General features: G+C 38.7%; 1 protein-coding gene across 4 annotated transcripts; it reads left to right on the top strand.

Annotated features, from left to right (window-relative positions):
• The first annotated feature begins 92,197 nt into the window (after positions 1-92,197).
• Positions 92,198-276,235, top strand: SEMA6A (semaphorin 6A). Of its 4 annotated transcripts, XM_043975814.1 has the most exons (20): positions 92,198-92,960; positions 189,381-189,518; positions 192,455-192,572; positions 201,582-201,642; positions 203,060-203,122; positions 205,680-205,781; positions 210,880-210,970; positions 217,778-217,897; positions 218,770-218,858; positions 219,713-219,930; positions 225,138-225,269; positions 227,656-227,811; positions 229,515-229,691; positions 230,115-230,255; positions 230,343-230,423; positions 233,161-233,219; positions 237,358-237,378; positions 237,513-237,563; positions 242,740-242,904; positions 272,062-276,235. In XM_043975814.1, exons 2-20 carry the CDS (start codon positions 189,419-189,421, stop codon positions 273,252-273,254), a joined length of 3,138 nt encoding a protein of 1,045 aa, XP_043831749.1. In that variant the 5' UTR covers positions 92,198-92,960; positions 189,381-189,418; the 3' UTR covers positions 273,255-276,235. The 4 variants fall into 4 exon arrangements, with proteins under 4 accessions (XP_043831749.1, XP_043831750.1, XP_043831751.1 ...); XM_043975815.1 differs by lacking the exon at positions 237,513-237,563; XM_043975816.1 differs by lacking the exon at positions 242,740-242,904.
• The last annotated feature ends 12,123 nt before the right edge of the window (positions 276,236-288,358 follow it).

The following is a 288,358-nucleotide window of genomic DNA, read 5'->3' as shown; positions in this document are numbered from 1 at the left end:
ACCCCACCAGGAGATAAGCCCATTGGGCATAGTTGCTACCTGAGCTGTGCCAGGGGACAAAGATACCACTACCCTGGATTCAAGCCTTTCCCATCCCACTCCAGCTTTCCCCACCCCCAAAGGGAACTTTCCATAGTCAGGTGGTTGCCCCATCCATCCCCACAACCATCCATCCCCTACAAAAACTTTGGCCTCCCTTTCATTCCAGGAGAAAGATTTCTCTAAGATATATCCTCCCCTTGAGGGGAAGTCTTTGACTTCCCTCTTGGTCACTTTGTCTTAGTGCCCAAATAAAAGACCATTTTATTCTAATTGGATTGTGTACAAGAGTTGTAATTCTTTAAAGAGGAATAATTAAAGACCCCCACCACCTATTTCCCCGTGACACCCCTGCACAACTATTGGATGAATTTCTCAAAGACTGGGAAAATTTTCTCTCAACCAAGAGATAGAAGAATAACATTACCTTAAAATAAAATAAAACAATAAATTTGGGTTTACAACTCAGCTCCTAGTTTCCAAAATCCAATCCCTATAGCAGTGATAACCAAACGGTAGACTGGGAGGGGGGTTAAGGGAGGGTACCAAAAGTGCCCAGGTTCAGGGGCAGCTAGTTGGTGCAGTGGATAAAGCACCGGACCTGGATTCAGGAGGACGTGAGTTCAAATACAACCTCAGACATTTGACACTTACTGGCTGTGTGACCCTGGCCAAGTCACTTAACCCTCATTGTCCCACAAACAAAAAATAAACAAAAATGCCCGGGTTCAATACATTGTAAATGATTCGTTTCAGCACAGAGAGGCTAAAACAATTTGGAAAACTCAAGGCCAATGAGAATTACAGTAAGTCATTGAGCATTACTGATGCTATAAGATTCATGCCATTATTCCAGTTTGGAACTCTGAGAAACATAATAAAAACAGGAATATTAGTACCTCTGCCCAAGTTTCCATGTAGAGTGGTTTTCTTTGATTATGAGGACCCTTATTTAACATGAGAATATATGTATATATGTCTGTATACACATATGCATGCATGTCTCAGCCCCATAGCAATTATAATTGCCTCAGCAATTATAATCAGAACTGTAACTTGGGCAAGGAGAACAGAGCTTTCTTAGAGTGGATAATTTAGAGGGTACCAACAGCAATACCATGGGGCCATTTTCTTCGATCTGCCCCAGTCCCATGGTAGAATGTTGCAAGGGCTATTAGACACAATCATTTTGTCAGTCAATTTTATTAAACAGTTTTCCTGTCTAACAAGAGAAGTTCTGGATGTTGGTGAAGGGTGGACATATTGAAAAATAACAGTTAAAATATAGCAATAAAACTTATCTCCACCAGCACCCCCACTCCCTAATTCACATGGATTGGAATTCAGCTCACAAAGATATTTTCAATTATATAACTTACTTCAGCTGTTAAATAACCTGTCTCGTTCCTATCCAGTTCTATTGTTAACTGGTCAGCTGAACTCAGTTTTCCCTGTACTAACTTGGCAAGCAAGGAACATGCACTGAAAGAGGAAAATATTTCTTTGGAAATGAAATTAATATGAAATAATATGGAAGCATTTTCATATACTACTTAGCTAGTAACAATCTCCTTCCCAAAATGCTCTGGGGTGTGGGGAGGTAGTAGGCAGTGTGTCTCCCTCATCCCCAGCCATCACCTTTGTGATGCAATCACCCTTTACACAGGTGCAATTTCATGGGAATGGAAGGATTGGAAAGTTCCCAATAAGCAATCAAGTAAGAGGCCTGGGCATGCTAGTAAATATAGCCCTGTTCCCCTCAGGTGTGCCTCTCTTATTTTATGTGTGAGCCATTATATATTCAGTCCACAGAAGGCATGTTTACTTCTTTTTAAATTTACATATGGACTTCCAAACACCTTACATGGCCTCACAGGAGTATGAAAGCCAAAGACTGGGAACCACTGATTATAACCATTGATTATAAACCTGCAATATAATTAATCAATCAATAAAGCATTTGTGAAGCCCCCACTCTTGTGGTAGTTGCTAGAGAAAGAAATGAAGGAAAGAAAGGGAAGAAGGAAGGAAGGAAGGAAGGGCCCTTTCCCTCAGGGGGATTATATCCTATCAAGGGAGAGAATATATGTGTGTGAGAATGTGTATATGTGTGTGTTGGGAGTGGGGGGTAAAAGGGAAAAGGAATCATGAAGAAGGAAGCTGTGAGCTGAAACTTGAATGATATTAAGTATTCTAAGAAGCAAAAGAGAAGAGGAAATACATTCCAGGCATGGGGTCAGCCATGTAAGACATCTAAGGGTTATCAGGGGGCCAAAAATGGGAGGCTGAGAACTCAACATGATTATAAGGGAGGATAATGAGTGGATATATTGGTCTGATCTTTATCAGTGCTTAACCTGTAAGCAGATTATAAGGAATGTCTGTTTAAGGGGACATACATTTGTAGTTCAGTTACTGGTGGTTAACTAAGAAAACAAAGTCTTATGGCCTAACCTACCAACCATTTATTTACTAATATGGTCTATGCTTGGAATGGGTATGCAGTCTGATTCCCTGTGTGGCTGACAAATTGGCCATTTCTAAAATTGTTTGTTTTCTTCCACCACAATGGCCAATCAACTGAGTCATACATTCAGTGTTTGGAGTCAGCATTTTAGATAGCCTCCAATATCAGCTTAACCATCCTCCAAGCTTGGATTTCTCATTGTACAGACAGCCTCCCTATGTAGATATATTTAAATAATTGGTTCCATTCTCTGAGATTGTCCAAGCTCAATTAGACTCTTCAACAAAATGCTATTTCTTTTTTCCAGGCAAAGAAGGAAAAAGATATCTGGGGAAGGAGGGGTTTTTTGTTTGTTTTGTTTTTATTTTTTCAAAGAAGAGAAATATTGTCTAATTAAAAGCAGAATATAGAATTGACTAGAAGTATTGTGTTCTTAATTGGTTTGGGCACTAGATCTGAAGTGTCCTCTGAATAGCATCATCATGTCTAATAGGATAAGAGGTCAACTCACTGCTCCTTGCACCTATATCAAAATAATCACCAAAACTGCTGAACATGGAATTTCCATCCCAACTGAGGTAATGTTTTTTTTTAAATGTAGTAGGAATGATCTCCTAAGATAGTTAATTAATATTAGATACCAGGAAGGAGAAGCAAAAGAAGACTATTTCCTTCAGTGGTTTCTGATCTAAAGGGTCCTAAAGGTAATGGCTTTATGGATTCAAAAAATTACTACTTCCCTATAAAATTATCTGATATTAAAACTGTCCCTATAAACACGCTTAATGCGTAGAGATGCTACTCATCTCATGGGTAAGAAGGTTTATTATCAAAAATCTTACTTGCAAAGTAAATTCCTAAAGTATACCACTTTTTGCCAAGAATACGGTTTACCAATGTCTTCTTTTTTTCATCTCACTCCTTCCATTTGATTTCCTTGCTCTATAGATATATGATGAATTACTTGATGGTGTTGGAGTCTTTATCCAAGATCAATAAGAAACAAGTAAGTTGACTTGAGGCAAAGATAAGGGGCCCACATGTGTAAATAGGCCCTCTTGTAAGTAGGCTCACAATGTAAATAGGATTTCTTTCATTGAAGTATCTGGGGTGTAGCATTATGATGAGCTCCCATGTAAATAAGTGGTCCCCAACATCACCCTAACATAAGGCATGTTCTTTCTGGACTCCAGTTTGTCTCACAGGCTTATCTATGTTCTTTCCAGGAGCATAAATTACGTTTTTTGTTGATAAGCTCACCTATTTGTGGTAGCTTGCATTAGTCTAGGAGATATAGTTGTGGTTTCTTTTTCTTCTTTATGAGATATCCAAATGGGAGCTAAGTCTACTCTTCCCCACTATGTCTCAAATCATGCTGAAAGAGGGATAATACCTCCTGTTTCTTTAAAGGGTCAAAGCATCATCCCAATTTTCTGTCTGTGTCTTCATCAAACATACAAAGAAAAATGTAGGTGGCTGCCTGATTTCGCATTTATCAAAAACTTGGAAATGCATACAAAGGCAAAGGGGCATAGTCAGGAAATGTGATGTGAGTACTGGCTACTTTGGGCTAGCAGCCTGAAGGAACAAAGCCTTGTCTCCTGCCTCTTCCTTTCCAAATAAGTATGAAGTGAGATGGGACTGCTAATGAATAGACCACAGTTCACCTGGGAATTAGATGTCTTTGAGCAAACCCCCTTTAGTCAAAGAAAACGGTAAAAGGAAACATAATGACCAAACAGCTCAGAAATGAAAATGTAATGGCCACACCAATTTCCAATAGTCCCAGGCCATCTACTCAGTTCCAGTTACCACCATCCTGCCCTGGCAGAGCACCAGAATCCTATAGAGAGTGGAATAGGAAAGCAAACATCAAGAGACCAGACATTTATTCTTAACCTTGCACCCAGTACCCTTCTTCCCCATGGTGTGAAAGATATAGTCTCAACCACCTTCTCCTTCCCCTAAGTCTCAAAAGCAAGTTCAAACACATCAGCAATGGGGTGGCTAGGTGGCACAGTGGATAAAGCACTGGCCCTGGATTCAGGAGTTCCTGAGTTCAAATCTGGCCTCAGACACTTGACACTTAGTAGCTGTGTGACCTTGGGCAAGTCACTTAACCCCCATTGCCCCACAAAAAAACCCCAAACACATCAGCAAACTAGTGAATTCTGCAACAGAGTCTGTTAAAACATTTTTGGAGTGGGACTTAGCAGGATTCTACTCCAAAGATTCTATTATTGAAGCAATAAACTCATCCTATGTTAACCTATGAGCACTTCTTATTACAATAATTGCTACAGCTCTGACAGCCGTATACAGCCTACGAATCTACTGAATGCTGGTCAGGCAACAACCCAGGAGCCGAAGTAAGAGTTACAAATACAATTTTATGAGGACTACAATTAGTTTTCAAGATAAAATGCCCATAATCCAGAATCTGTTCTGTTGACTATAAACATGGTCATTGATTGCTGAGGTTGTTTGTAGATGGAACCCTCCCTATGTCTAGGATGGGAGTTTGGGGGATGGGAGGGAAATAAAGTAATAATATTGGCAAAGTTGGGTTTCCAATGTACAGAAGCTCAAAGTGTGATGTACTTGAACTAGTCTAGGAAAAAATGTACATGTAGTCAAAACCATTCAACACAAAAAGAATTTGCCCATGAAGCTGAAATATTCATTCAAATAGCTCCTGAGGAAATACAAAATCTCTGCCATCGAATATCAAATTGTGTCAGATGTCTATCCCAACAAATCATTTAGCAGCAAAGATGTCTCCTCAGTGTAAAATCCTTACCTGCCTGAATCAATTAATTCAGCTCAGCAAAAAGAGATTAAAAGTATCCTAGAGTCCTCCTCTAGGAAAAACTGGAGAGAAAACCCAAACATCTTTAATAAAAAAGATCAAGTTTTAAAAATGTTTTTCTTTGTCATAACTGGAAAGGGGAAGGATAATCTTTAAAATATTAAACATGGAATTTTAAATGGTAGGGTGAAGGAAAGTCTGAGTCTCAGTCTACCCAAAGACAAAATGCTAAACAATATTAGTCTCCTCTTTAGACCTGATTAAAGGCACCCTATACTTTCCATAAAATTCCAGTTTCTGACATACTGTGATGCAGAATTCCTTGCTACTCTCTGCCCTGTCATTACCATCCTTCTTACAACACTCAGAAACCATGGCTTCTAGTGGTGGTGTCATATTCAACAAAGGGTACATTGTGTCTGCAATTTCTCCTCTGTGCATTGTATATGCTCACCATGAGCATGTTTGTGTATCAGAACATGACTCATGCCTTTTAAGTCATTCAGCAAATAAACGGGGAAAATGAGGGATGAGTGACCTGATTCGAAGTGAAAGTGTCCTTCATTTGCTGGATGATATGGCCATTTGAAGAATGCACTAAGTGATTTTCTGGCTCACCCAGTCATGTTGGATGTAATCTTTGAGATGGGATAGGAATAGTCGGTGTTGTGCTGTTTTTAGAGCTTATTATCCCTTTTAACAGAAATAAAATTCTCTTTTCTCTCTCTCATGAGTAACAAAATTGCAGAGTTTCTCCGCTTCAACCACCTCATCTTAGAAATGAAGAAACTGAGGGTTAAACTGAGGGTGTGTCTAGCCCCCTAATCAAACAGCTAGTTACGAAACAAAAGGTACAGTACTCTGTCTCTGGAGTCAGAAGGTCTATCCAAGTATCCAGCACCTTGCATTGCTTACTCCCTACGTGACCTTGGGTAAATCATCTAACCTCTCTGGGAATCATTTTCCTCCTCTATAAAAGAAAGAGTGTGACTCTGTGAGGTTCCTTCTCACTCCAAATCTATGACCCTATGTACTGCTTCTGTATTCTGTGTTCAAGGCTATTAGATCCCAGCAGATACTCAACAAACTGACATTTTCATACTTAATCCTCTTTGGTGAGTGCATGTTTTAATGTATGTAACATTGTATTGTGTGTGTGTGTGTTAGGGCAGAGAGAGAGTTGATTTGGTCTATGTGTTCCTGCAATCAGCAGCATCAATATTCTCTAAAGTGCTTGTCATATGGTAGGAGCTCAGTATCTTTTTCACCATTCTTTCTCACAGAAAATGACTTAGGTAGTATTTAGGAGATAATAATTGGTGGCCCAGGGAGATGGCCAACTCTGAGTTGTCAGCATCATTAGAAAATGCAAACTAGGGAAGGACTTGTGTGGCAGGGGAGGGGAGAGGGAAAGGGATATTTCAGAAAATAAAAACAAAACTGGGGCTGCTAGGTGGCCCAGTGGAAAGAATACTGGGTTTGGAGGCAGGAAGACTCAACTTCTTGAGTTCAAATCTGGTCTCAGACATTTACTGTCTGAATTCTGCAACAGAGTCTGTTTAAACATTTTTGGAGTGGGACCTATCTATGACAATGCTGATCAGGCAACAACCCAGGAGCCAAAGAGTTACAAATACAGTTTTATGAGAACTACAATTAGTTTTCAAGATAAAATGCCCATAATCTAGAATCTGTTCCATTGACTATAACATTGGTCATTGATTACTGAGGTTATTTGTAGATGCAACCCTCCCTATCTAAACTCTGGGCAAGTCACTTAACCCTGTTTGCCTCAGTTTCCTCATCTGTAAAATGATCTGGAGAAGAAACTGGCAAACCACTCCAGTACCTTTGCCAAGAAAATGCCAAATGTGGTAACAAAGAGTTGGACTCAACTAAAGTGACTGAACGGGGGCGACTAGGTGGCACAGTGGATAAAGTACCGGCCCTGGATTCAGGAGTACCTGAGTTCAAATCCAGCCTCAGACACTTGACACTTACTAGCTGTGTGACCTTGAGCAAAAAAAAAAGAAGTTAAAGTGACTGAACAACAACTACAAAAATATATTAAAAAATAAAATAACCTTATATTTATTTTATTACTTTATCCTCAAAGTATGTCCATAGAGGCACTGATTATTTAATTCTTAGATTACCTGGTAAGACATAGATTATCCCTATTTGCTATCAAATAATAGAATGGGTAGATAGATGAAAGAAGTGGGGAGGGAGAGTAGGCATTCCTTATTATTACCTCTCAGAAATTCTGCCTAATATTCTGAAATTAGGTACAGCTTGCTTTGCAGAAGCCATAGCATCATAGGCTAAACACTGAACTAAAGATTATCCAATCTAATCCTTTCATTTTACAGATGAGAAAACTGAGGCCCATCTCAAAGAGACTTATCCAACAGCAAATTCCAACATTAAATCCAAGGCTTAGGCACAAGACAAAGCTACTTATCAGTCAGCTCTAATAGTCAGTGAAGGGCAAGAAGCAATCCAATGAAGAAAGAAAGAAAGAAAGAAAGAAAGAAAGAAAGAAAGAAAGAAAGAAAGAAAGAAAGAAAGAAAGAAAGAAAGAAAGAAAGAAAGAAAGAAAGAAAGAGAAAGATAAATAAATGAATGAATAAATGAAAAATAAAAAGGGTGTCTGGGAGCCAAATTGACATGGCTAGAAAAGCAAGTTGACATGTGCAGGCACCTCAGTCTATAAAGCATAAAACTAGAAAGCAGAAAAATGAGAAGCTGCTTTCCCTTAGGGTCTGCTGTTTTTTTCCTGGTGACTGATGGAAATGAAAGAAAAGCTCATCAAAGTTTCATCTGACAGCATCAGTAGCTTAGGGGCCTGGGGGCGGGCATATAAGAGGCTGGGAGGAGACTTAGCAAAGCAATGTTAGTTTTCCTAAGACTGTATAACCCAGGAAACAACTGCATGGGAATGAGCTTTTAGTCTCTCAACCAGAACGACTTTTTTCAATACATAACTCAGAGTATTTATTACCCATTGCCCATGTATGTGTCTGTGTCACTTTGTAGCAGCTAAATAAGGGAATTCCCAGCAGGGTGATGTACAATAAAGACTGTATATCCCCTGAGACTGCTGGAGTAACTGTGAAGTCCAGGCAGGAGCCCTGTCATGCCATCCCCTTGGGTTCCGATGATACCACTGTTTGGGTTAGCACCCTGGCCAGTCTAATGGGCCTCGCTCCTTTGTATACAAGCAATAGCTGGGACAGCAGAGAGTTACAGGCTGGTCCTACTTGCTGCCTCCCTAAAGACCAGCTGGAGTCAGGACAGAGATGTAAGTGCTCCTCCTTTGAAGTGTATTTTTTATACCATAAGTACATCAGGACAAGTCAGAAATACAACCTGGGTATCATCTTTGACTCCTCACTCTCTTACCCCACTCCAATCACTCTGTCTCTCTCTCTCTGTCTCCCTGTCTCTCTCTCTCTGTCTCTCTGTCTCTCTCTGTCTCTCTGTCTCTCTCTGTCTCTCTCTGTCTCTCTCTGTCTCTCTCTGTGTCTCTCTGTCTCTCTGTCTCTCTCTGTCTCTCTCTGTCTCTCTCTCTCTCTCACACACACACACACACACACACACACACACACACACACACACTTTTATATCCAATCTGTTAGTAAGGCCCATCCATCTAACCTTCGTAACATCCCTCATATATACACCCCCTTCTCTCCTCTAATACTGCCACCACCTTGGTGCAGACCTTTAGGTCCTCACACCTATACTATTGCAATAGCCTGCTGGTTGGCCTCCTCACGAAACTCTTCCCACTCCAGCGCATCCTCCATTGAGCTATCAAAGGGATCTTCCTAAAAGTTCCAGTCTGACCATATTACTTTATTTCCCAATAAACTCCAGTGGGCTCCTTAGCATTTCCAGGATCCAATATAAAATCCTCTGTTTGCCACTCAAAGCTCTTCATTCGCTAGCCCCTACACAACCTTCCCTTCTTACACCTTACAATCCCCACCATGTACTCTGTGATCCAATGACACATGCCACCTACTGTTCTTTGAACAAGACAATCCATCTCCCAGTTCCCGGCATTTCCATCCCTGGAATACCCTCCCTCATCTCCACCTCCTGGCTCCTCTGGCTTCCTTCAAATCCCAGCTAAAACCCTACCTTCCACTGGAATCCTTCCTTAATCCTTCTTAATTCCAAGGCTTTCCCTCTGGTGATGTTTTCCCCAATGTATACTGGACATACCATGTTTGTACAGAGTTGTTTGTATCTTGTCTTCCCCATTAGACTGTGAGCTGTCAATGGCCTTTCTTTGTCTCCCCTGCACTTAACCCTATGCCTGGCATAAAGAAGGTACTTTATAAACATTTATTGACAGATTGACTGGGAATGCTTCAGTGCATATGATGTTGGCCACTAATTTGGGAACCCTAGAAGTGCTCATGGAATGGACTAAAAATAAGAATGCTGTAATTATTCACCAGTATTATAGCATAACAAAACTACATATTCGGCAATAGGCTCACTGAAAGCCACATAGGACAAATTAAATATCAGATAAGACAACAGGGATGACGTGGGCCTTCCTTGTTTTCTTCCCACATGAACACCCTTGGATGAATTATTCTTCTCAAAGGCAGATTTTCTTAAGAATTTATTTAGTCAGAAAAGACTGACAGCATACCCAAATGATAAGAAGGAAACACAAATAATCTGCTCTATCATTCTCGTGCACTGAATGACACGTAGCCTAATAACTTGGAAATGATATGGCTCCATTATTGTTTCACAAGCATGAGAATTTCAGGATCAAATTCATCAAGAAAAAGAACTGAATAGTTTTAGGGAAAAAAAATAGATGTGGTTAAAAGTATTGGTCAAGAAGGGTTATGGCTAAGAATTAGGAAACTAGATTCTATTCCTGGCTGTGATACCAAATAAGAGGTCTTAGGTTGGTGACCTTAAGTCAAGAGGTGCTGTATTTGTCAACTAAGTATAAGAATACCAGACCCACTTACCTCTCAGGATGTGAAATCCCTGTGAAAAGCTAAAACTACTATTTTTAAAGTAAGTATTATGTGTGTAGTAGGTGACTAGACAATAAGCCCAGTATTTAAGAGCATGTGCAGCAAGCTCTACTGATCAATCCCCCATGTAGGCTTTGGAGCATGTAAAGGTATTCTATTTATTATTCGCTTACCACATGGTGAAGAGAGAGACTTTTGATTGGGTCCTGAGCAAAACCAGGAGTGCATGCAAATGGCTCCAATGACCTTCCTTTTTGTTTTTTGTGGGTTTTGTGGTTTGTTTGGTTTTTTTTGGTGAGGCAATTGGGGTTAAGTGACTTGCCCAGGATCACACAGCTGGTAAGTGTCAAGGGTCTGAGGTTGAATTTGAACTCAGGTCCTCCTGAATCCAGGGCCGGTGCTCTATCCACTGTGCCACCTAGCTGGTCCTTCAATGACCTTCCAAACCCACAAGATTGCAGCCCAGTTCTGCATTCCTTTACCAGAAGCAGGAAAAGAACAAATGTAAAGAGGCAAAGAACAGAGGACTTTGTTTGCTGGCCACTTGTTTGCACCACATGTTGGCCACATGGGGAGATATGCAGTTGACAGCAGGAAGCTGCTGCCACAACTCGTACTACTGTTCCTGGCAGCAGCAGGACCATGCCCTCTTGCCTTCATGTGAGAGAGGGTGTGAGGCCCTTCTACTCTCCCACACTGAGGAAGCTCACAGGGAGGAGGCTAACAGAGACTCATCCTCCTAGTTCACCACCAGAGGAGGGGAAGTGGGGGTGGGGTTCCCCAAAGGATTCTCTTGCATGCACTCAGTTCTGCTCAGCAAACAAAGCTTTGTCTTTCCCATATGTGGGCCAAGTAATTTAGGATCCTAAACAGAATACCAGGGCATGCTCCAAAATTCATGTAAGGGATTGTATGAAGAGAACATACTGTGCATGCTCATTGTTCAATTTCTCATTTAGATAGAGAGATAAGAGATGAAAGAGAAAGTGAGGGATAATATATAAGGGGAAAGAGAGGGAAAAGGGGGAGGGAGGGAGAAAGAGAAGGAGGAAGGGAGAGGGGGGATGGAGAGAGAGAGAGAGAGAGAGAGAGAGAGAGAGAGAAACATTTGTTAAATATTTACCATGTGTTAGGCATTGTGCAAAGCACTGGGAATACATGTGCAAGCAAACAAGAGAGTTTTGACCTTCAAATAACTTATATTCTAATAAGGAAAAACAATCCATATAGGAAAAGTACAAAGGATAGATAAGGAGCAAGAGAGGAAGAGTCTCCATTTTTGATGATGGTACTACTAGCTTTCTAGTCACCCAAGTTTACTACCTTGTCATCATCCTTTTTTTGGTTTTTGGTTTTTGTTTTCATATTCCCAGAGTATAGAATGGTAAGATATATAGCTATATATGTCTGTGTGTGTGTGTGTGTGCGCGCGTGTGTGTGTATACCTATACCTATACATATATATATTAGGAACTTAATAAGTGTTTGTTGACTTGAAGTTACAGTACATTCTACAAACAAGATTTAAACTCAGCTACTTTGACTCCAAGTATCATACTTCTTTTCTATACTGAGCTGATTTTTGTCCACCATAAAACTGCCCAGTTATCCCAACATCCTCCCTCCATTTTTTAAAACAAATGTGTTTGTAACTTAAACTCTGGTTACTGTCCAAGACAATGTTAGAATGCTCATACCGATTCTAGGTGGAAGCTGGAGAGCGACAGGCGTTCTGCTGCGTATTTTCAGCTGATTCCTGGGTGGTGGTATTTTTCAGGTATTATAATTTCCCTTTCCCCATTTTTATTTCCTTTCCCTTGATCCTACTGATCCTGTTTGTGGTTTTTTTTTAAGTTCGTTCTTTTTAAAATAAATCTTGTTCTGTTTTGAAAAAAAAAAAGAATGCTCATACCATCCATTGATGTTTAAGGTATTCTGAATTTTGGATATATATGTCTAGCATTTAAAGGTAGCAGCTATCATAGGCACATCAGTGGCACTCTAATCTAAGCCATACCTGAAAAGAATCTTCCACCATAAAATACTCAAGTAAGCATCTAGCCTTCATGTGAAGATCTCCACGGAAAAGGAACCCATTCTTCCAAGGCAAGGCATTTCACATTTAGACAGTTTGAATTGTTAGGGAGTTTTCTCTGACATCAATATCTTGACACAGAGTTGTGCAAAAGTAGAATGAATTAATTTGAAAAGTAGTGAGTGTTCTTCCACGGTAGGTCTTTAAGCAAGAGGCTAAATGACCACTAGCCAGTGATGCTGTAAATGGTAAAAAAGAGGTTGGACTAAATACAAGATGATGTTCCTTCCACTTCTGAGATCCTCTGATTCAATGAATAAAGAGAAAATCAAGGAATCTGTTTAAAACATTGGGGAACAGCAAGAGCAAATCCATGAAGTCAGGAGAGGGCAACACAAAAATACAAGCTAAAAATTAATGGTACTGTTGAAAGTTTGAATAAAGGAAGAGGATTAATAAGAGAAAAAACTGGCAAGATAGATGGAAGCCAGATTGTGGAGGGCCTCAGATGCCAGGCTTGGAAATTTATACTTCCTTTGATGGTTCATGGGAAGCAACTTCAGATTTTTGAGTCCAGGTGATGAAATGACCATCAGTACATTATGATTACTCACAAAGCAATATCAAGTATGGACTGGAGGAGAAACTGGAGACAGGAAGATAATTTGGAGATTGTAACATTAGTCCAGAGCTGAATTAAGGCATCAGGGAGAGTAGAAAAGGAGGTCTGACATTCAAGAAATATTGCAACGGTAGATTGGGCAAAAATTTGATTGTAGCATTTGAAGAAGAGGGAAAAGTCAAAGATAACTCCAAAAGGCTGGGTCACTGGGCAGATGATTGTGTCCTCAAGAGACATAGAGAAGTTATGGGGAGGGGATAAGTTTGATGGGAAAAAGTACAAGTTTAGCGTGGGACATGTTGACAAACTTTTTCTCCTTCAGCTTGGATTCTTCTGGGATCACAGAAATTATATATAATGTGTGTATGTGTATGTATATATATGCATGTGTATATATGTATATGTATGTGTGTATGTATGTTGTGTGTGTATATATGTATGTATTGGGGGGGAGGCAATTGGGGTTAAGTGACTTGCCCAGGGCCACACAGCTAGTAAGTGTCAAGTGTCTGAGGCCGAATTTGAACTCAAGTCCTCCTGACTCCAGGGCCGGTGCTCTATCCACTACACTAACTAGCTACCCCTAGAAATAATATTGATGTCAAAAGAAGTTGCTTAGGAACTTTTAATGACTCATTCAATTTTTATGACCATCACTGAAACGCTGAATAAACTATAGTAATGATCACTTACATTTAAATAATACCCTATGGGTGCAAAGCATTTTTACTGACATGTCATTTGAACTCCCCAACAAACTTATGAGATAGGCAGCACAATTGTTATTATCCCCATTTTACAGATGAGAAAACAAGATCAAAGAAGTTAATTGAGTTGTCCAAATAATGAATAACAAGGTAGGACCAATAGTCTAAATTTAGTGTGTTTTCCACTGTGCCAGGCTTCCTCAGTCCCATAAACTATGTTCCTTAAGGAAATTTTACTTTAGATCAAATGAATAAATGTTAATGAATGAATGAAAAAGCATTTATTAAGCACTGACAATATGCAAAATAATGTAAGTGCTGGAGATGTGAGTTAAAAAAAAAAAAAAGCAAGATAGCCCAGCTCTCAAATAGCTCACTTTCTAGTTGAAGGAAGAAAAACATAAAAAGAAAGTTTGACTGCAGAGTGGATAGAAAGGCCACAAAGTCCTAAACATGACATGGTGGGTCAGACAGCAAGGGACCAGGATTGTTAGGCTATATCAGGAGGTCAGATTATTGCATCCAGAGCCTGTAGAGTACACAGGCAGAAAATGTGTTAAGGCCTAGATAAACCTAAGAACCAGTGTCCAGGTCAGATGGCAAGGCCTTGGAGGACCTTCATCTCACAAGAAAGAATAAAGTTGGTAAATTCGCTTCTCATTCAAGCCAACTAAATAGGTAAGTAGCCTGAGGGGTTTTTGGTTGGTCAGTCTTAAGATGAAAGAGGAATCAGGGGTCAGCTAGGTGGCACAGTTTATAAAGAACCAATCCTGTATTCAGGAGGACCTGAATTCAAATCTGGCCTTATATTTACTAGCTGTGTGACCCCGGGCAAGTAACTTAACCCTCATTGGAATCCCCACAAAAAAGGGGGAAAAATAAGAAGAAAAGAGGAATGGGAAGGGGAAGGGGAAAAAGGAAGGGTGCTCCCTGTGATGGTGGTCATCCTAAAAAGAAGAACCAGGTCTGTGTCAAGAGAGAATCAGAGATAGGATCATAGAATGAGAAAGTCCTGGATTTAAATCTAGCCTCAGACATTTAGTAGTTGTGTGACCCAGGGCAAGTCACTTAACCTCTGATTGCCTCAGTTTCCTCAACTATAAAATGGAGATAATAACAGCATCTACTTCCCAGTTTGTTGTGAGTATCAAATGATAAAGTATTTCTTTTTTTTGAGGGGGGGGTGGGTGGGAAGCAGGGCAATGAGGGTTAAGTGACTTGCCCAAGGTCACACAGCTACAGCTAGTAAGTGACAAGTGTCTGAGGCCAGATTTGAACTCAGGTCCTCCTGAATCCAGGGCAGGTGCTTTATCCACTGTGCCACCTAGCTGCCCCCAGTATTTCTTTTTAAAATGCTTATCACACTGCCTGGCACATAAGAGGTACTATATAACTGGTTATTCCCTTCCTCTCCCCATAGAATCTGGTTTAGTCAATGGACTTTTTTGCCCTGTTAATGGCACATGAAGAGTCAAACCAAACTTCTGTATATGCGCCACATGGATGTAGGGAATAAAAATTAAAAAAAAGTTTTTGTTTTACTTCAATTGAGTTGCTCAGATAGACAAAATCTATGACTGTCCCTGATTGTTGAGAGGTTTCTAAAAACGTTTAGTGTTGTTGCATCCTTTCCAAAGCAAGTAGAATATAAATGTGTGTATTCCTGCTGCATGCATTCTCTAGGTATGTATATGTTATCTATGTGAATACATATGTATTATCTATGTGTGTATGCATTCATTATCTTTTTATACCATCTATGTATATATTGTGTATGTATATATTTTTGCATATGTAATCCAGACCTACAGAGACTGCTTTTAGAAACAAAGCTTTATATGAAGAGTTGAGAAATGCTAAAGATAGTTCTTGAGAGAATAGATTCCTTCATTCCATGAGCAAATCAAAAACTCAATGCCAAGAAAACTGATGGAGTGCTCCAGCATGGACATGGTAATAAGCAATGCATAGAGGGAAGTAAATGAAATCTGCCATAAGATTTAAAAATCAGCATAAATGTCTGCAATGTTGTAATGGATATGGGTCTTCAAATGGTTCTCATATATGGATTTTAAATACATCTATGTGAAGACTACAGACATCACTTACCATTCTAATTTTCTCAGTTGGTATTAGAAAATGTTTACAGTTAGAAATAAGGTCTGAGAACCAAAATAGAAACTCAAATCTAATAGGTCAATGGTGATATTAATTAGAAAAGGGGTAGGCTGTGAAATTTCCTATTAAAGGGGTATGAGTCTGAGTTTTCTCAAGTATAAATAGGGATAATAATACCTATCTCCTAGGGCTGTGGTGAGCATTAAATGAGATAACATATGTTAAGTACTTTGCAAACTTTAAACTTTTTGTACATTGAGGTTTGTGTGTGTCTTGCTAGTATTTATATAATTCTTTAAAGTTTGTAAAACACTCTACTTATCTCATTTGATCCTTACCACAACCCTATTATTATGATATATATCTATCTATCCTATATCGGACATATGATATACATTATATATAATAAGTGTTATATAATTTCCATACAGCAAACTGCTATGGATATAACTACAGTGATACTATAACTCATGGATCCTCTAGAAATTCCTTTATATGGAAGTTCTTTATGTTAAAGGGGAGGAAACAATTTGTAAATCCTGAGAAGCAATGTTGATATGTCACAGGCAAAATACCAAATGTGATTCTAATGCTAACATTTCCCAACACTTTGCCCATAGCAACAAAGAGGTAGTGGAACTCATTCCACCACCATAAAAGAATGTCATGTAGAGAGGATATTAGGTCAGATAACCCATCATTTTGCTAACACCCACAATTCTTTTCTTTACTGTGTCTTTCCTAACTCTGTGCTACTTCCCCCATTTTGGAGCAATGATTCAAACCCTTCCCCTTCATCCCCCTTCACTAGACTCAAAGAACATTGGCTTGAACTTGCATAGCTTTCCGTTAATTTCCCTAAGATCACAGCTTAGGCCAAAGCTTCTTAAACTGTGAGTCCTTACCCCATTTAGGGTGGTATAACTGAATGTGGGGGTTACAAAAAATTTGGCAACAGTAAAAGGTTATGTATACCTATTTTATATACCTATATACCCCGGATCATGAAAAAATTTCCCGGGTGAAAAGGGGTCTTGATTGGGAAAAGTTTAAGAAACTCTAGTCTAGACCACACACTCTTTCCCCATAAGGGTTCTTCCCTCAGACCCCAGTGGTTGCCATTAATCACCATCACCACATCTCTATTCCATCTCCACTTTTCCTGTGGGTACCAATGGAGAAATAGGGTATAGTGAAAAGATCATTTGGCTTGCTGTCAAGATCTGAGTTCGATCCTGACTTATACACTTGTTGGCTGTGTGACCCTGGGCAAGTCACTTAATGTTCCTCAACCTCAGTTTCCTGATCTCCAAAATGAAGAAAATAATAGCACCTACCTTATAGGAATGTTGTGAGTTTCAAATAAGATTTTAAAATGTCAGTCAAATTTCTTGAAATCTTGTTTTATTTTTGGTTTTTTACAGGGCAATGAGGGTTAAGTGACTTGCCCAGGGTGGCACAGCTAGTAAGTATCAAGTACCTGAGGACAGATTTGAACTCAGGTCCTCCTGAATCCAGGGCCAGTGCTTTATCCACTGTGCCACCTAGCTGGCCCCCAAATTTCTTGAAATCTTAATGTTATATTCTAATATCAACAACTGTTTTTATGTCCCCTCTTAAGTCTACTCTTTTTTAGGTTAAACACTCCATTCTTCCCAAGTATTCTTCATTGCACAGCTTTCAGACCCATCGCTATTATCACATCCACTTCCCTAACCTACCTCCTGTTATAAATCTATCTCTCCCTCCCTCCCTCCCCCCTTCTCTACACCCCTCTCTCTGACTCTGTATCCCTCTGTCTCTGTCTCTGTCTCTCTCTGTCTCTCTGTCTCTGTCTCTCTCTGTTTCTCTCTCTCTCTCCTCTCAAAATGTGGTACCCAGAACTGAAAAGCATTTCCTGAGTAATGCACAACACAGCAGAATTACTCTCTTTCTTGACCTGGATTAGTCTATTTCTATTAATACAACCTACCATTGAATTTACTATCAATTCATGTTGAGTTTGTAGTCTATTCAGTCCTCCTATCTTCTTTACATGAACTGCCATTAAACCCGAAAAACAGATTTCTCCCTTCCTGTACTTGTGCAATTTATGTTGTTAACTTCGATTCTTACAGTCCAGTTCTGCCAACCACAAACATGGATTCCATCCTTGATTTTACAGTCATTCAAAACTTCATTTTTTACACTTTCAGTTTTACTTATGTGTTTTGTCTTTACATTACATTTACAGATGACTTCTACTTCATGAGAGATCTCCTCTAATAAAGTAAAATAGACAATGACCCAAATTGAAAGTTCTTGCAACATTTCATGTCTGTAGCACCCCCTCTTCTCTATTTAAAAAAAAAACAATTATCAGAAATCTATTTTATTTTCCTCCTACCTCCATTAAAAAGTATATTTCTTCGGACAAATATGCATTTGTCAATCAAAACTACTACATTCAGATATCCTGGAATGCCTTCCTATGTCTTTTTATATTATTTCTATGTCTGGTAGCAAAATATCTGACAAGAAAGTATTATTCTGAATTGCTTTCATTTATAGAGATATTTATATACATATATATATCACATTATTTAATTGACAATTCTGAAATCAATTTGAAGATGGATAGGCATTATAAATTGCTGCAGAAATCAACAGATTTCTGCACAATTTAATTAATAGTCATTTTATTGTTTAGAGACTTTGTCATTTAGGAAATCAAAATAATTGGCCTGCGTTATTTGATCTAGATATTTTGGCTATTTTGTTGATAAAATTAGCTTGACCAGTATTGTAATTGAATCATTGGGAGCAGTAAGTAGTTGTTACTTACTAAGAATGAAAAATAATTGTCCCCAGAATATTTGATATCATTCTAACTACAATTCACAATTTGCCTGCATCTCCCTGCTAGTGAACTACCCTCCAGCCTGTAACTTAGGGAAATGCAGGACCCCCAGAGAAAAAAATCATTCCACCTAGAGTTGGATAATGGGATTTAATCCTAGAAGGGACCCCAAAGATCATTTAATCAACCCCCCCCCTTCTTTTACAGACGAGCAAATCCAGAGCCAAACAGTCTAGGTCACTCATGTAGTAAATAGCAGAACTGATATTTGACCCCAAGTCCAGGGATTTAAAAATCCAATGATGTATCCATTATATAACACTAATTATGTCACCTTGGAAAACCTACAGGATCCCCTGAGAACAAAGACAAGCTTGATCAGGGGTGGGCTGGTAAATGTTTCACAATCTTCTCTCTGGGGGGAAATGATGGAGGCTCAACATATTTTTAAGTTTAATCTGCAAAGTCAAGATTTTTTTCATCCCTTTCTTAAATCTAGGCAATCAGCAAAACAATAAATCAAGCCTTGATTTGTGTTTGCTGATTTCCAAGGTGCAAATGCTCACACTGAAAATTGATCAGCTCTCTTTGAGCTGGCTCCAGCATATCCCTGAGTTTAAGTATCTCCAACTAAAGTTTCGATGATAGAAACCATCAGTGAGCCCTCAGATTCTGTCAAAGAAACTTCTCTCACCCACATAAGGTCATGTAGGACATGGGAGTACTGTATGAACACCCTATGACCTAGGAACCTTTAAGGAAGTGATCAGTGAATTAAATGGCACGGAGGAGAAATGACGGCTATGTCAACCTCTCAGGTTTCTATTTCCTCATCTATAAAATGAGGAGGTTAGGTAAATGATTTCCAAGGCCCCTTGCAGCTCCCCAATTCTATAATTCTGTTATTTTATGACTAGAACACTATATTTATGTGTCTGTCTTACTATCTCTTCCTTGAACCTTGCCCTTCTGACTGATGACTTCTGGTGCCAGCAGCCACAAACTATCTAGGCTTAGCCTGAATTTGATAATATGTCCCAGCTGGCTTTTAGATCAGTGTCCAGTCCTATTTCTCAAAAAATCCCAACTATCCTTCTTGAGGTAGGAGCTTGTTCTTTAACATTGATGTCATTTCCCAATTACTCCCCATCCCACCCTCAAAATAGAACCATCTTTTGTAACAAGGAAATACAGTTAAGAACAGCAAATCAACACATTGGCTTCATTCCACAGCTATAGTCCATAACCAGGAAAGAAAAGGTGAGCTTCATTATTAATTCTCTATAATCATAATGGGTCACTTCATTGAATTCTGACACCTTTTACTATTGTTTTCCTTTAAATAACTATGATCACAATGCAAATGTATGCTCCTGGTTCTACTTATTCTGTATCACCTCAGAGAAGTCTTCTCCAAGGTTCTCTGAATTCTTCATACTTGTTTCTTTGAGTTCAGTAAGATCCTATTGCATTCATATTCCATAATTTGTTTAGGCATTTATTAATTGATAGATATCGTCTTTCTTTCTTTCTTTTTGGGGGGTGGGGGTGCAATGAGGGTTAAGTGACTTGCCCAGGGTCACACAGCTAGTAAGTATCAAGTGTCTGAGGTCACATTTGAACTCAGGTCCTCCTGAATCCAGTGCCAGTGCTTTATCTACTGTGCCACCTAGCTGCCCGCCCCCATATCCACTTTCCAATTTCAGTTCTTTGTTTTTTTCAAAAAGTATGTCTGTAAATGTTGGAATGTACAAATATGTGCACCTTTTTTTTACCCCCTTGGGATATATACCAGTAGTAGCTGTCTCATTAATCTATAATCACCCTTTTCCCCAGTAGAATATAAATGCATAAGCTCATAATTCCTGTTTTATTTTTGTCTTTGTATTCTCATAGAATAGCACAGTGCCTTCCACATAAGAGATGCTTGACAATCATTTACCCAATTGAATGAAAATTGTTAGAATTGAATCAATCAAAACTGTGTTATCTCCTAGCCTGAGAAGCAACCTAGTGTGGCAGATGAAGGACCAACCTTGGCTTTAAAAAGATCCAGGCCCAAGTCCTACCTCAGTGCCCCAGGCAGCTAAGACCAGGTATAAGACAAATCTGTGTTGGTGAATTACAGTGTAGCACTCCCTCTAGGCTCACTCTACCAACTTTCAGGGGACTAGCCAGGTTAACTAACTAACTAGCCATGTAACTAGGTTACCCAGAGGGTAATGACTATTGCTCCCTTCAGGGATTTAAAGATAACCCTGAAGGGTTAGTGTTTGTATTCCAGATACTAACAAGCCCCCATCCATTGCACTCCCAAACTGTATGGAGCAATAAGGGTTAAGTGACCTGCCCAGGGTCACACAGCTAGTAAGTGTCAAGTGTCTGAGGCCGGATTTGAACTCAGGTCCTCCTGAATCCAGTGCCAGTGCTTTATCTACTGTGCCACCTAGCTCCAATGCCACTTATACCCCCGATTCCACCAGGTCTTGCTTTGATCACTACTAGAAAGAAAAAAGCACAAAAGGGCCGAGGGAGGAGCTTATCAACCTTTTTTTGCATTTAAATTCAATTCCAACTCAAATGCCTCTGGTGTCATCATTTCTTTCACCTCCTCAGGCAACCCAAAGAATGCTCATTATCACAAAACACCAGCCCCTCTATCAGTCATGGTTAGAAATAAGTATGTGCTCATCCACCCTTCACATATTATATTGGAACTATATACTGTGTGTGTTCTGTGTAAACTATGAGGAAGGGTAAATCCAAGCATGATCCAAGCATGATCTAAAAGTATAGGCTCTTGCTGGTCAGCCCCCCTCCTCCATTATAATAGTATCATAGATTAAGAGTTGGAAGAGCCCTTATAGTCAATCTCAGCCCTTCCCCTTGTATGGGTGAGGAAACTGAGACTCAGGAGAGGTCAAGTGATTTGTCCAATGCCACACAGATAATGAGTAACCAGAGTAAGATTTGAACCCAGGGCCCTCTGAGCCTTCTGACTCTTTTCAGCGCACCAACCTCCACATCTAGATTTCCTCATATTGATAAAATTACAAGTCCAGGCAAAAAAAAAAAAAAAAACACCTCAAACAAGCAACAACAACAATTAAAAAAAAACCCTGATAGTACAATGCATTGCACATGATTGGGGTTTAATAATATTTATTAATTAAATAATATAATGTTATATAATAAATATAATCTAATAATTAATTAATCATTAATATTTGTTGAAGTAATACATTAATCAGTTGATGAAGTTTTCCAAGTCACTCCTGGAAAGGTGAATGAAAACTGCATTGACTTCTAGTTTACTTTGCCTGCGCCCACACTTCGGGGAAGACCTGTTATTTGGCAGCTGCCTCAGCTTGCCAGGTCATTAATTATCACACTGCTAAAATACAAAACACTAGGCAATTGTTCTAGGGTGAATGAATGTGCATCTTAGTATAATAAATGTGCCAGTTTGTTCTCTGAATCCCTCTAACCTCCCCCCTCCCAAAGAAAGACTAAATATTATCTATGAAAATCAGCAGCATCACTAAAGTGAAATGGAGAGTCTCACCTTCTCTCCTGCCTGCCAGTTCCTTCTATGAGTGAGTGATTGTCTTAGATCAGAGGGTAAATTCTCAGCTAAAGGCCTGGTTTTAGAATTACGTAATCCCCTTGGGCAAAATGCCAGCAGCCAAATCTGGCAATGCTGAGTACCTGCTGAAGCTAGTTGTATTTCTTTTTGTTTGGCTCTTTGGCTGTTTGCTTGTGTTTAGGTTTGATCATTGTATACGATCAGATGCTTATTCACAGATAAACTCTTCAATCTGTTGTTGGAGCAAGGGGATGAGCAACTTTTATTTGCTTAGCCCAATAGTTAGCCTGCTATTTTGGTGACTGGAACTGAGAGGTTCAGTACATGATTTAATCTGTGCCTGTAGCTCAGGTGAATGTATGTTCTCAATTTCTATGTCTCAACACCAAGTACAACATAAACAAAATAATCCATAGGTAAAATTTATGAATTTGGAGATTCTGAGCTTGATGGATTTGCCAAGTTTGAAGGTAGTGTAACGATTGGAATGACGGCACCTGCTGGATACTTACTGTAGAAGAGTTCTGCCCATGAAGCGAAGGTCTTTGAGGGCAAGACCAGGAGTCTTTTCTTTGGGAGGAAGTGACGCGGACTAGTGGGAGGAGGAAGGAAGAGACTGGCGCTGACTCTGGGGCTCTTTCCTGAGGACGCTGGCGGAGAAGGGAGCTAGAAATGTGCTCTCCCTTTAATAGATAGGAATCTGGGCCTTTCTCTCTCTCTTTACCAAATTCTTATTCTCCTTAATAAATGCTTAAAAGTCTAACTCTTACTAAAGCTTATAATTTATTGGCGACCACTCATTAGATATTTTAGACAGTTTAGCTAGAATTTTAGCCCTTAACAGAAGGGTTTCACATCTGAGTGTCATAGCATTATTTTCATTACCATTTCACATCCAGATCAAATTGCCTATAAAAGTCACCCCATGTACTGCTCAGAGTTGCCATTCCTGGTTCTGGTCAACCACAGGAAAGCTTTGAGGTCTCCTTCTAGCCATGGGTGACTCAGCTAAAGGTTCTGTCTGTACTTCAAGATGACAATGATTTAATTTTTATTGGCTATGGAGCCAGAAATTAGGGTGTCTCAGGATATAAGTAAAATGAAGAGTAGATTGTTTTCTCGGACTTTCCTTTTCTGTCTACAAATTCTGCCTTTAACTGTTTTCACCTACTTCCTGAGAGGAGATTACTGGAAGAGGTGGCTTGCCTTAATTTTCACCCTCACCTCCACACAGCTGTGACCATATAACATCTAAAGAACTTGTCTTGACTAGGCAAGCTTGAACTTGAGTTTGAGCTAACTCTTCTGGGTTGTTGTTTTTTCCTCCTTCTTGATATTAAATAAATGAATATTTAAACTAAGATGAATGTGTCTTGGCTCAATGATGACTTTGTGAGTTCAAGAGGTCAGAGTTAACTAGTGTCTAGGGAGTAGTCTCCTTCAACTACTCTGGTACTCTTAGAAAGAAAAGCTATCAATAAGAGTATTGTCCCAAGTCTGGTCATTTTACCAATAGACATTTACCAAGAGTTGTTTAGATGGTATAAGGCTGAGGCAAAATGTAAAATGCCTAATTATAAAATCCTATGAACTACTTTATATACTGATGAGGCTTCCAATAGATTAAAAGGGTTATTATAAATTAAGTTACTCAATCCTGTTTAAGTAGTTCTCAATATATACTGTTTTTTGTCTTCAGCATTCTTTTAGCTAGGTGGTACAGTAGATAGAGTGCTTGGCCTGAAGTCAGGAAAAGTCATCTTCCTGAATTAAAATCCGGTCTCATGTTTACTACCCATGTGACCCTAGGCAAGTCAATCCTCTTTGCCTCAGTTTCCTTATCAGTAAAATGAGCTGGAGAAGGAAATGGCAAACCACCATAGTATCTCTACCAAGAAAACCCCAAATGGGATCACAAAGAGTTGAACATAACTGGAAACAACTGAACAACAACATTTCTTTTAGATATAGAAATATGTTACCTGTCCCATACTTGATCATATTTTGAGCCAAAGAATATGATCAAAGAAAGACTAATCACTCTCAATAGAGGCCAGGCTCCCTTAGGAATGAACATAGTTTAAAACACCTCCCTGGAAACACAAGGGGAGGTCACAGTGCTCCAGCCCTGGTGGGTCCAGCAGTGGTTTCTTAAGATTTGTTATACAAAACCCTGAAAAGGTGCAACAGAGTCGGTCCATCTCAGATGTACTAAGGGAGAGTATAATAATGGGAATGTCAAATAAAGAACCTGTCATGTCAGTCCTCAAAGCTAGGTTTACTAAGCTGAATCTTCCTTTCCAATGATGTAATTATCTTTTAAGTTAAAGAGGTGACTATTGATTTTTCTTTTGCCACCTGTGTCAAAACAAGTGTCACCAACTAATTGTGTGCCAGGAAGAGTCATGAGTATTAAGTTAATTAAAAGTCATCAAGGACTTAGAGAAACTTCCTTTCCTAGTTGATACCTTACAATCTCTTCCCCTCTTTTGAGGGGTTTTGTTCTGTGAAAAAATAATGCCTGAAATTTGTTGACAGTTGTTTTGCTACCCCCAGACAAGTGCAAAAAACTAGAAATAGTAGGGAATGGCTGAACAAATGGTGGTACATGAATATAATGGAGTATTGTGACATAAAAATACCTTAAGAGGATTTCAAAGAAACTTGGGAAAGCTTGGATGAATATTTTCAGAGTGAAGTAAGCAGAGCCAAGGGAATAATATATGCAATGATGACAGTAATGTAAAGGAAAAGAACAGTTAAAGACATCAGAAAATAGATCAATGCTATTCTCTCAGCTTCAGGGGTCCGATGAGGGGATTATCTACTCCCTGCAGTACAGAGGTGGTGAACCCTACATGCAGAATAAAGCATATACTATCAGACATGATCAATATGCCAATTCCCCTCCCCCTTAACTTTTTGTTAAAATATTAAAGTTCGGAGGTGAAAGTGAGTTTTAACTGGAAACTAAAATAAATATTAAAAACAAACATCAATGCAGCCTGTTAAATACAAAACAAGAGGGGGCAGCTAGGTGGTGTAGTGGATAAAGCACTGGCCCTGGATTCAGGAGGACCTGAGTTCAAATCCAGCCTCAGACACTTGACACTTACTAGCTGGATGACCCTGGGCAAGTCACTTAACCCTCATTGCCCTGCCAAAAAAGCAAACAAAAAAATACAAGACAAGAAATGCCATGTTTTAGGTTAGTTTCTTTTGTTCTGCTCAAATGCAACATGTGCTCCTTAGAAAAACCTGACATTAAATACAGTATATTAGTGTCACCTTTGGTTTCCTAAACCTCTATTAGTATGCAAATCTGCCTGGGTGGTGGATGGGAGGGCAGGGTGAGGATAGATGAATGAATGGTTAGGTCCCAAACGGTCCATCCAAAACTGGGCTCAGTTCAAAATATTGGAGATAAGAAAAATGTGGGGGATGTACATTGGGGAAGAGAAAGAGAGGCAGAGAGTTAGAAAAAGAGAGAAAAGGAGGGGGCAGATATGGAGAGGGAGAGGAAAAGGGGGGAGGGGAGAGAGAGAGCAAGAGAGAACGAGAGACAAAGAGAGACACACAGAGAGACAGAGTGAGACAGAGAGAGAGAGACAGAGATTCATGAAAAAAAGTATTAGAAAAGGAATGAATAGAGAAAAAAAATTATTGACCAGTGGGGAAATCCTTTTAAGTTAACAGCTACTGAGATATATATAACACAACGACTAATGGCAAGCACATGCAGGAAATGAGCCTCCTCTTCAAGAATATGAGGAAAAAGCACTCTTCTGTCCCTTTCCTTCATTCTTTCCCAGTCAGGATAATGCCTGGAGTGCAGAAAAATCCTATAACCATGGCAGGAATGCTTTTACTAAATGGCACCCTGCTGGTCTGAATGAATAAATGGACCTTCCCTAACACCTAACTAACTATCTAACTATCTGAGAAGGTAGTAAGGAGAATCAAGTCATTTATTTCTTATTAACTTGATGGTTTGGGAGATCTGGTAGCTTCATTAACATAGAACAAGATGCTTGTCGGGTTATTTCCCCACAGATGGCATTGATAGCACCTATGGAGTCAGACAACATATGTAACACCATTTACACTCAGTGTCATCATTCCTGACACCTCAGCAAGTGCTTTCATTCTTGTCAATGCAGCTTTAAAAAAAAAAAAAAAAACCTCTTGCCTCTCTTGGTGAGAAGGGGGAAGGGGAAAAGAATAAAAGAAGTGGGTCTTCTTGTTTAGCATCACTGCCTCCTTCCCAAGGAGGTCTCTTCAGCACTACAACATAGAAAGAAAAGAAACAAGAGCATTCACAGTTATACTTTTAAGAGCTGCTAGTCCTTTGCATCTCACTACTACCCTCTGCACTGCAGATATTTGGGGACAGATCATTTCCATCTTCCTTACTAACTAACCCTGCCCACATTTCCCCCCAAATGCAAGAAAGAAGCAAAGAGGTTTTAAGTGGCTACCAAAGTCATAGAGAATATATCTAGAAGAAGAGGCAGGACTTTGAGGAACAAGTTGATTCTGTCCTATGTCAGACAGCTTTTTCCTTACAAAAATTTCTCTCAGTTCTTTTTTTTTCTTTTTGAGCCTGGGTTTCCCTATTTCTCCTATACTGGGCCATTCACTAGCCTGATCTCACTAATGATCAGCACAGAAGTTTTTATATGTTCCATTTCTGCCCTATGCCAGTTTACCCCCTCCATAGGCAACCTAGTGACCCCCTGGTCTCAAGGGTTCATCATATTGGTGCCAGACTTTGTACAGACATGTAGAAGACTTTAGCCCTTAGTACAGCTTGAAACTCCTTCACTTAAACAATCCACCACCCTCTACCTCCCCCAGTAGCAAGGATTACAGATGTGTAACATTGTTGTTTGCCCTCGTTGTTATTACTTAAGAATCTGCCACCACCTCCATATAAAAGAAAGTCAGCAGAATGGCCAAATATATTGCAGTGCATGAGTATAATGGAATATATTACTCTGCTGGGAAAACAATGAAAATGATGAATACAGAGAAGCATGGAGAGATTTCGGTTGCAGAGTGAATTAAGCAGAACCCTGAGAAATATTCTACACAATAAGTACAACAATGTAAGTGGGAAAATAGGTCATAAAACAGCAAAGATCAGTTCAGGCATTGTGGCCTAAGGAAGATTGAAGTGGCCCAGAGTAGAAATGATGCAGATTAAAACTTTTGTGGCGATAAGCAATGGGATCAGGAATGAATTGACGCCAAGTTTTCAGCCTGGGTGAGAGAGGGAGACCCAGTCTTAAGCAAACAAAAAACAAAATGACAAGGAACAAGGATCATGAGAAAAACAAACAGATGAGATCTAGGATGAAGAAGTATTTATTAAATACAATAAAAATTATAGAGGGTACAATGGAAAGGGAGAGTAGAAGAGAAAATACAGACTAGAGAGGGGTAAAGTTGAGCTGAGCATTACAATTATTTGCTAATTCTGCAGCAGAAGACACTCTGTCTCCCAACTCCTAGGCATTTTTACTGGCTGTTCCCCATGCCTAGAATTCTCTCCCTTCTCATCTCTGCCTCTTGACTTCCCTGCTTTCCTTCAAGTCTCAGCTAAAATTTTATCTTCTACAAGAAGCCTTTCCCAAACCCCCTTAATGCTAGTGTCTTGTTTCTGTTGATTATCTCCGATTCGTCTGTGTGTGTGAGAGAGAGAGTGAGAGTATATGTATACATATATACATATGTACCTATACGCACGAACATACACATGTACACATGCACATGCATACATATCTATATCATCTATATCTCCATGTCCATCTATATCATCTCTATCTATCTATCTATCTATCTATCTATCTATCTATCTATCTATCTATCTATCTATCTATCATCTTGTTTGCATGCTGCCTCCCTGTTAGACTATAAGCTCCTTGTGATCAGGAACTGTCTTTTGCCTTTCTTTGTATCCCTAGTACTTAACACATTGCCTGGCATATAGTAAGTTTTTAATAAATGCTTGTTGACTGACTGACTGACAGAAAGACCCCCCTGATATTCTACACCCCCTCCCTAAATGCTGCCAATCAAAGATGAGCAAAATTTAGTATCAGACAAAGACAAGTATGAGAGGCAGCAGGGGATAATGGATAATAGACAACTTAGAGTCAGAAAGACCTGGATTCAAATCCTCCCTCAGACACTTGCTAGCTGTATAATACTGGGTAAGTCACTTAAGTACTCTGTGCCTCTGTTTCTTCACCAGCAAAATGAGGGTGGCAGACTTAATGGCTCATAGGGGCCCTTCTAGCTTTAAGTCTATGATTCTATGAAGTACCTCAAGTTTCCAACAGCCTTCTGAGAGAAACCTCAGTCTCCCACCCTTCCTTCCTCTCTCCCTTCCCCCCTCACTCACACACACACACACACACACAAAACCATTTCTAATTTTTTTCTGCAATGCTGAAAGACTAACCTAGTCTTACAGGTAGCCAATTCTCAGAGGCATTGCCTCAGTGAACACTCAATAGTATTTTAAGATCTCAGATCCAAGTTCCCACATTAAAGAAGAAAAGGTGATAAAGAACTGGAAAGTTGGGTGATCACTTTCAATTGGGGAATGGCCGAACAGGCTGTTGTATATGATTGTGATGGTATACTACTGTACTATAAGAAATGATGAATTCGATGATCTTAGAAAAAAAACATGGATAGACTTGCATGAAATAATGAAGAGCAAAATGAGCAGAACCAAGACATTGTATATAGTAACAGGAATCTTGTTTTAAGAACAACTTTGAGTGAATGAGGCATTTTGACTATTGTAAATACCCAAATTAACTACAAAGGACCCATTAAGGAAGATGCTATCAGGCTCCAGAGAAAGAACTCATAAATAGAAGTATTGTAGAATGATTTTACATATGCATATACATACATATATACATAAACATACATATTTGTGTCTGATGGTAGCCATCTCTAGAGCAGTAGGGGAGAAGGAAAGAAAAGGAAAGGAAAAAAAAGAAATTTATACGATAACTTTATTATATATTTGGATGGAATAACAAATTATACATAATAGATTCGCAGTTTCATGTGCAATCATCTGTTTTATTATACTGCTATGGAAATGCTTGTTTTATTCCATAAATTAAAATTAATTAAATAAAAATTTGTAAGAAAGAAGAGGGTAACTTTGACATGTGCAACGCTGGGACACAAAAGTCTCTGGAGCTAAATGAGTTTGTTTGATTTAGTGGCAACATGAATCTTACCCATTAAACAGTTTTCAAAAGAGATTTTGCCAGTCCCTTTGAAATAAGTGTGACTGCAATTAGCAATTAATTGAATTTTGAAATGAAACCCCTTGTGCCAGGTTAATGGCAAGGAATCAATGTTTCAGGCTGCCCAGCAGATAATCTCAAACAAAGTGAGTTTCAGAATTTGGGTTAGACTGAATTTGAGGTCATCTAGTGAGCATCTTAAAGATAAGATGCTCTAAGGAATCCAGAGAATCATGGAAAGTGTATGTATATATATATATATATACATATATACACACATATACATATATGTATATATACATACATACACATGTGTGTGTGTGTGTATGACCTGAGGTAGAGTGAAGTAAGCAAACAAGGAGGACATCATACACAATGACTAAAAAAATTAAAAATGAAAGAAACAAGAAAAGGAACCAAACATCGTGCAATTATAATCAATAAGCTTGGACCAAGACAGGAGCCCAAAAAATGCATGTCACTCTCTTCATTGCAGAGGTGAGGAACTATGGGTATAGAATATTACATACAGCATCAGATACCCCCACCTTTTATTCTTTATTATGAGGTGGTTCCTGAATAGGGGATGGGGGAAAAGAAATACTCAAAATGAATGTGATGTCATTTCCAGGAATAGGAAAATAAAAGTTCCTTATTCATCTGGAGTATTACTTTCAGTTCTGGGAACCATGATTTAAGAAGAACACTGATACATACACTGGAAACTGTCCAGAGTAGTGGAGCCAAAAGGGTGAGGAGCCTTAAGTCCATGTCCTATGAGGATCACTTGAAGGAAGTGGGCATATTTAACTTGAAGAAGAGAAACTTTCAGGAAGGACATGATAAATATCTTCAAGTATTTAAAAAGCTGTTATGTGGATGGGGCATTAGGATTATCTTCTCTGGCCCCAACAGGCAGAATCAGAACCAATGAGTGAAACTTCCATAGAAGTTAATTTAGACTTGATAGCAGAAATAACTTTTTAATGATTAGAGTTGTCCAAAGTTGAAATGGGCTACCCAGAGAAACAACAGGTTCTCCTTCCTGGAAATTCTTCAAATAGAGGCTAGCTGCTCACTTACCAAATAATTTATAGTGAGAATTCCTTTCAAGAATGTTTCAGACTAGTTAGATGGCTGCTGAGGTCCCTTTAACCTTGAGAATCCTGTGGTTTTTATGAAATATCTACAGATATTCCGCAATATAGCAAAAAATAATTGACAAGAACAAGTTATGCTTTTATTATTTTAGAAGATAATTAATAGCTTCTAGTTTATCTAAAATATGCCTGCAGCACCATGCTGCAAAGTGTTTGGGGGTGGGAATGAGGGAAGAAAAGCAAAAACAATAAATGATCTCAGTTCTCCTCTTCCTTTTTTTTAATGTGTTTTTTTTTTCCAGTCTCCTTGACTGGATGCTCAGCCATGCTCTCAGGCAAGAATATATCCTAGGATTACATCCTAGGCCCACTTCTCTCTCTCTTCTCTTACTCTTGGTGATCCCTTTAGTTGCCTTGGGTTCAACTATTATCTCTTTACAGATGACTACCAGATTTACATAAGAAACCCTAGTCTCTCTCCTGAACTATATAGTTCCATATCAACAACCAGATGTTCAAATTCTACGTATGAAAACAGAACTCACCTTTCCCCTAAGTCCCTCCCTTTTCCCTAACTTCCCTATTTCTGGTCAAGACAACATTATCTTTCTAGGTGCTCCGGTCCACAATCTCACAGTTATCTTCAATTCTTTCTTCACCCTTCCTCTTCATCCCATATCTAAGTAGTAGGCAAGTGTTGCTATTTCTGCCTCCACAATATATTTCCAATAGGTCCCCTTCTCTCCATTCACACAATTTCCATGCTAGGTCAGACTTGTATCACCTCCCACCTGGACAATTTCAATTGTTTCCTAATAGTTCTCACCAAATTCAATCTCTCCCCCCTGCAATTCATCCTCCACAGAGCTTCTTTTTCTTAAAACACTGGTCTTGCTATGTTCCTCCCCTCCTTAAGATTCTCCAGGAATTCTTTCTTCCCACTAGGACAAATTACAATTCTTCTTTGGGGCTCTTAAAGACTTTCCCCATCTGGTTCTGGCCCATATCGCCAGGCTTATTGCACAATATTCTGTTCTCCAAGCAAACTATGTTCCAGCCCTATTGACCTCACAAAAGACATTCCATTGCCTTCCAAGCTTTGCACTCTTATCTCCCATTCCTTGGAATGCACTCCCTTTTCACCTGCTTACCGGGAATCCCTAGAGTGAGGTTGGTGACCTTGCACAGCCTTCCCTCATTTAAATCCAATTCAATGCAAGTCAAGATATCTTCAAGAGCAAAGGATAAACCATAGCACCTCTCTTCAAGTGACAGCTCAAGTAGCACCTCCAAAAGGAAGCCTCTCCTGATTCCCCCCCAAGTAATTTTGTGTCTGTTTTGTATACATTTTGTATTCAATTGTCCACATTGTTTTCCCCTCATACAAGGTATATAAACTCTGAGACTAGCCACTGTTTCTTTTTTGTCTTAGTATCCCCAGTGCCTACCACAATCCCAGGTTGAGGGAATGAACGAATAAAGGTTTGAGATTCACTTCTAATCCAAAGTGTAGTGAACTCCTGAGGCCTCCTGTCTACCATGGACAATCTACCCAATGTCTGATTATTAAGCCACCTGACAAAATGATCAGGGCAATGTGAAATTTCTTTTTGTACAGTTGTCCTTCCTGTTAGTTCTTATTAAAATTGAATGTAATTGAGTCCAGAAGCAATCTTGTAGCTTTCTGTGGGTCACAAAACAGGGATGCTTTGGGAGGTTCAAAAAGAATCTTAAGGAAATGTGGCAGCCAGAAAATGGAATCATTTATCACAAACCATCTATCAGCAAGATCCTAAGCTAAGTTTTAAAGTAATATTTATCCTGAATACTTTTTAACCTAGAGAGAGAAATAAATTACAAAAACAGGCTATCATTTTATACTTTTAATTTTTTGGCGGGGCAACGAAGATTAAGTGACTTGCCCAAGGTCACACAGCTAGTAAATGTCAAGTGTCTGAGGCTGGATTTGAACTCAGATCTTCCTGAATCTAGGGTCCATGCTTTATCCACTGTGCCACTTAGCTGCCCCCACACTGTATACTTTTAATAGAGATTAGTGCATAGTAATTCTATTATGGGTACTTGAGAGCAGGGAAGAAAAACTCAAAAAAGTTGATAGTTGCCTGTCTACTTATTTAATGCCAGAGCCATAACTAGACATTTTTGTACCAAGAGCAAATGCCCCACCCAGAGGCACCTTCAGTTGGGGAGAGAGATGACATTGGTCTCATTGGGAGGTGGGAGACAGAGACCCAAGGATATGGGTACAAGAACACTACTGGAAGGCTGCTGCTAAGTAGGTTGGGAAATTGAAGGTGGCAGAATAGCTTATTCCAGTGCACCAAAAGACTGGGAGATGATGTCAGTGACAAAACCCTGGGACAGAGCCCTAGTTGCTCTATCCTAGTTATATTTTATGTAATACTATTTGGTTTGGTGGAGTTTTGTTTCTTTTATGTAAACTTACCCTTTTAAGAACTTTCATTTGATCTTTTAATTAAGTATAATTCTTTATTACATTGATATGCAAGGGTCAGAAGAATTTTAAGTTTTAAAATGTTAATGTGACTGTGATCAACAGCCTTCAGATAATGTATAACTAAAATTCTTGTTTTATATCCAACCTGCTCCACTTTTGATGAAAACTTTATTAAATGTCTTACCAAAATGTAAATATAAAAGATATCTGTGTTCATGAAAATGTGCTTCTTTTGTCTCACTCAGTCTCCGTCTCTTTATGAGATTGTCTCTCTTCCCCTCTCTCTCTCTCTCTCTCTGTCTCTGTCTCTCTCTCTCTCTCTCACTCTCTCTCTCGCTCTCTCTCGCTCTCACGCTCTCTCTCTCTCTCTCTCTCTCTCTCTCTCTCTCTCTCTCGCTCGCTCGCTCGCTCGCTCGCTCGCTCTCGCGCTCTCTCTCTCTTCCTCTCTCTCTCTCTCTCTGTATCTCTCCCCTTTACTGGGTCAATACAATTCATTTGGAAGGAGACATTAGAGAAGAGAATTGGTGTTTGGGAATTGTACTTGCCTTCCAGCAGGTTGAAAATAATGTTGGTATTACCTTCAGCTTTCCTTTGGCTAATTTTTTAACTTCTCTTTTAGTTAGGTAGTTAATGATGAAGCAGTCACAAGTTAACTACAGCAGACCGCATGTCATAAATAAATCACTAATTTGTACAATCTCAATCAAAACCTGCCATGAAAGCAATGAGCAAAGAAAATACATTAGAGAAAACTACCTTCAGAGGAAAAAAGTAATAACTTAAAATTGACTCCCTGAGGTTAAAAAAAAAAAAGATTTTACTATTTGCAATTTATCCAAGTGCTTGGAGGTGACTTACAATTCCCCAACACACTCTCAGATCTGAGTTTAAAAAGTGCTTCTTTGAGCTGTTCTTGCAGGATAAATTATGACTTCAAAGCAAAAATGTCTCCATTCACAAAATGGGTCACTGACAAGAGCTCTAGGGTGCAAAGAAATTGTAACAAGCAAAGAAATATGGCAACAAGAAAAATGAATTTACTCTGATTCGACTTCCTCTTATCTTTCCATCAGCCCTGCAGGTGAATTCTACTAGATATATTGTTTCCCCCATTTCAAATGCTGAGTTCTTGGAGTGCAGGGACACAGGGACTGTCTAGCTTTTCTTTTTTTGGATTCCTAGGGTTTACCACAGTGCTTGGCACATACTAGTTGCTGATGCTTAGCAGAACTAGTTCCTCCTTCTTGACTGGTCTCCATTTTCGGGGGCAGCACATATTGTTAGGATCTTTTTTTTTCCTAGTCCCTGCCCTTGTTGTCTCTCTTTTTGGTGTAAGGATTTCATTAAATTTTCCTGGGCAGAACAAAAAGACTAATGATGCCTGAGGTAACTGGCCTCAGAAAAAAAAGGACTTCAACCCTCCCCTTTCCCCACATAGGAAGATTTCAACTCAGGCTGTACCTAGGTTCATTTGGTCCAAATTCATGTGATCTGCTGTTGAAAATTTTAAAAATATGAATCAATAAAATCTCTTTCCATCCACTTACATGCCCCTGTGATTTCACTGGGGAATGCCTCCAAATTTTAATCATGGCTAATTTTACCCTCTAGGACCCTCCTCATAGAATTGCCTCCTTTCAGACTTTTAATCTCATAAGGCATGTAAATAATGCATTACTGATCATTTAAAAATGGTTTGGAGAAACTAGTCTCTCTCATTTTAAAAAAAGCCCCCCCCACACACACACACAAAAAAAAAAAAAACAGAAATCAAACTAACTCTTGAAGAACGAAGATTGGCAATAGAGTTCAGCCCTCTGAGAACAAGAAAGAAAGTGAGGAAAAGTGTGGACGTTAGCAGTTTTATTCTTGGCAAGTGGGATAGCTACAACCACTGGGCAACTGCACCAGAGTTTGGATACCAGATTCTCCTTTCCTCTTGCCATTCACTCTCCAACCTTCTGACTTCCTCCTAATAGCATTCAGGAGCACCTGTAAGAGTCATCCCTTGAGGCATCTCTCCTCCCACCCCTCTCTTAACAATACAAGAGAGATAGAACCTTTCTGTTTCAGTAGCAAGTAAACATGAGCAACTGAATAATAAAATAAAATCATATTTTAATGAATTAACTAACATGTATGATTGAATATACATTATATGGGTAAACTTTAGCATATTTTTCTGGGTAGAAGTGTAAACACTTCTTCAGTTTTCCTTAAAACATCATAAATTAGTCTGGTCACCATTGCGCTAGTTCTCTTCTGACCTGCTACCCTCTCTACTCCTATACCAGGACTAGCTTATAACATGGACAGGTTTTAGTCCTCATCAAAACTATATCCCTGGGACAGCTAGGTGGTGCAGTGGATAGAGCACTGGCTCTGGATTCAGGAGGACCTGAGTTCAAATCAGGCCTCAGACCCTTGACACTTACTAGCTGGCCCTGGAGTCAGGAGTTCAAATCTGGTCTCAGACACTTGACACTTACTAGCTGTGTGACCCTGGACAAGTCATTTAACCCCAATTGCCTCAAAAAACAAAACAAAAAACCCCCTAAACCCCTATATCCCTGCATCCCCAAACCTGAATTTGTGGAGGGTCTACACTGGCTAGCAGTGCTACTATATTCTGTGGGGTATTTCTATGTCTGATGAGTGGGAACAGCTGAAGTTCTAGGCAGGAAAGGTATTGTTCCTTACTCTTCCTTTATTTGAATTTGTGATTGGGTTGAAGAACAAGGATTCTTCTTCACTCGAAAGTCTATTTCTGAACCATAGCCTGATGCAGACAGTCTGTTAAAATGGCAAGCATTTCCTTTTTCTAAGAGGCCACTGATAAAGGAATCCATTAATCTCTACCTGCCCATCTGAGAGTCCAGCCATCTGACCCACAGACAATAAATAGGGTAAAATGTCTGTTTAGGGCTCCTGCTGGTCTCGGGGGTTATTTTGTAAGTGGGTTATTTTGTAAATAGTTGTTCAGTCTCTCCACAGTAGGTATGGAGTAGATTTCTATTACTAATATGTTCCAAGAGCAGCAAGATTTTGTCACCTCATCGAAAGTCTTGACAATAAATCCAATCATGATACCACTGATTGTTTCTGGTAGTGCTTTTCTGAGCTGTTTTAGCTATGTGATAAGCTTCTTTTTTGCACGGGATTTCAGTGCATGAGTCTCTCAAACCTCAGAGATTACAAAACACAAGTCACTTAGCAGATGTAGCTCTTATCCAGACATTGTCAGGTAAGGTGCGAAGCTGGTGGCACAATTTCTTATAAAATTTTATTACGTACTAGGAATGCCACATATCGTCGCCACTCAGTTGCCCTAAAATGCTCATCGATGTGTGTGAAATGCTCAGGTCACAGACCCCCTTTCAGGAGGTTAAAGTACAATTCTAGGCCTCTTGCTAAAAGTTAAAGTTAACCTCTTCTTAAGTAGCGTGCTTTCAAAGAATCTACCTTCATACAAAACAATTGTTGTAAGAAGTCTACAGGCAGAGAAATACTTCTTCCACACTACTTTAGCAACTCTCACTCTCCTGATTGTGTATGTTTTTGCATACTTTATGAAATGGTCAGTCACTATCAATATGTTGCTTCTGTCCATGCTATCTTCTTACATATTGCCTCCTTCTAGAGATAAGAAGCAATTCAGAAAAGCCCCATATGTTTGCTAGGCTTTAAAGTTTCCAAACTAGACAGCCCAAGTTTGTAGTACTTTTATTTAAGTCCTAGACTACTTAATGATGTCTGGAACAGTCTTAGGCCAGTGAAATCTATTTCTTCCTAATTCCAGGAGTCTCTCTTGACCCATATGTCTAAGCATGAAAAACTTTCACAGTCATATATACTGGGGAGCTGTGAGAATAAAATTGGATATTAGATCATAAATCTCCCCTACTTAACTTTTCCCTAATTTATCTCCCAGACTAGTAAATGGAAGAAGCTTCTGGTTTTCTAGATAGAGCCTTTATTGTATGGTAGTCACAAGGTGATGTTGATTAGAAGGATAGGAAAATAGAAATACAATACAAATCGTCTTAAGTCTAGACTTAGTCTATATTCCTTATAAAAACTCACCAAACCGAAAAGGCCACCTTTGGAGAGAGAGAGACCGTCTGTGCCGCGCCGTCAGGAGTCCCGCCAAGCAGGCAAAAAGCCTACTCCCGTTCTCTCCACCCCAGAAGTCAAAAACCCGGCAGGCAGTCTGACATGCGCAGCAGGCGGACTGTTCATCTCCTCCCCAAAAGGGTGGTCCTTGAAAAACTGACGTCTTTCAGTTATCCTAACCGACTGTTAAAAACTTTCATATTTTACCACAGAGCAACAACTACCTCTCAGTACCATGTGTGGGATCACAAATAGTTGTGTATAATATTCAGTTAACAGCTCCAGGCCTTCTACCTCTGCTGTTTTCCCCATTAGAATGTAAGCTCTCATAAGACATGAGAATGAAGGGGCTGTTTAATTTTTGTCTTTGTTACTCTAGTGTCCAACTAGTGAATAGCACTTAGTAGGTATTCAAGATGTGCTTGTTGAGAGATTAAGCATAAAATGATTAAATGGTAGCCACATGGCTGCAAATGAGAGGTTTCACCTAGAGAAATAGGGAACTATGGCAAGCTTCACTTATCAGTAGAAACAGCTGTATTATCTGGCTTAACAAACAGGGCTCAGAGAAACCAGTCAAGTGGAGGGAAAGCCTTCCAGGATCCAAAGCCAGAGATGTCGCCAGGAGAAAGGGGCATCGATAAGTTCAGTGTGGATAGTTTAAAGGTAAGGACAGTGATATTTGGGGTTGTGTGTATAACGTTAATGACCACAAATGGGTTAATGCATTTGTCTTCTCACTCTCCATTATGGGTCCATGGCCACATTCAACTCTGGACCCACATATACATCGACAAAATTTAATCTTCCAAGGTTTAATCTTCTACAGAGAGGAGTCAGACTTTCTTGTTTTACACATGCACATACACACGCGCGCGTGCGCGCGCGCGCACACACACACACACACACACACATTCTCTCTCTGTGTCTCTGTCTCTCTCTGTTTCTCTCTCTCTGTGTGTCTCTGTCTCTGTCTCTGTCTCTCTGTCTCTGTCTCTCTCTCTGTTTCTCTCTGCCTCTCTGTCTCTAGCCCTCTCTCCCTTTACATCCCAGAGACTCAGGGAGTATCACTTAAGGCTTAGCTTCTGTTTATGTCGAGTCACCCCTAAAAAGGAAAACTATTCATATTCATACTGTAAATCAAGTATGAGGCAACTATTATTACTGGAACACAAAATAAATGCTTACCACGAGATACTAAAAAACCTGACATACAAAAGCATTAGTAATAACTTAAAGCCATTATTTTACTAGATTGTGATGCTGAGTATTTGAATCTAAAACATCAAAACATGAAGCATTTTATGAGAATACTGAATCAGCATTTAACTTCTCACTCAACTCTGCACTATTCAAACACATCCCTCCAGGTCCATGTCTTCTGGCAAACCAGGCCAGGGATTAGGCCAGAATATATATTCACTCATGCGTGAACATTTCAGCAGTTCAACTTTTCTATCCAAGTAGGCAAAGATGAGCTGCTACACCTCCAAAACTTCAGGGAAAGGTTTGAAGAGTTCTGAAATGCTGGGCCAATGGGAAGATAAAGAGAGAGTACACAAGGCCAAAGTCACTTTCTTTAAGGTCCACTGAGTCAGCCACTCCCCTTAATATAATAGCTAATTCTCTCCCCTGTGTCTCTTTCATCCTCCTCTGAATGGGGCATCAATGAACTCCTCGAAGTTGGCAGCATCAACCCAAAGCAATAAGCCCTTCGGGACTGAGCCATATTTCCTGGAAGAATCCAGAATGTAGATGAAACATTCCTGACATGCTGGGACAATTGGAAGAGAGAGAATATTTTGTGCCCAAGGGGAGAGTCACTTTTTTTTTAAAGGTCCACTATTCCTGACTTGGTGTACTATCTTCTCTGATGCTGCTTTGACACAGGCTCTTTCCATCCCTTCCTTTAGACATCAGAAAGAGGACCAAGGGAATACTAAAGATTTGTTGTATCACCCCAAAGTGACAAGCACCTTAATATTAAGCCATATGTCTCCAGAAGTAGCCAGAATGCAATGTCAGTACTCCTTTGGGGTATGCTCTGGCTGGAGCAGACCAGGGGCATGCTGTTTTCCTCCCAATTACTTGGGAAATGCTAGTCAAGTTCTTATTCCCCAAGTTTTCTAGCTCTCATTAGCAACTGTTTCAGGCACAAAGCTCAAGAGCAATTTTTATCCTTGAATAACAGTTCATCTCCATGGAAGATAATAGTACCATTAAGGCTGACTTACCTGCTTCAACAAGACAGACAGACCAACAGGATCTTTTTGTAGAGTCATCCTTGCCTGGGGATATATCGAGACAGTGCTTTTCCAGGACCTGGTATTGATCCCTATGCTCCAGACAGAGCATACTAACTCAAAACATAAATTGTTCAGAACAGAAAAACAGACAGAGCATCATAGAGGGGAATCCAGTCAGAATTTCTGAAATTAACTCTCTTAAAGGCATTCCAACCCACTACACAAGCACTGGAAGACTCTATTCGGTTCATCCTAAATATTTATTTATTGTCTACTATATATCAGGCACTGTGCTAGACACTGATGATAAGAAGATAAAAGTAACATAGGACCTACCCTTAAGGAGCTTATATTCTATTAGAGAGAAATAACATGTAGCCTGAACATCAAATACAAATATATATGAGGCAAAAACAAAGTAGAGTCCATGGTTGAGGGCAAGAGCAGATGAAGAGAATGGGAGAGGGGTGGGCTTTCTAGTAGGAAGTAGCATTTGAGTTGAATCAGACAGCTGATAAGCATTTATTAAGCACCTGTTGTTGTTTGTCTTTTGTTCTCAAAAAGGACCGTATTAAGCACCTACAATGTGCCAGATACTGTACCAAGCATTAGGGGTAAAAAGAAAAGCAAAAGGCAATGTCTGCTCTCAAGGATCTCATAGTCTAATGGAGAAAACAACATGCAAATACCTATGCACATGCAAAAAAAAACCTATTTACACGATAAGTTGGAAATAACCAACAGTATGAAGATACTAGATTTAAGGGGAAGTGGGAAAGGGTTCTTGTAGAAGGTAGAATTCTAGCTGGGACTTGAAGGAAAGTGAAAAAGCCAGGAGATGGAGATGAAGAGAGTAAGAATTCCATGTACAGGGATAGCCAGTGACAATGCCCAGAGTGGAGAGATATTTTGAGACATCTAGGTGGTACAGATGGGCCTACAGTCAAAAAGACCTAAACTCAAATCCAGCCTCAGACATTGACTAATAGACTGACCCTGGGCAACTCACTTAAACTCTGATTGCTTCAGTTTCCTGAACTGTAAAATAGAGATGATAATAGCACCAATCTCCCAGGGATATTGGGTTTGGGGTTTTGGTTTGGGTTTTTTGTTGTTGTTGTTTGTTGGCTTTCTAAAATCTACTTATTCTTCTATTCATTTATTTGTATATCTATTTATTTATTTATTCATTCATTCATTTACTTATTCATTTATTTGTTCTTCTATTCATTTGTTTGTTTATTTATCTATTTATCTACTCATTCATTCATTTATTCATTTATTGATTTATTTATTTTTACTCAGGGATATTGTGAAGATCGTATAACATAATAGTTGTAAAGCACTTAATACAGTGCCTGGTATATAGTAGACACTTAATAAATGTTTGTTTTCTAAAATAAGTCACTGGATCTCCGAGCATGCGGAAGTGAGTAAGGCATAAGAAGACTGGAAATGTAGGAGCAGGCCAGGTTAATAATAGTTTTGAATGGCAGACAAAAGATCTTACATTTGCTCCTGGGGGATGATAGGGAACCACTAGAGTTAGTGAACGAAGAGAAATAAGGCTGTTCTAAGTAGTAGTCACTTCCACATAGTGGTTGCCTATTATTCAGTTGGGTGAGGAGGGGAGGGTGACATGTTCAGATCTGAATTTTAGGAAGATCAATTTGATGGCTGAGTGAAGGGGTGGGGTGAAAATTGAGGCTAACTAGGAGGCTTTTACAATAATCCAGATGTCAGATAATGAGGGCTTATACCAGGGTAGTAGCAGTGTCAGAGGAGACAAGGGGACATATATGCAGGTAAAATCAACATGACTTGGCAACGGATTGAATATGCAGATAGGATGAGAGAGAGTTGGGGATTAGGGATGAAATCTAGGTTGTGAGCTTAGGTGACTTGGGATGGTGCCCTTGGCAGTAATAAAGAAGTCCAGAAGCATGGAGGGTTTGGGAGAAAAGATAATGAGTTCAGTTTTGTACGTGTTGAGTTTAGGATGCTTGCAGAACATCCAGTTTGAGATGTCTAGTAGGCAATTAAAGAGATTAGTTGAGTTTGAAGGGAGCTCTGGGTGAGGAAGGAGAGCAGAGCTGAGGTAAGAAAACACTCCAGATGTAGTGGAAGTTGTATCAGCTTAGATAGGCCATCCCAAGGAGCATGTATCCAGAGCTCCTCTGGAAATTTCAGGGATTACAGGCACATGATAACTCAGGATTTATCTACATTAGAAACAACAAAGTTCCCAACTGCTTCTAGTCATGTGGTGGCCCTAGATCAAGAGGCTTTATCACTTTGGTATGGTTCAGAAAACCCTGAATGGGCTTCTTGGTCCTCCCCTACATTGTGACAGTGGTAGAGGGACATGATACCAGGTCAGGTAAAGGGATAGATAATTTCCAACTAGGTCTCTCTTCCTCAAATCCCCTCAAGAACATCATGGAACCCTGAGTCTCCCAGAAAGGGATAAAAGATAAGCTGCTGTGGGTCAGTTGCCATGGCAACTGTTTTCAGATGTCAGCCAGAGGAAGGTGACTCAATTGGCAAGCTTGTTGTGCCTAGGACCCTGGATGCCTTGCTCATGTTTATGTTTGTTCTTTTCTGATCTTAGATGAAAAGTAACAATTCTGAGATAGATATGTCCATTCATGAAGGTGACTTTGTGTATTTGACAGACCATTTAGAGGTGAAAAAAAGTCTAAATCTGGGGACACCTAGGTGGCGCAGTGAATAGAGCACCAGCCCTGGATTCAGAAGGACCTGAGATCAAATCCAGCCTCAGACACTTGACACTAGCTATGTGGCCCTGGGCAAGTCACTTAACCCTCACTGCCCCCACAACAACAACAACAACAAAAGTATAAATCTTTATTCTAAGTCAACGACCTCTGTCAGGAATTAGGTAGTATGTTTCATTCCAAGTCCTCTGGAATTGTAATTGGTCATTGTATTGAGCAGTTACCAAGTTTTTATGTATACACACATATATACATATATGTATTTCTCTGTAATTTTTTAATTATTTTGAACTTAAGAAATAAAACAAGCATTTCCATAACAAAGCAGAATTTTTAAAGAGAATTATACCTGAAACTTCAGATCTATCATATACAACTTGCTATTCCTTTTAAATATGTGTGTGTGTGTGCCTAATCACCTTGAGAAATAGACCTAATAGTGGTATTGCTGGGTGAAGGTGTATAGGTAGTTTAATAATTCTTTGGGCATAATTTCAAACAGCTCTCCTACATGGTTGGATCGGTTTACAGATCCACCAACAATGAATCAAGGTTCAAATTTTTCCACATCCCTTCCCACATTTGTCACTTTCCCCTTCTATCATTTTAGCCAATCTAATAGGTATTAAATGGTATCTCAAGTTGTTTTAATTTGCATTTCTCTAATCAATAATGATTTAGAGGGGCGGCTAGGTGGCGCAGGGGTGGCTAGGTGGCGCAGTGGATAGAGCACCGGCCCTGGAGTCAGGAGTACCTGGGTTCAGATCCGGCCTCAGACCCTTAACACTTACTAGCCGTGTGACCTTGGGCAAGTCACTTAACCCCAATTGCCTCACTAAAAAAAAATAATAATGATTTAGAGCATTTTTTCATATAACTATAAATTGTTTTGATTTCTTCACTGGAAAACTGCCTGTTCATATCCTTTGACCTATATCAATTGGGGAATGACTCATATTCTTATAGATTTGAGAAGAGTTCCTAAGTCTTTAAAGTTTTGTCTTGAAAAGGAAAATGGCAAATCTTTGAGGGGATGTGGAAAAATAGGGACATTAATGCACTGTTGGTAGAGTTGTGAACTGATCCAGCCATTCTGGAGAACAATTTGGAACTATACCTAAAGGACTAAAAAACTGTGCATACACTTTGACCAAGCAATAACTCTACTATGGCTGTACCTCAAGGAGATACAAAACAAAGAAAAGGACCTATATATACAAAAATATTTATAGCAGTTCTTTGTGGTGGCAAAAAAATGGAAATCAAGAGGATGCCCATCCATTTGGGAAATAGCTGAACAAGTTATAGTATATGATTACAATGGAATACTATTGTGCTATAAGAAATGACAAGCAGGATGCTTTCAGAAAAACCTGGGAGTACTTACATGGCTGATGCAAAGTGAAATGAGCAGAACCAGAACTTTATACATAGTAACATCAATGTTGTAATGTTGATCAACTGTGAATGACTTGGCTATTCTCAGCAATACAATGATCCAAGACAATTCCAAAGGACCTATGATGAAAAATGCCATCAACCTCCAGAGAGAGAACTGATGAAGTCTAAGTGCAGATTGAAGCATACTTTTCTTACTTTATTATTCTTGCTTTTTTGGCCTGTGTTTTCTTTTTACAATATGGCCAACATGGAAACGTTTTGCATGACTGCATATGCATAATCAATATCAAATTGCTTTTTCAATGAGTGAGTGATGGAGGGAAGAGAGGAAAGGAGAAAATTCAAGCTTCTGAGATTTGGACTTCATTTAACTCCTCCCTCATCTCAGGCTCGGTTTTGGTAAGAATCAGGAATTCCTTCCTTGACAATGACACATAGTAGCAGATGCAGAAATAGGGAAGTTGTACCCAATTGGATCAACATAATATCATTGCTGAATACACTTTCCATTCTATGGATAAGAAAAAAATTGGTAACTGTTAAATGGTCTATGTGTTTAATTTCATTCTAATCCTGAACCTGAGCCACTAATAAATCAATCAACAAACATGTATTAAATGCCTACTATGTGTCAGGCATTATGTTGGGGATACAGAAAGACAAAAGACAGTCCCTTCACTCAAAGAGTTTACTATCTAATGGCAGAGACAACATGCAAACAATATAAACAGAGTAAACTACATAAGGATAAATAGGAAATAACAGAGGGTAGACGCTGAAATTGAAAGGAGTTGAGGAAGGCTTCCTGTAGAAGGTAGGATTTTAGTTGGAATTTAAAGGAAGTCAGGGAGGTCAGTGATTGGAGCACAGGAGGGAGAATATGTCAAGCATGGGGGACAGCCAGAGAGAATGCCCAGAGCCAAAAGATAGAGCATTTTGTTTGGGGAACAGCCAGAAGGCCAGTGTCTTTGGATATATAGATATATAGATATATAGATATAGATATAGATATAGATATAGATATAGATATAGATATAGATATGTCTTTTACACCTTATTAACTGATAGATATGGATATATAGATATAGATATATTTATCAGTTAATAAGGTGTAAAAGACTAGAAAGGTAGGAGAAAGCCAGGTTATGAAGGGTTTGAATGCCAAACAGACCAGCTTGAGTATTATCTGCCCTATCATACCACACCACCCTCACCCCAAGTAATAAAGCTTCTTGGATAAAGGGGGGATCTTAACTTATAGTTGTCAAGAATTCTTCATTTAAATAGGAAACTGCCAATTGCTCAGATTCGCTAAGAGATGGGGAGACCAGCTAGGCAGCAGTAGCCTTATGTTCTCTCGCCATGTTTGTCTTCCCCCATAGGGTGGTGTCTGCCCTGCCCCATCCACTGACAGGTCCCTTCATGCTGTTTGAACCAAGTGCAATCATTAGTACTTGTCCCAGATTATAATAAATCATTTGTTATAGCTCTAGAGATTAGGTTGTAGAACGTTTTATGTTTACATCTTTGCAACTCTCTATCCCTCCCCATACACACATAGGAACTGGACAAACAGTACATTTGACAATTATTTTTCATTCCACAGGCATACATAACCCAACAAACTAAAACATTGTGAAGATTCTGTATGTTTTTGCTCGTAAAACAAGGCAGCCAAAAGGAGTGGAGAAAACAACTTGGGCTTTAGCATTGCGAAGCATCCCTTATCTTATTTTATTCTCACACCAACCCTGGGATGTTGGCAAGGGCTATCATTATCTTCATTTTGCCAATGAGGAAACTGAGGTTAGATGATTTTGCCCAATGTTACAAATCTGGTAAATATCTGAGGCTGAATTTGAACTCGGGTCTTCCTGGGTCTAGGCTATATCTACCACACCACCTCACTGCTTCAAGTTAAGATTGGAAAGTTATTTGGTCTGTGTAGGAACTTTCATTGAGACCCTATGATTTAGTGTTAATTCTTCCATTTTCAAACGAATACCAAAAAAAAAAGAAAGAAAACCTTTTCTAAATAGGGTTTCCCCCCCTTGTTTTTCTCTTGGAAGAGTTTGCAAAAATGGCTAGGCTACCAGGCTACACAGGCAGGAAACATCATAAAAGTGACATCATAATTTTTAACTTTCTTGATCATCAACCAAAGCTAAGAGCAGACTATCAGGCCAGCTGTGCCTGCAGGAGGGCCAGTTGTAGAAAATAATACATTTCAGACTGCCAGGGGCAGCCCAATTTCTTTCCTGTGGTTAAAATAAAAACTATAAGCCTCACTCCCTCTTTACTATTTCTGTGGAAGAGTAATGAATTCACTTATACTGGGAAATCTTACCTTTTCTCTTCCATCTTAACTAACAGAAATATAACCGAGATTTTAAAGGCTTGCTAGTATAAAGTGAGACATTGCTATTTTCCCTTCAATCATCAGCCTGTTTATAATTGCTGAGAACTCTGAATGATTGATGAGATTGGATGATACTTTGTGTTTATCAAGGCTAGCTTTGAATTGCTGGAGAAAACAGGAAGGAAAGAAACTTTCAAAATAGTTCCACCTTCCTTAATCTCCATACTAAAGAATACAAAGGGAAGAAAGACAAGGAATCCCTTATGACTTCCCTAATCACAAACTCCTTATTTAATGAGAGTGGTTATAATTCCAATACAAATCTAAGAAGACCGTGCAAATCAACGGGAGATCTGGGTCCTATTGTTGCTCACCCCACCCAGTGAATACATGATTTCCACTTCCATAACACTGAGAAGCTCATCCTCATTAGTATGTACAAGATGAATGGAATAAGCATGGGGAGATTTATATTGTACCATATGCAATTTAATTAATAAGCAACGGAGCTTATTTCTGGGAGAAAAAGTCATTGTACACATATTCCTAGACACCTTCCAGCCTAATGAGTAACATAAATATCTTACAGCATGGAGACTTTAACAAGTGACCCCATCATTTTCTCCACTTACCAAAGTTTATTAACTGAGTTCTTTAGTAGCCTACATATTTTAAATTACCATGATCATTAGGATGGTAGCAAAGGTTTCATTTTAACCTTCAGCCCCTATTCCTAGCCCCTTCTTTTAAGAGGTTTATAAAAGGGTGTATTTTTAAAGTAGTATGTTGTATGGTTGTCTACAAAGGATTAGCCTGAGAACCAGCTTTTTATTGCCTACATGGGTCAAAACTCAACTATAAGTTATAATATTTTTAGAAAGCTGCATAAGACTCAAAAACAGTAAGTGAGTTACTCATGGTCACACAACAAATAGCTGAGAATGGTAGGATTTGAACCAAGGTCTTCCTAATTCTGATTATAGTAATCTAGCCATTATATCATGCTCCCACTCAGAAAAAATAAATAAGAAGACGTATTTGGGGAGTTGCATCTCCTCCCCCCATCCAGTTGAAATTTCTTGGTTTTCCATTGCTTTTTTTACATGTTCAGAGTAAAATAATAACAAATTCTATAATTTTGCCCATGGAGCAAAATGAGGTTTGTCCCCACCCCCCTTTTTTTCCTCAACCAGAACAATTATCTATCTCTGTTCATCTGGTGTCTCTCTTATTCTCCTTCAAATACTGCCACTGATACTAGCTGTGTACCTCTGAGCAAGTGACTTAACTTCTTGGCCTCAGTTTCTTCATCTGTAAGATGGGGATAATAATGGCATCTAGTTCTCATGATTACTGAGCATCCAATGAACTAATACACATAAAGCAATGTGCAAACCTTAAAGCACTATTTAAATGTTAGCTAATTTTAAATGTTGCTCTTAAAAGAAGGGGCTATTATGCACACATGCACATATAAGGATTGTGGGTAGGTTTTGGATACAAAAAGGTACCAGATTTGATTCCTGTCCTTAAAGTGTTTGGAATTGCTCTGTTAAAACAAGGCATATACTCCTTAAATAATAACTAACTGTGAAATACAAAACAATTTAAGTACCAGAGATATAAATAGAAATTCCTATTCCTGGAGCAAGTACCACAAAACATACACTGGGACAAGCAGCAGGGTTGGAAAGGAAAGGGGAAGCCTTGAAACTCAAATCTCCTATTTGAGAGATCTTGGAATACCAGATCCTGTTGTTGGAAACCACAAGACCACTGCTTCGGAGGCTGCTGCCAGAGAGGAGCAGGGCAGAATAGACTGGCAAGTAGCAGTTCACCTCTAAATATGGTGTGACTATTTGGGGAGAAGGAAGGTGATCTATGGTGAGATCTTATTTTAAATAATTATTCTCACCAGGTAGGTAGTAAGCTCTGTCATTTCTACCTGCTAAAGAATATAATTGCTGTCAGTGCCCTCTAAATTCCAATACCCTGAGGCAAAACCCCATTTGCCCTCCCCAGTAAGTGACAAGTGAGTGGCACAGAGAAAAACTCTGTGGAAATTCCAAAGTTGGAGGGATCACACTGGAATTGATGAGTGGAGAAAGGCTCTAGCAAAGGACATGACTTGACCTGGGATTTGAAGGAAGGGTAGTATTTAGATAAGAGAAGAGAAGAGGCTGAAGATTACACTTATATGCAAAGACAGAATAGAAGAAATGCCTACAGAGCCACAAAATAAACTGATTGGGTCCATTAATAGCAAATATCATATATGGATGCTCAGTGAAATTAAAATCTGTCAACTGACAAAAATATCTTTCCTGGATGGGGAACCCTGAGGAGGAGGGAAAATGGGGGAGTGGAAAAATAGGCAGTGACTGTATTATACAGAGATTCTACCTAAAAGCAGCCTCGATGAATCTCTGATCCATGTTAATTTTCCTTTCTTCCAGGTCCTTTACCTCCCTCCCTCTTTGCCCCTTCTATCCTCTCAAGGTCAGATTCCTTCCACATTAAACCTTGTTCTAAAACTTTTCAATTCATTCTTATTGAGTCCCTAAATAAGTGCTTGAAATTGTTCTGAAGATGAAGTGAACAGGGTAAATCTAGAAATCAAGTCAGGTTTTGTCTACAAGTAAAAGCTACTCCCAAAGGAACTCAGCTGAGCTGTACCAACCACCATTCTCTGTGAAATTTGCTTAGCACACAGACTTCAGAAAAAAAAACCCAAACCACAATAACTAAAATATCTTGCCAAAAGACATTTTTGCTCCTAAGACACTATCCAACCTTAGTTACTCTTCTCTAACTCTAGGAAAAAAATTGGGGAGCATTATGTTAACACCGAATTAAATACTTGAAACACTATTGGAATGCAACTTTTAATTATGGTATTTTGTAACCGCTACTTTGCCCTACTAACTTTTCAAAATATCACTATTAAGAATGTGATTTAAAAAAAAAAGAATGTGATATCCAAGACATGATAGGAATTAACGCAAGCACGTAAGATTGAGTCATTCTCCCATGGATAAGTAGCCAAAAGAAATTAATAAGTCCTCTTCCAAAGAAAAACTGAAAACAATTAAGAACCATATAAAAGACTGATCCAAATCATAGAGTAAGAGAAATGCCAATCATAACATTTCTGAGGTTTTACTTCACACCCAGCAAATTAGCTAAGTTGGCATAAGGTGAAAATAGTCAATGTCAGAAGGGCTATAAGTACACTAATACTCAGGTGATGGAGTTATGAATTGATCCATCCATTCTAGAAAGCAACTAGAAATGTTAACAAAAAAGCAAAAACTGGGCAGCTAGGTGGCACAGTGGATAGAGCACCAGTCCTGGATTCAGGAGGACCTGAGTTCAAATCTGGCCTCAGACACTTAACACTTACTAGCTGTGTGACCCTGGGCAAGTCACTTAACCCCAATTGCCTCACCAAAAAAAAAAAAAAAAAAAAGAGCAAAAACACCACTTCCTGTGGCTAAAATGCCCATTCCCTTCTAGCCAAGAGATGCCATTGGAAAAAAAGGTCTCATGTACATCCAAATTGTCACAGCAGAACTTTGTGTATGTGAGTGCTTATCAACAAAGAACCAGCAACTGCGTAGGTGCCTATCAATTGGAAGATAACTAAACCAATGATGATGTATGTACAATAATAAAAATGGCTTGGTGGAAGGTCGGAGGTGCATTCATCCTCTCCCTCTTTCAGCTCTGAACCATTCACAAAGAGACAAGATTCAGTCCTAGGGAAGCCTGGTCTCTAGAGTTAGGTTCTTTTATTCCCTGCACCCTCTAGCTCTTTATAGGCTCATCCTGGAGCCCCACAGAAAAGCACTTGAAGCTTAATTTTGACTCATGTCTAAGAACTCCCCAAAAAAAGAGAATTGAAAGCCACTCAATGCACAATGTAAAAGAGGTATAAGACAGCTATTTCCTCAACATAAAAGAAATTCTTAACACAAGAAATTGATAACTGAACATTAAATAAAGAGCAGTAATAACCTAGAACAACTGCTATCATCTCCTGGGAGGATGAACATCTGATGAGTTTAGAAAGCATCAAGTATTTTATGAGACTGTTGAATGAGAATGAATATGAACTTCACTTGATTTGTCTATCAAAACTAATCTCTCCAAGCCCACATCTTCTAATTAGCCAGGCCAGAGATTAGGCAAGAAGATGAGATGGCTGCCATGTATGACCAGTTAGCTATATCTATCAATATGGGGGAAGATGAGTGTTGGCCCCTACTCTCTCCAAAACTCCTAGAGTTTGAAGAGTTCTGAAAGAGTTGGCCAATAGTAAGAGAAAGACTATCCCTGAAGGAAGAGTCATTCCCTTTCAGGTTTAATGGGTGGTCCATTCTTTCTGACTTTGTGGCCAATTCTCTCTTTTTGTTTGTTTGTTGTTGGTTTTTGTGGGACAATGAGGGTTAAGTGACTTGCCCAGGGTCACACAGCTAGTAGTGTCAAGTGTCTGAGGCCAGATATGAACTCAGGTACTCCTGAATCCAGGGCCCAGCTGCCCCTCCTTTTTCTTTTTTAATCTGTATTATAAGGGATGTCTGAATGTGCAGGGAACAGGGTAGGAATATATTCAGAAATACACGTCATTTAAAGACAAATGCCATTGATTCAAAAAACAACAATTAACTTTCCAAGCCGATATTTTACAGGTCTTTGCTGCATGACATCTTTTGATATTTGTGTCTTATCAGGGAAGCCATATATGCTGCATATTCTCTCAGAGGTTTTCAGCCTTATCTTTCTAGCTACTGTGCTTTGAAAATTGACAAATCATTTCATGTGCAATCATTTTTTTATTATACTATGTTATGGAAGTGTGTGTTTTATTCCATAAATTCAAAATAACATAAAATATTTTTAAAATTGACAAAGGCATTGAGGCAACTTTTTTAGCCCTCCAAGCAGGTAATTAGCATGTTCTTGGGAAGAAAGTCTTAGCATTTTACTGGGAATAAGAAAACTTCATTTTAGGTCACATTTATGACCTTAAGATAGTCATTTAACTTCTGAACTTCAGTGACTTCATTTGTAAATCTATTTAATACCTGCCCTGCTGCTTCCCAAATTAGATTACAGACTCACAGAACTGTGGTGTTTTAAGGGACCCCCAGGGATTGTCTAGTCCAACATATAACCCTCAAAAAATCCATTTTACAACACATCTAAAAAGGAGTCCTCCAGCCTTGGTTTAAAGATTTCCAGTGGAGGAGAATCCCCTGCCTCTCAGAGTAGTCCCTTCTCCTTTTGGATAAGGGGTTTGGATAAAGGTTTTTTTCCTTATATCAAACCAAAAATTGTTTCATTGCATCTTCCACTCATTGTTATTACTAATCTTCTCTCTTGGGCCAAGCAAGTCTAATCTCCCTTCTACATGATAGCCTTTAAGGTACTTGAAGACAGTTATGACATTCCTTCTGAGTCTTCTCCAGGCTAAATACCCTTAGCTGACCCTTATGTGGCATGACTTATGACCCTTCACTATTTTAGTCGCCCCCCTTTGGACATTCTCCAAGTTATCAAGGTCCTTCCTAAACTATAGTACCCAGAACTGAATACAGTACACAATGATCAATGAGATTCTATGTTTAAAGTACTTTGTAATGATAAAGTGCTATATAGCATCCCCTTTGACCTGACAATACCACAACTGGGCATATAATCCAAAGAAATTTTTTAAAGAGCAAAAGAACTGATATGTATCAAAATATTTATAGCAACATTTTGTTGAAGGAAAGAACTGGAAACAAAGTAAGTGCCCATCAATTGGGAAATAGCTGAACAATTTATGACATGTGAATGTAATAGAATACGTTTGTACTGTAAGAAGTGAAAAGGAATGCATTCAGAGGGACCTGGTAATACTTGTATGAACTGATGCACAGTGAAGTAGACAGAGGCAAGAGAACTCTTCTTACAATGAGCACAACATTGTAAAGGACAACTTTGAAAGACTTAAGAACACTGATCAATGTATAATGACCAAGATGAGATGGCTGCCATGTATGAACAGTTAGCTATATCTACCAGTGTGGGGAAAAATGAGCCTTGGCCCCTACTCTCCCCAACACTCCTAGAGTTTGAAGAGTTCTGAAGTTCACAATGCCAGAAGACTGATGATGGAGCATGCCTCTCACTCTTGGTGGAGAGATGATGAACTTTAGGCACAGAATGTGATCTATATTTTCTCCTTTTTAAGCATTTCAAATATATTATTTATTTTTTATATTAAAAAATTTCTGAGTCCCAACTTCTCTACCCTCTACCTACCCCTCCCCCACCCACTGAGAAGACAAGAAATTATATAAATTATACACGTGAAATAATGCAAAACATTTCCATATTAGTCATGTTGCAAAAAAAGCAAGAAAAATAAAATGAAAAAATTGGGCTTCAATCTGCACTCAGACTCCATCAGTTCTCTCTCTGGAGGTGGATAGCATTTTTCATCATATGTCCTTTGGAATTCTCTTGGATAGTTGTATTGCTGAGCATAGCTAACTCCTTCACAGTTGTTCGTCATTACAACTTAGCTATTACTATGTACAATGTTCTCCTAGTTCAGCTCACTCTACTTTGCATGAGTTCATACAAATCTTCCCAAGTTTATCTGAAACCCTCTTGCTCCTCATTTCTCATAGCACAATAGTATTCCATAAAATAATATACCACAGCTTGTTCATTCTCCAGCTGATGGGTATCCCTTGATTACTACTTCTTTGCCATTACAAAAAGATCTTCTATAACTATTTTGTACACATAGATCCTTTTCCTTGTTTCTTTTATCTCTTTAGAAAACAGACCTAGAAATGGTGTTTCGGGGTCAAATGGGTATACACAGTTTGATAGCCCTTTGAGCATAGTTTCAAATTGCTCTCCAGAATGGTTAGATGAGTTCGCAATTCTCCCAACAGTATATTAGTGTCCCAATTTCCCTACATTCCCTCCAACATTTGTCATTTTCCTTTTTTGTCATATTAACCAATATGATAAATGTGAGGTGGTACCTCAGAGTTGTTTTAATTTGTGTTCCTCTAATCAGTAGTGAATTAAAGCATTTTTATATGACTATAGATAGCTGTAATACATTCTTCTGAAAATCATCCGTTCATATCATTTGACTGTTTATTGATTGGGGAATTACTAATATTCTTTTAAATTTGACTCATTTCTCTAGAAATGAAACCTTTATCAGAGAAACTTGCTGTAAAAATTTTCCCAGTTTCCTGATAGCCTTCTAATCTTGGTTGCCTTGGTTTTCTTTGTGTGAAACCTTTTTAATGTAATGTAATCAAAATTATCCATTTTTATTTCCTGTGATCCTCTCTATCTCTTGTTTAATAATTAATTCTTCCCTTCCCCATAGATCTTACAGGTAAAATTTTCCATGCTCCCCTAATTTTCTTAGGCTATCACCCTTTATGCCTAAACCATGTACCCATTTTGGCCTTATCTTGGTACACAGTGTGAGATGTTGGTCTATACCTGGTTTCTGCTAAATTGCTTTCCAGTTTTCCCAGTCATTTTTGTCAAATAGTGAGTGCTTGTTCCAAAAACTTAGATCTTTAAGTTTATCAAATACTAGATTACTATGGTCATTTACTATTGTGTATTGTATATCTAATCTATTTCACTGTTGACATATTTTCAGATAAAACCACTATATTACATGTATCTTTTCCTTGAGTATGCTTTTGTTACAAGGGAAAGCTTTTGTAAGAGAGAGACAGGAAAATTGGAAGAAAGTTATTGTGATACAAAAAAAGAAGAAAAGAAAGAACTGTCAATAGAACTTTAAAATATACAGAAGCGAGCACAACAGAAGTTCAGAAGAGGACACAGGCAATCAAGGGAAATGATACTATCATATTAAATATATTATATTATGAATATTTTTGAACAAGCTGCATGTGATAGATTTATAGATTCATATCCAATCTCCATTATCTGATGTTCCCTTTATATGGAAATGCCCATGTTTATTGACAATACTCTAGTTCATAATAATTTTTAAGTGCCTGATGTATTGGAGTTATTAGTTATTGTACCAACATTAAACTCTGGCGAACCAAATATATGAAATAAAAGAACATTGGCAGTTCACCCAAAAGAACTCCAATATGTTAAGCTAAAATGGGATAGTTCTAAGCAGAGTAGAAAGGAAAATGCTTTATGGATATGATAATGCCCAACTTCAAACCTTATATCACAGCTGTGACCCACAACAAAGGGAATCGAGAATCATTTGCTTCTTTCAGAACAAATGCTTTGAATGGACTGGGAGTCCTAAAATGTCTTTTTCTCATAAAAAACAAAACAAAACAAAATTTACCACAGTAAGTAGCTTCAATCATATAAGGTAAGAATTGAGAAGGCTCATTTCCTTATAGCCTCCTTTACCCAAGCACCATCCATATCTAATATCCTGATTATGGTAGCACCCCCTGGGTTCTTTAAACTTGGTGACCTCATCATCTCCCTTGGGTTTAATTATCATCTCTATGCAGATGATTCCCAAATCTAGACATCTATCTATCTAGCCTTAGTCTTTTTCCTGAGATCCAATCTGGCAAAACTAACTGACTGCTCACTAGACATTTCAAATTGGATATCCTGCAGGTATCCCCAACTTAACCTCTCAAATTTCCAGGGCTAGGAATATCTAGGTTTCAGGTACCTGTATTTCAGAAAACAAAACTCATGATCTTTTCCCTTAAACCTGTACCTCTCCCAAGCTTCCCTATTTCTGTTGAGGGCTATATAATCAGTTACCCAAATTAGTATATTTCAAATCACCCTTGACCTCTCATTCTCCCTCTTCATACACATTCAACCAGTTGCCAAATCTTTTCCTTCTAATTCAATATCTTTTACATATGTCTCCTCTTCCCTCACACAATTTCCAACCCAGTTCTGTCCCTTTTCATTTCTCTCCTAAATCTCCTAATTGGTCCTCTCTGCCTCAGGCCTTTTTCCCTTCCAATCCATCCTCCAACTAACTGCCAAAGTGATTTTCCTAAAACACAAGTGGACAGTGCTATGCCCCTGCTCAATAAATGCCAATGACTCCCTATTACCTCTAGGATCAAATCCAAACTGCCCTAGTTGGCATTTTACAATGCACTTTACAACCTGGTTCCCACTTTATACACATTCTGTAATCCAGCCAAAATGACCATCTTAATAGTCCTTTGACATGACACTTTTTCTCTCACCTCTACATTTGAAGACTGTACTTCTGTCCAGGTTGTTCACCACTCCTGTAATGAATCTCCCTCCTCATATCCACCTCAGAATCCTTAGTTTCCTCAACTCTTAGGTCAAATATTACCTTCTATACAAATGCTTTGCTGATCCCTCTATCTAACCTTCTAGTGCCACCCCACACTTCTAGACAAAAAAAAAAAGTCTTAGGTGGCTAGGGCATACAATAGATATAGCATTGGGTCTGGAGTCAAGAAGACCTGCATTCAAATCCAGCCTCAAATGATTACTTTCTGTGTAACTCTAGGAGACTCACTTAACCTCAATTTACCTCACTTTTCTCATCCGTAAAAGAAGAATCATAATAACACTTAGGTTCTGTGAAAATTGAATGAGATAATATTTATAAAAACACTTAGCACTGTGCCTGTGCTATATAAATGGTAGCTGTTGCCATTATTACGATTTTTATGTATGTATTCAGGGTCTTCCAAAATTCTTTTTTTTTTTTTTTTGGTGAGGCAATTTAGGTTAAGTGACTTGCCCAGGGTCACACAGCTAGTAAGTGTCAAGTGTCTGAGTCCAGATTTGAATTCACATCTTCCTGATTCCAGGGCCAGTGCGCCCAAAATTCTTAATGCAATTTGAAGCCCTTTTGGGACACTGTGTGTCTGTGTGTATTTGTGTGTGTTATATGTGTAATGTTTTCCCCAACATAGTATAAACTCCATGAGGACATAGACTGCTTCAACTTTTGTCTTTATATTCCCAATGCCATGCACAAAGAGCTGTTTTCAATAAATTCTTGTTGATTGATTAGTTTTTTGAGCTTTTCTGATTAGCTTTGGTGGGGGGAAAGGTGGGGAAGAAAAGAGAATGTGAAACACATAATATGGGGGCAGCAGCAAGGAAAAGCACTTGCTATCTGTTTTCCCCAGCCCTTGAAGCTGCCCTTCTGTCCAGGCCATCAAGCATTCCAAAAACATTCTAGTTCTGTGCTTTTCTTCTGAGCCCAACAGAAATGGCTAGAATTCATTTAGACGAAGCAAGACGTTCAGTCTGGAATGTACCTTGGCACCAAGCAAAGAGTGTTTGCTGATGAATTATGTCCAGGAATCCAATATAAACAGGGAGTTTTCTACCTGCCTCTTACTTGTACGGACTTCGCCAACACCTGCCTACCTGTTCATCTCCCTCAGATCCAAGTTTCCTCCTTTGTAAACAGATCCTACATTTCTTCATTCCTCCCTTCATAGAAGAGGATTCCACAAGCCAACCATAAAGGCATACAGCTTACCTAATTAGACTGATGCCCCTTTTCAGAACAGCACTTTCTTATATCTTATGAAAGATTCACTGATTTATCAGGTAACAGGAACCCCTCCACATGCTAGAGGGTGACCTTCCTGAGACACTGGGGACACAAGCATCCATAACATGGCAACAAGCCTTCTGGGAATGAGCTGCTCAGAAATTTGACAGGTGGGTCCTCATAGGACACACTCTCTTTCTAGGTCTTTCTGGGACTTGCTTTAGCTTGTATTTTCTCAGCACAGCTCTTGAGAACCCAAGGTCATCTCAAGGGCGTGACAGTTGCTGTTCATTGCCTCTGTTTAAGAAAAAAAATTTTTTCCATTTATTTATTCTAAATTGGATGTTAAGATACCTGGCTTCTAACAAATATGTAAATAAGCAGTTAAGCCAAACCAAGTCATGTAAACATGTATTTTATTAAGCATCTGTTATTTCTCTAATACTCTACAAGGTGCAATGGGAAGAAATAAAAGAAAATAAAATAAATAAAATAAAATTCAGCTGAAATTCCTGCCCATTGAGGACTAGTTGGGAATAATAAGCTGCTAGGATAAAGCATTGGACCTAAAGTCAGGATTAGGCCTGAGTTCAAATTCAGTCTCAAGCACTTACTAGCTGTGTGACCCTGGGCAAGTCATTTAACCTCTCTCTGACTCAGTTTCCTTACCAGTAAAATGAGGATAATAATAGCACTTACATCCCAAGGTTGTTGTGAGGATCAAATGAAATAATATTTATAAAGTATCTTATAAATTTTAAAGTACTATATGAATTTTATAAGTATATATGTGTTATCTTGATTTCATTGGGATAATTATTTCAGATGTGAAGAGATTTTCCTTTGTAGTTATGTTTTATTACTTTTCAGTGCAACCAAGAACTTTAACACAGAAATAAGGGGATTATAAGTGATATCAGTGTTTTCATTATATCATAATGACCTGATAATATCAGCATTATAAAATAATGATGCAGTAGTTGTTTTTTTCAACTTGAGTATTTTGGGAACTTCCAACATGCCTATGAGGGGAAAATAAAACCTTTGCAGGACAAAGATATTAAATTGGTGGAGTTCAGAATATAACTGTGTTGTGAGAAGCAACAAGAATGATGAATACCGATGTGATATTTAAAATCTAATGTGTGTCCTTACCTGCCCCCCCCCCCAGTTTTGGGGGGGGGGAACTAACTAAGATTTACTGATAAAATCAGCAAGAATTTAGGCTTTTAAGCATTTATTAAAGAGTAAAGATAACACATGGAGTACAGTAAAGCAAGAAGAGCCTATCTCCTTTCCTCTCTCTGCCACCAACCGGAAGTCCCAGAACGAAAAGCGACCAGAGCTATCAAGCCAACCTCCCTTCCTACTTCCTGACTCCCTCCCCAGAAGGGGCCATCCTTCAAGCTGATTGGTTGAGGGTGGTCTCATATTAATGTTGTAGTCCACAGTCTCTGAGAACAGCACCCCTCTCAGGGCCGGCTAGGTGTTGTCTTGGTTTAATCAACCTTAAGTAGGTTTTCAGTCAGTCTCTCAGTCTCACCTAATTCAATCAATTCCAAATCAATCTTCAGGTGGGGCCCCTGGGTGTCGGCAAATCCCATTATTTTCTCACACAGAGAAGGATGGAAAGACTTATTTGAACTGATAAAAAGTGAAGTAGGTAGAGCCAGGAAAACAATGTATACAATAACAACTTCAGTGATGTAAAGGGAAATAGCGACAACTACAAAATAGTAGAAATTGAATCTTGCAAAGTTATAAAGCATGACATTGGCTTTAAAGATAAATATGAGGAGATACCTCTCCTGAAATCTCCCCATCCATTGCAAAAAGATCTAGGTCCACAGGTTCTTTCAATATCTTAATAGGTTTTTACTTATTTTTTCTTCTCTTTTTTTCTTTCGTTCCTTTCTTTCCAAAAATCATTGTTACAAGGGATGACTCTCTGGGGAGTGAGAGGAGTGATATAAAGGGAAATCTAGGTGGTATAGAAATAAAGATATCAATAGATAGATATATACATATGCATTTATATATGTATATATATATATATTTAAATTGTGGAGCTCAAAGTCTCTAAGGTAGATAAAAGGTATAGCAATATACTAACTATCTGTGATTACATTAAAATAGGGTATCCTTGTGACTGGGGTGGCAGAGGCAAAATATGATAAAATGAATAAAAATTAGGCTAAATATTATTAATATTTAATATCAAATACATTAAAAAGAGTACAACAATTTATTCCTCTGTTTTCTTTTACTTTCACCACCCCTAGGAAAGGCACTTCTGCCTTTCTCATAAATGGGGAATTAGATAAAAAATTTTTTTATAAAATTCTAATGTTGAATCAATCAACAATAAGCATTAAGCATGCATTGCACTGTTGAATTAAAGATCTTGTTTTCCTTTCCAAGTATTTCATAATTCCTTCCAAAATACCATCACCCTTTCTCATGGTAAGTGACAATGTGTTTGGCATTAATTCTCCTTCTCATATACAAAAATATTCATGGTGTTACACTGTTCAGGAGCCAGCACCAACACATGCCAATTCAAGTTGTCTTAAGTATTATTACTCCATACCAAAAAGGATCAGAGTTTGAAAACAATTTTATGTGGTCAGTTGCAAATCATCCTTTTTCTGTACCTATATGATACCAACATGTCTGGATTATAAAATGAACAATTCAGTCAATCATTTGGAAGTTCTGTCTGAGCAGTGCCAAAAATCCAGTTATTAGGAAAAATCTGGGTGAATGACTGAATTTTTCACTTTTCATTCCAATGCTTGGCATTCGGCCTCTATTAGCTAATAAGAAGAGCCAAGCATTAATGGATAAAACATTCCTCTCAACTCTTTTGTTCTTATAAAATGAGTGTTAGTCTAAATGCACCACTTTTGCCCTTGCCATTCCTTACTTAACTTTCCTATTCTATTTCCTCCTTTTCAGCTCCCTCTTGGGTTTTCTTGTCCTGACTACTGTTTCTTCACACCTCCTGTCTTTTCTCTATGATTATTCTTTCATCATTTGCTCATCCACACACACTTGTATAGATCCTACTGCCTTTAAGCCTCTTTCTCCCCAAGAAGAAAAAATTGGTCTCATGGGAATTGTGAATCTCAATTAGTTTTTATTTAAAAGTATCTGGTATTATGAAAGGTTCCTAACTTGTGGTAATACTGGATTGTCAAGCAAATACACACACCCAGTACTTTTAAGGGCTAAATTAAGGTAAAGGGATTCAGACTAGACCAGTGATCTCATTGATTTAGGGAGCTCTCAGGTGATAAAACTCCCTCTACCAATGTAGATCAGCAACTTAGAGAGTTGTCTAGGGCACTAAGACTTTAAATTGCTTGCCCAGGGCTGCAAAGGTACTATGACAGTCTGTCTTCTAATTTCAGGGGAAAAGTCACAAAAAAAGCTGGCTACATAAATCAAAAACTATCTTTTTCTGCCTTTTTTTTTTCAATTTTTAAACTCAGTTCAATAGGATCATATGTAAGACATCATTATTATAATACAGATTCCTCTAGGCCACTTATTTCCAATTATGACAATTTTACACTTTCCTTTTCTTTCCAAGATTTGAAATGTTCATGACTATTTGGGGAGGGATGATGAATGGCTCACAGTCAGCTGCTGCAATAACACAATCCCCAGCCAAGACAAACTTCGTCCTCTCACCCCACTCTCTTAAACTCTTGATCTTTGCCTTAACTTTATGAAATCTTGCTGTGGACAGAAATTTTATTCCATGAAAAAAACATAAACTGACCTGACTCTCCATCAGGATGTCTTCTGTAAATTATCAGTGAAAGACTTTTTCTTTCCCTAAGCAACTCAATAGGGTTAGTTTTGGAGCACGATTATAGGAACAGGACCAGCAAAGCAAAAATGAATTTTATCCTCATTGTCTTAAGATACTTACAAAATGATTGAGAAAAGAATAAATAAATAAATAGATAGATAGATAAGTGAATAAATGAATGAATGAATGAATGAATAAATAAGTTGTATTATTATAGATAGCAATAATAATATTAACAGAAACATTTTTGGAACAAACATGTCTATACATACACAACTGTATTTGTCAAATTCTCACAGTACCCTGAGAGACAGGAGGCATTACATGGCAATTAGGCAAATCAAAGCCCCACCACCATCACCTTGACCTTCATCTCCCCTCACACACTCATTGAGCCAGCCCAGGACCCTGAACTCAAGAGCCTTGGGTTGGTTCCCTAAACCTGATTCCAGCCTATCCTCATAGCCATCATTGAGGGGAGAAATCATTGTGAAGAAGGGGGCCCACCTTTCTCACCACCATTAGTAACAACTGCTAACCAACTAGCACCAACAGGCAGATAAGCACAAGAGCCCTGGGAGTAACAACATCTACCAGACCAGCCCTCATAGCCATTATCTGGGGAGGTGGTTCCTATGGAAAGGGAGCCAGCTGCTCCCTTGAACTTCCCCTCACAGGGCAGACAAGCCAGCTTAACTAAAGCAGCAGGGCACCCTAAGGGAGAGACAGGAGACTGTGTGCACCAGGCAGGTCAAAACACCGTGCCCCCCACCTTGACCACCATCTCCTCTCAGAACCTGAATGAAGACAGCCCCAGACCCTGAATCCAGGAGCCTTTGGAAAAGAAATGCTTCCAGCCCAGTGTCAAATGGTTAAACATCAGAAAGTAATATGATTTTATCAGTGGAAATGTTGTGAAAGAGACACTACTAGCTGTTTTGCCTAAGTGAAACCCTAAGGACCATGGGACCTTTCTATCTGACTTGCAGTTGAAACATTTGACATGTATTTTCTTCCCCTAATTAGAATGTGAAATCTGGGAGAACAAAGACTGTCTTGTTTTTCTGTTTGTATTCTCAGTGATTAGCATGATGTTTTGCACATAGTGAGTGATAAATAAATGCTTCATTCATTCATTCATTTGTTCATACAAACCTAACCACAAATCAGTTGTCAAAGTGGTACCACAACTAATCCTATATCAAACTTTTCACTCTACTCCTAAGCATCAGTTTCACCCTTTCCCAGATCTCTTCTGAACTCTCAGGAGCCTTGACCATTTTTAATCCTTTCACCTTATTCTTCCATCCTTCTAGTGATGAAAGAAACCTTCCTGTAGTAAGCTTCTCTATTTGTTACTCCCAAATGTTCTCTCTTCTAATCATGGCCCTAGGCAGGTCAAGTTCCTAGATGGAACTCCAGAAAATAGAAAAGGAGTGATTTTCTTTTATTGGCAGAACTCCATCTATCTATCTAGATATCTAGAAATGGGAAATCAAAAAACAATGAGATTATAGAATGACAAAGTTAGAAGAGACCTTTGAACTTGGAATGTCAGCCAAAAGGAACTTTAGGGAGATAAACATCCACCTCCACCATTTTACCCAATAGGAAGGAATTAATTCATACCAGCAGGACCAGGACTGGAACTGACATCAAACAGCAGAGTACAGTGTTTTTTCAACTACCAATCCTTTCCTCATTTTTCTAATGTTAGGTTCTGTCATATTTGCCATACTTTCCCCCATATTAGCCAGACTACCTAATAAGGTGAATATAGCTGAAATTCCTAATTGCTTTAAAACTATGAATATCCTCCACCACATATATGGATATTGGGATAGCACCCTATTGGAAATGATGATCCCTACATATCTTGATCTACTATGCATCCTACTGGAAGGGCTCTATACAGTCATCTAAAAGACAGATTTAGTATTATTAAGTATTAAAACAATCAGCTGTCTATCTATGATGTTTAGCACTTGAATTTTATCTTTTCTTTTCCATATCCCCCCCTTTGATTCCTACATAAAGTTTTAACTATAAGAAAAAAAGAGGGGCAGCTAGGTGGCATGGTGGATAAAGCACCGGCCCTGGATTCAGGAGGACCTGAGTTCAAATCCAACCTCAGACACTTTACACTTACTAGCTGTGTGACCCTAGGCAAGTCACTTAACTCCAATTGCCTCACAAAAAAATGAAAGAAAAAAAGAATCAAAAGTAGTCACTTCAGAATTGAGCCTATGAATTGTTAAGAACAGATAGTAGAATCAAAAGGGTCTTCATAGATGACATCCATCATTGTTGTCCCGTCTACTACTTAGAGTTGTTCAAAAGTTGTTTTCAGCAAGCTTTCATCTCAATTATTGTGTCATTTAGGTCTTGTCCAACTCTCTGTGACCCCATTTTGGGTTGTGGGTTGTTATTTTGGCAGAGATACTGGAATGGTTTGCCATTTCCTTCTCCAGCTTATTCTACAAATGGGGAAACTGAGGGAAATAGGTTTAAGTGACTCACCCAGGGTCACACAGTTAGTATGTGTCTGAGACTAGATTTAAACTCATGAAGAGGAATCTTTCTGATACCAAGACCAGTGCTCTGTCCACTACACCACCTACCTTGCCCAAATCCCAATACTTCCAATTCGATTACAAAAGGCAGTTCAATTACAAAATCTTATCCACCTGTGCAGCAGCCTACATGACAGTGAATATAAAAGAATAATAGTAGAACTGTGACTTGGCACCAAATCATTTCTATCAGAACTCCATCAAAAAGTATGAGAAACTTGAGGTGATGAGAACTAGCAAAAAAAAAAAAAAAAGACTTGCCTTTAATTCTTGCCTCTCATGTATACTAACTGTATATACTGTGGAGCTGGATAAGTCCCTTAACTTCTCATTGTCCCAGGCAACTCTCCAAGACTCTAAACTCTAAGTGTCATTGACCTATATAAGGAGAGACAGTTTCCATATGCAGTAGTTCAGTGAAATCTCTGATCTGAGCTAACAACATTCCCTCCAAGCCTAATGTGGAGAGCAGGAAGCAGAGAGACGGAAATGTCCAGCAGGGACTTTGGACCCTGAGACCATCCCAGTAAGTGTGAAGGTCTAGTGGGAACCTAGAAATGCTGATAAATTGGACTCTGATAATAAAGATGACTGATTGGATTAGTATCCAGTGAGTGTAGTACAATTTCTTCTAAGAGTCAAAGGAATAGATGGAGTAGCTAGCTCTACCTGAAACTGTTGTGATGATCAGCTTGACATAGAGGATAGCAGAGTAAGAGGCAGGTGCTACTTTGTGCCTTATTATCACAAAATTAGTGGCCCCTAGAACCAAACATGGAACAACTGATTGGTTTAAGGTTGGAAAAAGAATACGATAAGGCTGCATATTGTCACCTTATTTATTTAACTTATATACAGAATACATCATCCAAAATGCCAGGCTGAATGAACCAAAGTGGGATTTAAGGTTGCCCAGAGAAATATCAACAATCTCAGACATGCAGATGATAACACTCTGATGACAGAAAGGAAAGAGGAGTTAAGAAGCTTCTTGATGAGGGCAAAAGAATAAGAGTGTAAAATCTGGCTTGAATCTTAACATGAAAAGAACTAAGATATTGACAACTATTCCCATCACTTCCTGGCAAATATAAGGAGAAGAAATGGAAGCAGTCAGATTTTATATTCATGGGCTCAGATGATTGCAGGTGGCAACGGCAGCCACAAAATTAAGACTCTTGCTCCTCGGAAGGAAAGCTATGGCAAATCTAGACCATATACTAAAAACAGAGGCATCAAATTGCTGCCAAAACTCTGTATATTCAAAACTATGTTTTTTCCAGTAGTAATGTATGGCTGAGAGTTGGACCATAAGGAAAGCTGAGCAAGACAGAATTGACACTTTCTAATTGTGGTGCTAGAGAAGACTTTCAAGAGTCCCTCAGACAGCAGGGAGATCAAATCAGTCAATACTTAAATGCATTCAGGCTGTTCACTGGAAGGTCAAATACTAAAACTGAAGCTTAAATTCTTTGGCCACATAATGAGAAGACAGGACTTGTTGGAAAAGACCCTGATTGTCGGGAAAGACTGACGGCAAAAGGAGAAGGGGAGGTCAGAGGATGAAATGGATAGATTGGAAACAATGAACGTGAACTTGGGCAAGACTTCAATTAATAGTGGAGGGTAGAAGGGCTTAGGGTGCTGTGGTCCATGGGGTCAGGAAGAGGCAGAAATGATTGAACAACTGAACAACAATAATACAATCACAAGAATAAATCAACAAGTGTTTATTAAGCACCTACTCTGTGATAGACACTGTACAAGATGCCAAGGAAACAATTCAAATGAACAAGCATTTATTAAGCACCTGTTATTTACTAAGTGCTAGATACAAATACAAAGAATAAAATGATCCCTATTCACAAGGAGACTCTATTTTAATGGAGGAGACAAGTACATATAAAACACACACATATATACATATATGCACATAAATGCAATGGGAATACTATAATAATTTATTAAATGCAAATATATACAGAATAGTACAAGGTAGTTGGGGGAGAAAGGCATTAGTATTGTGGAGATAAAGTTTTCTTTCAGAAGAAGGTAACTGAGCTCCTTTTTAAAGAAACAGAGGGGTTGGATGAGGCAGAGGACATTGTGCATTCCAAGCATGGAGCAAAGCTAGTATAAAGGCACAAAGACCAGAGATGGAAAGATTTGTGCATGAAGCAGGAAACCCCCATTTGTCTGGATTGAAGGCTGTTGGAGAGGGAGAGTAATGTCCAGAGAGGCTGGAAAAATAGGTCGGGTCCAGATTGTGCAAAGGCTTTAAAAACTAAACAGAGGATATGTTGTCCTAGAGGCAACATGAAGCCACTAGAGTTGCTTGAGTCAGGGAGTCCCATGTTTGGATCTGCACTTCAGGAAAATTACTTTGGCAGCAGGAGTGTGGAGGACAGAATAGAATGGTGAGTGACCTGAGGCAGGGAGACCAAGAAAGCAAGACACAGTAAAAACAATTTTAAAACCTCAGTATTGGGGCAGCTAGGTGGCACAGTGGATAGAGCACCGGCCCTGGATTCAGGAGGACCTCAGTTCAAATCCAGCCTCAGACACTTGACACTTACTAGCTGTATGACCCTGGGCAAGTCACTTAACCCCAATTGCCACACACACAGACACACAGACACACACAAATACCAATATCTCACCTGCTAGAAATGCATCATTGCAGAGAGCATTGTCCATTAAGCAGACAAATCACGAACATATACAAAATAGATTGAAAACATGAATTCATTCATTATATACCAGGATTGCAAAATAACAAAATTAGAACTAGCTCTTATAGGTTATAGGCAAGGACTTCATGCTGCTATTTGTAAACAGTACCATCATCTCCAAAACCCAGAACAAAAGTGTTGTCAACCAGTGCTGGGAAATCATTAAAAAACAAACAAAAGAACCCTAACCCAATCCTGAATCTCAGATTAAATGAATATGTGGAATCTAAAGAGGGAAAAGTTAAATAGTCTGAAGTAATTGAAAATCTTTACTTAAAAACTGCAAAACTTATACCAAATAATAGCTGCCAAAGCAACAACAATTTGTTAATAATTTTCAAAAGGAGACGAACATACTTCTACTGGAATTTTGATAAACCCTTTATGAGTGGGGTAGCATGAACCCTACCAGCAGACTAATTAAAGCAAAAAAGGGGGGGGGAATCAAAATTACTTTTTCTATAACCACCATGAAGTAGGTGAATATTACAGCACCTGCACAAAACAGTACATGTGGTAACTAGTCATGGCCAACACCAACCTATTTGAAGTTCCTTGCCCAAGACAGGCCTTCTCTGGATTTTGTGCCTTTACTTTGGCTTCCCCTCATACCTGGAAAGTCCTACCCTCTCACCTCTTATCTCTTAACTTTCCCAACTTCCTTTAAGACTAAGTTCCAAATACTACATTCTGCAGGAGGCCTTTCTGTCTCTACCCATTCTCACCACTTCCAACTAAGATTATCAACTGGATTTTGTTTTTGTTTGGTTTTTTATCTTTTTTTTTTTGATGGAGCAATGAGGGTTAAGTGACTTGCCCAGGGTCACACAGCTAGTAAGTGTCAAGTGGCTGAGGCCGGATTTGAATGCAGGTACTCCTGAATCCAGGGTCAGTGCTTTATCCACTGAGCCACCTAGCTGCCCCCTGGTTTTTTATATTAAACGTGTTTTATTATTTTCCAGTTATATGTAAAGATAGTTTTCAACATTTGTTTTTATAACATTTTGACTTCCAAGTTTTTCTCACTCACTCCCTTTTCCCTCCCTTCTCCCCAAGACAGAAAGCAATCTGATATGGCTTATACATGTACAATCACATTAAACATATTTCAGCATTAGTCATGTTGTGAAAGAAGAATCAGAACACAAGGGGAAAACCTCAAAAAAGAAAAAACAAAAAAGTAGAATCAGTATGGTTCGATCTGCATCCTGGCTATGCTCCTAACTTTACTGACTCCAACACCATGCCCTCACAAGGGTGCCTCCTTCACATCTCTCCCACACAGGCTTTTCACCTTCCTTTTGTGGATTGTCTTTCCCCACTAGATTTTAGGCTCCTTGAGAGTAGGGACTGCTTTCCTTCTTGCTTGTATGTGTATCCCCAGGGCTTAGCACAGTGCCTGTCACATAGTTAATGCTTAATAAATATATGTTACATTTCTTGTTACCTGATTCCAGAATCCAACCACTTCAGATTCAATTTTGGGGAAAATCAGGTACTTATAAGTCATTGAAAAGTTAAGAAAAAGCTTTATTTAACTTTTACATAGCAAGGACATGCAAGAAAGAAAGTGGCACTTAATTTATATAGATACATCTTCTTCCACCCCCACCCTCCCCAACTCAAATCCCTATGTCAGCAGGCCAGGGTGCACTAACAAAGCATGGTCTTCAAATCTTCACCAAATTGGTTGGGCCTTGACTTCATATGGGTGGGACTTTTTTATACTCTTAGGTGACCAAGAAGAACTGTGAAGGGAAGCAAGAGCCGATCAGTTCCAGGGATAGTTTTATTGCCTTTTAGAAAAACCTAAGGCTTTTAGGGGCTTTTTGTTCTTGGAGGAAAGTGGGGAGGGGGGCAGTGGAGAGTAACTCTGGTTCTATTATACCATCCATCTAATCTGTATATATCATGTTTGTACAATTATTTATATGTTGTCTCCACATGAAAATGTGAACTATTTGAGGACGGCATTGGTATATTTGCTTTACTTTGTATCTGAGTATTTAGCATAGTAAGAATTTAATAAATAATTGTTCACTGGCTAAGAAACATAAGAAAGGTGGAGTTATCAAAGAATATCACTCTAACATTAAAAAGTCCTGTTGGATACTAGAAGCCATGTTGTGGTCCTTACTCTAAGGGCCCCTCTGCTCTGGACCCATGCATGGTCTGGATCAGGTTGAGTCCTAGGGGAAATTGACCATCTAATGGTTCCACACTCTTTGGCCAGTTAAACCCCTCACACCCAACTGTGATGCCCTGAGGAGAATTGCTTAAGGCTTGGGTTTGATCTTCTGTCTAGGGTCTTCCTTATACCCCCAAAATGGAGGGAAATAGAAAAATACTCAATATTTAGTAGGAATCAGGTTATCAACAGGTATTTATTTTACTCTCTCTCTCTCTCTCTCTCTCTCTCACACACACACACACACACACACACACACACACACACACATAATATTAACCACCAAACACAAGCACATATTGGCAGGATGACAAACTAAATGAGCAGGACCTACCTCACAGCATGGTTAAATTAACATACATCAAGCAATTAACAAGCCTGTTTTTCTCTTTCTCTCTCTCCCACTTCCTCCTCCTCTAATCCCATCCCACCCTATTTCACCCACCAAAAAGAAAAGGAATTTTTCTTCAAATATACATAGTCAAAAGACATGCCATGCAAACAGTAACTTTGAGCAGATGTTGAATCTAAAATGAGTTCTATGAGCATTAATAAGGGATTGGGATTCTATACTTGGATCTTTTCTTCATGGACTCAGAAGACCTTGCAGAGCAATGATAGTGAGAATTAAAGTTGTAGTTGATCTGGACAGTGAATCCCAAGGGGGTAATTGAAGTCCAACCACTTTATGAAGGACATTTGCCAATTATGACTGTATAGCCTACGCAAAGGGTTAGATCTTTCTGGACTGAGTAAGAAGAAAGGGTTATATTAGAATGAGATCATCATTCCCTAGGCAAATTATGGTTGTTAGCACAAAGGTGGATACCATACTACCACACCTTGCTCTGTCTAGAACTGCAAAACATCTCCAGAGCATCAAAATTGTGTGGAATCAACTCTAGACTGTGCAAAACGCTGGCACAGTATTGTAGGGAGTGAACCGAGGTTCAATACTGAAATGCTGTATCAATCCAGGCCTCTTTCATGAAAGCTTACAAAGAAGAGGTAGTTAAGTGGTAGTACAGAGCATCCAAGAAGCATGGAACCCTTAACCCCTACTACAAGGGTGAACCCAGACAAGTCCAATTTTGATGATCATCTAGTGCATGGAGTTTTAACTATGTTTTGTGCCATGAATTCCTTTGGCTATCTGATGAAGCCTATGGATTCCTCAGAATAATGTTTTTGGTGTGTTTTTTTTTTGGGGGGGGTGTTTGTTTGTTTTTTGTTTTTGCAGGGCAATGAGGGTTAAGTGATTTGTCTGGTGTCATACAGCTAGTGTCAAGTGTCTGATGTCAGATTTGAACTCGGGTCCTCCTGAATCCAGGGTCGGTGCTTTATTCAATGCGCCATCTAGCTGCCCAGAGTAATGTTTTAAAATAAATAAAATACAATGTAGAAGATCACAAAGAAAACCAATTATGTTGAAATGTAGTTGCCAAAAGATATATTTCTTAAAAAACAAGTTTATGCATACCAGGTTAAGAAGACTTGTTCTACCCCATAAAAACAAAAACAAAAAAAATTAAATTAAATAAAAAATTTTAAAGAATTAAAAAAAAAAGAAGCCTTGTTCTAGAACCTGAAGAAGAGAAGGAAAAATTAAGGGAGAAATTTAGAAGGAACTGATATGCTTTGTGTCTTAGAAATAATTACTCCTGACCTTATCAAAAGCAGTCTTAGAAACTTAGTCTTTCCTAGATGGAGGACCTTAAAAATCGCCTGAAGAAATTGTTACTCAATGGCAACATCAAGGATGCTATGTCCATATATCTTACCCAAAGTGGTGGTGCAGAAAAAGATTTAGATGTGTGTAAACTTTTTAAATTTTGAATAAGAGAACTAAGATTGATCAGTGATCTTGCTGTGAGTTCAAGTTGTGTTGGATCGTTAGTAATTTTCAGAGTTGGACCTGAATAATGGGTCTTACTGGATCCCCAGAACAGAGGTAGCTTATGATGGTGCAAAATAAGTCCTCCGGGACCCTTTGATCATGATGGATTCTCCTTTCTCTTCCCCAACTCCATCTTTTCCTTTCCACATACACCTGCTTCTTTTGACCAGAGCTTCTGTCTTTTCCTGACCCAGGGCTTAGGAATTCTTTTGAAGTTTTCCAAAACAATTGATTCAATCAATACCTTACATTTTACAGAAGCACACAATCTCAGAGTTGGAAGGGACCTCAGAGAACACCTAGTGCGACAATTACATGAACAGGAAACCCAGCAAAAGCAGTTTGTACTGTTCAAACTACTTTCATAAACATTGCATCCGATCCTTTCAACAATCCTGTGAAGTAAGGCAAAAACAGTCATCTTCATTTTACAGATTCTGAAAGGCTCAGGAATTTAAGTGATTTGCCTGAGGTTGTCCCAGCTAGTAAGTGCCTGAGCCCAGGCTGGAACACAATATGCCTCTTTCACTAAGGCAAAGTCACAGTTCATGTCTACTAGAATTTAAGTGAACTAGGAGTTCTGAGAAGAGAGAGATCAGGTGGGTCTTTAGCTGGACCTTAAAAACAAAGACGAAGAAGAAAAAAAAACAAATAAGAGGGCTTTAGAGATGCAAAGGCATATGGAGAAGATTGCTATTCAATTGGTCTTTATAGGCTTAACTAGAAAGGACAACACAGCTTCACAAAAGGGTGGAGGGATGCACCCATAGGCAGCCCATAAGAGAGATCTTTACATTCATTCCTAGTGTGCCCTGAGGTAATTTAGAGGGTGGAACTGGGGAAGGAAATAAGAAGGAGAAGGAAATTGAATATTTATGTCAACTGCTAAAGTTTTCCCCAGGTTTTTGTGGAGGAAATACTTTCACATGTCAATGGTTCTGGTTTCATTTCAAAAGGAAATCAATAAGTCCTTAGTGCACTGCCCAACATCCTAACCAGGTAACAGCACTGGGGGAAGTGGGAGTGGGAAGGAGTGTGGGGAGGGGGCTATCACTCACCTGGCATTCTGTGCACTGGAGAGAAATCGATTCAATACAAATACAGGTAGACTCCAACTTTACACAATGGATGTAAGCCAGAAAAGTTGTTTACAAATCTGATTTTTTTTTAAACCACCAATAATAGTAAAATATTGTGAGGGAAAACAATCCTCTTCTCAATAATTCTCTGGAACTCAGTAGTGATGTGACAAAGGCTCTTGTATTTCCTTCTCGTGAGAAGGAGGCACCCTAGTGTGTAGCTAGTGGGTGCAAAGAAAGGGGGCTCATAGACCCTGTTTTATACCCTAGGCCCTAATGTGAATGGACCCTCCCCTTTTTCATCATTGATCCAATTACTCAAGGGTTACAATCTACAAGCAAAAGCTAGCTAATTGGAACACACCTTATTCTTCCTTATATGGGCACAACTCCAGAGCAGACCTTATTGAGACCAGAGCTCCTTAAACTATGTGATTTTGTTAGCCAGAGGGGGAGGAGCGGATCTGAAACCTTTGGCCTACAAACAGGTCAGGAGGAGTATGATTGACTGTTATATCCTCATTGAGAAGAGACAACTACCCATTTTCTCACAAATAAAATAAGACAACATGATCCAAAGATTTTTTTTTATTTGTTCAAGTTGTTCAGAAAGGACAAAACTAGCATGCTTTTTTTCTTGTCTTTAGCCAGTCCCTACTTTACACCAACCCTTTTTCTTGTTATTTTTAAAACTTTTCTGTTTTTTGAAGTTTGTTTTCTACATTGTCATCTCTCTATTTCTCAGTAGTTTTCCTAGTTTGCATGAAGTCTTTTCCCAGTAAATTCAAGAAAAGGTTTTACTGTAAGCGGAAAGCCCAAGAAGCTTACTTAGATCTGTGGTCTTTCATTGCTACCATCTCATTTCCCCATGCTATCATTGTCAGCCAGATTTGCTTATGAAAGGGGATGTGGATTTTTCTCTTCTATATAATGGTACTCCCTAAAATCAGTAGACATTTTTGGCTTAAATTTATTTAATATAATATATACACTATTGGTGGAATTATGAACTGATCCAAACATTTTGGAGAGCAATCTGGAATTATGCCCAAAGAGTTATAAAATTGTGTATATCCGGGGGCGGCTAGGTGACATAAAGTGGATAAAGCACTGGCCCTGGATTCAGGCATACCTGAATTCAAATCCAGCCTCAGACACTTGACACTTACTAGCTGTGTGACCCTGGGCAAGTCACTTAACCCTCATTGCCCCGCAAAAAAAAAAAATTGTGTATATCCTTTGATCCAGCAGTACCACTATTAGGTCTGTTTTCCAAAGTGATCAGAGAAAAAAGGAAAAGAACCTATATGTTTGAAAATATGTATAGTAGCTCTCTTTGTGGTGGCTAAGAATTGGAAATTGAGAGGATGCCTATCTGTTGGAGAATGGCTAAAAAAGTTGTAGTATATGGTTGTGATGAGCTGGTTGATTTTTAGAGGAAAAGAAAACATGGAAAGACTTGCATAAAATAATGAAGAATGAAATGAGGATATTCTTCAAACAACAATGTGAATGACTAAGTTATTTTAAGTATTACAAACACTCAAATCAATTACAAAGGAAGATACTATCCACCCCCAGAGAAAGAACTGATGAATAGAAATATGCTTAAGGCAGATTTCAGAAAAACCTGGAAATACTTAAGTGGACTGATGCTGAGTGAAGTGAGCAGAACCAAGAGACACAAGAGACACAGTAACAGCAACATTGTGTGATGATCAACTATGATCGACTTTGCTCTTCTCAGCAGTGCAAATATCCAAGACAATTCCAAAGAACCTGTGATGGAAAATGTTCTACACATCCAAAAAAAAAAAAAGAACTGTGGATTCTGAATGCAGATTGAACCATACTGTTTCTACTTTTGGGTTGTTATTTTTTTTTCTTTTTTGAGGTTTCTCCCTTGTGTTCTGATTCTTCTTTCACAACACAACTAATGCAGAAATATGTTTAATGTGATTGTACATATATAACCTATATCAGATTGCTTACTGTCTTGGGGAGAGGGGAGGGAAGGGAGGGAGGGAGAAAAATTTGGAACTAAAAATATTATGGAAACAAATATTAAAAACTATCTTTACATGTAACTGGAAAATAATAAAATACTTTTATGATTAAAAAAATTGGAAAATAAAAATAGAAACATGCTTAGTATGGTTTTACACAGACACACATATTCACAACACACACACACATGCACAGACACAGCAAATGGTGCAAATGGTGGCCTTCACTGGTACAGGTTGGGAGGGAGGGAGACAGTTTGGTACTTAAAATGTAACCCCCAAAATAACTTAATTTAAAATTATTTATGGATTTCTTTTTTTTCTTTTTTTTTTTTTTTAGTGAGGCAATTGGGGTTAAGTGGCTTGCCTAGGGTCACATAGCTAGTAAGTGTTAAGTGTCTGAGGCCGGATTTGAACTCAGGTACTCCTGACTCCAGGGCCGGTGCTCTATCCACTGTGCCACCTAGCTGCCCCTATGGATTTCTTTTTAAAAATCACTGATTACTATAAATATAGCATCTCACTCTGTAATTACTCTTCAATTCCTATTCCCAATGGCAGGCTCAGGCCTAAGAAGCTGACTTATTTCTTCCCCAAGAGTTTTAAGGGATAACTCTCAATGGTTGGGGAATTCTAATACTGTTACACATGAGCCCCCATCTGATATATTCCCATCAATATTGAGATTAATTATTTTCCCCAATATAAATTAACCAATTGATACCAATTAATTTTTGTTTTGTTTTTGGGGGGCAATGAGGGTTAAGTGACTTGCCCAGGGTCAAACAGCTAGTAAGTGTCAAGTGTCTGAGGCCTGATTTGAACTCAGGTCCTCCTGAATCCAGGGTCGGTGCTTTATCCGCTGTACCACCTAGCTGCCCCCTATTTCTTTTTTTTGTTGTTTTTTGTTTCATACCAATTAATTTTTACAAAAGGATATTTATCCACTCAAATTGGGGATACACTCTCCTTCCTGCATGTACATACACAAAGTCCCTGCGATGAATATACTTAAACTTCAAATACATAAGTACTGAAGCATGTGTAGGGAACATGTACGGACAAGGAGTACCATTTGACCTTGACTCTGTTCAATGGGTCCCCACTAAGATCACTTCTGGATGAGACATAGCTGATGGGTAAGTAGCTCCATTGCTTATAAAACACACTGTTTCAGAATGATTCTCTGCTGGGCTTGGTTAGAAAGGTCACTCCTCCTGGCCAACTCCCCCATGAACTCAACTACTGTGGCTATAATCAGATTAGGCTACTGGTTCCAATAGTTGAGTCTCTGGTAGCTAGTGCAACCTTTTAAAGCTTACAAGGTTGTAATCTAGTCTGTTCCATCTCTGGGTACTTATTTACCTAACATGAGGAAAGAATAAACTCAAGAGACAAAAGAGAAGTACAATGCATTCAGAAACCCATGTCAGCTGAATAAAATAGAGGGCCTAATGCTCTTCCTCCAACAGTGCTCCCCACTCATTCTTCCTCTTCCCTGGAAGGTCACCAAAAAAGAGAACAAGAGATTGTTCACTTGAACATTTTGAATGTACATTTTGTCTCAGCAGACAGTTAAAAGACTTTTCATCCCCACTCAGAATGCCAACAGGAAGCAGAAGATATCTGCAGGTATTATCTATTCTGAAGTGGAAATGGGGGGAGGGCCCCTCCATTACATAAGTCCAAAAGCAAACTCGTTTAAGCTTCACGTGTTAGATTGGCCGCAGGCAGAGAATATAACTCCCCAGAAAGGAAAAATTTACACATGCCCCAAGGATTGGACCCTCATTGGCCAGTTTCCCATTCCACAAAGAAATAGGCTTGGATTTAAAGTAACAAAAGGAAACGTATAATGTTATACAAGTATTAAGAGTTAACTAACCATGAGTTTCTGTACAAAAAGATAGGGAACTACTTAAGCTCCATTTTGGTTGGCAGATGGCCTTCTTTCCAAGTTTGTGTACAGAATCCTGTGAAATGGGTCTGATTTTAAGGGGATGTAGTACTCTGAACCTCTGGAACTCAAACCTCCTGGATCTGAGACCACAAAGTATGATTCTGGTCTGCAGACTTGTTAATCTCCACCCCCAGTAGGTGAGATCCCTTCACTTGCATGACCACCAGAGCCATTAACAATTCCTCAGTTTTGATTGCACCAATCCTAAAAAGCCAAGATGCCTGTCTCTAGTTGCTGAATGTGCTGAGCCAGTTACTCATTTTCAGTCATATTTTGCTGTAAATCCAGTTTCTACAGGACAGTCAACAACATACAGAGAATACTGGATTGGGAGCTTTCTCCTGTTGTCATTCATCCTTCATTCTCAAAGAGGGACGATGACATCACAATGGCAATGTCTTGACCTCCTCATGAATTGGATTTGAGTGAGGCAGAGCTGTACAAAATCATCAGGATTACTTTTTCCTCCCAGGTGTTAAGGCTAAAATTCTAGCTATACTGTCTAAAATATCCAATGAGTGGTCAACAATAAATTATAAGCTTTAGCAAGAGTTCGACTTTTAAGCATTTATTAAGGAGAATAAGAATTTGGTAAAGAGAGAGAGAGAAAGGCCTAGCTTCCTCTATCTATTAAAGGGAGAGAGCTAGGAAGCTCTGCTCCTCCGCCAGAATCCACAGGAAAGAGAGTCAGAGCACCAAGCTCTCCCTTCTTCCTCCCACAAGCAAACGTCACTTCCTATCACCAAAGAAAAGACGCATGGTCTTGCCCTCAGAGGCCTTCACCTCATGGTTGAGCTTTTCTACAGTAAGTCTCCAGCAGTTGGTGTCATTCCAATTGTTACAAAGGTCATTGAAGTCCAGTGGCAAGACAAAAATCATGATGACTGACTATGGCCCAAGATGTAATGGGTGATTTTCTGTGGCTGAGTCTGCTCCCTGTTCCATTGAAAAGGCTCAGTATATAACCAAAAAGGTTTTTGCAATTGAATGTCATCTAATCGTCCCATCTTAGGCATTTGCAGTGCGCTTCCCCTATTTCAACCACCATGAGGCCATCTTAGCCATGAAACCATCTCATCTTGACCCAATTATGAACTATACCAATGTTAAGGACTGACTTGTTGCTAGCACCCTATTATTATATTTTTTTTGGTGAGGCAATTGGGGTTAAGTGACTTGACCAGGGTCACACAGCTAGTAAGTGTCAAGTGTCTGAGGCTGGGTTTGAACTCAGGTCCTTCTGAATCCAGGGCTGATACTCTATCCACTGCACCACCTAGCTACCCCGCTAGCACCCTATTAATAAGGTACAATTTGGGGACTGTATGAGGTGCTCATAAGTCATTTAACAATTAACAAAAGGATATTTACTTAATTCCAACATAGCAAGGATATACAACTAGAACACAGTGATGCAGCTTCTATAGATAAGGCCCACCTCATCTCTATATGGAGTACCTCTAGTCAAGCTCATGTGGTCTTCAGACAATCACCAAGTCAGAAGTTCCCTGACTCCATGTGGTTGGGACTTTCTATACAGGAAGCTGTGACAAAGGAACAAATCAGGACTGGGGGATAACCATTGCCTTTTTTTTTTTTTTTTTTTTTTAGTGAGGCAATTGGGGTTAAGTGACTTGCCCAGGGTCACACAGCTAGTAAGTGTTAAGTGTCTGAGGCCGGATTTGAACTCAGGTCCTCCTGACTCCAGGGCCGGTGCTTTATCCACTGCACCATCTAGCTGCCCCAACCATTGCCTTTTAGGGAAAAGTAATCGCTGTTGTGGGGATAAGGAAAAAAGCTAGTAAATATTGATCTTTTCACAGAGAATTCTCCTCAGGACACTGGGGAGACAGGTATTCCAAGAAATGTTTTCACTTGTGTTCTTCCTCTACCTTCGATCACTCCCTCTGCAGATTGCCTGTTTTCTTCTGTACTGAACACTTCGTACATAGATCTGTGAAGCCAGGCTAAAGGGACCAATATCAGCCATGTCTGGGCTAGCAATATTTATCTAGCCACTGTGCTTGAGTTGTGATCTGTTCTGCACTTCTGACTCCTTTCTCTTCTATATTCTTCCCTTGTGGGCTCCACCTTCCTCCACTACTGCCCTCTTTCCTTCCTCCTATGCCTGGGAGCTGGTCTAGTTCATGGGAATAAATGGGATCTGGCGGGGATAGAGGCAGGTTATACTTTGGAGCTGCACCAAAGGATTACATCTGAATGTCCTTGTCCATTGGTAGATACCACATTGGAGATTCAGGGCTGCCCGTGGCCACAATAAGGACAATAGGGGAGTTGGTAAGAACTCCAGATGCTGCAGGCTGGTGAATTTGGTTTGTTTTTTTGTTTTGTTTTTTTCTATCAGAATTACTGTGTGGAGGGGTTTGTTCTTTCAATTTCCCTTCAGTTCAAATTTATCCTCCTTTCTACTGACACAGCTACCACCTTAGTTCAGGCCCTCATCACCTCTCACCTAGATTATTGCAACCACTTCCTAATTAGTCTTCCTGCCTTAAGTCTCCCACCACTCTAGCTTATACATTGCTGCCCAAGCTACTTTCCTTAAGGGTAGAGCTGACCACGTGACTCCCCTAATCACCTCCATTGGCTTTCTAGTGTTTCAAGTATAAAATATGAACACTATTTTGCTTTTAAAGCAATATACAAAGTGGCCGCAACCTATCTTTCCAGCCTCATTTGGATGTTATCAAACTTGCCTTCTCTCAGCTCCTCACACATGCTACTCCATCTTTAGTGTTCATGCATTTACACTAGCCTTCCCCCATGTCTGGACCTCCATCTCATAGAATCTCTTCCTTCCTTTAAGATTCACCATCTTCTTCATGAACTCTTTCCTGATCTCCCCAGTTCTCTCCAAAATGACCTTGTATTTAACTATTTTCAATATATTTGTATTTATTCTCTCTATATTTATACTGCATATATTCATATACCCCATTAAACTATAAAGTCATTGCAACAGGGATTGTTTCATTCTTTTCTTTTTTGCAAGGCAATGAGGATTAAGTGACTTAGCAAGGGTCACACAGCTTGTGAGTGTCAAGTGTCTGAGGCCAGATTTGAACTCAGGTCCTCCTGAATCCAGGGCTGGTGCTTTATCCACTGTGCCACCTAGCTGCCCCCTGTTTCATTCTTTGTACTTGCATCCACAGTGTGTAACAGCACATTGTAGGTGGATAAAACATGATTTATGGGTTGATTATTTATTCCTCTTCCTTTAATTGCTGAGATTACTACATTTTGGGGGTTCTTTGTATTATTTGAAGTGGTAAAAAAAAAAAAAGAGAGAGAGACTCTTATTTGTTTACCTTCCTAGGATTCCCCTGGCACACATATTTTTTAAAATAGTTCATGAACTTTTATAAATGGTAATGTTATGTGGGGACAAATTTTTAATTGGGGAGTGTTAGCCAAGCGGCTAGCCCCAATATTGGGGCAAGGAAAGAGACCGGCAGCCTCCCTCAAAACAGAACAGGATTTATTTTAGCAAGAACAAACTTAAAAAAAAAAAAACACAAACAGGATCAGTAGGATCAAGGGAAAGGAAATAAAATGGGGAAAGGGAAATCATACAACCTGAAAAACACCACCACCCAGGAATCAGCTGAGAATACACCGCAGCCTCTTCCAAGGCCTTCCAGCTTCCAGCCAGAATGCCGGAAAAAAAAAAAAACTCCCTTCTCCCAGCACCCCCACACAATCCCCAGACAATTAGCTGGCCACTCTTACAGTCACATGACTTCCCTCACTAAGCTTCCAATCATGATAATTTTGCCAGGCCCATGTAGGCGTCAGTGAGTGGTGATGAAGTGAGGTGTCAGCGCCATGGGCTACAACCAGTGGGTGGAGCACCATGTGGTTTGCGGAGCCCCAGGCCAGTGCACATTGAGGTTTTTCTTTCAAATTCTAGCCAATAGATGGGGTCATAAAAACCTCAGAAAACAATTAATTCTTTACAGTTAATTAGTAAAACAACATTGTATTCATGAAGAATAGGTCATACTGGATTAATTTAATTTCCCTTTTTGAAAGGATTATTATATGAGTAGATTAGAAGAATGCCATAGACAAGTTACAAATGGTTATCAGCAAAGCACTTGACAAAAATTTTTCATATCATCTTTGTGATAATATGAGGTAGAGAGTTGTAGGTTCTCTCCTCTCTGAAGGCCCCATGACTCAGGCCTTCCAAAAATCCTAATGTATTTAGGTGGATTTAGCCACTGATAAATGACCAGATTCCAAATATATACATATATATTCATTGTGATTTCCCTTTTTTTTTTTTTTTGGCAAGGCAATGAGGGTTAAGTGACTTGCCCAGGGTCACACAGCTAGTAATTGTCAAGTGTCTGAGGCCTATTTTGAACTCAGATCCTTCTGAATCCAGGGCTGGTGCTTTATCCACTGTACCACCTAGCTGCCCCATGATTTCCATTTTATAGAAGGGGAAGCCAAGGTTCAAAGGATGAAAGTGACTTGCCCAGGATCACATAGTTAATAAATATCAGAGCTTGGACTCTAATACAGGTTCCCATTAAATATGCAACATAAATTTAAATCCTCTTGCCTCAGATTCATGTCAAGTTGAAGGGAGGTCTCTGGTGAAGCGGCCCAGCTACTATAAACCTTCTTTTTCTAAATGCTCATAAATCATCCTCAGAGAACTTATTGACTCTGAGCTGTTCAACATTTTTTTTAATCAATGGCTTAGATAAAAACAGAGATGGTACTTATCAGATATACGGAAGGCACAAAACTGGGATACATCATGGATATGTCAAAATACAGAAGGACTTCAACAGGTTAGAATGATGGGATGAATATAAGATGAGATTCAAGGGATAAAATGTAATTATTGTAACATATTTTACAGTGCTTTGTAAATACTGTGAAATACATTTTTTAGCAAATAAGTGACTTCACTGATATAGAGAAGGCCAGATGAGTAAACTTCCTTTATCAAGAAGATTGGCATGTTCTCTGAGACTAATATTCCAGAAGAGTTGCCTAGGGCCATGTTTGTCAAAATCAAATAGAAACTGGGATCATTAAACCATATATAAGTTTCCCTGCAGTCTTGAAACTGATTTAGAAAAACACTAATATTAACATTATATATGGTCTATTGAATGCTTATTTTGTTAACTATTTCCCATTTATACTTTAATCTGGTTTTAGTCTAACTCAGGAGAATTGTGGGTTCCTATTGGATGCCTCTGGTCTAGGTCACTGAAAGGTTAGATGACTTGTTACAAACCCAGGTTGTGTTAGATTCCAGACTCAGACCCTGGTCTTACAGATTGGACTAGATGATATTCCAGATTCCTTCTAGCTCTAAATCCCATGAACCTTGGTTGTTGTCAAGATGGGACAAAAAGAGCTGAAGGTGATTGTAGAATAATAGTCCAGTTTTTTATCCACTATGTCATGGCTGCCTGGCTTTTGCTTTTTCCTCAAAATAACCCTGTGAAATGGGTAGAACAAGAGGTATTGAACCCATTTTACAGATGAAGAAACCATGGTTCAGAGAGCCTCTGTGCCTGAGATCACACAGACAATTGGAGTATGGACTCAACCCCATGCCTTCCGATTCCAAGATTGGCCAACATATCATATAAATATTCATTTCTACACTTAGCATTTAACAAAAATCAATTGTAGCAGCATAGAATGAGTGGAGTTAACTCCATAAGCCGATGGAGTTGATTAGGTGAGTAACACAGTCAGATCTACCCTTAAGGATAATTGGCTGTGAAAAACTTAGCTACTCTGAACAAGACAATTCCAAAGGGCTCATGATGACAAATGCTATCCACCTCCAGAGAGAGAACTGATGAGTTCTGAATGAAGATTGAAGCATACTTTTAAAACTTTCTTCATTTTTATTTTAAAAATTTTTTTGTTTTCTTTTGCAACATGGCTAATATGGAGATATTTTGCATGAACTGTACATATATAATTGATATCAAGTTGATTGTCTTCTCAAGGAAACAGGAGGGACAGAAGGAAGGGAGAGAATTTGAAACCATTTTTTAAAAGGATTGTTAAAATTTTTTAATGTAATTGAGAAATATTTGGTAAAATAAAAATAATTTAAAAAGAAAAAGTTATCAAATACATATCTTAAAAACTAGTTCTCAGATACCAGATTAAGAACCTTTAAAATGCTAGTTCAATGATCTCAGTTTTACAGATGAGGAAAATGTGGTTCAAGTGAATCACTCTATACCCTAGGTTTTGGGTTGTCAAGAAAGGCTACCATACCATCATTTCCTTCACCTTTTTTTCATTGGATTGGGACCTATTTGAGATCATGGCCTCACTCTTTAACTTCCCAAAAGTTCGGGGATGTGCTGAAGCCAGTTCATTCATGCTCACTTGTCAAATTTTCAGTGTTAACATTTACACCTTTGAAATCAGCAAAGTCTACAAATCAGGGCTACATTTATTATTTTGTCAATTGTCTCGATTTAAGAAAGCAATGGAGAAGAATTTGTTAATAATGCAGATGAAGCTTAAAAGTGGTTGTGCTTTTCTGAAATCTTGTTGTTAAACATTTATCAACATATGCCTGTGATTATCCCATATCTGGCCTCCAAAGAATCCTTCCTTGGACTTTAAGCTATGCTACATTAAACTTACAATAGTTTCCTTAAGTCCTTCAGAGTTTTAGATAGCACCAGACCTTGAAAACAATATCTCTTGTGCTTGACACGTTCTTCTTTGTCCTGATTGATTCTCTTGAAGTAAAGTCATTAGTCCAATATAACAGCTGGTCCTTCCCTTTAGGTAATGTTTGGCTATTGCTTTAGACTGACATTGTGACCCAAGACCCTTGAAGTCTAGGCTGCCACAAAGACATTCCCAGGCATGAGTAGACCTGCAAAGGGTCTAGGTTAGAGTGACCTTGGGACATCTGACCCACTTTTGGGTCATTTCCAACCTGAAACCCTGAACATTAGATCATAACCAGAGTTAGTTCAGACATTTATGGTCAATACTCTGGCAACTGGGTATGTTTTCTTAGAACCAAAACTGACCCTAAAATTTATCTGGTCTCTCAAGGGGCCACTAAAGCTGAATTGACTAAACCCTTAACAGGCAAGAGTGTGCTGGAACAGTGAGGTCAAACACAAATAGAAACAGATCTCTACAGACTAAATATTGACTTAGAAAACCACAAACTGACATTATCTATTTTATTGTATTTTTTATTTATTTTGTTAAACATTTCCCAATTACATTTCAATCTGTCCATCCTCTCCCCAACCTCTCCCCCTCCGCCCCCCCACTGGAGAATTTTGTAGTTCTGGAAGCCATTTGCAGAAATCCTGCAGGCAAGGAGTCTGACACCTCCTTGCTGGAGTATAATGGCCCTAGAGAGACAATTGATCAAATTTTCACTATAAACATTTATATCTCAGAATCAGCAAATGTTACAAATTGAGGCCTGAGTTATTGTTTTGTTGATTGTCTGGATTTAAGAAATGATGGAGAAAATTATAATAATGCAGATTAAACTCAAAGTTCAACCTGCCTTTTTTTTTTTTTTTTGCATAGCTGATTGTTAAATATTTACCAGCACAACTCTGCTGCTACAGGCACAAATCTAAAATGCTACATCTGTTATGGTTACCCTGAAATAAAGTTGTCTTCTGGAGGTGAGAGTATAGATCTCCCTCAGTTGTGGTGCTACCATCCAAATGTAGGGAAATTTATTCAATTTGAACACTAGCTCCTAAGAAACAGGACTAGACCCGGCATTCCTAATTCTAAAACTACTCAAATGTGTTCATTCCTTCTCTAGTCACTAAAAGAATTATTCTTCCCCATCCTTCCCCTTCCCCTTCAATTATAAAGGTAAATTATAAGTCAATCCACCCTCACCCCCTACCCGCAATGAAACATTATGCTTCCTATGACATTACAATGGAAAATATTAGAGATAGTTCTGTGTCATGGAATTCTTCAACAGATGGACTACTCATCTTTAAATGTTATACTAGTATTGGCTAGTACAAGGAGCAACTGTGTAATTTTGGTTTCTCTAATACTTTACAAGAGTTGTGATCTCATCTGTGTGGGCACCCTCCACCAAAATAAATTACAATGCTTCCACATTTGTAAGCGGTCTTCATGAGTTGCTGTGGCCAAAAACAAAAATCATCCCCAGTTGTTCAACCTTCTGATGCTATGCAGTCTCCTTATCCTTAGGGACAGCTAGATGGTACATTAGATTGAGTGCTGGGCCTGGAGTCAGGAAGACTCATCTTCCTGAGTTCAAATCTGGCCTCAGACCCTTATTAACTATGTGACCCTGGGCAAGTTTCTTAAGCTTGTTTGCCTCAGTTTCCTCATCTGTAAAAGGAGCTGTAGAAGGAAATGGCAAACCACCCCAGTATCTTTGTTTGTTTGGGGGTTTTTTTTGGGGGGGGGTAGGCAATGAGGGTTAAGTGAATTGCCCAAGGTCACACAGCTAGTTAAATGTCAAGTGTCTGAGGTCAAATTTGAACTCAAGTCCTCCTGAATCCAGGACCAGAGCTTTATCCACTGCGACACCTAGCTGCCCCACCCCAGTATCTTTGCCAAGAAAACCCCCAATGAGGTCATGAAAAATTTGAACAAAACTGAAAAACAACTTAACAACAAGGTCCTCAGGTAACAGACACTACACAAAGCTTTTTCTGCTTTTTCTTGCCATAATCTTAGAGTTTATGGTCACTTCCAGGTCAGGCATCTGTGAAAAATCAGAATAAGACTTTAATGAGTTATAAAGATCCTGAACAGTAATATCAACATCCACTTATAGGACACTTTACAAAATGCTTAGCATGTATTACTACATTTAATTCTCTGAAGAAGGCAGTATGTTATACTCAAAAAAGAAGTTGACTTGGAGTCAAAAGACCTGAGTTCAAATCTGTTTTCTGCTACTTATAGTCTGTATGATCTTAGATTAGTCACTTAATCTCTATGGACCTCAATTTCTTCATTTGTAACATGGAGTTGGACAAGGTGACATCTAAGGCCTCTTTGGGTCCTAAATCTATTACTCTATGCTAGTAGCACTCAAAATTTTAAATAACTTTGTGACTTTATTTGCATGCTCATTCTAGTGATATTCTTCACAACCCATCCATGCCTTTCCATCTCGTACAGCTCTTGTTCATGACTTCCCATAATTTCCACACAAGAGGTTCATCCAACAATCCAGAAGGCTCCCTCTGTTGCTCTCACAAATACCAGTTTGAGTAGTATCTGTATTAGTGTATGACTTTTAAATGTAAGGAAAGCACCACTTAAAGCAGAGGTGACAAATACCTGGCAGCCCAGGCTGCCTGCTACAGTATTGGGAAATATTTAACAAAATAAATCATAATACAATGGAGCATAGATAATGCTAATAAGAGGTTTTCTCAGTATGTGGCTCATGGGGATCCTACTCTATGGTTTAAAGGCCATTTCTGTTGAGTTAACACCACTGGCTCAAAGGAAGAAAATGACTTTGTCAGTGTCATACAAAGAGTAAGGCGAGGTAATACAGATTGAAAGTAGGTTTTTCTGACTGTCTAGCTCCCTGAAAAAAGGGTGGGGGTAATTTATTTAACACCTACTACGTGCCAGGTGCTTTACAAATGTTCTCTCATTTGATCCTCACAATGATCCTTGGAGGTAGGCACTATTATTATGCCCATTTTATGGTTGAGGAAACTGAGGCATATAGAGGTGAAATAATTTGCCCTGAGTCTGAGACTAGATTTTAAGTCAGGTGTTCTTGATTCCAAGCTGAGCATTATATCCACTACACTACCTAGCTACTTCATGGAGTCTAATGAAATTGAATATTTTGAAGAAATAAATTCACTGAATAAATAAATGTCCATTAGTCAAATAATCACCTCATCTAGAATCTCCTTTGTAAGAATTATAAAATCTGGAAGATAGGGGTTCATTTTTGGCCCCAGGAACGTGAGATTATATGAAAACGAAATTCATTTTTGTGGTTTATAGTGTACATTTCTCAGTGAGAATGGCAACATTTTTACCCCGAGAAAGTAACAAAGAAAAAAGTGTACTGAGTGAAGAATCATTATTTAAACAGAAAGGAGTATTACCCAAGGCAAAGGAATTAAGAAAAAAGTAAAATCCCACTCTGCATTCAAAGACTGTTGTTTTTTTTAAATCTGATTACAAGGAATGGATAATAGAAAGATACAGTTTATGAGGAGGGGAAGGCATGGTATACAGTTTCAATAGTTTGCTCAAATAGAAAGGAAGGTTTAAAGGAAGATTTGCAGAATGGTAGTGATTCAATAGCTTTGGGGCATTGAAAGAAAGGAAAGCTAGAGGAAGTGGGAGGGGGTCTGGGTGAGAGGCAAGTATTTTGTTTTGTTTTTCAATTAAACAGTCTAAATGGCAAATCTTACTATTATTAATGTTTTGGGGAGAAGCAGGTAAATAGGTTTCTCAGTGTTATTTTTTTCTGTCACTCAGATTTTTTAAACAAAGCATTTTAGACAAAAATAACGGATGCATTTTCACAAATAGAATATTTATGACGTTGATTGATTCAATATTTCTTAATTCTGGTAAACTTCATGAAGAACAAATTGGCAGACTAGGTAAACTACAATGAACCCCATCAACTTTTAAGTAAATCCTGGTTTTCCTGTGGTTCTTTAGAAATGGAAATTGTAATCCTTTCCTTAGGAACAATCTGAAATTTTAATTAATTCTACCTGGTTAAGTAGAGCTAGTATTGTTTCACAAATTTGAGGTGAACAAACCAAAGATTTGCAAAAATTGTAGAAGTCAAAGTAGGGGGGGAAATCCACTGACATTAAAATGCGACCTTTATCATCAAGGATAAAGGGGGATTCCCCCCCCCCCAGTGGATGATTTCATACTCAGAAATGTTATTTTTAAAAGTTCATTTTAAAAAGCCTTGTTTTAAGCTTAACATATAATTTTTCAATTAAAATATATTCATCCTCAGTAATTATCCTCTCTAGTTTAGATTTTTAAAAATAGTTGTCTTGTGGTTCAAATTTTCAGTTGTAAAGCAAACAAAAAAGAGCCCTTAGTATTCTCAGTTACTCTGGTTGGAAAATTACTCTCAAGTATATATTTCATCATACCAGCCTTGAAAAAAGAAAAAAGGATCTTGATATCAAGAATGTTTTCTCTTATAATGTAAAAAAAAAAAGAGTTTAAATGAAATCTAAGTTAATTTAAAGCAAACAACTCCAACTTCTTGCTGTCCTTTCATTAGCTAAAATATTTTTTCTTTTAAAAAGAGTTCAAATTTAAATTCAATAAACTTGCTCTGTGTATAGACCCTGTCCTCATGGGGTTTAGCATCTAATAAATCTTCATGGAATTTACCATAATATAAGCAGCTTTTTTTGTTCCCCCAGGAAGAAGCCAGATGTAAAAAAACAAGTAAATGTTTTCATTTGAATGCCTTCTTCATGGCCAAATACTAAATATTAAAGCCATATTCTACCATTTCACCAGTGTGGTTTAGAAGAAGAAAAAGGCCTTGAGTTCAAGCAAGTTTCTGATTTATACTGTCACTTTGACCCTGGAAAGTCTGGGGGACTCTAGGGAAGTCTGTGGGACCCAGGGGAAGTCACTTAACCTCTCAATGCCCCAGGCAAATCCCTATAAATTTCAGAAGAGTTGAAGATAAAGCTCTTAAAGGTTGTTTCCACATTGGGAGTTCCCTATCTTTTTCGTCAAAAACAAAAGCACTTTAAAGTATTACACTTTAAATGAATCCATTCAAACTAGATACCGATCAATCTAATTACTAGTAGAAAGTTGACTTGTAATGGGTGACTGCCAGGAAGGAACCTGCATTCAATTCCCTTATCTCCCACCAATTTATGTACAAGATCTTGAGGAAGTCTGTCTAATTCCCTGGGTCTGAGTTTCTAACTTTGTAAAAATAAGATGATCTATCGGTAAGGTACTCTCCAGCTCTAAATCCATGATTCAGAGAGATAGTTGGGTTTTTACTTAGTATCCCATAGCTGGAGACCTCAGAAAAATGTGAAGCACTATGTGTATGAGTGTGTGTACACATGTGTGTGTTTTCAAAAGCAGGTCTGGTATATTTAACATTAATTGTTGATTCATTAGAGTATTCAGGACTAGCATTCTTTAACAATAATTTGATACCAGAAGTGAATGGAACTAAAGATGCAATGCAGTACAATGGGATGATTATTGAGCATTAGGGACAGGACAGCCCTATGAAACCATTCATGGACTAGTCCACAGTAAATCACTGTTTTCGAACACTTGCTTATTGGTGCCGATCAAGGCAGGGAGATGCTTTTGTATTGTCTGACATGGATTCAAATTTATTTTATTTCCTTCACAAGACATTTGGGGCTGTATGTCTTATTCTTATTTCAGCTCATTTAAAGAATCCCTGCTTGTTCAACTGTAGTTTACTTGTTGATTATAAGTCTCAAATGCCTTTGTACTTCCAAATTCTTTTCCCAACCCCAGAGACTTGTTTGTTATTAAGCATTTTTGCCTGTGATCTTCAGAACTTCATTCTGAGTATGAGGCTCTGTGTGGCATGGGAGGAGGGGGTGTGGATTGAAATCGGTATAGATTCTTCTCATCTAAACCTGTTATTCTTTTGTTTGTTTTTGTTTTTATTTTTGTGGGGCAATGGGGGTTAAGTGACTTGCCCAGGGTCACACAGCTAGTAAGTGTCAAGTGTCTGAGGCTGGATTTGAACTCAGGTACTCCTGAATTCAGGACCAGTGCTCTATCCACTGCACCACCTAGCTGCCCCCCTGTTATTCTTTTAAATTGAAAAACATCATTGGTACATTTAATTTCTCCCTCTGTTCCTACCTCCCTTTCCCCAAGAATTCTTTCCCAGATTTCATTTCTCCATGACATTCATAGGATCACAGATTTAGAGCAGATGGACCTTGGAGGGCATCTAGTCCAACTCTATCCTTTTGCAAATGAGGAAATAGAGACTCAGACTGGCAAAGTGACTTGCACTAGATCAAATAAGTAGTGAGTAAGGGAGCTGGGATTTGAACCTAGACACTGAAATTTAAATTCCCACAGCATCAGAGAGGAGCCAGAAAAAAGATTTCCAAATAAGATAACTTTTATTTGCTATAAATTAATAAACCTATTCTCAAAGATGTTGCACCTGTACATAGAGACTTAGGCAATTTTTTTTTAACCCAGCAATTTATAGTGGCAAAAGTTTAGTCTTAAACCCTAGCTCTACATCTTATTTCTTGTCATTTCCCCTCTCTTGGTCTCAGTTTCCTCATTTGTAAAACGTGGGAGTTGGACTAGGTGACACCTAATAGGGTCCCTTGGGTTGCAATCAATCAACAAACATGTATTAAAACCTTACTATGTGGGGGCAGCTAGGTGGCGCAGTGGATAGAGCACTGGCCCTGGAGTCAGGAGTACCTGAGTTCAAATCCGGCCTCAGACACTTAATACTTACTAGCTGTGTGACCCCGGGCAAGTCAACCCTAATTGCCTCACTAACCCCCCCCCCCCAAACAAACAAACAAACCTTATAGGTGGAAGGCACTGTGCTTAGGGCCAGGGAAACAAATGCAATGACCTCAGGGAGTAGCTTATGTTCTAAAGGAGACACAATATTCACATAAATAGGTATATACAAATACTTCTAGAATGAATGAAAAGTAAGTCTAGAAGGAAAAGTGCTAGCAACAGAGGGAAGGGAGGGTGGGATAGAGGAGGAGACTTCCTGAAATGTGCAGCTGAGACCGGAAGACAAAAATTCTATGAGGTGAAGGGAGGGAGGGAGGAGGCATGGAAGGCAGCTCGCACAAAGGCAAGAAAGAGGATTGGAGATGGGCACTGGAGATGGGACACTGAGCATTTCCTGTGAGGAACAAGTAGGCCAGTATGACTGGTCCATTGAATGTGAAGAATGAAGTGTGAGAAGACTGAAAAGATAAGAAGGGATCAGGCTAAGAACTTTAAATTCCAAACAGAGGAGTTTATATTGATCCTTAAGATAATAGAGAGTCATTGGAGTTTATTGAGTTGGGGGTGACAAGGTCAGACTCATACTTTAGGAAAATCACTTTGAAGCTGTATGGAGAATGGAATGGAGTGGGGAGAGACTAGAGGCAGGGAGGCCAATTAGTAGACCATTGCAATAGTCCAGATAAGTTAATGAACTTGGGTGGTGGCTGGATGTGGAGAGAATGGTACACATGAGAGAGATGTTGTGGAGGGGAAAAAATTCTTGTAGGCATTCTTGACTTTACCTAAATGTTTGTGCAAGCGAATTGGATCCTCAGCCAAGGAACTGGGAGGGAAGGTGGAGGGAGAGGGGGGACTAGGAGGATTATAGACATCAAAGGCTTTTGAGGTAAAGAAGGTGAAGAGGAGGCACATTTAATGAAAAGTTAAAAGCAACCTGGGACTTGTGGGAGAAAGAAGTGGGAAATGACATCATTATGTTTCAGTGGGCAAGCCTGGCTACAGGTGCTCCCCTGAGGGCCTCGGGAGGTAGTGCAGACACAAAAGCTGTCTTTTCTCTAGAGTTCCGGGAGTCTCTCTCCTCCTCAGGCAGGTGGAAATGAAATCCCACGTGGTTAGAATGACTGCTGCCTCGCTGGATTATACTACTACTTTCGAATATATTAAATGCCAGAAAGATTCTGTGTGGTATTTCTATGCTGTGAAAAGTAAGCTCAGTTTCTTTTCTCCCGCATATTTTGTAGTTTCCAATGAAGAAAACCGAAACTTTCTTTTCTTGGCTCTTAGTTCCCGTAAATTAAACGTACAAACATTAATACAGAAAATAATTTTACGCCTAAAAAAAATCCAGAAATACGATGTGTAACATTTCAAATATATCCATAAAGCAAACAAGACAGCTTAATTGTTTGTTTCTCCAAGGGAAGAAGCTAAACCCGGAATGAATTTGGTTCAGCCTATGAAACAATTCGTTTGCTCTGCCTAATTCTGGCAATTAAAGTTTTCCCAGACACAATTAACATGCAAATCAGAAGCGGAGGGGGAGGGAGGGCATTGTGTGTGAAGTGAGGAGGGGGGGAGGCGATAAGTGAAGAAGGAAAGGAGCTTCCGAAGCTAAAAGCAGGGAATCCAGCCCCCGGCGCCCTTCTGCCCGACAGGGTCGGCCTCCTGGGAGGGGTAAGGGTGATGCAAGTAAGGTCCTCCACCCGCCGCATAGCAGCTTTTGAGGATGGAGGTAGCTGCGGCAACTGTGGAGGGGTTTTGAGAAGGGAGAGAAACGAGTGGCTCTGCTGCTGTTCAGACCCCCGGTCCTGTTTTGATTGCTGGATTAACCCAGTCTGCACCTAGCCGGTATAAATTAAAAAAAAAAAGTCACAGACTAAGAGTGACTGCAGCCGAAGGGCACATCACTCTAACCAGATTTGAAAGGCATCCACTGTTAGGTGCCTTCCGCTACTCGGAAAAGTAGCAGTACCATACGGGATGCCTTCTCAGTGACAAGGGGGAGGGGGGCGGGCGGAGTAAGGTTACATCGATTCAGGCACTGGAGATGCGCCTGGGAGGGTAGAGAGGAGACAGCCGGCTTAGCTGCCTCACCTCGCCTCACCCCCTGAGGACCGGATAGTGGGGTGGTAAGCAGGTGTGAGTTGGCAGCCTGCCTCTTACTCTGCAGTGCCTACAGACCTGACTGCAGACCGCTCGCTCTGGCTAGTGGCGGGCCTGCAAGCGCTAGTTCCAAAGCAGCACTCCTCCAAGTCAGCCGGTTGGCCTTGGAGAGGTGAAGTGAGCGGCCCCTGCTGACAACTTGAGATAACAGCAAGGGAGTCCCTTCTTAACTGTGCGCCTTTTCCAAGGGGGAGGGAATCGTTTAATTTCCCTTTCCCCCTACTTTATTTCCCTAGCCACCACCCTTAACTTTTCTCTGAGGCTTTTGGGGGCCAGAGGATGGAAGGGCTTGGAGAGAAGGAAGAGGGCAAAATGAGTAGCACATCTGCATCAATACCGAAAGACTCCCACTCTGATAGGCTGCTTGGGTAATTTACTCAATAACAACTAAGTTGAAAAGTTTCTACATAGTCCCCTTTGGGGCACCTCTGTAGCTGTTGTCTTCTGCAGAAATACAACACCAGGCACTATGCTTCGCTTAGTTTTACCTCCCCCCCCCACCTCACCCTTAGCTTCCCCTACTCCCACTCACCCCCTCAACGTTTCTTATTCTCCTTTGAAAAGTGCCTGGGTACAGGAACATTTTTCTTTTCTTTTTCTTCCTTTTAAGCGAAAGAGACATTATTTGATAGACCCTGAATAATCAATGAAGCTCCTGGTCGGAAAGTCACCTCCGTATCACACCAGAGAGGTCCCATGCTGTCATGAGAGGTTGCAGCCTGTGCAGTGTATTATGTTTTGCAAATGGAAATAGGGTGGGCCCTCTACTTGTTAGCACAAGCCTCGAACTTTAATAAGGAATTAGCGATTTAAAGTTCGCGGGGTGGAAGGCTTTGCTTACCCTTCTCCAATGTAAAAACAACGATATACTGTACTTGAGAAGTGGTTGAATTTTTTTTTCTCTCGAGACTTGTATTTTTATTGGCATTATGTGTATTTTAAGGTGTTGGTGTTTCTTAGTTTACATGTCCTCCACCTCATCTCCTAAGAAAATGCCAAACAATTTTTCGCTTATTAAGATTCTTTTTTTTAATGCTTAATGTGCTTTATTAACATGTTCGTCTATGGATATAGCTATTAGCAGTAAGTTCCTATCTTCGAATGATATTTTTATCCACATCAGTTTATATACAATTCATCGAGTATGTAAAACGTGCCTCACTTTGGGATCCAAGTACTGATACAGTAATCAGAATTAGAAAGCCTTACGGTTCACTTACCCTCATCCTTTAAAACTTTTCCATTTAAGAAAATCGATAAGCAAATCCTTTCTTGTAACTTGTCTCCTGGATTACTTCTATTTTTATTTTTTCTGATCTGGCAAGGATCAGCAATGCTACTTCTACCAAACCCCTGATCCTTACCCTACACGCACCGACCCTCCTCCCTCAGCAGATGCCGGGGTTGGGGAGGGGGAGGATAGAAAGGTTTAGTACCTCCAAGCCCCTCTTTTGAGACCTGTTAAATATGTGTGTGAATGGGTGAATGAGGAATCCAATTGGAAGGAAATGCCGGTCGCCACGTCCTCTTCCCCATCACTACAACAACCCTCCCCGCCCCCTCCTCTCAACGATCTCTCTCTCTCTCTCTCTCTCTCTCTCTCTCTCTCTCTCTCTCTCTCTCTCTCTCTTTCTCTCTCTCTCTCCCTCCCTCCCTCTCTCTTTACACACACACACACACACACACACACACACACACACACACACACGCACACACATGCATATGCACATACGCACAGTTACACTCCCCGTAGCTTTTGGGTAGGATGAGAAGCCAGAGGAGGAAGAGTGGCATGAAGGGAGTCCGCTTGCTGGAATCCAGTCCGGGATTTGGCTCCACCTCTGGAAAAAAGCAGCCTAGCTACTGACAGAAGAGTTGCTAGCAGTGGAGGGAGAGGCTGCTCAGAACTCAACTCCTAAACACAGTTCAATGACCACTTGCTTTGGGCCAGGAGCAGTTGCGCTTTTCCGCTGTGGCGAACAGAGAGAGGTGGCTGCCTAGGAGTTTCTTGAAGGGACCAGCATCACCATCACCTTAACGGCGTCCGCACTTCTGGAAGAAAAAGAGGGAGCAGGACAAGAACGCTCCCTTCCCCAACCCCCATCCCCCCAGCCTTGAAATGACTTGTTAATCGGCCGAGATCCGACTGAAGGGGACTTTACTGGAGTGAAATTCCTTGGAATCTAGATTTGGAAAAGAGTTGCTTGACCACTCTCCCCCTTCCCCCTCCCCCCCTTCCCCTGTTTTCTTCTCCCCTCTCCCCCTTCCCCTTTTCTCCTATCTTTGGAAATGAGCAAAGTGAATTTGTATCCCAGAAAGTGGTAACCTTTAATATTGCACCGAAAAAGCGAGTGAAGAACACATGTAGTAATGACAAAGGATTGCGAAGGAAAGAGTGGACCGCGTTACCCAGAAAGATCCCCTGTATAATGGATTACTAAATGGGATACTACATCAGCTAGTTCCGTGCTCTGGCTGCCTATACATGCACCGAAAAGGTAGAGTAACCCTTCTTTGCAAGCCGTTTGTTGGGTGGCTCTGAAAGAAGACAACTACTGTTTTGCTTTGGCAGATCCTGAAGGAATGAGCTTAATATATACCGTGAGGTTGGATCCTGCTCCCCCCCACCCCCCACCCCCTTCCCGGTTTTGTGATGTTTTTGTTTTGTATTTTCTATCTCGGAGCGTTTACACTGCCTGGGAGGAGCCGGAGAAGAGAGGACAAGCGCTCCTTCTGTCTATCCATCTTTGCTGTTAGCCCGGCTCTCTGGGCACCAGGTTCTCGAGGTTGGCACAGACGCCCGGCTCCCAGCCCCAGAAGGCTGAGGACCAGTAAGGGCTCCAGTGTGGAAGGCGGCAAGGCATGGCATATATCTGTGCGCGTGGTTGGTAGTCCGGTTGGTTTTTTGCGGGAGTCCGCCCGCCCCAGTAGATTCTGACTCGTGTGACAGCGCAGAGCGGTTTCGGGTGGGCTTCGAGGTAGAAACTCGGGCACGATCAGGAGGAAGAATGGGGAACTGAGGGAGAAAGGAGAAGACACTGTCTTTAACCTTTGCACGGAGGAGCTCGGTTGGGAGTCTTCTTGTTAGAGGTTGTTAAGAAGGGGGCTTCTGTAGAGGAAGTGCAAAAGGCTTTTGTTGTGAAATTAGGTTTTGGGGTGGGTTCCTGTGATGAGCGCACGCAACACACACACAACACAACACACACACACACACACACACACACACACACGGCAAAGGAAACTTGTGATGGTTCCCCCAGTCCTTGTCTCCCTGTGTGTTTTCCTTCTGCAGATGCCCGCTTCCCTTGCTCCTGGCTTTGTTTGCTGGAGTGGAGCTGGCCGGCCCGAGCGGCGCTCTCTCAGCGACCCCCTTCTCTGGCTCCTGTCAGCCTTTTTTTTTTTTCCCCCCTGCTTCTTCCCGGGAAGGGGAAGGAATAGGGCTGAGTCCCCCCACTAGACTCCTCAGATCCTATTCCTTCCAGCTTCTCACTGGATGAGAAGTCTGGGGTTGGCAGTCCACTGCCTACCAGGCTGTATAAGGCTCTCACTGTCTGGGAAGGTTGCGGGGGGGGGGGGAGTGCGGGGGAGGGTCGTAGAACCGAGTCGTTTAGCCTCTAGCCGACTCCACCTCCCCGGGCCAGTTTCTCACCCAGGTTCTTTCTCTTAGGGAGTCTGGGTGTCAGACCTCCTGCCTCTCTCTGCAGTGTCCTGGGGTGGAGACGCGGAAGATAGCAGGAGCCCCTTCCCTAGCTACTGGGAATGTGGAATCTGCCCTATGATTCTGTGAGCTTTTCTTTGGTGGTATAAACAACACCCCCTCCCCCGCCACTCCACCCCAGTCATCACCCTGAACAGGATTTTAAGCTATTAGTCTGTCCCGCGTCCAGCGCCCCACCCCATGATTGTCCTCCTTCCTTAGAGGGGCTGCGGGAGGGAGGGAGATCTGGGACTCGCCACTTCTCACTCTGCCCTGGCTTTCCATCCTTCCTAAAGCGAACTTTAGGGTTTCCTAGGCTGGCTTCTTACGATCTCTTCTGTTTTGGCCCAAATGTGAATTGAGGAACAAGGGATGGGGTGGAAGGGGAGACGGAGAAGGAAGCATGATGATGGGTATTGTTAAAGAAAACGGCCCTCTTCTGCCCTCCAGACTGGTTCCTAGGAGCTTTGGCATCCCCCCAGTCCACCCCACCCCCCAAACCTACCACCCTGTTCCCTTCCCTTTCCTGCGCTGGGCCCCGGGACAGGGAAACCAGCAACATGGGAAAGTTAGGTTTAAAAGCCATAGCCAAGGGTAAGGGCTAGGGTTAGAGCACAATAGGGTTTTTGTTTCGCAGTTCCTTTTTAAAGGTGCTGCCTGGATGTAAATAACACACTATGGAAAGAGAGAGGAGCGCGAGGCAGCCAGTGGGGATGGGGGGTGGGGCGGGAGCGAAGTACCTGCCAAAAGAAGCCGAGAGGAGAAGCAGTAACCCTCTACCGCACCCTCTTTCCCACCCGTACTCCCCCAGTATTCAGTCCTGATGGAACTATGGGCGAAGGAGGACTCTGCAGGTCCCAGAGACCTATCGCCTATACAGCCGAAACCCGAGAGCGAAGGGCCGTACGAGAGGCGGGGAAGGGAGAATGAGTTGGACGGGGATTCAGGATGCTGCTGCTGGTGGTGGGGATGATGATGATGCTGACGACGATGACGAGAAGAAGCCAGAGCTCGTGCGTGCATGTGTGCAGGAGCTTTGAGCTCTCTTAGTTGAGAATTCTGCATTAAGCGCTCTAGCTTCGAATTTGTATGAGTGGAAGTGGGAACCTGAGCCCGCAAAGCCGCTTCTGTGGCATAGCTTGCTAGTGTGTGGAGAGAACTGATTGCCTAAGGGATGGAACTGAGGGGAGGGGGGAAGGGAACCAGCTGATTGAAATAAACTAAATTGCTCCCAATGTCGCAAATCTATAAATCATACCGGACCAAACTCTAGGGTCCTCTTCATCTTAGCACGGTGTTGGGGGACCCCAAAGGGCTTCAAGGGGGGCAGCAGTAGGTTATTTGGAGACTTTGAAGGGCAGATAGACAACTTTCAAATCTCCCCTAAAGTTATGGAATAATAACCATATTAAGAATATAAATAAAATAACAACAAAGCTTTTCCTGCTTGCCAGACTTTACTTAGAATCATAGTTTTAACCAAGTTGAAAGTGCCTTTGCAACTGTCAGCAAATCTCTCAGCAGTGTATTTTCCATCTCCAGTCCTGGCTGGAGTTTACTTTCCATATAATGGTAAGAGTAAATTTGTTCTGCTGTCCCGTCTTTCCTCTCTTACCCCCACTCTCAAAAAAAAAAAATTCGGAATAACATTGTGCTGAGAAGCAGTTTTTTCCCCTCTTAGGTTGAGCTGCTTTAGTGACACAGAAAGATGTTGCTCAAACTAGTTGAGTGGTTGTAGATGCAGTAATCCTTGGTTTCAGGGTTGGTTTGTTTGTTTATTCCCAAAAGTGCAATTATGTCTGTGCAGATTAACAGATTATATTGGACCTACCTAAGAAGACTTGTTCAGGACCTACCTATTTGTCTTCTAGAAGTAAAATAGTTGGAAAAAAACCTACAGAATTCTCTTTGTGGTTAATGGCCCAACTTTATTGTGTGAAGTAAATTTTAGTGATAGCTCCTTCAAGAAGCAGAGCTAATTATTAACCAAACCTTAAATATACTGGCAGAACTGTCTCCACCCATTCACCTAAACTATATTTTAAAACAAAACTGCAGTGGTTATCACTGTTTGGCTTATCTGTACTGGGTGACTTTGTTCAGGTAACTTTGATTTGGCTCTCCAACAGGGTGATTAAGCTGCTTTAAGAGATTTGTGAGCGAGACATTTTAAAAAAATCAGACGAATAGTACAAAGTGAGAATTTGGACATTTATAACCTTGCTTCTGTTTCAAGACTTATGTCCTTTTGATAAAAATGAACATAACAAGTTTCATGTTTAAAAAGTTTAATGTACAAAGTAGTCTTCGAAAAGTCCTACTGTTTTATCATATCACTCATGAATAACATGATGTAACATCTAATATGCATGAAATACAAAAAGTGAATCATTGAATACTAAACCAATACCAAAAATCAATGTGCTTCAGAGAGTTTTAAAGAACTTTTAAAAATCACTCTTGTAAGAGGTATGAAAGAAATTGTAGTTTGAAAATTCATGAAGAAGGTATCAAATGGTTACCTGTGTGCTCTACATTTTCATTTAAATTAAAACTGCACATTTTTCTGGAAGTGAAAAGTTTATGCTATCAATTAAATATTTACTCTTCAGGGATAATAAATGCAAATAGATATGTAAGTTTCACTTACTTGAAGAAGAAAGTACATGTTTAATGTATCTTGTTAAAAAAAAAAAGATGTAGCAGTTTGGGACTCAAATAGGGCACTATTGAGTTACAGAAGTTGAGTATGATGTCACAAAGATCATCAAAATCAAGACCTTAAGGTCAATTTTCCTTTCTGCACATAGTGGCTGTGCCACTCTGGGCAAGTGCCTTAATCTTGAGTTGCAGAAAAGGTGCCAATTCCTATTGGTAGAGGAAGTTACCTGAAGCTTCCAACAGGAAAGAAATAGTACCGCTGGTTTGGAATTATACAAAAGTTACTACAGATGCCTGAATAGTTTTGAACTTTTTATATGCTTGAAATGAAATCAGTCAAGACATTTATTTTGGGTTGAATAGTGAGGTGAGCCAAATTCTTTACTGCAAGTACATAGTGGTCTTGTTCTACTCAAAGATATACAAAAGAGTGATATCAGGCAGCAATTCTAGGAAACCAATTGGCCTAAGCATCTAAAAGGAAGGCACCGGGGCAGCTAGTTGGCACAGTGGATAAGCACTGGCCCTGGATTCAGGAGTACCTGAGTTCAAATCCATCCTCAGACACTTGACACTTACTAGCTGTGTGACCCTGGGCAAGTCACTTAACCCCCATTGCCCCGCAAAAAAAAAAAAAAAAAAAAAGGAAGGCATCATAGAGTAAGCCTAACTCATCTCAAATGCTTTAATTAGACATGTCATCCATAGCACCATAAAGCCTGTGAATTACTGAACCTATTCTCTGTTTGTCCTTTAGCTCATTCCCCATCATGAACTCGGAGAAGGAATACTTAAGCACATTTACTAGAAATGTTCCTTACCCTTTCAGCATAGTTCCTGAGTTTGGCTCAAAATAGGGAGTGGCCAAGAGAAGGTGAAACAGAAGAATTTGATGATATTGTGGTTCTGCTTTTAGTGTGCCTTCTGATTTTCTTAAGTCATCTTTTTTTTGGGGGGGGAGGCAATTGGGGTTAAGTGACTTGCCCAGGGTCACACAGTCAGCAAGTGTTAAGTGTCTGAGTCCGGATTTGAACTCAGGTCTTCTTGACTCCAGGGCTGGTGCTCTATCCACTGCACCACCTAGCTGCCCCCAAGTTAGCTTTTTTTATAACCTAATCTTGACTATGTTGAAAAAGGCTATTCTCTACTACTTTAAAGTCAGTTTGCTGAGCAGTTGTGCCATTCTCCATGGGGAAACTTGTAGCTGCCCCAGGGGCTAGGGAGGGAAAGGGGAGCGTCTATTAGGTTCCTAGAATTAGGGTTTTTTAAACCTTCAATTTAACAAGCATTTATTAAGCACCTATTTATTATGTACAAGTGGTGTGCTAGGCTCTGGGTAGCCATAGACTAAAAACCATGAAACAGTCCTTCAGAGTCCAGTGACAGTCAGGTTCTATTGCCATGGCTTACTAGCCCTATGCATGACCTTGGCAAACCCCTATGAGCCTCAATACCTACGTATAAAGTTGTTTTATGAAAATCAAATGAAATAATCAATGTTTGTGAAAACAATAAGTTGCTTGAGTTCAATATTAAATTTCAGCATGAGATCATCATTCTGTGTATACACAATATAACATAAGCAATATTGTTCAATATTATTATATATAGGAATGTCTTGCTTTAATAGATATAGTCCTGAAAAACTTTGCATAAATCTAATCCTCTTTAATGTACCAGAGAAGTTTAATACCAATTGGTAGCTAGATGGCATAAAATAATGAACCTAGGAGTCAAAAAGACCAGGATGTAAATCCTGCCTTATTGAATAGGCATATGACCCTGGGTAAATCACTTAACTTCTTTCAGCCCCTACCTATGAAAAGAAACATAATAATTCTTACCTCATTGGGTTGTTATAAACATCAAATGAGATAATATTTAAAGTATTTTGCTAACCTTAAAAGTGCTACATAAGTGCTAGTTATTATTGTTATTATTATTTCTATTATTAAAGGTGAGCTTATTTATTAGTTAACCTCCCACTAATTCAGTTTTTGAGGGGCAGGTTGGCTTGGTGGATAAAAAGCTGGCCTTGGAGCCTAAAAGACTTGGGTTCCAGTGGTACTGGTTGTGTGACTGACTGAGGAAAATCACTTAATTTCTCAGTGCTCTAGATAACTCTCTGACTTTTGTAGTGAAGGTGATGATGTCTTGTATTAGTAGGGTGAATTTTCTAATCTGTCGGGTTCCAATACTAATTATAGGTTCATCCCTATCCTTGATCTCTTAGGTATATTCACATTTTCATTTATCAAGGTGGTTTGTGCGTAAGTGCACATATGTATGGAGGTACATAAATAACATTCCTTGCCCCGCTGTTAGTGGGCTTGGTACATTACTTGTTTCTTCCCCCTGTCATAGAAATACATTTAAGTGGCTAGATCCATGTCTTCACAGAATTTTTATGCTACTAGGGACCTTAGAGGCCATTTGTTCCAACCCTCTCACCTTATAGGTGAGGAAAGGAAGGCTTAGATAAGTTTAATTAGTGACTTCCCCATGATCAATCACCTAACTCCATCAGAAGAACAAGGACTAGAACTCAAGTCTCTTATTGTCTGTTTCAGCGATCTTTCCACTTCACTTAATTTTATTCAACAAATATTCAATTCATTAAATATTTATTGGGTACTTGTGTTCAATGTGCCAAGAGAGAATAGGCAGATAAAATAAGATATGAGGGCACCATCAAGAAGCTTAAATCTACAAACAAATACAACATACAATAGTGTAGAAGGACCTAAGAGAGCTTGGAAGGGCTATGCAAATTTGAGGATTGAGAGATTACCTCTGGCTGAGAAGATCAGAGAAAACTTTAAGGAGAATGCATGAGAGCAAGACCTTAGAAGAATAGATGAGTATATGGAATGTATGGGGTATTCAGAAGGACTAGTACCTCAGTATGAGGGCTTGATGAGCCTTTTTCAGGGTTGCTCCTCCACCTTTGGTGTCCACCTGATTTACTTGTAGCTCCAGCAAACTGCAGCATGTTCAGCAGCCACACCCCAGTAAAATAAACTCGGAAGACAGACTAAACCAGGTTGAGGGTAACCAACAGACCTCCAATCTGTCAGTGAGTTAGGGGGTGAACATCCCCCAACCCCTCCACCCCCAATGCCCCAACCCCACGAATGGGCAGATAAGAACAATTTGTTCCAATGGCCATGAAGGTGGCTGAAGCAGGCATTGTGAAGAGCTTAGAGCTTCCTCACACATTGAAAAGCCAAAGTCATCCACTGAATTCTGTGTCATCACCAGTTGTCCTGACTTTTGCTTGCCACTGGACTTCCATGACTGGAAGAGAGTGTGAGGCTGATGACTGTGTAGCTCTACCTCACTCAAATCCAATTCATGGCCAAGTCAATACCTCACCCATGATGTCATTGGTCCTTTACAAAAAAAACAAAAACAAAAAAAGGACAAAACAACCACAACAATTATACAAGCAGACCGGGGCTTGGGGAAGGCGTTGGAGGAATAGAGTAAAAGCAAGATTGGAGAATTTTAAGTAGGCCTGTTAGTTTGGTACATTCAAAAGAGATTAACATAAAAACAAGTATTGTATTACGTAAGTTTGAAAAAGTAGTTTGGATCCAGATTTTTTTTTTATGAGATATTTTATTTTTTCCGTTACATGTAAAGATAGTTCTGGATCCAGATTTTTGAGAGCTTTGAATGTCAAATTATAGAGTTTAGATTTTACTCTGTCAACAATGGGAGCCATTGACAATTTTTAAAAAGGGAAGTAATGTGAGTACAACTGTGAGTTAGGGAGTTCAATCTAGGAGCTCTGTAAAATGGACAATAAATTGAAGGTAGAGAGAGACCAGTCAGAATGTTATTGTAGCCATATGGATGAATTAAAATGGGGACCTGAACTAGGGTGGTGGCAGTGGGAGTGGAAAGGGTAAGAAAGATTTGAAAGATATCATGAAATGTAATTGATAATTAATTGACTATAGAAGGTAAAGGAGAAAGGCAGAGTCAATATTAACAAATGCTAAAAGAAGAATCCTGGATTTGGTAATCAAGCAAAGATGAGGGAACCCAGGCTGCTTTTAGGGGTGAAGGCAAAAGACAAGGGACAATAAACTCTCATTGGCCACCTAACAATTATCTGGCAAGGCCATTGCCTTGAGTTATTCTCCCTAGAGGGAACAAAGGCCTCCTACTGTTTTTTATCCTTGGGAGTTTACTTGTGAAATGCTAACTCAGATTCCAGAGGCTACAGGGCATACACTTCCAGTGCACAAAGATCCTAATGGAATTAAAGGTATGACATAGGTAGCCATAAATGTGTGTAATATATAGGTCTGTCTGTCTGTCTATGTCCTAGAGCGAGCCATATTGATTGATTTATATATCTCTAAGTGAGGAAGGCTAGCACTTGCTGCCACAATAAAAAGGGGTTATTGAAACTACAAATATCAGACATTATGCAAAGCATTGCAGACAGCAAAGATTTGTTGGCCCTTCCACACTATGAGACTATAGTTTTGGATGAGCTTGAGATTTAAGGGAAGGCTGTTTTTGTTTGTTTTAGGATTGGATAGGCCTAAACATATTTGTAAGCACAGAGGAAGGTTGTCCCCCAAAAGGGAAATATTTAAAAGGAGAGACAGAAACAGAAAGAAAGAGACGGACAGACAGACAGAGAGGGAAAGAGGGAAAGAGAGGGAGAGAGAGAGATGATCGATGCTACAATTGAGGATGGCTACCTAGTCAGTCCTGAGACTGACTGAAATTGGGAGAAAAGAAGTAGGGACATATGTGTGGAGGAGGGGAATTGGAGGACTTCACGTTCCATACCTTTTGTCAGTATACTAAAGTGGAAAGCTAATTCATCTGATTAGAGCCATTTTGTGACCCATAGCAGAAACTGGTGAGACACCTGCTGGACTTAGGTGAAATCAGAGTTAGACTCAGTATTTGCCATAGTTAAAAGGGATGGTTGAAAAAGTAAGTTTCCATATATGGGAATTGAATCTGTGATCTTGGATTTATTAATACTGAATAGTCATAAAATATTAAGGCTAGAAAGGACCTTACTTTTACCTCAACCCCTTCGTTTTAAAGATGAGGAAAACTAAGACCCAGAACATTATATAAATTGCTCAAGGTCACACAGCAAAATTATGGTAGGCCTACAATAAGAACCCAGGATTCTTGTTTCCAAACTTGATGATTTTTTTTCATTATTTTACAACAGAAAAATTGTACGTTTCCCCCTGCTTGTACATATTTGCCTTTTTCTATCATGTTAACTTAGGGAGAAATCCCTGAGTGCTGACATGCACCAGTGGACCATTCTGGAGACTTCTCAAATCCTGCCATTCCTCATCCTTCTAGGACTTGGGCTCAGTTCATAGAACATATTCAAGGAAAGGGGTGGGGGTGGGAATAGGCCACTGGTTACCGAGCTTCCAACCACAAAATACTCCAATCAGATGTGCTCTGATTTCCCATAGGATTTACATCCTTCTGTAGAGTCTCAATAACACTCATTTGAGTCTTAATCTTACTTTTTTCTTTCTTTCCTTGAGAGCTGATTTTTGTGAGAGTGATGGAAGAGATGGGGGAAGGAAGAAGAATTGTGGAATTTCTTTAGTGTAGAGAACTCCTGGTGAATACAGTCCTTCTACCAATGCAGATAAACAACTCTGCAAGTGATCATTTTAGAGAATTGCCTGGGACACTGAGAAGTTAAAGGACTTGCCCAGAGTCACACACACACAGGATGTGTCAGAGGATGTGAACATCAGAAGCTCCTCTCTCTCCACCATGCTCTGCTGCCTCTTATGTCTTCTAAATGTGGAGGCTCAGTCTGTGTTCCAGAACATTGATTTGGCCTAGATCTAATGAGAAACACAGGACAAGCAAAAAATGCATAACGAATCCAACTGTTTAAATGTATATTAATGTATATCGAGAAGATGCTAAGATGAATGCAATAATAGATCAAGTCAGTAGGGCATCCAAGGAAGGTATTGCAAAGGAGGGGAATGCTTAAATTTTTTTAAGGAGGAAATGGACCTGACTTAATGAAAAGGGAGTTTGTAGGCAAAGTGACAGATCTCTGCTCTATCTCAAAAGATGATGCAATAGAACCAATTCTGTGCAATAAAAATGAGCATTTACATCACGTATGAACTTTAGTATCACGGGTTTTGTGCTGAGAAATGTGTAAATAGGGCATTGAAACAGGAGAGGAGGGGGATGACAAACCCTTTCCTTCTATCTCTGATGAAGCTTCAGGGTGGGTATTAAGACATGAAACACAATATATACATAAAAAAATCAAACCACAGTTCCTTACATGCAGTAAGTACTCAAAAAAGTGTCAAATGAATAAAGACAACCCTTTATTAAAATTATTTTTAAATCTAAAAAAATCTACACCTCCCCCAATTCTACAACATCCAAGACATGTATAATCAGAAAGAGACTAGTGACCAATGGTTTTAGTCACAATGTTAGATTGGCATAGCAGCATATGGGACAGAAATTTCTTTTTAGACTGGAAAGTTCACATAGGGTGTCCATATAGGGAAATCTTTGGTTGAAGGGACTGTGTTTCTTTTCTCCTAATTTAAGTCTCTAAGGAAAGCAATTCAGCACTTCCAAAAACCCATGATTTCTCTTGCTTGCCTTCTCAATGGGCAGGGGAGGAATAGTAGGGAGGAAAAGAAATTGGAAGTTTAAAAAATTGTTTGAAATAAATGTTAAAAATAAACAGAAATTTGCTTTAAAAATTCATGATTTTATTGGTTTGGACATAGCTTTCATGGATATAAATGCAACCCCTTCTAGGCCTTTAATTACTGGTCTTGTAAATTTCACTAGAAAGAAAATTTCTTCATAGATGGCCAATTTTCTGGTCAAGAATGAGGCCTTGGGCAGTAGGAATATAGATTGTCACTAGACCTGCACTTGAAACCTTTCCAGATTGAAAACACCTGTTTGAGCTTACATTGCCACTGCCATAGCCTTAAGGGACCCAGCAGGGTCACCTCCAAACCACTAGGTCTTTTGGGAAGAAGGAGGAAAACCCACCTACATTAAAATGCCAAAGAGCAGAAGAATGTCCATCTATGCTCAGCCCAAGGACCCATCACAGCTGAGAGTATCAAGTAGCATGCTTACTCTAGTGGAAATGGTAGCAAAGGCTATCAAATGTATTTCCTAGGAAATCTAGAACTTAATTAAAATAATAATCTTATAACTTAGCTTTTTCTTTTTAAACTTGACTTTTAAAAAGCAAAGTAGAAAGAGAAATTAATCTATGTTATCCCACAATTTCCTGCAGGATTTCCCTGGGAAGTTTATTCATCCTGGAGGCCTCTCTCCACAGTATGGAAGTATAGCTATTTTCATCCAGAAAAAAAGTGATTATTCTTTCTGAGATATAGAGATTTTCTTTTATGTGTTTGCATTTTTTTTTAAAGTGAGGCAATTGGGGTTAAGTGACTTGCCCAGGGTCACACAGCTAGTAAGTGTTAAGTGTCTGAGGCCGCATTTGAACTCAGGTCCTCCTGACTCCAGGGCCGGTGCTCTATCCACTGTGCCACCTAGCTGCCCCAAGATTTTCTTTTATAGCATAAAGGTAGGGATTTGGGGGAGGGGGATATTTTTAACTTCCCCAAGTATATTTTTTGACTGAAACAAATATAAATGGAAGTAGATAAACCAGTCATTAATAGTTTCCATTCTTTCTTTTCAAGAGTGAAGAAGCCTAACAATTCCCAACAATTATTGGGGAACTAGTCTTTTAAAGTGTTTTTAGGGGCAGCTATGTGGCGCAGTGGATAAAGCACAGGCCCTGAATTCAGGAGGACCTAAGTTCAAATCCAGCCTCAGACACTTGACACTTACCATCTGTGTGATCCTGGACAAGTCACTTAATCCTCATTGCCCTGCAAAAAAAAAAAAAAAGTTAAAAAAAAGAAGAAATAAAGTGTTTTTTTAATAATAGTCATTCTATATTCACTATTTCCAACTTGACGCTTGGTACTTTCATCTTAATACAACTGCTTTCCCCCTTTTCATTTCTAATTTGCCTATCACTGGTTTCCTTGAAAAAAAATTAAACAAAAAGAATCAATATTAATTTCAAAATAAATAAGTCCACTATTCTGCTTAAATAGATTTTACATGGAAGTACATACATGTATGCATATATCATAGGGTTATAGGAATTAGAACAAAAAAAAAATAAAAAGGTAGCATAATGTAGTAGAAAGAGCACTTCATTTGAAGTTGGAGAAGGTGGGTACAAATCCTGACTGTCAAATTATCTGTTTGACCTCAAGGAACTAACAACTTGTCTGGGCTTCAATTTCTTTAAATATCCCCTACTCTCAAATGAGGGGCTTAGATTAGATGATTTCTAAGGTCCCTTGCAATTCTAAATCTATGATCCTATGTAAGACAAACTCTCACATTTTACAGATAAGGAAACCATGACCCTAACATTCTGCCCTCCTTAGCAATTAGATTTACTTATTTCTTTCTCTATCTGTATCCTTTCTGGCTGCAATGTATAGAGTTGTATGTGGAGAGCTGTTAGAACAGGGTGGGATGTGTGATTATGAACTCAATTAACTTCTTTCCATGAAATCTACATATTGGAGATAGGGGGCCAGAGAAGAATTAAAGACTTTCTTATGGTAAGTATTTGGGAGATTTATGTATGAGATTTTTATGATGGAAGCTGAACTATTCTCTCTTTCCACTGCCTAACACTTTTTTTTTTTCCTAGGGAGTATTCAGTCTTTTCATTAATATTGCAGCACCTCTAGTGCTTTCCCCCAGCCCCTCCCCCACTCTTCTACTGTCCTTGAGCAGGGAAAGTGAGAGAATAGGATGGGGTTGGTGAATGGAGAATGGCTGTCTCCTGAAAATTAGAAGCTTTATGAAAAATCATTCTCCCAATAGGATGTCTTAAAAACAACCCAGCAACTGCCACTCCTTTCTATCCGGATGCACCATTGTGCATTTCCACCACCAAAGGTAACTGCATCTGCATCCCTTTGTACTATGGTCACAGATACACAGGTGGAGAACTCTCTCACTGTATGTTGGATTGTTGTGAAAATTATTTCTCATCCTGAGTATTTGAGAAGCCCCTTATCTCCGTTGTGTGAGATAAATGAAAACAAAATTGTTTACAGCATCCTCCACTTCAGTTTATTTAGCAGGAGCACAGTTTGGTTGATTTTTATCAAAACCCTACTTGTTAGGGGTGGTTGGAGAGAGAGTCTATGCTAATTCTCCTTGCATTCATGAATGATGGCCCCAGCTAGACACTGTCACTGGGATCTTCATCTATTAATCATGGAAGCTGCTTTCTCATTCCGTTGCCATAGTTTCCATGTCTCAGATAGTGTTGGGGTGTCTTGGGAAAGGCTTGAGATATACTAGGACTTGCAAGCCTTGCAGTTCTTTTGGCAGTTGTGAGGCAGTGAAAGAACAGAAAACAGCTCCCAACATAATTCAGTGTAGGATTAAAAGAGGCAACTTCTGAATGTGTCTCTCTGGACCTTGTTATTGTGCACATCCAGCTGATATTTACTCCAGGATTTGCCTCTCGCTTAGTCCTGCTGCTAAAAATGTATGATTCAAAAGACTAATGGCTATTTTCATCTTTCTGGAAGAGCAAAAGGGGAGGCTTTTCATTAGGACTGCTTATGCAGTAAATGAGCAGGTAAATGAGGACATTTAGGGTTTGCTAAATACCATCTCATAATCTTGGTTTAGGGATCATGACTAAACTGACCAAGTAAACTTTTTTTTTAAAAGTAGGAAAATATTTATAATGCCCAGCAAGACATCAGTTTCACTTTTGGGGGACTTGGAGGAAGGTGAGGATAGGGCCTGACATATGTCGGCAGAGACCCATAAAACTATTATGAACAACAACAACAGCAGCAAAAGGATAGGAACTTGAACTTCTGACCTGGTTTGTCATCTCTGCATGTGAGCAAGCCTATTTTCCTCATATTTAATATTCTTAATGTTTTGATAAGATATTTTCAGGAATATTATTTCCATCTGTTAGGAACAACTTTCTGGCTGTGTCCATACTGTGTAACCCAGGCAAGTAAAAGGAGAGCAAATTGATGAAAGGGAAAGAGGTCCACAGACATACCTTAATGATTTCTATGCTCCTTATATGAAGGAAGGCATAGATTTCTTTTGGGAGATAAATTTGATCTCCGGTAATGGATCCTTGCATACTTTTAATGTTTTATTTCCTATTTCTGGGGAGAACTTTCAAGGACTGCATTCTAAACCATGAAATCTGCTTCCTCTTTAGATTAAAAAGGAAAAGAAATCTTGGAGGTATTGTCTCTTTAAAAAAAAGTACATAATTTGAAGTTGTGCAAGGCATTCTATGAAAAACGAGCAGTTAGATTAAAATAATCTGAATGAGATCAACAAAGAATTTTTAATGCATGTACCCATTATATTTGTCCTCCCTTACCAACCATACCAAATGATTGATTTTGAAGTAAATGAAAAGGTTAACACGGCTTTCATTGCTATGAGCATCGCCAGGCTTCTGGGCACCAAAATTCCTTGTGGAGAAACACTTTGAGTGTCAGAGCAGTTTTTGATCATGTGGCCTGGCTTTCCCATAGGCTGCAATTATCCCTCTCCTCAGCCCCTAAATCTCTCCACTAAGCAAAGAAAACACAACTTTGTGTATCTAGTATTATGGTAGCTTGATGATTTGACAGTGTAAGAAGATATGTTCTGGTCATTTGACCATTTCCTTGCAAAAGGAAGTTCTATTTGAATTATCTAATTTTTTTTCAGATCAAAGACTTCTCTTGTTTAGGGAGGTAGCTAGTATGAATTCAATTTGCTTCCTCATTTCAACATTAAAAACTTTCTGATTTGTATCAGATGTTGGGCTGGACATAATATTACTTATGTAACCTTTAAAGGTAAGCAGTTATTTTATGTGGATATCAGTCAAACATAAAATGTGGATTTTAGTTCATCTTAATTAATGATTTCTGATTATTTTCTTTGGGGCCTCCAAGGCATAAGTCAATTGGAGATTGTATTACTGTAGAGCATTTTTAGGCAGCAATGGCCTATATGTAGTGCTGTTGTCTGAATTGAGATATGTTTTCCATTTTGGTGAAAAGTGTGACTTCATAGGACTTTAAGAATGGCCATTTAATGAAAGATGCATCATTTCAGGTTGCCTGAGACATTTAGCTGATTTGGAATGCTCACATTCCAATTTGAAAATTAAACTGTTTACTTTAAGAGAATTAAAAGCTGCCTGGTAGGTACTTACTGCTTACTACTCGCCAACTACATTATGCACCCAATTTCTTCAAATGTAGTCTGGTGTTTGGGAATGTATGCTGATGCTTAAGCTACCAGAGGTGGGGTTTTTTTCCACCAGTACAATAATGGACTGAAAATGTACTTTCCTCAGTGCCAAACATCCCACCAAGGAATAATGTAGGCATCAGGAAGAACCAAGCTTATACCTTATTAGAAATATCCTTTCTCATGTGCTGTGAGCTCCACAGTACACATCAGCAAGTTGAATTATAATGTTAATGCATTGTTCATATTCTTAATAGTATTCAAGTTTTAACTAGAGGTTCTAATAAAAATTAGATGGAATACATTAATGCCAATTTATGAATTAAATTTGTGTGAAAAATCATTTCTTCTTAGCTCACATAAAACTCTAGTAGCATATAACACATCTATTTTAGAATAATTTGTGCTTATTAATTATAAATGCTTAGCTTTTGCAATTATGACTTACTGATCTTTATGCATCTTAATGAGAAATTACCTAAAATAAATTGATTTGTAATATTTGCTCTAATGCATTCTAGGATAGTGATTACATAAAATAAAATTTCAGAATGGTATCCATCTACAACTTACTTTAACAGAGATAAACTCAATAATTTATTATGATATTGGCATAGAGAATGGCAGACATAAAAGTAAGAGAAATGGGGAAAGTAAAGCAGTTTCGTTTTTAGTCCAGGGAAAATGTCATAAACATCTCTTGGATGCTCTTTTTAAAAAAGGGATGTTCGCAGAACAGGAAGAGTTTTTTACTAGATATGCAACTTTTATCTACAAGGTGTTTCCTTCTTTTCTGATGAAGGGAAGCACAATATGTTGAATTCTCTGGTTGATGAATTCTCAAGGGATAGGTTAGAAGGCGGAATCTCTGTTTTCACCTTTTGCCATGTCCTGAACACAAGACTTACTAATATTGCCAGAACACTTCCTTTCCCAAGAATTAAGAGGACAACATAATCAGTTTTGCTATTAGGCAATAGCCAAGTATGGTTTCCCCAACAGATTGCCCAATGAGCCAATGAGAAGGTGGGGGATAGAAGGCTTTGGGGTATTGTAAATAACTTAATATTATTGTTTTATTTTGGAAATACACATATCCCCAATATATTATTTGAAAGAATGTGCTACAGATATAAGGTTTGGAGCATGTTTTTCTTACTATGCTGTGTATTTAGAGAGGAGGAGTGCTTATTATATACTAATGATGTCGTATCTACATTTCTGGTCTCATTGTCTTCATCTAGGATATGCCTCTCCTCCTTCTCCAATGACTAATTGTCCCAGAGGCCATGCATGGCAGGCTAGGCTTAAGGGGCATGTAAGGATGCTTCCATTGGACTTACTGCTTGACAAGACAGGTTTTGCTGGGTCATCAAGTTTAAAATGTGTGTTTACTCTTATTGTTATTAACAATCATAGTATATCATATCATGATCAACATTAATTATAATAATAAATACATATACCGGTTTCCATATTATAAAGCACATTCATATACATTGCTTTATCTGATCCTCACAACAGTTCTTTTGAGGGAGGTAGAGTAGGTATTAGAATCTATCTCTCTTTTTTTGTTTTTGGTTAAGCCCTGTGATTTTATTGTTATGATGAACTTGGTGTATAAACTCCCTCTACTGACATAGATCAACAACTCTAATTTGTAGTCTTAGAGAGTTGCCTTTGGCATTGAGAGGTTAAATGCCTTGCCCATGATCATATAACCAGTATATGTCAGGAGTTTATCCATATCTTTCTGATTCTAAACCTGGACCTTTACCTATAGCGTCATGCTGTCTCTCATCCCCATTTTATGGATTAGAAAATTGAGGCTAAGGGGGTGGCATTGTACCTTGAAAAGATCATTGGGTTTGGAGTCAGAGGACTAGTCAAATTCTGGCTCTGCCACTTTAATGTCTGTGTGACCTCTGTGGACATTTGGTAAGGAGCAAACTGGTGAGTATAGGCAGGAAATGATGTTGAAACGGTTTTTCAGAATGATTATTATAGATACCAGTGTTCTACAACAGAGAGGGGAAGCTCTATAGTCAAAATATTTAACTGTTTGGGAGCCATAAGTGAAAGAGCAAAGAACAAGGCAGTGAAGCAGGTCCTGACCCCTTCACATGAAGTCTCAAGAAAGAGTATTAAAGAAAAGATAAGCCCCAGCTCAAGTCCTACTCTGATGTCATAGAGATGATCCTAGATTCTCAAACGTGTTGCCCTAAGAGTTCAAGTTTTGGCAAGTCCCACAAGATTTGAAAGGCTTTGAGGACACCTGGTAATTGATTTTTTATCATAAAAGTATTTTATTATTTTCTAGTTACATGTAGAGATAGTTTTCAACATTTGGGTTTTTTTTTGTTTTTTTTTTTTGTTTTTTGTTTTTTGCAGGGCAATGGGGGTTAAGTGACTTGCCCAGGGTCACACAGCTGGTAAGTGGCAAGTGTCTGAGGCCAGATTCGAACTCAGGTACTCCTGAATCCAGGGCCAGTGCTTTATCCACTGCACCACCTAGCCACCCCCTCAACATTTGTTTTTATAAGATTTCTAGGTCCAAATTTTTCTCCATCCCTCCTTTCCCTCCCCCCTCCCCAAGACAGCAAGCAATCTGATAAAGGCTATATATGTACAATTCTTGTGATTGATTATTATCTGCTCCCTCAGGACTGAGTATGGAGCAAAGTATGGAGAGGTGTTGTTGCCCAAAGATTGTCCACCAGGTGATGGCATTTTGGATTATATTATCTCATGAGGACCAAGCTCCTAAGGGTTGGATGGGTTCTATATAGTCTGTGCTAACAATAATTAAACTTCTACAAATCCAGAAGCCTGGGATTCTGGACCTTTGCCCTTTCTAATAAGGGGTCATTCCCAGTTCTGAACCTACCTAGTTTAGCCTTGGGGGGGAGGCTGACCAACTAAGGTTAGTCTTTTTTTTTCCTCTCATTCTTTGACTCCTTAAATCTCTACCCCAAAGCTATGGGGAAAGTTACTTAAAACCTAGTTTTATAGCTCAGGTTAAGGTCTCCCCAAATTTGGCTTTATAGGGACACTCAGTATACATTGTAAATTAGGTAGAAGACAACTATTTATCATCATCATTACCACTACCATCATCAACACACAAGAACCATAAATGTTCATTGACAGAAAACTTGAACAAGCAATGAGCAGCAGCAGCAACAAAATTACTGTTATACTCTCCTGGGTGGTTGATAGTTAAAACATCAAAAGATGGCATAGTCGGTGGAACTGCTGAATAGGCATTTTATAGTTCACGTTGGCTGTATGCTCTCCATATCTTTTGGCGAGCCAGGTCAGGACTTGGGCTAATTCACTGGTCTATGGTCATGTTATCCTCATAGCACAGGGTGGTGAATGTAGATGGCACCTCCCATAGCCTAACTGACACCAGTTGAGAAACCCAGGAATCCTGACCTCTAGAACTCATAGGGTTCCTTCCAAGACTGGGACATATCCATCTCAAGATTACCCATCTGTGCTCAGGGAAAGAAACCCATAGATGGAAAGGCAGTCAAGGGCTCCAAGGCCCAAGCTCAGCTTACCTAACCTAACTGATCTCCAGCTTTAGTTGCCTGATAGAAAAAAGTCACCATACTAGTCATTGAAGAAAACTACTCCTTTCTCACCCCTTACTGGTAGAACCAGCCTTACATTATGCCACCTGGAGAGTCAAAAGAAGAGACAAACCTAGAGCCCTTTTTGAGGTTTATTAAGTGGCCGCCTCTCCTGGCTTAGTGTAATATCTATTTCTCACTGCCTCCACCCCCCATGGGTAAACAAGAGGCTAACCCCTGATTTTCTGTTATTCCCAAGTGACAAGTCTTTCAGAGGTGAGCACATCTTTTCTCAGAAGTGACCAGAGAAGTTGAACATATCCTCCATGCATTGGCCTCTGCTTGCCCATCTGTATGTCATGCTCACCGGGATGCCATCCTAATATGATTCTACTACACTAGTCACACTCATAAAAATGTAGGGGTTGTTCTGTCTCGGGGCGGGGGGGGGTGTTACTTTTTTTTGACGTATTGAAGAAGTTACAGCTAAGAAAGGATATTGATTGCCATAGAAAGTCCAAAAACTGTGATTACTTTTCTATATCTAGTTAGGTTGACGCTTACAATATTAGAAGGGCATCATGAGGGAAGAAAAAAGAACTTTCTTGGTCAAACAACATATTCATCCTATGGTCCCAAAAAAGACAAGAACTGGCATTACATAAGTGCAGGAGAGAGATGTATTTTGAAAGATTAACTCATGTAAGAATTAGGGCACATTCTGAGCCACCTGCTTTCCTATTTTTTCCCCCTTTGTGGACAATTTTTGAATTTTTTAATTGGCTATAAACTCATGTCTGCTTATTCATTGGATATATTTATATGTATGTTTATCTCTGAAGTTGTCTTGTGTAACAAGGAATGTTAGAGATGACATCATTCGCAAAGAACACAAATAGCACCTACACGGTGTTGTTTGCTTAATGACAGTGTTAATAAGGCAGCTAGGGCTTTTTTGTAACATTATGCTAAAATGGAACACTGCTTATATAGTGAAATGGAAAATGTGATGTTTTTGATCATGTTCAAAGTGGGAGAAAATGAATCTTCCTTACAAAAATATTTCATTTCGCTTGAATTTCATAGCCAGTCTATTCAGTTTTATCATGAAACATCAATTTCTGTTATTGGCCCCAAAGCTAATTACCAGTAAAAATAAAACATCATTTGACCTTGCAATATTTTGTGAATATTTTGCTGCAGCATCTATTTACCTTGATTGATCCTAATTGAAATCTAAGGCTTTTCAATTCTCTGAAGAAGAGGCACAGCTAGCAAGTCCTGTGGTGTTCCTGGCATCATGGAGATATTTATTTGCACAGTATAAAGACTTAGGTCTTGGTTATCAGCAAGTTAGTGATTTTTAAAGATATTTGATAATCATTAATAGACAAATCTCAAATGCCTTTGATGATATAAAACAGTCTTCTACTTGTGTTATTAAGAATTCTGGGAAAGTATATTGAGCATACCTTCATTCTTTCTTCAGTGTTATATGAAGATAAAATTTTTTAACTTGAGGAAACTTATTTCAGGCACTTCCTCTCTCTCTTTCTCTTTCTTCAGACAGTATAGTACAATTAAATTTAAAAGTAGAAACTATTTCACTATAGATTAAATAAAAAAATTAAAAAGCAATATGACTAGAATAAAAAAAGTGTTAAGACTCGGATTGAAACTAAAAAGGTTTTTGTATGTTTAAATAAGTGGGGTTCCAAAAGAGACAAGCTGTTAAAAACTACTTACTTTCAAATTTACCAGAAAAGACTGATTTTTAATTATAATCTAGTAATAATCACTCTGTCTTTCACAAAGAAGAGGCATCTTGGTTGAGTCTGTGACAGTTACGTTGGTCTTGCTTGGGAAGGGGAAATAGTATACATTTGTTTCAGTTTTAGCTTTTAAAATTAATAGGTTTGGGGCCTCAATTTCCTCATCTAAACAATAAAGATTAGACTTGATCTCTTAGGTTCTTTCCAGAAGTAATCCCATGAATATGTGCTGCCCTCTAGTGGAACTAAATGTCATCACAACCACTGTGGACCAAGGTGTTTGAAAAGCATAAAAAGGGAAACAGACAGGCCAAAAAAAGTTTCCTTCTAACTCAGTTACTTCTGAGAAACAGGATTTTTAAAAAGACTTTTAAAAGACATATGATGAGTTTATGATGCACAGGCCCTTAAAAATAGTGAGTAATGAAGAACTGTGAATGATTTAGCTATTCTCAGGAATACAGTGATCCAAAACAATCCCAAAGGATTGATGATGAAGCATGCTATCCATCTCCAAAGAAAGAACTTATATTGACTAAACACAAACTGAAGCATGCTATTTTTCACTTTATTTCATTTTTCTTTTATTCAGTTTTCCTTATACAAAATGACTAATATGGTAATGTTTTACAAAATTGCATATGTATAACCTATATCCGATTGCTTACTGCCTTGGGAGAGTGCAGGAGGAGGAAGGGAAAGAGGGATAGAATTTGGAACTCAAAACTTTAAATAAAAATGTTTATTATTTTTTTTAAAAATAGTGAGTAAATAAAAGTGGTCAACTATTATTGTATAAGAGAAGTTTTGCCAGGCCAGTACAATCTATAGTCTGAAATTTTAATGATGGCATAAGTAGCCTACAAGAAAGACCTCTCAAATTAAAAATGGTGCTCTTACAAAGTGGCTAGATTAACTACATACTCAGAACTACAGTTTATGGGCTTTGAAATTTATCCTCTTTTTACATTAAGGAGGTAGCAAGGACCCATTACATTCTAATCTATAGTTAAGAAATTTCTATCATATGTACAAAATCTATGGTCTTTTCTTTTTATAGATTAAAAGAAAGCAAACTCAAAAGAATATGTCCAAAGTTATGTAAGGGAATAAAGTCTCAGACCCTGGCATTCTATTTGTATGTTCAGTATTTAGGAGCTAGTCATTAACAAAAAGTTATCAGTATTCCAGGCAATAATTATTGGGCATTTTTACTGCTTTTCAAGGCATTAAATAAAAATGTTCTCCTCCCCCAAACCCTATAATGCAAATAGTAAAAGTGCTTTTTGCAGAGGAAGAAACTGAGGTTGGGGTTCATGCAGTAACTTGCTTAATTCATCTGATAAGTGTCAAAACTGGCATCTGGCTCATTTCCAGGAATCTTTCCACTTCATATACAGTGCTCCCTAGCACCCACCTACCACAATATAGGCACAATATAATACTTAGTAGGCATTTAATAATCAATGTTTGTAGATGTTTGTAATATTTGATAGGAAGTTTCAACCTAGATCTAGGAAAAACAGATTTTGAAGGCTTCAACCAAAAGATAGATGGTATCCCTTGGACTAAAAGTCTACAAAAGAAGTCAGCCCCAGAGGGATATAAGACACTCAGACAATGAAATTCAGAAGCCACAGAGATAAACAATGTCAGTGAGGAGGAAAATTGGGAGTTGTTTGATAAGTCTGATATAGATTAACAGGGAACTCACTAACCAACTTAGATTTTAAAAGAAACATAAAGAAAATGGAAGCAAGGGCAGATAAAAGAGGTCATGTCATGCTTCTGTAAAAAGCACAAACCAGGGTCAGGAATGGTAAAGCTCAGAATGAGCTGAGGCTGGCAAAGGAAGGAAAGAACCAGAGCAGGGGGAGGGCATTATTTTTGAATTATCATTATTTATTTTCTCCACTGGGAGAAAAAGGATCACAGAATGGATAAGAGGGGACATGGAGGGGACAATGACAATTAAAAAGAGAGAGAAGGAACATCTGCTTAAATCTTATTTCATTTCTGTTTTCTCTGACAAGGAGAATGGTCTTTGTGTGAGAAAAGACAGAACAAAAATGGCTAAACTGGGAGTTAATACCCAAAGAAAAGTAAGGAGATGGATGGTAAGAGAAAGTCTATCTCTCCTTGTTAAGTTCAGGCCACCCAGCCCAGATGAACTGTAAACTTAGCTACTGAAAGAACTAGAACCTATTATCACTGAGCCCCTGTCAGTGACATATGAAAAACCTTTGAGAACAGGAGATGTGCCACAAGATAGGAGGGAGGTAGATAAATGTCTTGATTTTCAAAAAGGGGAAGAGAGTAGTGTGAAAACTATAGAGCCTGAGCTTGATGTTGATTCCTGGAAAAATTCTAGATGGGCATAACCTATTTCCCAGGGTTGTTGTGAGGATCAAATGAAGTAATATTTGTAAAGCTCTTGGTGCAGTGACTGGGACATAGCAATAGCAAGTTCTATATAAAAGTTGACTAGTATTATTGAATGTTAGCCAGTAATTATAAACTATATATATATAGTTTATCTAGATTTTGACCAAAAATTGATAGAATCATTACATTCTTGTGGAAAGAGATATTAACACAACAATAAGATAATTAAATTGATTCAGAACTGGTTGAGTGGCCACAGGCAAAGAGTAATTTTTAATGGATCAGTGTCATTCTCCAATAGGGTACCCCTAGGAATCTGTGTTTGAGCCTGTGTGACTTAATATTTTCATAAGTGACTTGGATAAAATACATGGATAACTTGCTCACCAAACCAACATGTGACACAAAGTTGGGAGGCCTACCTAGCAGTGGATGGCAGAGTTAGGATCCAAAAAGATCTTGACAAGCTGGAGCACATGACTATATCTGACAAGATGAAATTCGACAAGGATAAATATAAAGTTGTATACTTGGGAACAAAAAACACCCTTCACCAGAGAAGGCATGGTTAAACAACAAAGACTTGAGAAAGGAGACTTATCAAGATAGTTTCAGTTGCTTATTCTGCTTTTTCTTCTTCTTTGTGATCAGATCATGAGTTAAAATAAATAACTGAAATCATTCACATAAGAAAAATTGATTGAATGCCTACTATAGCTAGGTGCTGTTGGGAAACTCCCAAGTGGTCAATTGGTTTTTAAGGATGAGTTAACTACATTTATTCTGAATTCTACTTGTTTCATTTTCAATTGCATTCTTAATATGATTTAACATAGGTGTTGATATTTAACTCAACAGCCTGAGTTATATGACTATAGTTTCCTGAGCTAGCTATACCCTCCCTGGGAATAGAAAATATGGTGGTTGCCTATTGATTAACACTTGAGTGGCCTTTTGTGTATAGTATTTGCAATGCAGATAATGCCTGAAATCAAACTACTTCGAAGAATTTTCATTTAATAGAGAAATGAACCAAAAATAAGCCTCTTCACTTATTTATTCAAAGTACTTGTAGAAATATGGTTAAAAACTCCATGTAGAAATGTGGTTAAAAAACAAAACAAAACAAAACCCAACAACTTATTTTTACATAAAGCCACCATTAATTATCTATAGCATTAGAAACCAAGAGGTAAATTAAACTTGTACATAACCTAAAACCTATATTATGAGTCATTCATTTTAGCCTATTTTCCCTCTACTAAATCTTCTTTTCAAGTCATTCACAGCAGCAAAATGGAATTGAAATTAATCTTTTTAATTTTTCTTTTTATCATCTTTTGTTGTGTTAACAAGAAGCCAGGTGAGAAAAACAAAAAAGGGAGGGACAAGGATCTGTATAACTCACCAACTGCATACTTGGCTTCTAGGTGAATGGGAGCTATTATTTTTCTTCTTGAGTTATCATTCTAATTGTTTGGGTTGAATGTTGTATGCTAAACTTATTTTGTAAAAAGGAAGAAAGAAAGGAGGGAAGAAGGAAAAGAGGGAGGAAGAAGAAAGGGAAAGAGAGAAGGACAGAAAGAAGAAAGGAGGAAGAGAAGCCAGGACAGAGGGAAAAGTTGCCCATATGGTAGTTAGATTGACTAACAAGTAAGATCTCAAGGGACTGGGTGTCTCAGGAGTTTGGTAATGGGAACTGGAGCCTCTTGTCCAGAGCTCCAGTTGAGAATGGGGCCTTGTTTGGTATTCATTGAAAGTCAGTACCATCTGACAGCTGTTTGGTGGTTCATGTGAAATGGCTTGGTCTCTGTCCAGATGCTAGTGGACAGATGTTCACAACACAAAAACCATCATCAAAATTGGCACTAATTGGCATCCTTCTGGGAATCTCAACAAATAAGCCATGGATGCACTATATATGTGTAGCAAACCTCTCAACTCCTTGGTATATACTTTGTTTAATTTTGGATAGAATCTTTTGTCAAGATGATAAATCCATGTTTCTTCATTTACAGTGGTTTACAGTTTCCACATTTCTCAAGATGATGTCTTTGAAAGGAATATTTCACTTTTCTAAAAAATTCAAGCCATTTATGAAGGTCCATAAATCAAATCTTATGTGAACTTCACAACTCTCCTCCTACTGGAAAGCTAGAGAATGTTAACATTGAAGGTTTTCCACTCACATGCAAATTCTAGGCTCAACTTTTCAAGCAACACCCTTTTATATGAACCTTGCAAGGATGGCAGATTCAAGTCTTTGAACGAAATTGATTGGTAATGGCTGTAACTTCATTTTTTCAAATATTTTGATTAGAAACCAGAAAGCTTGAAACAATCTTAAATTAATTTAAAATGGGCATTCCAAGGCTAAACATACTTGACAATGCCCTATAAATAATTAGGTGAATTTGCTCTTACTTGTCTAGGTTGCTATTAATTATCTTTGATTTCTTCAGACTAACATCTTTTCTAGACTGAGAGCATCTTTTGAGTGGGAATTCCCCCTCTCTCCATCATCTGCCCTCTTCCTCCTCTATTCCCACTCCCCCAGTTTTGTGATTTAGAGATAAATTTTAACCTTAGACTAACATAAATGGACCCATTCAGGGCCAATTCAGTTTGAAGTCAGTTTATCTATATAGCTTCAATGTATATTAGAATGGTACTCTATGTGTCAATATTTTTGTTCATTTCTACCTTCTGCTAAGGGTAATCTAGTTGTTTGTAGATGTGTTTGACTTAATTTATTCACATACCATTGAATCTGACAACATCCAAAGATTTAGATGAGGTGATTCTTATTACTCCTTTCAGTTTTAGAACCTACAAACCTATAATAAGATGATCCTATAAAAACAGTAAAAAAAAAATAAAATTGTCTCTATCATTTCATATCTTTACCTACCAAAGATGATCTCTCTTTTAGGAATACTGTCAGCCTTCAACAACAACAACAATAATTGTTTGTCATAGTGGGTCAAGAAATTTTTTGAGGCCTAGAAGTTGCCTCCCTTAGTTATCTCACATCTAGAACCACTAATCTCTACACCTCTTTCCTAGAACTGACCAAATCAAGTCAAGAAATATTTCTTGGTCTGCATAAGGCAAGCTGGAATTTGTGTGTGTATGTATGTGTGTATGTTTATGTGTATGTATACACGTACCCTTTTCATTAACCCTGAAGATGACTTAAGAAGTCACCACAAATTTCAGAACACGTGTTTAATCTTAAGAGAGGCTAATCCTTCTAATTAGTCATGTTCATATTTATTATTAACTGTAGCTTCTAAGTGTTCTTAAAAATATCAGGAGGAAGTTTTGAATTGTTTAGGTGCTAGGGTAATTAGGGTAAAGTGTGATAAAGATTGTAGAACCAAAATAGTTTTCAAAGCATTGCAATCATGTTTCATTTTTTATGCCACCATCTCCAGTTCATCAGTTTAATTCTACATTAGTTCCTTCTTGCCCTTGAATTTCTATTGATTATATCTGGGAAAATAAAGAAATGCGGGATGAAATTGTATGTTATTAGCATTTCTGTCCAAATTTCAGTCTTCTCCAACTTGGCAGTGTTGGAGTTGGCCAAACCTTTAATAAGATTTCCCAACACTAGGAGCTGAAGGGTGTTAGGCTATGTCAGCTAATTTGGGGATTCTCTAAGAGATAACACCTTCCATGTAGGTGTCCAATTAAATCAACAATTCTTTGGGATCATGGTAGTTGTAGCTCATGGTTTCAATCTCTTCAGCCACTGTTGCTACCTTTTTTAGAGTGATTCAACTACCCAGGGAGGGCATGCAATTGAAGCTCTGAATAATAAGTCCCTTTGGCAAGAGAGACCCATTGCATCTCTGGGGTAAAGGTCATCAGACTGCAAGACCACAAACTGGGTGTTGACAATTATATGCTGGCAGCCTGGACATAATAACTTTTTTTTAGCATTTTTACTAGCATTTTAACCTAAGTTTCAAAACATTGTTTCTTGACAGAAATAAAGAAAGCATTTACAACGCTGGCCAAAGGTTAAATTTCATTGACAATGCTATTGCTGACCACTAAGTATGAATCTAGAAATCAAGTCTGAAATTTCAGAGATGAAGGGGACAAGAAAATTGAAAGCACTCTAGGAAGTGAGGTTTTATATAAACACACACACACACACACACACACACACACACACCTGCTTTATAGACACCTTTCCCAAAATTATACTGTTTATTGAAGCACAGTGCTCGCTTAGTCCCTGGAAAAGAGAAAAGAAAATGATTTTCTGAACCTAGAACATATTTGGAGATATTGATTTTTCTTTGAGAAATAGGGACTAATGTGCTCCCAAAGAGATAAAAGAAAGAGTAAAAGGACCCATATGTACAAAAATATTCGTAGTAGCTCATTTTGGAGCAAAAAAAGTAGGAAACTAAAAGGGTACTTGCTTACCTATTGGAAAACAGATGAACAAATTATGGTATGTGAAGGTAATGCAATATTATTTTGCTATAAGATAATGAAATGGACAATGTCAGAGAAAACTGGGAAGATTCATATGAATTGATGCAAAGTTGAGAGAGTGGTACCAGGAGAAAAATTTATAGGATGACAACGTTATAAAGCAAAATAGGGCCTAGAATCTTTACTTCATTGGCAAATAATTATTGACCCTGGTAGATAGCATTTAGTAGGCAGTTTGCTTTTATGCACCACTGGCTTTCCATTTGGGTATCCTCCCTCAAGAACCTGGGTATAGTTCTGACCCCACCATCTCTAAGTAGAGAGCATATAACATGGTTTTAGAACTGGATTGAAACACTCATTCCCCTTTCTTTTTAAAACTTTTTGCCTTTTGTTCTAGTCTCTAACAGTGCAGCTAGCTTTCTACTGAGTGACCATAAGATGACTTGACAAAGGAACCAATAAAAATATCAGAAAATATTGCAGGATCTGTGCTTTAATAAACTTGAGAACTCCAAGCGGGTTAAGGCATTGACAGTATAGAGTAGTCCTAGAAAGTTGTCTGAGGCACAGAGAGATTAAATAACTTGCCCAGGATCATTCAGTTCATGTCTAAGGCAGGATTCAAATTTAGGTGTGCCTGACTCTAAGCCCAGCACTGACCCTAGCATATCTTTCAAAATCTGGATAGAGTTCTATATATGATTAGACTTAGAATAGAGGGGACCATTACACATATATGCCCTAAAGGGCTCCTATTCATTAATTGTGGGCCTTTGGAGCCCAACTGAAGGATTCCCAGACTTCAAAAAGAGACAAGGTACCTACTGGCCAAATGTCTTCCAGACTAATCTCAACTCAGCCCTGGATAAGGTCAAAATAACAACTTCATAAGGTCTCCTTCCCCTTCTGCTCTGGTAGTCTGTCATTGCATCTAATTAAAGAGTTTAAGCCAGATATAGAGGTCTATATGTAACAAGATACTGCCATGCTATTATCTTTGCTGCTAAATATTAATAACATTAGAACACTTACTGTATATATTTCTCAGCTCCAATTCTAAGTTCAAGAACTACGACTCAGAAGGTATATATAGTAGTATCAAGTAACATAAGAGATAATTCTATATCCCTTCCTTTCTTTCTCTTTTTAAAAGACACTGCTGACAGGGTGAAATTTGTGATAGGTCTTCATTTGAGGAGTTGATTTCATTTTAAAAATAAAAACAAGGACAACTTAGAATTGTTGCATAGAAAGAAATTAGAAAATTGTCGTACAGAAAAACATTTATGGGCATGAAATGATTTCTTAAAATATGTCCTTTTTTAAAAAAAAATCCAGCAGTCTCTTATTAACAGCTAGCTAGCTATGTACAAAAGTACTGTTAGTTACAGAGATAAAAATGAAACAGCCTGGAAGGATACAACATCTCCATAGATAAGTAAATACAAACCATTTGTATTTATACTACCTATCTCACAGGGCTGTTGTGAAAAAGATTAATTATGTAGAAATGTGAGTTACTATTATTTAGACACTAGCTCTGTAGATAAGCACCATAGGCAATGGGAAACTGTGACCTGCATTCAGAAGAACTAAAGAAATGTTTCATTCTCCCTATTTCTAATTTAGTCACATTGATACAAAAAAGATATAAAATTAATTTTAAAGCATTTGACTTTAAGTAGCATTTAAATAATTTCTCTTTGCTAAATTAAAATTAAAAAGTAATTTCAGATAGGGCAATGTTTTTCACAGTGTGGTCTAGGAACTCTTTGGCATGCCTGAGATGTTTTTTTGGTTTGTTTTTGCGGGGCAATGAGGGTTAGGTGACTTGCCCAGGGTCACACAGCTAGTAAGTGTCAAGTGTCTGAGGCCGGATTTGAATTCAGGTCCTCCTGAATCCAGGGCTGGTGCTTTATCCACTGCGCCACCTAGCTGCCCCCTGAGATGTATTTTTAAAGTAATATTAAGATGTTTTACATTTAAAGATGATAAATATTAATAGATACAATTTATACAAACAATAAATCTCTGGGGAAGAGGGTCCTCAATAATTTTTAAGAATGGAATACCTGATATTATTATATTTTCATCCATAAGATTGTTTGATTCTATGACTTTTTCTAGGTGGTTTAGTTAGGAACAAATATTGAATAAAAAATGAACTAAACAGATTCATTTAAATGAACCATAAGGAGAGGCCCTGATATTTCTAGGCCATAGTTATTTGGAAATACTGCATCTTTTTTACTGTTTGACAACACTCATGTATCGATGTATCCCAGTAGAAAGAACACGTGGGTATTATCTGAGCTTTTAAAATTCTTATTCTAAATATTATTTATTAGAATGCATATTCATCAGAATGCATTCTCATAAATATCAACATTTTTTGCATATACTCCTTTCTCTCCATTCAGATAGCTGCTACCCTAATTTAGGCCCTCATAACCTCTCACCTGGGCTACTGCATTTGCCTCTCAATGAATCTCCTTGCCTCAAGTCTCTCACAACTACAATTCATCCTGTCTGTCTGCCACCCAAAGTACATGTTTGACCCTACCACTCCCTATGCAGTAAACTCAAGTGTCTCCCTGTTGTCTCAAGGATCAAATATAAATTTCTCTGTTTGGTAATTAATGCTCCCCATACTGTCTTCTTACACATTGTTCTCAGCACTTACCACTGTGCCTGGCACATAAGAGGTGCTTAATAAATGTTTATTGACTGACTGATTGCCTGATTCCACAGTCCAGCCTTGCAGACCTTTTCATTGTTCCTCACACGTGAATCTTCATCTCTCATCTTCATGTCATTTCACTGACTGTCTTATGTGCCCCAATGTTTTTCATCCTAATCTTCATCTCTTAAGAATCCCAAGGATCCTTCATGACTCAACTTAACTACCCTTTTCTTCAACAAGCCATTCCTGGTTGCCACTCCCCCCAACTGTTAGTGTTTTTCCATTCAAGGTTACCTTGCATCCTCTTATGTGATATGTGTGTATGTATATATGTATATATTTGTATGTATGTATGAATGCATGTATGTATGTATAACCAGTGTTACTTTCATCTCTCATGGGGATAGCAAACCCCAGAGGTTCCATTCTAACCTGTGGCACTTCAATTTTCATTACAATATTTCTTCTCATCAGAGACAGTACTATGAAATGCCTGTGTGGGTGTGTAGACACATATTTATATTTATATTTATATTTATGTTTATGTGTATGTATGTACACGTTGTTTCCACTCATTAAAATGCAAGCTCAAAGGGGCAGCTAGGTGGCACAGTGGATAGAGCACCGTCCCTGGATTCAGGAGGACCTGAGTTCAAATCTGCCCTCAGATACTTGACACTTATTAGCTGTGTAACCCTGGGCAAGTCGCTTAACCCTCATTTTCCCACAATGAAATAAAAAATAAAAAATAAATGTGAGCTCTTGGTAGGCAGGTACTGTTTTTCTTCGGTCTTTGTTTAGCATAGTGCCTGGCATATTGTAGTTGTCTGATTGAGAATACAGCCAACAATGGTATCACTGAGTCAAAAGGTATATACAGTTTAATGGCATATTTAGTATAATCTCATTATTTTCCAAGGCAGATGAACTAGTTAATAACTCCATCAATGGTGCATTAGTGTGCTTATATATATTCTGTAGTGTTTGATTTTCTTCTAGTTTGATTCCCATTCCCTCATTAGCTGTCTACCCGCATGCTTCGTCTTGTCTGGGAGGTCACTTGGAGGTCTAGAGAGGTAAGCCAGTGGAGTGACCACTCTGCCAGACTGATGAAAGACCTAGTGATAGACTGTGTGTGGGTTGTGCAAGAACCAGCTCAGCAGAGCTCGAAGAGGCTCATGACCTGAGAGCTACCCACCAGATTGATGCATTATTTTGGCCACTGATGTCACAAATACCTATTAAGGCATAAGAGGGGTGATTAACAGCCATGGTAGAAAGAGTACCAAGACCAATAAAACCATAGATCCTTGAAACATTAAAGTAAGTATCTAGGAGTGAAGATTATAAGGGAGGATCCAGTTCATCATCCCTAGGATTTTAGGAGGTCTTTGGTGTAAAAGATATGTTCTTGGTTTATGAAGAAGAATCAGTTACTAGATATCAGGTATATTTTACTATATACCAGATTTTCATTTAAATCTTTTTCTTTACATAATTCTCCAAATTATGCCCCGAAACAAAAATCCATCTTTTTTTTTTTTAAGTAAGGCAATTGGGGTTAAGTGACTTGCCCAGGGTCACACAGCTAGTAAGTGTTTTGTGTCTGAGGCCGGATTTGAACTCAGGTACTCCTGACTCCAGGGCTGGTGCTCTATCCACTGAGCCACCTAGCTGCCCCAAAATCTATCTTTTAAAGAGTAATGTTATCTAGGCAACTGAGAGGTAACAATGGATAGATTTGGAGTCAGAAAGACCTATATGAATCTTGCCTGAGACACTTACTGGCTATGTGACCTTAGGCACTTAACCTTTCTCAATCTATTTCCTCAGCCATAAAATGAGAATGATAATAATAAGACCTCCCTTACTGGGTTGTTGTGAAGATCAGATGAGATGGTATATGTAAAGTGCTTTGCAAACGTTAAAGTACTATATAAATGTAAGCTGCTATTATTATTAATAGTAGAAGTCATATTTTGAGACATACAACACTCTAATCTCTAAATAATTGAATTTACGGATTACCCAAGAGAGAATGGAGAGACACATGGTGTGCACAAGAAACTAAAACATATTACAAATGAGGAATTTTTACTAGATAAGCCATTGAAAGAGCTTATCAAAGAAATAAATGATGGGGCAAAAGACAACATGAATTCTCCATTGATGTCATTGTGATGTCAGTAGAGATTAAGAGAAGCACCCAACATTTTGGGTGGTTCATCTTTGGCAGTGAGAATTTATGGGTATTCGTGAACAAGTGTCCCCCAAGATGGGCCTTCAAGGAGTTTAAAATCTAATGGGGGAAGAGAATACACAAAAAGAAGCTGAAAAGCAGGAAGGAGAGGGCATGATTTTTGTTGTTGGGTTTTTTGAGGAGCAATGAGTGTTAAGTGACTTGCTCAGGGTCACACAGCTAGTAAGTGTCAAGTGTCTGAGGCCAGATTTGAACTCAGGTCCTTCTGAATCCAGGGCTGGTGCTTTATCCACTGTACCACCTAGCTGTCCCCTGAGGGCATGATTTTTGTGGAATCTAAACCTTGCACAACTGCTGTAAAACAGAGTTACCTGGAAACTTCTGAGTCCTCTGTAAAAGGAGATGCCCTATGACCTGAATCATTGAAGAAGATACCCATGTTCATGATCTGACAGATCCATTTGAGTGAGCATTAAATAGCCAGAAAGGTAACATTTTAGAGTAAAATGAGGTTAAATGGGTAAAGAAACCGGGATATTTTTTTTTGGTGGGGGGGCAGAGGGAGTCTTTGGAAGACTTCCTCCTTTGCCTTGTTTTAGATGTCCTTAAGCAACAACTTCATTCCAGTTTTCCTGTTCCAAGTAATGTTTCTGACAGTGTAGTCTGGTGGAAAGAGTCTTCTAGAGTCAGAAAACCTGGGTTCAAATCCTACCTCTGATGCCCTCTTAACCTGTTGGAACTCGGGCAGTCAAAACCTCCTTGGTCTTCAAGTTTCTTTATCTGTAAAATGAAGGGAAGCTCTCACTAGCGAATGTAGTACTATTTAAGTACTATGATCCTCTTCTTGGCATGCACTACCCTTTCATAGCCTCCAAATAGAAAAGAGTTTTTCATAGACAATAAAAGACTACTTTAAAATTCCTGAATCTCAAATGCAGTTAGATTTTTTTTCCCCAGAAGCCCAGTGTGATAACCAGAGAGAAGGGTGATCCTCTGGAATACATTTTCCTTTTGGCCTAAAATAGACTATTGTATACAACTTTTGTGAGGATCACAGGAGTTTGGCTCCTTGCCCTCTAGCCAACTCCAAAGCAAGTTTACCGGTTTTGTATGACTGCAAGTGTATATTCACCAAAAATATGCCATGGACCATGGAAGTTACTGTTCTGCAGTCTTTAGCATGTCAGCTTAATTGACAGTATCATGAGTGTGCCAGTCTTTCTTGAAAGCAGGAATTAAAGCCCATAAATCATATCTCAAGACAGGAAAACATGCTGTCAAGGAGGGCAAAGCAGTTATGAACTATATCTCTTCCATCGTCACCAGTACATCTGGCAGTGCTGACACCCAAAGAACTTTAGAATAGTCTCAAGGACTACACTGAGTATTGTTCTCATAGCTAGACATTTCAGTGCCACACCTGCCAAGGATACTGGGGCTGCAGGCATCTGTGTGAATGTTAGAACCAACAGTTATTATACAATAAAGAAACTAGTTATTGAGCTATGTTCTTCCCGTGAGCCAGTCAATAAACATTTATTAAGTTGCTACAAAGTACCTACTATGAGCGAGGCACTTTGGATACAAAAGTATGGACACTACATGTGGGAGAAATTCAACACTTTGGGACCCTGAATTAATGCATTTTCTTTTTTGATTTGTTTCTTTTTGCAGGGTAAATGGGGGTTAAGTGACTTGCCCAGGGTCACCCAGCTAGTAAGTGTCAAGTATCTGAAGTTAGATTTGAACTCAGTTCCTCCTGAATCCAGGGCCAGCACTTTATCCACTGTGCCACCTAGCTGCCCCTTGCCTATTAATGAATTTTCTAAAAGCTCTTCAGTTACTTTCAAAGAGTAGCTTCTACATTGTAAGGTTCGATGCACAATATATGTATATTACTTGTTTGTTGGGTTTTTCTTGGGTTTTTTTTGGTGGAGCATGAGGTATAAGTGACTTCTCCAGGTCACACAGCTATTAGATGCCAAGTGACTGAGGCTAGATTTGAATTCAGGTCCTCCTGAATCCAGGGCCCATGCTTTATCCACTGTGCCACCTAGCTGCCCCTATTGTTTTAATTAATCGCATTGATAATAATCTCTTCATAGTTGCAAATTGCTTTATATTTACTTGTGGACTCTTCAGATTGTTCTATTTAGTATATGGTGGTTTACAAAAGAGATTTCCTACTTTAGTTTATATCCAAAGATAATAAACAATCCAAAAGTGCTTACTTTTTAGTAATGTGTTATAGAATGCAAGCTCCTGGTTTAGAGTGCTATGCCTAATTTTTAGAGCATTTTCTCAAACAGTATATTATTTACAAGAATAAAAATCAAAAAAAGAAAGGAACAAATGTTTTAAAATATGGCTATTTTATTTTTAGAATATATGAAAAGCTGTACTCAATCCTTGATGATACATATCTCACACTTAAAAGATAAACCCTAAGTTTTAGAAGCCATGAGTTTTCAGTGAATTTCAGAAATTTGCATCTGGAAAATATGTCATATTGATGCAGGCATGTTTAATACAATTTAGAAGATATTTATTAAACCCCTATGTACAGATCACAGTGCTAGATGTTGAGCAGATGTAGAGGGCAGATAAAAGTTGTTCATTTCTGTCCTTTAATCCCTAGTGATTTTTTTGTTTGTTTCAGTTGTGTCTGACTCTTTGTGACCCCATCAAGGGTTTTCTTGGCAAAAATATTAGAGTGGTTTCCTTCTCCATCTTATTTTTACAGATGTGAAAATTGAGACAAACAGGGTTAAGTGACTTGCCCAGAGTCATACAGCTAGTAAGCATGAGACTGGATTTGAACACTGGTCTTCCTGATTCAAAACCCCCAGTTTATCCACTGTGCCTCCTAGCTGCCCTCCACTGTGATAAACACAATGCTTTGCACAGAGACTATACTCAATGAATGTTTTTTGTATTGAACTGATAAGACCCAGTCCTTGCCTTTGATGAGCTTACCTACCGTATGGAGTAAAAGGCTGGAGGGGAAGAGAGAGGGAATACATCCACAAATAACAATAGTACAAAATTATGTGTGAAGAGTACACAAGCAAGGAAATAACACTATGTAAGCTTTAAGCAGGTAAACCCCATTACTTTGGGAGATCAGGTGGTGTTTGGGTTGAGCTTTAAAGGATAGGTAGGGGAAGAGAGAAAAATAGGTTTTTATGAATTGGCACAAGCCTTACTCTGTAAAACAATTTTGATTATCCTAGAAAAAAATCTGACTAGAAAGATTTCCATAAAATTATTTGTAGAATGAATGAATGGTTTTGCAATGTACTCATAATATTAGTACCACTTTTTTAGGCTATTAATTTATATAATGATAGAATGACCTTTGCTTGAACAACAGTGAAGGTGGGACAAATTGGTAACATTTGGTAAGCTGATAGATTTAAAATATCTTTCTCTGTGCACCATGAAAATAAGCACACACCAATGTTGGTCATTTAAATTAACAAAGAGCACTAATAAAAATCATTTTTATGCCAATAAACAAGCATGCACCAATAAGAAGTTAGTATGGATAAACTAAAAGTTAGATATTTCTCATTTTTGTTCTCTGTTCATTTGGTGTTTTAGGTTTCTTTGTTTTGTTTTAGAACCTTAAAGAAACTCACTATATTTTTCACCAAGCAGAGTATTTTTTCTAGGTGATAGGGGGCATTAAAGGAAGGGGGAATGTTTATAAATAGGTGGAAATGGCTAAAAATGGTTGAGGAATTATCAATAAATAAAATTGGGACAAATACAAATTTCTTGGTGACTAAAGAGTAGTGAAATCTTTTTTTGCCAAGCTTATTCATTTTGTTAATTAGAGGAGTTATATATAAAGGATCTATGTAATTAGTGGGGGGGGCGGAGCTTTCTGGTCAGTAATTTGTTATCTAGAGAAAAATAGCTTCTAGTAATTACCTAGATATGTCACTGTGGTAGCCAAGTAGTCCAAAGGACACCCTCAAAGTTTGGAAATACAAAGGATGTGGTTTAATAATAGTTTATTGTATACAAAAGAGGAGCAGAGTCCTGCTGTTTGTTGATCTTTGCAGTTGGCCTCACTTTGTAGACGGGGAAGTATTTGCTAGTTGTTTATCTTTACCTGTCTAAAAATGTAAAAAGTATGTCAACCAAGTATTAAACTAGACCTTGACCTGTGGCATCTCTGAGAATTCGATACTTATCTAACGTTTGGGGAGCCATCAAGGTTACTAGAAATTGGGCAGGAATTATGGAAGCAATAAAAAGGATTAAGCTGGTTTGGATAATGTTGTGTTTATCACCTGTGCTTGAAACCATCTACCCTAATAAAGATTCTGTCCTTGGTAGAGAGATCATGTTTATTATTGAAATGGCTTCCCATGGGGGTGCAGCTAGGTGGCACAGTAGATAAAGTCCTGGCCCTGGGTTCAGGAAGACCTGAGTTTGGATGCGGCTTCAGACACTTGACACTTACTAGCTGTGTGACCCTGAGCAAGTTACTTAACCCTCATTGCCCCGCAAAAAAAAAAAAAAGAAAAGAAAAAAGGGGGAAAAAGGAAAAGAAAAAAGAAAAGAAAGAAATGTTTTTCTATAGAATAAAAAAATTCTTGTTTGGAAAATATAGCCATATAAGGAAAAAATAGTGTTCCTCATAGCAACTACGTAAGTTAGATTATAGATTTCAGAGCTGAAAGAGACCTCAAGCCTTCATTTTACAGTTAAAAAAAACTGAGGTCTAGAGAGGTTAACTGACTTAACCATAGCTAGTGAGTGATAGAACTGGGATTTGAACCCAAGTCCTCTAATTCAAAATGGAGTGTTCTTTCCACTGTATCTCACAGGTTAGGACTATGGCAGTTTGAGTCTTAAAAGGGACCTGGGAATTTCAGTTGAAATGTGAAATGATCCAGTTCATGATCAAAACACAAGGTGTGCTACAGATGACTGACTTCTGATATAATAATATATGAGCATTATCAGTCACTCCTGACAGCAATATGATGGATGACAAAATGGGGTAGGGTCATTTAGCTAGCAGAAAACACAGATATCCCTGCTTAGAAAAAGGTCTTCTGCCCCAGTTGTCATTTCTCAGAAGAGTGGGTGTCTCTCTAGAGCTTAAGAGGTCAGACCTATCACTGTACCCCTTTGCATGATGGACTGTTATTGTTCTCCAGAGCAGCTAGGGATGATATATCAGTAAACTACATATCTTATCTCATGTTTTGCATGATGTCATTAGAAGTGAGGCTCCATATATGCCGTTGGCTACCTCACCATCCACACCAAAGTCTAAAGCAATAAATACCATACTGGAGAAACACTGATAGCAAATAGTGATTTGGCCATTATAAAACCACCTTTGTCCTTCTAGACTTTGGTTTAAAGCCTTCAAGTGGGGTTAGCCTAGTGAATCATCTGTGTGTCTAAGGAAGACATCATCTATAAGGAAACTACACACTGAAAAGGATTGGTCTGTGCTCTGACCCAACCCCCTTGCAAGGGATTTTGGATCTAGATGTCGGGTGGAGAGAATGGCCCAAAGACTTCCTGGTTGTTTGATTTCCCTGAAGTGATTACCTTCAGCTACCTGGTACAGTGGATAGAGCACTGGCCCCGTTCTGTAAGGCCTGAGTTCCAGTCTACCCCTAGATATCTGCTAGCTTTGTGATCCTAGGCAAGTCATTAACCTATTTTGTTTTTGTTTTTGGTAAGGCAATTGGGGTTAAGTGACTTGCCCAGGGTCACACAGCTAGTAAGTGTCAAGTATCTGAGACTGGATTTGAACTCAGGTCCTCCTGAATCCAGGGCCAGTGCTCTATCCACTGTGCCACCTAGCTTCCCCATCAACCTGCTTCAGCCTCAGTTTCCTCATCTGTAAAATGGGGATAATAATGGCAGCTACCTCACAGTGTTGTTGTGAGGATAAAATGAGATAATAATTGCAAAGCATTTTCCAAACTTAAAGTGTTATACAAAACTGATGGTGAAGCAGCAACAAAAAGGGATCCTTTTGCCCACAGGAAAAGGAGCGTGAGATATCATCAATCAAAGAACAACTTTAAAGTGCCTACTATGTGCTAGGCACTGTGTTAGGTACTAGGGATACAAGTAAAAAAAATTAAACAATCCCTACTTGCAATGAGCTCACATCAGTATCTTGAATAGTGAAGGTAAAAGAAAATACCCCCCAAAAGAATTAGAACTGATTCCCATGCCAGGATTCTGTTTACTTTCCAGTGCCAAGATTATTCTCTAGAATTAAGACAAAGCCTTTAAACAGAGTCTTTTACTCATTCAGATCAGCAGAATACCATGTAACATAAGGCAGTGTGGTATTGGAAGACTGACTCTCATATCAGCAAAGACCTTCCTTGTATATTTTAAGAAAGAGCTGAGAAAGAGTGGAAACTTTTCAGTAGGAGAGTTAAAAAGAAGGGGAAATGTGGATAAATTGACTCCAACAGGGAAAAGTCCTTGTTGTGGTGTCCTTTGAAATAGCCTCTAGAGACTAGGCAATCAGTAAAGCTAGAATTTGTCTCTATTCTCTAAAGGTCTCTGTTTGACTTATCATATTGTCCCATTCCCTTTTATTTCCCTTGCCTGCTCAGACTCATATCAGCATGAGAGAGGAGAAGAATTCTGCTACATAATCTAAGACAAATAGTGCTGTTAGATCAGGGTTGTATTCAAATTGTTAACATTTAGAGAAGATAATGTTAAACATGGTCTTTTTTTTTAAACACTGGTCAGTTTTTGCTCTTGTGTGAATTCAAAGCCCAGGTTCTTGGCATTGTTTCAAAAAGGTAACAATTCTGAAAAGAAAGACCTTTTCTCTTTTGCTGATAGCTTCTTTTTGTCCAGGTTGTCAAGGTTTCATAAGTATGAATAATGAATAGAATGACATTTTGATAAGAAAAAAATATTGATTTCAGAAAGAATTAAAATGAGAATACAATTAAAGATGGAGATAATTCTTCACTTGTGAGTAATCCCTCCAGAGGGAGGGAGGAGAGCAAAGGATAAGAACAGGAACAAGCAACTTTCTTGTACTGGGTCATCTCATATACACACTCCAAAAGCGGTTCACTGCACTCAATATCCTTGAAGACTCCAGACTGAAAGAGCTTTTCCATACATTAAAAAGGAATGAATTCAAGTAAGAATTATTCAACCATGAACAAAATATAAAAAATGGACTCTTAATGGTTTAATGGTGCCCTGACTGCAGTAAAAGCTTAGTCAAACCTGTCATCCCTCCCATTATCTTTGAAAGAAAAAAATTGACATTTCCTCCAAAGGAAGATAGAAACTTGGCACAGTGTATATATACATATTATATATATATATCCCAATATTAAATTTTATGACACACCACTCTAGTCTGTGTGAGTATTCAAATAATATAGTAAAATAAACCTTCCTTCATAGTATTTCAATACAACGTATGAAAGGTATTATTTTTAATCTTTGAAATGACAAATGTTGGGTCATAAATCAGAAAAGGGGTTGGCATGATAAAAAAAAATATCTGGTACTTATCAGTCCATCCTCAAGGAATAGGAAAATTGGGTCACGGAACAAATGGCAATTCACTCCGTTGAATCTCACTTTGCTGTATGACCTTGTGTAGGTCATTTCACTTAGCTCTGTTTCTTCATCTGTACAATGTAGGGATTGGATCTAACATCGTATTCTAGTCTAACCTGCTCCATTTTGACTCCTACTTCATGTAATACTAGAGGAAGAAAAAGGAAGTATTTATAAGTTGTAATCACATATATTAAGGTAGATTTTCCCCTTGAGTAGGATCCTTCCTTCCTTCCTACCTACCTACCTACCTCCATACAGATTATACATCTGAAGACCAGGACCACTTTAATTTTATCTCTGCATCTTAAGCTTCTTCAGAAATGTGTTGCACATAATAGATGCAAATAAATGTTGTATTTTGAATTGGCCAGTAGGTAATTGGGATTTGCTAAAATTATAAAAAGGGAATAGAGGTTAGTAAATAGTCCAAAGTAATATAGTCAACTAAGGGCAGAGTTGAGACTAGCCACCACTCCTCACCCACTGAAGTTCAACCACTGACACTCTCTATTTCCAAGGGTCATTTATATCAGCCTTGCATTTAAAATGATAATTAGCCCTGTGAAAATAATCTTGATGCTCCCCACGTTTACATCCAACTCCTAGCAGAAATTGCAACCAGTTTTATGTGTATTCACAACTTCCCCAGAAACCCAAACTTCCCCAGAAGCCTAATCTAATGCTGCCTAATTTCTATTAGATTTGGCCTGATTTCTTTTGTATCCTGAATTTGTGGTTGACTTAAATCTACATGGGTTCAAAGGCATATGTCCAGGGAGTAAAAGAAATAAGGAGTAATGCTTTGTACAAACTATCCAGCCTGTAAAATGGTAGAAGTTGGCAAATGAGTGAAAAGACCCTTCTGACAAGATTATACTATATTAAGGTTATAAGACTATTTAAGATTATCATTGTATAAAAGAAAAAAACAAAAAGCAACATAGCTATGAAGAATAAAATGAAATAAAAAAGATAAGTTCTGATTGTTCTTCTGCAGGGACTTTGTTTCTAAAAGAAGTGCTGGCAGATCTTTGACTTGTACAAGCATCAAAATAGCAAAGTCAGCCAAGGTTAGTGGGTCTCTCTGTGTGTTTTCTTGTCTTCATGTAGCACATGATTTAGTCTGCAAATGATAGCATTTTTTACATCTGAAAATGGCAGTCTCTATCCCTATAAGATCTTATGTGCACATTCAATAGTTTCTAGTAATGAGGGATAGAAGACAATTTGCACGATTTCTACAATTTAAAAGAAAAGAAAAGACAATCTATAGCGTTTATAAGATGCAGTTCTATAAGCTTTGTCCTACCTGGGGAAAAACCATGCAGGATTTTCAATCTGAACAATGGGGACAAATACTGATAGGCCTTCTTAATGCCACCACTTTTTACATGCAACACTATTTCATGAGTTTGGGGGAAGAGGTTTTGGCTATAATCACAGGAAAAGAAAGGGTAGGGCAAAAAACGTGTGACAACAAATAAATTCTAAAATGAGCTGTGGTTCACTGTGTGAAAATCCTAATTAGACAAATTAATCACTTTGCAGAATTTAGATGCTTATTCATATGTGGTTGGTTGGTTGATAACATCAATATGTCAGGGTCAAGGTACAGTGGGTAAGGAAAAGGAGAAAGGGAGTTATTTCTACATATTCTGCATATATTCATATGTGTGCTTGTCATGTTCCTCATTAAAGTGAAATTTCCATTAGAGTAAGGATTATTCATTGTATTGATATGGGTGCCTAACATGTGCCTAATTTAATAAATTCTTGTTGACAGGATTGCTTGATGTAGTCATAGAAAGCCCCAAACTATTTTTGAAGTGTTAAACTAATTATGAAAGATGGGTCAACTCCCTAGGGAGTGTGTGTGTGGGGGGAATTTTCTACTCATTTCCCCATTAGCCACTTAGCTTTGAAGAGAAGCTAGTAGACCAGTAGGAAATATGCATCCATCTGAATCCAGAGACTCACTCCAGACAGATACAAATACAGAGAGATAGTCATGCAAAGGAGGAAGCTGCTTTAAATGGAAATGGGGGTAGCTAGGTGGCACAGTGGATAAAGCACCAGCTCTGGATTCAGGAGGACCTGAGTTCAAATTCGGCCTCAGACACTTGAAACTTACTAGCTGTGTGACCCTGGGCAAGTCACGTAACCCCCATTGCCCTGCAACCCCCCCCAAAAGACTACAGAAATGAGTAGACCCTAGGAATGTAGTGTGATTACTCCAGGAAAAGAAAAGGAACTTCCAGGAACCTTTGTGTCACCTATGCCGCATTAGCATCCTACATGAGATCTCTACCATTGTACCCTAAGTTTGAGGCTACTCTTCCCATGAATACTATATGTATTTGTGGAAGAATGCACCCCAGGTTTATGGGAGGATTTTTTGAGGTGGCTACTCTTTGTACTATGCCATCTTAGTAAATACCTTTGTTAAGAGCTAATTGTGTCTATTGGCATGATTGTTATAAGAAGCATATTAGTAGGGACTTGTACAGTAGCCAGAGTAGTCACCCACAGTGTTACCCCTAGAACTCAAGGAAGCAGTTGCCCTCCAGGAACTCAACTGAGAGCAAATTGGGGGAGTAGCCCAGATGGAGGTATGCACATATCTAAAGACTTTGCCAGATTGACTCTAATTATTAATTTATGTTTAAGTCTATAATGACAATAACAGAGTGTTGATAAAACTGGGGGACTGTTAGCAGTAGTGGTATATGGTAACACAAGTAGTACTTTGTTTTATCCACATAATTCTGAGACCATGCTTTCATAGTATTGCATTCAAATCCCAATGGATACTAATTATTTAAATGTGAAAAATCATTGCAGAGGTTAAATAATGTATAGCTTCCATCTCCTCCATGAAAATAGAATCAATAGTTCTTCTGAAAATTAATAAGCAGGTTTAAACAAAAGGTCCATGAGTGATTTAGACCACAATCTCAATTTTTGGACTCTACAAAACAAGTTGATCGTTAGTCATTTGCCCGAGGCATGCCAGCATGTGACTGAAGTGTGTTCTTGGGTTTTATCTCTAAAATAACCTACATGAATGTTATCACAGATTTCCAACCTTAGGACTGACTGGTGACTGTCTGGAATAGTTATGACTATGAACCTATAATCTTTTTATGTCTGGATCTTTTTTTTTCCTTCTGAAAGTTTATATCAAATATAAAAGCTATGGCTGAATAAGCTCTGTTGCAAGTCATCCTAAGATGATAGGATCATAGGCTTAAAGCTGGAAAGGAACTCAGAGGCCTTGTAATCCAATATCTTCATTTTACAGAGGAAACTGAGCCCTTGGTGGGTTGTGACTTGCTCAAGTTCACTCAGGCAATAAGCATAAGTGGCAGAATTTAAACCCAGGTCTTTTGAGTACGGAGCCAGTGATCTTTCCACTTTACCAACTCCTCATCACTTTTAGAATGAATGTTAGTTTTATTATGTAGTGCATCTTGAAAAATATGACAAAGATTCAACTTTGCTGGTAATAATTTTTTTTAACATAAGGTGTTTCTTATAGGGCATCTAAGTGATACAGTAGATAGAACACCAGGCCTGGAGTAAGGAATATTCATCTTCCTGAGTTCAAACCTGGCCTCAGACACTTACCAGTTGTGTGACCCTGGGCAAGTCACTTAACCCTGTTTGCCTCAATTTCCTGGTCTGTAAAATGAACCTGAGAAGGAAATACAAAACTACTCCAGTCTCTTTGACCCCAAATAGTGTCAGACATGATTGAAAAACAACTAAACAACAAAAGTGTTTCTTATCCCTGTATCCAGTCATGTAGACATAAGTCATCATCCAAAAAACAAGAAATGTTGATCTGATGCTTTAGTAGACTGATGCAGGTGCCAACTGGTAAAGATGCAATTGTCAAGGAAAACATCACAATGGAAATTATAAATAGGGTCAAATGATTCTTTTCTTTTCTTTTTTTTATTTTGTGGGGCAATGAGGGTTAAGTGACTTGCCCAGGGTCACACAGCTAGTTAAGTGTCAAGTGTCTGAGGCTGGATTTGAACTCAAGTCCTCCTGAATCCAGGGCTGGTGCTTTATCCACTGGGCCACCTAGCTGCCCCTCGATTCTGTTATTTTCAAGACAAAGTGTCCAACTCTTCCATATACACACCCAAACTCATGCTAGTGAATACATTTGAAATAAAGACACACGAACACAGATGAAAGGCAGGGATATCTTTGTCATCTTCCTCAATCATTTTGCCCTACTCTCTCTATGGGCAAAAGGGGTAGCAATTAGTATGGAAGGATAAGAAGGGGCTCAGTCCTGATCTCTGGGTCTCTATGAACAAGTGGCTCAATCCCTGGGAAGAATGACATGAGACTGACCCCATGGATAAAAATGATAGGCATGCATTTGGAGGTCTGAAAATGGGGCTAGTCCATAGACAGTATGTCAAAATGGCCAATAGTAGACTACAGATACAGAGTACCACGTGACCTCATAAGCTACCTATATTCAAGGTGATGTATTCTAAAAAACATAGGTATTTAGAGTCCAGTTACTGTAAATTACTGTTTACTCACCTATTTTTAAAGCTTTAGTTTTGTGTGATTATGAAAAAAACAGCTTATTATTGGTAGTATTCTCAACCAGGTAATAATGAAGGAAACTTTGCTTGATTTTGCTACATGCAGTTGGTTTTTCCCCCCTTTTCCCATTTTTTTACTCTGAAATTATAAATATGAACTAAAATGAATGCTTTCATTGACACACTAGGAGAGAAATAGGAGCATCTCTGTGTTATGTATATTTTGCTTTTCTTTTTAAGTACATAAGAAATTCAACATGTCTTTTTTTTGGGTGGGCAATGAGGGTTAAGTGACTTGCCCAAGGTCACACAGCTAGTAAGTGTCAAGTGCCTGAGGCCAGATTTAAACTCAGGTCCTCCCGAACCAGGACTGGTGCTTTATCCACTTCGACACCTAACTTCGCCCTCAACATTTCATTTTCAAAACAATCCCACTTATCTGTGCTTCCTTCTGGTCTTTTTGTTCTCTTTTATGCATTTTAAAAGCATCTTTCCAGGACCCTCTTCTTTCCTTTGGTTTTTTTTTTTTTTGGAGGGACAATACAATCCCTAGTCCCCTTCTTTTTCTCCACTCCCCACTCCATCTACCCCTTAACTGAGAAAAATAAAAAATAAAAGTTTTCTAACAAATATACATAATCAAGCAAAAGAAACACTCCCATTGGTTGTATCTAAGACTGTGTGTCTCATTCTTCAGCCTGAGTTCATCACCTCTCTGTCAGGCGGTTGGTAGCATGCTTTATCATTGGTCCTCTGTCATTGTAGTTAGTCCCTAAGTCTTTTCAAGTTTCTTGTCTCTACTATGTTGTTGAATTCTTGCTTGTTAATCATCAATGTCTTCTCTAAAATCATCCTCTAGTGTCTCATTATGAAAGAGAAGTGATCTTGTTCTCAAAAGGGTATGCCAGTGAAGCACAAACTCCAGTCTTAGAAAATTAGAAGGCTTTGTTAAGCCTGGAAACACACTCGGTCCCTACCATCAAAGGACCAGCCTCACTAAGTGTGGCTAGAAGATTAGCTGCTGGTAGATTAAGTTTTCAGCCATGGCAACTCATGAAAGAAACTTGAAGGGGTTTTGATCTGCATTGATGGAGAGTACACACATCTGCTCTGTGTTATACCAAAAGGCACATCACTGTTAAAATATTCCATGTTAATATTTCTCAAATATGTTACTAAACGAATATATTATTACAAGTATGAATATATCACCTATTCTTTTTTGCCCTCAAACTTGTTCTTCCTCCTAACTTCCTGATTTATTTTGGTGGTACAAATCTTCTAATTATTAAGGCACAAAACTGTAGAGTGATCTTTGACCCTTCCCCTTCCCTTATTCCACATACCAATGAGTTGTCAAATTGTTCTTTCAAAACATTATTTACATGAACTGATACAAAGTGAAGTGAGCAGAACCAGGAGAACGTTGTAAACAATAACAGCTATATGAAGATTAGTAAATGACTTAGCTATTCTCAGCAGTACAATGATCCATGACATTCCCAAAGGACTCATGATGAAGCATTCTATCTTCCTCCAGAGAAAGAACTGGTATTGTCTCAGTACTGATGGAAGTGTGCTATTTTTCTCTTTTTTCTTCCTTCCTTCCTTCCTTCCTTCCTTCCTTCCTTCCTTCCTTCCTTCCTTCCTTCCTCTAATTATTTTATTTTATTCTAGTCTTGTACAAAATGATGAATATGGAAATGTTTTACATGATTGCCCATGCATAACCTATATCTGATTGCTTATCATCTTAGGAAAGGGGAAGGGGAAGGATGGATGGATGGAGGGATAGAATTTGGAACTCAAAACTTAAAAAATACCCCAAATGTTAAAAAATCTGTTTTTAACATATAATTGGGGGAAATAAACTGTTATATATTTTAAAAATGTTCACATCTGTCATCTTATTTTTATTCCTAATGCTCCTACTCTATTTCAGACTTTCATTTTCTCTCTCATAGACTGTTGCAATATCCTCTCTTCCTTTGGTCTTCCCACATTCCAGTACTTCCTTCCTCTTGCTGCTGAGTAGTTTTCCTTATACACAGCTCTAGTGAGGGTCACTGTTCAAAAACTTTCAATGGATCTCTGTTACCTGTTGAATAATGCCCAAACTAATTTGTCAGGCACTCAGGGCCCAACATATTTGGATACAACCTATCTTTCCAGTCTTATTTAATAACATTTCACTTCAGGACTGTACACTCCAGTCAAACTAGACTGTTTTGGATTTCTCAGTTTCATTGCCTTTGTTCACATCATCCCTATAAACCTAAACATTTGAAATCCTTCAAAATCCTTCCAGATAAGGATCACATTCTCCATGAAGTCACCTTGATTTTACTTCCATTCCACCCAAGTAATTGCTCCATCCTTCTATCTCTGATGGTACTTTGTCCATTCCCTACACACTTTTTTTGGTCTGGACTTTTTACTTCCTCAGAAGAGGAAACACTCAGTATGGAAATTCTTTCCCTCAAATCATATTAGCCTTTTGTCTACAATTTATTGCTTAGGGGAACTGAGAGTTTAGATGGTTTTCTATATTTTATTGTATTTTATAATTATTTGTGATCCCATATTATTTCTCCTACTAGAAGTTGGTTAATACTTTTGGACCCTGATTTCCTTAATCAGTAAAATGGGAATAATAATTTTTTTTACTATCTACTCCTTTGAGTTGGAATGAATAAAGTGCTTTGAAAACCATGAAGCATTATATAAATGTGAGCTATGATTGTAAGCTGTTTGAAGGCATGAACTGTACCTTTGCATCTCCTATCACCTAACACATAATAAATGTTTGTTGAATTAAAGTTAAAAATAGTCACTGCACAGTGTAATGGGACAGACCTATTTTAGCAGAATAACATATTATGTACCAGGACATTAAAAGTATAGAAAAGCAGGGGCAGTTAGATGGCTCAGTGGTTAAAGCACCGGCCCTGGATTCAGGAGGACCTGAGTTCAAATCCGGCCTCAGACACTTGACACTTACTAGCTGTGTGACCGTGGGCAAGTCACTTAACCCCCATTGCCTAAAAAAAAAAAAAAAGTATAGAAAAACAAAGAATAAATGCAAGTGTTCTGAATTCAGTTGTAGATGGAAAGTTTTCTCTATAAACCCCCTCCCCAGGAGCACCTAATGCAGGGAGTTGATTATATAACCTTTTTTTTTTATGAGGCAATTGGGGTTAAGTGACTTGCCTAGGGTCACACAGTTAGTAAGTGTCAAGTGTCTGAGGTTGGATTTGAACTCAGATCCTCCTGAATCTAGGGTTGGTGCTCTATCCACTGTGCCACCTAGCTGCCCCTATATAACCTTTTTACCTTAAATACCTTGGGGGTATTTAAGGATTTGGGACATGTTGGAAAGGGCAAAGATATAGATCAACCTTGGCGATCAGAAAGCATAGTGGTGATAGAACCAATAAAGTAACGGGGTAGAGAAATTGCTGAAGGATGGGAGATGACATGAGTCAATGTGTCTCCAGGTTTGGTCTTAGGTCTCCTCCCCTCATGTCATCAATGTTGTATATGGGGTTGTTTACCCGTATGTATCAGTCCTGGTCATATTTTTGGAGTTGCTACTTGCCTAGATACCATGGATATCCATATGGAGAATAAGCAATGATGAAGTTGTAAATATGGATATAATCTCACATTGTTGTTTTTTGTTTTTGTTTTTGTTGTGAGGCAGTTGGGGTTAAGTGACTTGTCCAGGGTCACACAGCTAGCAGGTGTCAAGTATCTGAGGTCGGATTTGAACTGAGGTCCTCCTGACTCCAGGGCAGGTGCTCTATCCACTGTGCCACCTAACTGCCCCAATCTCATATTATTTAACCAAATTGTAACAGCAGAGATTTATCCTGGTTCTCATTGCCTAGAATTTGGGGGCAGCACTAGGCATTCTTAACGTGGTCAGCTTATCATTCTGGTTAAGAGAGTGGGTAGTCTACTGTTCAACAAGCCCGGCATGCCAGTAACACTTGTTGAAATTGCTGTTTTGCTTTATTTATAGGTGTGGTAAAAATGCAACTTCAGGGGCATCTAGGTGGCGCAGTGGATAGAACACCAGCCTTGGAGTCAGGAGTCAGGAGTCAGGAGTACCTGAGTTCAAATCCAGCCTCAGACACTTAACACTTACTAGCTGTGTGACCCTGGGAAAGTCCCTTAACCCCAGTTGCCTCACTTAAAAAAATGCAATTTCAGAGCCTAACAATTGATCTGTTTCTCAAGCAGCTGTATGACCTTGGGCAAATCATTCCCACCATTTGGGCCTCAGTTTTTCTCACCTGTAAAATGAGAGATCAAAGGACCATAGATTTATAGATACAATTGGACCATAAGATCTAGAGGCCTGGAACACAGTAGGTGCTTAATAAATGTTTATTATTGATTAATTAATTGAGAACTGGAAAGGACCTTAAAGAGAAATAGGTCCTACAGCCTAACCCCTTCATTGCATGGATCAGGACGCTGAAGTCCAGAGAAATGAAGTGGCTTGCCCAAAGTCACACATGGAGTAAGACAAGGAGTCAGGATTTGAACACAGGTTCCCTGACTGCCAGGGGCAGTTAGGTAGTGCCATAGCACATAGAGCACCAGCCCTAGAGTCAGGAAGACTCATCTTCTTGAGTTCAAATCTGGCTTCAGACACTTACTAGCTGGGTGACCCTGGACAAGTCACTTAAGCCTGTTTGCTTCAGTTTCTTTCTTTCTTTTTCTTTCTTTTTTTTGTGGGGAAATAGGGGTTAAGTGACTTGCCCAGGGTCACCCAGCTAGTAAGTGTCAAGTGTCTGAGGCCAGATTTGAACTCAAGTCCTCCTGAATCCAGGGCCAGTGCTTTATCCACTGCGTCACCTAGCTGCCCCATTTCACTTTCCTCATCTGTAAAAGGAGCTGGAGAAAGAAATGACAAACAAGTCTAGCATCTTTGCCAAGAAAACCCCAAATGGGGTCACAGAGAGTCAGACACAATGGAAATGACCGAACAACAACAATAATCCTGACTCCAAACCCTGTGTTGTTTCTTCTACCATGCGCTACACTAGATGAAATCAAATCTCCAAATCTAACATTCTATGATCATATTTTATATTTCTCAACTTGGAAGCACCCTGTATGCCAGCTATTAGTAGTTTATGTTTATTGGATAACTCTTAAGAAATGGAGTCAGTCATTCATGGATAAAACCCTTTTGAGGATGTACGGTGAAAGGGAGGGATGAGAGAAGTAGGGGGAAGAATTGTTTTCATTAAATCTCTACCAATGTTCCTACATCCAAATACCAACCTACCTGATGTAAACTCGGCTTCCTGGTTGGTGTTAAAAACAATGCTGTTTCCTACATATCCTGCTGTCTAGAGGGAGTGAATATTCTTCCTATCACCTTTGCTCTAATGAATTGTCCATGTTATCTCTCCTAATAGACCATGAGATTTGAATTTAGAGTTAGCAAAGTAGTGTTTGTGAGGCACAAAAGAACACCAGGTCTCTATCGCACCAGGCCTGGTCCACCATTCATCCTCCGTCTGCATTGTGCTGCTGCTATGTCACTGCTGAGAACATCATGCTGTTGACAATACAGTACCTGAAGGAAACACTGGCCCACTGAGCCATTCAAGGGAAAGTCGGACTTGGGACTTTTGCCAGCCCACTCACTCAGTGGAAGGTTGGGGCCTGTTTTATTTGGTCAATTCCTTCTAAATAGGGTTGAGTAGATTGGGGAGCACAGAGGGGGAAGGAGAGTTGTTTGCTTGCCTGCCAACTTTTGTTTCAGAGTTTTATTGCCACAATGCCTTTTCAACACGTTGGCACTCAATGACCTTTCTGTTTTGCTCTCATCTCACTGAAACTTAACATCGAAACTTTGATAGGTCACAGTCCAGCTACGGTTTGCAGCGAGTGAACGATTGTGTTGACAAGGTTCCCATGAATGTGGCTCCCTGGGACAATGTCTCTTTCTTCACCAGACTGTTGGTCAGTATCTGGTCAGTCTCATCTATTTAAAATCAGCCAAGCAGCAATCTTAGAGCTGGGGAGAGGACTCTTTTGTTTGCTTGTAAGTAAACAGTAGTTTCAACTGTTACTAATGTAAAGGAGGGGTGTCAGGGGAGCACCCTTGCTATACAAATTAAAATTCAATATGAATCGGAGTGTCAAAATAATGTTGATGGGTGGGTTTGATTCCACAGCAGCCAAAAATCCACATTGAAGGCTGTTGCTGGGTGTTGTGGAAAGAAACTCTATTTTTGTGATTCTGAAAATTCTAAGTCAGTTTCCTATGGAAAAGAAACTACCTCTGTATGAGCATGTGGACTGAGCAGATTTAATTGAAAATCTAAACATCTTCCTATTAATTTCTTCACTTTGGGCCAGATATAGTGGGTATGATGCATGGCATAGCACTTCTTAAATACTTTTTAAAGGAAAGAATTACATACTAACTGACTATTTAGAGTGTCTAAAGTGTCTTCTCAATGTCCTCTAAATAAACACAATAAAAGAAAATTGGAATTTTTTAAAAGAAAAATTAGGGGATGATTTAATTACCTTACAAAAGGATTTTCCACTTTCTAATTGTATTCATAATAGAATTTCCTTAAGTAATGTTTTCTCCTATTAACTTAAATATGAATTTATTTATAAAAATTCAATTAATGAAAGATTTTCCAGACGTGCATCCCTCCTTCCTTCCTCCATCTTTTCCTTCCTTCTTTTCCTTTCTCCCTCCTTCCTTCCCTGTTTCATATCTTAATCATTTAACTTCCTTGAGCTTTAGTTTTGTTATTTATAAAATTGAAATATTATGACTTCTACTTTCTCATAGGGTTTTTTCCACAGTAAAATGGAGCTAGTAGTATTTGTACTACCTGCTTTCTCACAGAGTTTGCTGTGAGAATCAAGGAGCTTATATTTCTGAAAGCATATTTATATATGAGCTGCGTATTTAATACATACAGCACATAGGGGCAGCAGCTTCCCCTATATCCATCTAGGTCATGGATCCCAGAAATGAGGTACAGCCCACAGGATGCTAGGGATGGGGGAGGAGAAGGGAAAGAGCAATTCATCATGTAGCTGTGACAGCCCTACATTCTAGCAGCTTTAACTCTTGGACAGTTCTGTAGGGAAAGCTTAAAGTCATTGTGAGGTGAACACGTGTTTTCCTCTTCTCAGCAACCTATACTTTGAGAATAGAGGACATTCTTACCTGCTTTGACATTCCACATTCCATACCCACCCCTGCCCCCATCAGATATTGGAAGAAAACAACAGGAGGGATGTTCATTGGAAGGAAACAACAGGAGGGATGTGCTATATTCATCCTTTTGTTTTCAGAAAGAAGAGCATAAACACTCTCTTGGGCAGGAAGGAAAGAATAGATACTAGAATTTAGTATCCAAAAAGGCCCATTTATAATATGGAACACTACAGCATCTCAATACTCTTGGGCTCTCTGTGTTTCTTAAGAATGGGGTAAGTGGCAGGCTTGCGTTTGTGATACCACACAGCTTGTCTTATTGATGCCCTCAGTTTTATAAAGCACCACTGATTTGCTACCTCCAGGCCAGCCTTATCATATTCATTATATGACGATCACTGAATCTGCCCAGGTAGAAAGCCCTTTACACTTCCTTTCTTGATCATATCTATTGGTGAAAGCATACATGTAGTAAAGTCATGAGCTGTAGCCTACTGCCCTACAGCTATCCCTATGATCAGGTTGGTTGTCACTGTGAATTACATGCACAGTAAAATCTTGATGGAGTGGGACCCAACTAACCAGAGCCCTCAATAAATTAGACTCTTTATTTCAGTGCTTTTCCTTAAGAGAAAGAAAAAAGTGACAGCTTTTGTTGTTAGTATCAGAAGCTTAGTAAAACAAACAAATGAATAAAGAAATTTCCATTCATAGAGTCAGCTCTTACTCAGGCTAGTGGCATGTTCCTTGATGGCAGAGACAGTTCTTTTTTTTTTTTTTTACTCTTTGTATAGTGCTTGATACATAGCAGGCACTTAACAAATGTTTATTGTTTGAGCAATTACTGAATCATCTAACCACTATGTAATTCTGTGAAATGATCATTGATTGAGCAGCTAGGTGGCACAATGGATAAAGCACGGGCCCAGGATTCAGGAGGACCTGAGTTCAAATCCAGCTTCAGACACTTGACACTAGCTGTGTGACCTTGGGCAAGTCACTTAACCCTCATTGCCCAGCAAAAATAAAATAAAATAAAATAAAGAATGATCATTGATACTGTAATGATTGGAATGACGCCACCTGCTGGAGACTTACTGTAGAAGAGTTCCGCCCATGAAGCGAAGGTCTTTGAGGGCAAGACCAGGAGTCTTTTCTTTGGCATCAGGAAGTGACGTTGGGTAGTGGGAGGAAGAAGGAACAGACTAGTGCTCTGTCTCAGGCTTTTTTTTGGACTCTGGTGGAGAGCAGAGCTAGAAATGTGCTCTCCCTTTAATAGATAGGAATCTAGGCCTTTCTCTCTCTTTACCAAATTCTTATTCTCCTTAATAAATGCTTAAAAGTCTAACTCTTGCTAAAGCTTATAATTTATTGGCGACCACTCATTGGATATTTTAGACAGACTAGCTAGAATTTTAGCCCTTAACAGATGGCAACCACGAATGGTAAGTTTCCTTGATGAAACAGTACTAAGAATGCTTACTCTTAGCTCCAAGATCCTCAGGATTCAAAGTCAATTATGTTAAGGACATTCTATTTACTAAGAAAATCCTAACATATAGAGAGTTCCAAGAATCCTAGCAGCTTAAAACTTCACCAAGACTTTTGGAATATCCAGAATTAGAGAAAGATTTCCAACAACAGTCATTAAAACCTTCCTGGGATAGCCCATTTTGGTGTGGAGGTCACCTTAGGTTTTCACAAGTCATGTCAGTGGAGCTCTGGACGTTTCTCCCAAACCAGAAAGGCTTCAAGCCCAATGATGAACTTTGTTTCCAGTGTGCCAGGATCAACCCAAGTTCAGAGAGGCTTATCCCAGAATGTTGTCCATTTTGTGATGATTTGTTTTTTTCCTTTGACCACAAATTCATGAAAACCATCTGCCAAGGAATGGATAGTTTTCTGGAATGGAATGTTTTCTGGAGAAAACACCCACACTGATGAAACCACAAATCAATTTGTAATATTAAAGAAGGATTTCAACAAGAATTGGAACAAAACTCTTGCATTAGATTATAAGCAACTTGAGGACAGGAATTGTCTATTGCTTCCTTTTGTATCCCCAGTGCTTAGCAGAGTGTCTGGCATGTAGTTGGCATTTATTAAATATTTATCGATTGACTGACCAGCAAATCAATTAATTAAAACTTTCCTTCCAAGTATTTCCAGTTGATTGATCAAGGTGTTATGGCCAGATGACAAAATGCAAAATGTAGCAATAACCTTACTGAAATGTTCCAGTATCCATAATGTGTGCAGAGAGTAACATTGGGATTGATCGGAGCTTAATCTAGGAACTGTTGCTTCTAAAGCAAGGGAGAGGCAGAGGTCAATCTAACCTGGGGTATGGTCACTAGGGAGAGAAAAATTGCCCTAGGACACTGAGCAGTCTCTATCTTGCTGAAAGACTGGCCACTACTAGGGAGATAGCTAGAAAGCAAGAGAAAGTACCTGGGAGAGGGGCAAAGAAAGTATACCCTTAAATGGTGGTATTGATACCCTCTAAATGTTAGCATCTTGGGGCAAAGGCTACATTACTTCACCCCACTTACGCCTCAGTGTCTTTGATATATAGCCTGCCACTTCATCACTATTGTGCAAAAGCATAGGGTTATATTGCTACCTTAAAAAGAACATCTAGCACATGCTGTGTGTGTGTATGTATATATATATATATATATATATATATAAAATAAACATTCATTTAGTTGTACAAGATGCTTCAGGTTAGTTACATGAAGATAAGAGTGATAGCTTTGGACAATTTTAAGTTAATGGTATAAAAGGACCAAACTGGCTATAGACATTCCCAACAAGGAATATTTAAGGAGTCATTTCAAAGTAGCAGTGCTAGAATGTGCTGGACTGTGTAAACAATGCTAACTACCTATGATGTATTTGTGGGCTATTTACACAGGCAATAGGGAACACTGACAATGTAAATTATAAAGTATTTGCACCTGTCATCACTGTCTCTTGCTCCTGCTAATAATACTTAAACAAGTGGTTTATGTGTGGGGATGCAAAGAGATTTTGTTTTCAAAGCAAACATCAAATGGAACGCCCATTCAAGTCCACTGGATTCCATGGGAATATTAACATTTCTCTATGGCATCTACCAGTGTTTTATTATCAGGAAAGGAGATTTGGGGCATCTATATTGAAGAATGTCTGTATAAATCCATTGATCAGGGGGCGGCTAGGTGGCACAGTGGATAAAACACTGGCCCTGCATTCAGGAGTACCTGAGTTCAAATCCGACCTCAGACACTTAACACTTACCAGCTGTGTGACCCTGGGCAAATCACTTAATCCCCATTGCCCCGCCCTCCCCCATTATAAATCCATTGATCAGCTAGAAGAGTCTTTCAACAAAACAAAATATGATGATCACCCTGAGCCCATCCTTAAGATTTGTAAGCAACTCCCAATCAGGGCTGAACTACATAAAAGGACATTTGAGCATTTACCAAGTAGTATGATGAACAAATTGCATTTTTCCTGAGAGAAAGTGAGAAAGCAGCAGTTGTTCTCCGTGCCTTATACCTAATCATGACCTATTATAAGATCATAGCAATGTTAACCAACTGCAGAAGCAATAGCCCTGGGGTAATCCCAGGCATTTTCCAGTGGGGTTGAGGGGAAGGAGTGGAGAGGTGATGTTTCAATCCTAGGGCTATTATAGGGCCTGGAAAATTATATACTTGAAGGAGAAAGAAGGCCCAGAAAGAGAAGGAAAATTACCATCATTATTTGGAGGCTTTGGAATGAGTTCTATGTGTCTGGGTAGGAAACAAACCAAAAAAGAAAGGTTCGAGTGTAAGAAACTTTCAAGATTGAACCAATGCATTTCTTCGGATGTAGACCAAAGGGTAGGATTCTGTGAAGGTGGTAGGGGTGTAGGAAATTGCCTCTGGAGGAAATAGATTCCCCCTCACTGGAGATATTCAGGGAAAAGTTGAAACACCATTTGTCAGATGTGTTATGATGGGGATTCCTTTTCAGTTGTGGATGGTCTAGAGAAATCCCAAGGGCTCTTCCAACTCTGAAATCTCATGATTCTATGATTCTGAGGGTCTACCTTGTTGATTGGTATCATGAGACTCTGCTCAGCCTCTTTGGTAGACCATGCTCATGACTCCATATTGAATCTACGGCAACTTTGTCTATTTGGGGAAGGAGTCAGAAGAGGAAGTAAGGGGCAACCACAGTTGAATACACAGGTGTGCTTATCATGCACTATCCTCTTGCCACCTCCTATCTCCCATCTTCTATCAGATACTACAGCAGTCTAGGGCAGGGCTTTTAAAACTTTTTTCCATTCACAACCCTTTTTTGACCGAGAAATTTTTATATAGGTTTATAAAATAGGTATACATAACCTTTTACTGTTGTCAAATTTTTCACCACCCCCCACATTCAGTTACATGACTCCATATGGGGTCACAATCCACAGTTTAAGAAGTGAGGGTCTAGGGTACCAAGAATACGTTCTTCCCTGGGACCCTACATTTCCAAAAGCTCAATCCATTGATCAAAAAAGTTTAAAGACATGAATGTTATTTTGTTCATAACAAACAAAAAACTCTCACTCTTACACTAGAAAGTTGCTATGTGTGTGTTGCCTGATAAACCAGAGGAGATGCTGTTTTGTGCCAAACAAAGGATATCATTATTCTTGTGATTTCAGCAGCCTGTTTTTACTATCCTAACTACATAGGGTTAGTTTCTTCCCAAATACACAAAGAATTTGCTCCACCCTTTCAAAATATGCATGTAGGAAGCATACAAAGTTACAAATAAAATGTTATCAATTTGAAAAATTAAGCCAAATACATTTTCCCAAATGGTTTTAAACCCCAAATAATTTTTAGCTTTTAACAAATAGCTCACTTGATTCTGTTCCTTTTTGGAAATAAATTTACATCTGAGCAGCCAAATTTGAGCTAATACAATTTGGAACAACTGAGTTATAATTTTTAACCATCCAGAAAATGTAGATTTAAATGACTAAAATGGAAAGGATATTTATCTTTTCAGCTCCATGGAAATGATAACCATAATATTTCAGTGAGAAAATACATATTAAAAATTAAGAACATGTATAATGGGTGGGGTGTCAGTATAGATAAACCACTGCAACTTAAGATTTTGGTTTGTTTGCTAACAGAAATTGTGTCCCTTCATAATTATAAGTAAAAAAAATTCATATTATAAGGAAAGCATATTTGCATGAGTGATAACCATTTATATTTATAGAACATTTATCAAGAAGAGCAGCATTTAACACTGATATTAACACAGTGACATTTTGTGTGGAGGACATAGGCTAATTTCAGGTAACACAAAAACTGAAAGAAAAGAAGGGGAAAATTTGCTTAAAACAATGAACTAAATATCCTGTTGAAAATAAATACCATGGGCATCTTATGCCCAAATCTAGACTCTAAAATAACTGATCAATCATTCATTGGTCGATAGGTCTACTGATATAGATCTACATGACACCAAACAATAGACCCTTGCTCCTTAAACTGTGGGTCATGACCCCATGGGGGGGGTCATGTAACTGAATCTAGGGAACACAAAAAATTTGGCAACAGTAAAAAGTTATATATACCTATTTTATATACCTATATACCTGAGGTCACATAAAAATTTCTCTGGCGAAACGTGTCATGAGTGAAAAAAGTTTAAGCCCTGCAATTACTTTTCTCCCTTTCACTAAATTAAGTGATATTTTGACATATACTCTGTCTCCCATATCTATGCCTTTGCTGTTGTTTTTTCCATCTTAAAGAATCTGTATTTTATCCTTTTAAATTTTTTTAAATGTTTTATTGATGTTTTAGTTTTTGCATTACAAATATTTAGGTTACGCCCACTTCATGAGAAGTCTCTTGTCCAAAGTAGAACAGTTACAATGATCTCATATGAAAGTGGATGCAACATTTCCCATCTGTAGTCCTACTACCTCTTAGTTTTAAAAAAAAAAATGAACAAAAAAGTGAACAGAAATCTATTTACTATCCTTTCTACCCCATTGGGGAAAAAGAAAAGGAAAGAAAAACCAAATTTATTGCAACAAATATGCATTGTTGAGCAAAATAAATTCCCTCCGTGGCTACCTCAGCTCTGAACCCTAAATTCATCACCTCTCTGTCATATTTCTTCATTGGTCTTCTGGAATCATGAATGGTCACTACATTGATCATAATTCTTACAGCTTTCAAAGTTGTTTGTTTGTACAGTGTACTTATTGTATAAATTGCTCTCCTAGTTCTCCTTATTTCACTCTTCTTTGGCTCTCCCCTATGCTTAGAATGCACTTCTTTCTCCCACCAGTCTTATGGAACCCCTTGATTCCTTAAAAACTCAGGTCAAGAGCCACATTCTCAGGCTCTAGAGGTCTTCCTCACTCATTTACTTTTATTTATTCTAAATATAATTAATATACATGTATGTATTGTCTATTTAATTTATATTTTTGTATCTCTAGAGCCTTATACAGTTTATGTCACACTTATTAAATTCTTGTAGAATAATAGAAAAGAGCTCTAGGTTTGAAGGTAGAGGATTTGGGTTTGAATCCTGCCCTTCTTACTTAACCATTGTGTGTGACCTTGGACAAGTTACTTAATTAACCTCCCTGCACCTCAGTTCTTCACTTCCTGCTCTGAATCTCTAATTCTGTGATTGACTGATGCTACAGACACCATGTTAGGGTTCACAAGGAACATTCAGGGCTTTAGATATTACTATACCATCTATGGAATTTTAACCAATTAGTTATTTTAACATACACCATGTGGGGAAAACATCTCTTGAATTGAAAGGTATTTGGGGATGGAGAAGAAGCAAAATTAAAGTTTCTGGGTGCTGGCCATAGGCAATTATAGAGCAGAATATTATTAGGGAACATAATGTCGGAATGCCATAGCCACAGTCAGCCTCTGGTTGGTTATCTGCTTTGAAAGCTGGGACAAAAAGGCTTATAGCTTTTGTATGGTGAATTCTGTGAATGGCTGTCTGGGAAGCAGCCGTGCATGTCAGTCATGACTTAGACCACAAGCTATAAACTATCTTTTGCTTTTTTGGAAGCTTGCCTGCTTTTAAGATTATGTCTAGGTTGAGGGTTGCAAGAAAGGAACCAGTGCTGGGGAAAGGCTTAGGGTGCTGTAATGATGACTATTCACAAGAGCTACCCTGCTTACTATACAGTCATTAGTTCAATAGATATTTGAACCCAATCGGTAGCAAAAGTACAAACACAAAGTCATCTGTTTCATTGTTAATTTACCTGACTTGATTCACCCCAGAATCAAATATCCCTGAAGTATCAGTCTTCTTACTGGCAAGAGAAATTATGAAATGGGTGGGAGAAAAAGAAATAGGGGACCTGAGCAAGGGATCTGGGTAGCTGAAAGTAAGGCATCTCTGTGTTTTCTTATAATCAAGTATTTTCTCTCCTCTGATCCACATCATTGTTACAAGCCAGAGATAAGTGGGGAAAGGGTTATGAAGGCTTACTACTCTTCATTTCTAATTTCAAAGGGATGATTTAGGAAGGGAAAGAAAATTCTTTGTTGTGTTAAGATAATAACTCAAGAATTTAGGAAGGAAGAAGGGAACAGGGTCTGAAATTTGTTAAGCTAGACAGTCTCCTCAAGAGAGGTAAATTGAGTTTCTGGTATTTTAAAATGGTCTAAATGTGGTTGCACCTAATATTTGCATTCTACCAGAAGCTGCTCATTTAAGAGAAACCTCTAACCTCTCTTCCCTTTTTGCTATCCTGGAAGCTGGTTTCTTTGTTTCCATGTTAATAAGTCCTTTGTCATTTAGGGTATTTGGCTTTGGGTGTTGTAAAATGATGACACCTCGGCCTCTTGGATGGAATAGTTGAAAGCTGGTTTTCAAATTTGATTCTTATCTAAGGTTTTGTTGTGTACCAAGGTTTGCTTTTAACTCTGAATTCTTTCTAACTTCCAGGCTGTGTTATTAACTCCAACTGCCAAAGACTTAATCATAATAATTAGGCTTCATTAGGCATGACTGGTCTGGCAAGAGAAATGAAAATAGTTGTTGGACAACAGAGAATGTATTAGCCAAAAACCAATGGAAAATTTTTCCCCTTATAGTATGGGTCAGTTACCTGTTCCCTTTACCATAGCACCTAGAACAACACTAGCCAAATACTTAGGAGAAAAGTAGCCAATTATTTACTTTTCTCATCTCCTTTGAACTTTTACTCTCTGACAGCCTATTATATATAAAAGATCACTTTCTGAAACTACTAACATGATTAAAAAAAAATACTCAGGATATGTCACAGATACTTGTATTCTTTCAGATCTATGCATTCATGAAGAGATAATTTTACCAACCACCAAAAACATTTAGCTAATTTGGTAGTACTATTCTCTTGGCTACATTCAATTTCCTGAATCCCACATTTTGGAAGATCCAACTACTTCCACAATTAGAATAGATGTACTGAATTATTTAATATTCTTTCTGAGTGAGGTGGCACCTAAGTTTAAAGCTGGGCACGAACACTAGGTATTGTTTGAATTCAGGCTTTTGGAGAAGTAGGTAACTTTAGGCCACAATTTGCACTTACCAGTTGTCAGCAGTAAATTAATTTAGTTCTATCAGTGTTCTCCCATTGAGGGATTCTGAATCTGCTGAACTTTTCTAGGTTCTTACTTCATTGTCCATGTAGTTGAATGAAAATACTTATATTGATACAATATTAAGGTCATAAATTTAACAATACAGAACTTGGGAAATGCACATTTTACTTTTCTCATAATAACATTTTCTCCCTTGTGCTCTACATTGGTTGAACTTAAGCCATATTCTGGGAGAAGTAACTAGGTCAGGGATTTCAGTAAAATGTAGAAGCATTAGGGTTGCTGTAAGAGCACCCGTGTGTTATATTTCATTTATATTTCATAGCTCTTGTGTTCCTAAATTTGCAAGATGAATGGCCTTTTCTATTTGTCCTGGAAGAAGATGCTAAGTCAGTCTGATGGATGTCACTGGGGCATGCACAGAGTGGCTTTTAGAGTCAGTACTGAAGATCCTTTGGGAAACCTGGTCCCATCTGTAGCTGCAACAGTATTTCCAATCCACTCTGAAATGGCCTTAGAAAATAACATCTGAATCTTTCTGGTCCAGGCTAAACAACACTAGCCTTCTACTCCTCAGATTCTATAGCATCAGACCCAGGAGCTGATGGACAATTCACAGGGTAGGGTAGCATGGATTTACTTGAGGATTATACTTCAATCTAAATATTAACTTTTCATTTATTTTCATTTTTCTACAAATAAAAATGATTGAAAGGCAAGCTAGCCTACTTTTTCTTGCCTGTAGTTTGAGAATTTTCCCTATGATGATTAAGTACAGTGTTTAATAGGATCTGAGGAATACATTTTCCCCCTAAGGAATTGTTTCCCTTTGTTTGTACTTCCTTCAGTCTCTCTTAGACTAGGCCTCTTAAGCCAAAGTAGGATAGTCAAAATAAGTTATGGCTGCTTCAGGAGCTTGTGGGAGGAGATGTTACATAGCCAACTTCATTACACCAAGTAATATTTTTACCTTGTGATCTGATTGGGCATATTGGGAACTACCATGAATTGCTCTGGGTTAAGAAGGTTGCCACAAAAACCCAGATAGAAATTCAAAAGAAAAATTCAAAGGATATACCCCTTCCTTTTCAGTTTGTTGGACTCTAGCTAGACAGTTAACCGATATTGCCCCAAATGTATAGCTATATTCAGCTTACTTTCATTAAGAAAACCACAATTACAGGAAAATCCACAAGAAAATAGTTATATGATCATAGATTTAGAGCTACAAGAGAACTTAGAAGTCATAAAGGCCAACTACCTCATTTTACAGATGAGAAAACTGAGGCACAGAAAGATTTGACTTGCCTGGAATCACACATACAGTAAATGTTTTCCTGACTTCAATTCCTATGTTCTATTGACTATTCATGCCATCTTTAAAGAAAAATATGGGAATTTGATGCACTGGGGAGTCAGACCTTGGTCTCCTGTGTGATAGACAAGGATACTCTCCACTATATTAAGAAGAAGGGACTAGATAGAATAAATTTCATATTTCATTTGTTCAGTCATGAGCATTTATTTTCTACTTTCTCTGTGCACAGATAGTAATGTACAAGGCACAATTATCATAAGAGAAATAGAAGATATAATTCCTTTCATGGATGAGTTTACAATTTACTTGGGAAAGCCAAACATACATAGACTCATGGACTCAGTGGTGCAAGGTACCTTAGAAATTGAGGTTTGGGACTCAAGGGATCAGGTTTTGAGTCACAACTCTGCAGCTTCCCTACCTGGGTGTTCTTGGCCAAGTCAAGCCTCTGGCCTTAGTTTGCTGTCTATGAAATTAAGTAGTTGGACTAGGTGACCTACCAAAAGTTATGCTTCTGTGATCCTGGGTGTAACCAGCAAGTGTTGCTGTGGAGGACAAAGTTGGCTGACTGATACCTGCTCCTTTTCCCTATACCTTCCTTTCCGGAAGGGGCAGAGCTGAAGTCTCCCAGACCACTCCCGTACCTACCCATGGGGCTTGGCTTTCTTTTACTGCCTAGTTTGGGCTTGATGTTAAATCAGCCACACCTTGTTACAACAATTAACTCCTTACCTGAGACATGAAAGAAATCCTCCATGTCCCGTGTAAATTTTTCTGTTGGAAACTTTATAAAATTATAAATTAAAAAAAAGCAGAACATAGATCCTGAGGCCCCAAATTATGAGATTGCCTAACTATTGGCCAGAGACTGGAATTTTATCCCTATTATAATCATTTATGAATTTCAGCTAGTTAGCTTCTCCAATTGGCTGCCCTCTGACCAAACATGTATAGACTTACAATCTATAACTCTTTTGGGCAGCTAGGTAGTACAGTGGATAGAGAATTGGGCCTGGAGTCAGGAAGATGTGAGTTAAAATCCAGCCTCAGACACTTACTGACTGGGTGACCCTGGGCAAGTCACTTAACCCTGTTTGTCTCCTCATCTGTAAAATGAACCGAAGAAGGAAATGGCAAAGCACTGCAGTATCTTGCCAAGGAAATCCCAAATGGGATTACAAAGAATCAGACACAACTGAAACGATTAAACAATAGCACAACTCTTACAAGACCATAGATCTTGTTTGAAGAAAAATCAAAGTCAGGATAAAAAAACCCCCAAATTAAGAAAAGCTGAGGAATGACAGATAATGAACAATCATGAGGAAGAAGGGATACTAAAGAGAGAAACTTTTTAGTTTCCTCTGCCTCTCTAAGAGAAACATTTCAGCCACCTCTCTCTCAGAGGTATAACTCATGACTAGAGGCCTAGTCACAAAGGTCAAGCCTCAGTAATCAGAATGAAGCCTCTATTGTTCTGGTCACCATGGATGCCACATTTTCCCTCCTCAGGTGGCAGGGGATGATATCACCACCACCACCACCACCACCACCATCATCACCACCACTGCTGCTGCAGCTACACAGCTCCAGGCCCCAACTCTTCCCATTCTATCATAGATTATTTCAAAGGCATGCCCTGGAAAAGCATAACCCTGCCTAATGTAGATCACCTTCTGCTTCATTTCTTCCAACGCCAATAAAAGACAACAAGCCCCAGAGTCCGGAGCAAGAGTTTATAAACTTTCTTTGAGAGCTTCAGGATGCCATCTTGACCCTGGAGGAGGCTGAATACCATGTTATTATTTGACAGAGGAAAAAACTGGGTTAAGAGATATTTAGTAACATGTCCAAGGTTATATGGCCAGTAAATTGAAGAGCTGGAAGGAAAAGCCATACCCTTTGACTCCTAGGATTATTGGGGTTTTTTTGAAGCAACATAAGAGCAACAATGAAGTCACATCCAAGGAAATATACAATAAATCCAAACAATCCCTATGGTTCATCATGATGAATCACTTTAACTTCCATATAATTTTGGTTAAGGATAAATCTGCATTGATTATTTGCACTCAGTGATAGATTAGAAAAGTTGATGTGCTAGTCTCAGAAAACTGGGAAACTGAGGAAGGAGCAGATTGATAGGTACAAAGGAAGTGTAGGGTTTTTTTTTTCCCCAGCAACAATGGATGAATGAGTTTGCAAAATGCAAAGCAATGAAAAGTAGAAATTGCCTGTAGAGTATGCTATTAATTCCATACTTAAATGCTTAGAAGTCACATTGTAGAGTTAAGTGTAGGGAGAAATATCCTCTGATAAGGTCTGTTGTATCATGGTACATCTTGGTGAATGGAGGGTGGAATGAAGATGGAATGCCTACTCATCCTTTTAATTGAGTCCCTTTTGAGAAATAAAAGGCTTAGGCCATTCCCCAAAGAACTCTGGATTTGGAAAAAGAGGACTTGGGTTCCAATCCTGACTCCATACCACTTGCAACCTATTTAACTTTGGGCAAGCAAGTCACTTCACCACTGTGGACCTAACTTTCCTCATCTGTAAATAAAAGGGTTGGGCTAGATGACCTTCCAGCTCTAAATCTATGATCCTTTTTTTTTTTTTTGCAGGGCAATGGGGGTTAAGTGACTTGCCCAGGGTCACACAGCTAGTGTCAAGTGTCTGAGGCTGGATTTGAACTCAGGTACTCCTGAATTCAGGGCCAGTGCTTTATCCACTGCGCCACCTAGCTGCCCCCATGATCCTTTTAAGGTAAATCTTCTACCAGTTTTTGAGGTTAAGAGCCAGATAGAGGCAGAGAAGAAGTTGCCAAATGGAAAGACAAGGATGTAAGTGAATGTACAAAAGTGATAACCAGCAAGATATGTAGGGAAGAAACGAGGATGCTCTCTTTACTATCTTCTGAAAGTACATGAGCTAAAATCTTCTTAAAGATCTGACTTGTGGAATAAAAACTCTGTACTCTCCCTGCATTTTAGCTGATCTGTCAGAAACAGTTTATCAGTATGCAAGCTTTTCTGCCCTATAAGTCCAAATGAGCAGTATTCCCCCTCTAATTGGAATTATCTCTGATCTAAACATGTCCACTTATATTTTATTTAGTAATCATAAGATGAAAAAACAAATTTCACAGCAAGATAAAAGTTTAGGTTTAGGGTTCTTACATTTTTTTCTCAAATAAAATAATAGTGATGCCAATGTCAGTAAACCCTTAGAGAAATACCTTAATGAAACCAATCACTCTCTCTTAACATTTCACCTTTCAATCTGGGCAAGGTCCTTTTCTTAACTGGAGTAATTAAATACTTCCCACTTAGTTTGGTCATCACAAACAAGACAAATTTCCATCTTAGTTTAAAGGAAACAGGATCCCTCCCAATTTAATCTTCTATTCAAGGAAGACTGGTGTTATTTTTTTATTCAGTTTAGACCCAGGACTTCAGATAATAGTCTGAATAGTCTGCAATAGTCAAAATATTAATTCTTAAAATTTCATAACACAACTAAGGCTTTTCTGTGTTTCCACAAGTCTTACGTAAATTCTAAAGTTAAATATTTTGGGGGTGCTACAAGCTCAATCTCTTAAAATGCAAAAAACTTGTTTCTTCCTTGTGTCCCTGGAAAGTATAATATTTTATTGTAATGTTGTAAGCAACACAGTGACTCAAAGACAGGAATGCCTGGGACCCATTGAACCCCTTACAACATATGCATACACATGTATTAATATACTGCTCAAGGTCACAAACCCTAGAAAAGAGAAGGTTACATTGTTTTTAATCATAACTGCTAATTTTTGTTACTGAAGTTGCTGCTGAATTTTGAGGATTGTTGTTTGAACATTCTGGATTTTTTCAAAAAGGCTGCCCTCTTGGCCAAGAGGCCAAGATTCACAGCTGTGAACAACCAGCAAGTAATGAGAAAACCAAGATAAAACAAGTAATACAAAAAGGATTATAAATTGTGTGTCACCAGAGAGTCAAATAATCTAGGCCATGCTTCCTTAATTGGAAAATGATTCTTTTGTAGACAACTTCTCCTTCAGCTGAGATAACCAGTTATTGATGATGTATAGTTAGTAACCCTCTAACAGTCAGTGACCACATGTCTATGTCCCAGTTTTTCAGGGAATGTCAAGCAGAGGAGGTATTTTGATAAACCTCAGCAAGAAGTTTCCTCACATAATATTCACCCTGCTTCTGCCCTGTAACATTTGGTTTGCTTAATTAGGAATCATGCTTCAGACCTGTCATAAAATGAGAATATATCGATTGTCCATTTACATTTGAAATACCTTGCAGGGAGACTATTGACAAAGAAGTCTGTATAGTTCCCTGTTGTTGTTGTTTTTTCAAATAAGAGAGTTTTTTAATGACCAAGCATGAGGTTGAGGTGGCAGAGAGATTAAAGAAACTTAGCTCTTTCTTAAGTCCCAATATAGAGCTGGCAGGAGCTCAGGGTTTGGGAGCATGATTGGTGGATGCAGTATGGCTGGGGTTGAAGACATTGAAATAGAAGGGATCATGAACATGATTTGGTTACCATTGGTGATTTTCTTCTAGTTATATTTCAGAGACAGTGGATTCTGAAGATGGGCAGGAAGGCATTGAATTATGAAGTGGGGAAAAGAGCATTTCCCTGATGCCTTACCTGCAGTATTGGAATTAAAGTGAAGGAAGAATGAGAACATTGGGCTGTGAGACAAAAGAGGAAGAGTATCTAATTGGTAGCTAGGCAAGGCCTTAGAAATCATTTGACCTCTCTCATTTAATAGACACAGAAATTGAAGGCCTAGAGAGACTTGTCTATGGTCACAAAAATAAAAAGAAACAACAGTTTGTAGATAAAGTTTGGGGAGATGATTCATAAGTTTAAAAAAATGTATTTGATACCCAGTGGGAAGGAGCACCTAACATAATAACTAAGGAAGAGGGGCAGCTAGGTGGTGCAGTGGATAGAGCACTGGCCCTGGATTCAGGAGTACCTGAGTTCAAATACAGCCTCAGACACTTAACAGTTTACTAGCTGTGTGACCCTTGGCAAGTCACTTAACCCCAATTGCCTCACTAAAAGAACAAAAATAAATAACTAAGGAAGAAAGGAAAAGAAGTAGTATTTTTAGTTTGTCTCTTAAATAGGTCACAATGGTGAAATGGAGTACAAATTCACCACTCACTCCACTCTCTTCCCCTAAACCCCTGATTTTTTCTCTGTATGACTTCCTTCCACCATCAAAGCTACAAGTTTTATATCAGTTATATGAACATCACTTTCTTGTTGTAGGATAAGCCACACACCCCCATATTCAACTAATGCCTCATTTCTCCATTACAGGATACTAGAGGAACCATTCTCCTGAGTTAATCTAAAGCACTTGTCTAAGGAGATTCAGCATATGATTAAGAGGGCATATGCTTGGGAATGTTTCAGAAGAAACATTCAGCTATAGGGTGGGAGAAAACCACTTGGAGTGAATATCAGAAATGTGTGGGGGAGGAACTTCTTTATCCAATGTTTAAATCATGTTGGAAGGAAGGAAGAAAGGAAAGGATGGAGGGAGGAAGGAAGAAAAGAAGGAGAAGAAAGGAAGGAGGGAAGGAGGAAGTGGGGAAAGAGAAAATCCAAGCTTTGAGCTTTATAATTAGTATCAACTCTAATCTGATTCTTCACATATGTGATTCAGTTAATCCTGTTCTTTTTTTTAGTATGCTTGTATTTTCACTTGAAAGTTGATAAAATAAATATTTATGTGTCACTGAAGCAGTTTTTAAACTATCGAACGGCAAATCAAATGCTATTTGCATCTATACTCCTAGATAAAGTCAATTTTCACTATTGACAAAACATATGTAAATATAGTATCCAAGAACATTAGTAATTGGTTAAGTATTTTTACATGGGGAGGGTTCCTGGAAAACTCTGTGAGGCTTGGCAGGAATTAGACAGCCTAGGTCCATGTTCTGTCTCGGGAGCTATAGAAAGACTTTTTAAAGGTCATTCAATTTTGGTGTACATTTCAGCTTTCTTATCCACAAAACACAGTGGGTAATTTCTATCTATAATTTCTCCCACCTTAGGATCACTGTAGGAATCAGTGATATTTAGAAAAAGACTCAAAATTATTCATATCAAATCTACACATCAAATATTTATCAGGCATTGACAATGTACAAGGTACCATATGCCATTTTTCATAAGGGATCCATACTCTTACCTCTACAAAGTAGTAATTATGTGTTATTTTTAAAAGAAATGTTTATATTTCTAATGTTATATAATTAGCTCATTGAAATGTGATATTTACTGACGGTTAGTCTTTTGACAATTTTATGTACCCTTTTAAGAAACCTAAAGTTAATCCTTTTCTTGCTTCAACCCAGCCTCTTCTATTAAAATAATTCCCATTTTGTGAAGTTAGTGTGTATTATAATTCCCAGCTCATTTTTTTTCAGAAAACCTAGGCTCAAGGACAGAATTAACAGATCACAAAAATTTCAAAGTTGGAAGGTACTTCAGGGGCAGTCTAGTACAAAAGGAATTCCCTCTACAATATCCCCATCCCATAGTGATCTACCATTTCCTCTCTGAACCACTGTGATGGTGAATCTAGCAGGTTGCCTAATGGTAAGCCATACCCCTTCCCCATCTCTACTCCCCATTCTTGTATCCCCATTCACTTGACCTCTCCTCTTCTTGTGTCTCACTCCAGTCTTGCCCCACTCAAACACTGTGCCTGGTGGAATTCTAGTTCCATAGTTAGCAAACTTCTTTTCATTTTAAATCTTCCTCTCAAGTTTCTTTCATCTACCTATACTCAAAGAAATTTCCCCAATCGGTTGCATCCTACTGACTGCACTTTGTCTTCTACACACAGAGAGAAAAAGGCTCCCATTGCCCCATCATTTCGCAGATTCTCCTCCTTTCAAGTTCACTCCTTTCAGATGTATCATTCACACAAGGTTCTAGTAAGAGTACTCTATCAGCACCCAGAACATAATCTCTCCTTTCTCAAGGAGTTCAATAACTAAACTCATAGTCTTCTTTGACCCAGTTTCTGTCTTCAAAATAGATTTCAACGTTCATGTTGGTGTCCCTTCAAACATCAAATATTCCCATCAAACATTCCCAGCGTCCTCAACCTCCCATGAACTAGTAGTCCTCCATTTAACCTTACCTTTCACACTCTTGATCTTTCCACCCTCTACAGATATTCCACTTCTATTACCAAAAACACTGGAATCTCATCATCAAATCATTACTCCCTGGCATTTCATCTTTATTTATACCATACCCATTCTAACGCTGTTCTTTATTCTACGAGGTGGGTCAATCCTTCCACATCTCAATCAATTCCCAGGCAATTAGTGCAACTTTAACCTCATTTTTCCTCTTTCCCAATATCAACCACCTGTAGCTAATCAATCCAACTATTCACTGTCTTTGCTCAAAAACCTTTGTCTCTTCTCCTTTCCTATCAGTGCCCACTCCTTGCCAACCCTCAGCTCTAGCTTATACCCACCGTCTTCCTTCTCCATTCTACTTATGGGCTGCTGAAAACAGTTGAAGGAAATTCCACAAGAGCCAATTAATCCACTACAAATCAATGCTGTTTTTAATCTCAGTGGGGCTTTTACCACAACAAGATCATCCTTTTACTCTTTTTAAATTGATTCCCTGTCCTAATTACCATAGAAGCTATTTCAAAATCTCTCTCCTCAAGCCTTCCACACCATCACTTCCCCACACCCTTTCAACTTAGGGTCTCATTTCCCACTTTACTGAAGAATTAGAGACCGTGCTCCATAATCTTCCTCTCCTCTCCCTGCCTATGTATTAAAACCCTTTAATATCCTCCTCATCCTCCCCTGGTGGCAATGTGGTTCTTTTCCTTGCCAAGGTCAACTTCTCTATGTGTATCCTTGCTCATCCCCCAATTGTCAATCTTTCTCTATTCCTTGGTTCCTTCTTAACTGCCTACCAACATATCCCAACTGCTCTCAATCTTAAATAGACCCTATCATGCTCTCAAGCTTTCGGTCTATATCTCCTCCCTTTCTCTGCATAATTTCTAGAAAGAAAAATAAGTTGTCTACAAATGTTGTCTACATTTCCTCTCCTTTCACTTTTTTCTCACCCCTTTGCAGTTTGGCTTCCAAGGTAATCATTCAACTGAAAATGCTCTTTCCAAAGTGACTGTTGATCTTAAATGTTAAATCTGATGGCCTTTTATCAATCCTCATGCTCACTCACCGCTCAGCAGCATTTGATGCTGTTTACTGCCTCTCATGGGTATCCTTTCCTCCCTGGATTTTGTAACACTGCTATCATTTATATCTTTTTCTACCTATCCAATTGAACCTTCTCATGGCTCGTTTGCTGGTTTATAACCCATGTCATGTCCCCTAACTGTAGAAGTACCCCACATCTCTGGACTGGGTCCTCTTTTGCACTCTCACTTAATGAATTTAGCAGTTCCCTTGAGTTTATTTGTTTCTATGCAGATAACTCTAAAATCTATAGAACTAAACCTACCCTCTACACTCGGCTATTGTTGTGCATCTCTAGCTGCTTATTCGATATTTCAAGCTGGATTTCTCAAAGACTTCTCAGTTTCACAATCTGCATTATTCTTGATACCTTATCTATCCAATTATATAATCCTGGCAATTCTACCTCCATAGTATCCCTTACTTCTGTCTCTTCTCTCTACTTGAATGGCTATAATCCTAGTTTGGATACTCATTATCATTACCCTTGGGCCTAGACTACTGCAATAGCTCCTATTTGATTTCCCTGCCTCAAGCCTGTCCCCTCTCTAATCCATCCTCCATACACCTACCAAAGTGATTTTCCAAAAGTCTGTATCTAACCATATCACTCCTCTACTTAGTGAACTCCATGAGTTCCCTGGAATCAAACACAAGGTCTTCTAGCATTTAAAGCCCTTTACAAACTAGCCCTAAACTACCTTTCCAACCTTATACATTACTCCCTTTCTCACACTCTACAATCCATTTTTCTTTCTTTCTTTCTCTCTCTCTCTCTTTTTTTTTTGTGGGGCAGTGAGGGTTAAGTGACTTGCCCAGGGTCACACAGCTAGTGTCAAGTGTCCGAGACCAGATTTGAACTCAGGTCCTCCTGAATCCAGGGCCAGTGCTTTATCCACTATGCCACCTACCTGCCCCCTCTACAATTCATTTTCATGTCTTATACTATTTGCCCCCTGGTTTGAGAATGTATTTCTCCCCCACCTCTACCTTTTAGAATCCCATGGTTCCTTAAAAATCAGCAAGAGCAAAGCTGTTAACAGGAAACCTAGAGAAACCTACATCAAGATGGATTGTGTATTGAAGCATGAGATAGGGTAAGTTAGAACCAAGATACCCACCCAGCAATTTCTAGTAAGGACAACCTCCCAAAATACTAGTACTTTTTGTTTTGTTTTGTTTGTTTGTTTGTTTGTTTTGCAGGGCAATGAGGGTTAAGTGACTTGTCCAGGGTCACACAGCTAGTTAAATGTCAAGTGTCTGAGGCTGGATTTGAACTCAGGTCCTCCTGAATCCAAGGCCAGTGCTTTATCCACTGCACCACCTAGCTGCCCCAAAACACTAGTACTTTTAAAGGAGCTCTAGACTTCTAGAGCAGACCAAAGCAGGAAGATGATTATATTCTCTCAAATTCTAGCCAACAACATCTGTATATTCTTACTTCAGATGGCTGGGCCAGCTGAATAAGTCTTGGGAGAAAGTAAAGGAGTCACTGTGAAAGGATTAGCAAAAAGGGCAAAGTCAAATTATTTGTTAAGCTTTATATGTCACTGGACTTGAACTTTACTAATGAGCAGTAAACAAGGTCTGTCCTCAGGAAGGGAAAATCGTAATTATACTGTGCCCATAGAGATGATTCTCTGAGCTTTATCAGAGTAAAAAGGAGGAATAAGTGAATACTGTATATTTCTATCGTTTTTAAAAGTTGGCATTTAATTATATTTATATTATATTTCATTTTGTTTTGACATAACAGACAGATTCCAACAAACTATCAAATGAATGTATACAGTACATTCCCAGAAATAAGTTCAACAGGACTGCCTAATAACATATCACATTTTCTTCTGCCTCCTGTTTATAGGCTAGGCAAATGCTGGCAAAGGTCAGCTTGGCTTTAGATCAGAAGATTTGAAAAACTCATCAAACTGGGAACCTGAAATATTGAGGGTCATTCCAAATGGGAGAGTCTTATTTTTTGGTCCTTCCATTCTAGGCATATTCTATCATGGACAAAGCTGCCTGGGTAGCAGCCAGGAAGATCTGTGTCTGTAGCAGGACTTTGCCAAAGGATCCACCCTGCTACTAACAGAACTGGCTCAAAGCTGTGAAAGGGAAGAGCCTCCAGTTGAATTTGTCATAACACACTTTTGATATGTCAGCTATCTTTTGGCTCCACTTTCCTGGAAGTGACATCAGCCTTACTTTAAAGACCGTGCAAGTGCTTTTTCCATGAATAAGTTCAGTTCTCCTATATCTGAAATAGCATATGAGTTCATACACATAGGGTCATATGGTGCAAAATTGTCATAAATTCAAACATAATGGTGATCTTTGTATCTTTGCAGTGTTACACAATGCAGTCCTCTAGAATTGCACTCTTTAACCATCATCCCAGAGAATAACTCCAGCAATCAGATTCTGTAACTCCCAAGAATTCTGAAGAGTATGCGCCAAGTTGGGATTGTAGTAGATGGACTGTGATCAAAATTAATAAGAATTAGGAAAGATTGTTTATAGAATTTCTGCAGAAACATCTGAAAGAATTCAACCAAACATCATTCATGGCATGACTAGTGACCTCAGAGATATCACCCTTTATTCATTCATTACGCAAGGAATTTATTAAGTGCTTACTTTGTGCCAGGCACTTTGCTAGGTCCTGGGGATTGAAAGACCAAAAATAATTAAGAATAAATAAATAAACCACCCCATACCCTTAAGAAGCTTATGTTCTGGGGGTGGAGGTTAAGTAGCTAAATGAATTCGGTTAAGTTACAATTAAGTAGCTAAATGAATACAAAGTATATACAAAAGAAATAACACAAAATGATTTCTAGCATGAAGGACACTGGCAAAAGAAATAATCAGGAAAATCTTGTCAAGAGTGAGACTTGAGCTGAACCTTAAAGGAAGTTAAGTGTTATCAGTGACAGGTAAGGAGGGAGTGAATTCCAGGCATAGCCTATGCACAATCATGGAAATACCCTGAGGTGGAATGAATTCTATAGGAAACAGTAAGGTGAACAGTTTGGCTATACCATAGGATATATAAAGAAAAGTATGTTTAATAAGCTTGGAAGTTAGGATGGGACCAGATTGTGAGGGGGTTTAAATGGCAAACATAAGAATTTGTATTTGACCTTAGAGTCAATAGGGAACCAATGGACCTATTGAAACAAGTAGTGAGATGGTAAGACCTCTACTCTAGGAATATCACTTTAGTATCACAGTGTATACATTTGAAAGGGGAGAGACTTAAGGCAAGAAATTCAATTAGGGTACTCCTGAAATAGTATAGGCAAGAGGTGATGAAAGTCTGAACTAGAGTGGTGATTATATGGGTAGAAAATGGGATAGATGTGCAAGATGATGGATGGAAGGAAGGAAGGAAGAAATGATCTCAATTGACCCACACAACAAACCTAGGAGGTAGGTAATATTATGATCCCTTTTATTTTATAGTTGAGGAAACCGAGGCAAATAGATTCAGTGACTTGCCTGGGGTAACACAATTAATAAGAGCCTTGGGTCAGATTTGAACACAATCTTTCTGACTCCAGACCTAGAGCACTATCCAATGTGCTACTTACTGCCTCTACAGAAGTACAAATGACAAATTTTGACAACTGTTTGGACATGGTGAGGGAGAGTAAGCAGTTGAGGATCACTGAATTTACAAACCTGAGTAATTTGAAGGATAGTTGTGCCTTTAACAGAAAGATTAGGAAAGAGGGAAGGGCTTGGTGAAAAAAAATAATCAATTCAGTTTTGGATATTTTGAATTTGAGAAGTCTATGGGACATCTAGTTGGAAATGTCCAATAGGCAATTAGCTCCACTCCAATAGATCTGGGAACTCAGGGGAGAGATTAGGACTGCATATGCAAATCTGGAAGTCATCTGCCTAGAGGTGATAGTTGAGTCAGAGTTGATGAGAGATTGTGTAGAAGAATAGCTGGGGGTACAAGGCTGAACCCTGGCGTGTATCCACAAATTAGATGAAGGGCATATGGGGAAACAGCATGGTACAGTGGAAGCAATGCTGGCTCTGGAGGGAGAGACCTTGGGTTTTATTCTCAGTTCTGATATTTATTAACTATATGACCCTGCACAAGTGAGTTAATCTCCCTACACCTCAGTTTCCTCACCTGTTAAATGGCCCCTGATGTTACTTTCAGTTCTAGATCTGTGATGAAATGATTCAGCAAAATAGGCTGGGAAAAAGTAGCCACACAGATAGGAATAAAGCAATGTTGTGCAAACCCCACAAGGAGAAAATATCCAAAAGTCAAGGGGTGGTCAGCTGTCTGATAATGTCACAGGAAGGCAAGGTATGTGAAGGCTGAGAAAAGACTTAACAGTTTTGGCAATTAAAGGCTCATTGGTGGGGCAGCTAGGTGGCGCAGTGGAGAGCGCGCTGGCCCTGGAGTCAGGAGGACCTGAGTTCAAATACAGAATCAGACACTTGACACTTACTAGCTTCGTGACCCTGGGCAAGTCACTTAACCCCAATTGCCACACACACACACTCACACACACACAAGCTCGTTGGTAAACTTGGAGAGAGGAACTTTAGGTAGGAAGTGATTGTGAAGAATTAAGAAGAGAGTGAGAGATGCAGAGGCAAGAAATAGTGAAGACTTTTTCCCCCTCGAATTTTGGCTGTAAAATGGAGGAGAGATAGAGGATGATAGCTTGAGGAGTCAAATGAAGGTTTTAATGTTTTATGAGATGAGCATGTTTGTGAGCAGCAGAGAAGGGAGAGATGGGAAAATCGAGATGAGGGCCATTGTAGAGGCAAACTGCTAGAGGAGATAGGAGGGAAGGGGAAGAGATCAAGAGCATCAGAAGATGGGGGGGAGAAGAACTTCATCCATGGCTGGAGCAAAGGAGAAAAGGATGGGGAAAGGATTCAAAGCATTTTGACAGGTAGAATAAGAGAGAAAAGAGTGCAAAAGGTGAATGGATCTGTTTTCTGTCTTTTTTAATTATTTGTTTTGATTTTTTAGCATTTTATTGATATCTTTGTATTTTATTTCAATTATTTATGGATACAATCCCCCTAAAATCACTAGTAAACCTTCCCCTGCAAGAAAGAAAAACAATTAAGCAAGACCAAGGAACACAGTAACCATGTCTGACAGGGCATACAATATTGCAAACCCATAGTCACCCAACTCTTGAAAACAAGGAGTGTGGTGTGGCATTCTTTTATCAATATAATATGAAGTGAGATCTTTAGCTGAGAGGGAGTAGGAAGGGAATCTTTATGGTAAGCTTGAGCAGAAAACAAATGGTTTGAAGCCACTGCTTGAGGATCATGATGGGAAGTCAGTTAAGGAAGATGAGTTTGCCTTGCTTTAGTGATGGTCCCATTGAAATGAGACAACATGAAGTTATAGTCGATCAAGCCATCATCGTTGTATGACTTCTTCCAGTGCCATTCAGCAGCAGGTGATCATGAGAGAAGAAGGTGTGTGGTGGAAATAATTCAGGGCTGCGGCTTGATAAGGCACGAGTAGTGATGAAGTAAACAATTCATGGATTGAGTACAATCATTCATTGTTACAGAGGTAATACTGAATGACCTGGGAGAATGTTGAGAAGTAGGATGACTGCCATTCATGGTGAGGAAGAAATGTAGATTTAAGAGAAGTAAGGCATAGGGAGAGATGGAAGGTTAGATGGTTATTATGAGTTCATCATGTAAGTTACACTTATGGGTGTTTGTGAGCCTCCTAACAGATAATCGATGGGTTTGTTGTGGATTAGGGATAAAAAGCCAGTGGGTTAGCTCAGTTTTAATATCTAGTAGCTACTAGTGAAAGCGAGATGTGATGAATTTGTGTACACAAGACTGATTAGACAAATGATGGACAAAATGAAGTCGCCACAATGCTTCTGTTCTACTTTCCAAAATATTTTCTCATATTTTCTAGAAATTATTATCTTATTAAGCTTAAGTGCTTGCTGAGACTGCCTTAGTAGAGTTGTAATATCTGTTCAGTTAGGAAGGACCAGTCATTATTATGTTTTTTGTTGTTTAGATGGTGAAATTGAGTCATAAAGTGACTGGATTGTCCTGGCTCTCAACTTTCTTGGGTTAGTTTCATTAAAGAATTAAATCAACTATAGTCCCTTCTTAGTCCATACTGAAAGACTTCTTTGGTGAATGTTCCAAGATACAAATCTGGTTTTGGAGATACGAAAAGCATGTCACTGAAATGGTAAAATATTCCTATTTAAGAAAAAAATTATTTTGCCTTTGTCTTTACATCATTCAAATTAAACTAGAGGAGATTGTTCCAAATCACAAATAATAAGAAAAATTAAGATCAAAATAACTCAGATGTATCACCTCACACAAAGCAAACTGGCAAAGATGACAAAAGATGTGGATAGTTTATGTTTCAGAGTCTATGGAAATGCACTTTTGAAGAGCTGTGAATTGGTTCAACTATTCAGGAAAATGATGTAGAAATATTATAAGAAAGTGAGTTAAATGTCCAAACCAGAGATTCTACTTTTAGGTATGCATCTTAAGGTCAAAGAGAGAAAGAAAAATGTCCTGTACGGTACAACTGTCATAGTAGCACAGAACTGGAAGCAAAGCATATGTCCATTGATTGGAAAATGACTAATGTGATGTCAATGCAAAGGAATACTAATACACCATAAAAAATTACAAAGGTGAAGAATTCAGAGAATCCTAGGAAGATACATGATCTGAAGCAAAATAAACTGGGAAAGTGGAAACTAGGAAAACAATTTACATAATGACTTCCACACTATAAATCAAAAGAATAGTATGAAAACAAAATTGAATGTTGTATAATTATGGCCAAGTTTGTTCCTGAGAAAGAGATGAGAAAATGTCCTTCTCTTCTTCCTTCTTTAGCAGTGGGGATGAACTCTGCATGTGAAACATCACATATACTGTCAGACTCAGTAGACAGATTTGCTAGTTTTCCTTTTGTTCTTTGTTACAAGAGAAGGTTCCCTGGGTAGGGGAGGATATATTTTTAAAACTGACCATTTTGAAAAAATAAAAGATTATCAATAAAAAATGTTAAAGCAGGGGGGAAAGCTATGGAAACTAGGTAAATCTCCCTTCCACTAACAAATTCATCCATTAATCAATCTGCATCAACTGTATCTCAATAGTTTTTGCTCTCACTGTTCAAGATGTCCAAAGTCCGTATGACACACATACAACCTTTGCTCTATAATAAATTGTGGCCTGAGTGGCTTTTAGGACCATTTATCTTTCTGTGTTTCTAGTTTTCCCAGAAGAAAAGGTGAGAGTATGTGTACTGAGAGCTTTGTATTATCTTGGTGTGAATATCTACCAGCATGTGTCTGGCTTGCTGTGCCTGTGTCTCTCTCACTCTTTCTCTCTGAATTATCACCTCTCTTTGTCTGACCCTCAGTGCCTCATTTGGGTTTCCACTTGTCACAATCTTGCTTATTGGATAATTTCACATTTCCTCATGATTCTGGTCTCTCTGGCAGAAATCGTAATTATAGTGGCTGTGTGGTATTCTATTAATTACAGGAATTGTGGTTTTTATATTCATGGGTTAATTGGTGATATTTGCATATAGAATTTTCTCTCCAGATAATTTAGACTGTAGTAATTAACCTTGTATCCGGGTTATCAGTTATTAACTATTTGTCTTCATTGTGTCATAGCATTAGAATTCATAATATTAGAATTCATACTACACTTTATGTTTTATGGCCTGGTTTGGAGGAAGGGAAAATGGAGAGGGGGGGAGAAGAGAATGAACCTGAGTCTAATAGAAAGGAGGCAAACAAGAAAAGAATATTTCTTTCTAAATATGGATAATGTTATTCCTTCTAGCTATTTCTCAGTAATCTTCTCAATAGACTTGCCAACCAAACCAGAAATTATATCCTAGAGGTTTTAACTCTTTCCACCCATCCCTTCCTTTCTGCTGCCTTCTTGATTGTGATTCTCACATGGCTCACTATTTCAGAAGGGATGCAACCATGCTTCACTTTAACGTACATTTCCCAATTTCTTCTCAACAGCTTTGCCAGAATTCTTACTGTGGTATATATCCTCCACTCCCCCCCCCCCAGTTCTGGGACCATGATCAAATTAATTCTTCCATTATTCCTGAAAGAGGTGTTTCAATCTTCTCCCCTTTCGCTCCCCCTTACCATCCCTATAACTTTCCAGACAAAAGTGCCTCTACCTGGACATTATTTCCCCTGTGTGTGATGTAATCCCCTATTAGAATATAACCTGGTTGAGGACAGGAACAGTTTTTTCTTATTTTATATATATATATATATGTGTGTGTGTGTGTGTGTGTGTGTGTGTGTATGTATGTATATATATATATACACATATATACATATACATGTATATACATATCCCTAATGTTTAGCACAGTGCTTGCCACATAGTAAGCACTTAATAAATGCCTTTTCACTCATTTATTCATTCATATAGTCATTCATTCATTCCTTCTCCCAAAACATTCTCAAGGTTCAGATTTTTTTCATTATATTAATTAGTCACTCAATCTGTCAGGGTTATTTACAATATGGAATTTGGGAATATGTGGGGCATGAGTCCAGACATACCAGAGCTCAGAGACTATTACTGCCAGTTAGCAATTACCTACATGCTTCAGGGATTAGATGATTAGTTGACTCTAAGTATCAGGGTCACACCATGTTAGGAAAGCAGGAAATAGTACAGGTTGTGGAAAATACTGAGAATTCTTCAGGGTTGGTTTTGACAAAATCACGTTTGCTAATAATGAGATGGGGTAGAAATGGCTATACCAACAACTTACAATTGGTTATAGTTGGTAATAATATTTGGCAGAGGAATGCAGATGGAGTGCAGACTGGCAGGGGACACTGTTATTCCTACAGTAATATTTTGTTATTTACAGCCATTAAAATGCTTACCGATAAGATGCTTTACAAAAACTTACTGCTAAGAATTAGTCCAAGTATTTTGGAAAACAATTTGGAATTTTTTTTGGGGGGAGCAATGAGGGTTAAGTGACTTGCCCAGGGTCACACAGCTAGTGTCAAGTATCTGAGGCCAGATTTGAACTCAAGGTCCTCCTGAATCCAGGGCTGGTGCTTCATCCATTGAGCCACTTAGCTGCCCCGACAATTTGGAATTATGATAAAAAAGTGACTAAATGGTTGATACCCTTTGGGTTTTTGTTTTATGGATGTCTTTTTTAAAAAATTCACATTTATTTCCAATTATATCCTTATTCCTCTCTCCTACTAACTTCCCTTGTGCCAAAGATTTTCAAAGAGAAAGTGAAACAAAGCCAGCTGACATATTTACCCAGATCTGACAGCATTCCACACATGTGACTCTCCCACAATCAAAAGAGGGAGGTGTATTTTCTCAGCTCTTCCTTGGGACTGAGCTTCGACTTTGTACTTGCAGAGTTTAATCACTTTTATTGTTGTTCACATTTAAATTGTTTTAGTCACCATGTATATTGCTTTCCTGGTTGGTTCTGTTTATCTTACTTGGCACCAGTCTCTAAAAATCTTCCCATGCTTCTCGAAATTCTCTATAAATTCCATCTGAACTCCATCATTTCTCATAGTTTAGGAATGTTCCATCATATCCACATACCAAAATTTGTTCAGTCTGTCCCTGAGTGATAGACCTTTACACACTTTGTTTCTAGTTTTCTATCACAGAAATGCTGCTATGAACATTTTGGTGTACGTGGGACCTTTCTGAATTTGACATCCTTGGAATATATGCATGGTAAAGGAATATGTGGGAGGAACTTAGTAATGTGGCATAATGGAAGATGCACCATATTTGAAGTTAGATAGATGTGAGTTCAAATTTTACCTCTCCTAACTTTACCATCTTCCTGATCTTGGGTAAGTTAACCCAATTTCTCTGGGCATGAGTTTCTTCACCTAAATGATGAAGGTAGATTAGATGATTTCTAAGGTAGCTCCTGGCTCTGGATGTTATTAATGCCTCTAATTTGTAGAATTATTTTGTGGCGGTCTGTCCTTGCAAGTCCCTCAGATGGAGAGAAACCTGGTTTTATGAAGCAACAAGGAATAATTGAATTAATGATACAATTCCCAATCTTCATAGAGTTTCATTATCTAATCCACTGTTTGATCTCCAGGAATCTTTGTCTTACAGTGCCATATAGCATAATGTACTATTATTATTGTTTAATTAAGGTGAGTTCAGATTAATTTTCTTATGAAAATTTCTTGAGAATTCCTCTTGAAATTATTAGAGACCCTCTGGGGTTTTACAAAATCATTGGAAAAATGCTCCAGAGAAACTCTTTTTTACCCTATAATTTTTAATATATTCAAAGAAAGAGAAATATGATTGGTACTAACTAGGTAGGTCCCAGACATGGTATTTTGGAGATAATCCTTTTTTTCTTTGGAAAATACTCCTTCAATTAATTTGGAGGAAAAAAAATATAGGTCCCAGCCACTTCCACATGCTGAATCACTAAATCTGCCCCAAATTTTCCTATTGCTATTTTCTTAAATAAAGTTACTTAAACACAAAAACATTGAAAAACTTTAGACAACAAGTGAAAATAGATTATAAATGGACATTAGATTTCTCAGAACTTGTTTATATTGCCATGGAAGAGACCTGTCTTCATAATATATGTAACCAACACATTATTTGATTAATTGATTCAGTAGGAATTTATTACGGGCCTACTCTGTGTCACACATCATACTAAGTGCTAGGGATCTAAAGCCAAAATGAAAACATCCCCACTGTCAAAGATTCTAAGGGTGGGGAATGGGGAAACAACCTAAACACAGAAAAAGAAATGCAAAATAATTTCAAAAATGGGCAACTGAGGGGATCATGATAGGCTATATATATGTATGTATGTATATGTGATGCATATATGGTGGCACTTGATAGTTTTAAAGAGCAAGTATTTGGGTGGGTGGGAGCATTCATAGATTTGATGCTTTTGAATGATAAAAGTCTGTGTAGTACATTAATTCTCCTTACCCCTCACTACCCTATTCCTTTCCCTCAGTTTAAATTGATTGTTGCTTTTAGGAAAACACCTAAGTTATTTAACTCTCAGTAAACCAAGTTAAGGCAAGTGGGTGGTGCAGTGGACAGAGTACTGTGCTGGGAATCAGGAAAGCTCATCTTTATGAGTTCAAATCTGACCTCAGATCCTTATTAGCTGTGTGACCCTGAGCAAGTCACTTAACCTTCTTCACTTTAGCTCCTCACCTGTAACATGAGCTAGAGAAGGAAATGGCAAACTACTCCAGGAAGATGCCAAATGTGGTCAGGAGGAATAAAACAACCAACCAAACCAAGATAGGTTGATGAGTTATGTTTTATAGGAGTAGCAGATGAGCAAGGCCAACAAATTGCAGAAAGCTTGGTAACTTATACCAATTATGCTTTGGAAGCCTGGTTTCAAGGACCACCTCTGACACCCTGAACAAGCCAGTTGTTCATGTTCTAGAATGTCAAACACGCGGCTCACAGCACTCTTGAACACCCCGAACCAGATTAAAATGTAATTGGGAAATATTTAACAAAATCAATAAAAATATAATAAAACATACATAATGTTATGTTTTAAAACTAAGTCAATATGCAGCCGGCATTAATCCTTATGTACAAATCAGTGGCCATCATTTCTATCTGAGATTGACCCCAGGCAATTGAGACTCCCAGGTTGAAGGGAATTCACCTGCATGTGTAGTCATTTCCTCACTTTGGAGTTCCTTTTATCAGCAAAATCACAGATCTAGTTCCTATCTTTATCCAATAATAGGTTCACGCTTCTCTCCTGATTTATTAAATTAAAAAGCAGGCATTTTTTTCATTTTTTGATCAAAGAATGAGTTTCCTAAAGGGTACAAGTGAGTTCTATAAATTGTTATTGTTCTCTTTTCTGTATCTAAGGGGGTGTGTGTGTGTGTGAGAGACAGACAGAGACAGAGAAAGAGAAAGAGAGAGACAGAGACAGACAAAGACAGACAGACAGAGACAGATACGGTGGGAGGGGGGGAGGCAGAGACAGAAACAGAAAGAAGTAGGGAGAACAGAATATGAGCCTTGGATTCAGGGCAGTTTAGGGTCAAGGCTTAGCTGTCTGACTTTGGGGAAGTAACTTAACCTTTTAACGTCCCCAAGGCAACTTTGTAAGACAGTTTTAGATAAGTTATTGACTTACATTTTTAGAGAGATTTCCCCACCCAGTTTCTTATACCAGTGAAATCACAGGTCCGGACTGATTTTATATTTATGTGTGTATATATGTATGCATATATATGTATATATGTATATATATATGTGTGTGTGTGTGTATATATACATATATATAGAGAGAGAGAGCTAAAATAAAGATTTGAGAGAGAGAAAGACAGAGAGAGAGAGAGAGAAAATGAAAAAGTACATGTGTACCTTAAGCAGTTGCCAAGAGCTGTGTAACACTCTGATTTGTTATGGGCAATCCAAATTTAATCTAGGCTATTGGGTAGACACAAATCTATGGTGAAATATATGTTTGGTCTTCTCGTTAGAAGAAAAGGAATAAGAATCATTAAATGCCCAAGAGAAAAAATAAAAAGTGTCTTCCTCTTGGAAGCAAACAACCTGACCTGAAGAGTTTAGTTCAAGAGAGAATGACTTAGGATTTTTGCCTTATTAGGATTTGCTGAAGATATTTAAAAAAACCCAGCAAAATAAAAAGCACAGTGTCAGCATGCCTTTGTGAATTGTTTTTTAATCAATGATTAGTCAGTCAGCAATCATTTATTAAGTACCTACTATCTTCCAGGCCCCTTCCTGGATCACTACTTTGTCATGGCAGAGGGGCTTTCCTAGCTCAATGAAACTATGAGCTTGAGAGGTCATAGTGGAGAGTTCAGATAAAATATGATTGATCCACTAGAGAAGGAAATCGCAAACCTCTCCAGTATATTTGCCACAAAAACCCTATGGACAGCATTGGCATGCTATGACGGCCCATGGGGTCACAAAAAGTTGTACATGACTGAACAACTGAACAATGACAACAGCGTGCCAGGTAACTGTGGTCATTTCTGGGGATACAAAGAAAGGCAGAAGAGTCTCTGCTTTTAATGAGTTCAATCTTCTGGAAACATCCAGGACTTAGATATTTTAGTGTTACTTCAGGAGAGGGAAAGAGAGTATCTCATTCTCTATGTATTTATGTCACTATTGAAATATAACTTTCATTCCATTGGAGGGAAAAGGGTACATCCAGGCAAGTAACGTCCTGAGATTTCACAGAGCAGGTCAGGATCCTGAAGACAGATGTTGCTGGTGTAGCCTGTCTGTTTTCTATTAACCATGCTGAGATTGTACAATAAAGTATATGTCAGCAGTGGTATTTCTGTCAGAGGAAATAATATTGCAAGCATTTTAGCTTTAAGATCAATTCAGAATTTTGACAGATGTTTATAGAAAACCCTAATAATCACCATCTCTTGGTATCCCTTTTAATACACTATTACAATGTCTACGAAAAACTTGTCAAGTTGGGAATATTCTTAGAATAAGCATAAGGTTGAAATGGTAAACCTTATCCATTTCCCAGCAAGAGCCTTAGGTGATTCCTATTCAATCAACAAATCACAGAATTTGAAGGGATTTTAGTAAAAGTATGATTTCTTTTTTAAAAATTAATGAAAAAAAAGAAAGAAAAGAATGAAAAAGCACAGTGGTATAGGTGTCTGGAGAGTCAAAGTAACATGGTTAGATGTAAAGAACAGAAGGAAAAGCATGAACCAAAAAAGGGAATTGAATAAGTTATGCCCCTCTCCCTCCTTTCTTTTTTTTTTTTTAGTGAGGCAATTGGGGTTAAGTGACTTGCCCAGGGTCACACAGCTAGTTAAGTGTTAAGTGTCTGAGGCCGAATTTGAACTCAGGTCCTCCTGATTCCAGGACCGGTGCTCTATCCACTGCACCACCTAGCTGCCCCCCTTTCCTTTTTAAATTTTTTTTTATTTTTTGAGGCCTGAAGATTTTCTAGTACTATATATAGAGTAAGAGGCAGCATGGTGTAGTGGGGATAGAGAGCTGGCTTTCAAGATCTGGGTTGAAGTCCTGTCTCTGAACAAGTCAGTTTAAACCTCAGTTCTCCAGGAAACTCTTTCTCTTGGCAACTAACTAAAAATTACAGTAAAGGTTCTGGCCTGCTCATTTGTCTCATTTGAGACTTCCCCATATCAACGAAATCACTGGTCCAGTCCCAGTGCCTACATGCAGGATCAAGAATCTACAAGGCCCAAAAGTTGAGCAAAAGGAGCAAAGAAGGAATCAGGGGGATGCCAGAGAGGTGGACAGATGCCAGGGTGTGCTAGAGCCGGCTCTAATCAGGGAGAGATTTACATTTTCAGGGTGAGCATTCACACATCCTAAATCGGCAGCTACAAATCAGGGCATGATTCATTGTTTGGCTTGACTGTCTCAATTTAAGAAAGTGATGATCAACTGTGAAAGACTTAACTATTCTGCTCAAGACAATTCCGAAGTACCCATGATGAAAAATGCTGTCTGCTGAGAGAGAGAGAGAGAGAGAGAGAGAGAGAGAGAGAGAGAGAGAGAGAGAGAGAGAGAGAGAACTGATTGACAATACAGATCGAAGCATTTTTTTTACTTTATTTTTCTTGTGGTTTTTGTCCATTTTCTTTTGCAACATGGCTAATATGAAAATATGTTTTACATGACATCATACGTATAATCATTATCAAATTGTTTACTTCTTGAGGAGAAGGGAAGGATAGAAGAGAAGAAAATTAGTTGAACTCAAAATTATTTTAAAATGAAATTTAAACAAATGTAACTAAGAAATAGTTACTAAAATAAAAGTATATTAAAAGGGAAAAAATAAATTTAAGAAAGTGTTAATAATGCAGATTAAACTTTAAAGTGTGTATATACCTTCTCTCTACCATCTCCACCACCCTCCAGCCTGGTTGTTAAACATCTGTACCAGCCCACTCCTGTATTACTCCATAACTGATACTTGAGATCAGCAAGTGTGCAATAGAAGGCTGAGGGCATGAAGTCATCACCAGATTGCAGACCTGGTAACTGTAAGCTAATAATAATAACTGGTATTGACTTAGCACTTTACAGTTTGCAAAGCACTTTCCTCCCTTATCTCATTTGAGACTCATGATACCCCTAGACAGATGACAATAAGGCGGGGAGAGCCATCTGAGAACTATTGGGAAAATTTTTTAAAAAGCCAAAGCCAGACCCACCAGCCCTTGGCCAGAGACAATGCACAAATAACAATAGCTTTGTTTTTTTTAAGAAAAATGTCTAGAAGCATTCTAACTCATAGGCTGATTGATATAAAATATGATGTAGTAGAAAGTTCATGAGACTAAAACAGAGACCTTTGACTTCGGTCCTACCCTTTTCTAACTATATGATAGTGGGTAAGTCCCTCAGTCTCTCTAGGCCTCAGTTTCTTTATCTGTAAACTATGAATTGATCAAATGTTTATGACAAGATTCCTTGGCAAGCCTCCTTCTTCCAAACAAATGTACATGTGGTCTCTGACATTTTCCTTTCTTTTGAAATGTGTGCTTTTATATTCCTGCTAATGGTTAGAAGACCCAGGTGCTTTATCTAGAATTTGAAGCCATCATTCTTATTTGTATTGGCCTCATATCTTAATGCAACTATTTCAGTACAGGTGGCCCCTGTAGATAATTTATAAAAAAGATTATAATCAGAATCAATAGCCTGGAGCTTTTTCTAATTAGTTGGGAAACATCCTCCAGGCTGATTCTTCCTTAAGTCAATGGTCTCCCAATTAATTTTTTTTTTAATTATGTACCACTACCAAAAATAATTTTTTAAACATACATTGCCATTTGTATACATTTATTTCATTATAAATTATGTACATTATGGTCCTCTTAACATGTCATGTATATTATAAAATATATACAAAAATTATAAAAGATGATATCAACATGAAATTAATCTTTGCCCCACTTTATTAAGGGTAGGGTTTTGGTTTTTGTTTTATATGGAGAGCAATGCAATCGAATAGGCTTTATTGTTGTTGTTCTTGTTTTTTTATATTTTTTTTAGTGAGGCAATTGGGGTTAAGTGACTTGCCCAGGGTCACACAGCTAGTAAGTGTTAAGTGTCTGAGGCCAGATTTGAACTCAGGTACTCCTGACTCCAGGGCCGGTGCTTTATCTACTGCGCCACCTAGCTGCCCCCTGTTGTTGTTTTTTAATCTTGGTTTAATATATTATGATACAGTGATCCAATGAGCTGCTTATAAACTCAGTTTGTTACAATGTTTGGTTTTAATGTCTGTCACAGTTGAAAAATATACCTCCCAAAGCTACATAGATCCAAATGGAAGACATGCATCAAGGGCTGAACTGAATAAATTATAATACTCATTGTAGATCCCATCCACCAATGATGCAAAGGTTTTGTTGAAATGTTCATAGTAAATTCCCATCTTTCCTAATAGGGAGAAGAGGAGGGTGGGAAAGGAGGCAACATCTCTGGAGGTCAGGTCCCAGGTTCAGAAGGTGGCAGTTACATGTGGTGAGAAGTTGATAATTTGGCAAGGTGCCCGGGTAAGCCCTGGTTTCCTGGTGCTAGATGGCCTTCTTCATTTGCTTCCAAGCTGTCTGATAGTTTGAGGGTGGGCTGGGTGTCTTGGGAACAGGGTGTCAGGTCTGAGAGAGTTCTGTGCTTGGCCTCATGAACGTCAAGAATTTTGGCAGCAGCAGCAGCTGCTGCTGCATCCGTCTTACCTCATGCTAGCTGCTGCTTATTCCCATTCCTGAGGCGGCTGCTGCTTTTTTTCTCTTCTGTTCTCCTTATTGCAACCCCTCCCAGACTCAGTGCAAGCCTCCTTTGTTCTCCTAGGGCCTGGAGAAGATAAGAGCCTGCAGGGCCAGGTAGGCAAGGCAGTGAGGAGCTCATATCCTTGGAAACTGTTTTGAGCCTTTCTTCGAGAGAATTCTGTATGATATACCCCACTCCCTATTTGTGGAGTACGAGCCCTACCCATTTTCCTTCCCCTCTCTCCTAGCCATAGGCCTTGGAAGGGTTCTTGCTCCCAGGGAAGAGGAGTCTGCTTGTCCTTGTTCAGGCTGAGGGACATATATAAGTTGCACTCTAGTGCTATAGCAGGACTATAGGGAGAAAGAGAGGGGTATGTGGGGGCTGGGGGGGTGCATGATTGCTTTCCCACCTGCCTGCCTGGAGAAGAGCACACACAGCTGATTATCCAGCACCGCCTGCACTGGGGGAGGGGAGAAGAGGAGAGTAGCAGAGCCAGGTGGCAGCTGGGAGCGCACTGAACAGCTGGGCTGCTCTCTGTTCTAATATTTTCTTCAAACACACACCAATGAATCGCCTTGCACACCCCCTGGAGTATGCACGCCCCACTTTGGAGACTCCAAATGACAGCATCCTATTAATGCCAGAGTCCTTGAAACTGTGCTGCGTAGGTCAATGGAGGGCACTCTCTATTTAAATACTCATTTGTTTTGTTTAGATTTTCCTCTTGTGTGTGAGGATGATCAGTAGTTCTGATCTCTTGCAAGACAGGTTCCAGGATTAAGTAGGCCAGGTTGTACCCACAGACATGACACCTGCTTCCACCATTCTTCAGGGAAGGTTTCTCATTCTGGCATGGGGGCCATCCAAAACTTTGCCTTATCAGTTACTGAAGCAGGAAGCAGGTCTGTTCCACTTCATAGCTGACATAGTTTCCGATGATTTATTGCTTGTAAAACATCACAAATGAGGCAAGCTGAAAGGAGGGAAATATTTACACTTAACAGTGTAAGTATGCTACAGGATAATCAACGCTTCCTTAAACTACTTGCCTTCTAAATATCAACTAGGTGCTTGTTTCATAGATTTTCTTTAGTGGGTTCAATAAAGGCTCTTGGCAACTCTGGCTACTTAAGGGTGGATGTACTATATTTACCTTGCAATCCAACTATTAGACTTTATTTCCATTATTTAAAATGCCATATCTTTTCCCTCAGACTTCTTATCTCATCTCTTTTTCTCATTCCACTGTATCATTTTTTCCCCTTTTTCCTATCTGTTCAGCGTTAATACCAGATAATGGTCCATATTGTAAAATGACTAAAAATACTAAGTACCCTAGCTCGGATTTTTCCCATACCCAGAGTGAACCGATGTTGAGGTAGGGAATTGACCTATATGGAGGATCAGCACATGGCTATATGGTAAATGCAAGGAGTCTCTGATTCCTTTGCTGCACCATAGCTCCAGGGGAGAATCTGCAGTGGTTTAACAAAATTCAGAGAAGTTGCATTGAAATAGAAGCCAAAGGGGTGACCACCAGGTGATGAATTTTTAGCCAAAGCCAACTCACTAAGCCATTGAAGGTTTGTGATCTAGGTTATTGGAGAGAGCACCCAAAGATCTTTGAAGCAAGTAGATCTATTGTACAGAAAGATTTAAGGTAGCCCAATCTGTGCCTTTTTTTTTTTTTTTTTTTTTTGCTAATTATAGTTGACTGTATCTTAACATCGAAGTACCAAAGGGTTTATACTTTCATGGTACCTGGGGATGAATAAAAAGAGAAATGTGCTTTATTATTCTTTTCACTTTTTAAAAAGTATCAATGGATCTTCTCAGGTGCAGAGGCTAAGAAAGCCTCCTATACCCCTCATCCTCTTCACTCTGCCCCTGAAAAATGCACACACACAGAACACACACACACACACACACACACACACAACTTCAGAAAATTGGGACCATGACAGCAGACACATTTCAGGCTATATAGCAGCTGTGAAATGTTCTACAAAGTTACCATAACATATGTACCAGGATAGAATTTCTCTCTTCAGTTTGAGGTATCTTCCCACACTTCTTCTCCCTCAGCACTCCCCACCCATTCTTTAATCTCCCCATCATACTCCTGGTGGGGACAGTCTGACTCTGGGGCTGTGAATTGAGTTTCTAAGTACAGAGTTGCTAGAATTAGCAAACAGCCCTCCCTATCAGTGTAACCATCATGTCTAGGCCACCCAGTACAGACTGCACAAATAATCTTTTCCCTTCTCCCTCTCCCTCTCTCTCTCCAGTGGGAATAATAAACTGTAGGGCTTAGAGACTAAACGTGATTTCACTAATATCGATCATATAGGGCACTCCTGCTCTGCCAAAGCAACTCAGTACCTTTTTTACAACTTAGTTTTAGAGTTTCCAAGAGCACTGAGAGTTTCAGTGACTAACGTAAAGTCACACCAGTAAATGTTAGAGCCAGGCCTTGGACTCAGACCCAGAAATGTAGTGCTCTATGCACTGTGTTTTCTTTCCTGAGATAGAGATTTTAGTTAATAATTAGATTGCTTCTCTTTACAAAGACCACTCAATCAAAGCTCTGATTACAGGTTATGTTTTTAATATTCCTCTGAAGTAGTTAAGAAATAGTTGCTTTTTTATATAGAAAGTTTATTTGTTATTTTATATAGAAACATGGTAGATCATGATTTCCAAGAGTTCATTCATAGAAAAAATGATGAAGGTGGGACTAGCTCTCCTTGTCCTGATATATAAACTTTTTTCTCTATCCCAAAGACCACACTTTAAAAAAAATTTTTAGTGAGGCAATTGGGGTTAAGTGATTTGCCCAGGGTCACACAGCTAGTAAGTGTTAAGTGTCTGAGGCCGGATTTGAACTCAGGTTCTCCTGAATCCAGGGCCAGTGCTCTATCCACTGCACCATCTAGCTGCCCCCAAAGACCACACTTTTAAGAGAGATTGGAAAGGGAGAATTTTGAGCTCACAAAATTTCAAGTGAAATTATTTTTCTTAAGATTACTTTGCTTTTCTCATGATTTCTTTGATTCTTTGGATCTGTGAGCTCCTAGATGAGGCAAATCACAACCTTTCCTTCTTCTCTACTATTAGGTGACCCCGATGCATGTCCTTCCATAATTCTCTGTGGAGCGCACCCAGTGTGCTAGAGGTTTTCTTCTGGATTTCTCAGCATTGTGTAGATACTAGTGGAGCATGTGGGCTATCCATGAGTTATCTGTTGCTCTAAACATATGACCAGCTCCACTGATATCCTTTATGTAGCTTCCTTTGAATAATTTCGGGTTGATTCTGTGCTGCAGTCTAGTCACATCCCACCCTCAATGATTATCTATACTGATTAATCCCATATCTATATATCCAACCATAGTCACTCTCCTGCGCTCCAGTCACACACAACAAAATTCCTATTCAATATGTCAAACTTGATGCCCTTTAGGTATCTCAAAAGCAACATATTCAAAACAGAACTCATCTGTCCTCCCAAGCTCACTCCTCTTCCAAACTTTGCCATTTTGTTTCATGGCACCAGCATCCTTCCAATCTCTGGTAGGTTTCTCAACTCCCTACTATCCCTTATGCCACAAAGTCAATCAATTGCCATATCTTGTGTATTCTGCCTCTACCATATCTCATATCTTTACCCTTCTCTCTAATCACAAAGGCATCATCTTAATTAAAGCCCTCATATCTTGGATTATTGAAATGGCCTCCTAAATGATCTCTACCTAAAGTCTCTCCCAGCTCGAATCCATCCTCCTTAAGCTATCAATGATTTTTCCTTTTGTTGTTGTTATTGTTTTTAAATGAATTTTGTCAAGGACAAGGTTAAAACCTTCTTTGGTGAAGTCTTCTCTGACAGGTCCAGATAGAAGTTATTTCTCTTTTTTGGCATCCAATAAGTACTAAGATAGCAAGTTCTATAAATAGGACAAACTGAGCACTATTTGTTTATTTGTATTGTTGTGTGTGTGTCTGTGTGTGTGTATGTGTGTGTATGTGTATGTGTATCTTGTTTCCCTCAACCAAATTGTTATTTCCACAAGGGCATTTTATCAGTACATTTTATTTTCAAGTTATTTTCATTTCCCAGTCTATTGTTCCTTACTCCCTCTCTCAGAGAGCCATCCTTAATAATGAAGAATAAAAAAAAAAAGAGAGGGTTAAAAGTCCAGTAAAACTAAGCAATACATCCAAAGAGTCTGCCACTATATTCAGTATTTCCCCACGATATTCCCTCACCTTTTCCAAGATAGAGAAAAGGTCTTCTCATTATTCTTCTCAAAGACCAGGTCTGGTCATTATAATTTTACAGCATTGCATTGATTGTTTCATTCTTGTTCTTTTCAGTTACATGTTGCCTTTAGTGTGCAACTTTTTCTACTTCATTTTACAGCAGTTCAGATAAATTTTCCCATGCTTCTCTGTATCTGTCATCTTTATAGTGAAGTAATTTTCCATTCTACTCAAGAACCACAATCTGTTTAGCCATTCACTAGTTGAGGGGCCTCTCAAAGTGATTGTCTTAAAGCCCTGGTGTGATTGTCATTGCACTACTCATAAACTCCAGTATCTACCTATTACCTCTCTAGGATCAAAAATAAACTCTGCTATTGGGCATTTAAAGTCCTTCACAACCTGCTCCTAAGCCACCTTTCCTTCCTTATTATGTATTACTCCCCTTTTTGAACAAACTGTCAAGACCAGTCAAGGCAAACTAGTCTCCTTGTTGTTCCTCATATGCCCAACTCCATCTCCCATCTCCACACCTTTATTCTGGTCATCCTTTGTCCCATTCCTGGAATGCCCTACCCCCCTCAACTCAGCCTCTCAGAATCTCTAGTTTTCTTTAAGGATCCATTCATATTTCAACTTCTTCAAGAAGCCTTTCTTGATTTCCCCCCTTCCCTCCCTTCCCCTGTCTAAATATCTTGAATCTGTTTTTTAATCTATTTCACACACACACACACCCCTGTACATTTTCATGTGGTCTCTCCCAGCTACATAGTAAACTCCTCAAAGATTGAGACTATTTTACTTTTGGCCTTAAATCACCAGTATATAGCACAGTGCCTGAGACAGAGTAGACCCTTAATAAGGCTTGGTGATTGGTTGATGTAAGGATATTAAAATAAGGGTCTCTCTGTTCTTGTGGAAATAGCAGTTTTCTTGAGGGAGACAAGACATATACATACACACACAGAGGGGGAGAGAGAGAGAGAGAGAGAGAACAATACAAATAAACCAATAGTGGCTAGTGTGTCCTATTGATAGTACTCACTATCCTAGCAGTTACTGGAGGTTAAAAAGAGAAATCACTCCTATCTGTGCTTGTTAGAGAAAACTTCATAGAAGAAGAAGGTTTTAACCCTGGCCCTTAAGAACAGGTGTGTACACACAACAAATAACCAGTTGGTTGATTGATGGATTGGCCAGAGATTCTTTTCAAGTAATAAAACTGGATGTATGAGAGGTAGAGATTTCTGACTTCACCTTCAGATTTTAGTGTACAGTTTTTCAGTCAATGGCCTGACTTTGCTTCACCCTAGACTGTATAGCTCCACTAAGACAGAAAATTGTCTTATCTAAACTTTGTATCCTCCTCAGTGCTCAGCACAGTGCCTTGCACGCAGTAAGTGCTGAGTACAAAGGTATGTAGAAAGGACATTTGGACTTATAGTTAGAGGATTTGGGTCCAAACCCTGGTTCTATTTCTCATTACCTTTATGACCTTAAACAAATCATCTAAAATGAGGGACTAGGCTATGTGATCTTTAAGGTGCCTTCAGGGAGTCTATTAAGTATTGATTGAATTGAATTGAATATATAGTATGAAGACATTTGGGGAAGAGGAAATTCTAGTTATATTTTTCAAAAAGCTTCCAACTTTAATAGAATTATAAATATGTCGAGCTCATCTACTCATTTTACAGATGAGGAAACTGAGACCTAAAGAGGTTTAGTGACATGTCAAAGTTCACACATAATAAATGGCAGAATCATTTCAAACTTAGGCCCTTTGACAATACACTGGGTATTTTGGCCAGGTACCCCACTCTCTTACATCTTTTTTTTTTTTGGCTGGGCAATGAGGGTGAAATGACTTGCCTAAGGTCACACAGCCAGTAAGTGTTAAGTGTCTGAGGTCAGATTTGAATTCAGGTCCTCCTGACTCCAGGGCCGGTGCTCTATCCACTGCGCCACCTAGCTGCCCCCTCCCTTACATCTTTAAACTTACTGGGGTATGTCTAATTTAGAACTTTTGGTAAGAATATTCTTGGAGAACTTGAAGATATCTTTTTAATCCTATTTCATTTGGCTTTCAGAATACTGAAAACCTTGAATGCAGACAGTGGCCAATTTGTATTCAGCACTGTTTAGTTTGTCTAAAAGCAGCCAATAATCATGACCTTATGTTTGTTCATCACAGTTCCAATATCCAGTTGATTTAGTAGACCAAAAAAAAAGCAATAAAAATAATTTGTCAGCTTTAAATAAACAAAAATAAAAAGTCCACACACCTATTCACTTAACTCAGATCAAATTAATATAAATTATTTCTACATGAATTTCTACATGAATCTGAAAGTGTTTAATGGATTCACCATACAGACATCCATTAAGAGCAAGTCCAAATGTTCTTAAGGATGACAGTGAATTATGGGAACAAAAATAATACCAAAACTTTTACAAAACTCCCCCAAAATAGTATGTTTTTATGTGTACCAGCTTTGGGGCCAAGGAGATGGGAAGATAAGACAATTAATTATCAAAGTGATTGTAGCAAAATAAACTTTCTATGGAAGTAAAATACTTTGGCTTTAATTATCCTCATGGATAGATGCAATGATCAAAATCTCTACCTAATCGTTTGAATACATAATATAATTGGCTTGCATAAGTACAAACAAAGACCAGGAAATTAAGAGAATGTTTCTATACCTAATAAATATTCTTCATGTTAACAGCAGTTTTAGAAGAATCTGAAAGTATATTTTTTATGGTAACAGGCTTAATTAACATGAATTTCAGTACTAATATAAACATGTGGCTATTGCATATTATTGTTTTAGCTCCTCTCAAAGTCAGTAGAGACTTGGTCTCAGAGAGAAGACCCAGATCTTCATCTACAGTCTGGTAAATGAACAGACGAGACATCTGTCCACAGAGTAATCATGTCAACAAAAAAATTATACTGTTTCTCATTTACATGGCCAAGGTGGAATAGGGAAAGAAAAATAAATCAACATCTCAGAAGAATAAAACCTTTGAATGTCCATGTATATTAATCAGTGATATTCTGATACCTTTACTAATAACACATGTTAACTACTTGCTGGCATAAATGGTATATGGAAAAGCATATAGCAGCCATGTTTTTCCTAGGAGACATGTAGCTGGCAAAATAGATGAGAGTGTTGGACCCAGAGTCAGAAAGACCTGTGTTCAAATCCAGCCTCAGACACTTAGAACCTGGGCAAGTCACTTATCATCTGTTTGCCTCAGTTTTCTCATCTGTAAAATGCACATAATAGCACCTACTTTCCAAGGTTGTTGGGAAGATAAAATGAGATAAACTTTGTAAAGTTCTTTACATACTTTAAAACATTATATAAATGTTAGCTATGATGATAATGATGATGGCGTGGCCCTACTGGGAAGACGTATTTGATTTACCAGGCTCTGAGCAATTGAGTACATTTCTTCTGGGCACCCTGTTCTTTATTTTAAGGAAGAGCTTTGCATTTGACCAGACCAATTATGAGACTGCAATAATTGAAATTTGTTGATGTAGTAAAGCTGTGGTACTTTGGGGTTTTTTTTCCCTTACAGTGCATTCATAGAGAGAATAATATATTTGTGGAGAGATAAGAATTAATTTCTTACATAAAGCATGAAACCCCCTCATTCATATCAAGCATTAAAAGTAGATATTGTATTTCTGAAGACTTGTAAGGGGAAAAAATCAGCCCTCATTTCTCTTTTATTCTTCCTTCAATGTTACAAACCCTCTGAGGTAACTCCTGCTTCTGCCTAATATTGTAATGTTTCCCTTGAGCCTTGAGTGTGTTATTATTATCTCTCCCTCCTCCTCCCTATATGCTTTCCATCTCAGATATAATAGCTAGCTAGTTTCTATTTCGTGTTTTACTTTCTCTTGCTATTGAATCCTCCTCCTCATTGTAACACTGACAGCACTCATGGAAGATGGCAGTGGTATCCCAGCTGACCCTGGAGGTGCCTTTCTTTGAGCTCAACCCCTTTATAACATACCAAACCAACCAAGCTTATCTTGTCACCACTTATAACCTGCTTCTACACATAAATAAAAAGGGTATTTATGCACCCTTAGTAATGGAGTGCTCTTATAGGCAAGTCATGCTTTATAATTGAATTTCAACCCACACTTCAGGGATGTAGATAGGGAACTGTTCCCCCCCCACACACACACACCCTTTTATTTGCAAGATAAAGTAAATTAATTAATGTGCACTTTCCAATTGGAGTAATGATTAAGACCCAGCTGTGGCTGTGAAATTATATGCTGAAATGCAACAAAGGACTTGTTAATGCTTTGGGGGAAGGGAAATAGGGACAAGGGTGAAGAAAAGAATCATAGGTATCTAATATTAAATGGTGTTGTAAAGGCACATGTTAGTATGTTGTTTACCAAATCAACTTTCAAAGACAATCTAGCTTATGAAATCTTGACTTTTCTACACACAAATCTCCAATGATTGATGGGGTACTGTAAAATAGCTGTGTTCAGAGAGATAATTTTTGGCAGACAACTTCAAAGGGTTAGAACATAGGAAGGATGAAAGGATAGCTTCATTTTTACATTAATTTTCCCCTGTAGATCAACATCTAACTGAAATCTGCTTGGGAATTATGAGCTATTTACTTTATTACATGGTGTTTTCTTTCATTGTATCCAGTGGTCCCCATGTGGATCTTTTTATCTTTATGGTTTAGGGGAATTTTCATATATATAATGTGATTTTGAGTGAGTGCAGCAGGTAATGGGAATAAAATTATTTTTAGGTAGTCCCATTTGCCATTGTTTTATTACAAGGTGTCATTTAAGACCTAACTTATAAATGAGTAATAGGATGGGGGTGGGGAAGTTTATTGTGTTTTATCAGCTTCCTCGCCTTTTCTCCATCGAGTATGAATCAGTCATTTTCATTGTTACTGTTGTTTTTATTTAGATACTGTAGTATGGTTTTGTTTGTGCCCACTACCATCATCTAGTTATGTAAACTTGCCAAGAAAAAGAACAAAGTATTTCCCTAAGAACTATAATTGCCAGCTTTCTTTAAAACCAGAAGGCTTTCTACCCAGCAGTCCATAATGTATTAAAAGCTGTTCACTAGGAAGGATCTTGCCCTGTACCAGGTATCAGCTTGGAGAAGTTTTTGAAGGGGCTCACATCAAGGAGGAGTGGCAGATAGTGGGGAATGCAAGCATTTCCCCTTGTTAAACTACATTAATTGCCCAATTTATAATGGAAAGGATAGAAAGCAGAATTTTCTTTTCTCTTAAATTTAGCACAAGAAAGTAGCATCTTGCTGGACAGAATTGAATAACACTGAATTGGAGGGTAAAAAAGAAAGAAAAATTCTTTTTCCGGTCTTTGACAGGGTGAAGTAAAGAAATAAAGTCTCCCCACTGAACTACTATGAGGTCAGAAGCCTTGCTGCTATATTTCACACTGCTACACTTTGCTGGGGCTGGTTTCCCAGAAGATTCTGAGCCAATCAGTATTTCACATGGCAACTGTAAGTATTAACAATCTTATGGATCATCTCAGGTTAACAGGTTGTCTGCATTAAAAATAGTATACACTGCACCTGCATTTGCATGTGCCTGCCAGGCCCAGTTAGTTTGGAAACACTTTTATTTTCTCTTATTTTGATTATGAGAGTAGATGTAGACTCGGATGGAACACAGGGATTGGGTTGGTTTCCCTTGGGGTTCCTGCAAAGGCAGAATTCCATTCTGAGGATCTCCTAAATAGTGATTTTGTAAGCAGCAAAACAAGTTAGTAGCACTAACAAGATGAATGAGTCAACAAGCATTTATTGCTTGAATATGCAAAAGATATCCAACAAGGTCCCTTTCCTCAAGGAACTTGAGATCCAGTTAGGTAGCAAAGACTAATTAATGCACACAAAATAATTAAAGAACGCCAGATAATATATAATTAGGTGTCAGTGTAGGATTCAATATGAAGAGATAACAGTCTTGTCTTTGTAATTCTTGGTACCACCACTCAGAAGAAACTCATGCCTGGAATGGTCAAGGCCATTCATTACCTAAATATATGACTTAGTTGTCACTCAATTCCATAACTTTAGAAAATCCTTATTTTTTATATCATTCTTTCTCTCAAAGCTAGGTTTGTAAGAGAGACTTTGAATAAAGGGATAGATGAAATTCCATAATAGAGACCAAAAAAAAAAAATCTGAAAACCCTATGCCCTTCAGCAGGGCATCACATTGGTGGCTGTAACTCAAGTGATAAATGAAATAGGTGAGAAGCCTACTAGCAAAATTTCCTACTGTGGATGTAAGGAAAGCCTAAGATTTAAAAAAAATGTAGTATTAAATCAGGGTTATAAAGTTATATTTTTTAATAAATAACCTGAATCCTAAGTGATTTTTTTGCCTATTATTCCACCATCACCATCATCACCCCCCCCCCCCAAAAAAAAGCTTAGTTTCAGTTTTTAAAACCTACAAACATCTGGTTTTGGTGCAGATCAAAGTGTCAGAGTATCTATTGACTTTCTCATAGATCTACACTTGCCCAGTAGTAGCTGAGTCATGATATTGGCATAGGAGTTGCTAAATAAAACAAAACACCTCAATAGATTTTTTTTTGCAGGTCAATGGGGGTTAAGTGACTTGCCCAGGGTCACACAGCTAGTAAGTGTCAAGGGTCTGAGGCCAGATTTAAACTCAGGTCCTCCTGAATCCAGGGCCAGTGCTTTATCCACTGTGCCACCTAGCTGCCCTTCAGTAGATTTTTTTAAATCCTCCAAAGTCATATTTATGCTTTTAAAAACTAGCAGGGTAAAGGTAAATGAGAGATGAGGACTTGTATTCCCTTTTAGTAAAACCATAGTTATCATCCACTGGTAGTTGCCATGGGTGCTCCTTCCTGTAAGTATGGACTCTGAGAGCCTTTCCCTCTCAGTTTGTGAAGAAGGTATTACTGGTTGAGAGTGCTCTCTAGAGCTGGATAATGTTGGGATTTAGGCAGCATGGTATATTGGAAAGCTTATTGGAATGAGACTCAGAATCCTGTCTCTTTTACTTGTTACATGTGTGACCTTGGGCAAGCCACAATCTCCCCGGCCTTCAGTTTCCTTATAAGTTAACAAGGGGTTCAAATCAGTGAGATCTAAGTTGCTATTTCTGAATTCTAGATGTGTTGTACCCCTGGATATTAAGGTGTTAATAGGAACTACATGGCCTCAGCCAATGAGAGCTCAAGAGGAAAACATTCTCAACAGATGCCTGTCAGTGTTATAATATCATAGAATTAGTTACCTTCAGAGATATGTAGGCCCTCAAGTGTCAGTGGTTAAATTTTCACTATGAGCATTTACACCTTGGAAATTGGCAAATGCTACAAATCAGGGCTTGATATATTATTGTTTTGTTGATTTCTCTAAAATTGCTATTAGCATGAGGCACATTTATTAGATGTATAGACATCCTCTTAATTTCTTGGCCTTTGCTTGTGCTTATACAAGCCAATTATAACAAGTATCTGAGCAATTATTTAGAGATTTTGATCATTGTATCTACCCATGTAGATAACTCAAGCCAAAATAATTTACTTCAATAAGATGTTTATTTCTACTGAAATAAACTTAAGAAATTATGTTTATTTTTAAAAGACTTAAGAAAGTGATAGAGAAAATGTTAATATAGATTAAACTTAAAAGTATGTTGTGCACTCAATTTTTTCCCACCATGCCCCAATATCTTTGCCAAAAAGTCCTTGTCCTTCTAGGTACCTTCAGTATCAATTTTGATGTGATTGTCTCCTCTCCCACCCCCAAGCCCGAAGAGATTGCTGATCAGTTAGACATCCCAAATAATAAATTGTCCACAATTCCTAGAAAACAAAATAGCCCGCCAGAAGAATTAGACCAATCTAACTGGAAGACAGTGGAGTATGTGTGTGTGTGTGTATACACATACATATATGTATATATTTACATGTGTATTTTTTTTCCTTTGGGTCTTGAACCTGAGCTCTCACCAGAAGACCATATTGACTTTACAGTGATAACTTTGTGCCAAGAGAGAATCTTTGGCAGATAGCCCCTAAGGCTTAGCACTCTGAAAAGGATGAAAAGAAAACTATGAAAGACCAAAAGACCTGTGTGCAATGAGCTTTCGAGACTATTTTAGCTTTAGTGAACATGGGTTGGTGGGGGATGGGAAAAGAGTATCATAATTTTAAACTGACAAAAATCCAAGTGTGTTTCTTTTAAAATCTGTAAATAAACTTCGATCAGTTTGTAAATTCTTACCCTTTCACATTTTTACTTGAAGTTACAGAGTACAGTGGGAAAAGGAAAATGGGCCTTATTTCTGTGATCTTGTCCTCTCTGTTTTTCCCTTTAAAAATCTCCTTCTCCTGCTTCCCTTGGTTTTCTTTTATATTCCACCTCCCCACCCACTCTTCTTTTCACAGATACAAAACAGTATCCGGTGTTTGTGGGCCACAAGCCAGGACGGAACGCCACACAAAGGCACAGACTGGACATCCAGATGATTGTGATAATGAATAGAACCCTCTACATTGCTGCCAGGTCAGTGACATTTTTCCTCAGTCCTTCCTTGGAAAGCTTTGTATGCCTTAGATTATTTGCTCATGAATTTATTTTATCATTTCATGATGGACCCTAACCAGTTATTTTTAAAATGTAAAATACATAATAATGTTTAAGTTCCCATGTAATTATTAAGTTATCATTACTTATTTAAAGGCACTCCATTCTTCTAGTACTTTAATTCATGCTTGTAAGAGGGTTGTATGTTTCAGGAACTTAAACCCAAATGATCTACAGTGAAATTGAATGCATGCATATGTGTGTGTATGCATGTGCATGTGTGTGTGTGTGCGCATGTGTGTGCGTGTGTGTGTGTGTGTGTGTGTGTGTGTGTGAGAGAGAGAGAGAGAGAGAGAGAGAGAGAGAGAGAGAGAGAGAGAGAGAGAGAGAGAGATCTGTGTTTTCATCAGGAACTTTTTCTACCAATATAAATCATCATATCACTTCCTCAGCAATTTATAGTCTTAAGAGAATTCCCTGGGCACTGAGATCAAGTAACTTGCCCCAGATCAAACAGCCAATATGTGTCAGAGATGGGACTTGAACCCAGGTCTTCACAACTCTGAGGCCAACGTGCAATCTCTCTCTCTCTCTCTCTCTCTCTCTCTCTCTCTCTCTCTCTCTCTCTCTCTCCTCTCCTCTCCTCTCCTCTCCTCTCCTCTCCTCTCCTCTCCTCTCCTCTCCTCTCCTCTCCTCTCCCTCCCTCCCTCCTTCTTTATTTATATATGTGGGTAATGTTTGTGTATACCCACATCCCCTCATGGACAGGTGATTTAATTGGTATGATGTTTCTTCTACTAATTCAGATTGTGACTGCCCTGACCCACTGCTAAGATAAATATCTACATAGTACTTATATAATGCTGCTTTGTATAGTTACTCTGTTCCCAAAACTGGTCTAAAATTCATAGTGAATTAATTCTTAGGAATAGCCAAAATCTTGAACTGATTTGATTAAGTGCTACTTCATTCCATCAGTAGCCAATCTTCATGTGTTGTTATGGCCAAAAAAATGACCTAATGGTCAGTCTTCAGGTGATTGACCTCTCCCAACCGGCCCTCAATTCATCTACTCATCTATTCAAAGCCTTTCCACTTCGTTAGGATTTGCCAGGGCTTCTGCTTCACTGTAATTTCTTTTGAAAGCCCCAGCACTAAGGTAGGATTGATGCCCCAAAGCAAAGTAGAATTCTGCTTGGCCCTGTGTTATTAACATTTTTATCAATTATTGGATCAAGGCATAGATGGTATACTTATAAAACTTGCAGATGACATAAATCTGGGGAAGATAAATTACACACTATGATGAAATCAGGATCCAAAAGGGATCTTGACAAACTAGGGCATTGGGCTGAATCTCATAAGATAAATTTTAGAGGCTTACACTGTAGTACAAAAAAAAATCAACTTCACAAGTACAAGATCTCAGTGGGGAATGACTGGTTAGTAGCTGTTCTGAAAACAATCTGGTGATTTTAGCCAACTCTAAGCTCAATATGAGTTAGTTGTGTGATGTGGCAGCCAACAGAGTTAATGCAATCTTGGGTGGCATTAGGAGAAGCATAGCCTTCTTGTGAAATAGACATGGAAGATATCTCAGAAAGTAATTGCTTATTGATAAGCTAAATAATTATATTTATCTATAAGCTCATTTTTGGACAAGATTACTCAACTGACAAATTGGAGGGGGGAGTCCTGTGTGGGCAAAGAGCACTTAGATTTCATTATATCTGATAAACTTTCTCATGACATCATTGTGGACAATATAAAGAAACATCTCTGGTTACATGACAAGATCTAAAGAGGGGCAGTGTGGCATAGTAGAAAGAGCACTGGATTTGGAAGTCAGAGGACCTTGGTTCTAAACACAGCTCTGCTGCTTGCTCCTTGGGTGATCTTGAACAAGTCACTTTCTTCTTTTTTTTCTTTTACTTTTTTTTTTTAACAAGTCACTTTCTGACTTTTTTTTCTTATTTGCAAAATGAAGAGCTTAAATTATATGATCTCAAAGGGCCCCCTCAAGCTTTAAATGTATAGTCTTTTTTTTTTTTTGGTGAGACAATTGGGCTTAAGTGACTTGCCCACGGTCACACAACTAGTAAGTGTTAAGTGTATGAGGTCGGATTTGAACTCAGGTACTCCTGAATCCAGGGCCGGTGCTCTATCCACTGTACCATCTAGCTGCCCCTAAATGTATAGTCTTATGGAAAATGGATCAATATCATCCTAGAAGGAAGCTCAGTTCTTACCTGTCTCCTGTTCATCATTGTTATCAATGGATGAAGACAAAGATGGCAAATCCACTGATGTCAAGAAACTTGAAGGGCCAGCTATCATATCAGCTGATAAAATCAGGGTCCTAAAAAATCTTGGCAGACTGGAAGAATGGGCTCAATTATAACAATATTAAATTTCAAAGGGTAAATGTCAACTCAGCACTAATGTTCAACACTGTATAAGAATGAATAGAGAAGAGATGATTAGGTAGAAATTTGTCTGGAAAAAAACACCAAGGTTTTTAGCTAACTATAAGCTCAATATGCACCCATTCACAAGAGGGGAGATAAAAAACAATGAAATTTTGAGCTGCATTAATAGAAATCCTATGTTTAAAATAGACCTGATGGGTTTTTATACTGGTCAAACCATATCTGGATTCGGATGTGCATTTGAGGGCGTACCACTTTATGAAGCATGTTTACAAATTGGAGTACAAATTAGAGAAGAGTGACTAGGTTGGTGAGAACACACCAACCTTCATTCATATAAAGTTTAATTGTAGGAACTGAGGAAATTTAATCCAAAGAAGAGAAAATGAAGTGAGATTATAATCACAGTCTTTAAGAATCTCCTGGGTCAGGGCAGCTAGGTGGCGCAGTGGATAGAGCACCGGCCCTGGAGTCAGGAGTACCTGAGTTCAAATCCGACCTCAGACACTTAACACTTACTAGCCGTGTGACTCTGGGCAAGTCACTTAACCCCAATTGCCTCACTAAAAAAACCAAAACAAAACAAAAAAACAAGAATCTCCTGGGTTGGCATGTGGAAGAAGGATTAAACTGATTCTATGTAGCTCTGGTGGGCAGATTTAGGATTAATAAGTGAAAATTACATGGGCACAGATTTAAGCTAAATATGAGAGAACTTTCTAATAATCAGAGCCTTTCCAAAATGAAAAGAACTGCCTCATGGAGTACTGAACCACTGAATTTGTTCTAAGAAGGGCCAGAAAAACCACTTGTTGGGAATGCTATGGGAAAAAACCTCTGTGAGTCTGGGAACCAAACAAGATGTCTGGTATATGGTTCTATGTTTCATCTTGAAGGGAAATTTAAAAATTATATTCCAGAAACATAATTCCCCCCAAATGGGGAAAACCAGACATAGATTAGAAATGAGTTCATTAAGATATACAAATTGGTGTGTGTTTAGGGGAAGAGGTGTTGAGGAGGAGATGAACACCTAGTTGGTCCCTGGCCCAGATGAAAAGGTTTCCATCTTTGATTTTGATGAGAGCATGTTATTTACTACACTTATCTACCATGGATATCACCTTAGACAACAGAAATTGAATTCCAGCTAATCTTGACAAGTTGGAGAAATACAAGGTCCTATTTTTAAAATTGTTTAAATAGGGCATTCAAGAACAACAATTCCTGGGGCTATTAATGTAAAGAGGAAATACAAGCTTCATAAACAGGACATTGGGAAGGACTGGCTGTGTGCAAGTGTGGCAAATGAAAAGCACCTTAGTCCTTGAGGATTTCTGAGAGCCTTGAGGTAAATATGATTCAAGGTGGTGCTGAATGTAGTTGTTTTTGAAAAGGGGAATGTGATGTGGGGATATACACTTGTGAGAGAATCTCCCCAGGTACTAGACACCTGGCAGAAATCACTTAATCACAACAGTCATTCCGCAAGCACTTATTAAACACTTACTATCTGCAACTCACTGTTATTAGGTGCTAGATGAGACACAAAAGTAAATAAGACTTGGGACATTCTCAGGGAGCTTACAAGTTAGAATTAATAAGTGTGTAAAGGAAATAGAGATGAGGAAGAAATCACTATTAGTTAGGGAGAGGGAGAGAGATCAGGGAAGAGGAAGAAGATTGATTTTAAAGTCAGAAGATCTGAGTTTGAATTCTGGCTCTCTTACTACTTTCTTACTACTTACTACTTACTACTTTCACCTCTCTGGCCTTTAGTCTCCTCATTTTTAAGATGATGGGGTTAGCTTAGATGACCTCTCACATCCTTCCTGGCTCTAAATTCATTATCTTTTCAACCAGTACTGTGTGAGGTTTGTGCAGTATAACCTGAGTAATCTGTGTAGAACTTAGAGGGGAAACAGAGGAACAATAATGAAAGAAGACTTTGGAAAATAAGCCTCTGAGCAAAAGATACAAAATAATTCAAAGTGCTGATTTAGGGGAACGAATGAATTAATTTATGAAAGAAAAAGACTTTCTTAAGTGCTTGCTGTGTGCCAGACACTATGCTAAATGCTGGGGCTACAAATATAAAAGAAAGATGGTTCCTGCCTTCCATGAGCACATTATATTAGAGAAAGACAGGGGCAGCTAGGTGGCATAGTGGATAAAGCACTGGCACTGGATTCAGGAGGACCTGAGTTCAAATCCGGCCTCAGACACATGACACTTCCTAGCTGTGTGACCCTGGGCTGTGTGACTTCAATTAACCCTCATTGCCCCACAAAAAATAAAATAAAATAAAAATAGAGAAAGACAGCACATATGGGAGGTAGCCTGGAAGGCAACTGGCTCCATAGAGCAATTGTCATACACTATCTAGAAATAGTGGTAGCATTGATTTACCTGTTGTACCCAAAGCAAAAGGTAAAAAAATGAAGGGAAATAGGGAGCTACTGCAGTGACATAGCAGGGAAATGGTAGTGAACTACAACGGCCAGCTAGATATGGAGACTTTTTTGTAAGGGGAGATTTAAAGAATCCTAAAGCTTCAGGCAGTACTTAAGGTGAAGAGGAAACATTCACTTTCTGCCTCACCCTGGCTCCCTCCAACACCAGAACAGAGCAAAAGGGAGAGAAATACAGATAAGGGAAGAAGACTAGAAAGACAAATGAGGCAGGGATGGGAGGAGAGAGAAAGTGAAGAGAGAAATGGGTTTGAACCCAGAAGTATTTACCAAGAAGTACATGGAGGGAGAGACTGGAAAGAGATAAAATGGGCACAGGTTCCCTTTAGCACTTCTAGTATGTAAAGTTATTATATGACCAAATGAAAGGGTAGACCTAAAGTCTGAGAAGAAATTAATTGAGGTAAGAAATTCTTTTCTCAGAGAGTTTTGAAACATCATGGTAGGGGATTCAGTTCTGCAATTTTTAAATAAAAGGGTAGACAAGATTATCAGTATGATACTGATTTAGTTCCTGCTGGATAAAACCTGTCATTTTATGGCCAAGAGAGAATGAATCAGTTCTCAATGTCGGAATATGGGAGTCACTTTAATTAAATAAGCAGGCACACTTTACTATATGGAGGAAAACTAATGAGGTGGGGTAAAATATGCAAGAATGCCCCCCATTTTGACCCAGATACAACTGTGGTTAAAATGAGAAACACCTTAGCTCTTTACGCTTTCTCTGTTACCACATGAAGCTATAAGGAGCTAATCTAAATGTGGTCACTCTTAGGAACCCAGCTACCATAGACACTTATCAAAGAGCATCTCAGCAGAATTAATTGAAAAATGTCTTCAGCAACCATCCCTTAGGCATAATATCAGCTTTTCTTGAATGTCATTTAAAACTTTTTTTTTCTAAATGTTGCAGTGCTAAAGGTTACATTTGTACTCAATTATCTGAAACCTGGTCAAAACAAATGATTAAACAGCCTATCTGTGAGAATGTAGGCTGACTTCAAAATCCTCTGTGAATTGTTCACTTTGCTGTTGCTTCTCTGGAAGGGAAAAAAGAAGAGTAAACACAGATAGATGAGATAGCTTGAGTAATGCGGAATCGCAAGAGCTCTCACTGGATGTGCCTCAGGAGAACTGGGTTCTAATCCCATTTCTGACTCTACCTATGGGGCTTGGGGTAGGTCAGGCAGGCTGTCTGGGCCTCAACTCTTTGTAACTCAAGGGACCTACAGAACTGGAACTGAATTTAAAACAATCTTGAGGGATTGATGAAGTTCATGTGTGTGCACGCACGCGCGCGCACACACACACATTTTTTTTTTAATTTTTTTTTTTTTATTTTTAGCGAGGCAATTGGGGTTAAGTGACTTGCCCAGGGTCACACAGCTAGTTAAGTATTAAGTGTTTGAGGCCGGATTTGAACTCAGGTGCTCCTGACTCCAGGGCCGGTGCTCTATCCACTGCGCCATCTAGCTGCCCACACATTTTTTTTTTTAAAGGATGGGTTTTTGAGGATCCCTAAAGTGCCTCTTAGTTCTAAATGCCTGTGACCTTAGAGCTAAACCTAACTCTAAGGAGGAGTATGGTGCTTATATTTCATGAAGTAGAGAAACCTGGCTATAACTACCCAGACCAGTAGCTGGTTTCCTAAATTATGGTGCATCATCCAAGAAAATATACCCAGAAAATACTTAACATGTCTATTTTCAGTCTAACAAACAGCTTCATTCTCCCAAAGGAGACATGCCACCTTGGTCAAAGTGTGCAGTCTCCCTGGGATGTGTTTTCTGTGTTTCTGGCCCCTCCTGCAGTCACTTCCCCAAGGTAAAGACCCAAAGGCCTAGACTAGAAGGTGTTCACAGCATTCACTTTGAGAGCCCCTCCTCCTGGGTGGCCTAAGAACCTGCCAATTGCATTGTTGAAATTTCTCTCCTCCCCTTGGCTTCTGCCTTTGCTACAGAATTCAATTCTGCTGACTGGAAGTGGGAAATCGGAAATACTAGGATTAAGCCAGTTTGTGTTAGAATAGCTTAATTAACAAACAGCTGTATGCTCAGGAATGCTATAGGTGGTGGTAGGGAAGGGAGAACAAAAACACCTCTTCACCTTTATTGCCTATAGCTACAACCAGGCAGTTTTCACACTTGAGAGCCCTTTAAAGGGCTGGTCCGTTTTGAGATTTTGCAAATAGAAAGTGTTTGTCTTTATCCAAGAAAGCTGGTTGTTTCATTCATGTTTTTCCCTGCTTTCCCCCTCCCACTCACCTTTCTTTGAAAAAGGCTCCTCAATTCCCAGGATTACTTTGCTTGAGAAAGCTACTTTCAGCATCTAGGGATTGGGCGACCGAGGCCTCTTTTGAATCACTATTTTTATCTACTGTTAGATTTTTTTTTTAAAGAAAAAAATCTCAACCACTAATTAACATAAACAGGCCAAGCAAGAAGGGGACAATCTGAGAACTTTCTGAGGTGTTGCCAATGCATAATAATTAGCTCTTAATTTACAATTCAGATGCATGACTCTCACTTTTGTGAAGGGGGAAATGGGAAAGGGGGAGTGTAGGAGAAAAAGAAACTGAAGTCATCCATAAAGCTGATAACAAAGCAATAGGTAATTTGATGCCAGTAATGACCTGGATCAAGGCGCCACCAGGAAAGTCAAGCAAATAATAAACGAAGGTTTGAAAGTAAATGACAGTTCTGGTTTCCTACTGACGCCTGCAAAAACTTCCCAATTCAGCAATTTTCTAAGCAGACTAGCCAGTCTTCCACCCCCAAGTATTCAGTGTTCAGTAGCAGGCAGGGGATTTTTTTTTTCCTTTTAAGCCAGTTCCCATTAACAACCCTGCCTTTTTCCCCCTCCTTCACGTGAGAAGAGATCTGCTTGTTACTCTTGTGTGTGGCTGTAAGGACCATTGTGCGCCCAGTCTAGTAGAAGAAGCATGCCCCCTTTTTTTTTTTTTTTGGCCAGAACTGATAAAAATGAAGTGAATCCTGGCTGGAGAGACTTTAAAAAGAGGTGGGGGAGGTGAGAAAGGGGTGCCTGTTGGGAGGCAGAAAATCTCTCAGCCTGAAGGACCTACTTTAAAGCTTGGGTAATTTTCCAACCCTGGGACTTTCTGCATTTTAGAAAAATTCAATGTTATTTCAAGGGAAAATGAGATGTTTTGCTTTCATTCACTAACCCCCTCCTCATTTCCCCAATTTGGTGTAGTTCTTTCCGTTTCTTCTGACTTTCAGACAAAAATGTCCTTGTACTCAGCTCACACAGAAGGTAATATTTAAATATAGTCCCACACCTGAGCTGCTGGTTGTGTTTCCCTCTTCTGAGAGGTGATTGACAGCTCACTGTAAAGAAAATCCAATTCTCAATAAAGCAGGAAGGTGAAAAGAAGAAAGAAATGTAAACTTTTGAGGGGAACATGCCCTATACCCTAAATTGACCATAATGGTGGTGGTGTTGGGGGGGAGAACCGCTTCTAAAAACATTTTTGTCACTGACGTCTTCTACCTTTCTGACATGCCTGTCAAACCATCAGGGCTGAAAGCTATAGTGAGATGTTTAAAAGAGAGAGGTGGAAAGAGCATTAACTTCTTGTTATCTTTCTGGTTGAATAAATGTGGTATATTGAATACCAAGGTTCTGTTTGAAATGGCATTTTAGCCATTTTTAGAACAGGTAAACATATCTATAAACCAAGGAAACAAATAAGAGTTCTCTTTTCTGAACCACTTATGCATGTATATGAATATTTTGTAATTTTATCAGAAAAGATCTTTATTTCTTCCTTTGGAGTAAGACATAGGTTTATATTCAGTTGTGCTTTATCAGTAGAAGCAGACTATTATCAGAATTCTCTTGTATAGTCTTTGCCCTTTTCTATTCTGGTATTTGTTCATGATTGTGTGTGTGTGTGTGTGTGTGTGTGTGTGTGTGTGTGTGTCTTAGGGTGTGTTGGGGTGTGTATGTAGATACTGTACATACACACAAGCAAAACTTTATCAGCCCACAGATGACTGATTCAATAGAGAATGAACTATCTTGACTACAGCATTGCCTTCATATTAATTTTCCTTTGTTTACAGGGACCATATTTATTCTGTTGACATAGACACATCAAACACAGAAGAAATTTATTGTAGCAAAGTAAGTAGTTTCTAAACCAGGGTCCTGGAATCATCAAGGAATCTAGGAGGGAGGCATGATCTCATTTTCAACTAGTGCTTATATTTGAAAGTACAAGAATTAACCTCGTTTAGAGGATGTGATCACAAATATTTTGTGTATTTAAAAAAAACGGATTTGCTCCGGGTTCTGAAACTGAGTTCTGAAAACTGAGTCACTCTGGTGTGCTAAAAAGAATATTGGGCTGGGAAAGGTGGGGAAGGCAGAGAGGTGGGAAGACTTGGGTAATGGTATTCACTTCAATTAGCTTTGTGACCTGGAATATGTGACTTCATGTCTCATCCCTCCCGTCTTCAGTTTTCTTTAAATTTGAAAAGGTTGGACCAAATGATATATGAGCTTCTTCCAGCTAAAAATTTTGATGATTCAACTTGATGAATTAGCTATTTTATCACATACCTGTTTGCAATGTGGAAATCTAGATATTTTATATACTCCCATAATATTTTAATTGCTATTCTTATGTTGGAAAATACAATTTTGAATCATTTCATGTGCATAGGCACATCCCACAGCAAAGATTTAATCACTCAGGTGTAATGCTCCCATTTCTTGGCATTTGAAGTTTACTCTGACCTTTTTACATCTGTGTTAGAGTGAAAAGAGCACTGAATTTGAAGGGGGACTTGGCTTTAAATTCTGTTCTGTTAATTACTGAGTGACCTTGAGCAAGTCACATAATGGCCCTGGGCCCCATTTTCTTAATTTGTTAAGTGAGAGGATCAGAGTAGGTGATCTCTGAGTAAGAAGTCCCTTCTTACTCTAAATCAATTCTAGCCTTCCATAATGTAACTATCCCTCATTTCAGACAGCCATAACAATGTATCCTGAGATTGTTAAAACAACACAAGGGGATGGTTTAGTTCTCTAAAAATTACTTAAATTTAGCATAATCAGAAGATTCCCTCAGCTTTTTAACCTATAAGGCCTAAGACAAATTGGATTTTTTTTTGCCTATATAAAATAAACCTAAACATAAGAGTAAATGGGGGGCGGGAATCTTCATACTTAAAAAAAGACATCTTTGTTAAAAGGAAACCAAATGAGAGGGCAAGATTAGACATTTAGAAAAATGCACACGTGTTTTAAAGTTAGCTTGGCTACTTTTTGGTGAACTCAACTTAATGATCTTTTTTAAGGAGCATCAAATAACAGAAGATCATTTTGTAGTTTAATGAATAGAGAACAGCTCAAAATGAAATGAACATTTTGCATCACTGATCTTTTGTTGTTATGGTGAATTAATCATGGGGAATGGGTGCTGAAAGCTTTCAATAAATATATGTTCAGCTTCTAGTTTCCCCAAGGGAACTCTTACTTCTGAAATCAAATGCAACAACCTCTGAGCTCTAATTGATTTCTTTCTTGATCCCTGCAGAAACTGACATGGAAATCTAGACAGGCTGATGTAGACACATGCAGAATGAAGGGAAAACATAAGGTAGGCAATTTTCTTTCCTCCTGAAGCTGCCACTTTGGTTTAGGTTTTTTGACTGTTAAATCAAGTCGTTGTCTGTGATGTGGAATAGATACTGCCATTCACTTCTTTCCTAGTAATGGCTTTTTCCATCAACTTATTGAAGGCTCTAATTTGCAAAAATAGTTTGCTTTTAATGTGATGAAACATTACGACAGCAGCAGCCAGAGTGGCATTGTGAAATGCTCCCGTTGCACTAGGAATTGTGGACACCATGTTAGCTGTATGGACACTGCTCAGCACTCTCTAAGAGAGCTAAACGTTGCCGCTCTTTGCCCACTGGGAGTTTCCTTTAAGGACTCATAAAAAGCTGCAAGTAGACTTACAGGGTTTTGTGCCTTCGGTAATGTAGCAACATAAAAAGACCCTTGAGCTGTGAGTCTTAGCTACATCAAGATACTGCAGGAACACCTGGCATTAAAATGAATACTGTGAAGTTTCTCTTTTAGTATTGCCATTGCAATTTATTATAAATCATTATGATATAACTACATAGTACATATACACATATATATCATAGCATTTATTATATAACTACAAAAGAATATAGTATAGAATATACAATATACAATGCAATATACACCATAGAATATAGAATAGAATATGTTTATGTAGTAATGTGACAAATACAGTCATAATATTCATACGGTGATATTATACAATAAATTGGGACACCAAAGATCTTTTATGCCTAATATGAAAGATGAAACATTATATGTTATAATTTAAATATTGTGAAAAATATATAATGTTATACTTACATAGCAATTCTCTATGATAATAAGTAATACCAATAAATAAAAACTCACTACCTTAGCATAGTAGAGAGCTGGCCTCAAAGCCAGGAATTCAAACCCTACCTCTGACACATTCTAGCAACACAACTTCACACAAGCTCCTTAATTTCACATTGCTCTAGACAAGAGGTAACAAACATACAGTCCATAAAGTAGCCCAGATTAAAATGTTATAGGAAAATATTTAGCAAAAGAAATAAAAATTAAATAAAACAGATAATATTGCACTTTTCTTTTTTAATTTATTATTTACTTATATTTAGCTTTTTAAAAAATTTCGAATTCTTAATTCTCTGCCCCTCCCCTCCAATCCCCTCCCCCTACCCACTGAAAAAACAAGATAATATTACATTTTTAAGCTAAGTTAATATGTAACCTGCAGGGATCCTTATGCATGGGTTAGTGACCCCTATTTCTATTTAAGTTTGATACTACTGCTCTAGACAACTCATAAAGACTGTAAGTCCCATAGAAGGTGCCAGCCTACATTGGGAGAGGGATTTTCCTTACCTGGGAGTTCCCTATACCAGGGAAATCTCTATCCTTATTTATTTTTGTCAACAAGACTCATCTTCTCACACATGAACACAAACTCATTCCTCTTCTGAACTTCCCTATTTTTTATCAGGGGCATCACTATCCTTCCAGTAATGCAGCTTTGCGTTCTCAGAGTTTTGCTCCAGTCTTTACTCTCCATCACCCCACAGAGCCAATCATTTGCCTAGTCTTGTTGTTTTTACAGCATCTCTCACATCTGTCTCCTCAAATGGCCACTAACCTACTTCCAGCCCTTGTCATTTTTCTTCTAGACTATTGCAGTACCCTCCTCAATAGCATCCCCCTCTCTTCCCTTTCTAATCTATCTTACACATGGATACCAAGTGATTTTCCTAAAATACCGTTTTAACCATGTCATCCTCTAGTCAAGGGCTTTCTTGTAAATGCTTAACAAGTTCTATGGGGAAGGGAGGAGGAGTGTATACACAGCACACTTTAATCAGCATTATTAACATTCTCTCCATCAGTCTCTAAGTCTAGATAATCAACGAAACAATGAAACAAGCCCTAATTTGTAGCATTTGCCAATTCCTTAGGTGCTTACACCTCAGAAAATTTAACAATTACTTCTCAGAAGATTCAAGCTAGCTTCAGAACATCCCTGGCTCTGGGTGTCAAATATACACTCCTAGGTCTGACATTTAAAGTTGTTCACAACCTGGCACCAATCTACTTCTCAAAGGACTGTAGGAAGTTAGGAAAGAAGGGAGGGAGGAAGGAAGGAAGGAAGGGAGGGAGGGAGGGAGGGAGGGTATAGTCCATAAGGTACTGGATTGTTGGATTTTGGGGGGGCAATCAGGGGTCCAGGTTGGTATTGTATCATCAGCACCTAACACATTGCCTGGAATTACTTTTTGATGAGTTGATTTTGTATCTTTCCCAGCACTTGAGTATTATGTTCTACATACATTCCAAATTTGCCCCTCTAATACATACATTTTAAGTAAACCCTTAATGAAAATTTATTAAATGATTAATTCATTGATTGATTGATAAGTTCTTTGTCACCTTTGTCTTTTGGGAAAAACAACCTGGATAGAAGAATAGCTGCTAGGCTTCCTTCATTTTAACCCTGATGATAATGGATCACAATACAAATGAATGATAAATTCTATTAAAAGAATTGACCTGAAAAAAATACATTTTAACTATTTCCCACCCCCCAGGATGAATGTCACAATTTTATTAAAGTTCTTCTAAAGAAAAATGATGATACACTATTCGTCTGCGGAACCAATGCCTTCAACCCTTCTTGCAGAAACTATAAGGTAAATGTTACTTTTATATGTCTGGAACCATATGGTTAGGAGGTACTTTGTAATTTACTCTGTACCTGCAACAAGCTAAGAACTGTAATTTAACACTACCTAGTTTCTTTTCACTTGTTCAACTTAATGTATTGCTCCACATGAGTGAGCTTGAGTAGACTTCCCAGTTTCCTGTTTGATCAAGATTGATTGACACATCTTTAAGGATCCTACAGAGCAAAGTTAGTTTCTGTAAGACCCAGTTCTTTGACCAGTTGACTAATACGTTGTTTACAATAAGTACAATGTGAAATATATCGCCATAGTCTCTTCTTTCCTCTCTTCTCCTCTCCTTTCCTGACCTCAACTCTCCTCAACTCTTCTCTCCACTTCTGTCTCCCCTATTCTGTCCCCCCTTCCCTTCCTCTCCTTTCCTTTTTCCTCTTCCCCTTTCCCTTCTCCTTCCCCTTTTCCTTCCTTCCCTCCCTCCCCCTCTCTCTGTCTGTCTGTGATCTCTCTCTCACATACACACATACACACCACACATTTACTTTATGAGCATTCCTAATTTCAAAAACATGCATCTGAAGCTGCAAGTTTGCTTCTGTATAGGCAATTTTGAAGAATTTGGGAGTTTTCATTTCACCATGTGATTGGATAACAAAGGAGAGTGTCTTACTTGACACTTTCCTTTATACAAAGAACATTTCCAACCATTTCTCTGAGAGGCAACATTTCCAGTTAGTCCTGATTAAATTGTTATTAAAAGTGTCCCTGAAGAAGATAGGGAGCTCTCAGCATCCTGAGTAGCAGTAGAAGCAACAACAGAGATATATGAGCCCATCTCCATCTGTTTCACTTTGCTGTTCCCTTCCTTTTGACTCTTTGGTCTAGAAACTGCAAAGACCTTATTATGGAAAGTGCACCAATACATATGGTGACCAACTCTGCAACCCTGTTTTTGTTTCTGTTCTGCTAAGCTAAGCCCTAGGAGGAAATTCTTGCATTGGGTACAAGTTCATCTCCCACTGGTCATATTTTTGATACCAGGTATTAGGCTGTAATGGGCAAGCAGCCTGCTCTCCCTTCCCCAAAACACCCCAACTTACAATTGATTGTCCTATAACAAACATCTGGGTCTTTAGAATCAAATCTACCATTTAGTATTCGATTCCTGTTTGTCATTGTTTAGTGCTCATTAAGATTAATGCTCCTAACAAATCCCATGCTGGAAAGCTCTTCTTTATTATAAATGCAGGTTTTCTTGGCACTGCAACATAAAGAATTTAAATTGTCTTGTTTATCCTTTTTTTCAGATATTCTGTTCCTCATGATACATAACCTATGTTGATTCTTACTCATCTTTGCTTGAACTACCCACCCCTGCTGGGGTATACCTTTAAGGACCTGTAGGAAGTCACAAGAATACATTAAATGACTTTCCTTGTCCATAATCTTAACAATATGGATGCACTGAGGCATCATAAGGCATAAAACTGAGAGGATCTATTCTCAAAGGCAGAAGGTGAAAGAGCAGAGGAGGCTAGAATGTAGAGTTCCAGGGAAGGAAAACTCAGCATAGTGTTTTTGTCGTAGAGTGTCTCTTTCAGAAATGACTAATTTCTGTAAAAAGATTTGGACACAAAGGCTACATAACAAGAAAAAACACAGATCATCCACTCTGTAAGTCCCAAAAGTTTAAGAGCTTAAGGTTTATTAGAATAACTTAATGGAGAAAGAAGGATTATTTTTTTCATGGTCTCTGACTCTGAATTCTGTCTTCAGTTTATACACGCTATGTATCCCTCAAGTAAGGTGAATGTGTTAGAAAAATTGCAACCTGAAATAGATTTGCTGATGCCTCATCTTTAAGGCTAAGAATGCTGAATCGAAGCTCTCTGGGCTCAGTTTCCTCATTTGTAAAATGAAGAAGTTTGGATTTGATGGCCTTCAAAGACTCTGACAGCTTTAAATCTGTGTTCCTCTGTACATCTTTCCCCATTGTTCACTAAAACCTTTGGAACTTCAGTGTGAGGTTGAGTTGGTTATTTGTATAATTATCTGTACCCTATGGTGAATTAATTTCCCAGGGGTTGCTGTTAAGTCTGAGATTTTATGACTAGTGCATGGATTAATTCTTACTTCATGGAAATAGGATTTCTCTATGGCACAGACTACTCTGCTGATAGCGTTTAATCTCCACATCCTTCCGAACATCCAAATCAGCAGAGGGCAATTTCACATTATCTTCCAGCTCTTATTTAGCTTCTGCCACATTTTTAGAAGTAGGTGCACAGAGAGGAAATTATCCCTGCCCCCCAACCAAGTGTTTTGTTTCTCTCTTGCAGACTTTACAGAATGTGCACTGCTCTGGACAAGAGTGCAAAGCCCTACTCTTGAATGCTTTCCAGAGCCTCAGACCAAAGAGTCTGCCACAGTTCAACAGGAAACTCATGTTCTGATAAAATATCAGCAGAAGGCTTTAGTAAAAATGGATTGGGGTTGCGGTGGCAGAACAACAAGATCATTTTATTTTAAACAGTACCTGACAGGCTACATTTTCTTAGGAAGAGTCTTTTTAAAAATACTATATAGCTTTATGATATTCTCAACTTCAGTTTTAAAAAATCCACAGCTTTAAGGGGCAGCTACGTGGTGCAGTGGATAGAGCACCGGCCCTGGATTCAGGAGGACCTGAGTTCAAATCCAGCCTTAGACACTTGACACTTACTAGCTGTGTGACCCTGGGCAAGTCACTTAACCCCAATTGCCTCACTAAAAAAAAAAATCCACAGCTTTAATAAAGGCCATTTCAAAATTCTTAGGAGTGGGACAGACCTATTGCATCACAGAGACTATTCACAAGAAATGGGGCCCAAATTAGCAATTGTACAGTCCTCCTTGATTTTCCTTGAGGTATTTCACTTTTCCTGGATAACAAGATTAGGCACCTTGAATTAATTAATACAAGTGATCATGTAGCATATTGTCCTTTGTTTTATCACGTCTCAGTTTCCTTATCTGTAATGAAATAGCCAGAACTCAAATATATAGTGAAACATAACTAAATGTAGCCTTTATAGACAACAAGCATCTTTAGAGGCTCTGGGTCAGTGGATAGAGTTGGATCTGAAGGCAGAAAGACTTGAGTTCAAATTTGCCTTCACATACTTCCTAGATGTGTGATGCTGAGTAAGACACTTAATCTCTGTTTGCCAAAAAATCTCTGTTTGTAAAGTGGGGATGATAATAGCACATACCAATATTTGTGAAGTATTTAGCCTCCTCCCCTTCCTTTATCCCAACTCTCATTCACACTGATGAGTCAGTCCTGAAAGTACAAGGTTCCATCCCTCCTTCAGGCTGATAGAAGGGCAGGGGTGATTCTTCTCTACTGAGTAGGCTTTAGTGACCATTCTAATATGTTCTCCCTGTGTCAGTTGTCAGTGACAAGCAAACTGTTATCTTTTAACTAATAAATATCAATTAGACTGTATAGGAGTATGTTTCCTAAGATGATAGGACAAGAACAGAAGTACAAGTGTCCCTGTCCACAACATACACTTTCTCCTATACTATATTAGCCTCTGGAAAGAGTAGGCTCAAACTTAAAGACATTTCTTCAAAGCATTTCCCCCAACCAAGTTTACTTCCCAAAGGCGGCATAGCCAATGGATGAATCTCTCCCTCTGGAAGGACCTGGTATTTTGGCTTTAGGGTCAATCCACTAGCTATTCTGTTAGAATAGGCTCAGCTATCCACCAACTGGTGGGAACTTCCAGACCTCTGGTGGCTCTCCCAACCTTTAGAAACTCACAAGGTCACATAACAGCTTAAGCTATTCCATCTCTAATATCCCTTCACCCAAGTAAGGAAAAAAGAGATGCAACAGGAATAGAAGCAACAGCAGACCTTTGCATTCATGAGCCACATATCAATCCCAAAGTTAGGCCACTGACACTAACTCTCCCCACCTGGAGGCTTACAGCAGGCATTGCCTACTCATTCAAATAAAGTCAGGCAAGAAAGAGAATTTTGCTCTGGCCAGATAGGGCCAATTCCAGCTTGGCAGCTAGTCTTCACCATGTGGTTAGTGGACTGGAAATGGAATATCTGCTTGTAGCCCAAAGTTGGGGATCAAGGCTTGTCCATCAAGCATGCCTAGAAGCAGGCTTATATAGCCTTCCATGGCATGAGACAAGTAGAACAACACAGGTGATCAAAGAATAGGGCTCCTGCTCACCAACTCACCCCACTTCCAGAAACAAATGACTGCCAAGTTATTCTTTATATCCCTCTTTCATTCCAGTTAGGGCTTTCACTTCAAATTACCTTTTATTTACATGGTTATCTACTCATGTGTTGTATACTCTCAGCAGAACATGAATGCTTTAAGGGAAAAGATTGTTTTCATCTTTGTGTCTCCCATGCCCTAGCACACTGCCTTGCACATAATCAATAATTCTTGAATTTCATATGGTGAGAATTATAAAAATGCTTAATAATCATGGAACAGAGGATTTTTGTGGGCTTAAAGTTGCTGAAATGCTATATTTCAGTGAGGTTCCTTGGATCAAGGAAGGAGTATTTGATAAGAGTGAAGCACTGGGTTGGGCATTCAGAGATCTGGGTTTTAGTCTCCCCTCTGCTGCCAACTACACATATGCACTTGGAAAAATTACTTCACTCTTATGGAGTGAGAGGTATTAGTCTAAATAAATAATATGGTCTCTTATACCTCTTAATGAATTTAAAGTGGGTTAAAATGGCTTCTAGTATTATACTTGCATCCATTTCTTATTTACTTTACTAATTCCATATTTCTCTGAAAACTAAAGCCTAGAGTTGATTCTTCTAGCATTTGACCTGCAAGGGTCAGGTCTCAATAGGACCAAAAAAGCCCAACATTTAGGCAAGTTCCTGTATAATTCATGACCCAGACTTGTGGGTCATTGAAAAACAAAGAAAAGAAAAGGTTTATTTGGTCCTGAAATTTCCAGATGATTGCCTTAATCCTTAACATTTTACTGATAGAGACCTACATTTCACACTCTGGGTTCCAGAACAGCCCCAAAGTAGCCAGTTCTTGTTAATGAATAGAAGTGACTGTTTCTTTTAGATGGATACTCTCGACTCCCTTGGTGATGAGTTCAGTGGAATGGCCAGGTGCCCCTACGATGCCAAGCATGCCAATGTCGCCCTGTTTGCAGGTAAATGATCTGCTCTAAATTTGCTGGGATTTCTTTTTTATTCATTACATTAAATTTCATTTCATAGACCTAAGCCTGGCAATATAAATCTCCTTTGGGGGTATTTGTGAATTCAGAGTTGCTCTTAGATTCAACTATAACTAATAGTGTCCTTTTCATTGGTGATTAATTTGAAATTACACCTTTTCCTCTCTGTCACCTTGATTCATTCCTCTGTGATTTTCAGACCAGATAGGTGCCTAGTACACTGCCCTGTTTTGGCATAGAAGGTGTTTATTCTTTAAGAGTACCACCTTCTACTGCTCCCTACCGCAAATGCCTGGTATAAAATGATTCTCTCTGAGTGTGAAACTTTTTGGATTGTCCAAAATGGACCAAAAGTCCTCACTCAGGAGGTTGTGGGGAATTCAAGAGGCCCTAAGTCTCCATACCACCAGACTTTAGTCATTATAGCAAAGTCAGGAAGAGGTCAAGGTGCAGTCCTAAATCCATCAAAGATGATTGTTAACACTGGGTCCTGAAGAAGGCAATCTGGAAACAATACACAAGAAATCAGGGGTTTATGGAGTTCAAGAGCCACATTGTTCCCACCCCTTGATTAGCCTTACCAAGTCTAGATACATGGATTCTACCAGTGAAGGATGTAGGAGCAGTTCCCAACCTAGGGTTGGGCCTCCTTCCACAGAGCATGAATTATAGATGATAAGCCATTGGTTTCCATTTCATTGTTGTTGTTTTAATTAGAAATTTAAGAATTCATTATCAGCTGTGTATATGAGGTCGGTATAGGGAAAATTGTTGGTGTAATAGTCATTGGATCATATGCTATAGTTGGCTATAATTTCCTTCACAAAAGCTAAAAGCTAGCATTGTGTGTGTGGAGGAAGGTGGGAATATGGGCTTTTGTTGTAAGTCAGGGTGCCTGATCCTTCCTTACTATTATCAGCATCTTCAGGGGGCCGGATTCCCAAAGCCATACATTGTAGAGGTGGGTTGTGCAGGAGAAAGAAAGCCTTCCCTAGGTCATCTTCTAGTCTAGGGCACAATGTTACTGTGGAACAGAATTGTATAAGAACACATACAGTCACTTGGCCCTGTGTGGAGGCTCAGGCAGAAGAAAGGCCGGTAGCAGAAATGCCCTGGTATCTCCTCAATTGTCCAGCTCCTGCCATCCCTCTAATATCTACAGGAATCTGCATGAGCCAATGGCAATGAAAGATGCTGGCTACAACTGATCAGTTAATTGTGTGCCTGGTTTGAGCAGAGAAATTAGAAGGTATGTAGAAAGAGTATATCCTGTGTGATACAGGCTAAAAAAGAAAAAAAAAAGCCAAAATGGCATAGGGAGAGAAAACTGGACTTGGAGTCAGGAAGACCTGTATTCAAATCCTACCTCAGATATTGACTAACTCTGTGACCCAGCACAATAACAGAAAAACACATGGGGAGAATGAACACAAACGTAAAGTGTAGATAACCCAGGGTAACAGCTAGCATTTATATAGTGCTTTAAGGATAGGGATAGATATGTGGCAAAGGCTACTCATAGCTGGTATTTCTGGGGCCTCATAACCTTTCTTTGAGGAGTCCTGGTAAAGTTCATTGCTATGCACGGCAACTCTGATGGGCAGCATCTCTGCTGATAAGCTGGGCTTGCCCTTCATGGCTATGGCATCTCAGCTAGATGGGTCCATTCGCTGTACCCTGAGCTTGCTCAGTAAAAGCAGTTGCAGCCTTTACCACTTCCAGCTCTTATCTTGGGCTCAGCTACAGCCCCTGGCTGGGGATTCTGCTACTCTCTTTCAGAAATAGAGATTCTTAGTTTAAGACTAACAAGTATATCGATTTCTGTGCCCTCAGGGCCTTGACTACAAGCCCTTGAAGGCAGAGAAATTTTTTTCCTTTTCTTTTGCCTAGTCTTCCCAGTCCAAGTGAGAAAGACCTCATTTTAACTTATGACATGCAACACATTTCCCAAATCTTGATTTTGGTAGGCCAGGCCATCACCAGGCAATGACCTCTTGCCAAATAATTGCCAAAAAGCTCTGGAGTTTAGGCTTTACCAGTTTTGTTTCATTTTGGGTTTTGTTAAGCTCTTTAAGCTTCTCTACTTGGTCTTGGCAAAGCAAGGCTAGGAGAAAGGTTCAGAGGTCATCTATGCTTGGTGAACAAGTTCATTGTTTCTGCTGAAAATTTAGTGACTTTCCTGGCCCTTTAACATGCTAGTTTATTACTCAAACCTTCATAGTCTTAAGGAGATATAAATGAATCACTTATATCTGAAAGAGCATTTCAGATATAAATGAATCACTTATATCTGAAAGAGCATTTCCCTACCTATAAGTAGCTTGCATAAAAAAGAACCTCATCTACAAATTTGACTGAAAGGGGGTCCTCTTTTTATATGTTTATGTATGTATAGATAGATAGATATTACATGTACATACGTATACATGTATGTATATATGATGCACTGTTACAGTAATTAGCTAGTTTTAAGTCTAGGGGCTATATAATGAATGGTTCATTAGGTCCCCTGAATTCTCTCTTCTTGAGTTTTATGGAGTTTATTTTATATAAAAAGTTCTAAGTTCAGTTATTATCACTTTGAGCCTCCAATTAGGAAAGTTCCTAACACCTAGGAAGAGGCTGGGCTTTCTACCTAACCTTACTTTTATAATCTGTCTATGATAAACCCAGGAAAATCTAGATAAAAAAAAACAAAACCCAGCAGATTATATTACAGTGACTGGGAATCTGATAAGTGATTTTGGGGGTGGGGGTAGGAAGATCTGGTTTTACTTGGAATTTGCCATGGCCTACATCCTGCTCTCTGAGGTGCCTATAGAGCCAATGACTCTCCTCAGCATTTCTCTTCTTTATCACAGCTCAGTCCCTCACTTGCTCAGAATTCCTTTCTTCCCCACTCCCTTTGAGATAGCTTCTTCCTTTTATACAAATTTCTTAGGATGCTGTCCAGTTTCTCACATACAATCACTTTGATTGAAGGAGGTTTACAGGCCCTGTTCACACTCAGTTCTGATTATTTCATTCAATCAAAAAGTGTTTTTCCTATACAAGGTACCATAACTAAGTTGTGGTGGTTTCAACCTTGTCCTTGTATATGCATATACTTATATGCATATGTATGCATAACAGTGGGGCATATAGAAGGCAATCTGGAAGTAATGCAAAGGAAGTCAAGGTTTTATGGAGCTCCTGAAACCCGATATTAACCTTCCTCCCACTCCCACCCCCTACCCCCTGCAAGCCTTGGCTGGTGGCTTCTTCTAATGGAGGGTACAAAAGCAGTTCCCAACTTTGTGTTGGGCCTCCTTCCATGGCTCAAGAGTTAGAGACAATAAGTCATTGATCTCCATTTCAGTGCATATATATGCAAATATGTGTGCATATGCCCCTTCTTAGTCTCTAGGTAATCCCGGGTTCCTATCTTCACTGACAACACCAGCAAAGAGTCTCTAAAACAAAAACTAACACATGGAAACTCTTCCAGTCTACTGACTCAAAGTCAGGTATGTCTAATGTGCTAAATGTGGAGAGGCTCATTGGTAGAAGGTTGCTGAGGTGATGGATTTTTTGGGCCACAGCAAGTCATAAAATACTATCTACTAAGGGCTGAAGGGATTGCAATTTTCAAGGGCCACCTTGATGTAATCAAAAGTATTGAAGTGTTTAGCTAGATAGATATAGCTCATTAGCATTTCTTATTTGTGAATGGCCTCCCAGGCCCTACTCAAGTGCAGAGAATTATTTAGGGTGACTCTGAACCAATTAAAATGTCAATGCTTTTTGAAAGAAGGCATATAGCATAGCAAAACCTTTGCTTTTTACCTGAACTAAAGCTGAAGAAGCAAAATGATGTAGGTAATGGAAGATTTGTTTTAATGATTTGTGGAAGCTATTTTTAAACAATGGACTATACTAAGGAATGGAAAATAAATGTGCGATTTCTTAATGGAAAATAAAGTATGCAATTATTTTGCCATTTTATTTCTGAAAGAATATAATCCATTTTTTAAAATACATGAACAAAATGACTTTCTATTTTTAAATATAATTTAATTTAGGCAGCTAGTTGGAGCAGTAGATATATTTGTGGCCTTGGAATCAGGAAGACCTGAATTCAAATCCTGCCTTATATTCTTACTAGCTAGCTAGCTGTGGGGCTCTGGGCAAGTCACAAAACCTCTGTGAACCTCACTTTGTTTATCTACAAAATACAAATAATAGAAGGACCTACCTCATGAGGTTGTTATAAGGACCAAATGAAATAATGTGTGTGAAGTGCTTTGTAAACCTTAGTGCTATATAAATGTTAGTCGTCATCATCATCATCTGTTTGTCCTAATAGAATTTGGTGATTTGATAGCTGTGTAATGTGATTATTCTTGGGAGTAATCAATAAGCATTTATTAAGTGCTTTGTATGTACCAAACACTGCACTAAGTGCTAGGGATACAAATAGAAAAGTAAGAATATTTCAACTCTCTCTCTCTCTTTTATTTTGGGGGTGGGGCGGGGCAATGGGGGTTAAGTGACTTGCCCAGGGTCACACAGCTAGTTAGCGTCAAGTGTCTGAGGCTGTATTTGAACTCAGGTCCTCCTGAATCCAAGGCCGCTGCTTTATCCACTGTGCCACCTAGCTGCCCCTAACTGTTTCAACTCTCAAGGGGCTTACTTCCTAATTGGAAGAGACAACACATGTAGGACAGACAGAAAGTCCTGGTGATCCTTAATAGCTTGCATCCAAGAGAGCTGACTGAAAGTTAGCAAATCACATTATCTCCCTTGACATATTTACCCCCTTGGCATTATCCCCTACTTTCCTTTAGCCTCTGAGAAAGAGGTGACTCTTCTCATCAAAGCTATTCCCTCTATTTGTACCCTATCCCTTCCCATTTTCTCCAGCAGACTGCCACCCCTACCCCCACCCAGTCACATCATTACCTCTCTGTTTTCAACTTTTATCTATTGGTTCCTTCCTACAAACATTTCTAAGTCTCCTCTATCCAAACAAAACAAAACAAACAAAAACTCTAACTAAATCCCATAATCCCATTCTATTTCTCTCTTCTTTTTCTCAGTCAAACTCCTTGAAAAATCGGTCTGCACTAATGTCCCCCACCCCCTTTCCTCCATCTCTCTAAACCCTATGCAATCTGATTTCCAACTATGGGTATGCTCCTGAGGCTAGTTCCTGGATCTCTGATCTTTGCTCACCTACTTTACTCTCTCTTTGCTTACTTCACATCCCATGCCTTCAATTATCATCTCTATGTAAATGACTTTCAGTTGTCTCTAGCTCGAGCCCTAATCTCTCTCCAGAGTTCCAGTACAACATGCCTACTGGACATTTGGATTCTATGTCCTATAGGCATTTTAAAATCAACATATCCAAAGCAGAATTCATTATCCTTTACCCCAAACCCATTTATCTATTGAACTTTCCCATTATTGTCAAGGGTACTGTCATCCTTCCAGTCACCAAGCTTTGCAATCTCAGTGTCATCTTCAGCTCTTCACTTTCACTTGCTCTACATATTCAGTCAGTTGTCAAATATCGTACTTTTTATCTCTACAACATCTATCAAATACATCTCCTTCTCTCCATTCACATAACCACCATGCTGGTTCAGGCCCTTATCAGCTCTCACTTGGACTTTCAGTAGAGATACTTGGTCTCTCTACCTCAAACCTCTCCCCACTCCAATATATCTTCCACAAAGCCACCAAAGTTATTTTCTTGAAGCAACTTTGACAATTCCGCTTTCTTAGTCAATGAACTAGAGTAGTTCCCTATTACCTCTCTGATCAAATATAGATAATAGATAGATAGATAGATAGATATGAGCTCAGTGGAACCAGCAGTAGATAGAATGTAGGAAAGAGTCGGGAAGATCTAAATTCAAATTCCACTTTACACACTTATTAGTTACATTTCACCAGGTAAATCACTTAACTTTTCTCAGTCCCAGTTTCCTCATCAGTAAAGTGGGGATAATAATAGCGCCTGCCTCACAGGGTTATTGTGATGATCAACTGATATATTTTAAGTGCTTTGTCAATCTTGAAATGCTATATAAAGCCTAGCTATTATGTTTATAGGTAAATGCAAAACGTGCACACATGTAAATATGCATATACACATACATGTACATAAAAACATACATACATGTGTGTTCTCTGTTAGAATATAAGCTAGTTGAGGTGAGGGACTGTATGCCTTATATCTTTATATCTTCAGTTTAGCACAGTGCTTCACACATAATAGACACTCTGGAAGTGTTTATTGATTAATTGATCTCTTTTCCACACCTTCCTCCACTTCACTCACTTATTCAGGTTAAAGGCTGCTCTATTAATTGCATTTGTACTTGTAATTATGTGTGATACAAGTGGCTTCTTCTTCCAACTTCAGTCATGTCTAATTACCTGCTGTTGTTGGGGCCACAGTAGTACCCAAGGAGACCAGGCCTCAGGGTATCACTTAAGTCCCTTCTAATCAAGCAGAGCAAGGAACATTTGTCATTTGCCCTTTTATTCCAGAGTAACTGCTTAGAAATTACCAGGATTTTTTTTTAAACCTTAATCTCACATCATTCCAATATATAACGGTAAGATTTGGGGGCTTCTCTTTTCCCAGACTGCTAGATTTTCTTAGTGGTCCTAGCTCATTTACTTAATATCAGAAGGCAATCTTCCTGACTTTTCTTCACACCTTCACCACATTATTCCCTTCCCTCTTCACCTCATTCTCCTCTCTAACCATGATTTTTTTCTCCTAAGATGGAAAACTGTATTCTGCCACAGTGACTGACTTCCTTGCAATAGATGCAGTCATTTATCGGAGTCTTGGAGACAGCCCAACCCTGAGGACAGTCAAACATGACTCAAAATGGCTGAAAGGTGAGTAAACAATGAAAAAGGAGGGTTGGAGAAAGGGAAGGGAGAGGGGAAAAAAAAATGCATGTCTAGGGGGAGACTTAAAGTCCTTACAGACAATAGTGTAGTTTCATTTTAGCAATAGCTTCTGACAGATAGGAAAGTGTAAATTGCCTCTTTTATCTCAGATGATTTATTTACCTCCATTTTTTTCCTTCCCATGAGTTACTAGAGGTGTTAACAAAACTACCAGTGTCAATGTAATCAAATACATTACATTCATCTTCCTCTGCTTTAAACCCTCATTTTAGCATCCCATATGATAGGACCATCACATTTCACAGGAGGGTTGGCACAGGGAACAGAAGAGTGTGGGGGAAGGAAGGAAAGGCTATATAAGATTCACAGCTGAATTAAAAAACATGTAGAGTTGATTCTGAAGTATTTACATTCCTTGGTTAAACAAATAAAATTGTGGATTGTCAGAACTTATTTTTTTCTGATTGCTGTGTAGGATTGCTTTTGACTTTTCATAATGTGTATGTCCGCATGCTTTATGTGATTGGCAATATTTGTTTATAAGATCATTAGAATTAATAGTTTCGGGCAGCTAGGTGGCACAGTGGATAAAGCACTGGCCCTGGATTCAGGAGTACCTGAGTTCAAATCCGGCCTTAGATGCTTGACACTTAGTAGCTGTGTGACCCTGGGCAAGTCACTTAACCCCCATTGCCCCACCAAAAAAAAAAACAAAAAAAAAGAATTAATAGTTTCCAAATACCTGACCGTTCTAAGTATTCAATTAACATGTGGGCTTTGGGATAAATTGTAAGTTCTTTTTTTTTTCTTTTACCCTGCATCACATATCCCCAACCAAAGTGTCTCTTTGTTCACAGAACCATATTTTGTCCAAGCAGTGGATTATGGTGACTATATCTACTTCTTCTTTAGGGAAATCGCAGTGGAATACAACAGCATGGGAAAGGTAAGTGAGGAGCACGTTTGTGGCCTTCTTTGAGACACCCAGGGGAATCCACTTCAGGAGCAATGTTGTTATGAATGACCTTGCAATGAGAGCCATAAATCATATTGACAGGGTCATCATTTTGAGGAGGTCCTGCTGCTGAGGCCCACGTTTGGTCAGAGTGAAACATCATGCTTTCTCAATATTCACTCTATGATTTGAAGGCATATTAAAGTATTTCTACCAAAAAAAAAAATGTAACCCACACATATTTGTTTTATTCCCAAAATAGCTTCAATCAGTTTAAAAAAAAACCTAACTTTCAAGTACAATAGGCAGACCAGGATAAAGAGAGTAAGCAAAGGAAGGCTTTGGCTTTTCCTTTTTTGTCTTAAGGATATTGGACAAAAACAGTTGGGCACAATGGCTTTCCAGATAAACATAATGAAATGTTTCAGGTCACCAAGGGTGGAGGGCACAAATAAAATAGCAGCTAAATCTGAAGGCTTTTAAGGAGTAGAGATAGGAGGCACAAGGCAGTCAGTGTGGGTTGCAGGGATATTTAATGTAAAATGTGCCTTTGTTTGAGGAAATAGAAAGTTAAGCAGCAATCCATATGGAAATGAGTTAATGTGGCTGACAACCGATCTCTTGAAGGATTTACGTATTAAATGCCACAGCCTTATCTTTTATAGCACACTGTTCCAAAGCTGAGTTTTCCAGTTTGTTATTTTCCACAGTTTATAGGAACACAGGATTAAATTAAGCGCCTTCTTGTTCCAGCTCAATTTTAAAGAAAAGAAGAATTCTGCTAAGGTCCTCCCTCTCATGGTCCAAATGTGTTCATCTTCCCCATGTGTTTTTGCCCGTTTTAGGTAGTTTTCCCAAGAGTCGCTCAGGTTTGCAAAAATGACATGGGAGGATCACAAAGAGTCCTGGAAAAACAGTGGACTTCCTTTCTCAAGGCTCGCTTGAACTGCTCAGTTCCTGGTGATTCACATTTTTATTTCAACATACTGCAGGCAGTTACAGATGTTATCCATATTAATGGCCGTGATGTTGTCCTAGCAACCTTCTCCACACCTTATAACAGGTAACCGTGCAGTGGCTGCTGACCTTATCTTGTCTTCTTTCTGCCCTTTCCAGTGAGGTTTCTCTTATATTATACCACATTAGCAACTATAAGAAAAATGTTCATTTGTGTGCAGCTAGAAAAAGCAGTTAATATCCAGTTTTCATCAATAAATTCTGTAATTTATACGCACACATTAGATTAGTCGGGATGCAGGGGGGTGATTAAAGACAGGAATTAGATGCTGCACTATTTCCATGCTTTCAATTTAATCTTTGTCCCCTGTGCTTTTCTCTCTCTCTTAAGGAGATGGTGACTAGCATTTTAAAGAGATAATTGGCACAAATACAACAGCTATTTGCCATTTTTTTAGGCATCTCTGAACATTATGGAGACTAGTGTACTTGGTCACAGATTGCTCTGTAGTGCCTCTCCTCTGTGTATGATAACAAAGGACTTTTACATGAAAATGGCACTCTGGTCACTTACACAGTCATCTTTTCAAGCAGCTTATTTCTGGAGCAGACACAGATTGCAGGCACTTGGGTGCGACCTTCTAGTTAGTTGCCTTGGAGCTGGCTTCATAAATGGGGATGTGATAGCAGGTGAGGAATAAGCAATGGAAACTGAAAAACTAGGGGGGTTGTCATACTGACTCTAAAACTAATTAAAAGAGGTAAGGGTTGGGGCAGAGAAAGTAAATTATCTTTTCCCATAAAATGCTTTCAGATGTGGGTTGGTGACTGAAACACTAGAAGGTCAGTACTATATTTTAGAATATAATTTGGTAGAAGTCGGGCACGTTTTACACCCTATCCAAGAATACTTAGTCACTGAAGTACACAATGAGCCTCAGTAAAAGACATTTTCACTTGCAAAGCTATCCTTGAAATGGACCTCAAGAACAATTTTAGAGCCAGAGATCGGGATATGATGGATTTAATTTATATTTCTAGAACATTCTATTCACGAATTTCAACTATTACTAAACCTAATTATTCTCAGTTTTCAAATCAGGAAAATAAGGCATAGAAAAAGCTAAATAATTGAAAAATAATCCTACCAAGAATAAAGGGAAAATATTTTTTAAAACAACATGGTATGAGGCTTCCTGGTTATGAATTCTCTATCCTGACATTTATATAATTTGTAGCCTAAAAGAAGCACAGCATTTCTGTGTAAAAAGTGATCATAATTCTGGGCCTATTTATAAGAGCAGAATATGCAAGACTATAATCTCAGCTCCCTGTAGCAGCTATGGTATTCTAAGGAGAATCCCATCCTCTTAATGCATGGTGTTGTGGATTTGGGGCCAGAAGCCCTGAGGTTAGGCTCTAGCTTTGCTCTTCTCTAGCCATGTGACCCTGAGCAAGTCACTTTCCCACACTAGGTCATAATTTTTTTTCTTTTAAAAAAAGCCTGTGAAATTAAGGGGATGAATAAAGTCCCTTCTAATGATTTAATTTAATTTTTTTTTATTTCAAGAGATACTTGGAGGCATCCTAAAAGATAGCCAAACAAAGAATGATGCTGTAAGACAATTGGACCAGTTCTGTGATGATAAAATCACTGGTAAAAGTTTCTATGAATAAATGTTGACAAATTGAGTTCAGCCTCAAAAAGTTTAAAAGATGATATGAAAAGAACAAGTTGAAAGATTATAGCATGCCTTTCAATTCTATGGAGGGAGAGCAGTAGCCAACTACTTTCCAGTGTGCAGACATAAACTAATGGGTTCAAATTATAGTATGACTTTTTCTGTTAGAGATCAGTAAGGATTTCTTCGCTGAAAGGATGGTTAGTGTAACTAGGAGGTATCACTGTAAAGCAAAGTTGACTGGGAAGATCTTTTTACCATCATGCATTGTAGGATTTGGGGTAGTCCACTTCTCCCAGACCACACCTTTATCCTTTCTACTATGTGCCCCAAGGGGTGGGACCTTACCTTTGGTCCACATACCTACCTCACCTTTCTTCTGTTCGAGACTGGAGATTTGGAGATCTAGGGCCTAAGGCTCCTTCTCTAGCCTAGACACAAAATGGCTTTGTGCTCTACTTTGCTATTTTAGGGAGCTTATAAATATAACTTATTAATAAAAAGTATCACCATAAGATCCTCTCATATTGTCCCAGATCCCCATTAAATCTGACCATTGGATCTGCTTTTTAACTCTGTAAATTCCAATTAGTCAGTGACATTCTTCCTTTCCCCTTTTCCTGCATGAAATATGGAGAGAGGTGTGGAGTACAAAGTATTCTTGATTAATCATGGATTTAATTGAAAGCAAAATCAGGATAAACAGTTGTAAGGACTAATGTGAAATATCATATAATAGCACATATGGGGAAAGAAAAGTTGGGAGAAAATAAAACCTTTCTGAAGCTTTCCTCACTTCTTAAGTGACTAGGGTGTCCTTAAAGGGACCAGCCTATCTCACAAGTTTTAGTCTGAGTTCTTTGTTCTGAGTTCATAAAGCAGAGCTTGCCCTGAGGCTAGCCTGGTATGCTCAGTCCTCAGTTCTGGAACATAAGACAGTTGCTGCAGGGACCCAATCAGCATGGTCCTGTCGTTACTGTCCCTCTCTCCTCTCTATCCCATCTGTCTCCAGCAGGTACACTCCCTCTCCTGAGCTACATGACAGATTCCTTCAAAAGCCCCTACTGCCACAGGAAGTCCATCTCTCTAGCTCAAAGATTCTGATAGTTCTAGTCTCTGTCAGGGTAAGAAGTGAATGACCTCTCTTCAGGACTGAGCATTTCAAAATTTCCACTAAAGGCTAAGACCCTTACTCCTCTGTCAGGGTAGCTAATCCAAACATATCCAAATACTTTGTTACATTCAACGGTGGATTGGGAAGACTGGAATCTCAAGTCCATGATGTTTTAAAACAATAAATAAGCATCTATCTATGTAACATTGTTTTAAGGAAAGTCCTGTCTGGACTGAGGGACCCAGACTAGCACCTTCTTTAGCACCCCTTCAGTCTGACCATTTTATGGCTACTTTGCCACTAATATACAGTTACACTCATGAGTACTGTAGAACCCCATATGAGGTATTTTTCTAAAATAGCTTCTTGAAAATGTATCAGTTCTTTCTCTGGATGCAGAGAGCGTCTTTCTTTTTAGGTCCTCTGTCGTTAATTTGGGTATTTATATATGTATGTATGTATATACACACAAACCGCATGCCCATTTCCCCATGTTCCCCTTTCTTTATCCTAAAAATCGACATTTGTTCAGTCCAATTAAAAAAAAACTGCACATATGACTTCCCAGCTTAAATATACTCAGTGCCCTTTCCAGATCCAAATGTGATTTTTTGTTATGGTTTGGCAACTACCTAAGGGGTTTCTAGTTATTTTAAGAGATATGATATTCTCAAAGCAAAATTAATTTTAATTCACAAAATAAAGATAAGCCATCCAGCACTTTTATCACTAAGAGATTTGGAAGGATAAGGTTAGAGACTGAATCTCTGATTTCACTACTATAGGGAACTCCTGAGTAAGGAAACTTCCACTTGCAGTTCAGGTTGCCATGTTCTCTGCAATTGTCTGGATCACTAAGAAATTAAATTAAATCATCTGCCCAAGGTCACATAGCCAGCATGTGTCAAAGGCAGCACTCAAACTCTGATCTTACTGGCTGAAACCAATTTTCTACTTACTCTTTTTTTTGGGGGGGGTCAATGGGGGTTAAATGACTTGCCCAGGGTCACACAGCTAGTAAGTGTCAAGTGTCTGAGGCCGGATTTGAACTCAGGTACTCCTGAATCCAGGGCCAGTGCTCTATCCACTGCGCCACCTAGCTGCCCTTTACTTACTCTTGCACGTTGCCTCTGATGTAAGGACTGTGGTGGGGAGAGGATTTTTATAAATGATTCCAATTCTAGAATGTTTAAAGGAATTTGAGGAAAACACATATTGATCACTTTTTTTTAATTCAGGGTCTTCAATTATCTACTTTTTCTCCTCTTGTACAAAACCTATTTTAAAACACTTATCATATTCTTTATATTATTAGCATGTTAATAATTGTATTATGAAATTAAGAGGGCATAAAATCCTCATAATCACTTGTGAAATCTTTTCCATATCATTTCAGCATATGCCATGTACCAAAATTGGTTTTCTCAGCTTTTTGATAAAGTTCCCACACTTAAAAGGGCTAGTGCCCCATGTTTTCAGTTGATGTGGAAGTGTAATAGTCCACTACCTAAAAAGCCTGATTAAAACCTTCAGCCAGCTGGTGCCTGCTATTTACTTGATCAAAATGGACTAGCCACCTTCAGACAAACATGAGTTTATGCGCAAACAATAAACAGAGACGAGTGAATAATGCATGCCTTCCCACCACTGAAGAAGAAAAATCTCTAAGAACTTCCAAAAGTATCTTGCAAAGATGTAATTATAAGTGGAGATTATTATCATCATTATTACTTAGCATTTATATAGTACTTTTCATTTGCATAGTGCTTTGTAGTGGCTTATAAGGTTGTTATTTAGTCTTATGCAGATAAACAGAAAGTCAAAATTTAAATTTACAGTGTCTGATTTAAAATGTTTTTACATTTGGCATCCTTGAGCACCAGAATGGAGTGAGTTAGTTCTCAGAGATAGGCAAAAGTATACCCAAAGATATTCCAAAAGTATACCCAAATTAACAGGAAAGTCTTGGTCAGTCCCAGTCACTGATGAGTACTTCATGGGTATTAGACATGAAGAACACTTTCTAGAGGTTAAATTCTGTGGGTTATTGATTGGCAATTAATATCTGGGAATAGAAAAAACTTTTAAATAAACAACTGGTAGATTGCTTCCATTATGCTTGAATAGTATGAGGTTCAAAGGGGATGAAAAAGGATAAAAGTCCCAAAGGACAGTGAGGGGATAGGAGGAAAGAAGAGATATTTCCATCTTTGACTTGATTGTAATTAACTCATGACATAGATAGAAATCTTAGTAGGAAAAAAATCCCCCCTCTGTATGTTAGAAACCCTTGCATTGGGGAACTTTTTACAGTCAAAACCCCTGTAGGGGCCAAATTTAATATGGGGAGAGTTAATTGGGTGGCTTGCCATTTTCTCACACCCCCAAATTAGAAAGTTTAAGAGTGGACAACCAGTGACAGCAAGATTTCTAAGAGGTTTTTTTTTTTTTTTCAAGTCAAAATTTTATGCATCACTACTGTCCAGGTAACACTTTCTGTGAAATGCTATGTTGCAGTATCCCTGGGTCTGCAGTCTGTGCCTATGACATGGTTGACATAGCCAATGTTTTCACTGGGAGGTTCAAAGAACAGAAATCTCCAGATTCCACATGGACACCAGTTCCTGATGAGCGGGTTCCCAAACCCAGGTACATCCCTATCTATTACAATTTTGTGGAGATAGAAATGCTGATCTTTTGCAGTTATAAAACAGATACTCCCCTAGCAATGTACTAATCCATTTTGTGTTAGAAATGAAAAATACAGATTATAATGAAATCTAGAAATGGATTCCTGTAGAAAACACTCGTTGTGTGTAGATGTCAGGTTGTTATCATCTGTTGCTTTAACCTTAAATAATAGTCACTTGCTAGCATTTTACTTAAATTCCTAAAGCTGGACTTAGCCCATGTTGGAAGAGACCTCATAGGTCATTTACTCCAACTCTTCTCCTTGTACAGATAAGAAAACTAAACAAAGAGGTTAAGGGACCCATCTTGTCACCCTAGATCCACCAGCTCTCCATTTGGTGATCAAAGGAACATAGATTTGAAGTTGGAAGAGATGTTAGATGATATCTAATTCAACTTCTCCCTTATTTTACAGATGAGGTAGCCTTGATCTAAAAAGTCAAAGTGACCCGTCCAAGGTCACACAGGTAGTAAGTAGCAGAGCCATGGATTGAACTTTGAGGTACTCTGACTACAAATCAAGCACTTTCCCCCCAATACTATGGCGATGTCACTGATGTCTCTGGTGCAGAGCCCTAATGGAAAAGGGATACCCTAGAGATGATGAGATACTCCAGATGCTCCCATTTGCAAATGATAACTTTCCACTGAGTCATGATGCAATATTACATTCTTTTTTTAAAATTAGAATTTATTTATTTATTTATTTATTTATTTATTTATTTGTTTATTTATTTATTTATTTGCGGGGCAATGAGGGTCACACAGCTAGTAAGTATCAAGTGTCTGAGGCCGGATTTGAACTCAGGTCCTCCTGAATTCAGGGCTGGTGCTTTATCCACTGCACCACCTAGCTGCCCCCTGCAATATTACATTCTTAAAGCAATTTTTTCTTTTCAATATTTAATGAAGTTCCAAATAGAAATGTTGCCCCTTCCCCTTCAAAGCCCAGGTTAGTACAATTGATCTTGGGATATCTCTGGTCTATTTTGAGTGGGGAGATCTCAGACCCCAAGGTCTCTGCCTTAGTACAATTAAATTCCTATACCAATTCAAGAATAAGCTTCCTGAAGTATCTCCAATTCAGGGATGGCTTTGGAAATCTCTGGGGCTGGCTAATCTATACCATAATTCCCAAACTTAGAAATGGACTTATCTCTTTGGGCTGAACGCAAATCTATAGGATCATGGAATCATAGATACAGAGCTAGCAGAAACCCTAGGGGTCATTGATTCCAATTTTATCATTCAACGCATGAGAAAGCTGAGGTTCAGAGAAGTTAGGGTCACATAGCAAATATCTAAGGCAGAATTTGAACTTAAGTTTTCAATTCAGGGAGATGCTGTAACAGAGAATAATAATCCTACAGCATTCTCGTCTTTAAAGATAACTTTCAAAGTTTGAATGTGTCAAAGTGGTGCATTCACACTGATCCTTCCACATATTCTTGCTCAATTCCCCCTGTAATCATCAGTATGTATTTGCAAGACTATCCGGGTTAGGAGTGCACCATGTGGCCATGGAAAAAAGTGAAACTCAGTGGTCCAGGCTGAACTTATTAACTGTAATACCACACCCCAGGAGCGCTTACCAGAAAGTGCTTGTTTCCTGTTATGGACAGGATGTCCCATGATTTCTAACACAACAAAATTTATTTGAAAGCCAAGCAGATTTTTATTCTTCTTGCTCCAAAACCAAATTATTTCTTAATTACAGAGCTTTTGTAATTCCTTCATGCCCACAGTATTACTGTGTTATTAGCTTTTGATACTTTATCTACCAAAAAAAAAAGAAAAAAAAGGGAACCAAATTTAATCTGATTTCTTGATATTGGGGATGATTCCATTGAGGCTGACTGATATGAACCCTTGGCTAGATTTTAAATGGTTTTGTTTCTCAATTTTGAAAGACTCTACTCACTTTTCCCCCACCTCCAACAGTAAAAGTTTGAACTGATGATGATAAGCAAACATATAGTTAAGCCTCTGGGAATGAGCAGTATCTGTCCTAAGGAATATACAGATTTGTGGACCATGAATTTATTCATTTGTTAAAAGCACCATCATCTGCTTACTGAGATTTATTTGTACCTCTGGTAGTAAGCCAATTATTCCCAACCTAGGAAGAACTGAGTCCTAGACTCCTGCTAAAGAATAAACAGGCCCAGAGGAAATCTAAGCATACTTTTTTTTTTGGTGGCATTATGCATCGGTCAGCTTCCTTTCCCCAGCCTGCAGTACATTGTTGTCTAATGCTAGGTGCTTAGAGAAGCAGTGCGTGCAGAGAATTTGCCATAAGATACTAAATAACCTCTATTCTTCCTTCCCTTCTGCTTTCTTTTAGACCAGGTTGCTGTGCTGGTTCAGCATCATTAGAAAAATATGGAAGTTCCAATGAGTTTCCTGATGATACACTCAATTTCATTAAGACCCATCCTCTTATGGATGAAGCAGTACCTTCAATTGTCAATAGGCCATGGTTTTTGAGGACGATGGTCAGGTAAGCATCATGCAGACCATGGTTTTCAATGAGCCTTCTTTCTCTCTCATTAGTGTGGCAAAAGAATATATTCCTGAAACCTGCTTTGAAATTCCACAAACTTCTTCTCTTGTATTAGTCATAGCTCTATCTATCTATCTATCTATCTATCTATCTATCTATCTATCTATCTATCTATCTATCTATCTGTCTGTCTGTCTGTCTGTCTGTCTGTCTGTCTGTCTGTCTGTCTATCTATCTGTCTATCTATCTATCTATCTATCAACTTTTCAGCTAAGAAGAATTCCAACATTTTTAAGCTTACTCAATGTAAGGCAGCTCTTAGAGGAAATGCAAAGAGTTTTCCTTCAGTTCACCACTAAATCAAATCTGTAAAAATGAAAAGAGAGGTAGGGGTAGAGACTAGACCTATGATTTCCTTGGGATAGGGAACTACTTGATAAAGAGACTACCTGTAATTATGTGGATGGATACCTCCTTGACTTCTTCTAGTCTTAGAGTTGCCTAGAGCAAGTTTCCAGCATATGGAACTGCCAATCAGAATATATTCTGCATATATATGCATGTGCACATATGCATATACATATGCATATATGTTTGCATACGTGTGTTGTAGGAAAGAATTATGCCCCTAATTCTTATCCAGAAATGAGATGACAGCAAGGGAAATGGTTATGCAATGATAATTAAATAATACCCCCATATTTATTTTGATGTAATATCCAAACAATGTAAGAGGTTTCTGAAGTACCACCTGAAAGTGGTGGTCCTCCAGACAAAAAAAGAAAGTTTATCTCTATCAAGGATTGACCTTAAGTATTCACAGATAAGAGGAAGGTTTCAAGGCTGCAAAATAAACAAAACAGTTAGGTAGCTAGTTACTGGATTAACTAATTAATTAATTGAAATACTTAAAAAAAAACTGGCTCTTCAACCACATACCTAGAAGGTGGCAATGATCACGTGTAGCCTACCCAAAGACCCATTTTGCCAACTCTTTTTGCCTGTCCTATGTCACTAACTTTCAGTACAAAGCTGATGCATCTCAGTTGTTGTTTCCTAACCAAAAATATCTGACTAGAGAAAGGATGTCCAACACTGTTTGTCCTTGGCATCTGTGTGCCTTCCTATTCACCCACCTGAGCTAATTCAACCTTTAGCTTCAACATCCATATGTTTTCTTTTTCTACGTGTAAGCCCCTTTTCATGTATGGAAAGCAAAACCCCTACTCCCTCCCACCCATTTCAGAACCCCCTCCAGAGTCTGTGTATACACTTAACCTTTCATCTTGACAGTGTGTTGACAAAAGCATCACTCTTTAATGGAAGACTGTGGAAAACCCATCCTCACTGCTTTCTTCTGTGAGAATAATATGAAAGTTAAATGATGTATCAATTCCTTCTCCTTATTGCCATTTACTGGAGTCATGTTGCTAAGCAGTTACAGACAATTATTGGCGACTCTTTACCATGCAATCTTGCCTGAACCCACTTGTACAAGCCTACCCAAATTTGGAGCCACACTAATCCCCTGCATGTGAAAACAAGGGCCAACCCAGCTCAAAAATATGATTTATATGCCTATATATCCCTTTAAGTAATTACTAGAAAGCAGTGAAATAAGTTTTTGAAGTGGGAAAAGGAACATTTCAATGATAGAGTAACACTAAGATTTTTTTTCTAATGCAATGCTGTCATTACAGATACCGCCTGACCAAAATTGCTGTAGATGCTGCTGCTGGACCACATCAGAACCACACTGTGGTTTTCCTGGGATCAGAGAAAGGAATCATCTTGAAGTTCTTGGCTAGGACAGGAAACAATGGTTTCCTAAATGATAGCCTTTTTCTGGAGGAGATGAACATTTACAACCCTGAAAAGTGTGTACAGTGTTCTTTCCAAGTAGTTATTTGTGGAATCACGTGTGATGTTTCTGTGTCATGCAGTTAGAACCATTTTGTGGGGAGGGAAATCATAGGAGATGTAGGTTTTACATTTCTTGAAGTTATATTGATATCATTACTTTTATCCCTTCAGTTTTATATCATAAATTTCAGTACTGTTCATTGTTTTGAAGATTTTGTGCAATTCTTTCATACAGAAAGAGCATTGTTTTTCTTCTGCTAAAGAAAAAAAAAATGACACCAACCTCCCCCTTGGCTAATTCAGCTTACTAAGTCACTTTGTTCTGGAAAATTCTCCCCCTCAACTTGTTCAGGCTAGGGAAATTACCTTGCGGGGGGGGGGGGGGCTTTTTACCCTGAAGGTTACATTTATAACACTATACTGCCTTGTCAAATCAGGTGCAGTTATGATGGGATAGAAGACAAGAGGATTATGGGCATGCAGCTGGACAAAGCAAGTAGTTCTCTATATGTTGCCTTCTCTACTTGTGTGATTAAGGTTCCACTTGGCCGGTGTGAGCGCCATGGAAAGTGCAAAAAGTATGTATTTATATATCATGCATTATTGGAAACTATAGTGTGCTTAGAATGGATTCCTGATGACTCATGGTCCTCTTCTTCCTACAGGACCTGTATTGCCTCCAGAGATCCATACTGTGGGTGGGTGAAGGAAGGAGGTTCATGCACACATCTGTCACCCCATACCAAGTAAGCAACAGAATACCGAGAAGAAGAAAGCATTGAAATTACCAGCATTAATTAGCCTTTATGCAAACTAGACGTTCATTCACTTACACCTGTGAATGCAAACATCATCAATCCAATTTTGTTTTTTTCCCTTGGGATTAGATAGGACTCCACAATATCATGTGATGCAAATTGGCAAGCAGTGAATTGTCTTGAGGTTAGTTAAAAATATAGAGGAAGGAAACACAGGGGGCCTCCAAACACTCTCCAGAGAGAAGGAACATTAGGAACATGTCTAGACCATGATATAACAGCGGCTGAGTTACAAAGCAGTAGGTTGCCCTGTTGTGTTCCTGAAGCAGTTTGTTCAGACAAAAGAAGAGCAGTTCTCTTCTCATTTCCCATTACATTACTAAGGAGAGATTGTACCATATTTGTAAAACAGTGTATTTGTACAGTGAGAATGGTATTCACAGCAATAAACCTTTTCTTCTACACTGGAATACAATTAACCTTGTTACACCACATGTAATCAATCAATTCTTGGCAAGTCTCTAGCAAGATAGCTAGATTAGGAAACCCTTCCCCTCCTTTTAAGTTTTGTTTGAGTCGTTACTTTTGCATTAGATGCTTTATTAACACTGCTTTAAAAGAAAAAAAAAACAACAACCTGGGGCAGCTAAGTGATGCAGTGGATAGAGCACTGGCCCTGGAGTCAGGAGGACCTGAGTTCAAATCCAGTCTCAGATACTTGATACTAGCTGTGTGACCCTGGGCAAGTCACCCCAATTGCCTCAAAGGAAAAAAAAAAGAAAAAAAACCTAATGAAACAACTGTTGTGAACTCATGGCAATAATGGATTCATGAGGCATAGTATTTTCTCAGGTAGGCTCCATGGCATCAATGAACCTTTCTTATACCTATCCCTACCTCCCTAAAACCAAAAGGAAAGGAGTTGAAATACAGTCATTTAGCTCTGATTCCACACTTCCCCTTCAGGCCATTTTCCTACTTTAGAATCTCTATAATTCCCATCCTTGATCACCATTCCTCTAAACAAGTAGGTACTTGATATTTTATAGCTAGGTGGCAGATAGAGACAGACAGACAGCAGGCAGGCTGCATATTTACTTCAAAGAAACAATATTGTTCTGTAAGGAAGACACTAGCTGTGTGATCCTGAGTAAGTCACTTAACCCCAATTACATTAAACATCTGGGGCCATCTCCAGTCATCCTGAAATATATCTTGCCACTGGAGCCAGATGGCTCTGGAGGAGAGAGTGAGGTTGGTGATCTTGCCCAGACTCCCTCACTTAAATCCAATTCAGCGCAAGTCATGACATTACCCCAATGTCACAGTCCTCTTCAAGAACCAAGGACAAACAACAACTCCTCTATACCGGGCTCTTGCCAGACCTTAAAGTCAACCTGGTAACTGGCTCTTCACACAACTGCTAATAAGAAGCAAAACTGATATGTTATTCTAGAAATTCATTTCCATTTACATAAATTCACAAATAAAAGGGGAAACAATTGAAAGGTATTGTCTAAGAAAAGTTAGGCAGCCTAACAAGTGATTGTTCTCTCCTTATGATAGTACTACAAGGTAATGTCTGATTTTTGAAAAAACAGAAATCAGAACTTCTACATCCAAAAGAGTGTTATCCCCCCTCAAAGCAGTCTTCTTGAGAAGTGAAACAATTATTCCAGTAATGCTGCTATTGCTGGAAATATTTTTGGTGCCTGCAGCACATGCTTTTGAATGGTAGTAAGTTTTTGATTTTTGGAAATACTCAACTTTGATGAATAAGATGGTGATGAAACTGAATGATTCTATTTAGAGTTTTTTATCTTGTTTTGTTTTTAAACAATAACATAGAGCAGTTCTAGAACAATGGAACTGGTTTTGTTGTAGGGCTCATGCATTTTCTTTGAAGGCAGTTTCAAAAGGAAAGTTATAGTCTCAGAAACATATTGAACAATAGCAGCAGTATGTGAGGCCTTCCAAGAGGATTCCATTAAAGGTCAAAAATCATGTGGACAAATAATGAAATTAACAAACTAATTTTAAAAAATTAATACAAAACTGGGGGCAGCTAGATGGCACAGTGGATAAAACACTGGCCCTGCATTCAGGAGGACCTGAGTTCAAATCTGGCCTCAGACACTTGACACTCACTAGCTGTGTGACCCTGGGCAAGTCACTTAATCCTCATTGCCCCACCCAAAAAAATTAATACAAAACTACTATTAAAATCAATCTCATTACTTACTATATCTTACTAGCTGGTTCTTAGTGACCTCAGAGAAATGGAGGTCATTGGGGTTCTTTCCATTTTCTTTGACCACCCTCTTGAGCTGAAACCAGATGTGGAATACTGATGTATATTAAGATGTTTTTCCTCTATAGATTTCTGTGATTCTCTACATAAGTTTTATATATATATATAAAACACATATATAAAATATATATAATATATAATATATAATATAAATATACAAGTGAAATAATCATCCCTGAACGATATAAATTATCTTCAAATATTTGCATAGAACTTATTCTCCTAATTTTCACATTTTTATAGACTTTACACAGAACAGTTAAAGTGACTAGTCAGTCTTTATACTTCCCCTTCCCAATTTACTAAATTTGCATTATTTCAGTAATGAAACTTAAGGATGTTTTTTGAGTTATTACTCATACTATTGTGTTTCTTTCCCTTTTCCTTCCTTTCTTTCTGCCTTAAAAAAAAAAGACTGGCATTTGAACAGGACATAGAACACGGCAATACAGATGGCCTGGGTGACTGCCAAAGTAAGTTAAGTTTTCACCAGTGTTTATCTTGGGTCAAAGACTCTTTACAGATGCCCAAAATATTATTCCCTGCATGGTGCTAATGTTGATAGCACCAAAAAGCACATTAGCAACAGAAATCATTAAAATAACAAATTAAAAATGGATGTGTATGTTGGAGAATGGGGAATGCTACTCATTCTATTACATGTTTCATAGCAGTTATGTTTGGGGACAAATTTAGCTTTAAAATGAATTAATTATTATTGGACATGATTTTGTGTCAGTATTTCCAGTATAAAACTAAAATTTTGTTCTTTTTATGATGTGCTATCACAGTCAAAAGTCTTAGCCAAGTACAGTCAAAAGGGTGACCATTGTTTGTTCTAGAAATTTTTAACTAAGCTACTTTAATCATTTTTGAGTTAGAAAGCTCAGAAATGAGAAGTTGGAATGTTCTTGTGCTATGAGTTAGTTCTGCTCTATTTGACTACATTTGCTAAAAAAAATTATTAAAAGGAATCAATTTTACAAGGTGGGACCATGTCCTTTGGCATTCGAGGAAGAGGTTCTAGGGGATAAAGAAAAACAAATTCAGAAAGAACCAACTAAGTATAAGTAGCTGAAAATGTAAAATATAAAATGTAAAATATTACATTGTTGACCTCTGAAGGAACACAAATGTAGACTTCATTTCAAAGAATTTTTAAAGTAATTTTGTAATCACAATTTCATAAAACAAAAATCCATGTCCTAAAGGAGAAAGTGACCCATTCAGGCCTGCTGCCATCTCTTTTGATCCCAATAATATAGAATAATGAATATGACACTACTAAAATTATTTTCATTTATATTTACTAATTAAATGAGAAGCTAAAATACCTTAATTAATAAAGAAAAAATTTTAATTACCCTTAATTAAGAAATTTCCACATTAGCCTGTAAGTACTTAGCCATGTGACTTTGTTTTATATTTGTGATGTCATAATGAAATGTCTACATGTCACTTGTGAAATGTGCTCAGAGTCCTGAAATTCAGAGTTAAGACTACCATTTCAATATGAGCTTACCTCTTCTAGGAATCAGTCTGATGACCAAATTTACTAGGATCATTTATAACAAACCTTTTCCTAAAATTTCCTAGCTTACATGGGTTCACATCAGAACTGTGATGCTATAGCCAATATTAGGAACAAAGTCACATCTCCTATGCCTGCAGATAAAGAATTTCAGGCATCAAGAAATGAATGAAGGCAATCCCATCAGTGTGGCTTATATGCATATATGAATGTGAAATATTTGTGTATATGTGTGCCTACACTGATGCATATTAGAATGTGCTTGGGGCATAAGATAAACAGGCACTTAATAAGCTTTGCTTCTTCCTGTTGCCCTTCAGTCCCATTTTTACGAGATGGTTCTGTAGGTAAACTTTAAATGCATTTGGCTTGAGGCACATTTTTTTTTTCTGTTTTCTTAACCTTGCAATGTGAGAAGCAGCAGCGGGGGTCAAGTATCAGGGAACAGAACGGAAATCAGAGTATGGAGGTGGTTGTTGGAAGCTGGGTGGTATGTTCGGGAAAAATCCAAAGTCAGTCCTGAACTCTCATAATCAAGTATTAGCTCTGTTTCCATTCATCACACACAGTCCTCACATCTCTGCCTCTTGGCGGCGGCGTTGACTTCAAAGGAAGTGATCAGTGAAGCACTGGAGCCCAGACAGTAATGGAGCATAATATAAATAGTTGTGTGTTACAGACAGAGAAATGAAAGAGCATTTACTTTGTGTTACTGATTACATGCTCCTGAAGTGTGTGTTAATTCAGTCGAGGCAGTGTGGATGTCAGAGAGAGTATGGCACTCGGAGAATCAGGTTCAAATTCCACCTTAGTCAATCACTAGCTCTGTGAACATGATCAACCTCTTAGATCCTGAGTTTATTCATGGTGGGTGAAGATAATCACATTCTCACTACCTTCCCTACAGGTTTATTGTGAGGAAAGAACTTTGCAACCTCGTAGTGCCATGTCAATCAACTAGCATTTATTAACTGCTGAGCCCTGACCTTCATGTTCTATTGGGGAAAATAACATGTAGATATAAAAACTGCAAAGCAAATACAAGGTTAATTCTGGATTGCAGCACCACAGCAGGGGTGATAAGGAAAGTTCCCATGGAAGAGAGAGCATTGGAACTGAGCTTTGAAGGAAACTGGGGATTCCAGGTGTGGGGGTGAGGAAGAAGCACATTCCGGATATGTAGGATGGATGCATATAGAATAGCACGGCATCTGATGTATCTGGACTATATGGGGAGAAGCCTAGAAAGGTAGGCTAAATCCAAATAGTGACAGGCTTTAAATGCCAGGAAGAGGAGTCTGTATTTGTATATTGCAGCCAATACAATATTAGGTAATCTGATTTCTAATTGGATGAAAGATTAAGGACTTTCCAAGCTGGGAGGGGGAGAACAAACAGGTGCAATTCCCCTGAATACCGAAAAGGAGGTGTCCCACTCCCCAAAAGTGTCTGTGAACAATCAAAGGAACACGGAAACAATAACTGATTGATCAGTCTGGGGCCAGTTATCCAATAAGATACATGGGTTTCTTGAGACACACAATCATGAGAAAACTTCTGGCATCAGTCTTTAGATCTGACTGGGTTTCTGGTCAGCATAACCAGGGTCCTTAGTCAAAGCTGTTAGAAGTGGTCTAGTTTCCCAGCCATACAAAGCTAGGTTCAAACAATACAATAAGGTATTCTCCCAATTCCTACAATTGAATAAAATCTTCTTAAAGACAGAATTTGGACTGGATCCATAACTGAATAGAAAGGGAACTGACCTAGCTCAAAATTGCATCCCAAGATAGATTCAGTGTGGTTCACTTACTTCCCACAATTAGCCACTTGCTGTCCTAATCCCCTCAAATCCTTCAGTTTGGGATATCTTGATTTCTAGATTCGTTTAAGTTAAAAATGCCTACTAAGTAGTTGGTAATGTGGGACTCAAGCTCAGGAGAGAGACCAGGGCTGGGTATAGATCTGGGAGTCATCTGCATATAGATGATAATTGGATTTGTGGGAGCTGATGAATTCACTAAGAGAAAGAGTATGTAGAGAGAATACCCCTATAACCTTGGGGTACTACCAGTTATGGACATGGATGATTGATGTAGGCAACCACAGATTAGTATCACATGCAGAATTAACAGAGAGCAATGTCATGAAAACTGAGAGAAAATGCTATCCAGAAGGAAAGGAGTCATCACCAGTATCAAATGCTAAAGAGGGGCTAAGAATAATGAAGACTGAGAAAAGGACATTTGATTTGGCAATTAAGAAATTATTATCAACTTTGAGGACAGCAGCTTCATTTGAATGACAAGGTGAGAAGTGATAGATATTGCAAGGGATTGAGAAGTAAGGGTAGGGAAGGAGAGGAAGTGAAGGCAACAAGTGTAGACAACTTTTTCTAGGTGTTTGGCTCTCAAAAGGAGGATAAAGATAGGTTATATAAATGCTAGTTATTGATATTATTAATAATAACTCATCAACATATTATTATGTGCTGAGAATAAAACATGAAAATAACACAGTCCCTGTATGTTATAGCTAACATCTAGCTAAAGTTTCCAAAGCACTGCATCTATGACCTCGTTTGATCCCCACAAAAACCCTATGAGGTAGATGGGCTATTATTATCCTCATTTTATAGATTAAGAAACCAAGGCTGAGACCAGCTAAGTGTCCGGATTCACACAGCTAAATAAGTGATCAAGGCAGGATCTGAGCTCAAGTTTTCCTAATTCCAAGACAAGCACTCTAGCCACCTAGCTGCCCCTAAGTCAACTCATTTGGAACCTGTAAGCCAGGCTAAAGAATATAATAATAATAATAATAATAATAATAATAATAATAATAATAAATCTACTCAAGTTCTCTTCTAATGCTCTGTTGTGGCATTGGGGTTATTCTGGGTCCTCAGTGGTAAGGTCATCTTAAAAAGCTGGGATGACTTTGAGTTTTGGCCTGATTATAATCAGGTCATATCATTCTCTCTGTTTTCTAAGAACCAGCTTAGATTCAGAGGGGATTTGCTAGATTCTGGAAGTGAATATATCACGCATTAAGTAACTTTTGTCTTATTTGCCTTACAGATTCCTTCGTGGCACTGAATGGTAAGAAAATATCACTCACATAATTTATTACCTGAGAAAATCTATTTGGGGGTATTGTTCATTAATCTGAGTGTTTTTAAGCCTTGGATTTTCTTTTTAATTGATTATTTTGTCCTGATTTATTTCTTTCATAGACATTTCAACTCCTCCACCAGCTCATGAAATGTCTTACCACACAGTGCATGGTCAGTTTATGAATATTTCCAAAACTTCTTCCCAAGTCATTCATCACTGTGGTAGCTTATAGTTTCCATTCTTTAACATCAGAGACTGAATAATTTATTACGTGGGGGCCCAATTCACTAAACTTATCAATACATCTTCATAGTGGTTCAAAATTTATTGATGAGGCAACTGATGCCAGAATTGATTCCTAAATATTTTGATTCACATAACATAAATATCCAAAACTTAGGATGGCCTAATTCCAACTTTAACATGTTTTTGAGGGAGAAGTTGCTTGTGTGTATAGGTATATTTATGGGAAAAGGGTAGAATTTATAACCAGCAAATACATGCTACACTGATCAGACATTGTACCAGACTAAGAAATTCTGCTCCAGAGGAAGGCCAATATGATGCCCAAGAAATAAGTTCAATATTGGTCACAACTCTTCAATATCATCCCTCAGAATTCAGGCACAAAATGAGCATAATTTTCACCAAATATTGGATTTGCAAATCCTTTATTTACAAAGGAATTTGGTTTTTTAATGTGAGGAAATAATGAGGGAACAATAGAGTTGATATGCAGATAACTTGAAAATCTCATTACTGAAGGCCCTACTGTGTTTTATAAAATGTATGTGTAATGATAAGAGTATCATATAGGACAAAAGCATTATTTATAGAGATTGAATATAATAGTGAACCCTTTATTTGAAAAGCAGGAAATACCACTTACTATTTCTACGTCCCCAATTATTTTGTTATAAAGTACAACTATCCATGGGGCATGGCTTGTCAATATGATAGTAGAAAACATGTATGACACTAAATTTAGACTTTACATTTTATTGGAAACTGAATGATTCAATAGTACATTCAGAGCTTCTATTTCTTTCTTTTAAAGCTCTGATTTAAACATAGTTATAGTTAATTGTATAGTTATAGGTAAAGGTGTACTATTATCTACTGATAATGAAAACTAGGGGGAAAAAATCACTAAATACTATGGTCTTCCTGACTCGAAGACCAACAAAATTACTATTTGCTGTATGAATTTAAGACACAAAGAGGGTTTGAATTCAGTTAGACTCCTGTGTCCAAATTCCATCCTCTATGAAGGACTTCAAGACTGATCTCTCATTTGTAGGGAAATGGGTGTATGTATGCCAGACTGCTCTGTTTTGGCTCATTGAAACCATAACATTGCCCACCAAAGATGTGAGGAATAGGAAGAAAGGCAGTTTATAATAAACCATCTAGTAGAAATGGGCATGTGTATACAAAGGAGACTCTTCTAAATCCTATCGTTTGTGGAGACAAGAATAATCAGTTTCTATAATGGAATAATCTTTATCAGATGGAATGGAGAAATGTGGGCCAGCCTTCAAGTCCCAAACTCCCTTGAATTTAGCAATCAGACATGCTGAGACAAACTGTAACATGGGGTCACCAGGTAACTTCTCCTGCAGGGAGAAATTGAAGTGTGGGATCTTGACCCCTCTGTGATCCATATCTGCTGATCTCATCCTCTCTTCCTGCAAACTCTCCTCTATTATCACATGATTAAATTATAGATTAGACATCAGAAAGAGGACATTTACTAACTATAAACACGTGCTCATATGGACAAAACAGAGGCCTTTCTGACATATTGCTTCTTTCACAAATGAATGCAAGAGATTTGCCTGTTTTGAAGCTGATGCATCCAGATTGGTTCCAACCACCATAATAATAATGTGAGAATGCACAGGACTCAAAACAAGGACTAATGTTTGCAATCTTCAGAGTTCCTATCTGTCAAGAGCATGAATCAAAAAGAGGGAGGCCAAGTTGCATGATGATTTAAGCTGTGAACTTTTCCCATCTGCAGTGAAAGTACAGTGTTGAGCTCAGATCTATAGATAGTTAGGCCTCCATGGAACTGTAGCACTAAGCTATGGAGAGAATGTTTCTAGATTCAACTAAAACTATTCAGATCCCCCTATTGTGCAAAAACATTGTTCAACTTTAGTTACATAAGCAAGAGTACTGTTTTAGTGAATTGGGCCTTGATTATTTCCCCTCTTTTCTTACTCTGTGTTGATTTAGACTCTCAGTGTCTAATTAGATTGAAGTAGTGGTTGATAGGATAGAGTGTGAAAGTCTCTTAACCTCTAGAATCTTAATGATTTGTGGATATAGAGAAACAATAAAGTGCATATTGAGCAGTCCATTTTGCCTTAAAAGAAAAATATCTTTTTTACATTATGAGAATAGTCGAGCATAGTTTCCACTTACAGAAATCTGACCTTTCTCATTTGACTGCAGAGCCCACTGATAGTAACAAAATTATAGTTTACAAATCCATCAATATGCAGTACTGAATCTACAAATGAGTGCCTATTTCTATAGCATTATTATGGTTCCAGAAATCTCATAGGGAATGAATAACAAATGATACAACCTCTTACCTCAGAGGTTTCCTTTAAATCTTTTGTTTTAACTTAGAGAAGAGATGACTATTTTTTTTTCTCAAGATATGTGTTTAATGGTGCTCTTTCCACCTGGCATTTCTGAAATTTTAATGAAAAGTCAGGCATTACTATTTTGGATTGCTTAATTCACTACAGAAACAGGTTGCTTATATTGTCCTCAGAAGCACAAGTTCAAAAAATGACTGCTTTGATTTCTTCTGCGGAGGAAATCAGAAGAAGCATGGTTTCTCTAAATTTGCATATAAGAAACCTTGTCTGTGTGTATACTAGACTAACACTTTAGTGATAGAGAGCGTCAGCTGATCTCTTACATTTATGTAAAACCCTCTCCTACCTTACTACCATCTGGTCCACATTAATTTCCTCTTGTAGCCATAGCTTTCCATTACCAACGAGCTCTCCATGTATTTGCAGCATATGGTCCAGGAAATCTTTCTACAGAAAATATGTCCCTCAGGCATATATTTCCCCCAAGATGACCATATTTAGAAACATTCTCCCTAAACTGTACTTACGGTATTACCATAAAATCACCCCTTGAACACTGTTAAATGGAAAGTATACAAAATGCATATCAATGTGGGTTAAAGAAATCCCTGCTACTTGGTGGTATGTTCTGCAATTCCCAGCTCCTTGCAAAACTATTGTTAATTGTTTTCTCATGTTGGAGGCTGAGTTCTATATTAAGCTAGACCACATATTTCAGTACAGCAATCACAAACCCAAGAGTGTTGTAATGGAGACTGCATTTCAGATCTCAGTACAAATGAGTGGGAATGAGAGAAAACTCCATTTCCATTTCCTAGACTCCTTTTCCGCCCCTTTATTTATTAGAACTTGAATCTAAGTGCAGGGGTGACAAAATGGAGAAATGTAGCAACTGAAAGCTTTTCTAGCCACAAGTATAGTTCCTGAGTTTTTAATGAACATGTTTAAGTAGTTAAATCTGAATGAGACTTTTGCAAGAAAGCGGATGTTTGAAGTTGTGTGGGGGGCCCAATAACAAGCTTGGATCAGAAACCACTTTGCTGAAATGTTACCCATGCCTTCAGCAATGTGCTGTGGCTGCTGTGGAATTTCTTTTCATAGTAGATAAACTCCTTGCCTTCTTTTTCTCTTGAAGCAAAATTTCACGAAGGGGAAAAAAACCCTACCCCCTTTTTAGAAAAAGCTTTGCTTATGACTTATATTATTCAGTTCTGTTGGTAAAACCCAATTTCCTATTAGAGTGGATAAAGAATAACACAGGCTCTTTGTCTCTCCATCTGAAATACAGAATGCTTTATTCACCACATTTAGGATTATGACAACCCAAGGCGGGAGCCAGGGTGGAGTTAATTGTGGATCTCTCCCACTTCCTTATGGAATGTGCCAGTTAAGCCTTCACAATAATTGTGCTTATATATTTGTAAACATTGTCCAAAGGGCTGCTACATGTTAATTTACTAAAGCCAAGGACACCACTTGAAAGCCACAGAATGGCAACATTGCATTTCTACCAAAGGCTGGGTATATCAGTTTGTTTTGTTTTGTTTTTAAATCAAAATCGCAGCTTAATAGAAGCAATTGCTTTTTCACTGATACAAATGATCATTCTAACCTTGCCAGGTGATTACTGAAGGACTTACAGACTTATAAACTGGAGGTTACTAACAATCACTTAGTGCTTTTGCCATAACCCCCATTCACGTCAAGCTTCTTCTTGAAATCATCCCACACCTGCTACCTCTCACACACAAAAAAATTTCCTTTCTAACCTGAGCCCTGCGGGTGACTCTGAGGCCTCAATTATATGAAAATCAACCATAACCACAGTATCATTCATTAACCAAATTTCATTTATTAGCATGTCAAAGACTGCACCTACCTTCCTGTACTATGGGGATCATGAGATAACTACACACCAAATATATTGTCTTAACTGCTTATTACTGTCACAGGATGTGACAACTTTTTTTAATAACTATAGAATCATAGAAAGAATTTCTTTATGCTGGATGGGGCTTAGATGTTGTTTTTCTAAGTGGGTGGGGGAGACCTTTTCAGATAGCATTATTTTATCCTGTAAGATAGAAGACCTATTTGAGCATAGTTGATGCTTTTAGAACATACATCTATAACTAGATTCAGATCCTGGTTTTTCCACTTAGTGCCTGATATTGGGCAAATCTTTTCACCTCTCTAGGTCTTTGTTTCCTTATCTGTAAAATGAAAGGGTAAGCTTTACATGTGGAAACTCACTTGAGCCTTACAAAGACTTTGTAAGGTAGTTGCTATTATTATCCCCATTGTCTGATGAGGAAACTGAGGCCGAAAGGGGTTAAGTGATTTGCCTAGGGTCACAGGTTAATTCGTATCTGAGGTAGGACTGGAATACAGGTCTTCTGGACTCCCAAGTTTCCAACTCTAGCCACAGTGCGATCTAAATGAAGACTCGAGAAAGACTCAGGACACCCAATCTATTCATTGTTGGGGCATAGAAGGACCATTCACTACTGACATGAGAAAAAACGTAATGAAATAGTTCCCTCTTAGCAAAAAACCTCTAGAAGTATATGCTTATATTTTCCCTCTAGAATAAAGTTAGGACCCACCAGGTCTCCCAGCGGTCTTCAGTCAACTTCTTGGCAGCTTCTATGTGTCAACTCTGGGCTATCAGAAAAAGGGATGGATAGCTTACAGGTGATAATTTTCCTAACTGTATCTGTGATGAAAACAGGGCACTCCAGTTCCCACTTCCCCAGCACGACCACTTCAGATACTACGGGTCAAGAGGGTTATGAGTCTGGGGGACACATGCAGGATTGGAAGGATCTGCTTGACTCACCTGACAGCACTGATCCCTTTGGGGCGGTCTCATCCCATAATCACCAAGACAAGAAGGGTAAGGCCTTGGAAATAACTCTTCCTGTGGGGATAAAGGTGGGGGGAAAGACTTTGTAACTGCTTCCAGCTAAAATCTTGCTAATACTTCCTAAATCTCCAATGCACAGTTATTAAAAGCTTATGAAAAATTCAAAAACAAAATACTCCATTTTAGGCCTGAACCAAAATATCCACCGAATAAGGGAGCCACACAAAACAAATAATACAAGTATATTCTCATTATTTTGGGAAGAGGAAGGAATTAACACCTTTGAAATTGAAGTTTTCTCAGTTAAACAGGGAGAAGCTTAGCCTTAAGCAAAAGCTGAGGCTAATCCTCTTCCCTTTCATCTCAGTTTCCTTCAGTGATGTTTTCGTCTCCTTTTACCTTTGTGACATAAGACAAAGCAGGGAAGACAAGTTGAATTAACCTAAAACAGAGGTAAATTCATCAAACCATTGACAAATGACAGGAATGAGCCTTCCTAGGTATGAAGACTATGTAAACAAAAACTCTCACAGGTCCAGTCTTAGTAATAAAAAGTGAAGATGCATAAAACCAAAATATAGCACCAAAAGAGCACCAAAAGATTAAAATAGTTTTTATTTAACAAATGACTTTTCCAGTCTTTTGCTCTGCAAATGTACTAATCACTAACAAAAAAACCCTAACTTTTGTATAGTATCACTGTTTGACGCAAAGCACAGAGAAACTGTCCAAATAATGGTGTTTGCATAAAGCCATAGCCTCATATGCACTGTAATTGCTCTTAAAAATGAAGATTTAAATACAATTTAATCAAGCAGAAATATTATTTGTGAAAAAATGGAAAGGAAGCCAAAGTAAATGAAGAGTTTGTACTTTGAACTGTCCAAAATTTTCCTTTCCTTTCTTTGGTCAACTAGGGACAGGAAATGTAATCTTTTTTCACCATTTGTTGGGCCTCATTAACACATGCTACTTTAGTCACAGCTGCAACCAAAGAAGCCTTTACTTGTCCAGAAAAGAGTCTTGCAAATCAGAAACTGAAAAGGCCAGTTATTTTGCTTAGCCTTTCCACTCCATTCAGAATTGTTTACTCCTGTCTGCTTTCAAGAATTTGGTCCAGTTCAGTGTTTTGTGTCTCAAGGGATAGAGCTGACACCTTGACCCTTGGAAGACTACCACTTACCATTATAATGTTTTCATCCTAAATTTCCCTTTCCTTTATTTCTTCCTATTTCCTCTGCTCCAGTCCTCTTGTATCAAGTAAATACTATTAATCTTCAGAATATATCGGAGTATCTTGTGTCCTTCTACTGCCTACTTATTGCTTAGCCAAGCAATACAGTTTAAGTCCTTTTAATCTTTCCTTGAGAGTGGTTTCCCTTAACCTTTTGCAATGTTCTTTAGCCTTCATCATTTTTTTTAGTATTCCCTGCCCCCAAATGTAAGCAAATTGCTAGTCTGTTCTCATCAGTTTCATTATGTTGAAGGGGTGCCCTTAACCTCCCAAGAATATACCATGCTAATTTGTGATAGGGTAAGGATCCAGTCACAGTAGGCTACAGGCTACATGCATTAGCTGTGATTTGTTCTGTGTGGTTCCATGCCTCAAAATTATTTGCCATATCTGTCTTTTCAATGGACAAAAGGCAACTTCTTCAAAACATCTTATATACACACAGCGGCTTCCAGAAATGCAAAAAAAAAAATATTAACAAAATGTTTAAGTTCTCGGTTGTAATCATTTTCATTTCAATTCAGTAACTAATGGGGTCGGTAGCTTGCTCTGAATGGTTATCTCCCCAGGGAGTGGAGGTTATCAAAGAGTCTTATTAACACTTGACGGTTTAAAAATTCTGCATTGTTCATTCTTTGGAGCCTAATTATGAATATTGACAAAGCTGGAAGCAGTCTACATATTGTCAGACAATGGTGGCAGAGGTGATTGCGTGGGTCTCTACCATTACCACTATTCATGTGCTATTAACTCCTTGCCTTGCCCAATCAAATGTAACTTTTCTAGCACAATTGATTAAATACATTGGGGGGGGCAATGCCAATGAGTTGTTATGCAAAAATCAAAAAGGAATTTAGCTTAATTTTTTACCATGATTTTATTTTTCCTTCTCCCCACCTCCCAACCCTGTAGATTTCTTTTCTTTAAGCATCCACAAATTTCTTTTAAACTTCTGTTTCATTTTGCAAAGTGCTCTGTGATGTGATTTAGTAGTTGGGTTATTCTTTTGGATATGGTTTCTTTCTTTTCTTGTTCCCATGTATGTCTCTAAAACTGAAGTGATTCTTAATCCATTTGCTTCTTTATTTTCCCTGATCCTGATGCCTTGGTGATGTCACATCCATCTGTGTTCAGCATCTAATTTGGTACAAGTGTCTTTTCGGTCATCTGTGGGTCACTGAAAAGGGATGTTCTTTCAATGGGTTAATTCATGGAAATGTGACATTTGTGTGCCCACAGCTTTGGTAGCTAAATATACTCTGGAATTGTTTCTAAGATACCTCTCTTTTCTTCACTAAGCTGAAAATGATCTATTGGATGGCCAAGTCAGGAGGAGTCAGGTGTCTGATTCCCTTTTTTTCTTTTGACTGACTACAAAGATCAATTCATCAACATGTGCCCTCAGCTAAATGCTACCAATTGCTGCAGAGAGCTATCCTTAGTAAGGCTGCATTTCCAGAGTATGTTTGCTTTTGTTTTCGTTTCTTTTTCTTGCTGTGTTTTCAGTATTGATTTAATTCTATATGTTTCTCACCTTTGTCCAAACACCGTTCACTGTTCCTCTCCTTGCACAATTAAACTTTCCCTTCTGCTGCCATTGTATTCAGTCTCCCCCTTTCAAAATAATAAAGACTAGCCCTCTGTCCCTCTGTGGAATGTTCCAAGGCTTTACCCTCTACACTGTAAGTAATGTGACAATCCTATATGCATGTACAGTCATACTAACAAAGCCAAAGAATAGATATAGAAAACTACTCTGCTGTGTTGTTACAGAAAATGAAGTCTTTTTCCCCGTCAGTAACTAACTGACTTTGCCCTTTCTTACCCTACTGGCCTTGTGTAATGTCTCCTCTTGTCCTTACTACTTTTTTGGAATTGCTTGGTATCTTTTAAGTCCTAGATTCATCAGTGGGAGCACAGTCAAGGACTCTGTTTGCTCTGATCCCTAGACGTTTGTAGTCTCTCCATCATGCCTTTTAGTGACAGAATTGACAAATTAGATGCAACTTCAACTTCCACTTTATCATTTCCACCCAGGTTTTAAAATTCTTATTTATTTATCCTATAATAATTGAGGTGGACTTCATCACATTTAAATATGACTGTCAAGGCACATTTATTTTTAGATTATTATTGGTCTTTTCTCATCATTTTATGTGAAGAGGAGTAAGAAGCATTTTTTCCTCTTAAGTCATGTTGGCATCACCACAACCCCCAACTGGTCCCTTGTTTCCCACCAAATATAGCAGGGTGATAAGACTGGTTTCAAAGGAGGCAGGTATGCCTTCTTTATGATTCCATCAAAATTGGTGTCACTGTTATGGGGCACACAGAAAAAGTGAGAATCATAGCAGCTTATGATGTAAACAATGATAGCAAGAGTGAATATATCCCACCCCCAAAATAGTTCTTATCCAAATTTTGTTATGTAGGAGTCTCGTGAGTGAAAGGCCACTTAAAAATAATTTTCAGAAACATTCTACTCTTGAAGTATTTCTACTCAATCAGGAGTTTCAGGATAGTTTTATATGTGCATGTCATGAGAAGCTTCTGAAATAAGACATTTTACTTGGGGGGAGGTAATATCAATGTGGTTTGGGATATGCCCATTGTGCTCAAAGAAAAGATATATGCCAGAATTAGATTACTGGTCAAGTGAGCAATTTAAATCAAACTAATACACCAGTAAACTTTAAACAATGTACCATCTGTTTATTAATCAATTGCATTTCTAGTTTGAGTAGGTACAATCAGTAGGTCATAAAAGCTATAAAAGGGGGAAATATTTTCCACATTTCATAGGAAGTCACACCTAAATTCTATTTTGCCCCAAATTTGATAAAAATTACTCTTCATAGTCAACAGTTTTTTTCCTTGAAAACTTTGGCTTAGAGTAGTAAAAAGAGTCCAATCTGATCTAATAACTGCCTGGTTACCTAGTGTCGCTTTTTTAAAATGAGGTTTAATCAAAACCATGCCTTTCTATTTGGTAGACATAGCAAGAACAAGTGATTTACTCTTTCTTTAGCTCCTCTGATACCTGTTGTTATTTAGCAGAACTTTGTGACTGGGGTTAGGCGATTTAGTCTGGTAGAAATTGGTACTGCTTTGGAGCAGTATTTCCCAAATTAACCTAGCTAAGGAATATATGGGGACTCAAAATATGCTTATGGAAACTATAAATGTTGACCAGAGCTTAGCACAGTACCTGACACTTAGTAGGTGCTTAATAAATGTTAATTGTTGGATCTGGAGGCTTGGGAGGGGATATAGAATACCTCTGAGATCAATTTTGCAGGACAATAGAAGAAATTTTGTCCATTTCTTTTACTGAAAATCCTGCATGTAAGCATTTTAAATTCATGGATTTGAGATGAAAACAATGTTAACTAAAATCAACATTTTTCTAATGGGACTCTCCTTCATTTGACCTAAAATAGCAGTGCTCCACATCAATTAGTTTGGTGAATATTTTTAATTAGACTAGTTGAGGTGGCCACCGGTTATTCCAACTCTATTCACTATTTTTTTTTCCTATTTCAATACTAAGTTTCTGTTATGCCAGCTGTGTCTTTAAGGAGGGTGTTTCTCAGGACACATAAGAACTCTTTTGAAAATATGTGACTAGCAATGGGAGTTGGGAGATGAGGATAGGCATGGAGGTAGTCCTGCCTCCAAGCAAAATGGTGAAGTACATATATAGTTGGCCTTTAGGGTTCTTTCATTCAGTGCCCAGCAGCTAGAGAGAGCTTTAAAAAGTCTTGTGAATTGAATGAAACCCTCTCCCTGCTTAGGTAAGTACCTATACCTCATGCTCCCTGGGCTTCCCATTTAGCCAAGTAGTACTCCAAACACCACCATATCCATTTTCTTCTTTCCATTAAAACTTACCAGTCCTAGGGGCAGCTAGGTGGCGCAGTGGATAAAGCACCAGCCCTGGATTTAGGAGGACCTGAGTTCAAATCCAGCCTCAGACACTTGACACTTACTAGCTGTGTGACCTTGGGCAAGTCACTTAACCCTCATTGCCCTGCAAAACCAAACAAACAAATAATACTCACAAACACACACATAAAACAGGGATAGAGTAGGAGTGATAGAAATGTTGATTCAAGGTGAGATTAAATGATGTATTATTTCCAGTTGACCCAGGAGAGGACCAATAGTCAGTATAGACCAAAGTTTAAACTTTGCGTGACCATGGCTATCACATCTCAGTCTCAGCTTTCTCATGTATAAACTAAGGATAATATGGTTCAGCAGTCCCTACCTCACTGAGTTGTTGTGAAGATCAATTGAGATAATGTATGTAAAGAGCTTTGTAAGCCTTGCAGTGCTCAGTAAATGCCAGGTTGGTTTTTTTTATTTCTATATATGATAGAATCGTCAGAAGAAATTTGATTTTAAAATAATAGAGCTAACATTTACAAAGAGCTTTAAAGCACCTTCTATATTATCTCATTTAATCCTTACAACAGCCCTGTAAGACACAGTTCTATTATTATTCCCATAAAAACAAACTACTGTCATCAATTGAGAATGATGAAATAAACTAACACCTTTGATTTTGTCCATTGGCACTCCGCTAATTTGTAAATCATGCATAAGATTGTCTCACAGAGATGTGATATTCTTAATAACCACTTAGAGCCTATTTAATCTCCAAAGGTTTAGAGTAAGTCTAAAAATATATCTGTGGTAAACTTGGAGGTAAATTGGTTGAGAGATTCTTCTCACTTCTATGAATAAATAAGAGATTCTACTCTGTCAAGAGAGTTCATACCATGATTTAAGAAAAAAAATCTAAAATTCTACAGGTAAGTAGAACTTACATTTAGTTACAAAGAATAGTAAAACACTCAATTATGTGCCTTGAATATGATGAAGAGTAAATAGTTACCTTTTTGCTTATTTGATAATCCAAAGCAGAATTTAAAATGCTTCTTTAAGAATACTTAAACATTTAAATACTCTTGCTAAAGAAGATGTAGAAATAGAAATGCTTCAACTCATAGAATGATTAGGCCTATTATTATACCTTTGAATAATCTCAAATTTATCAGCTATTAGTTTAGCCAAACTTCATTTTTCTCCCCAAATTGTGTGTGTGGAGAAATGTGAGATATACAAACTTAGAAAAATCTCCATTCCAAAGATTCATATGGACTGTTTGTGCCTGACCTGTGGTAAAATCTGAACTTGTATTGGTCTGATCAGCCATAGTCAGACCCACTGTAAATTGATGCATTTTAGTCCTCTTTGAGTATGAAGGACAACTACACAGATAGATAATTTCTATTGCTGCTTTAGTAGAATCTTAAATACAGAGATGGAAGGGACCTTAAAAATTTTCTGATCCAAATACCTTATTTTCCAGATGAATAAAATGAGACCTGGAGAGATTTTTGTCTTTTTTTTTTTCCTTTTCCTTAAACCATATGTTGCTTTTTTTTCTATTTAATTATTTCTCTGCCCTTCACTAGGTCAGATAGATTATATGAGAAAAATGAGATTTGAAACCAGAACACTGACCTATAAATCTAATGCTCTTTTCACTTTTCTATAGTGACTCCTATAAGAGGAAGACAGGAACCTTGTAGGTTTGAAGTTGAGTCATAAAAAGGGAGCTAGAAATCATCACAGTAATAGCACAGAAAAAGATGACAATAGCCTGGCCACTGTTACTCCATCATTAGCGAGCTCCCCATAGTTATTGGTATTGGCTGAACAGTGCTGTGGACACCTAAATAAGTAGTATGGAGTCAAAATATAATTGTTGTATTTCATTAAAATGAAGTAATTCTTCAAATTAGTCAAAGAGACAAATTAAAGGTAGACATAAACACACATAAATGTACTCTTACAATATGTAATACCGTGTGCATAAATATACAGGATGTCCCAAAAATCTACATCCAGTTTTAAGCTATTGGAGTTTGAAGTTAGTTAATTTAAAGGGTTTTTTTTTAAGTTTTATCTCTTTTTTTTTTTAATTTGGGCAATACGGGTTAAGTGACTTGCCCAAGGTCACACAGCTAGTAAGTGCCAAGTGTCTGAGGCCAGATTTGAACTCAGGTCCTCCTGACTCCAGGGCCGGTGTTCTATCCACTGCGCCACCTAGCTGCCCCCTAATTTAAAGTTTTAATAGTTTAAAACTGTAAAAAGATTTTTGGGTACATTCTGTATAACAACAACAACCTACAATCAGTACAGTCTTTCTAAAAAAAAAAAAACAATAACACACAATTCCATACCAAGGTAGCAATATTATCCAAGTTAAGCCTCTGGCAGACTACAGCTCTAACTTGGGCTTCTCTGTCATTCAAGTTAAAACTGGGTACAATGAATGCACCAGACAGATGTCTTTTCATTTTGTAAAGGTTTAAGCCTTCCTATAGCAGTGTCCCCCACCCCAGATAATATAAGTGATAAGCCAGAGATTGGCCAAAAAAAGAACAAAGAAAGGAGTTTGGGAATGAAAGGAGATTACATAAGAAAAGATAACATCATCACTCACTTTTATATTATTAATGTGCCCTTGTCAAAGAAAAATAGAAAGGAATGTCTAATTCAAGTTCATGGCTTTTCTTGGAAGAAATGCGAGAATGCTTTATCAGGGCATGTACTGGGATTCTTAAATAAATTACTTAGTAGTTTTAATGTATACATCTGTGTTGGTGGGGAGGGGAAAATTGAAAAGACCCATGTGGGTGACTCTAATTGTTCTTTTAGTCATGCAGGCATGGTCATAGATTTGGTCTAATTAATTCTGTATTCTCCTGACAACTTGCTGAATTTATCTAAGGTCTTGATGAGATTATCATGGAGAGGCTAGAAAAAAAAAAAGTTAAATGTCAGCTATATTGAAAGCTAATTTCTTCTCTCTGCCTGTCTCTGTCTGCACACAAATATTTGGATCATCATCGCCATAGACAGCACCTGACCTTTTTGTCTCCTATTAAAACTTTTACTCCCAAAAGAAAAGAATTCTTAAAATTATTATTATATACTGTTTTAAACATAATTAAAATTTCCAATTCAAAATTATCTTCTTGAGGCATAAAAGAACCATTTGACATTGAGAAATATTCTAGGCTATTACAATTTTATACCATCTTTTCAGTTCATAGCTACTCTCCTTGACTTGTGCATATTTCTCTGTCTTCCTCTCTCTTTTCTCTTCCCTCTTTTCTTCCTTCCTTTCCCACTAATTTTTGCTCTTCCTCTCCCGCCTTTTTTTACACAAGACATCCTTGATGCCTGAATTAGATTTGACAACTTAAAACTTCATAAGACCTATACATTGAGTATTAGACCTAATGGGACATCTGGGGTATCTTGTAATTTATACTCTAGTACAACTTCACCGAGTCCTTTGAATTATTTGCTTTCAGCCAAAATTTCAAGCAAACAAACAAAAAACCCCAACAAGCTTTGAGGATTCATTTTGTATTTATTAGCTACAAATATTGATGAGAATATAATCTATATTATGATTTTTAATTAGAGCCTAGTTTGAGAGTTTAATTGAAATTACTGGTTAGCTTGGTAATTTATACACATTAATGGCTGTCCATAACATGTATAGATTAGAATTGAAATTATCAGACATGGGAAAAGAGTGAGCCAAAAGAGAATTTTTTGAGGTCAGCGCCTTTTTTCTTTTTTTCTTTCTTTTTTTTTCTTTTTTCTTTTTTTGGTGGGGCAATGAGGGTTAAGTGACTTGCCCAGGGTCACACAGCTAGTTAAGTGTCTGAGTCTGGATTTGAACTCAGGTCCTCCTGAATCCAGGGCCAGTGCTTTTTCCACTGCACCACCTAGCTGCCCCAGCACCTTTTTTCATGACATTGTATATAAATAAGCCTTGAGAGCAAAGGAGATGCCCAGAATACACACTACTCATCAGAAAGAGAGGAATAAGAGAAAGGAAAAAGATGGGGGTAAAGGAATAGAAGAAGAGAGACAGAGACAGAATATTCTGTGGTCTCATAGAAATACATGGGCATGAAATTCAGAAACAAACTGGAAGTAACTGTAGCATGTACTGGTTCGTCTATTCTATGGGGCATTAAGTATCTATATTCACACTAAGCGCTTATATCTCTCACCACCCAAACTGAAGAAATAGACCAAAATAAATTTCATTCAACTTGAAATGCTTCTTGGACACATGTAAACTATTTCAGAAGCCCAGTTAAATTAACATGAATTGAGCCCTTACAATCAACCAACAAGAATTGATTAAGCTCTTTTTTTTCTTTTTTTTCCTCTTTCTTTTTCCTTTTTTTTTTTTTTGCAGGGCAATTGGGGTTAAATGACTTGCCCAGGGTCACACAGCTAGTAAGTGTTAAGTGTCTGAGGCCAGATTTGAACTCAGGTCCTCCTGACTCCAGGGCCGGTGCTTTATCCACTGTGCCACCTAGCTGCCCCAATTAAGCTCTTTTTATGTGTCAGGTACCATGCTAGGTCCTGGGGATAATAAAGAAAAGCCTAAAACAGTCCCTGTCCTAAACATTTTTTATTTACTTAAAGTTTTGAGTTCCAAATTCTGTCCCTCCTTCTTCCCTTCCCCTTCTCCCTTCCAGAGTAGGCAAAAAATCAGATATAGGTTATACATGTGCAATTATGTAAAACATTACCGTATTAGTCATTTTGTATAAGAAAATGAATAAAAGAAAAATGAAAGAAAGTAAAAAATAGTATGTTTCAGTCTGCATTCCATCAATATCAGTTCTTTCTTTGGAGGTGGTTGGTATGCTTCATCATTAGTCCTTTGGGATTGTCTTGGATCATTGTATTGCTGAGAATAGTTAAGTCATTCACGGTTCTTCATCAAACAATATTGCTGTCACTGTGCACAACGTTCTCTTGGTTCTACTTTCTTCACTGTACATCAGTTTATACAAGTCTTTATAGCCTTTCTGAAATCATCCTGCTTGTCATTTCTTATAGCACAATAATATTCCAACACAATCATATACCACAGCTTGTTTAGACATTTCCCAATTGATGGGCATTCCTTTGATTTCCAGTTCTCAGCCACCACAAAAAGAGCTAGCTGCTGTAAATATTTTTGTACAAACGGATTTTTTTTTCTCTTTTTGGGTATGTCTTTGGGATATAAACTTAGCAGTGGTATTGCTGGATCAAAGGGTATGCATAGTTCTATAGCCCTTTGGGACTAGTTCCAAATTGCTTGTCAGAATGGTTGGATCCATTCACAACTTCACCAACAGTGGATTAGTGCCCCTGTTTTCCCACATCCCCTCCAACATCCAATATTTAAGGAGCTTACCTTCTAATGAGGGCAATAAACATGTATACAAGATAAACATATAAGCAAAATACATATATAGTAGATACAAGGTAATCTTAGAAGGGAAGGCACCACAATTACAAATCAATATACTAGCTGCTACCCCTAGAGAGAATCACTTTTAATGTAAGACTTTCCCAGTCTCTCTTAATTCAAGAGCCTTCCCTCTATTAATTATTTCCTATTTATCCTTTACAAAGCTGGTTTGCACATATTTGTTTGCTTGTTTTCTCTTCCATTAGATTGTGAGTTCCTTGAAGTCAGAGACTATCTTTTGCCTTTTTGCATAGTATGGTGCCTGGCACATAGTAGGAACTTAATTGATGCTTATGGATTAAGAGAAATTTTAATTAATCTGTTTCAGTTTTAAATTTCTTGTTCTAAAAAGTCATCTTTCTCTTCCATATATTCATTTGAAATTACATTTTCTCACAAAAGTAAAACAAATTATGAATCATACTTGAAATAACGGAGGTTGAGAACAGTGGAACACTGATGACATTTTATTAATAGGGAAAATAGTGTCAAGAAGTATGGAAGAAACCATCATCCCCATCCTTTTTAGACATTTCAAAGCATGTAGCTTCTAGCTATAGTCTCTCATTCTTCATAAGTAATAAATTCTACAGAATATAAGCATCTCTCATTTGTTAGATCAATAATTGTATCCTAAGTACTCATGAGGTTTGCCAACTAGAACTTAGTATATAATACATGTAAAATTTCCAAATGTATTTATACGTAGCTTAGTGGCAGAGAGGATGGCATACTGGACTTGGAGTCAGAAAAGCCTGAGTTCAAATCTGGCCTCTGGGCAAATCATTTAACCTCTGCCTCAGTTTCCTTAGCTGCAAAATGGGGGGTAGGGGTGCTAAGTAATAACACCTACTTCCCAGGGTTGTTGTGAGGATCCAATGAGATAATATTTGTAAAGTCTTTTACAAACCTTTAAGTGCCATGTAAATGCTACCTGTTATTAAAGAGATTGTTAAAAATTTCACATAACTTAAAAATGCTTTCCCTAATTCCAGGAATTTAGACTCAATTCAACAAGTATTCTTTTCTTCTTATGTGCAAGTATTTGTCAGCTAGATTATGGTTAGTAGATCATGAGTTCCTGAGTGTTTTTCAATTCTCCTTCCTCTTTTAATTCTGTTCTCTAGCCAGGAATGGACAGGCATTTTGGTAACCAAGAGAATCATTCCCTAATGTTACAGATTGGAGTTCCCTTTTAGGGGATTGGCCCTAATAATGGAACTAGTTGCATCAATGGTGAAATCATATTCTCTACCTATAAAGTATTCTTTCCTTGATGGACAACCCCCTTTGAAGCAGTGAAAATTTAGGAAATGCATGAAAACTACAAAACCAAATACTTGTTGAACTTGGTGGTCATGAAGAAGTGCAAAAATTATTTTCCAATGCCAAAAAACCTGAAGAAAGATAAAAAATAATTTGACATCAGCTCTAGAATCTGGAAAATCAAACTGATTTTGTTATAGAAAAATAATTTGGACCAATATTGTAATTCATTGTAATTGGAACCCCAATCTCTTTTCCTGTAAGTTATGAGGAATTGGCAGGGGGTTATTATTTCTAAAAATCAAATGTAAATTTCCAGTAAGATAGGCAGTGTGATATACTAGATAGAGATCTACCTTTTAGACTCAGGAAGACCTGGGTTCAAGTCCCTTCTGTGACATAAACTGGCTGCATGACCTTGGGCAAATCATTTTACTTTTCAGTTTCCCAGGGAACTCTCTATGATTACAATGAGGTAGCATGATACAATGAAGCAAGCTAGATTGGGGCTCAGAGCTACTTTTCAAGTTGCTGACCACTTATTTAAGATCATTGTCCAAAACTATCCTTTGTTTTAAATTCCTCTTTTTCCCAGTGGTGTGCTAAGATCCATTTCCACACCGTTCTACAGAGAGAACATAGGGATGGAGGAAAGAACAGTGGATAGAAAACTGGCCTCCAAACCAGGAAGACAACCTAAATTCAAATCTTGCTTCTGATCCATATTGATTGTGTGATCCCAGACAAATCATTCAATCTCTGGGTGCTCTAGGAAAATCTCTTCAGTCTAAGTCTCTGACCTTCATTGGCAGCACCAAGATGGCATGACTAAAAAATCTCATGAGAAAATGTGGCAACAAAATCATAGATCCACTCCCACTCTCAAACCTGTAATAAAACCCTAGAACTTTACTATATAATATGACCCACTAAAATGTAGTATTCATTATAGCATGAGATAATATTTGTCAGATCAAACAAGATATTTCTAAGGTGCTTAGCACAGTGCCTAGCACATAGTAGGTGTGATATAAATGTTAACAGTTATTATTAACATGGGCCCAACATCACTCTATTCAAAGCAATTGATTTGCCAGAAATTTCCCCAAATCACCTTAAGCATTTTTGTACTATGTACCCCAAAGACTTTATTACATAGGGAGACTTATCTAAACAAGGGTTTAGATAGGTTGCTCCAAAAAAAGACCAGTTTACTGGAGCTTGTTTTTCCCTTGATTTCACCGGGGGGGCTGGGGGGGGGGTAAGTACAGCATTGAGAATAACCCAAACAAAGAATTAGCTGGGTTTTATAATTTTCTAAGTCAACCTATTTCCTGCTCCTATACTTTTGACTCTATATGAAACCTCAACGGAAGAAGATGAGACCAGGAAGTTGGGAAATAGAAATGCTTTGTCTGGTTGCAGAATCGACTTCGATGTTGGGTTTCTCATCCCATTTGTAGTAATATATCAAAGGGAAGAAAAAAATAAACAGAATTACTCTTTCAAAGCTTTACAAATCTGAAATAATCTTTGCCAGCATCAGATCTTGTATGAACAGAGGACTAACCACTGGAATCACCCCCAACCAACCTGACTGTCCATTGTATGATTTGTAAAACCATACAATGACAGAACTAACTGACAAATCCCTTCATATCTTTGGATATCAAGTTACTCCTCTTCAAAGTATTAATAGGCAATGAGGTGGTACAGTGGATAGAGCTCTAGGCCTGGAGTCAGAAAGACTTATCTTCCTGAGTTTAGATCTGGCCTCAGACATTTACTACCTGTGTGACCCTGGGCAAGTTACTTAACCCTGTTTGCTTCAGTTTCTTCATCTGTCAAATGAGCTGGAAAAGGACATAGAAAACACTCTAGTATCTTTGCCTAGAAAACTCTAAATGGACTCAAGTGAAATGACTGAACAACAAAGTATTAAAAATTTGCATTTCTGCAGCAAATTAAGGTCTCCTCGCAACAACCCCATGAGGGAGGCAATGTCAAGATTAATCCCCATTTTGCAGTTTACCTTTAGGGAGGGAGAATTGACCTGACAGGGGTCAGAAAGCTAAAATGGGTTAAAGCCATACTTAAATCCAGATCTACTGATTTCTAGGGTAATGTTGTGGGTGTGTTTGGTTGGTTGGTTTTTTCCCCTCACTACACCAGAAGGACCTCTAAGGTCACGTCCAACTCTAATATTCTCTGATTCTGTGATTGAGCTGAGAATAGGGAAGGATAAAAACCATGGCATGTAAGAATCAGTTGAAGAAACTGAGGATGTGTGGCCTGGAAAACAAAAGATGTAAGAGGAACATGGTAGCTGTCTTAAAGTAGTTGAAGGGTTATCAAATGGAAGAAGAAGATGGCAGGATCTGACTTGTTCTCTGTGGTCCCAAAGAATAAAATATGGAGTGATGAGTGGAACTTAAAGAGATAGATTTGGATTCAATATATGGGAAAACCTCCTAACTTTTAGAGATGTCTAAAAATCAGATAGCTTTGAAGAGTAGTGAGTTCCCTATCACTAGGGATTTCTTAAATGATGGCTGAATGACCACTTGTCAAGTATATTGTAGAGGCCATTAGCTTGTACTTGATGACCTCAGGGGTTACTTATAAAACTGAGATTCTGTGATTCCTGACTACAAACATAAGCCATACATCCATAATGGGATTATGGCACTGCCATTGACAATAAGGAAACAGGAGAGAGTAACATAAACATAAATCAGCCAACAAAAAGTTCATGTTTTCGTGGAGGGAAAAACAACAACAACATAATATTTTTAATTGAATGAGTTTTACCCACGCACCCCATTATCTTCCTCCTCTGTAAATGCTATCACCACACAAAATATAGCTGTTTCAGAAGTGGTAGCACTTAGCACAATACTCCCAGTCCTCAGTACAGTACCTGGCATATAGTAGGTGCTTAATAAATGTTTATTGATTATTTGTTAGAATTTGACATGAGTTCATCTGTGGTCAGCCACAATAAGCACCATTTTACATAACTGAAATTTTAAATAGCTACGGAGCTCAGGACACCAAGGTGGTTAATAAATTTTCCCAAACACAGGCAAATTCAATCATGGTAAACTTTGTATTGAATGGGTACTACCAGCTCTCCAAATACAGCCCTTTAACCCCAGCAACAGCAACAACAAAAAGAGATACCCTTCATCTTTCATTTATAAAAATAAGCTCTATTTCCATGTCTGATGATGTTTCAGTTTACTTTTCGACCATCTGGTTCACATTATGCTGTGAGACAATAAAAAGTCTGTTTCCTGCAGTGATAACCACAGAGAGCTCCCATTTCACATTCAGTGTGGTCATCCTGATTGGCCTGGGTGTGGCTTTGAGGACATTAAAATTGTCTCCAGTTAGGAATTCTTCCTGCTTTTTAAATGTGGGATTTGGGAACTTGGGGATTTTTTTTTACATTTTTTTCATAAATATTATAACTAGTACTAGTGTGGAAATGGAAATGTTTTTGCAAAATGATTGGCTTGCTTATTCTTGCTGCCTTCCTGGACTGTATGCCTGACATTTTATGGCAATAAGATTTTCAAACAAGAAAAATTGGTTTGCTAGATTCCATTCACCCAAGTTGTCATGAGGATTTCGAGGGAAATTGCAGTCTTGTCTTACTATAAAGCAGAGTTGAGAGTCTATTTTTAGGGAATCTTACTCTAGGGCTTTTCTTGATGTTTTGCCATTTTTCTGAGCACTCAGGGCCAAGACAAACCAAATCCACTTTTGGATGGGGGAGGATTTTCGCCCTTTTTGCATATGCATATTTTTCAAAAGGACACAGAGACGTTTTTGTTGTCTTTGTGGTCATTGGGTCTGCTTTACACAGATGCCTATTAATCACTTCACTATGGAGACAGACACATTCATCATATCACACCAACTTGGAAACAAGCAATCTAGTGAATTGATAGTAAAGAGAAAAGGAATCTGGCTTAACTATAACAAGTTATTCTTCTTTTAGTGTTTTTCAAGAGAAAAAAGGTAGAAGGGACTTTTTAATTTTTTCTTTAAATTTATCTCAGTTGGGGAGATTTTAGCCAACTAGTCAGCACCTTTCAGCTATTTCTGTAAAATGGAAAGTAACAGTATAGTTTGATGGAGAGGTGAAAACATTCAGGAAATCTAGTCACACTTTGGGGTATTAAAGCTATTTCAGTGACTAGGCTATATGTGCTGAAGAACAACTTGAAAAGAAATATGTGAGTGGAGAGAATGGGACAGATGTGAGAAATGTTGATGGCATCAAAAAGACTTAGCAATTGATTGGCTACATAGAATAAGGCAGGATAAGGAGAAGAGGAAAGACTCCAGTGCTGCAAATGTGTGTGGAGAATAGCAGTGCGCTTGACAAACAGGGAAGTTTGGAAGAAATGTTTGAGGGAAAAAAAACAATGAATTCTTTTTTGGACATATTGAATTTTTGATAACTATATGGCATACAGTTTAAATTGGCAAAAAGGTATTTAGCCATGTGAGACTGACTTTCAGGAGGGAAACCAGGGCTAGATATAGATCAGGGAGTCGTCTGCAATGAAAGATAACTGAACCCATCCATGGGAACTGGTGAGATCACTGAGAGAAAGAATATGTATGTAGGGGGGAGAGGAGAGGAGGGGAGAGGGGAGGTGCATCAAAGGAGACTGAGAAGAAGCAATTGGACAGGTAGAAGAATAACTAAGTAAGAGCAATCATCTAACCATCCCAGCTTTCTGGCATCTGCAAATCTGGCAAACATGCCATTTATGCCTTTGTCCAAATGACTAATAAAAGTGTTATACAATACAAGGCAAAACACATATACTTAGGGCGCTCCACTAGAGACCACCTGCCATGCAACCAATTCCAAATCCATACAATTCAGTGATTATCAAGCCCATATTTCTTCATTTTTATATAATATTGTGAGCTACTTTTTTATACTTTGTTAAAAATAATAGACTATATCTATTGCATTCCTTTTACCTATTCATCTAATCTGACAAAAAATAAAATAAGGGTAGTTTGGAATAACTTACTCTTAATGGAATCATTTTACTCTTTTAAATCATTGCTTTTTTTCCAGATGTTCATTAGCCATTTTTAATGATCTGTATGATATGGGATAATGCTGGGGTTATTTGAAGGGTACAGTTGAAGTGGAAAGGGTGCCTTTAACAGATAGTCATATTTTTTAAGTAAATTCAAAGTCCTCTGCTGAGAAGGTGGGGAGAAGTCATGGTATAAGTGGTTTGAGGAAAAGAAGAAACCATTTGGGATAGCCGCCGTATGATAAATTGTCAGTCAGAGCAGAGTAAAATGATGGTTTGCATCTGTTAAGATCCATTCGAGATTGGATAACATAAATTTGTACTAGAATCAGTCAATACAGTGGCATGATTTCTTTCATCAATTTTCAGCAGAAGGAAATGGAGGAAGCAGAAGTTAGGAATGATGCACATCAGGAGTTTTTGAAGGGGATGAATGGTATGAGGACAATGGATCTAGGGACTCAAGGGCCAACAGTGTAAAGTTGAACTGATTAACTAAAGGGTCGGGATCTTCAGGAGAGGAAAATTAGGCCAGAGCAGGAGTAATGGTGTAGCAAAGCAGGAAGGGCAAAAAGATTGGAGATTATGATAAGGACAGTGAGTAGGTTTAGGATCAGAGTCATAGGGAGAACCAGAAAGACAAGGGATTTTAGTCAAATAGAGGAATTTCAGAATTGGGTGTTAGGGAAATGAAATATTTGTGGCTAATCAAGGGTGTGACCATTCCTGGATGTGACTGAGGTGGTAGTATAGTGAATAGAGCTTTGGATTTGGAATCAGAAAGATCTGGGCTTGAATCCTGCCTCAGATACTTAACTAGCTGTGTGACACCAAGTAATTCACTTAACCTGAGTCTCAGTTTCCTTACCTGTGAAATGGATTTGGTAGTCTCTAAGGTCCTTCCTTCCAGTTCTAAGTCTATGATCCAATGTAGCTAAAAAGCATAAGAATTGAGAAGGGTGATGAACTTAGAAGCAAATCTATTTAAGACATAAATACGTAAGTCAGAGTCCCCAAAAGGCAGGAGTTAGAGTGGAAGAAGAAAAAGACTATGAGTTAGATATTAAGCTGATTGAAAATAGGAAAGAAAATGACCTATAAGTCAGTAGAAAAGAGCCACCGGGATATGAAAAAAGTGCAATATTTCTGTATGGAGAAATTTCCTCAGAGGAGGAAAGGTTGCTGAGAATAGGCGGGTGGCAAAGGGCTTAGAAGGGGCAATGAGAAACAAGAAGCATGACCCAGTGGGTCAGGCAGCATGAGAGAAGATGCATCCAGTCCTAGAGTGTGGCCACAGATGGGCTGACTTCAAGGAAAAACCAGGTTTCTGTGTTTGCAAGAACATGGAAGGAGTATCACTATATAACCCATGATTATCTTGGGTTACAGAAAATCACATACTGAAGAATAAGGTTCTGTTGGCAAATGGAATTCTTTGGTCTGTCAGGCCTAAATGACTGAAAATAAACTGGGTCGTAAAGTGAAAATGTTGAAATTTATTTTTCCCATTTGCATTGGTGGTAGAGGAGAGAACACTACAAGAAGCAGGGAGGGTATGAGTTGGAAATCTTTGCTTGAGATTTTAAAACTGAGTGCTGGAGATATAAAGTGAGAAGTTTTGTTTATGTCTTACTTGAAATTGGCTGTGAGTCAAGAGATTATGGGAGGAAGGGAGAAAAAGAGAAAAGATAAGTGACAGATGGATGAAGGAGTAAGAGAAAGAGACTCAGAGACAGAGAGGGAGGGAGAGAGAGACAGACAGAGAGAACATAAAGGCAGTAGTTTTGACAGAATCCCAAGAAACTTAGTTTCTCTCAGGGAGATCTGATAAAAGATGATGAGTTCTTGAATTTGTTTATACTTTCCATCTTAAATAATAGCATTCCAGGCATAGATAATCAACTAGCTAATGAGCATTTCTTTTTTTTAAAGATTACTTTATTTATTTATTTATCTATCTAGCCATCCATTTATTTATGTATGTATTTATTTATTTATTGCAGGGCAATGAGGGTTAAGTGACTTGCCCAGGGTCACACAGCTAGTAAGTGTCAAGTGTCTGAGGCTGGATTTGAACTCAGGTCCTCCTGAATCCAGGGCCAGTGCTTTATCTACTGTGCCACCTAGCTGCCCCCCAATGAGCATTTCTTAATAAGTTCTTACTATATGCCAAAAACAGGATATTATGTTTTAATAGGGGAAGATGATATGTATAGAATTAGGTAAATATGAGGTAGGGGTGTGTGTGTGTGTGTGTGTGTGTGTGTGTGTGTGTGTGTGTGAGAGAGAGAGAGAGAGAGAGAGAATTGAATGACAACCTTCATGGGAAAGGCATTTGGGGAGAAGACCCTGAAAGACCACCAGCAAAAGCTAAACTGTGTCTTAAAGCCAAATATTCTAGGAGGTAGAGGCTAGGAAAAGGAACATTTCAAGAATGGGACATAGCCAATGCAAAGTGTGGAGAGCAGATAAGGGAGCATTGTGGCAAAAATAGTCTAATATGTTAAGACTATAGAGCACATGGAGAGGAGCAATATGTGAGCAGAATGGAAAGAGGCTAGGTTATAAAGGATTTTAAATGTCAAGACCAGGAATTTGTATTTGTTCCTAAAGGTAATAGGGAATCATTGTTTACTGAGTATGCGATAACGTGATCATTTTGGCAGCCTGTGTGGATGATAGAGACCTGTAGCAGAGAGTCCAATTGGAAGGCCATTGCAATATTCTAGCTAAGAAGTGATGGGCGCCTAAACTAAAGTGGTGAGTAGAGAAAAGGAGGCAAATGAGAGAGATATCATGGAGAAAGAAATTCTAAGATTTGACAACTAATTAGATAAGGCAAGGTGAGCGAGGTGTGAGTTGAGAATGACACCGAGGTTGGAAAAATGGGTGACTGGAAAGATAGTGGTGCCCTTGACAGCAATGAGGAATTTCAGAAGAGGGGTAGGTTTTGGGGGGAAATATAATAAATTCAGTTTGGGACATATTTGATTTGAGATGTCCAAGGGATATACAGTTGAAAATATCTAGTGAGCGCTTGGTGATGCTGGATTGGAACTCAGGAGACAGACTAGGGCTGGATCTACAGATCTGCAGAGATGATAATTGAACCCTGGGAACCACTGAGGTCATCAAGTAAGAGGGTTTAGAAAAGAGTGCCTAGGACACCTTTGATGGAGTTGCAAAAAGAGGGCATCACGATGGCTAGAAAAGTATGAGAGAAAGATAAAGGGAGAGAGGTTCAGGCCTGTCTGAGGTCATGAGGATTCCATCTTGACTGGGAACTCTACTCAATGAGAGAGAATCTTCTTGACTTTGATTTCCTTTTTAAATAAATCAGTAGGTATCTAATCAATATGTGTTAGTTGATTGATTATTCTATTGATACAGGGCTATTTAAGGGAAGGAGTGCTAGATTTGGAATCAATTTGGAGTAGATATGGTTTCAAATCCCAGCTTTGTCATTCAGGATTCCTGCGGCCTCAGGCAAGTAGCAAAACCTCTGAGTCTCAGCTTCCTCAACTGTAAAGTGGGGGTGGGGGGCCATATTGGACTACATGACTCCTAAGGTCCCTTGCTGCTTTAAATATATGATCCCCAAATATTTAAATAAATTACTTAATTTGAAACTAAATCTACATTTCTTATGAAAGTTAATTGTGATCAAATTTAAATAAAAATAAAATCACTTAGAATGTGGGGGTCCAGTTGCTATTGTAAGATTAAGAATACTGTGCTAAAAAACGGAACATGACTGAAGTGAACAGGTTCAAGTATTACACTGGGTCCTGAAAAAAATCTCTAGATTTAAGATGGATCAGCAAGGAGATTATATTCTTAATCAGTCCAAAAAATATCTCTGAATTATTGCATACTCCAAGTTCTACAACTGTAAAATGGAAAAAACAAACCGTTCACTACATCAGAGCATTGTGAGAAATCACTAGTGGTTAACAAATTAATGCAAAATACTTTTTTTGGGGGGGGGAGGGCAGGGCAAAGAAGGTTAAGTGTCTTGCCTAGGGTCACACAGCTAGTAAGTGTCAAGTGTCTGAGGCCTGATTTGAACTCAGGTCTTCCTGAATCCAGGGCTGGTGCTTTATCCACTGCACCACCTAGCTGCCCTGCAAAATACTTTTTTTTTTTTAGAGGGAAAGAATTGATTAACAACATCCCATTTTCAATTTGTGAAAGTAGCAAACTTGGAAGATGACAGTGGATTGTATTCTAGGTCACCAAAGCTGAGGAGCAGATCCTCATGTATTCTTCCTTCTCAGTAGCTCCAAGAAAGCAGATATAGTGATGCAGAAACAAAAACTTATAATAAGAGCTAGCACTGATATTTTACTTTAATATGTGTGAAATACTTTACGCATTATCTCATTTACTCGGTGTGTTTTATCCCTCTCTTTAGAGGTGAGACTGACAAAGGATAAGTGACCTACCCAAGATTACACACCTACTAAGTGTCTGATGCAAAATTTGAACACAGGTCTTTGTGGCTCCTAATCCAGCACCCTAAGCATTGTGCCTGCCATTTAGAAACCTCTAACAGCTTTTTCCTCTTTAAATTTTATTTTATTTTATTTTCAAATTTGCACTGTCTCCCTTCTACCTTCCTCCCCCACCCCTACCAACTGAGAAAGAATGAAAATTAAAACCATTGTTACAAACATGTATAGTCAAGCTAAATACATTCTCACATTAGTCATGTACACACACACACACACACATCAACTTGAATTCTTTGAGTCCATCAAATCACTTTCAGGAAATGCTGCCTCTAACTTCTTGAAGACTTCTAAACTGTCTAGGTTAACAAATCAGTGTCATTAGCCACAATAGTTATAAAAAGGGCTGTCTATGTAAGTTTAAGGAGTTTTAAAATGAAAAGGAGATTTGATCAATTTCTTTTTTTTCTGACTCAATCAATTTCTCCTGCCCATTTCATTCCCTACATTTGGTGACAAATGCCTCTCCAAATAAGTGACTAACTATGTGATGGTTAGGCAGCTAGATGGCAAAGTGAATACAGTGTTGGGCCTGTAGTCAGGAAGAATTGAGTCCAAATCCCACCTCATGACAGCTAGGTGGCACAGTGGATAAAGCACCAGCCCTGGATTCAGGAGGACCTGAGTTCAAATCCAGCCTCAGACACTTGACACTTACCAGCTGTGTGACCTTGGACAAGTCACTTAATCCTCATTGCCCCACCAAAAAAAACAAATAAAAAAACCACAAATCCCACCTCATACACTTACTAGCTGGGTGATCCTGGGCAAGTCACTTGAGCTCTGTTTGCCTCAGTTTCTTCATCTGTAACTTTAACTTAGGATAATAATAGCAACTTCCTTCCAGGGTTGTTGTGAGGATCAAATGAAATAATAATCAAAAAGGGTTTAGCATAATGCCTGGTACATAGTAAGTACGACATGAATGTTAACGATTATTATTATACATGAACCATCCTCACCAGAGGAGAAAAAGAGAAAACACACTCAAGATGCATGTATTCTATGAGATCTACCAGTGTATATTCTTTAGCACCCGCTGGAAAGATGAGGGGGTGCTATAGTCCTCCAATTCTACATCTAAATTGGGTTCATGGCATGATAACTCTTCCCAAGTTGGTTTCTCAGCTTTGCCCTTTGGATCAGAAAAGTCCCATATCTAAAGTGGTAAAGATGCTTCCTCCTTTTGGAGAGTTGTAAGACAAAGATCCATAGGGAACTACATGTTACTGACTTTGCTCCCAGATTCCCATGTTGTGATCTTTGAGTAGGAATTGATTGAAGGTTTTTGAGAATATGGGATTGGAAAGGTTCCTCATTTATGTCAGGGGGGTTGTAGAGGGTCCTATCAGTGAGGCCAGGTACTATGGGGCCATCTGAGCCTAGATGGAATGTTATCTATGAAGATATAAATGGGGAAATGGAAAAACTTCAGCTTGTTTGGAAGCAAAAGAAATTAATACATAATTAAAACTACATAGGCATATAAGTTAGTAGTCAATTCTAAATGACCTGACCAGTTCCAGGAGCATGGCTTTGGTTATTAGAGTATCAAAGGCCTTTGGGTGGGGGCGGTGTTTTTTTGCATTTCTCCCCATAACATTTTACATACAAATACTAATACACAAATATCCTAAAAAGGAGAAAAGGGCCTGAAATACTAATATAGCTATGTAAAAATGTGTATATGGGCAGCTAAATGACACAGTGGACAGAGTGCCTGGCCTGGAGTCAGGAAGACTCATCTTCCTGACTTCAAATCTGCCCTCAGACACTAGCTGTGTGACCCTGGGCAAGTCATTTAACCTTGCTCACCTCAGTTTCCTCATCTGTAAAATGAGCTGAATTGGCAAACCACTCCAAAATCTCTGCCAGGAAAACCCCAAATGTAGTCACAAGGAATCAGATGTGACTGAAATGACTGAACACATCATCATAAAATTCTGTATATTTGTATCTATTTTAGCGAGAAATTTTCATTCACTTAGATTCTCTAGATCTAGTTCTTAACTTGGTGTCTATGGACCACCCAAAGAATAGATTTCTGAATTGTATGGGGAAAATTTACATGTTCATCTTCACTAACTGAAATTTGGCATTTCTTTCTATTATAAATATAGGCAACAAAACATTTTTGCAAGCTACATGCTTCACCATTTTGTCAAAGGGGTGTATGACACAAAAAAATGGCAAAGGATCAATGTCCTAGTAGAAGGAGGGCACTCAGAACTATAAGACTGCAAGAAGTAAACATATCCTTATACATATTAGAGTGACAACCTAGTGTAGTTGGTAAAGCATTTGGAGTTAGGAAGACCTGGTTTAAATCCCTCCTCCTGTCTTTAATAGCAGTGTGACTCCGTGCAAATCATTTACCTTTTCTGTGCCTTAGATTCTCTATCTTTCAAATGAAGAGGTTGTATTTAGTGACTTGTTAAAAGATTCCTTCTCGCTCTAAAATCCATGATCCTTTGATCCTGAGGCAGGGTCATAGAAACTACAAACCAGACACTGTGAAAATAATCACATTAAAACTTGAGTGCCCATCTTCTTAACACATTGAGTCTTAGACAAATTTTTTCCTAATGATCGAATCAGGCCTAGCTAGTAATTTGCATTCAGATGATCTATTTTAGGGTCACAAGAGCCCATGTGGAATTACTTTAAGGATGGATTTCTTATCATTATTTTAAATGTTTGGTCTCATTATCTTTTAGTAATTAATAAGAGTATTTGGGGCAGCTGGGTTGTGCAGTAGATGGAGCGCCGGCCCTGGAGTCAGGAGGACCTGAGTTCGGATCTGGCCTCAGACACTTGATACTTGCTGGCTGTGTGACCCTGGGCAGGTCACTTGACCGTAATTGCCTCACCAAAAAAAAAAAAAAAAAGAGTATTTGCCAATTTTTAAAAATTTGCCCCAAAGATAAGGTCAATATTAGAATGTTTATTGTGCAGTTAAAGAAAGAATTCTTTTTGTCACATTTAGAACCAGAGTTACAGGCATCCCAAAGATAGACCACTTAATTTAGAGATCCATTTCAAAATTCCTAGACAAGTAGTATGTATTACAAATATAATTTCTCCTGTGACTAATTCTTCCTACCTTCCTACCATCACCATCAATATTGTCAGGGAATCTTACTTAGAATAACCTAAAATTGGTATCTTTGCTAAATATTTCCTTTTTTGTTGTATTCTTATATTTCCCTGACTTAATGGATCTGTGATCTCAATGGGGAAGGGGAAAGTGGAAAGGGGTACACCCTCTAGCGTTGGAGAGCTTTCCATTGTATTCCTGTCCACTTCTTATTCCTGTCCTCCCATAGATCTCCTACAGGTATACACTCAAAATATTAAAGGTCTGGGGGCAGCTAGGTGGGGGCCACTGGGGGCAACTAGGTGGATAGAGCACTGGCCCTGGATTCAGGAGGACCTGAGTTCAAATCCGGCCTCAGATACTTGACACTTACTAGCTATGTGACCCTGGGCAAGTCACTTAACCCCAATTGCCTCACCAAAAACAAAAACAAAAAAAATGTTAAAGGTCTGCCTCTAGGTCTTTTGACATTGCTTAGGTATCAGTGTAGTACCTGGGCTATTCATCTTTTTTTTCCTTGCACTCCTTGAGTGTCCAGCTTAATTACCTTTCTGACCAACCCATGAAATATTAGTCTATGCACTATAAAATGTACCATTTCTGGTATGCTCTGAATAGATAATTCTACAGTGCAAATCCCACTATTTTCACCAGAACATGTGTTTTACATGTCTGTCTCAGCCTCGTCTCAGTCCTTGTCTCAATAATCAACTCCATTTAGGCAGGACAAGGTATGAAACTAGGAAGCATAATCCTGTCACCATCATGTATTCAGTCTTCACACCCTCCATCAAAGCTACCAGGAAATGATCAAGTATGAAACAGCTGTGATTCTAGCTCCAAGTTTGCTAATAACCATCAACCATTTCTCCTCTATGACTTTCTTCAACTTTTTATAATGGCCAACCTAGCCCTACTGTCTCAGAACATTTAGACTTATAAAGAATTAGGAGATATAAGGAAAGTTGGGAAACAGTATAGGAAATTTGCCCTCCTTAACTTCTATTTTAAACGACCCACCCCCAAATCAACCAGTGAATAGACTGGATTGCAGTCTGTTGTTATCCATACTGTGTTCCTTTTCCTTACATTATAAAGTACTAGACTGAGGGCAGCTAGGGGACGCAGTGGATTAAAGCACCAGCCCTGGATTCAGGAGGACCTGAGTTCAAATCTGACCTCAGATACTTGACACTTACTAGCTGTGTGACCCTGGGCAAGTCACTTAGCCCTCATTGCCCTGCCCCCCCCCAAGTACTAGATTGAATCTAGATTTAGAATAAAATAAAAAGTAAAATAAATAAAAATAAAATAAAAGTTTTAGAATAAAACAGCATTTAAGGTGTGCAAAAATGCTTTACAAATGTTATCTTATTTTGTCCTCACAATCAACCTGAGAGTTAGACCCTGTTCTTATCCTCATTTTACAGATAAGATAACTGAGATAGAAGTGATTTAACTAGGGCCACACAGCTAGGAAGTGTCTAAGAACAGATTTGTACTTAGGTCCTCCTGACTTGAAGTCCAATCTATATTCACTGGACCACCTGGCTGTGAAAGTATAGTTTGTTATGTACTGATGTTGGATGCTGAGAAGAGTGGACTCCTATAAATATTTTTGTTATTCGGTTGTTTTTCAGTCATTTCCAATTCTTCATAATCCCATTTGGAGTTTTCTTGTTAAGGATACTAGAGTGGTTTACTTTTTCCTTCAGATCATTTTATAAATTGGGAAACTGAGGCAAACATAGTTAAGTGGCTTGCCCAGGGTCACATAGCTAGTAAATGTCTGAGGCCGGATTTGAACTCACAAAGATGAGACTTCCTGACTCCAGGCCTGGCACTCCATCCACTGCACCATCTAGCTGTTCTCCTACAAATGTACTTGGCTTAAAAAATATTCACTGTTCAATGGAGTTCCCTTCAGTGAAACTATCAGGCCATTACAAAACTGAAAAATAGCCATTCTTGGCCACTGCACATTTTTAGTACCCTAACAACCTGTAGAAAGCACTGAGAGAAAATTAGAGCTCCTGTTTCTGTATTACAGCAAGAAAATATAAATTTAAAACCATTACCTATATTAGCTCAGTTTGTGATGCCTAGGTTTTAAAATATATTTCAGTGCAAGATCCCCTACTGTTGGGAGACTGCCACACACAAAAGGTATGAGTTATAGCTGGAGTCCCCTACTGTTATTGTTTTTCAATCTTTACCCTTATAAGTCGATGATGATAATCTGGAAATTTTTATAAAAAAACATTACATTTGGAAATCATTCCATTTCTCAACTTTATACTGCTTTCCAACGGATATTTTGCAGCGGTTGTCCTTCATTATCAAGGACTTGTGTTTAGACACAGGATCTTTGGTTCTCAAGAGATCATCTTGTTTTCACTCTTTATTCCTTACCTGAAGTCATAGCCTTTGTCACAGGACAATCATTTCCACAGCAACCAAGAGTGAGAAGAAGGAGGTTGGATAAAGGATGAAGAAAGAGCAAATGAGCTCTTCTTAAAAAGGAAGTTTACCAATCTCTTACCTTTGTCACTGGGGAAATAGGTGGTGGGGGTCCTTAGGTATTCATCTTTAAAGAATTCCACCCTCTCTTTTATTTGGGCGCTAGAGGAAGGGACCAATAGAGAAGTCAAAGACTTCCCTCAAGGGGAGATGGTTCAGAGACATGATTCTCTGAGATACCTATCTCTCCCAACAGAAGAAAGGCAAAAGCTTTTATAGAATGGTAGATGGGGTGATCACCACCTGACAGTGTAAAGTTCCCTTTTGGGGTGGGGAAAGCTTGAATGAGGTAGGGCTCCTGACTTCAGGAGTTATCTCTGTCCCCTGGCAAAGATCAGGCAGCAGCCACGCCTAATGGGTTTATCTCTCTTCTCAAGATGTGTCATCCTTTAGCTAGTAGGCCAGTTTAAACTTCAATAGTCCCAACCCTCATGTCACCTTCCTCCACAATAATCAAAATATTTTTTTTTAAGTGAGGCAATTGGGATTAAGTGACTTGCCCAGGGTCACACAGCTAGTAAGTGTTAAGTGTCTGAGGTCGGATTTGAACTGAGGTACTCCTGATTCCAGGGCTGGTGCTCTATCCACTGCGCCACCTTGCTGCCCCCAAAATATTTTAACAGAAAAACCTGTGACATCACCATGCTTCTTTGTTTGGAAAGATATATTTTTCCTCTAAGATCTTTCCTTTGGCATGGGTAGTTTATCAGTAAAAATTTAATGTTTTGTGGATTGGGGGTGGGGAATGGGATTATATCTGCATACATATAGATTTAGGTATAAATATTAATATATGTATGTATATAATCCTAATTGGTGTCACTGATTTCTGCCAGTAAGATTTTGGAAACATATTCCAGCAAGATTTGATTTAGTAGATGAAAGCTCTGTCTCTGGAGGTCCTTGAAAGTACATTTTCTATCTTGCTATTTCTTCCAGAATAGGAACCGTGTTTACATTTCCTCAGAGCATGTTAATGCCTTTAATGCATTCATGTTCCCTGGCTCTCCAGACATATGAATTGAGGTCTTTTGGATTTTACTTTTTTAAGTACCACATCAGGCACTTTGTGAACTGACAATTGTGACACTTTTGTTCACTCAGTTTTTAAAAGGAGAAAAGTCCTCATGTTTGATTTTGATCAACATCTGCCAGCTTGGTGCCTGATTAAGCAGAAACTGAGGAAGGAACTTTCTTTAGAAATGCAGCATCTTGGTTAATGTTGTGTAAGATCATTGACTGTTGCAGTCACATAATTTTTATTAAATTGAAGAGATTAACTCTAACAAAGGAACTCACTATGACTACACAGGTTTTACAAACAATAATGGGACGTGACACATTTCCAGGCTCACTGCAAATACCACAAAATGGTCTTCTTGCTACAAGTTCTTTCAGATGTATTAAGGGAAAAGCCTCACTCGAATAAATATTCAGTAGAGTTTCCTGTCTGGCATTAAGGGTATATGTATAGTTTTTTGTTTTTTGTTTTTTACTTTAAATAAATTAAATCAGCATTGACACTTGAAATCTGTGGACATTTGCTTTTTACTTTCCAATATGTTCTTCTGGTTCACAGCTCACTTTCCTACTCGTGGTTACCTGGGATGTTAACAGAGCTTCCCCTCCTGATGGGGACAAAATGTGTGACCTCAGCTCTTAGATTTGTCAGTGATGATGACTGAGAAAATCTAGTCAGAAAGCTTGATGTACTGTGGAATTTGTGGATTAAACAATTGTCATCTCTACTCAAAGGCTTCCCATTTCTGGAGTTGCCATGATTGTGTAAGAGAGAACAAGAGGAGGACATAAGGAAGATAGGGGAAAGGGGAGAAATTAAATTTAGAGATTAAAACATGGCACATGCTCCAATGAAGGAGAGGGTGTGGACTTGAGATCCTGAAATGTACTTTTCATAACAGAAACAAGATATCAAAGTTTATTTGTTACTTGGCGAGAGGTGTTGTAAGGACTAATTAACTACTGTTTTGTAAGACCTTGCTTTGAAGATGAGACAGAAGTAGCTGTTTGTTAATTACTGTTATTATTTAATAGGCTACATGTTACATTTTATGAAAAGAAAGTCTTGTCAGTGTATTTCCTTTCTGTAATGCCTTGTAAAATGTCTATTGCAGGTGTGATTCGGGAAAGTTATCTTAAAGGCCACGATCAGCTTGTTCCAGTCACCCTCCTGGCCATTGCGGTCATCTTGGCTTTTGTCATGGGGGCTGTCTTCTCAGGCATCATTGTTTATTGCATTTGTGACCATCGTCGCAAGGATGTGTCGGTCACACAGAGGAAGGAGAAAGAGCTGACGCACTCACGCCGGGGTTCCATGAGCAGCGTGACCAAGCTCAGCGGCCTCTTTGGGGACACACAGTCTAAGGACCCTAAGCCAGAAGCCATCCTCACCCCTCTTATGCACAATGGCAAACTTGCTACTCCCAGCAATACTGCCAAGATACTCATCAAGGCTGACCAGCACCATCTGGACCTAGCAGCTCTGCCCACTCCAGAGTCTACCCCGACTCTCCAACAGAAGCGGAAGCCCAGTCGAGGGAGCCGGGATTGGGAGCGGAATCAAAACCTCATTAATGCCTGCACCAAGGACATGCCCCCAATGTCCTCCCCTGTGATTCCCACCGAACTTCCCCTCCGGGCTTCCCCAAGTCACATCCCCAGTGTCGTGGTCCTGCCCATCACTCAGCAGGGCTATCAACATGAGTACGTGGACCAGCCAAAAATGAGTGACGTGACACAGATGTCCCTGGAAGACCAGGCAGCCACTCTTGAGTACAAAACCATCAAGGAACATCTTAGCAGCAAGAGCCCCAACCATGGGGTCAATCTGGTGGAGAACCTGGATAGCCTGCCTCCAAAGGTCCCCCAGAGGGAGGCCTCCCTGGGGCCCCCAGGGTCCTCACTATCTCAGAATGGCCTGGGCAAACGACTGGAAATGCATTCTTCCTCCTACGGCGTTGACTATAAGAGGAGCTATCCTACAAACTCTCTAACGAGGAGCCACCAAGCAGCTACCCTCAAAAGAAACAATACTAACTCTTCTAATTCCTCCCACCTTTCTAGAAATCAGAGCTTTGGCAGGGGAGACAACCCACCCCCTGCCCCCCAGAGGGTGGACTCCATACAGGTGCATGGTGCCCCGCCCACCCAGGCAGTGACTGTTTCGAGGCAACCCAGCCTCAACCCATACAACTCACTGACACGGTCGGGGCTGAAGCGCACACCCTCACTAAAACCAGATGTACCTCCCAAACCTTCTTTCGCCCCCCTTTCCACATCCATGAAACCTAATGACGCATGTACATAATCCCAGTGGGAGGGGGACAGGTGGTAAACCAACAGTGAAGCGAAATTGGCCCCTCTCAGCCAATGTTCTAAACTGCCTCATAAGTTCCAATCTTACAAAGAAGGCCGCAGTGTTGCTGAGGACCCGGTCCTTGTCTTTGGGATAAAGTGGAATTGTTGTCTAAAATCGGGCCATGTGTTTCGGTGAAGGTTTACAACCACAGGACTCACCCCTCATCCTCCCCTGCCCCTTCCACTTGATAACAGCTCTGACTCACAAAAAAGACTTAACATCACAAACATGAGCCAAAAGCACATATATACACACACAGACACACACACACACACAGACACACACTCACAGAGACAGGTGAACAGCGACTGCGACATTTCGCCCATGACTGCATTGGATGTTGCCGGACCAGCATAGCATTCTGTCCTTTGCAACAGAAGTCCATAAAAAGGAATCATGAAAGAAATAAAAAAAGACAAAAAAAAGTAAAGAATTCATTGATAAATCTAACTCAGACTTTAACAATGGCAGAAGTTTACTATGTGCAGATACTGTGAAATGCCCATCAGTGTTACAGCTTCCTGTTCATTGCCATGTTGGGCTATTATGTCATAGATTTCTGCTACTCTTCTCTTTTAATGAATAACGTGACCGTTAACGCAAATAACTCCTATTATTTATTGTTCACCTTTTTCTTTTCTTAAAGAAATGACTTTTTCACATATCGTCCTACGAACAGCTCATCAGAAAAGCCCATTGAAAGTTATACTATTTAACATGAATCCCATTAACTGGAGTAATTAAGTTCACTTTATTTTTCCAATAAATTCACTGAGTAAATAAGTTGGAGCTTGATTCTAAACTTTTTGTTTGGACTGTTTGATCTTAGCTAAAAGGAAAAAAAAATTAAGAGGGGAATATTTATTTAAATCCATCAGTTACTTTTCTGGCTGGGTCTCTGACCTGTGACATACACACATAAAAGAAAGAAAGAGAAAAAGAAATGTCCCCAGATCTAAAGCAACTGCAAGAAACTTTTAAGAGTGCACGTCAGTGTAATGTTGCTGCCAACAAGGCTGTGTCAATCGATAATACTTTCTGTGAAGGCCCCAGCTTGTGATGTGCCCTCTCATTTCACCTTGCATGTGAGACGGCAAATGAAATATACAAATGGTGTAAACTCATTAATATGCTGGCTGTTACCATGCATAAATTAATGGTTTGATCACACGGGTTTTTTCGTGGGATTACATCTGTGAATAGCCTGTTTTCTTCCACATGTAAATTTGTGCCTTACACCCTCAGTTGTGTATCCTTGTGAGCTATAGTATGTTCAACTTTTTTTCCCCTTTTTGAAAAAAAAAATCAGATATTTATTTTCCTCCCCTCCCCTGAGACCCTCTAGAAAATTGAAGTCAAGCAGTTTTGAAGAAGAATGTCGTGGTTATCATAATAATTTCACATCCCTTGAGAAACTAGGGCAGTACCACACCCTCTAATTCAAATTACCTTTCTAGTTGTGCCAATTCAAACCACCCTTAGGCTGTGCTGCCAGCATGGACCCCAGTGTTGTGGGTGGCGTTACCCCCTTCTTCCTGCACATCTCCTTCTTCCCCCTAATATTTTCATATCATTTCAATATGGTGATATTCTCAGCCAGCAGAGAAGAAACTAAAGTAATCATTATCATTTCTGGCGTGTCCACAGGCCATGTGCACACTTGGGCATTTAGGCTGATGCCTGAGAGGAGTCCCCAGTCATCTGCCCGGTGAACACATACAGTGTACACAATGAAATGAGGTGGAAATTCATTTGGGCAGGCTGGTCCCTGCTGTGATTAATAAATAACCTGGAGTACAAGGCCAACCACAATGGATGATGCAAAAGCCTTTTAAGGCAATGGATTTTTTTTTTAATTTAGTTTTTTGTTTCCTTGTGGGGTTTTTTTAAGGGGGGGGCATTGTGTGTCAGTTTCTTTCTCAGTTTTCATTTGTCCAGGTTTTTTTTTTGTTTAATATGTCAATAAAAATGAAAAAAAAACTGTCTACATACCATAGAAAGTGAACATTCTTGTTGTGTTGGTTTTTTGTTTACATTTAAATCAGATGAACAATATGTTTAGGGGATTCTTTTGGGTTTCCCCCTCCCCCTTTTTAAACCTAGTTTGTTCTGCAGGTGTTTTGTGTTGTTTTGAACTTTTTGAAAGACATGAACCATTTTGAGTCAGCTAGAATATAGGTGATATTTAGAGAATTTAAATGATCTAGAGACTAAAGTGTGTAACAAGGGTGAGTGCATGTCCTTCTGTTTCATAATTTTTATCATAATTTTTTAATAGACTGACTGTTCAAATTCTGTGGTCCATGTTTCCTAAAGTCAAAAACTCTGTTCCCTAAGCAGGAATTGTGATTATTCTTGAAAGATGTAGGTGCTAGGAAGGTGAGAGCAAGGAGGGGGAGTAAGGGAGGAATTTCACCCTGCAACCTCCAGAGAGCCTGGCACTAAAGAATACCAGATGTAATGCAATGCTTATGGTTGTCCCTTAGCAAATCAGTCCAGAAAGATTGCTGCACCTGCCACAGTGGAGAACTCTTTACCTGGTAATGTGTATCAGATCAATTACCAGGTTGACCCTGAAATGCCCATTTGTATTCAATGGGTCTTCACTTACCTCTTTTTTTTTCTTTTCTTTTTCCCCCTGCTATATGTGGGGAGGAGGGTCCATAAACCTAAGTGTGCCTTTCCTTTTTCCACCCTTGCTATACACTGGTAGGTGCAACAAATCCAGACTCCTATTTCTTGTAAAGTTGTAAAAAAAATATTGTGATGTCACCAATTTTCCTTCCACCTCCACATCCCCTAACATCTGATTCACAACTTAATGTATGTTGTTAAAAAAAAAAGGAAAGAAAAAGACAAAAAGAGAAAAGACAAAAAAGGACAAAAAAGGCAAGGAAAAAGTTCTTTATTAAATGAAAGTAATAAACAAAATCCAGACTGTTCTACCTTACCTTTTGTGTACCTGGTGCTTTCTTTGTATGATTTGGCTCCCCTTCTCTCCATCCTCACCCTAAATTGCCATGTGCTGTTGGTTACATGGTTTTGCATTAGCCACCAAAATTGATGCTCACAGCATGAAGCTGGATTTTAAAACCCTATTCTGGTGGTGGTAATAATGATGATGATGATGTATTTTGTGTTGTTTTTTTCAAAACACTCAACATATTATTTACTTTGATACAACAACTTTGTGAGATGGTCAACAACTAGCTTGTGCCAGGTACTATGCTAAGAACTATTACTAGTATGCCCCTTTAACTGAAGCTAAGAAAGTTCATGTGACTTGCCCAAGGTCACACAGCTATTATAATGCAGGATTTAAATTCAGATCTTCTTGATGCCCAATCCTCAGACACTTAGCTGCCCTCTACTTTTTTTCTACATTTTCTTTTTATAGGCTTATTCATCATCAAACATTTATGTTGGGCCTGATAATTTAAGAGGTCAAGACACTATTGCACAGATGTAGATTCACTCCTTTTTACATATTAATAAGGCTGAAGCTGTCAGGTTCTATTTCTTGTTAGCATTTATCTATGTAACCTAGAGGACTTGGTTTGGGGTATGTTGAGATCTAGCATTCAATTTTTGTTTCACAACACCTTGAAGCAGTACAAATCATTTGGTTTTTCTCCCTTCTGGGTATTCAGAAATGGGGTAATGGACTTTTAAAATGGTTAGTCCCACATTTTAAATTAAATCTTTTTTGTTTGGTTTGAGACATTATTTCATTAGTGTAGGTAACTTCTAGTAAGGAAATCCTCTCTAACAATGCATATCAGCAAATGTTCTACAACTTATAATCTTAGAGAGTCTGGGGGTGCTAAGAAGTTAAGTGACTTGTTACCCAGTCAGCCATTTATTCCCCCAACTTGCTCTTACACTCATAGTTTGCATTCCTAGAGGGCAGCTACTACTGTTAGGTTCTAGATTTTAGGGATAGAAAACCCTTTTTAAAAACTATAGCTTGTGAGCCCCTACCCGTGTGCTTCCCCTTAATAATAAGTCAATAGACCCAATTAATTTATTATAAAGAAATTTAATAAAATGGCATAGTAAAAACTATACAATACTCCTGCCCCCACTTCCAGAAGCCTAGGCATGGTCATCCACAATCTATTCAAGACTTTATGGGAAGAATGGGCAAACACTTAAGCGTGTAAGCTGGTGATACATTTATGTAATGTAAGACAAATAGCTGAAGCTGGTCACACTGGCACTGCAGGGCTCCAAAGTCATTTCTTTGTGAAGTTCTCTCTTTAGCTTACCTTATGTTGCCAGGTATTGTAGGTGTGGCTCTAACACTAGCACTCTCTTAGTTCAGATTCAGTGTTCAGGATAAAATAAAAATCTCTAAAGCTACTATACATTTAGCAAAGGAGATTTTACTTTGCCCAAACAGTTGCATTCAGTTTTTTTCTGGATGCAACCCCACCCACCCCCATCCCCCTACATCTGGAAACTCCTCTAGTTAGTAAGGAATCAGAATAGGGTGATGGCACCTACCAAGTTTAAGAGGACCCAAATGCAAGCTGTGAGACCTTTTATGTCCCCAGACCAGGAAGCTCTGTCTGGGAAGCTACATCAAGAAAATGTTGCTCCTATCATACTAGAACTAGCTCTTTCTCAAGTCTAGAGCCAGACATATTTTCTGCTGCTAGATGTCTCTCCTTAAACCTACTTCCTCCCTCCTTTGATTATTTTTGTGTCCAAGTCTGTCAAGGATGTCTCTGCTTGCTCAATAATGCATTGAGATTCTCAAACTGACCACCCAACTGCTGCTTGGGGTGTTGTCTCCTTCAGGATAAATACCCCTACTAGTAAATGCTGTGTCCAAGGTGGGGGGCGGGGAAAGCAGGAAGGAGAAAATCTTCTTTCCCCCTCCCCTAAGAAGTGAAGAACTAGCTTCTTCCCTGACTATGGCCTCTCCCTTCCTTTATTGCTCTAATATCTTGAACTACCCTTCGTCCCCAGGATTTAGCTATTTTGAGCCCTGCAAAGGTGTGGCCAATTTTTGTTAATTCATTGACATTATTCTCTTCCTTCTGACTTAATTGGGAGAGGTGTTCATACTTCCTAAAGGGATGATAGAGTATTAGCATTCTGTTAACATGAATGCTCAGCATTTATGATTATATTCCTTAACTACACCTACTGAAGGGGGGAAACCAAACCTCCCTCACATGCCTTTATATATGTCAGAGATTGGTCTTGAACTCAGGTCTTTCTGAAACCAAGACTTTAACTTCTATATTATGCTGCCTCTTAATCTTACCCTACATTTTTATTAGCTCTGATTTTTTTTAATGGACAAATTAGAAGTTAAGAAAGCCCCCAGGGCAGCTAGGAAGCACAGTGGATACAGCACCGGCCCTGGAGTCAGGAGGACCTGAGTTCAAATCTGGCCTCAGACACTTAACACTTACTAGCTGTGTGACCCTGGGCAAGTCACTTAACCCCAATTGCCTCACCAAAAAAAAAAAAAAAAAAAAAAAAGAAAGCCCCCATCCCATCAAATATTTTAGGCCTAACTCCTACAATATAATTATCATGCCAGCCTGGAATGTCTTTTAGGCAGTAGCTTCCTGTTGTGCCCATGTCTACCAAGTGGTCTGGGAAGCCAAGGAAGGCAGCACCAAAGTCATTTTCAGATTCTTTAGAAAAACAACAAGTGAATCACACCTGTTCTCACTAATGTTCTCACCAGAACAGGACAAACCACTTGAATACAAAAAGGGTGTTCAAATTCTTTTCAAATGGGGCTATAACTGGAGCCAAAGTGAATGGGCAGCATTTCAAGCACTAAAACACTTTGTACAAACTCAGGTTTTACCTCACATCTATCAGACCCGCAAGGAAGCCAAAGAGAAAAATGACAATTGCTCAAAGGGCTGCACATGAAGACCCGCACATTTGTGTACTCTGGCTAGGACTTTGAAATGGTTCCAACAAAAATGCATTTAGCTCTTGGTGATACATTGTAGAAGGGAAGCCAGAGCTCATGATGAGGTTGACCAGGGTAGTCACTCCAAACCACGGTCTGGAAAGATAGCGTGAAGGAGAGAGAGATGGAAAGGGCTACTGAATGGTGTTATGGGCCTGTGGTACCTCAGAAATTTTCTGGGGGAAATCAAGGAAGCTTCTTCTTGAGAAGCTAAACCAAAGGACAGACACACCTAAAGAGATAGGCCCATTGGGTGCGGCTTCTGCCTTTGTGATGTGAGGGGGACAGAGATGGCTCGAGAGATCAGAGCCCCCTCTCGCCCAATTTCCCCCAGCCACCACCAGTGATCAATGGTCCTCCCCCAACAAGGGAACTTTCCACAGTCAGATGATCACCTCATCGGACAACCATCGGTCCTCAATAAAAGTATTTGCCTGTTTCCTGCTCCAGGAGATACGTATCTCAGAGAACCAAGCCTCTGTGCCCTGCCTTCTCCCCATGAGAAGTCCAAGGACTTCTCTCTTGATTTCCTTTCCCTAGCACCTAAATAAAGTATTATTTTATTCTAATTGGATTTTTGTACAAAAAGGTGTAATTCTTTAAAGAGGAATTCCTAAAAACCCCTGCCCCAAAGCCCCCGCCAATTTCCCCCATAACAAATGGAAAACATACTAGCACATACAGAAGAAAGTTAAAGGGAGGCAGATTTCAGTCCTATATAAGGAAAAACATAACCCTCAGATCTGTCCCAGAGTGCTATGGGCTGGCCTCCTCAGGTCTTTAAGTGGTGCCTATGTGACCACTTGCTGAAGAAGTAATAGAGAGAAGATTTCTGCTTCAGGTATGAGTTGATCTAGACAACCTCTGAAGTCCCTCCTTGAACTCTGAAATTCTAGGAAACACTACATTCCTTAGAAACCATTATAGTCTAGTATTTCCTACACTCAGTCTGATTCTAAGCCCTATGTTCTCTTCTCTTCTCTTCCTTGTTCTCTCTCTCTCTCTCTCTCTCTCTCTCTCTCTCTCTCTCTCTCTCTCTCTCTCTCTCTCTCTCTCTCCCTCTCTCTCTTTCTCTGGCGAGGCAATGAGGGTTAAGTGACTTGCCCAGGGTCACACAGCTAGTAAGTGTCAAGTGTCTGAGGCTGGATTTGAACTCAGGTCCTCCTGAATCCAGGGTCAGTGCTTTATCCACCTGGCCACCTAGCTGCCCCCAAGCCCTATGTTTATAAGTGTCTCTAACTTACCTTATTTGTATGATGATTTCTCAGATCTTCCAGTTCTAAGAGTCTATGATTGAACCCTAAATGGACTATTTCAAATTTTGAAAACCTAACAAGTGAACATACTATGTTCTTCCTCAATGTTCTCCAGTAAGATAAACTCATTCTCTTCCCCTTTGGAGGGGTTTGAGTTGCATTTGCCCGAAACCTGATATATGGTTCAAATAGTCTTTATTTAAATCAGCTCTCTGCTAAGGTCTGGGGAGGAGAGGACACAGTCTGAACAGGTGCAGCCTATATTTTAACCCTTACTCCTGGAATTCCCTGAGTTGAGACTTGAGACAAGCCTCCCTTAATTTATCCATCCCCTGCCCCAACCCTCTCTCTAGGAGGGCATAAAGACTTTTTGTTCAACTTTTGGCACAACTTTCCATGTATTATTCCAAAGCATGGCGTAGGTTAGGTATTCCATTCATTTTCATGTAAGTGTGTTAGATTCTGATCCATTTCCTGTGGACATTGTTCATCCCCTATGCGCGCGCGCACACACACACACACACACACACACACACACACACACACACACACACACACACACACACACACACCCCTACCTCTACTCCACCTCTTTACTAGGACCTTCAAGCAAATAAAAACTATTCTTGTTGTTTCATATCCTCATTAGGCAGAAACCAAACAAGATACCCCAGAACCCCAGGGCCTATAGACAAAGGCTGCTTTCAAAAAACAATTCAGACGTTTCATTAACAATTGAACTAAACTTGTCAGAAGGCACCTACAATTTCAGACACCAGTCCATTTTTTTCTCAAGAGAAAATGGGAGAAATTTTTTTAAAGAGTGCTTCAGTAACAAAATAACATGATTAAGAGAATAATCCTCTTTCTGACTGAGCCTAGTGACAGCTGGGGGCTGGGATTTTGTAACCCAGGCCTCATGCTTTCCTTGAAGCCAGGTGCTGACATGTCTCAGTTCTATGGGGGTGGAAGGAGGGAAGGAAAGAGGCCACTTTGATCTAAAGGAACTGTCCGCCAGATGGGGACCTTCAACATTCCATTTAGTATATTTATTGTATGTTGCTTCTCCAAACTGCACCCCTTCCTGGGGAGGGGGGGGGATGCCTGAGGGTGGTGAGAAAAGCAAGGAGGAGGGAGTTGCTGTAGGCTACGCTTGACCCTGCCAGAGGGTTAGGGCTGAACTGATGTACATTAAATATGGTTGGACAGAAGAATGCTACAGATGTCTCCTAGCAAATGGAAATGAAATCCGAGGAGCTGAAAAGAGACCAGCTGAAGCACTTTTAGCTGCCAATGAGACAAGTATTTGGTAGAGTTTTGAGTTCCACACCCCCATCCTAGGCATCTCCCCCTCCCATCCTAAGACTGAATATATCACACAGACCCAAATTCTATGTCTGCAAAAAGGAGGCATCACATGTGCTCTCCTATCTGCTTAACTAATAGAATCAGGAGTGGGATACAGTGGGCTCCCTTGTAAACATTATACTTCAAAAATTGCTCATCACAAGTTGAAAATGTGGGAAGGACAACACAAGAAACTTTCTAAAGAAGTCCAGGGGAAAAAATCACTCCATAGCCCAAGAGTTCCTCAGTCCCTGAAGAAGGTAGCCAGCAACCCCTTTTCCTTGTTGAACCACTCAGTGACAGAGGATTCCCTAGAGAATATCATTAACATTGTCCCCAGAGTCAGTCATCTGTCCTGCTAATGGGCCACAGTAATGGATCTAGTAGGGAAAACTTAATGAGGGGGAAAAGAAGGTAACCATGAAATAAGAGGCATTTTTCATTGGTGGTTTTCAATGGACATAGTTGAAGGTGACTTTGGAGACAATGCCAATCTCAGGAAACCAGCAAGAGAGAAATATGGGTGGGATTTCTAAAATGGGTTGGGAGAAAATAACAAGAAATTCACCAAAATTTTTGACTCAAGCTCAGAGAAAGTCAAACACTTTCATCCTACTGTTAATCATGATAGAGGACATTGGAGTGTGATAAGGATGTGTGAAAAACTGGTGGATCTCTAGTAATAACTTATGGTAACTTCTTTGTCTAATAAGAAAAGTCAGAGTGAGACCAAAGGTATTGTACATGTCCAGTGCTGGCAAGGACAAGACATGCATTCCAAATGAGCCTTTTCTCTTTTGTCTTATAGAGAGAAGGACCTGACCTTGCAATTAGAAATCAGCTGCACTGTCAGGAGAAAGGAACTTTTTTTAATGGTGACCAAAATATCAAAACTAATAATGTTTAGGAAAATGGTGCATTGTAAGCATCCCCGGTACAAGGCTGAGCTATCACGAGGGAACCTACATTATACAATCACTCCAGATCATCCAAAGAAAAATACCACTCTCAAGTCATCTGTCCCAGTAGGGTTTGTTGCAGTATTGAAGTCTCCAAACTAAGCATATACATTTCTATTTTAAGGGTGTTGTACTCAAATATTTTTTCCATCATTAAAAAGCAAGGGTAAATACATCACTTCCTTCCTGTGTCTAAAAAACCCTGATGCCAGCAACGTAACTAGGAACATTTTACAAAGCAGGAAAAGAGGAAGCTGAGGCAAAACTCAAAGGATTCGCATATCCTTCTGCTTAAAAAGACAGAGCTCAGGGCAGAATTTTCACACACAGCCAAGTCTGGATGAAGGGCAAAGTAAATGCTCACCTTTCAGGGCTCACCAGAGAACCAGGATCTTTAGAATACCCCAGGAACCAAGGTATCACAGAATTTCAGAGTTGGAAGGAGCCTGATAGTGGCCATTTAGTTCAATCCATACTAGCAAAAGAATCCCTCAAACACAAGGAGTTCTTCACCTGAGCTCCATGAGCTTAAAAAAACACACTTTTGGGGCAGCTAGGTGGCGCAGTGGATAGAGCACTGGCCCTGGAGTCAGGAGCACCTGAGTTCAAATCTAGCCTCAGACACTTAACACCTACTAGCTGTGTGACCCTGGGCAAGTCACTTAACCCCAATTGCCTCACTAAAAAAAAATTTTTTTAATTAAAAAAAACCACACTTTTATAACTCTTTCAATATAATTAACTTCCTTTGTAATTCAATATGTTTAATTCTTTTAAAGTATTGTTCTTAGAAGTGGCCCATAGGTTTCACCAGTCTGCCATAGCAGTCCATCTCTCTCTCTCTCTCTCTCTCTCTCTCTCTCTCTCTCTCTCTCTCTCTCTCTCTCTCTCTCTCTCTCACACACACACACACAAGGCTAAGAACCTTAACAGCCTCTAATATACCTGGCCATTTGTTCATCCGGCATTATATGAAGATCACCTAAAAAGGGAAGCCCATTTCACTTGAATTTTTAGGAAATGTTTCCCCTAAATCAGGTCTAAATCCAATTCTCAGTAACTTCCAACTATTGTTCCTAGTTCTGCCCTTTGGATTCAAACAGAAGAAGTCAAATATCTCTTCTAAGTTTAAGTCCTTCAAATAGCAAGGGTGGCCCAGAGCCAGTTCCAACCAAATGGGGAGTCCCTTCTTAACTTTTCAGTGTGGGCAATTACACCTTGGAAATCGGTAAAGACTACAAATCAGAGCTTGATTTGTTGTTTTGTTGATCATCTAACCTTAAGGAAGTGTTAATAATGAAGACTAAACTTTGAAATGTCATGTGGTTGGTTTTTTTCTCTTTGGATATCTGTGTTGTTAAACATTTATTATTAAAAGTAATGCTCACAGAATATAAGCAAACCCTGGCTTGTTCTAACATGCTGGAAAGCCTTTGAATCCAGGACAATTGGTAAACAGAGCTTGCTATCTGAGAACCAACCAAATAAAAAGAGACTCATCATCAATGGTGAGCCACTAAGAGATAAAATTATTTGGCCACGATAATCTCGGAGTTCAGAAAAGGTATGGAAAGTAGGAGAAAATGAGCAGTAATTTTCACTGAATGTGTGATATTTGCATTTCTACCATGGTCAATAGGGCAGCTAGGTGACCCAGTGGATAGAGGAGAAGGCCTCAAGCTAGGAAGACTCATCTTCCTGAGTTAAAATCCAGCCTCAAATGCTTACTAGCTGTGTGACCCTGGAAAAATCACTTAACCCTGTTTGCCTCAGTTTCAACTATAAAATGAGTGAGAGAAGGAAACGGCAAACCACTTCACTATCTTCACCAAGAAAATCCCAAATGGGGTTATGAAGTCAGACATGACTGAAAGAATTAAACAAGAAACCTTTGTTACCATTATTCCAAGTCTGATCTTCCTGGAGAAGTTGAAGGGCTTCCAAAGGCACCTCTCTACATGGGACAATGAAGTGCTAGTTAAGGAATCAGAAGTGATATTTCAATGGAGGAAAGGGGATCCAAAAGCATGGAGAGAGATTTGAACCTTGTCCAGAGGTTGGAGAGTTAGATAGAGAGTGTTACACAGAGGTGAAAGTGAAGGGAAGAACAAGAAGACACTCAACACTCAAAAAAAGAAGAAAAAATGTTCCTGAAGAGGCTAGATACTCTGAAAGAAAGCAGCTGCTTACCTTCCCAAAAAATGATACAGTAGAGCCACAAAAAAACTAGTATTTACAAACAAGCCATTAAGGGTCAGAGGAAAGGGTAATAGTAGTAATAGGTGCTCAGAGTTCCTGAAATAACTACGTGTTAACCTGTTAATAAAAATAGAGAGATCTATTGTCTTCCAGGGGCATGCAATCAAGATTTAACAGACAATCTTCCAACATTTATCAACATGGATGACAACGACTTGCCTCTGGTAATTCATATGAGCACAAATGATACTCAACAGAAGAAATATCCAAGGATTGCAAAGTCTTGGACAAAAACTGAAAACTCTAGGAATATAGGCTAGGTTTTCTTTATTGTTGGCCATTGAAGGCAAAAGATACAGAAAAGAAAAGTTAATTTGGGAAGAAGGTGGTATCTGAGAGTAGGATTTGAACTTCCAGACCAAGGCTTAAAATATAATATTGACAGATTCCTGGTCAGAGATGGAGCACATCTAAAAGAGAGTCTTGAAAATCTACTCAAAAGAGCTTTACACTGAAAACTCTCCCTGTCTCTCTGTGTCTCTCTCTGTGTCTCTCTGTCTCCCCCCCCTCAAAAAAGGCATAGCAGCTAATGTTACAATATTTTAAAGGGTGGAAAGAGCACTAAGGGGAAATTCTGTTTTGGATCCAATTCCCATCAACAGGGAAGAACTTGTCATTAGGTGGGAAATAATGGGAATCTTGTTGAGAAGTGACCACTCTTTTTTGGGGGGGCTGTCAACGAGGGTTAAGTGACTTGCCCAGGGTCACACAGCTAGTGTCAAGTGTCTGAGGCTGGATTTGGACTCAGGTCCTCCTGAATCCAGGGCTGGTGCTTTATCCACTGCACCACCTAGTTGCACCTGACCACTCTTTTTTTTTTTTTATAATTTGTGATGGAGAGAAAATCCAGGCATAGTCTGACATGCACCCTAGATTTTGAGAAAGCAGATTTGAAAGGGTTCACAGGAAGAACATGTAGGATTGAAAGGACTGAAATTCTACGAGTGAAGTTAGTTCTGAATGAAATATTAAAGACACAAAGAGAAACAATTCTATTAAGGAGGAAAAAATGGGATTTTCTTGGAGAGAGTGATACAGATGCACAGGGAGCTTACTAACCAACTTGGACCTTTAAAAGAAACATACAGAAGAAGAGGAAGCAAGGTGAGGTACCAGAGGAGGAATATAAGGTTTTGACTTATAAAAACATCAGAAGTGCTAAAGCTCAGAATGATCTTAGATTAGGAAAGGAAACTAAGGGCAACAGAAAGGTGTGGGAGTAGCCATATTGGAAGAAAAAAGATAATCAAAGAAGGGACAGGACCTTTACTTGGGATAGATACAATAGAAAAAAGGCAGAACTATTCAAGTTCTATTTTTCTTCCATTTTCTTTGCCAAGGAAAATTCCTTTTACACTGTAGATGGCAGAACAAAAATGACAACCAGGGAACTAATATCCAAGACAGACACCTAATTGCCCCTGATGAATTTGAGTCACCTAACCTAGATGAACCACATCCTTGAGAATTAGCAGGTGTGATTACTGAGCTACTGTCAGTGATATTTGAAAGATCATGGAATATGGGAAAAGAGAAGGACAAAAGGGAAAAGTAAAGAAGGGAAAAGACCAGACTCTGAAAACTCTAAACCAGTGAATGTCGGTTCAATTTCTGGGAAATTTCTAGAACATTTCATTAAAGAGATGGCTGGTGATTACAAAGGGCCAACATGGTTTCATCAAGAGCAGATCATACAAGAGTGACCTTATTTTTAAAATACATTTACTGAATTGATGAAGAGAATACTGTAGATATAGTTTACTTATATTTTTAGCAAACCTTTTAATAGCAGAGTGTATTATTCTAATGCAGAGGATAGAGAGATGTGAATTAGACTATAATAAAATCAGAAGGATTCAGAAGGCCAGGCACAAAAATAGGAATTAATGGCTTACCATCAACTTGGCAGGAGGTCTCCAGTAAAGTAACCTTTGGATCTGTGCTTGACCCTATGTAACATTTTTTTAAGTCAGTGACTTGGAGGAAGGCACAGATAGCATTTTCATGAAATCTCTAGATGGCATAAAGCTGGAAGAGATAGCTGATATGCTGGACCACAATTGGGATCCAAAAGGGTCTATATAAGCTAAGGCCTTGAGGTCATATGATAAAATTCAAAAAGGATGAATGTTAAGTCTTACACTTGGGTAAGAAAAATCAGTTTCAGAAGTCTGAAAAAGACCTTGGTTTTGGTGGACTATGAGCTCAAAATGAATCTGCAAAGGTGTTTATAGAAGGATAAAAAGAAATCTATTTGTTGTTGTTGAATCATTTCTGATTCTTTGTGACCCCATTTGGGGTTTTCTTGGCAAAGATACTGGAGTGTTTTGCCGTTTCCTTCTTCAGCCCATTTTACAGATGAGGAAACAAACAGGGTTAAGTGACTTGCTCAGGATCACACAGCTAGTAGGTATCTGAGGCTGGGTTTGAACTCATGCAGGTAAGTTTTCCTGATTTCAAGCCCAGTGTTCTATCCACTGTACCACATAAGCTGCTCAATAGCAGTGCAGAAGGAATAATTAACCATTGATGTGCTAAAAAGAAAGAAAAGCAGAAAGGTGATTCTAAAAAGAATTGTATCTGTCTCAAATCCTGTATTCCTCATAAAATGCTCTGCCACCATGGTTGTATGTGTCCACTCTTTTCTTCTGAATACAAGTATTCAACATGCTATAAGGAGACCTGGGATCAAATCCTGACTCTGCTTTTTTCCGAACCACTTGCTTTTCCCAAATAAAATCCCCTAACCAGATTATAAAGGCTGTTCCTGTTCCTATTGATGAAGTCACCTTTTCCATTTACTGTTCTGGATTTGTGTCTGGGCCCCATCTCTCTGGAGGCCATCAGACCACATCCCCTGAGTCTGGCACCCAGATGCTATGCCCAACATTTTCCCTTTCTGTCCTTGTTTCTCCTTGGTTTACAGTTCACTGGCAGAACTCAAATAACAGACACACTTAATGACCAATGATCAATGAATACCTGTCCTAGGGTCAGCGCCTTATTCCAACCACCTTTCTACTCTGGGATTGCTGAATCATATGTAGTTCATGGTTCCTGCTTCCCCTCCTCCTGAATTTACTAGAATCCAAGTTCATAATTAGAAAATGACTTTAACCGTAAGCACATAGTATCAAAGCATCCCCCAGAAATCAGGGTGGGGCTGCAGTGCCCCACATACCAAATGGAAATGGTATTCAGAAGACACAGCTCCCTCCCACATGCCTGTGAGAAGAATGCATTTCATTGTGTTATAAAGCTATCTGTTGAATGTTGACATATGTTGCC

The sequence above is a fragment of the Dromiciops gliroides genome, chromosome 1 (assembly GCF_019393635.1).
Source record: "Dromiciops gliroides isolate mDroGli1 chromosome 1, mDroGli1.pri, whole genome shotgun sequence".
Classification (NCBI taxonomy): domain Eukaryota; kingdom Metazoa; phylum Chordata; class Mammalia; order Microbiotheria; family Microbiotheriidae; genus Dromiciops; species Dromiciops gliroides.
The sequence above is the reverse complement of the archived record's forward strand: the minus strand, read 5'-3'. Positions and strand labels throughout refer to the sequence as shown.

Excerpts from the sequence above, each read along its gene's own strand:
- SEMA6A (XM_043975814.1), top strand. The coding sequence starts at position 189,419 with ATGAGGTCAGAAGCCTTGCTGCTATATTTCACACTGCTACACTTTGCT. Across the intron at positions 237,564-242,739 it reads GTCTTACCACACAGTGCATG|GGCACTCCAGTTCCCACTTC; the intron begins GTCAGTTTATGA and ends TGATGAAAACAG. Across the intron at positions 242,905-272,061 it reads TAATCACCAAGACAAGAAGG|GTGTGATTCGGGAAAGTTAT; the intron begins GTAAGGCCTTGG and ends TGTCTATTGCAG.